Source organism: Camelus ferus, unplaced genomic scaffold, assembly GCF_009834535.1.
Source record: "Camelus ferus isolate YT-003-E unplaced genomic scaffold, BCGSAC_Cfer_1.0 contig299, whole genome shotgun sequence".
NCBI classification, from domain to species: Eukaryota; Metazoa; Chordata; class Mammalia; order Artiodactyla; family Camelidae; genus Camelus; species Camelus ferus.
This window is the reverse complement of record NW_022588424.1, coordinates 791,443-1,050,519: the sequence shown is the minus strand read 5'-3', so window position 1 is coordinate 1,050,519 and position 259,077 is coordinate 791,443. Positions and strand designations below refer to the sequence as shown.

The 259,077-nt window shown below is 41.8% G+C and overlaps 3 protein-coding genes across 6 annotated transcripts; 1 reads left to right on the top strand and 2 right to left on the bottom strand.

The window, feature by feature from the left end:
• Positions 1-17,409: 17,409 nt before the first annotated feature.
• Positions 17,410-98,719, bottom strand: TLE1 (TLE family member 1, transcriptional corepressor). 4 transcript variants are annotated; one of them, XM_032476224.1, is made up of 20 exons: positions 98,581-98,719; positions 97,685-97,785; positions 96,159-96,222; positions 95,999-96,043; positions 72,903-72,965; positions 71,268-71,372; positions 58,930-59,134; positions 58,176-58,192; positions 45,647-45,763; positions 43,112-43,165; positions 42,476-42,628; positions 40,686-40,830; positions 39,491-39,681; positions 37,854-37,930; positions 25,360-25,609; positions 23,408-23,655; positions 20,621-20,768; positions 19,103-19,253; positions 18,142-18,218; positions 17,410-17,999 (listed from the first exon to the last, which is right to left on the bottom strand). In XM_032476224.1, exons 1-20 carry the CDS (start codon positions 98,602-98,604, stop codon positions 17,892-17,894), a joined length of 2,343 nt encoding a protein of 780 aa, XP_032332115.1. In that variant the 5' UTR covers positions 98,605-98,719; the 3' UTR covers positions 17,410-17,891. The 4 variants fall into 4 exon arrangements, with proteins under 4 accessions (XP_032332115.1, XP_032332116.1, XP_032332117.1 ...); XM_032476225.1 differs by having other exon boundaries at positions 58,930-59,131; XM_032476226.1 differs by having other exon boundaries at positions 71,298-71,372.
• Positions 98,720-100,115: 1,396 nt separating this feature from the next.
• LOC106729120 (spermatogenesis-associated protein 31D4-like) lies at positions 100,116-254,276 on the top strand. The gene is given in 10 exon segments (XM_032476223.1): positions 100,116-100,351; positions 134,836-134,955; positions 181,785-181,877; positions 246,959-247,057; positions 248,169-248,325; positions 248,969-249,014; positions 249,575-249,635; positions 249,918-251,001; positions 251,003-253,735; positions 253,737-254,276. Coding segments are annotated over 9 exon segments (4,842 nt in total). The 5' UTR covers positions 100,116-100,351; positions 134,836-134,875; the 3' UTR covers positions 254,226-254,276.
• On the bottom strand, positions 164,265-164,654 carry LOC102508850 (60S ribosomal protein L37a). Its single transcript, XM_006180796.3, has one exon. It carries the CDS (start codon positions 164,599-164,601, stop codon positions 164,323-164,325), a length of 279 nt encoding a protein of 92 aa, XP_006180858.2. The 5' UTR covers positions 164,602-164,654; the 3' UTR covers positions 164,265-164,322.
• Positions 254,277-259,077: the final 4,801 nt, after the last annotated feature.

Sequence of the window (259,077 nt, the reverse complement as noted above, 5' to 3'; positions counted from 1 at the left end):
TGGATGGGCATGCTACTGGTACCTAGAAGGTAGAGGCCAGGGACGCTGGCACAGGACAGCCCCATAACGGAGAGTCATCCAGCCCAAGTGTCAATAGTGTGCACTTTGTAAAAAGTCAGCAAGCTGACATGTGTTGATACGTTGTTTTTACTATATGTATATCACAAATTTATGATTTCATATTTATGAAAATAATTGTGAACCAACAAAATTATTTATTCTGCAATATTAGAAATCTTAAAATGAGTAAAAATTTGAATTAAATAGGATAATGTATCACAGCCACATCAGAAAAAAACCCTATTTTTAACTATATTTTTTTTTCACTGGAATGTGCTCCTCTAAACTTGAGCCATGAGAGGGGACTGGGCAGTACGGGGCTCCAGGGTTATTTGAATTGCATATTTCTGGAACATTTACATCAAGACTTCATGGCTGTGGTTCCCTGGGGCACCCCAGCAAACTCACAGGGACACCTGTGAGATATTTCACATTTTCAAGGGAAACAGAGGTATTCAACAACTGCCATTGTATGAAATGCTAGCTAGAGCTCATTTACAGTTTCTAACATTAGATCAGAAAAATCAATATGGAATGGGAAATGAAGGGTGGTGGTGTTCAGTCGGCTTTCAAAACGTGAGAAGTTGTGAAGTTCTCAGCTGGTGCACACATCCCATTAGTAAGTGTGGTCATCTAAAAATCTTTTCCTTTGATTTATATGTATTTGTTTAAATGGCTACTAAGTTCATAGGACATAAGTATTAAGTTGTTTGGATCTAACTACTGAACAAGTGAAACTGTTAGATATTTTCTTTTTGGCCTGTGGTGCTGTGAACAGAGAAAATTTGGGAAGCTCTGCCTAAGAACTTAATGCTTGTGTAAGTTCAGCAATATTTATATATTAATACACATCACACTATTTTTGTTTTTGGAAATAAGTGTGCCTCTCCTCAAGGAGATGATCTTTGTCTACTTAAAGACAAATGTTTGCTAAATAACTATTGTATGAGGAGGGGAAATGCCTTTATCTTTTAAACCGCTTTTACTGAAATATGATTGACATACAAGAAGCTGTACATATTTAATATACACAACTTGGTGAGTTTGGAAACCATCAGGACCAAATGGGGGGGTATTGGGAAGCTTGAAAGAGAGCTTGTTACTCCCAGAAGAATGTAGCTAACATGATTTCAGTCAATGGGATAAAATGTGAAAGCCCACAGAGAAGAGAAGATAAAAGGAAAATTTGAGATCAGAAGATACGAGGATCAAGGCTTTTTTCCTCTTGCAGGGACATGACAACGCGGACGCAAGCAGCCTTCTCTGTGCGTGGGAGCGGCTTGGCCTTAGTGTGAGCACAAAAGGCACAAGATGAAATTCCTTGGGCCAAACATTAGAGCAGCTGATGTCACCACGTCTGTCTCATAATCACCAGTGGAAAACAGCCCATTCCTCCATGAGTGAGCAGAGAATTTTTCAGTTGTGTTCAAAGCATTGCCACAGACGTGCTCATTTTGTCCCCAGCTTCTCACTTAGCAAACAGCAGGCACATCACTGGGCTCCCAAGCCAGGCCAAGTTCACACTGACTGGCTTTCCAGAAGGCTTCCAGGCCTGTCTGCCGCTGCACGGGGCAGCATCCCCTTGACCTTTTGCAGTTTTCCACAGTTGTGTCATACTGACTCACTCGCAGGCAAGCACAATTAGTTGCACTGACTAGTGCCAAGGGAGAAATGCCAAGCTGGTGAGGAAATGAATCAAAATGAATTGAAATTACCTGCAGAGAACTGACGAGGCAGACGCAGGCTGCGGCAAAAATCAATGAGCGAAAAAAAATGGTCTGCCTGAGAAAATCAATGAAACCAAAATGGGCTGACCATAGAGAAGAATTCTCTCATATATACAAGCCAGGCCTGACCTCAGATGTGCTCAGCAAATAGAGCTTTTGCCTAGCTTGTGGAAGAGAACATGACCTTTCCTCTGCGGCACAGTTTCTTGAACTTCAACATACAAGTGAGTGATCTGGGGAGCTTGTTAACTTGCCAATTCAGATTCAGTAGGTATGGGCTGGGGCCTGGGAATCTGCATTTCTAACAAGCTTCCAGGAGATACTAATGCTGCTGATGTGTGGACCACACTTTGAGTAGCAGGTGCCTAGAGGAAAGTGGCTTCTCAAAGTGTGGGCCCTGGAACAGTAGCATCAGCATCATCTGGGAACTTGTCAGAAATACAAATTCTTGGAACCCATTCTGGACTGCCTGAATCAGACTCTGGGCGTAGGTCTAGAAATCTGAGTTTTAACAAGCTCTCCAGGTGATTCTGATGCACTCTCACGTCTGAGAACCACAAATACTCTAGATTTAGGCCATGTTTTCATGTGGTTCCCTGACCATCTCTACCATGAAAATGTCTCATGGTAAGCAAACCCTAAGATCCACGGCCTTCCTCTGAAATCATCATTGGTTAAATCTCTATCTTATGTAGTTAACTTTTCACATGCTCTTATTTGTCTCCTGAATTATATCGAGAGCCGTTGTCTTCACAACTGTATCGGGACCTACTTGAGAGCAGGGACCTTAACCTGCCCAGCTTGGCATCTCCAGCTTAGCAGTGTTCACCATATAGCATGTAATCAATGAACACTTCTTGATAGGCTGATGTCATGTGGATTCACATGGCAGTCAAATATGATTAAGTGAGGGGCAGGAATTTAGTTGCTAGTTTGAGCATCGTCTTCAAGTGACTATAGGTAACTACACTAATTATCTAATATTACATAACCCAAACCATCCAAAGACTTAATGGCTTAAACAATACTTTATTATCTCTCATTGTTTCTCTGGATCAGGAATTTGGGGCGGGCTTGGCTGGGCAGTTCTGGCTTAGTTTACGGGTCTCTGATGAGACTGTAGGCAGATATTGGCAGGCTGAGGTCAACCAAAGGCTGGACTTGGGTCTTAAGGATCTTCTTCTAAATGACTCACTCACATGGCGAATTGGAGCTGGTGACTAGAAGAGGTCTCAGTGCATCTCCACAGGGCTACTTGAGTGACCTTACAACATGGCAACTGGCTTCCCCCAAAGAAAGCCACCCAAGAGATCAAGGCAGAAAGTCCCTTACCGTCACTTTCTTAGTAATCTATTGGTCACGCAGGTTAGCCCTAACACCACCAGGGTCTGAATACCAGAAGGCACGGTAACTAGAGGCCATCTTGGAGGCTGGTTATCACTTGTGTACCTTCAGCTTACGCCAGATACTGAGTTTGCTTTCAAGGAGTTGAACCTTGGGGAGGAAGAAAACTGGTAAATTCACAGAAAAGGACTTAAGGAAGAAATAGATGCATGAAAAAAAATAAACAATAATAGAATTAGACAAGATGGGGGTAACTTTAGGTAATGAGGTCAGAGACTCTCTGAATGATGAGAAGGTACCTCCTTATGGCAACCAGGCAGGGGGAATGGTTTGTGCAAAGGCACTAGGCAAACCTCAACCAGCTTGGCGTGTTTCAGAAACAGAAAGAAGGCAAGTGTGGCTGGAGGGTAGTAAAGAAACAGGGTGTGCCAGTGAGGAGAAGCCTGCAGCCAGAGAGGCAGGAGGTAACTTGTTTGTTGTCACCAAAGCCAAGAAGAGAGTGTTTCTAGGACGGGGTAATCAACTGTTCTAAAAAGCTGCTGAGAGACTGAACAAGAAAAACAAAGAATTGGCCAACGGATTTGGCAAGGAGAGCCCCGGAGACGTTGTCAAGAGCCGTTTCCGTGGACTGGCTGGGATTAAAAGCCTGATGAGTCTGTAGGGCTGTGGCTGGAGGTGAAGAAACAGAGGCGCCAGGCATGGAATTATTCTGAAAAGAGCTGACATGGGAAGAAGACAAACAGGGCAGCTGCCCCGAGGGTGTGGAGTTTGGGAAACTTTGTTTTGATTTTGGGCTTCCAGTCCGGGGTTTCAGTTTTAAGATGGAGCTAGGGCAGCCTACATGAAGCATGCTGAGGGAGTGAGGGGAGGTAACAAGCCTCTGGAACACAGCGGTCACTCAGTGTACGCACCTCCCATCCTCACCCTCATGACTGACTTTTCCTTTAGACCCAATTAAATCGAGACAGCTAATTTGGCAACTTGGGACTTTTTTTTGTTCTGAATTCATTGAGAATTGTAGTTCTTTTATTAGCGCTTCTCATTTAACCCATGAGTAGTGCTTTGTTTTAATTGAACTATAGCTGATTTACAATTTTGTGTTAGAGTCAGGTGTACCGCAAAGTGATTCAATTACATATATGTGTTTTTCAGATTCTTCTCCATTATAGGCTATTACAAGGTATTGAATATAACTCAGTGCACTGTACGGCAGCATCCTTGTTGCTTATCTATTTTATATACAGTGGAGTGTATCTGTTAATCCCATACCGCGAGTAGCTGTTTAGACTTTCATGTCTAATTTGCAGAGTTTATGAAAGTCATAAAGCCATCTTTTTCCCTACAAGATGCAATTTTTAACTCCCATTGATTTAGGCTAGTCTCCTTTCTTTCACTCTTCTGCTTAATCCTACTGGGTTTCCTGTGACTAAATGTGGCTGGGTGCGGAGACTCGACCCCAGCTTTGCCCAGCCTAGAGTGTCTTCAGTGATCTCAAAGGGTAGTGAAAAATGTCCTACAAATGATTGAAATAGTCAGCTTTTATTTACTTTAGTTACATATATATGCCGTAAGGGAGGGCTTTAAAAAAAAAAAAACAAACGAATAGAACTTTCCACTGGTGCCCTGAAGCACATGGGGTAACCACAGGCCCCCTCAGTAGTTGCAACACTCAGCACGAGCAGATTCTATGTTCTCCCATTTTATCTTTTGAGTATTTTCCCTTTCTGTATGTGCCACAACCTGAAGAAGATTGGGAAATACTGATTTAAAACACTGAGTGGGAGTCAAAAGTCAGACCAGGCCTTCATGGCTTTTCTCTGACTCCTCTTGGATGGGCCCCAGGGCAGCCTCCCAGCCTCTACCGTCAGTCCTGTCCCTCTCCCTTGGAGACTCCTCCCCTCTTTCAGCTCGGCATCTTATATGGGACAGGGTTATACTTAGGTTTGCAGTTGCTACCTGGAGAAAGGGGTGAAGGGAGGGACGTCAGTAAAATCACTGATCCCCGTGTGCATGTAGGCTGATGTCCTTCTCCCTGGTTGCTGTGAGTCAGCATGAAGACTACTCCAGGGGCAGTTAATTAGGAAGTGAAGAACCCTAATCAGGAGTGCATACTCCAGATTCTGTAAATCCTTCAAATGTTATCCAAATCCACATCAAATGTTCCTTAATTAGCATAGAGATGTTAGGTTTAAGTTTTCCATTGGGGAAATAGCTGTTTGTTTTCAAGCTATCTGGTTGGCTAGAATGATTATGCGTGTATCACCATCCTGCGGGAACAAAGCAGTCAGCACTGGAGGGCCTGTAGCCCAACAACTTCAGAGCAGCCCCCAGTTCCAGAATACCCTGTGGTCCTGGATGGACCTGTTTGCCTAACCCAGCTAGAAGACGTGCTGATCGCTCCAGGCAGAGTGCTGCTCACAATGCCCACGAGGACAGAGAACAGGAGCTGCACCAAGCCTAGAGGAAAGGTTGTGTAATTCTGAACCTGTTGTCTTACAGAAGCCAGTAAACAATGAGACTAGCTTCTGTTTTTAACAGATCCCCTGTTTCAGCTACCTGCTGCTGTGTGATGAACCACCCCAAATGTAGTAGCGTGAAGTAATGATTTATTAATTTTTTAAATTGACGTATAGTCGATTTACAATATTGTGTTAGTCTCTATACAGCATCGTGATTCGGTTATACACACACATATACACACGTTCTTATTCTTTTTCATTACAGTTTACTGTAAGATATTGAATATAGTTTCCTGTGCTATACAGAAGGACCTTGTTGTTTGTCTATTTTATATATAGTAATATCTGCAAATCCCAAACTCCCAATCTATCCCTCCCTTCTCTTTCCCCTTAGTAACTATAGTTTGTTTTCTGTCTGTGAGTCTGTTTCTGTTTTGTAAATAAGTTCATTTGTGTCATTTTTTTAGATTCCATATGGTATTTTTCTGTCTCTTTCTGGCTTACTTCACTTAGTATGACATTCTCCAGGTCCATCTATGTTGCTGCAGATGGCGTTATTTTATTCTTTTTATGGCTGAGTAGTATTCCATTGTATCAACTTCCATTATATACCACAACTTCTTTATCCAGTCATTGGTCAGTGGACATTTAGGCTGTTTCCATGTCTTGGCTGTTGTAAATAGTGCTGCTATGAACGCTGGGGTGCATGTATCTTTTCAAATTAGAGTATTTTCCAGATATATGCTGAGGAGTGGCATTGCTGGATCATATGGTAAGTCCATTTGTAGTTTTTTAAGGAATACTATTTTCCATAGTGGCTGCACCAAATTACATTCCCACCAACAGTGTGGTCTCCACACCCTCTCTAGCATTTATCCTTTGTGGCCTTTTTAATGATGGCCATTCTGATAAGTGTGATGTAATACCTCATGGTAGTTTTGATTTGCATTTCTCTGATAATTAGCAATATTGAACACCTTTTCGTGTTCCTGTTGGCCATCTGTATGTCTTCATTGGAAAAATGTCTCTTTAGTTCTAATACACATTTTTCAATTAGGTTTTTTTATTGTTTATGTTTTTTGTTATTTAATTGTATGAGATATTTGTATATTCTGGAAATTTAGCCCTGTCAGTTGCATCATCTGCAAATATTTTCTCTCATTCCATAGGTTGTCTTTTCATTTTATTTATGGTTTCCTTTGCTACAGAAGATTATAACTTTAATTAGGTCCTGTTTGTTTATTTTTGCTTTTATTTCAATTGCCTTAGTAGATGGACCTAGGAAAACATTGCTACAATTTATGTCAGAATATTTTGCCTATGTTCTTTTCTAGGAGACTTACGGTGTCTTGTCTTATGTTTAAGTCTTTATGCCATTTTGAGTTTATTTTTGTGTATGGTGTGAGGGAGTGTTCTCACTTCACTGATTTACATGTGGCTGTCAAACTTTCTCAACACCACTTGTCAAAGAGATTGTCTTTTCTCCACTGTATATTCTTGCCTCCTTTGTCAAAGATCAACCAACCATAGATGTGCTGGTTGATCTCTGGGCTACTTTGTTCCATTGATCCCTGTGTTTGTTTTTATGCCAGTACCACATTGTTTTGCTTACTGTATCTCCGTAGTATCGTCTGAAGTCTGGAAGGGTTATTCCTTCAGCATCATTCTTTTTCTTCAGTATTGCTTTGGCAACTCTGGGTCTTTTGTGATTCCATATAAATTTTAAGATTATTTGTTCTCGTTCTGTGAAGAATGTCCTGGGTATTCAATAAATGTGAACCTTAGTGTGATTATGTCCCTCAAGTAGCACCTACCAGAGTTACCTGCACGTAGTACATGTTTCTTGAAGCAATAGCTTTCTACACAAATGATGTATCCTCTTACTTTCCGCATATTTTAAAGGCATATTATTATCTGTTTTGTCAGACTGAGCAAATTTGGTGTTTGGGGCCTGTCCACATGTTGATATTTATCGCTAACATTTCAAACATTGCATTTTAAAAAGTCAAGTCTAGTGGTTTTAGGTAGCAAATGCTCCCGCTGTCCCGGATGCAGAAAAGATTTTCTATTCAGGCTGAAAAAAAAACAAAACCAAAACCAACTGGTTTCCTTTTCCTTTCTTGTTATGGAGTGTGATCCAGATATGCATTTGCTCCGGGATTCTACTGGTGATTAAATTAACATTATGGTTCAATAAAAAGTGCATCAAGCAGTGTCACTTATACATGACTACATATCACTATGGTTTTCTATTTAAAGTTCGAAATAAAAGTATAACTCAGTACTGACTTTGGGGTTTACTCTAATGTTTTTATCAACTCTGTAGTTTTATTTGATTGGCATTCATTTCATCTGTGATTTTCCTCACATGCTAGAATTATTGAAATGTTGATCTGAATGACTTTGAAGATTTCAACTACTGGCAAATTAGAGAATTTTAATTCCTGAAGCCGAAATAGCCATAAACCAGAGCAGCTCAGAATATACACAGTGATGACAAGAGAATCTTGTGAAACAGCCTATGGAAACACCGGGAGAAAATTTTCTCATTCTAGTAAGATAGTCACTGATACTTTTGTGACTGTGCCAAGAAGCTATTCCACAAGTTCTCGCACTTACGCAAGGCAAGACATTTAATAACCTGCTTTTGAACAGCTGTCAATTGCTGACATAAGGAACCACACACTGCATACAATGAAATTCCTGTTTAAATCAAATCAAAGGCTTATTTATACACCTTTCTGTATCTCCCAGCCTAACTCAAAGAAATCATACGTGCATCAAGGGCTTTAGACAAGCCAGGTGGGATGTCAGCCTCGCCCACTGCACAGTCAATCTGAGGAAAGAAAGAAGACAAAGAAGAGCAGAGAAGGAGGTAAGTTTTATGTTTTTTTAGCTTGTGAAAATATTCGCTAACTGATGATTGATCTTAATGTTTCCCTGCCCCCAGGAGGGGGAGAGAGGCCAGCACCAAAATCCACGTCAGCACTTTCCTTGTGTGAGTCATTTAACCAACCAACTCCTCAACACCTCGCCCTCAGAAAACGTGTTGAGTTGTGGCTAATGGGAAGGAAAGCTCCCCTCAGCTATGGATGCTAAGAGGAACGTGGCTGACGAGGGCAGTGTGGTCCCCGGTGGGGTTTGTGGTACAGGGATATTGCTCTACAGATGGGTTTTATCAGTCAGGTAGGTTTGTGCTAAAAAAAAAACTTCAGTTTATATATTTCATACCACCAATTAATAGGTAGCAACTGATATTTACTAAGGGCAAAGAATTTGTTGAGGTTTAAAACTTAAACTGTGAACATCTAATGAATTTAATCTAAATAATTTAAGTCTAATGTGAGTAGAGGAGCCCAGAGTAGATACGGTACTGAAGTGCATTTTTATTTTAACAAAAGTTGACCAGAAATGCAAAAATTCTTACTGTGAATCGTCCAGCATCTCTACACAGCAACAGTCAGGGCTGAAGTCACTTTGAAGCACTCTCTTCCTTTTAAAGAGTCCCTTCTGCTACTAATTTTTCCACATTACTGAAAAATAACCATCCCCTGTTGAAATGTCCAGTTGAACTGCGGCCGTGACGAAGCATTTTTTGACAGTATTTCCCTTTCCTTTAGGGGATTCAGCTCCACAGATGCTAGGGACAGCCTAGAACTTTTCAATTACTTAGATGTGTATCCTTAAATTTCCAGCTATTTCATCCTAAGAGTCAACATCTTCTGGAAGGCAAATCTGAAAGGATATGAATTAGTACACGATGTGACCAAATGTTGTGGCACTACTGCATGAAAAACAGCACTAACATTTACATTCTATGCACTGAAGGTATGAAAAGTCCACATATTCCAAGTGTCAAAATATCTGATATAATAAATGATCAGTAGGAAACGTTCATCATGCTGCTAAGAATTAGTCCAGAAATTAGAAAAACAAACATGGTAGATAAGGTTTGTACCTTGACAAAGTGGCTGTGATGGAAAGCAATAATTATCACCTGGATCATATTCCTGAATTGTTATTTGTCTGGTGAAAGGTTAGGACAGACTTCTTGGCTGGGTGAATTCTATTTTATTCACTCTTCAATAAAAGTCTTTCCAGCCAATGATATGTCACAGGATTGTACAAATTGGCATTTGAGGATATGAAAAGGATGCCTGCTACCTAGAGAGGCACATGAGTTTACTGTCAGTTGCTGGCTCTTCTGATCCTGTTTCCATGGAAATTGACTTTAGATCAGTGGGGGGAGGGGGAAGTTATGGGTCGCGTTATTTCATTATTTCAAATAAGATGTTTGAATCTTTTACCTTCTTTGCACCCATCTGATATTGGTTTCCCTGGTAACAGAATCAGGGATGCCACCCCCACCCCAAGAGCTGAGAGCAGGAACTCTTAACTTATCTCAAAAAAGACAGCACAAAAGGGTAGAGTCGGGGAGGCTATGGTTCCTGGGATCAGCTGAAGGGGTGCAAGAAGAAAAGGAATTGAAAGTAACTTGAAACTTCATAAGGTTAAAAAAAAAGTATCTTTCATTCAAAATCTAGTCATCCAAGTAAAACAAATATACAGGTGATGGTCTGCCATGGTCTTAAAAACTGCCCTCCCACAGGTCTAAATGCCTCCTCTCTCCACGTCTTAGACCGCTTACTCATGCATTTTCTTATACATCATGCTCACTTGTCTTAGAGGGGAAGACAAAAAGGAAAATTCCAGACTAGGGCTCATGGGTCATTTTTCCCCCCATAGATCAATGTTTTCTTATACCGAGTGACTTGCTTTCCAAGGGACTATAGTTGTTTTTAAAAGGATTTTCACTGCAGAGGGTATGTTAAATGGAGAATGTGGTGGCGCTAAAATGGCTGTCTGCTTAAAAAAATAATATACCATAGGGGAAAGAAAAGAGTGGCCATTAAACTAAACTATTAAGAATGGTTGCACTTTACATTCCAAATGTGAAGTGATGTATCGGGGCTATTACAATTGCAGAGTGCCGTGCAGTGGATTCAGGAGAATGGCCATGTAAATTGAAAAGCAAACTAATGTCTCTTCAAGCTCTGGAAACCACAGAAGGAATTCGCTCCCAAGTGGAAAACTCCAGGCAATCAACCAATGAATCACTCACCCAAAGAACAAGAGCTTTGTCTTTTTCATCAACTGTCTTTTATGCAGAAGTAAGATACGGGTCACTTCATACAATATCAGAGAGAAAGCCAGAAGAGCATAGGTTTCGGCACACAGACCTCACTTGAGTGCTGATGGTTTGTATTATGAAAAGGGGAAACAGTGAGTTCCTTTAATTTTGCCATATGAAACATTCTCATGAAATACTACACCTGAAATGCTAGATAAAAATAGAACTCTTGATTGAGATGCTTGTGTTGGGTGGAGGGAAGAGATTTTTACTTTTATGCAAACAAGAAAGCCAGCTACAGAAATGAAAAATAAGCTTATAGTACATTCACATCCTGTGATCTAATAATCCCATGCTGGAGGTTATACTAAAGAAATAGTTCAAAAGAAAAAAGTTCTATATATGAAGATGCTTAATGCAATCGTGGTTATTAGAGTGAAAAATGTGAAAAATAACCATGCAGCATTGCAGAAGTGGCCTAATGCTGGTGTTATCATTTGATGGAACCAATAAATAAAGAACTGAAGATTCTGCAGAAATATGGAAGGGGGGCTTGTATAGTTTCATGTGAAGATCAGAACACCACAGAATGAAATGAGCGCTGTGCTTGTATATGAATGCATGTAGAAAGAGACTTAAGGGAAATACATCAAAAATAGAAATATTAAGATGGAGACGTTTGTGGGATTTTACACTTTATAACCCCTTAATGATACAGGTCTATATAGATATCTATATATATCAAATGAGAGTACTTTGAATTTTGTATCCTTCTCACTTTTCTAAGTGGCTTTGCAAGTTGGCTATTGCTTACGGTACCAGTTTTGTAGCATAGAGTAAAGCTGGGTTGTTTCACTGGTTATGTCTCTAACTAGACAGAATGAGGAAAATAAGGAAACAGTATTATGCTCTGCTCACAGCAAGGGCGCTGGCCAAATGCATCCAAAAAATGCTGACAATCTGGCAATTAACAGAACAGGTGGAAATAAGCCTTATAGCTCACTCCTTTTGGGTGAAATGCATAGTATAGCCTTTAAAATTGCAAGATACACATGCCACACAAACCCTAAGGGATACTGAAACACATTTTTTTCCTAGAGAGAACGATCTGAATGATCAGTGTTGTAAGGAGTGAAGAGTACCCTCCCAACCTAAACTATTAAGTTAAAATCCATTGACCGACACGGTCAGCATCTTTCTCCAGAGCTGAGAGATGCTATGCAGAGTAGACAAACACCAGCTGCCAGTGGACGAATTCAGGACGGAAACAAGTCTGCAGCACCCCTACAAGTGCTGCAAAGCAATTCCAAGTTGCTTTAGAAGCTGCTTTTCCAAAGGGGATGTTTGAGTTTGGTTATTTCTGGGGAAAGATGCCAGTTCAGGGGGTCCTGAACGCAGAGGCCTGACTTCACAAGATCCACAGATGCACTTGAACAAACTAAAGTGGAGTGGCTGACAGTGCCAGTTACTGATGTGCGAGCTTCAGTTCACTCTGAGGCCATCTATCTGCTCACTGCCCAAGGCAATCACAAGTCCCAACCAGCTGGTAAGATCAGTGGTCAACCAAACTGGGACTCAAGGGGCAGCTTCTCCAAGAAAAATGTGACCAGCACCATACCATGTTAAATTCTCAACATTGTTAAAGACTCAAAAATCGAAAAAAATTCTTAAAAATCTGTTTAAAAATCCTCCAACTTGTTAAATTTGTTAAATTGTTGAATTCTCAAAAAAAAAAAAAAAAAGGCATCTCATTTGAACCCTTCAACAACCCTGTGAGGTAGGCATTTTTATTCCAGTTTGGCTGTGGAAGAAAGCTCCTGAGGGACTGAGGAACTTGTCCAAGGCCACACACAAATGATAACAATGAATCATGCCTGGGATCCTTATCTGATCAGTGCGGATCCCAAATGCAGTGATCTCCTAACACTACAGTGCCCCGTTTGCATTCTCATTACAAGTGGGACATTACTCACGCAACTACAGAAAGAATCTTTTCTTTTAAAAAAAAAAATGGTATGGAAGTAGGTTAGAGTTCCCTGCTTTTAACTCATTACTAAGGTTCACCATCATCGTGGTTTTTAAATTACCTTTTTGAGGCCAGCAAAGAATAACAATGGAAAATAATGAACACTCTTAATTATTAAAAACTATGGATTCTTAATATCCAAAATAAAACTCACAAGTGTATACAACAGAAACCTATCTTGAAAAAATTGAACACCCTCTTTAAGTGGCTCAAAGAAGCCCTCAGGGTCTATGAAAGGTTTACTGGGAGTTGTTAACAGGACAGGCATCTTAAGTACGGGGCCAGGGTGATCAATGAGCTGAGTGATTCAGGATCCTTTCAAAGAATGAATTTAAGAGCAAAGCTAATGGGGAAAAGAAACCACTTGTTGCCTGTCATTAGCAAACCTTTTTTAGAGTAAGAACGATGTGGTCAACCTGGGACAAGCTAGCATTGCCATGCTTTGCTGGGGTTAGTCATAAATGGGCCCAATATTTCTGGAAAGCAATTTGGCAGTGAGCAATGTCAAAGATCTGAAATATCACTCTATGTTTGGATGCAGTAATTCCATTTCTTAGGATTCATTCTAAGGAAAGGAGTGGAAATAAGGAAAGAATATGATACATGAACATTTTCTTTACAAGGATTATAATATCTCGATGACTGAAATCGCCTATATGCCTAATAAATGAGAAATGGGCAGTGCCTCACCGCCCACATCCCTTTCCATCACCACCAGCAGACCCTCCCCCAGTGCCCCCTCACCAGAATCATTTCACCTTAGTCACCAGACCAGTGACCACCTTGCCGTGGGCTGAGGCCACCCACTCAATAAATACTGGCTGGCTGACTGAATCTAATACAGTAATTTGAAGAATAAAGACACTCTATAAAGTCAGCAGCATCTTGTTCTACATAGAGTTGAGTATTCCAGTTTCCAAATGATTTCTGACTTTTGATTATGATCATCACCACTCCAATTAAACACTGTGTACATTCTCAAGGCTTCCACTACATTAGGTCATTACGGTAGGTTTTCCAAGCCTTGGGAGACTCACATAACTCACACTGAGCAATAGCTAAGTGAAAAAAAGCAACATTTTTAAGAGCTCAGTTTTGGTTTAGACCTACGATAACATACAGCTTCAAAAGTTAGTTTGGGGAACAGAGACTAATGTTAAGAACAGCAACTTTAAAACAGCATGCCTGGCATTTTATCATCATTTTACTTTTAATTTCAGCCCAAAGCCAAAGAAAACTACAGGCTTGTTCCAGTCTTAATAAGACCACGAATATACTCTAATAGGTGGTAGCTAACGTTGATAGCTCTGCTGTAAAGATTATTGCTCTAGGTGAGCAGTCCTCAACGTGTGGGCTCCTGACCAGCAGTTTCAGAAACAGTGAGGAACTTGTCTGAGAAATGCCGACTCTCAGGTCCCACCTGTCTGGGGCCCAGAAATCTGAATTTTAACTAGTCCTCCTGGTGATTTTGATGCAGATTAAAGTGTGAGAACAACTCCAAAAACCTGAACCCAATTCAGACCAAACCATTGAATGATTTAAGTGCTAGGACAAAAGACATAGCCAGAGAAGCTCTGGATGTCTGGAGAGCGCGTCCCTCTGGGCAGAAAAGCTTCCTCTTGCTCAGGGAAGCCTGTCACGGGGGTGATCTGACAATTTCAATGCCGACAATGAAGAGAAGATATCCTTGAGGAACAATCTGTGCGTCTGCAGCAGTGGAGGGTCTGAAACGTCTTCGCTCGCGCTCAAGCGGACGGCAGAGACAGCAGTCTCGATGGAATTAAACAGCATGCTGAAATGAAGAATTGGACTCCTCTCTCCAATTTGCTGGAAAACTTTTGGGGAAGTCCGTGTGCTGTTAGCAAAAGTGCAGTTTTTAAAATCCCTGTGTGAATGCGTTGGAGCCAGCTGCTCCTTACCAGTCATGGCATCTTCAAAGAATTAACCCATCAAAATCCCCATCTCTGAGCCATGGTGAGAATTATTATAATCTATGTCAAATACGTCCCTATCACCTGCCAAGTCTCAGAAACTTTAAGTATGTTTATTATATTGATGAAATATTTTGTCCTTATTATGAAATAAGTACTAGAAACATCTAGTGATGAAAACGGCATTACAAAACCAGTCTCACTAGGACTTCAGTCTTCACTCAGTAAACCTCAGTTCCATGGAAGAGCTACATGGCAGAAACCTACATTTAAGATGTAAGTAAAGACTGAGTGATAAAAAACCAAGAGTAAATATGTGTAAGATAAAAGATATTAAAAAGGATGGAGGAAAAACAAATTATTTGCATAAATTAAGTCATAAACTAGAGAACACAAACCTATCTGTACATCTATATACACCAGGGTGATACCTAGGGGAAATATGTAGGTTCTAAATATTTCAAATGAAATGAAGAAACCTGGAAAGCTGGGGAAAAAAATCACAGGTCACTCTGAGACTTGAAAGAACACAAGATGCATGTAAAACCTGAATCTGGTTCTACCTCCTGTGAGGCCAGGAGGACACAGCTTCCCTGAGCCTCAGTTACTTAAACAGGGATAATAACAATCATTTCCTGATATTTTTTATATATGAACCTGCCTTGCACAGCTCTCTAGGTGAATCTGAATCTGTTTTGTTGAACCCTAATTTATAATCCATATTCAAGGCAAGAGGTACCCAAACATTCGGCTTACCCAGGTTTCAACAATCATGTTTCCAATCCCCTGAGGGAGAGGAGTGGGGACTCCTGCCTTCAGTTTAGGAAGAAATCTCACATTCATGTCCTGTTTGGGAGACAGCTGGTACTCACAGTCGTGCCGGCAACACCTGATTCTGACCCTCAAGACCCCGAGAGGCAGGCATGACTGTTTCATCATTGCTCCTGTTTTACCAGTGGGGAAACAACTGTCTGGGCAACTCGCCAAGATTCCCAACCCCCTGAGCAGAGGGACTGGTTCTACCAGGACCAAGGTTGAGTCTTATCCAGAAGCAGATGGAACTGGTTTAGTCAGATTCAAGAAAATGAATTGATAAGATCTAGAACCTGAGAAGTAGAGAAAGAATATCAGAAGCTTGGGAAACTATAAGGAATGAAGGGAGAGAATGTACCGACAGAAAATAGAACTATTTCTTTAACCCAGAATCCCTTCAAGTATATCCCCCCTTCTCCGTGGGCACCCACTGCCCAGCAAGAGACCACATCTCCCAGTCTCCCATGTGACTAAGTGCCCACCAGCGGACCGGTAATGGAAGTGACGGACAAATTCCTAGTCACCTGCTTGAGAGCACACCCCTTTCTCTACACTCCCACTATTTCCCCCTTCTGGCTGGAAGTGGAGGCCACTGGGGTAACCATGGAAACACAGAGCTGTACCACTGGCCTGGGTCTCTGGGTCCTGGGTGGCTGAGACACAAATCCTTGTGGTTTTGAAGCCACTGTATTGCTGGGTGCTGTTAAAGCAAGGTAACCTCGACCCTACTATTACAGAAAACAAGGCAGTGAGGCAGGGACGGAGAAAGAACAGAAAAAGCAAACATCACATTAAGAAGCCATCAGAGTCTGCAGTACAGAAGCCTACTTCATTGTACAAGGAAGGGATAAGAGAGAAATCAGCTTTTAGTAATTAGGGTTTTGCCATTCGCTTAATGAGAAGAGAAAATATTTAACAAACTGTACATAAACATTATTTTGGCAAAAAGCAAACAAAATGATGTTAAGTGTGTAAAAACAAGGAGGTCTGGATAACAAATGAAAAATATTAAGACAAACTGCCAACAACTCGCTGGATCATAAGAAAACAAGAACATTAAAAAATTCCTTAGGTGCTATTTTTAAACAGCCAGAAAACCTGGCTTAAAATTATTAACCATTATTTTAAAAAATGTTAACAGTAAATAGGTATATAAAGAATGAGTCATGCAGCCTTTTCAGAGGGTATCATGCATGGCAACTTATTAAAAGCCCAGGGTTACAGGTTTCGTCTAATCAAATTAGTCAAAGCCTGTCCACAAAGATAAAGACCACACTAATGACAAGGCGCAAGGGCTGTAGCTGCAGGGAAAGCCTTAATGAGAAGGATGCAGTGGAAGTGCTGGGTGTGGTTGGCGCAAGTCAATTAATATAATAGATCCAATAAGTCTTAATGAGACAAAACCAGCAGTCATCCCACCTTTCTTTTACAGGTTAATAAACTCCACAGCTTTGCGAATATCATCGGTCTTAACACTAAACCCCAGTCCCCTCCATTTCTCGAAATGTGAAGCTTGTGAAGGGAAAGAAGATAGATTTGAAAATGCTGGGCTTTCCTAGAGAAAAGAATATTCTGTCTCCCAGTGAATTGCCAAGAAAAAGCACAGCTTTAATTTGTGACCTCGAATCACAAGAGTATCCAAACAAAAGAACGAATCTTGGCGAAGTTATTTTAGCCTCCCAAATGAAACCGTCATTAATAAACCTTCGGTTACTCGTTATTCCTAGTCTTTTGAGTTCCTGGTAACGCAGAAGTGTTAATTAGGTTCTAGTGCAGTGGGAGTCCATGACCAAATATATTTATAAAATATAAAGTGCATTTTAAAACTTCCTTCACAGAAGTCTGAACTTTGTTTATAGAACCCACACCAATGATCCCAAAGCGTCGATTAAAACCAATCAAGAAGAAGTAAAACCGCTTATTGGTACTAAAGCCTTTACTGTAATAAACCAAATATATTTACAATTTATACAAATGTTTAACCTTCAACAAAAATACAAAAAAACATTTCACAAGATGCAAAACCAGGGAACAAATTCATTGGAGACACCACTGCGCTACCACAGGTGGACAGGAGGGGAACCGCAAGGAACAGAAAGGTCGTCCTGGCAGATGACACAGAAGGAAAAGGATGGACTCTGCCTGGGCAGCAGGCTCGGTTCCTTGAGCCCGCAACCCTCGCCCCTCTGTCCACCCGCCTCGGTGCTCCACCTGGTCTAGGTAGATAGGTGACTTTTTCTGTTGATGTGTTTGTCGCCTCTTCTTTGTAGACGCAAAGTAGTTTTGTGTCAAAGTTTGGAAACAGGTTTTTGTGTTTTTTAAAGTTACAACTTTTCTATTTCTACAAATTCAAAACATTTTGGCCCAATTCAACTATAAACGTTAAACCACGTAATGTTTTCAGTAGATGACTTCATAGACGGTGGCTTTCTTGTCCCCTGAGCCAGTGACTATGTATTTATCATCCACAGAGATGTCACAGCTGAGCACAGACGAGGACTCTTTGGACTGGAAGAGAAAACAATGGATGTGTGTTTAATGTGGAACAGAGATGCCCTGGTGCCCTGGTCTCTCCAAGGCACCCCTGCTTCTGGCATCACCAGGAACGCTATGGTCCAACTGTCATTCTAGATAAGGAACACTGACTTACCTGGAATATACTAGCTCCATAGGGGGTCCGCCAAGCATTGAGGAGGTTATCTTTTCCAGTACTCACAAACCATTTACCTAGAATCAGCAAAGGAACATGTGGTTCACCAGGAGTAGAATTCCTGCTGTACTATGAGCTACTTGGACTTAGGGCATTTTTACTCATAACTGTCATATCCAAGGGGTTGGGCCGTGACATGAGCAGAGAACAGGTTTGGAATCTGGGGTCCACTGTCAACCACGTGTGATCTTGGGTTTAATCAAAGCAGTGGCAGGGACCATGTCAGCCCCATCAGCCACCAGAAACCTGACAGGTAGCTTCACACCCAGCACATGGTCGATCCTCAGTGAATCAATGAAATTGTTTTCCTTTAGTTTCCTTATGATAAAATGGGGACTAGGAAGGATTAAATGACGAATCGAAGTAAAATGGTAGACAGGATATATGCACATAGAATGTGGTCAATATGTGATTACCCACTCATCCACCCATCAGTCTCGTGAACAAATATTTGACTCCCCATGAACGTCTTCCCTCATTATCCTCACGGCAAAGGGTCTGGGTGCAGGTAAATATTCTCTTCTCTGACCATGGGCTCTTCATCCTGGTCAGTCCGTAGCAACTTCCTTTGCTCCTGCCCTTTTCTTCTATAAATCCACCCCCCCCCCCAGCCTCTTCAGCGTGGTAGCCCCCCCACCCACACCCATGACTCTCTCCACTAAAAACAAACGTGTCAAATCTTGTACTGGGCAATTTCATCGCCTGCTGACTTTTCTCAAATTAGGGAAACAGACCGAAACAGACATCACTATGCACTCAGGGACATTTTAAGACAATAGAATTATTGCATCCAGCTGCTTCAAGAACATTTTTTCCAGATATGATCTCTACTATAATTTTTTTTAAAGTATTTTCCATTTGGGCCATCAGCGTCCTCCTGTTTCCTTGCAGCGGAACTCACCACAATACGCGAATTTCAGGGACAGCACGCAGCTCTCGTGGAGATGCAGCTGGTACTTGTCGGGCTTGTTCACGTGGAGAACTTCCACGTTGCTGCTCTCCATGCCCACGGCCAGCCACTCCCCAGTCGGGCAGTAACCAAGGGAGAATATCTACCAGAAGCAGAAGAGGCTCACTGAGCATCTGCCCAATGAACTTAGGAAGTGAACAGACAACAAGAAAAGAGGGGGAAACAAGCAACAACAGGAATCAAGTCCAGACCGTGGTCAAGTCTACGGGAAGGGTGACCCGACCCAGATAAGTCAAGTATTAAAGACCATTCCGGAACAACTGGGAAAAAGTAAAAACTGTAACACTTGTATCATGGACGATGAAATTAAGAAGTTATTCCTAATAATAATGGTATTCGTGTGTGTTGTCTGAAAGGGGTTCCTTGTGTTTTAGATACTAACTGAAATACTTACAGATGAAATGATATGACGTCTGGGATTTACTTTAAAACAATCCAGTGTCTGGGGCAGGGATGCAGATGAGACAAGACTAGTCGTGTGTTGGAAATGTGGAAGCTGGTGATGGGCAGATGGGGTTTACTGTATAATTCTCTGTACTTTCATACATGCTTGAACATTCTCTGTAGTCTTATATATATTTGAAATTTTCCATATGGAGTTAAAAAAAAAAAAAGGCAGACCAAAAATAGGATCCTACCCATAGTGGGAACAGGGCTGGAACAGGGAAGACTATATAAGAGACTCAACAAAATTTTGACAGGGACATGAAAGTTAGTTGCATGCATAGTTGTTTTCCATTCCTGTCCTATTTTTCTGAGTGGAATTATTTTTATTGCAAAAAAAAAAGTAAGTAAATAAATCATGATAAAAAGAAAAATTCCATCAGAAAGCACTTAAAATGACATGCACTGTTTTTCCCCCAAACAGGCATAGATTCGGATACCCAACATCTAAATAATCTCCACAATCCACAAAGTTGCCATTTTTATATCGTTTCAAGACTCCATAAATCTAGTCAGCCATGAGTCCAATTTCTAAGGATGAGTAATAAAACGGGCATCCACTGAGATACAGCTGCATTTTTCCAAGCTCCCGGACGTAAGCGAAATGAATTAAGTTTCAGAGCTCTTGTGATTTTTCTCCTCTCCTTGCGATACCCTGCATATTTTTTCCAGGTCTCTTTATATGTGAATCACGCAATCATCTCTCACCCCCTCGTAGATGGTGAGAATATGGACAGCAGATCAGACCCTGAATGTTCTTCACGGCATGAATTCCTGAAACGAACTCATACACAAATGAAACCACCAGTGCGTCTTAATCTACAGCATTTTAAAAACCACTCTAAGTGTTTCAGGGTGATGTTTTTGGTCTCTCTGTGTGTCTGTGTGCATCTCAAATTAAAGCCTGCTCTGTTTGTCTGGTTACCACTCTCCTGGGGGGTAGGGAGGGGAAGGCGGCCACACACAGAGCACCGCCTGGATTCCGGGGAGGGACCAGCTGGTCACCTGCGAGGTGAAGTCGTGCTGCTGCAGCTGCCGCCCTTCGCGCAGGTCCCAGGACCGGACAGTGTTGTCCAAGCCGCCCGTCCAGAGCTTGGTGCCATCGTTAGAAATGTCAATACAGCTGGCCCCGTCTGTGTGGCCCTGGAATTGCCTGATAAAACAAACCAGATTGAATAATGATTTCCTGCCAGAGCTCAAGGTAAACACTGTTATGTTGTTAGTTTTGGAATTGCCGCGTGTGTGTCGTCTCCTCGGTGTCTGCTGATGTGCAAGATCAAACCAACCTTCCCCCGAGGAGGAGGGGAAACAGCACCTGCAGATTTGCTTTTTCTTTTTTCACGATCCAAGCACTAAAGAAACAGAATGCCGTTTTAGGTCGCCACACAGGAGAAGCTAAACACGCGCCTATACCTCTTCTTACAAATCCGTCTAGGTGAAACTCCTCCCAGGTCTGCAAAAGTGTTGAAGTGTTAAAAGAGAGAGAGAGTTAGAAAAGGACAAATACAAAATCCCAAGCACATTCCTTAAAGAAAGAGGGAGGCCTGGCCTTTAACCGCCTGGGCCTGAATCACATTACAAGCTCGGGGCCCAGAAGCACTCCCATTTCCATGAGTGAATAACACAGCGATGCCCTTGTGCCAACAAAGCATGAGCTCATGTATTTACTCAACCTCGCTTTCTCTACTAGAAAGAGCCCCGAGTTAGGAAATCTGGACTCCCAGAAGCACAGGGGCATGCCAGCCTCCTGACTCAGAGGCCGGATTAGAGACAGAGCTGGATGCTGAGACCGACCCCCGGGCAGGCCCTGCCTCGAAGCCGAGCCCTTCAAGGTGAACTTTGGGCTGCAGTCAAAACTCATCGCTCAGAACCAACCAAGGCAGGGCCTGCCGAGGGGAAGCCGGCGGGCAGCGTGGAGGTCGCGGGCCTGGGTCTGCACGCTGAGGAAGCTGGCAGCGGAGTGACCAGAGGCCCCATCAGGATGGCGAGCCAGGCAGAAGCCACATGAGAACAGCTTGGGAATTTCAACACCCAGAGAAAAGTTTCCAGTGCCTCTCCTTCTTCTCATTTCCTGATTCCCACAGAGCTCCAAACTGTAAAGCTGAGCTCGGAATGTAAAGGGCGTGGAAGAGAAAAGCGTACCACGGTTGCCCTGAATTCTGAGACAAAATGACTTTGTACATCTTTCATCTGGAAACTACTCAGAATTTCTACCCTGGTCCTCTCCCCTGTGCACCCCAAGTCTCCCCAACACTGCTGCCGTGCACGTGGCCCTGAAACGTCCCAACCTGCTTCTAAGGCTTCCCCATCCAGGCCTAGAGCAGTCCTGCCCCACCTTCCCAAAGTGCTGCTTGTCTATCTTCAGACAGCTCTTGAAACCCAGGGACCTCCTCTTCATTTCATCTTCTGACTTCTTTCTACCTGTTGGACGCATGAAATACTGTGACTCCTTGATTACCAGTGCCTTTCTCTGCTGACGTACGCGCTTGGTGGGTGCTTCTCCGTCCCTCTGACCTAGCTCAGCACGACCAGGAGCCAGGCCAGTCCACACTGGGAGAGAGACGTGTGAAGCATGATCCCGTCATATCCCCGGGGGCGGCACAGAGCAGGGCTTCAGAGCACACGCGGGACAGCAGGGTGCCTGGGCCCCATCACAGCTCCACCACGAGAACACTGGGATAACAACGGTGCAGAGCAACAGGGGTTAAAGAGATGAATATTTGAAAAGCATTTAGAATTAATATTTTGAAAGTGCTCCTCCCCACCCCCTAGAAAAAGTAAAAAGGAAAGAAAAAACAGCCAATGCTTGCTTGGTGAAACATTTGAAGGATGTTGGCTCCCGCTCCATTTGTCCAGTTTGCTCACTGAGCTGCTTGGTGAGTGACGAGAAAAATGCTACGCTGTCACTCACCCACAGGGACGGAGCCTGGCTCTGGGACACTGCCTGGATTTCTACAGACGAGGCTGAAGAAGGAGTGAGCTGCTTAATGAGTTCCACAGTCGGTCCCTTCCCTCCAGCTCTGGGATGAAAAGCATCAGAGGAGACCCGCTAAGTAACCCTGAGTCTGAAACTGCACTGTGAACAGTGATTCTGAGTGAAGATGAACTGTGACATGAAAGGGTGAAACCCGATTTGCCTTGGATGTTTAATCAGTGCCCACTTTTCTAAAGACTCTTCTCTATTATCTCTGATGGGAGCACCGACTTGGCCAGAGGGAGTGAGCTGGTCAGAGACAAGGAGGAAAACTAAGGTGGCAGATTCCAGGCAGCTGGGCTCATTCCTGGTGAGATGACCCCTGGATGGGGCTTATTTAGTTACTGAGAAACGCAGAAACTTTAAAACCATTTTGTGGGTGCAATTCATGAAATCTCCTCTCCTGACGTCATCCTTTGTTTTATTTTCTGTTATCCTTTATCAGCTGGCTCATGTCTGCATAAACGAGGTTCTAGGCAAAGCCACAAACACCTAGTATTGAGGACCTTTTGTACCTCCTTCTAATCCATGGTATGCTGCCCCTTGGCAGAAGCCAGGAATGTTTTTTAAACATTTTTGGCATCTGTACATGGTAAATATAAAGTCTGGGTGGTATCCAAGCAGGGCAGGAAGATGTAAGCCCCCTGAGGGCCTGGACCCAGTCCTGTCTTTTGTATTCCCGACACCAAGCTCCAAGCCTGGCGTTCAGCAGTTTCTGAATGAGCCTGGGGGCCGCCCAGGAAGCAGGAGTAACAGGGGGCCTTCCGACCCAGGTTCTCAAGTGGGGAGCCCCCGCTTAGGAAACCACCTCTGCTCACCTCACCAGCGTCTGGTTGTGCAGGTCCCACACGGCGATGTTGCCGTCGCTGCAGCACGAGAAGCAGACCTTGGAGTCGGGGCTGATGGCCAGGGCATAGCAGGCAGGGGCCGAGGACGTGAGCTCTGCCTTGATGCGCGGGGTGGGAGCCGCCAGGTCCCAGATGGACAGAGTGCTGGCTTCCCCTCCCACTATGAGAGTGCAGCCATCGGGGAGCAATTTGCAGGAACGGATGTAGTTATCCCTGTTCTGTGAATTAAAAAACATAATTCAGTTGTTATAATGCATGACCAAGTGGTAACAATGCTGTGCTCTAACTGGCGTCTTGGTTGTTGACTTAGAAAGTAGCATATCGTGGACACGACCAAAGCAGGAGTCCTGTAGTGAAGATCAGAATCTCATGGCCACTGGCTCCTTTGAAGCAGTAAACAAAGCAAACTCACAGGACTGCACAGGCATGTGTGAAGGCTTAGGTATAACTGCCCCTGATGTCCAACTCCTTGCTGAGTAGACAGAACTGAAATGAGCAGTTGACGCACGGTAGGTGTATACACGCTTCTCTACAAAGAAACCACTTTTCCAAGCTAGTTTATAAACCTCTGACCTCACTACCCTCCGTATTTACTATCAGGAAACTGCAGACCCACTGCCTATGTTTTGGTTTGCATTACTCGTAACTCCCTGCCTAAGGCTTGTACTGTGTCTTCATTAGCCAGATGGATCCTTGTCTAAGAATCTCATACAGCTGCTTTCTCAAGTTGTAACATGGCTGCTGTGATATTTCAGCCTCTCAAATGGAAAGCCAAAGAAATGAATGAAAGAAGGCATCTCTCCATCAAAATCAACATGTTAAAAAGGGAGGTAGGACCTAAAATGACACTACCTGCAAAAGAGATGACCCAAACATACAGCCCAAGTTTTTAGTATGCTTTAACCACTACCTCTCGTTCAAAGATTAGAGAAACGTTAAGCAATGTGATCTCAGAAAAGGTGATGAGTGTTACAAAATTCTACTATTAAAGAGTGGTGGGCTGCGTTTACGTATGTTTCCCTGTGTTTAAGTTTCACTAATGGAGATATTTTTAAGTTATTTGATAAAAAAAAAAGTAAACCAAGAACTATCCCAAAGAGCCCTTCCGTCTCAAAAAAAGTCACTCTTCTTTTTGGAAACACCCTCTCGGGAATCCTTGCCATTTGCCAGGCAGGCGGTGGGTCAAGCCAACATCTGCCTGAGCAAAGTGCAGGCAGACACCCTACAGGGGCAGAGCTGCCGCGGTCCCCTTAAGGCCAATGGTATGTGCTCTGTCAATCCTGTGGTCACAGTGCAGAGATGGAGAGAACATGTCCTGAAGTGTTCTGTGATCCTGAAAAATGCAGCATGGTATTCTTACACTGCAGGGGAAGGCGAAGTAGGTGCCTGGGGAAGGCATCCCCAACCTCTCCCGTTCTGTTGAAGGCTACCCTGATTTCTTGCAGTGTGATCTATTAACTCTTTCCTGAAGTTAAGGTCATAAAACTCAGCCAGGGCTCCCTGAAAACACAGACCCTGTTCACAGTGGTTTTATCAAATGTTGACTCTTCAATATTTATCCAAAGGCTGTAGGGAAATTAAATGTTGAGTGGATTGCAGGGCTCAGAGTCCAGGCTGAGCTGCGCTCTATCCATTAAACGGGAACCCCCTTCTGAATACACAAACAAGGACAGCTTCTGTAAACTACTGTTAAAATATTTTTTAAAAGAAATCCATCAGCTCTGGGGTTTAACCACTGAAAAAGCAACAAATGAAACCTTCACACTGAGGGAAGAGGGTGGGGAGAGCTAAATAGCTAACACAGGAAACAGAATGGGCTTCCATTTCCTCATAATGGGAATAAAACCCAGGCCCCGACAGCGATTTCCTTATTGAGTCTCCAGGGGGAAATTACCCTCATGCCCTGGTTCCTTCTCACTCACCAGACAGTCGAGCTGAGAGACAGGGCTCTTGTTGCCGGGGTGGCTGATGTCCCAGACCTTGACGCAGCCCTTCCCTCCCGTGTACACGTGTCTCGTGGGGTTGCTGATGGTCACGGCGCACACCACCTCCCCGTGGTTCAGGGTGTTGATCTGGCGAGCGTGTCGGGGGATGCCGGGGCCGATGAGGGCGTCGGGGGGGAAAGGGACAGGCTGCATCTGACCATCTGCAGTGACGTGGAAGGAGTATGCACTTTTGGAGAGGGGACGATTAGAGAGAAGAGAGGACAGGAGAGGAGACAGAAAAAGCATTTACTGCAAAGCAATTAGTCATTACTTCGGCATGCTTCAATGAGAAAGACAAAGGAAAGATTCTTGCTACGATTTCCTTTTGAGATCAATATAAATTATTTACTGATGGAACAAACAAACTAAACAATAGCCAAAGTCCAGAGTTTAAAAAAAGACATATACTGGACTTTATTTTAAATTTTAAAAAGATTTTAAAATTGTGCTTATTCATTCCATAAAGCATTCCTTCAAATCCCATTATAAAACACTAAAAGTGCTTCTAAATTAATACAAAATACTTCCTTCCATGTACCTTGTATAATTGTATGATTTCTTACTATAATTTAAATGATTATTTTCAATGTTTAAAATGAAGCCCTTAAGAACTCATAATAATTACACATGATATATTTCAACACCAATAAACAACAATTTTCTAAATATACCATTTTGACGCTTGGACTTAAACTCTCTTTTGCATGATTAAGAGAAAATAATAAAAGAGATTCTCGTATGTTAAATGGCTTTGTAATAGAGACTTCAAGTTTCCTAACAATCTATCTACTCTGGCCAGAAACTCCAGTTTTAGCAAAGGCAGCAAAGCTCCCAGTGGAAAGACTACTCTTCCCAGCTTCACTTTAGCCAGGTGTGCCCATGTTCTGACCAATGAGATGTAAGCAGAAGCTGCTGGCACTTAGTTCATAACTTAAAAGAATGAGGACCCTGAGGGATACGGAAACTATACGTACTTTCCACTCAATTCTGCTGTGAGCCTAAAATTGCTCTAAAAAATAAGTTTATTAATTAAAAAAAAAAGAGAAAAATAATTTAAAAAGAGGGAGAGAGGTATGCCTGCCCTCGTCTCTTCCTCCTTCCTGCTACCTGAACGATGAGCTAGATGACTGGAGCTCCAGCAGCCTTTTGGGGCCACAAGGTGACTCTGAAGATGGAAATCAATTGCTGAGTAGGGTAGAACAGAAAGATAGAATGCAGAGGCCCTGGTGATGCTATGGGGCTGTGATGCCTACCCTGGTTTCTGAAAGCCAGTTTCTTTTGTGAGAGAGAGAAATAAACTTTTATGTTACTTACTGTTTTATTCTCTGTTGAATACAAACAAACCTAATCCTAGTACAAACTTCCATTTCCACAACTAAAATCTTAAAAGTATATTTTTTCTCTAACAATCTAGCTATTTAAACTCCACATACTAATATATTACAAATACCATAAAACATGCACAAAGAAAAGGCCCTGAACAGGATGGAAGAAACATAAGTGCTAGTATTTCCCACTCACATCTGAACTGGGCACTTCGAAGACCACTACTTTCACTTCCTTCTTATCCAAACCACCACTTGGTGATGGAGAAGTTCAACATTAAACCTTTTCTACAGGTCTGCAAACATAAAAACAACAAAGTATGCAGAGTTTCCTCCTTTCCACGACCCTCCGGGATGAGTCTGAGCCCCTTCTGGAACTTATCATTGGCGCCTTGCAGTCCCTGTCCAGATTCTAAAGACCATGGACATGAATACAGAACTTAAATTTTTGTTTTAATGCTGTCTCAAATTTAAAAATATAACTTAGTAAGCACAAAACTGAAAACTGAAGCAAGATATCAGGTTTCTACCTGACTGCACATAAAACCCACATACTTTCTTAGCTTGAAAATAAATGCTATTTCCTTCTATAAAAGCAAAGTATCAAATATACAAAAAGACTTTTCAAAGAATTTCCCCTTCCCCAACAAAGGAATCTTAGATATGTTATCTCCTGGCAAACTGGTCCCAGTAACTAATATGAAATGGCTATCTGGCCCAAATCCTTAATGTTACTCTTAATTTGAATGATTGAATACACATAATGGGAACTACACAGCATGTCCTAGGAAATAAATATGCATATAAGACAACTACAGCTTAAAGTCCTTATGCTACCAAACCACTAATCTATTTTTTAATTGAAGAATAGTCGATGTACAGTATCATATAAGTTACAGGTGTACAGTACAGTGATTCACAATTTTTAAAGGTTATACTCCATTTATAGTTAATATAAAATATTGGTTATATTCCCCGTGTTGTACTATATACCCTTGTAGCTTGTTTTACACATAAGTTTGTACCTCTTAACCCACTGCCTCTGTACTGCCCCTCCCCCTTCCGTCTCCTCACTTGAAACCACTAGTTTGTTCTCTGTATCTGTGAATCTGTTTCTTTTTTGTTATTAAATCTCCTATTTTCTATCCCACAATGTCTTTGGTATCTTTGGTAATGTATCAAGCCCACATAATATTTCAATACATGCACATTCCAGTTAGTTGAACCTACACCTTTTATTATAGGGTATCTGATGTGGGAATCAAGTAGCATTATTAGTATTAGTATTATTAGCATTATTGCTAATCAAATAGCATTGCTCTTGAAGATGAGATCACAAGAACTGGGCTTTAATTCTATTCACATTCCAGGTTTTGCGACCCAGATGCCAGGCACCATGACCTGGGTGTGAAAATAACAAATGAACGGTGGTTAATGTGGGGAGAGAACTTGCCCCTTAAAGCAAGGTTAGTTATTCTGTTTGCCAGTAATCAAGGTGGGCACCTCCAGGTAGGCGAAGCTTCCGTCAGGTGCCCTTTTAGCAATTCCAGATTTTTAGGGGAAGGAAATTTTATCTTGCTTCCATTGGAACCCTGCTTATCATAGAGATAAATACTCCAGATTAAAAGAGATGCACAAAGTACAGACGGGGAGCTGTATGCTCGTCTTTGGAAGATACCCACCTCTCTCCCAGGTGTCCTCTTCTTTAAACTGCACAGGAGGTCTGTTATCATCATACTTAGGCAATTTAAAATTGATTCACAGTGCAGCGAACTGCTGCCAGAAGCTGTGAACATTGGTTCATCCCAGGGGAAACCCATATGGATGCTAATACATCAGTCACAGGGGGCCTCGGAGGAAGCTGGCGTGGCCTGCTGTGCTGGAGAGTCTAATCAAATGAACAAACCCGGGCGAGGCAAAGGGCGGGTGGGGCTCACGAAGGGACCAACAGGAAGGGAAAACCAGGGGAGCAAACGAGACAGCCTGGAATTAGTTCACCTTCAGGAACAATAGGAATGTCTTTGAGAAAAGGCCACATTTGTGGCGCATCATGACGATGATTTAGAGATCCCAGAAGGAAACTTGCCCTCTTTACTGACTAACTGGGGAAAAGTAAGATCAGCCAGGAAGAAGACTTGATAAACAGTTTGCATTTATAAACATCTCTCAAGCCTGAATTCAGAAAGAGACCAGCCACAAAAGAAGGCACGTGGAACGACTGCATATACAGGAGTTCAGACACAGGCAGGATTTATCTCTGGTATTAGAAGTTGGGGTGGTGGTTCTACTCGGCGGCTCAGGGGCACGGGAAGGGTTTCTTGGACGTTCTTGGTGAAAAGTCCCTGGGCTACACACATATGATTCGTGCACCTTTCTATACGTATATCCCAATTTTAAAAGCTTAGATTTATGTTTATTCAAGAAAAAGGAGAGAGGAAGGCTCCTGTAGCCAGGTCCAAAGCCAGGTTAAGAGTCCAGACTCTGTGGTTAAAGGAACCTGAGATGCAGGGCCGTGGCTCGTGGCCTCACTGACCACGGTCTTGGTAATGAGGCTAACTACCTGTGGCCCGTAACGTGTCCGATTCCTGATGGACAAGATAGAAATGAGAATAAAATATAAGGGTTGCAGGGGTTGTTGTAAGAATTAAAAGGTAACAGCTGCAACACTTAACACTGTGCTCGGCAGCTGCGGGGCCATCGGGAAAGGACAGCATCGATGTTAGGCACCCGTGACTTGAAAAGAGGAAAGTGAGGTTATCTGAATCCAGGACTCTCATCTCAACCAGTGGACAAGTGTGAGGGCCAGGAAGGGAGGAAGGCGTGTGGAGGGAGCCAGGAAAGCCCGGGGTGATGACGAAGCGAGGGAAATCTGGAAATTCATGAATCCTACAAGGCAAGTTGGGGAGACAGCACTGGGGAGAGACGGCACGTATGGAGGGGACTGTGGCAAACTGTGGGGCAGAAAGGAGCCCCTGGGGCCCTGGATAGGTTAAGGGCCACCCGCTTGCATCCCAGAGGCTCAGAGAACTGAGCCCCCTCACCAGGCTGTGTGAATCCATCGCCTGCAGGTCAGGATCTAATTCTGCAGAACTGAACAGAATAAAGCCCACTGAACGTCACAGACTTAAAAACTGAATGAAATCAATCAAACTCATTTGGAGCAGGGGCCTATCCATTTATCAGGCACATGGCAGAGGTGAAGGCCCTCAAAGGCAAGAGTCCCCCAGGGGCTGCCACCTGGGAAACGGGACCAATTTCCGGGGAAGCAGGTTGTATTCCCCGAGCAGACTGCCCCCTGTTCATAAAACGATGCCATGCTCTGTGGCCAAAGGGACACAGGTGTCTCGAGTTGCTGGTTTGCTGGGTGTCAACAGGAACGGCAGTGGCAGGATCCAGCAAACGGGAAGGAAGAGCCACGGGCCCTGCTGCCTGGGGACGTGGCCTGTCCATGTGCCATTTCTGGCTGTAATTACAGGTATCAAAAACTATCTGTTCACATCAAAACCTTCACTCTCTGTTCAAGCTCTTTCCGGCTCACTGAGCCCCTCACAATTGAGCGTCAATGAGCCTCAGTGCACGTGACTGTCTTGTGTCCTAAACTCCCAGCCACGTGAACCAACAGGCCAGTCCCCTAAAATATCACATGCTGTCACATCTCCACTTTGTGCACAAACTGTTCCCTCCTGCCTAGAATAGCACCGCCTGCCCTGGAGCGCACGTCAGCCCCTCTCCCGCGGCCTGCCCCACCTCCCCAGGTGCCGAGTCTTTTCTGGGGCCCTGGCTCATCCTATAAATCGGTATCACGCTGATGTCTGCTGCCTGCGTTTACATTCGTCTGTCTCAGTCCAGAGTCCTCCAGGGTCAGGTGGGGTGACTTTGCCAGTGAGCACACAGCTGGCACTCAGTAAATGAATCCAAATGCCCCAAGTCGTTTATTGCTACCAAATCATTTATAAACGGAGGCATGAAAGGTTGCTCTGGCAAGGAAAGTGTCACAAGAAGGTGGGGAGTCCTCTAACCACCTGGGCTATGCCAGCCAACTTCCCCAGGGAACTTCCAGTCCCTGTACCAAATGTGGTTGAGAGATGGTCAGGCCAACCTCAGACTGCGGGGCTCTAAGCTTTACCTCAGCTTCCACGTCCAGACTCCCTTGACACTCTCACCTCAGAGGGCTCACGGGGCCATCGGGATGGAGACACTCACCCTACACACAGACATACTGGTCACATCAGCATCATCGGTGTGCTTCATCATGCAGCCCTGGGCACGGGAGGCCCTGAGGGCTGAGGCTGGGGCATCGAGATCACTCTAAGATGAGAACAGTGTGAAATGATGATTTTGCAGGATACTCTCAGCTTCAAGAACCGGTGAGTGAAGGTGGTGGCTGGGGGTGTTGTGGTGTGGGGTCATAAGAAAATCAGAGCCATATTATTCTGAGATTTCAGCAGGGAAAAAAGGTCCTCAGGTGTATAATTCATCTACTCATGGTAAAAATCTCTGCCAATGTAACAAGCTCTACCTTTAACATTTTTTAGAGTCTGCATAGCTAACCCATAATATCTGTAAAATCCTTTCTTTCTTCCACAGGAATTTTCCCGTTTGGCATCCAGGCACCCTCTCCAATAGCAAATGCGCAGATCAATGTGCAATCCTTACCCGATTTGAAGGCAGCATTTCTACATCAATGGGCAGCTTTAGTGACAATTAAATTACAAGCTGAGGACGTCAAAGCATTAGGATGGGAGACTTTTTGTTTCCTTATTCAGTTGAGTACATGGCCATCCTCATTTTTTAAAAAGGCAAACGCAGAACTTCTTAAAATGGATATGAGAGAGAAAATTACCAGACAAAGTAAAGAAGAAGAGTGGCCTAGTTGATGAACTTGGAGGTTCTCTGCCCAAAGTCAGCATTTATGTTTCTGAGCTCCAGGCCATACTTCCTCCATCAGTTAACTGTTTCCAAATTTGTAAATGTGCTGGGGTGGCAACAGGGCTGCTATGCAGGCAAAGATATAAACCAAGAGATGCCTGGACAAAAAGTAAGACCAGGGTTGGGGTGGGGGGAGTGTATCTCAAGTGGTAGAGTGCATGCTTAGCACACAGAAGGTCCTGGGTTCAATTCCCAGTATACTTCCTCTAAAAATAAATAAATAAACCTACCCCCCCACCAAAAGAAACAAACAAAAAACAAAACAAATAAACAAAAAATTAAACAAAGATAAATTTAAAATACAGCCACTTCAAAGCTCAATGCAAAAATCCTAGCAAAGGAACCCACCACTACAGGCAAATAGCATTATTCCAGTAAGTTAACAGACAAACTACACTTACTCCTGATAAGCAGAAAGCCATTTCTGGAGAGGTGAAGAGGGAGAGAGAGACATGTTAGCTGTCCAGCAGCTAAACATAATTCACATCAAAAGAGCGGGCCTCAAACACCAATATAATCCCAAGATATTTACACATTTTCAAAAGGTAGAAAAATAGAAGTTAAACTAAAACCCACATGGTGATAATATGGCACAAAACAGTGATGTTACTTTTAGCATTTAATTGACCAGAAAACACCCAAATATCATAACAAGTAAAAAGAAATCTGAATTCATTTCCAAATCCACTAAAGAAACCAACTGTGGAATCCAGACATGCTCAACAGAGGAATCAGAAGCAAGATCAGGTCAGGAATGGAGGGGAGAGAGAGGGGGGCCCGGCCACCGAGATGTCTTTTTGGCTAGAAGCTTGGATAGCCTCTGTTCACTGCTGCAAAACATATCTTCCTAAGAGGCAATTTTACCCCAAATGTAGCTTAGATTTTCTCTTCCCTTTAGGCTCCAACTCCAAAAAGGTAGTTTAGAGATGTATTTAAACACTAAACAAGTAGGTGGAAGATTTCTCAATTACATGTCTAGCATTAAAACACAGGGTGAAAGAACCTGGAACTAAGCTGGAATCTTAAGCCAGGCTATTATTAGTGTGAGCTATGCCTGACCTGCAGGTGCTACTATAGGAGGCAGGTAGAACTCAGCCCCCAGGTATTTATGGGGAAGAAAGCAGTGCCACGGGGCCAGAAAAACGTCTTACAGGGAGGGAGGCATGAAACACAACAAAGATGTCAATCTGTCTAAGCTTTGGGATTTTTTCTTTTAATCAGTGTTCTCCAGAGTTCTAGGAATAAATTTCTTAAAACTAAAAATAAGTTCAAGTTAAGCTGACCAAAAAATACCAATTCAATCTTGCCTTGAGAGTTTGGAAACACAGTCAGGGTTACAGCTTATAAATTAGCACTGCATAACTCTAAAATGCAAACTGTGACTGTCTTCTGTAGAAGGATGAATCACAGGGTCTTACACAACCCTGAACTCATCCCCATCTAGTCCACGCAGCAAATATTCATTTGCTTAATGGGTATTTGAGCTCAGGGGGGCAAGGGGACTTGAGAAGCTTCAATTCTAGTGGGGAAGCAGCAGACAGAAATATACATGACGGTAAGTCATGTGTGGAAAGTGTCACAAGATGTTATAAGGGGCTGGTGGAGAGAGGGCATCTATGGGACGGCATCAGTAAAGGCTTCATGAAGGAGGCAGTAGCTGACGTAGTCTTTGAAGGACAGAAAATACTTCTGTAGGAAGAACTGAAGACTGGTGAGAAGCGAAGTTGCTCCAGGTAAGAGGAGGAGGAGGACTCTTCATGGAAGAGGGGATTATATCCCATTTGGCCAGAGCACAAGATGCTAGGAACACAGGACATGAGGCGAGAATAGCAGACTGGGGTGATATTACCAGAGGGGCCACAGCAGGAGTTTATCTGACCCTTCTGAGGACCTCTGAGCAAGAAACAGACCAGATCAGATAAATATTTCATAAAGGGAAAAACTCACCTAGGATCTCAGTGAGGATTTTAACAAATAAGAAGACTTGGTAAAAATGGGAGTTAAAAACAAAGAAGAAGCAAAGGCAAGTTTGGGTCCAGATGTGGACCCAGAATAGGGCCAAAGCTTATAACAAAGAGAAGTTAGAAGTGGGAAAGAAAAAAACTTCTAGGTTGGTTGGGAAACCCTACTGCGATCTTATATCAACTTAACACCAAAACAAGTACAGAATAGTGGCAATGTCATCTTGCGCTAGGCACTTTGATTTAAAAAACCAAAAACAATGGAAGGCCACAGGGCCTTTGCATATGCTGATTCCACTACCTAGAGGCTATGCCCAGACCCGGCAGAGTTACTGCAGAAAATACTGAGAATCCTCCTTTGACCCTCTAGATGGGATGAGTGCTTCACCTGGTTCCACAAAACAGTACTCCTCGGTCACAGCTCTTACCTCAACCTTAATTATACATTTATTTTTGCGATTACTTGATTAATGTTGCCGCTCCATCACTAGGCTGTGAGCTCCGCATAGGGTCCTCAATGCCTAAGCAACAGATCTTGAAGAGAGGACAGGAGGGAGGTGACTGACTAGACTGCAGTGGGCAGATGGCGTGGGAACCTGAAACCACATCCCACAAGACAGGGCTGAAGCAATGGACATACTCAGTCAGAAGAGACACCTCATGGCAAGATGGTCTCCAAACCATCTTGGAGGAGGATGGATTAGCGATGCACTGTGTGGTCTCAGAGGGTGGGAAAGAACAGGACTGATGGGTAAAATTTCCAGGGAGACAGCTCTCAACTCAAGGGCTGGAAGACCTTTCACGCCGCCAGGGGAAACCAGTTGCTCCGGGCAGCCGCGAGCCCAGGCACTGGGTCAGAGGCACACAGGCACTTGGTGAGGCCATGGGAGGAAACCTGAACCACAGAGGTGCTTTCACACTTGAGGCACTTTTAAGGTCCCTCCAGCCCCAACCAACTCTCCCAGCTGTACCGCTCTTCATAGGCACTCCTCCCTCTGCCCACGAGTCCTCAAGCTCCCTTTGTGCTGAGAGCCCTCTGTCCCTTCTACCTGCAACAGCCGGCCTTCCCTGCCCCCTCTGCCTGGTGGGCTTATTCCCTCCTGCATGAGCTTCAGCTTTCCTTGCATCCACCCTACCCCAAGGAAACCCCTCTCTTCCTAACTTCGCTTACCTTTTACACGTCTGCCTATCACAGCACTTAGCTCTTGTCACAAATTTAACTCAAGTATTTATTGTTCCTTTAATGTTCCCCCCATACCACAGGCCCCCCAAAGCCAAGAAGTTGAATATTCTCCTTCCTGGAGCACGTCCAGCACCGAACACAACTCCTGATGCACAGTCCTCCATCAGACACCCAGGAAGAGCCTCCAGCTGCCCTTCCCAAATTACTTTGATCGGTACACCTCAGAGAATGACACTTGCAAAACCTCTCCCACCTTGCTCACCCTGCCCTGGACACAGTGGTTTGTCACCATGTCTCTTACAAGCCTCGGACGGGCGCTGCTCCACGCAGTCGGCAGACACTCGGTGCTGCCTGCCCGCAGCGAGGTGCTGCTCACTCATCTAGCCAAAGGGTCCAGAAACTCGTACACAGCAACGCAGAGTCAATTCACAACTGCTGACTATGGTAATAAAAAAATTGAGACTTGAATTTGGCCACCCCCCCCCCATTCAACTGTGTTTGTCTGCTGTAAGAGTATGAATCTTTGTCATTCTGGGAAAAAAACTTGTCTGTCATCACAGCGGGTCTGAGAAGCACCGCCTAGGGCAGCACTACTTACCAGGCGATAAGAGCAGGAAGTCCTCTCACACCAATTAATGGATTAATGTGGGGACTCAGACTGTGTAGCCCACATCCCAGACAACGAGCAAGGCACATTTTTCCCTCTGATACAAATTAATTTGCCCTTCCTCCTATAATATGGCTCACCTCAAAATTTGTAAGAGAATCCAAAGGAATACTTTGAACTATTCTCGAAAGCGGTGACCCCTCTAATCCACAGAGACCAGTGACCATCTGACCAAGAGAAGAAAAGCACCGTGGTATGTGAGTCTCACATCTCTGCTCCCTCCCCACTGTCGCAGTCCCTCGGCACATGGTATCCTAGCTTATGCAGCTGTGAACACAAAGAAATCCGATGTGCTCCCAAATCAAGGACACGACTATTTAGGCTTTAATAACCATGACATCAGTACCGTCATCCACTAAAGGTGTAAAACTTTGTGCCTAATTACGTTGTCAACACACACAATGGTTACAAACTAGCTCTGCATTAACCCTCCCCAACCCACCAGCCTTCAAGACCAGCACTGTAGCTCTCAGCTCTGCCCTCGCCACCCCATCTGCCTTTCATTTCACTTTCAGGGTGGCATCTTGGCAGTTGGACACACCTCCCACATCTCTGACTCTGGAAACTGGCTTTCTCTAATGGTCAGCTGAACTTGGCCTTGTTTGCCTATTATCCCCCAAAGATTCATCAGTTGCTATTAATTATTGCCTCTTATCTCAATTTTACACGCTTGCCCTTTATCCACTCACCAGACAGGAGGACACACATGAGCTAGCTACACTGCCAGCAACCACAGGTAAGAAATACCCACAAGCGCCCCAGGGCATTCAAGACTGGATGCAGGGGGCATTCCCAAGAACACACAACATAGTAGTTCACAGGTATTCAATCAGAAGAGACCTACCAGCTAAGAAAATATTTGCAACAGTGCCCCACTTCCCAATCCTGCTCTTCCTGAGGCGAGATGTTACCACACATGCTTGACATCTCTACTAGATCCTAGTATAAACCAAACTATCATTTCATTAAGAATCAAATTAGTGATAAATTGGGAGTTCAGGATTTGCAGATACACACTACTACATATAAAAAGATAAACACCAAGGTTCTACTACATAGCACAGGGAGCTATATTCAATACCTTGTAGTAGTCTATAATGAAACAGAATATGAAAAGGAATATACGTATGTATAGCTGAATCACTATGCTGTACACCAGAAACTAACACAACATTGTAAACTGATTATACTTCAATTTAAATAAACAAATAAAAATTATTGGGAAATAGATATTATAATGCAGGAAAAGTGGAGCAATGGGAATCTGCTTTCTAAAAGCAGATGACAGGGTAAGAAATTCCATCTTTCCTCATGCTGTTGGTTTGTCTGAAGCAAGGCTGCAATAAAAACCACACAAGGATGACCAGGTAGTTGAACGAACCACTCAAAATAACGCAATATGCAACAGTCACGTAAGTAATAGCTGAAAGCAACCACTCGAAGGAAGAGGGTATAACCAAAAAAAACCCCAGAACAAAACAAAACAAAATAAAACACTGAGGTCCTGTGACATGTACCACTATTTGGAAAAACCAACAAATTGCAACAGGCTTTCTGCTGTCTTCTATTCTATGGAAAGATAGAGTATTTGCTGAGAGGTAAGACAGACCCTCATATTTCACGTTTGCTTTGTACAAAAACTGAGAACTTTAGGAATTCTTTGAAATCACGTTTCTAATTACTAACATTATGGGGAACGTGACTTTAAGCAACCCCAGAAGAAGAACCAATGGGGCTTTTCAAAGTCTGAATGCTCCTCTGCCCTTTAACCTACCTCTCTTGCTTACCCACAAAAGCCACACTGTACTTTTGTAACCCCAGATCTCTCAGAGTAAGGCATCTGTCCAAACTTTACTTAGGGGTCAGCCTGTGATGTTGGCATCCAAAAGAACCTACCTTTCATGTAAATCTCATTTCCCCAAAACAGGGAAAAGGTGGCACTGGGCTGGGTAAAGAGCACGTTTCACATTCCTGAGATTGCAGGTGTGTGGTGGCGTACTGCCCACGTACAGTCCCGTGAAAACCCCTGGCGGCTACCCTATATCCCAACGGCGAAGCAGACAGCTTTCTGAGGAAGGGTCAAGCGAGGAGGGCTGACCACCCCTGGGCCATGCCTCCCCTCTAGTCCCCGTCTCCCACAGCTTCTCTCCAGAAATAACGAAGCGCACAAGATCACCCACAGGGGGAAGCCAGAGGCATGACACCTACCAGGTGTCTATTCATAGAAAGTGTTAACACGTCTCAGGAAAAGACAGAAATCTCCTTGGCAACGCCCAAGCCTAAGCTCCCTTTGGAATTCTAGGCCACTGATACCCATGACTAAGTAACCACCTTTAAAACAAAACCAAGGAGTTAGAGGTACTTACGGTTTCCCTCCAGGGATTCCTGCCAGGTTTGGAGGGATCGTAGGTACACGCATGTGAGGAGGAGGATCAAACCCAACCTGGAAACAAAATAAGGCACCGCAGACTCAGTTCATGCAGGGGAGGCACTTTGTGACACCCAGGAGGACTTCTCACTACAGACTCAGAAATCCCCAAAGCAACAGAAACAGAAACAGGGACATGTGCTAGCATTTTTCAGAAGAAAAATTATAATGTAATAAGTAACATAGCCGCCTCTAAATACCACAAGACACGCTTCTTTTTTGGGAGGAAGGAAGGCGTGCGATGTATCTGTGCACTGGGAACCAGCTTCTCATGGTAAATACGTCCTGTGGACTCAGAATGTTCCGTCCGTCCAAACAAGTACAAAGAGCAATATGCTGTCTGAGTCAGGACAACCTGACTATCAGCTTTGGCACTATCGACGGTTTAGGTCAAACAGTTCTCGGCTGGGGGCTGTCCTTCGTCCTGGGAATGGCAGGGTCATTAGAAGCATCCCTGGCCTCTACCCTGTAAGTGCCAGTAGCATCCCCCAGTTCTGATAAATAGAAGTGTCTCCAGATATCACCAAATGTAAATCACCCCCAGGTTTCATACCATTGGTCTACGTCAATGCTTAAAAACTCACACGGATTCAGTGGTAGAGCATGTGCTTAGCATGCATGAGGTCATGGGTTCAATCCCCAGAACCTCCATTAAAATGAGTAAATAAATAAAAACCTAATTACCTCCCCCTCAAAATTAAAAACAATGAAACACTCATACATGGATTCTCTATTTTATGCACCTTAAGGAAGGGAGCTAGTCCCTAGCTGCCCACTTCGCTTTAAATGATCTTGCCCTCCACTGCAGACTTTCCTACTAGTGCAACGGAGGGGGAAAAACGGTGAACTTTACGATCACCCCAAGTTACCAGCAGTAATGAAGAAGGGAGAGGTACACATAACATAGTTCAAACAGCCAACAGAAATGACTTAAGGACTTTCATTTGCTGTGAATTATAATCTATTCCCTTTTCCTGATGCAATCAAAGATTACACAATCTTCCCCTTCACCTGCACTTTTGTCTCTTCCCTGTCAAACCTGAGGCCATTTACACAGTGGGAGGAGGCAGGGCAAGAAGGAGAACCTGCCCCAGTTTCAGTCCCTTTGTGTTTCTCTCTGTTGTGCTGAGATCACTCCTTACATGTAAGCCACGCTATTGGGTTTAAAGAATAATATAAGCCCGGAAAGAGAAAATTACGGCCTCTCAAATATTTTCTCCTAAGAATTAAAGAAGTTTAAAAAAAAAAAAACCCTCAAGGAAACGAATGAAAAGGCTTCTGTGAGCTACTTGAGTCATTTCATCGCCTTCCAAAAAAAAAAAAAAAACCTGCTTCAGGTGGGAGAAAACCAGATGTCCCCTGAACCGCTGAAGGAGGTCCTAAACACTGCCTTTCTTCATCCACAGAAACAGTCAGACAAAAAGCAGTTGGCCTTCACTTAATGAAGCAGCACGCTGATGAAGGCGGACGAGAGGGAGGCGGGCGCGGCGGCGACACTGGGCCTTTGTCTGCAAGTGCAGGGCTGCCGCCCGCCCCTGGCCGCGCCCACCCACCCACCCTCCCCGCAGTCCCTACCATCGGGGAGCGCCCGTAGGCCACCACGGCGGCGGCGGCGGCGGCCGCGCTCATCTGCGGTGACATGTTGTGGAGGCTGGCGTAGGCGGCGCCGGGGCTGGTCAGCTCGCCGTTCATGCCCGCGTGCGGCACCATCCCGAAGGGCGCAGGGTATGGGCCGGGCACCGCCAGGGGCGTCCGCAGGCCGGCCGCTGCAAGGAAGCACAAGCCGCACGTGACTCACCGGGTCCCGCCTGACCCAGCAGTTGCAGGGTCCTCTTCAGTGCCTTTCACGGAAGGGAAGGAGGAGGGAAGGTGTGGGGGGGAGCACCTCCAATTCCTACACTGGATCCCTTCTTCCCTAGAGCTGAATTTATCTCCAGGAAAGAAGGGATCTGCCCAGGGGGAGCACTGTCCAACACTTCCTCCTCCGTAGGTACTCTTGGCAACACTGGGAAACCAGGGGAATAAGCAGCATTCTTGTACCCAATTCACAGCTGGCAAACCAAGGCACACGCACCACCTGCTGACTTGACAAAAGGTTTTTTTTGATAAACTCCAAGATGTCTCCTCCAGCTCAAAAATTCCATTCCCTGCTACCAATTCCAAATGAAAACCTGATCCTGGATTTACGTAAACCAGAGCATAGGTTTAGGAGGAATATTCTGGGGCCTCTTTTCCTCTGGGCCCAGGGTGTTATGTTTTTCCTTTCCCGGGGAGGAAGATTAAGTTAAAAGTTATGAGTTTATTCAGAGGCTGGAGTCACCATGAAACCCTCCCTATTTCTACTGAGGGAGAAACCGCTGATTCCTGAGGGAGGTACCAGCAGAACACTGGCCAACTAAAGCAAGCAAGAAGCACACTCGGCCGGCCAGACTGGTGGTTTCAGTCAATATTAGCAAACTCAGACACACAATGATAGTTTGGTAAGGAGCTTACATGCAGAATAATTATCAGAAACTTTATTGAAGTCCCTAGGATTTGGATTATTTGGAAATTAAAAAAAATCCAAATGTAAACAGTCGGAGACTGAACAGGGTGCAGCTGCTGAAACCCAAGGACAAACATCTGTTTCTTATCCTGGCTGTTCCGAGATAGGAAGGAGGGAGGCGGGCAGAAAGTGCATTTCATATTCACAGGGAAACTGCATCACAAGACGCGTGGATGAAGCAAGCTGGGAAAGACAGAACACAGCACACAAGAGGCGGTGCCCTACCCGCTTGGTTAACGAGGGGGTCCATGGCTGGAGGCTTGCCGAGGCCTGGACGGAGGCCTGGAGTGGCGCTGGTGCCTGGCGTTGGCATGTCGCTCCGCGGCGTCGGTGTGCTGGATTTCAGAACGGGCGTGCTGGCTTTTTCATGCTGGTATCATTAAACAAATTAAATGAGTATTATTTTTAATCCAAGCCATATTACACAATTTATCACAACAGCAGCTGGGACACTGGGCACCTTCTAGCAACTCCCTCAGCCAATTTTCATAAATCCACACAATGTTGACAGCATTAACTTGTGAGCGAGAAATGTTGACCTTTCCTCTTCCTGCCAGAACTAAAACTCTAGCTAGAGACACAGAACATGATCACACTTCTTCCTCCGCAGATTTTATTTTAAAAAGTATTTTTCCATCAGGCTTGTGGACTTTGGATCTAGGCCAAGATAGAATGATGACCACCCGGAGGAAAGTTCCCGGGCATCAGAAACGAATGCCCCGGTCACCGGGAATGTCAGAGGGAGGATCTCCTTTCTACTCTTGCCTTTTGGTGGCAGTGGGGTTGAGACTAATGGTGAGAATGAGGGGCCCTCAGTTTGAGAGGCACAAAACAGCAACTCAGAGGCAAAACCCTAGACCTAGTCCTTTCACTGTGAGAGATGTGCCTAAAAAAGTAACTGTCGTTAAGCAGTACACCACCCACTTGCCTACATAACCAGTGTGGACCCACGACTGCAGGGGCCTTCAGGAGTCAAGACAGTAACAGGGTTACAGGGCATCTTCTTCCACATCTGAACCCTTCATGTCCTTTTAATCACAGTCTGAAAAGTGCAAAAAACATGAACCAGAGAGACCCCAGCTCCCTCTGGTCTTGGATCCAACAAGCTGTGTAAACTTTGCAAGTTCCTCTGGCTTTCCTCCTCATCAGTGAAATGGGATAACTCCTCAGGGGACCATGTAAGGATTCCCTGCACAGTTGTTAGGGTGTGGTTATTGTGAGTGAAGAGATGACATACTCCACACTGTTTGCTGAGTGACTGAAAGCAAGAATGGGCCTGATGCACCCCCTTCCCCTGGTGCCGCCCTGAGTACATCACCGTGCACCCAGCAACCCAATCACAACGTAGCCCGAGGACAGGTCAGTCTAAAACTAGGTGAACTGCACCACTTAAGAAAATGAGGGCTTCTCAGTACCTAAGGTGTTTGAACCATTTGTCAGCGAGGAAGCTTCAGAGAGCCTGTGCCAGGAGCATATCCCCCACGTGAGATGGCAATGGCCTGGAAGCTTGTTACCTCTCCCTAATCACGGCCCAATTAGCTGATCCAGAGGGGAGAAGGAATTGCCATGGAGGTGGAGAGAATGATGAATTTCACTTTTAAACACTTAAAATATAACCTCAGGGGGTGGGTATAGGTCAGTGGCAGAGCACATGGTTAGCATGCATGAGGTCCTGGGTTCAATTCCTAGTACCTCCATTTAAAAAAAAAGCATCCTGCCACTCACAGGCAAGCAATGAAAAATTTAAAAAAAAATATATATACACACACACACACACACACACATATATGTAAATATATATAAATAACTCTCTATCAGTAAAAAATGCACACTTCAAATACTTTAGGGAGAGGGCAATAGCTCAGTGGTAGAGCACACGCCTAGCATGCACGAAGTCCCGGGTTCAATCCCTAGTACCTCTATTTAAAAAAAAAAAATCAAATACTTTAGAGAATCTCTGGCTCCCAGAGACAACTAAACTGCTAAATAGGCAAGTGACAGTTCTTATTACCTACCAAGCTCATTTCTTTGGATTTCAAAGAGGTGGAACTTCCCGAGGAGGCCGTGGACGCCGGGCTGCTGGAAGCGTCCTTCTTCAGCAGGCGGGTCTTGTCGATCCCGTTTTCCCTGGGGGAGTGGGCGGGGCTGGCTCGCGGAGACGAGGGGTCCTGAGCGAGCACAAGCAAAGGTCTCCTGATTCCTCTCCTAACGATGGGTCTTCCCCTCTCCACACTCCATTTCCACACTAACGGGGAGTGCTGCAAGTCCTCTAAATTCGGGGGATTTGAGGGTGTGCACCTGACTAGCACCGCTGTTACCATGAACACGATGGTGTTTGCAGGCGCACCCATGAAGACACAATAAAGCAAACAATATCTAGAAACAATAATATCCCCATCTCGATGCTCAAACACTTTGCCCAGAGGGCACAGGTCAGAAAGGAACACCAGGTGCCAATTTAGGAATCCAAAATGATTTGGCAGATTTTTTTTAAAAAGGAATCAAAAGTTTGTGTTGGTTTTAGACTATGACTGTTCCTTCCATGAACCATTCAATTCTTAATGTGTAAAGTTACAAAAGACCAAAGCATGGTGGCTCCACTTCCTTTCCCTCACCAGTTACTCTGAAATAGTCTGATTAAGGATGGTTACCTCATTAGATACGTCCACAACTAAGTTGTCATCGCTTTTGTCACCATCGCTGTCCTGAAAAAAAAATTTTTTTTAACGTCAGTTATTCAAGAGTTTGAGGATCCATGAAATTTCTAGTTTTTGGTAGCAGACACAGACTAGAAAACAACCTAGGGAACGCCTACAGGCTCCCTTCCAAAATGCCAGCCCTGGTATTTACTACCACCTTCTCCCCTTCTCATCTGACCTGGGGGGCGCAAAGCCCCAGGCAGGAATTCTGTTGCAGCAGCACCCCAGCTATACACTCACCGTGTGTACGTAGGTGAAGGCAAGCTGTACAACTTGGCACGTAATGATGGCTCAATAAATGTTTGTAACAGCTGAATCTCTCTTACAATTAGAAATTCACATGCCCTTATCTCAGAGAGCTTTTCCCACTGGATTTCAAATTAAGAACACAATTTCATGTCATTGCTTTTACGTGTATCATCTTGAAGACTGCCAACAACTCTAGTGTTCATAGGGAATTCATAATTATAAAGACAAACTTAAACCTTGTTCCCGTAGGGTTACCAGTTCCTGCAAAAAATCAAAGCAGACAAAAAACTACAAATAAAGCTAGCTTCTGGCTGGAATAACATAGCTAGACCTAACCTCATGCTAAGAAGAAAGCTCTTTAGCAATCAGCTTGGGATATTCTGGAGATGGAAGGAAGACAGGCTGGCAGTTATACGGAGGGCACTGGCATCCTGCAATAGCCTTTTATTATCTTGACATAAAACCATAAAATTTGCTAATCAGAGGAAACCCCAAAATTGCACTGAGTTGGAAAAAGCTTCAGAAGAGCTGTTCAATTTAATGATGTGAGCATTCCTACATCAAGTTCAAGGCAGGCTGAAGAAGACTACTTTTTTAGCCAAAAGGTCTTCTATGTCCTTTAGAGCAGAGTAATACAATGGACATGTGGAAAAACAGGTTATTGCAATGGGTCTTAATTCTCAAAAAGGAGGCCCCTAGCTTATGATCTACACCATTCTTTGACTGATGTCACTGTCAATTAAGAATACACAAATAATGTTTGAGAAAGATCAGTACAAGTGAAAATATTACCCATTAGTTTTTTGTGGCCTCCAAGTCCAGCTAGAAAGTTACCCTCAACTTTAAACTCATGTCTCAAATGTTTTATCTAACCATCGACTTTCTTGCCTAGATGCCATATATAAAAGTACTAGTGTGGGACACTGGCTCTGGGCAAGTATGTGCTACATGGCTTGGGACAGGGATGAAGATCAATAACTTGGGTTCTTAGGATGTTATTATGGTACAAAGTATGGACCAATTTGAGGACCCCTGGCAAAATATTCAATCCTAAACTCTCCCTTCAGGAATCCTAACGTAGTGATTAAGAGTTGCCTCCAGGCTCTGCCACTAATTCTGACCTTGGGCAAATCACTTAAAAGCTCTGTGCTTCAGTTCCTTTATTGATGAAAGAGAGGGATGGTACCAAACTTCACAGGGTTATTTTCAGAGTTAAACGAAACAAGTCTTGCAGAATCACACAGGACCCGGAACTAACTTGACACGTTGCTCAACAAAGGCTATGTATCGTTAGCTATCGGCCTGCACCAGCCAGCAGGAGGCAGAGGTCTGGCGTGTAAACCTCCACACCAGCCGGCCAGAGGTAGACACTTCTTCCTCCAGGAGCAACAGGGAGTGGCCTAATTCACATTCTACTCTCACATTGTTCCCAAGAACTCGTCCATCCTGAAACAGACACTCAGGGACACACAAGGACACTACAAGTCATCTGTCAGCCGCATGTTCATGACCCCGAGCCCAGAGCCAATGGCCGTCTGGCTGGGTTTGCTCTCTGAGAGAATGTGGTTTTCTCTAGGTCTGAGTCAAGAGTCTTCACTCCTTCAACCAGTTGTGTGGGCTTATCTGCAGTGTTTGAACGAGATGCCCCCAACATTTCTTCCATTTCTACCATGGACTTCTATCACCACACTGCTCGCTGTGGAAGAGGACGAACTCTGCCTTGAGACCTAATACGAGCCTAAATGAATCACAGAATAGCATCCAAAAAGGCAGTTTGTGACACTAAAATTCTTACCCTCATTATTTTCACAAGACAGGCTGCCAAAGTTGCAAAGTCCAGGACAAAATGACAGTGCAGGCATTGGCTTAAAAATTGAGAATGTGAAGATGGTTGAGAGCAGAGCATTAAACCAAGGGCAAGGCAGGGCCCTCTGAAGAGCAGGGCTGGGACAGCTGCACAGGCTACATACCATGAAGCCAGCCCGACATTTTGTATCCCCTCTTTTATATCCGAGTAACTACGCAGAAAGCCTAAAATTCAATACTGAGCCTGGCAGATACATAACTGACAGCTCTAGAGGGAAATAATAGCCTACAGTGTAAGAGTCCATCCCCTTGACGCTATTATTTTACGGGATGTGAAATTATCATTTAAGATCTTAAGAGTCCTTTGTATACTCACTTAGAAGGTGAGCAAGAAAGCAAACAAATATTATTTCAAGTCCTTTATTTACTTACATAGTGGCTGGAGTCTTTATCGTCCACCTTTCTTTTTTTGATGTCATTGGAAAACTCAGGTCCATTTCTGCGTTTATCTGTGCCTCTCAGACTGTCTGGGACCAAGAGGGAATTACTCTGCAAGACAAAAAAAAATATTAATCAAAGATTTCTTCCCAGGTCTCTTTGTACACATGAAAACCCAACCTGGATGTGAAGGCTGTTTTAGAAAGGTGATACCTACTCAGCCTTTCATTCCATTTAATTCGTCTCATCTGCAGACTCTGATGGCATACATTTATAGAGATGTAAAGCACTTAAAAAGGAGACCCTGACTATGCAATCAAACTATCCAAAGACTGGTGGATCCTTCAGGCCCTACTCACTTAAAATGTTCTTCTGTTCTGTTTGCTGTTAGAGAAATGGGAGCTCACTGTTTATATGTGGATGTGTTTTCATTCTTTCCCACTGAGACTTCCTGGTCAGGAGTATGAATGGCCTATGAGCAAAACCTGAGATCGCTCTATCAGACGTATTCTGTGACTGTAAGAGCCAAAGCAGGCTTCTCTAACAAGACACAGAGAGAGCGGGTGGGATTAACAGCATGGCTTCCTAAAAGGCAAATCACATTTTCCACAGTAACAAAGAAGGAACTCTTTTGAATTCTTTTAATTTATTGCTGAAAATAAGATTTGGTGTTCCTTGCCAAGAGTGCTGAAATTTAAGACCCAGAGCGGGAATTCCAGCCAGTGAATCTTCAACAGCAAGGCCAGCTCTCACACACAAAAGCAGGAACGAGGACTAATTTTTTCCACAAACCACACAGGATACTTTCATTCACATATGCCGAGTATGAACTGCTGACCCAAAGAAAACAAACATTTTAGATATTTGAGGGTCAGGTGACACTATCTGACATCCCTTCAATTCCCGTCTCCCCTTGGGCTAAAGCGTCAGGACATGTTACAGTGAGTTCTTTTAAGTGCAGAATTAGCATATGCACGGGGGCAATTTGTTCAGTGACGTGTTACTCCCTTGAACAATGCTGACCGGGTTGTGCAAAAATTTCCTTTCTCAAAGTCCAGATACCCCCAACTTCTGAAAGATGTGGGAGAACTAAGATGGGGGTCTAGGGCCAATAGACAATGACGTTACCTTTCTCTGTTCCAACTGAAAACTGAAGGGGGCAGGGGAAATCTTTCAGTTAGACCACCTCTAATGCAATAGTACCTACAGAAGCAAATCTTTGATGGTGTATCTTTTTTTTTAATTTTGATTTTTTAAAATTTTATTTATTTTATATATATATATATGTATTTTATTGAAGTATAGTCAGTTTACAATGTTGTGTCAACTTCTGGTGTACAGCATAATGCTTCAGTCATATATGAACATACATATATTTGTTTTCATGTTCTCATATGGGTCCTTCTCAAAAGATTGAAGGAGGGAATACTCCCAAACTCACTCTATGAAGCCACCATCACCCTGATACCAAAGCCAGACAAAGACACTGCCAAAAAAGAAAGCTATAGGCCAATATCACTGATGAACATAGATGCAAAAATCCTCAATAAAATATTAGCAAACAGAATCCAACAGCACAAAAAAAAGATCATATACCAGGATCAAGTTGGATTCATCCCAGGGACACAAGGATGGTTCAACATATGCAAATCAATCAACGTGATACCCCACATCCATGAGAAAGGACAAAAACCACGTATTCATCTCAACAGATGCAGAAAAAGCATTTGATAAAATTCAACACGCATTTATGATAAAAACTTTAATGGTACTTCTTTAGAGGTCATGGATGGGTCTTCATTCCTAACCAGCCCGAGGAAATTGGTCAGATGGCTGTCTCTAAAAATGCCCCTATGAAAACCGTGGACCCCACCAAGGGAATGTTCTCTGCTCAACCACACGCAGGAGGAAATCAAAAGTGGGAACCAGAAGGCAATCTGAAGCCCTTTTGCCCACTTCAGAGGCTGCCTGTGAAGCGAGCTGAGCTTTCATTCATGACTTTTCAAGCTCCACAAATGGCAGGAGGCTTACAGAAAGGCGGGGGTAGGAACCACTGCAATTCAATACAGGAAAGCTCAGAATCATGTCTCTAGCACAGTGTGGGGCTGAAAGGTGAGCTGGCTGGAAACCTGAACTAATTACCTCAGTAAATGTCTGCTAAAAACTAACCCCTCTGACCCGGGGCCACTGCCTGCAAAGCGCTAACACGCCGGGGAAGGGAGCAGCAGCCTGCACTCATGTGGAAACAGTGTCCCCATACACCTGTCTGTATTTGAGATTATATCTGCCCTTCATGAAGTCTCCTCCTCCAGACTCGAACCAAATGCACTAAGGGCAGGGCTGTATCCTCAACTGTACATCTACCCAGGTGCCCAGCAGAACACAGCGTAATGTTGGTGTCCACTGGCAATTTTAAAGTTCAAGTCTCTTTCCCCAGGGTCCCCCATATAGCCCTCCTGCTGTATCTAGCACTGGGCATCCAAACCACTCAGCCGTTCAAAGACAGTTTTTTAATGATCTGATTTTTTTTTAAACGTGAACATAAAAGTAAACGACGCACTTGTTAGGAACCACGCAACTTCTGCTAGATACAGTAACATTTCTCTGGCTGGACCTGTACGCCTGTCAAGCTCTGAGGCCTCTGCGTCTCCGTATTAGAAGTTAAATTCCCGCCTGAGCAGCTTAAGTGAGGACTATAAGGGCATCTGAATGGGTTTTGAAAAGCTCTGAAAGTTCCTCTAAATTTGGTAGGGGCTGGTAATTAGCACCCCTACTTGTCTGAAAATTGGCTCCACTCAGAGAGGAGACTGAGACAAGTTATGAAACAAGATGTCTCATCATATTTGATGCTGTAAAACTGCTTCACAAACAAGGCAGCAAAGAGTGTGGGCAGCAAAGGCCTTGGGGAGACAGGGGGTGCCTCGCTGCAGCCCTACCAAAGACGAGCCACCTCCTTCATCCTTGTTCCCATGGACCCTGTTTGCTGTGTGTGACTGTCCCGTCCTCCAGCCCTGACATTGTTTTCACTGTTGTTCTTGATTTAAGCAAATAGTTCCAGCCTAGTGAACCTCATTCGCTGTCAGCAACGACAACCGTTTTGTTTAACTACGGCCTAGGGGGCCCTAATATTTATCATCCACTCATCTGCTCCCCAGAAACCCAAAAGTAACCTCACAGGTTGCACTGGACATTTCATGATCCTAGTCTTCTTCCCTCATGCTGCAGTATTGTCCTCATATACCATCTCATGCTCTCTGGAGCTCAGGAGTGGAACAGTCATTTTGATGGTCATTCTGAGCCATTTCAGACACATGTTAAGAATGCAGAGATTATACCTGGGTACTGACTGAATATCCTGTGGGTCCTTCAAAATTTAGGGCTCTAACCTGATTTGTGAGATTTGAATCAGAATGAGACAGAATCACATTCAACATTAAAATTTAATATTTAATCAACATTTAAGAAGAGACTATTCATGAAAGAATAAAACTGAGGTTGCTTCATTTTAAGTTATTGAAAAAGTCATGCATTCTAAACACAGAAGATAATTAGAATCAAACCTCTGAAGAGGCCAAAGCAACCTTAGCACATATTCATCCTCTGTATCCCCCTCATTTTATCTTGAGGATATCCAGGGAGGGGAGGCGATTTGCCTAAAGTCAAGAAGCCACTATTCATTAAGTCAAAGTACCTCTGCTCCCAGAAGAGTGATTTTTAAACTTGGTTTATGAACATTTAATACTTGCACCCAAATACTTGACCCTCCAAATCTCACTTAAAAGTCACATTGGTTCTTTAACTTATTGAGCTTAACATTCTAATGTGACATAATACTGCCTAATGCATGCTTTCTCTGATCCAGCCCACCTCCTGATCACAGACACACACACACACCCCCTTGACTTACTTGGTTATATGCCTGCCATAACAAAATTGTGAACATAAAAAAAAAAAAAAAAAAAAAAAGTCAGAACATTTTACAGCCTACTTTTAAATGACCTGAAAACAGTCCCAAATTTCTGGCTTTCCACTCATGAATCCTGCCATTTATAAACCAAGATTCACACTAAAAAAGACCCCAGCAGAGAGCAACCAAGTAGCCCAGGTACCCTCAGCACTGGCTGCATGCCACGTCAACCACTGTGAATACTGGTTCCACAGACTTATTTGCCGCTCGCTGCAGGCTTCTCTTCCCAGAGCCCGTATTTTGAAAGATATTTATCTACCAAATGGCTTTCATCAAGTAAAATTCACTTTTCAAATATTTATTTGTCAAATAAATATTTAATTGTGAATCAGAGTTTTTTGATCAACATGAGAACTAATAGTGTTAACCACACTGACTGATACACTCTGATTCTAGCCAAGAAACTCGATGTTTTATTTTCACCTTGCAGCTGGTAAAATTTAATTATCTGCCAGAATTTTTCAAACATTGTTAATTATTGGGCAGACTTCTACTACAAATGTTCCCAAAACTGAGATTTCCAGACGGTATATAAGTTTTCCTTTGTTTAAAAATTTTCTTAAGAACCAAACAGAATCATCTTACTTACCTTATGTCTTCTACAAGAACTCAAAATAGAAGTTTTATACAGCCCATGGGGGATATTACAAATCTGAGCAAATCAAGACTTAAAAACACATTATGTTTTCCAAACAAGCTAAAATTTGAAAACCATGATGATTTTCTGCATCTTACAAGTTGCACACACTGATGGGAATAGAGCCAAGGAAGACGATACATGGAGAGGCAGACCGGACAAGTCTCTAAAGAAAACAAGATCCTTCTGGAATGTTCAGTGCCAGAGACAGTGTCTAAAAGACCAGCTAGCCCAACTGGCAAGCCATGCTCTCCACCTATAGGCAGAGACAACACAGGAACTGACTAGATGGGGCGTAAGAACAGAGAAAAACGTCTGAACCACAAGAAGGTACCTGTCCCTCCTAAAATCCGGAATTCTTTGAGAACCTAAAACCTCAGCAGGCGAATTGTTCACTGTGGTTGCCCTGTGCTTCCTGAGGGTCACTTCCTGCACTAATATGTAGTGATGTGATGGTTAAGAACAGTTACGCAAGTGAGTGAAAAAGATACTCAGAAGAGAAAAAGTAGGAAGTCTCTCAATATTACAACCGATATACACTCCTTGAGTGGTCAAATCCAGAACACAATTCCCCAACTAGGTGAATCACGTTTTATAAAAACACACATCAGAACGTTCCCCGCTAGTAGCTGAGGGGATGCAAGTTCACTAGAAAGTTGGCAGTGTTTGAACCTAGTGGGTAGAAATGGACAACGTATTCTCTTAAAGCAAAAATAAACATCCAAACGCCAAGTATTGAACCACACCTTCACCTAAGAATTACAATGTATGTAGAAGAGTCTTTTGAACTTCAAAAGGCATTCAGTCGAATCAGAAAAAAAAAAAAAAATCCAGATTTGGACTTTGTGTTACCTTTATTCTGACCATTCTAGACAATGATGTTTCTATTTCAAGCTCTGAATACCCAAACACTCAAGACTAAGGTGGAGAGTCTCAGCTGCTTCAAAGTGAGTAATAGAAGAGTCTGTATAGTCGTGTTCCAAGAATTCACTCTTCTTTAGCCATTTAACAGTAAGGGTTGTTCAATATTGAGCTATTTTGGAAGGTAAACTCCAGAATATATAAAAGAAAGCAAGTTTCCACCATCAGTGCTACCAGATCACTTTGTAAGAGCCTTCATGAATCCTCCACCTATTCTGAGACCTCAAAGCGATTCTTCTGCCAACCAAGGCTCAACCTTGAAGCCACCAGCAGCAAATGTGAAAGGAAAACCCGCTCCCAGAGACAGCCAGAGCTAGACAGTTTTTCCCTAATGCGAAAATAATGCACATTATTCAAATGGATTTCTTTAGCTGCCATGCTGATTCCCCTGGGGACCGTTCCCCTCCTCACAGGAAAAGTGTTTGTGTCAGAGGTACAGATTGGAAACTCATGACACCTCATTTATCCTCAGTTACACTAAGGCAGTGGGAACCTAATTTGCTAGCACACTCTACACTGACAATTAACTTCTCGGCAAACATTAAAACAATTAGGCAGCGACGCACCCCTCACATCTGTGTGCCTTCTCATCCACACCTGGTGCCAATTAAGCTGTCACCCTGTGCGGTACTTTGTGCCGCAGTCCGGCTGGTCATTCATGTGTTCTGCCCGACACCTCAACAAATGCATTTTTAATCTGTAAAGACCAACAGGGACCCCACTTGTCAATGGTGAAAAGTGGAAGCAAGTGGAGATGTGTGGAAATCACATCTCAGAAGTGCGGGCTGTGAAGCAGGCCTGAAGGGCACACATCTATTTTTCATGTGGCTTAAAGGCAAAATACGTGAAAAACAAAAATAAAATACCTGGCATGTTCTTGCACCTCGATCTAGGAACTCGACACTGTCGGATGCAGTTGGGCGACTCAGGAGGACTCCCAAGAATAAAATGTGGCCACAGACGTACAGACCCAGCGCGTTATTTGGGCTAGAGGGAGGGCTAAACCACAAAATGCCTCCGACATCACTCTCTCCGTCCACAACTTGCCCCTCCACCTTCCTTCCCCAGGTAAAATGAAACAGGCGGGAATAAAGAACTTCGGAGCTGACAATAAATATAATTATTTTCAAATAATTTTTTAAGTGACTTCATAACACCTTAATCCCCTCATCAGGTCCTTGGTCACAGCAAAAATCAAATCTGTATTTCAAACCTTTTTTGAAAGCATGCTTTCGAAGCCTCCTTAGCTGTTACTGCTTCCTTTTCCTTCTCCAGCCCCTGGTGAGATGCTTCTATTGCAAGAGAAGGCCCTGATACCAGAAAACACTGGGTCAGAACTTGACTGTGGTATGGGGGCATATAATGGCACTTACACCCACCTCTCCTCATCGGAAGCAATAAGACAGAGTTTATTGCCTACTATGTTCCAGAGGGAATGCTGAAATTGATTGTGGGGCCAAAAAGAAAATAAAAGCTTTAAAAACCTGCTCCAAGGGGTAGGGCATTAAGTTTCCTCATTACAGAACACAAAATGAAGCCTAAAAAAAGGTTTGGAGGGAGAAAATAGCCTCTACCTGCTTTTTGCTTGTTTAAAGATGCCCTATTTTCACTGTGATCTCAGTGAGATAAGACCTGAACGGTTCTCCAGCCTCACACAGGCCCAGGCTACCTGCCTGGTGAGTTACGGCATCCACAGTGAGCAGACACCTCCACCTGGGTCAGATGCACACCACTCCTGACAAGCCAGAAACCGCCAGGGCTTTCTTTCCTTCTGGGGTTTACCCTTCTCATGGAAGTGATGCTGATTTTCCCCAGAGGATCTACTGTTTGAAGCACAGAAGTTTTAAATTCTGCCGAAAGAAAAATCTACTGAGGCAACTGCTTAAGAAAATGCAGTGTCTCCCACTGTGCCTTCATACTGAGATTTTTTTAGGTGACTTTGATTCATCTCAGTTTTATCCTTTTATTCCAGGCAACTCCTCGATGTAAGTCAGGTCAAGATAAAGTCACATTCAGGTGACTTTATCCTAGTCCCCGTCCACCTATGATGCACTCGAGTATTATGAGTCTGATCAAGTTCCTAAGAGGCTGGGGTGAGTTTCATGGTGCTGACACCCCGAGAAACACCAGCAACAGACACTTGGTCATACGGGGCTTCATCTTTGCAACAGCCTCACATTGTTTAAAAAAGGAAAGGAAACCACAAGTAACTGTGTTGGTGACTAATGATGCATTTACTGTTGTCTGGCTAGCCTGCAGGTAGAGGCGGGGAGATAGTCCTAAAGGCCTGCTGTGGTGCCTGATGACTTCCTGTTTGTGGTCCCTAAACCCTCAACCTGCAAGGCAGCCACCATCACCATTTTATAGACGAGACTAGAAGAAAGTTCAAAAGGATGAGAAATCTTGCCTGTGCAGCCAGACCTTCACTAGGGTCTGCCTCTGTCCAAAAGCTATGCTTTTTAAGATCTCCGCCTCCTCGCCACCACCATTGCTGCCACAGTCCTAAAGAGCCAGTGAGAGACACCGTGCTAATCAAAAACCTAAACTTTCAGAAACTGGCCAAGAGGGAAGTATTACCCAAAGCCAGCCTCACACCTTATTTCTTCCTTGCCCTCTATATTGTTGAGTGTCGTCTGAGAAAAAGTGGAGTGATGGGTGGTCCGTAACTGGGATCTGGTCCTGCCTCTGCCAATTACCTAGTCAAGTAGAAGAGCTAGAAAACAAAAAAGTAAAGACACCACCTTTACATTAAATAAAGTGATGGTTATCATAACTACTTTTAAGTAAGTTCTAAATGTGAACGTGGTAATTCTATAAGTCAGTTATAGGAGTGACAACAGGGTCCTTCAGAAAGACATGATCTAAATCTCCACCTCCGTTAATTAACTGTATGACCAGAGGCACCCAATCTCCTTGAGCTTGGTGTCTTGCTGAGAAAATGATGATGTTGCACCATTTTGACTCTTCTGGACCAGGAACCCTTCTGGAGAATTTAATGAAAGTTATGATCTCTCCCCAGCATTATGCAAGAGCTCTGAACCACAATACTCTGCATACAATCTTAGAGGGGTTCCAGGACCTTCTGACGTCCACACTGGAACCCACCTACGTCTACAGACCATCCCTGCTCTGGAGCCCCTCCCAGACAGCCCCCTCAAGTCTCCTCCCTTTTCCAAATGTTCCAAACAATGATCACATGAGTTAGGTATTTCAGTGCTTTTCATTCAACAAATAATTTGACTCTGACATTAAAAGATATCACTGCAAAATGGCATCAAGCATAGGCAGGGCTCCAGCTGGTGCTTGGCACATAGTAAGTGGTCAATAAATATCTGTGAGATGAATGAGTAAACATACATTCCATCATTATTTTCTTAAAAGCCATACAACTCCTTGTCAGTTCTCTAATTCCAGGTCTTTCAAGCAGACATATTTATGTGTTCTTTTGGAGGGAGGGGGGATTAGGTTTATTTATTTGTTTATTCATTTAAGTGGAGGTACTGGGGATTGAACCCAGGACCTCATGCATGCTAAGCACACACTCCACTACTGAGCTATACCCTCCCCTCTTCAAGCAGACATATTTAAAGTACATCCCCTTCAGCCAAAATTTAATGCAATTCATCTTTAAATTAATCGGAATATCTGAAGTTTTTACTACTCCTGAAGAAACAAAAGTCTTTTGTTAGGTTATTTCTTTGCTCAGTAGTAGCACTCTATCAGTAGGCTTCTGTAGAAAAAAAAAGTTTGCAAACTAGAAAAATAGTAGTCAAATCTTAATTTATAATCAAAAGCCAAACAGCAAAACGTACCTCTCAAAAGTTACTAGCTTTATCATTCATCCTTTTCAGAAACAAGAAACTTAAAAATAGCATCCATATACTGATAGAGTGTGTCCTCATACCTTCACTTCCTGGGTTTTACATGAAACAACATGTTACATCAAGGCTCATTTATTTTCCTTAAAACCTTAAGCTAGCAAATGGAATAGTTTGTCACTGAAAATAAGTAAACATAAACTATCTGTGAACCAGTTTTAGACTCACAGATAAAAATCCATACACACCCACATTCCCTCTGGATCTAGATAAGTTCCTGATTTTTGCACTTGATATAAAAAGTCTGTTCAACATAGAAAGGAGAGCAGGAAAAAATAGGACTATGTGCCAGCCTAGAATTTTTTCAGAACTCCTTAGTCTTACTTAAGGCAGACGCTCCTAGAGTTTGGTCCAAGGACCCCGTGGCTCGCTCTCTGAGGGCAGATTTTCTTCCAATATTTAAACTAAAACAATGTATGGCAACAGAAGAACACAGAAGCGGGTGAGAATTCAACTATCCTCTGTCAAGTCAGGCATTAAAGACATTTGCAAATGTGCAAAAAACAAAGCCACCCTTTCCACTACAATTTTTTATTCTGGAAAATATTTTTCATTAAAAATGTTATTTATGTTAATGCTATTAAGTAGCTCTTTATCTTTTTAAGTGATTTTACAATCTGTTTTATTTCTAATCCAAAAAATTTTCAAAATATTTGAGACCCATAAACAAAAGTTCTCTGGGGTCATCAATAATTTTAATTTATGGCTATAAAGACTCAGAGACCGTAAGGTTTGAAAATCACTGCCCTGTAGTGACTGCTGTTAATCCCTCATTAAATTAAAAAAACAAATAAAAATAGAACCAACAGCACTACAGAGCAATCAACTGACTTTATCTGCCAAGATTCAACTTCATAATTCAAAGCACTTTATTAAATAGGTAAATACTACAGTATTTTAGGCACTAATAATACACATCATCTCATTACCAACTGCCTGTCATATTTAAATTTTACACAAAGTTTGAAGAGAGCTTGTTAAAGTTTATATAACTGCAGCAAAATCCCACTTATACAGACAGTGAACAATTTAATTCCTCTCTACAGACTGAATTAAATGTTTAGATTACAAATTAATGTAGTTTCCCCATTTTATACCATCATTACCATGAGTTTTCAGCAACATGCAAGAAACTCAGTATATATACTTATTCTGAAAATACTCATTGTAATGATCATCAAGACTTGTCAAAAATTTGATGTGAAAAATGAGACATGCAAATAAGATCACGTAACCATGTATTTTATATGATTTTATCGACTGGTTTAGGCAATGTATCTACCACATTTTGACCTGTTCACTGACTGCTAACTTAGCATGCATGCACTTACTAATTAACTGGACTTAAAAGCAACTCACAGCTGCCTGAAATTCAAGAACTATTTTGTACTTCTTTAAGGGTACAACTCTTCATCCTTCACTCCACCCTCATGTCTCCAGTCAATTAAGTTCCTGATTACACTTTCCAGCCAAAAATATAGGTTATTATACTCAGAAAGACAGACACACAGACATATGGAACAACACCTCTACAAGCTTACTTGTGCAAACTCTACAACCTGCCACTGGTCTTTCAGAGAGGTATACGCCGTGGTATCCATTCCGTAACTGTCTAGAACTCTTGCTGAAACGTTCTACAGTCTTATACCTTCTAGTATTTTTGTCGCCTTTCCTTGGTTCTTTGAGAAAGGGCTTGTATTCCATGTGCCTGCAAACCCCTCGCTGCAGACACACTTCCTATATTACCTTACACATAGTCAGTACTCAATAAATATACAGTGACTTAAGGTGAAACAGTAGTACTGAGAACACAAAGCTGAATTAAAAATAAAGTCTCCAACCTAGAATAAATTCAGTAAGTGAAAACATGCAGCCAACTAAAGGACACGGGCATCCCCAGCATCACCTGTGCTGTCTCCAGTCTCCAGTCCTGGTTTCGGGTTTTAATCTGATGCTCTACTGAATGAACATGGCAGCTCCAATTTTTTCTCTCTTTTCTCTTCTCAATATTTTCCAGAGAAAACTTGTAGTACGAGAGTTTCAAAACTAGCTACCCCATCTTTTCCCCATTATCCATTCTTCCCAACACATCCTGATACATAAAATATACCAAGCTCTGTCTCAAAGAGAATTTTAAAAACAGCTACTATTCTACACAGAAGAGAGGGGGGCAGAAAAAACCTCAACTTGATTTATCTTCCCCCTAGACGCAAAGAAAGTAACAGGATAGATTTAAAAGTTCAGTATCCCATTTTTCTTTTTTACCATATTTAGATTTAAGATGGTCAAAGTATTTCCATGTTCAAAAAGAAAGGAGGGAAGGAGGCAAATACTGTAGGTTATTTCAGCTGAAAAGGGACCAATTTCTCACTCTATCTGCTCCATGACATTTGAGAGACGCATTTTAGAGACAGGTCTCCCTGCCAGTAACCAGCAGATACCTGTACAGCTCAAATGTGCATTATGTAAAATACATAAGATTTTGGCTGGTGAAAAAACGAACTCAAGAAGCACAGAGCCCCTGTGCACTGAATTTCCTTGTTTTTGAGAGCTTCCTCACTCAGCTCTTTGGACTAATGTGAAGTTCAAGCTCACATTCCAAGGACAATTATGACAAGAAAATTAGACATGGAAACCTAGCAACTAAGATGCATTTGCAGAGGATAATGAACGGTTTAGGTAGAAATAACACAATACTAGCCAATTTCACATATGGATTGTGACCTCTTGCCTGAAGAACTAACTTAAGATAAAAGTGAATACTCTCTTCACAGGTAAACCTGGCCTCGAAGTGCAATAATAAATGTATTTTTTAAATGGGTTTGAGGCACATACAGACCAAAGTGTATTTTCAAGTTCGTAATTACAGCAAACCGCTTTGCCTCCAATTACGTCCCTCTCATCTTGATGGAAGTTGTATTAAAAAAGACAAGAGGGAAAGAGATAGTCTATATATATATATTTTTTTTTTTTCTCAGAAAGAAGAATAAAACCAGGTCACTGAGAGAGGTGGAGCAGAATACACGTGTCTGTGCCTGTGTTTACAGAAAGGCAGCTGAGGGGGCACTGCAAGGGTGGGGGGGACGTGTGCTCATGTGCAGCAGGCATTAGGGTACTTACTGTGCCCGGTTCTCTGTCTGCTCCCGAGGTTACCAAGAAACGCACAGACATGCCCGTTCAGACACAGAGGCAAGAACAGAAATAAAAAAAAGGGGGGAATAATTAGAACACAAGCCCCAAACAGTTTTAAAAATGGCTTTTATTTATATAAGTCATTGCACATTCCTAATACAGTGATTTCCTGAAAATTACAGTATTTTGTAAACATAAGATTTACAGTTTAACCATACACAAAAGCCTATTTTTTTAAAATTTCTTGACAGAATAAATTACTTCTTTTTTCAAAAAATTAGTCAAGTGCAATTTTGCCCAATATTTAACGCATACTAGAATTAAAGCCTATGAAACTAAGCAGTAACAGATGCAATTATCAAACCTTCCATTTGAACACATTCACTTTCAAATTTAACTTCTTATTTCGCCCCATTTAACAACATTACTTTCTTTGAAAATTACCCAATTAAGCAGTTAACAGTTTTCCATAATATGGTACAGGCCACTGGCATTAACGAGGCAGTTGCCAAGATGTCAGGATGCCTGCAATCTAAAGAGATCGGGGATCTACAGATGCCCACGTTAAACCCGGAAAACCTCCAGGGTGAACTGTGTTTCAGTGGCCAAGCTTTGCGACAGTTCCTCTTAGCTCATTGTTTGCTCTCTGTATAGGTTGGGGCTTGCTTTAGCGGTGCACAAACTTTGCAGCACTGTAAGAGTGTTAGGACAAGGTCCTAATCTGGCTTGCCCGGCCTCTCACCTCTGTGGTGCTCTGCATCATGGTGCTTCTTGTCATCTTTAATTGCCAAGTGAGACTGCCCACTCAGAGCACTAGACAGCGCCAGAAGGCCAGCACTGCCGCCGAGGGGCGGGATTCCAGGAGGCTGAAGTCCCGAAGGGTGCGGTGTGAGGGGCACTGGAGGTCCATGGCCGTGAGAAAGATGCTGAGCTTGCAACTGCTGCTGCTGTTGGTGGTGGTGGTGGGAGAGGAAGAGGAAGAGGAGGAGGAGGAGGAGGAGGAGGAGGAGGAGGAGGAGGAGGAGGAGGAGGAGGAAGCGGGGGGGAAGAGGAAGCGGCGGAGGCGGCAGCATGGTGCGGGGGGAGAGTAGACATGACAAGAGACGATGGAGCAGACAGAACAGGAGATTCGTCATACACAGGGAGTAGAAAGAGAGAGACGGAGGGAGGAAAGGGAGAAAAAAATGTGATTAGCACCTTCAGTCCATCAAAGGTTTTTCATCTGCTCAGTTACCTGATATAATATCATCTTCCCAAAATATAATCTTCAGGTTGACACTGTCACTTTCTGGCCTCTATCACCTGAGAGTATAGCTGAGTTATTATTAGCAAGCCTGGATAAGTCAGTAAGATCTCATGTGTTTGTTAGTTCCATCTCTAACCGCCTCCAGGGATGAAATCTAGTGTGTCACTGAATCTAAGATGCTGCAGATTTTGGACTCATCCTGACTGCAGGAAGGTTAAAATGGAGGAGGTGCAGATACACGCCCTACAGTACAGAAACTATCTTTTCAACTAGTCACCAGTGGTTAGGTGACTCCATTTCACCCTAGCATTCTTGCATTCACTTACCACAGTGATAGGATGAGACAAAACTAAAATATTATCTTTAATTAACAGCACTCAGAAAGCAGGAAGAACTAGCATCTCTTACACACTTTCGTGTCCTTAGTTCATCCAGCCCTCAGAGAATGGAAGAAACCTTTCACAGAAGGGTGCAGGGCTCAAGGCACTGAGTTTCTCCCCCCAGGCAGGAGGGGAGTGAAGTCAATGTGGAAAGGATCCCAGTGGCGGGGCTCTAGTCACTGTACCACCACATATAGGGGAGGCTCAGGGAGCCACGTATGTGACGGCTGGAAGAGACCTCAGAGACAAAACTTTGTTTCTCCCTTCCTTTCTCTTGAGCCCCACGCCCCAAACCCACCTCTTCCACATCACAATGGAAAATCCCAGTACCCTGAGGGGCCAAGCACCATGCCGAGGAAAAGTCTTACCAGCCGTGTGGAACTCCAACCACAATGACCAAGTCCCGGTTCCCATATGCCTTCACCTCTACTGCTTACCCCATTCCAGGAGAGTTATAAATCTGTTCACGTTAAAAAGCATCGTTGCTCTCATATATTATATTTAAGGCCATGTTGTAGGAAATGAAAAAGTATCCGAGAAATGGCCCCTGTGCCATAAATCTGGCCACATTTCAGCTGTCCAACATAAAACTCGTTTTGGATGAGACAGTAAAAACGATTAAAGCTCAATTTCTAAGGTGCAATGTTAGGAAATTCTTAAGATTCTGATTTGTGCTCACTTGCCTGGTACGCAATTACTCGTTTTATTTATGACCCCTTCACGTGGACTGAATATATGAGATCTTCACACCACATCATCGGTAATTTCCACTCCAACCACCGATTTTTAACTGAATCCTAAACATGCTTCTGGCTCTCAAGAGCAAGAGAAAACAGCCTCTGAAAGGCAGAAATCAGCGTCTACGGTCATTTTACAGTAAACTTTCAACCACACCTAGTATCTTAAAAAAAAAATCTTTAGGTACCCAACCTTCTTTTTAAACTTCCATTCCTTCCAAAGGAAGCACAGTTCTTATTAGAGGGAAATTGGAAAAGGGGGAGAGGTCAGAGCCTGCAGCATTTACAGTATTCTTGGAGAGTATTTATAAACTACTCATTCACCATCCGAGGATCCTAATAACAATCTCTTTACACATACAATCACCTTCCTGTCAGTCCAAAGACACTAATTCTTGCTCTGTCACCTTTTAAGAGCTCGGCAATAGCAAGACATAAAACCGAAGGAGCTGGCAGCGGCATCACGGTCCACTGGGCATGCTCATTAGCACTTAATTAGGAACTAGACACCTGCCATAAGAACTGAGCTCGGAGAAGGATGAGGAACAGGTCTGCCCTACCAGCGATTACTATCATTACTTGGAGAGTAAGAGCTATGTCCGGCTTCTGGCGGGAAAGGCAGTGATGCATACACAAGTGGGTGCAGCGGGGTAATTAAGCGCGGCACTGATTAGCAGAAGATGAGAGAGGCTAAGCGGAGGGGAAGGAATTTGACTACAGGGTGGAGGACACCACCCTATACACCTCCCCTGATCCCCCCCAAATCCCGCCCCCCCTACAATGGAGTCACCAAAAGACGACTTCAGACGTGGGCTTTTATGTCAGAGCAGAGGCAGTCTCAGGTGATATTTGGATTTTCGAGGAGGAAGTAGATTTTCTGCCAAACCCAACCTGGTTTTTCAAAAGATGAAGTGGAAAGCATTCTCTGATCTATTATTGAAAAGAAAGACTGTAACATAACATGTCACAGCTGTGAAGCAGACCTGCACAGTCAAACCCAGCATTTAGGCAACTAGCTCCGAGCAGGGCCATCCATCAGCCTGCTGGCCTGGGCAACTCCCACCTCCACCCTGCTCAAGCTCTCCAGACCCCCAGAAGAGAAAGCCCACTGTCCTTTGTTCGAGGCAACTGGGTTCTTCCATCCTTAGCTTGGCCATCTTGAAAGCTCCTTCTTCTTACTTTTTTTTTTTAAAAGCAAAATCCTATCACAATGAAAGGAGCACCAGGTAGGTAGCAACAGGATGAATCACAGCTACTGAAGACACCACGGACCCAGGAAATGCTGACGCCGCTGCCTCACCTCCTCCTTCCCCATCCCGCCTGCAGTGCCTGCACTCCCAGACAGCACTTTCAGCTTCATTCTCTGGCCTCAGCTCAGAGCACACCTGAGGGAAGGAGGGTGGCATCACGGTTCCCGTGTCGCAGATGAAAGAGCCACTTGCTGGGGGGCTCAGAGCCAGACTGATGACTACAGACCTTTCATTCCCTAGAACAGGGGGCAGGGTACAGCTCAAGTGGTAGAGCACATGCTTAGCATGCACGAGGTCCTAGGTTCAATCCCCGGAACCTCCTCTAAGAATAAATAAACCTAATTACTTCCCCCATCAGAAAATATAAACTTAAAAACAAACAAACAAACAAACAAAACCCAGTAAACCTAAAACTGACGCCAGCAGCCCCGTCAGGTTCACAGGGAGTTAGTTACAGACCTAGCTTCCCCAAGCAAGGGGAAGGAGAGGGCAATCTCTGTCTCCACTGAAGACCTCACGTTTCTCCTGTCCCAGGTAATGAGATACTCTTGAGGGCAGGCGATACTGCACACCCAGAGGCAATCTGCCTTCACCAATCACACATGCACTCAGAAACAGAACCACCTTCACATGCGGCCTCATCGGCAGTGACAGATAGGAATTTGGTCTTAGATTTAACGACTCACGAAGGCCATCTCTCCAGTCCCCACTTCCCAGTACCCTGCATCCGAAAAAGGAAAGTATCTTGCTCTAGGTCTCTCCCAAGGAAGCTGATGAAGAAGAATCAAGCCTAAACAGAGAGAAGTCTGGCTTCTCTTCAGTAGAAGATGCTTAACAAAGAAGAAGCGCTGTGTCTAAGATAGCACATTTCTTGAAATAAACAGAAGGCCCACATCTAAGGGACTGAAAGAAATGACTCCAAAAGGGCAGCCTACTCGCCCCTGCGTGTCCTTGAAAGAACTTTTTTTTCCTCAACACAGCTTACCTGAGACAGTCTACTTTCACTACTTTCACCAAAAGGAAATAACATGAATGCTACTCAGAAATATATTTTAGGACAAAAGAGATCCTGACGTTGCTATACAGCCAGCAACACCACAAAAAAACTAATGGCTCTGCCAATTAGGGGAATTCACATGCATCCGTCCTCCACAGACCCAAACCTTCCCTTATCACCAGGGAAACTATGAAATGTTTTCCAACATGACAGCAAGGCTGGGAAATTCAACCTTCTACTCCTTCATCAGCTTGCACTAATTAGTAAACTTTTTTTTTAACTCAGTGCTTGTAGATTTATACACCACAGAACACACAAGCAAAATCATTTTTTATAAAGCTATCAGAAAAGGCATTTTTGATGAGCAATGGTGGTTTCTGGCAATATGTATCCATCTGGACTGGTCGTTCTCAAACAGAGCAATTTTGACACCCCTTTCCCCACCTCAGGGACACTTGGCAACATCTACAGACATTTATGGTTGTCGTAACTGGGAGGGAAAGAGGCAGAGGTGCTGCTGGCATCGTGTAGAGGTCAGGGATGCTGATAACAAACATCCTACAATGCACAGGACAGCCCCTATCTCCGACAGAGAATTCACCAGCCCAAAATATCAGTAGTGCTGAGGCTGAGAAACCTGGGTCTAGATCTAGGCTAGAATTCTGTCGCGTTACATTAGAAGCCATGTTCTTACATGCCAAAGGACTTCCCAAATTGTTGTTTAAAAACTGAAAGTATGTCTCAATATTCCACTCTTCACTGTCCCTTCCCTATTGAGTACCTTGTCACAACTCAAAAAAATGAGCATCTGCTTCCTAATGCTGACTCCGCTAACAACTCCAAATAAAACAAACAGAAACTTCATGTTTTACAAAACAGTCTGGGGGAGAGCTACCCTGGGAACTCTTACACACTGTTCTGGTGCCTTAAAGGTGATTAGGGAAAGCTTCAGGGTGGGGGATAAGGAGATAAATGCACTTGTTCTTACCCAAACAATCTGAACGGGCTGGGAATGAGACAAGTAAAACAAACACCAAACCCTGAGCTAATGATACTGAAAACCCACAAGGAATAAAATAACCTCATCCATGTCAAACAACAGCCACACGTTCAGAATTTTAATTCATGTCTTACCTAGTGCAGCCTGGGTCAATTATGGCACTCTAATGAAACTGACTCTGCTGTCTACAGTCACAGCTTTAACATAATGGTGCAGTGGTTTCTGCATTTTTGTTTCTAAAACAGGTGTAGCACACGGTGCATCACCCCAGAGCTGCCTAGACAATTCCCCCTCACCCCGACTAGATGCCAAGTTCCTTATCACCAACCACTGACTCAACGTGGACTTCTGAAATTTAACCCACTTTATAACCTTTGGGAAAACTATGTCACACAGATCACAAACTGAATCCAACCAGACTAAAACCAGGCCCCAAAATAGCATCTCTAATGCTAAAAGCGTGACAGTATAGTGGCATGTATAGCACTTGGTATTTAAGCACTTTTAAAAAGGAAAAAAAAAGTGAAAAGCAGCATTTGTTGACTGTTCTCTCTAAATCACTCTTCCTTGATTCCTGCAATTTCTCTGTTCTTTAAAACACTCAGCTCTTATCTTGGGAGAGCGCAGAAAAAGAAAATTGGAATGTGACGATAAACAAGTGGGAAAAGCGGGGAAGAGAATTGTGGCAGTCGTAACATCAAGGACACTCGTGTGGGAGGTATCTGAGAACCGCCCCGGATGGCCTCCCACGTGACGGGGTCCAGGGTGATAAACAGGCAGACACTGCTGGCAGGGGCCAAGAATTCTCAAGCCATCTGAAGACAAAAAAATAATATAAAATAAATCCATTGAAACGACCCATCTCAATGCAGGAGAGCACAGAAAATGAAATGCAGCAGCCAAACAGACGGCCTGTGGAAGGCCTGAAGCTCTGAAATGGATCTAAACTCATCTTTACTCTTTCTGCGTTTCTGCTAATCCACACAGGCCAACTCACTCTGCGTCGCCACTCATTTATTCGTCCCACCTGCCCTGGATGCCTTTTTCGGTTGTGACTTCAAGGCCTGAGCTAGCGTAAGTTCTGAAAAGCCATGTTTCCTTAGGTAGATCCACTTCTAAAACCACATAAGGTTTTGATGGAAAGGTGCTCAGCATTCTCAGCCATCAGAGAAACGCAAATCAAAACCACAAATGAGACAGCACATCTCGCCCACGAGGATGCCGGAATCAAAACAAGAGATGGTTAAGTGTCGGAGAAGAAGTAGGGAACCTGGGATTCTAATCCACTGCTGGGGGAATGCAAAATGGTACAGCCACTTTGGAAAACAGCATGGCAGTTGTTCAAAAAGTTAAACGGAGTTACCATGAGACCCAGAGATTCCATTTCTAGGTACAAATACCAGATCAAGGAAAACATGTCCACACACAAAGATCTGTATGCAAATGTTCACAGCAGCATTATTCATAATAGCCAAAAGGTGGAAATAACTTTAAAGACCAGCAACCGATGACTGGATAAACAAGTGTGGTATATTGGTGCAATGGAGTATTATTCATCAATAAAAAGGACTGAAGTACGTGCTATAACACAAATAAACTGTGAAAACATTATGCCAAGTGAAATACACCAGACACAAAAGGTCACCTATTATATGATTCCATGTATATGAAATGTTCAGAACAGGCAAATCCATAGAGACAGAAAAGATTAGCGGTTGCCAGGGGGCTGACTGCTAATGACTATGGGTTTCTGTTTGGAGTGATAAAAATGTTCTAGAATTAGTAGTGGTGGATGCACAAGTTTGTGAATATATGAAAAGCGACTGAGCTGTGTGCTTTAAAAGGGTGAATGATATGGTATATAAATCATGTATCAATTAAAGAAAACTGCATAGATCTAATTCCTAAAATGAGATGCTCTACTTTCTACTTGGAAGATTTTTCTTTTCTCCCTCTGAAAAGAGGAAAAATATAATGTCTTCTTCTCAGAAATTCAAGTAAAAATCATGTGAAAATATACGGGGTTGTGTACAAGTAAACGATGCTTCAGCAAGTTTCCTAATAATTACAGTCACACTGGCTACTCAGAAGAACCCAGATGCTGAAGCCAAGCTCTGCGCTTGCCAGAGATACCTAGCTGCAATCTCAGTAAAAAACTAGCTTGAACTAAAGGAGATGCAGAATGTATAAAAGACGTCTCTGCAGCACTGCACCATCTCTTTGGGAAATTAATATAAGGGCTGCTGGACTACTGGAATTTAAGTGGCAGGTATGTCACTAAACAGAAGCTGGTAGAGCTGGAAGACCCAGGTTTGTTGTCATCGTTTTATTTACTGCCTTTGATAGCAGGCTATGCATTATTCTCCGAGTGCGAATTTGTTTTATAAAGGAACTTACAGCTGGGTTACTGATGGGCTTTCCAGGGATTAACTGCATACTCATAAGAATAAGAGGCTAACCTCATCCTCTTAAACTTCACACACGACAATCCTATAGATGGCTGACAGCTACAGCCGGAGGAGAAAAATAATCCAACATTTTTGCTAATCCTTAAACCAATCATCTCATGCAACAATGGGGAGTCCGTTAGGTCTACAACTCAATCTCTTAAGGCCAGAAAGGCTCCTTCTACAGACACTCCAGGAGTGTGTATTCACAGCCATCCCCTACACAAACATACAAAGTCAGACACCACAAACCACCTGAGACTTCTTTTATTCCATGCTAAATTGTTTTAAAGTATAGAGAATTATAAATTTGCCAGTGAAACAGGAACATACACATCTGACCAATAACCGGAGCCCCAAACCGGAGCCCCACCGACAGGCCTTGACAGAAGTTACATTCACGGAAAGTCAGTCAGACTACATCCAAATAAATGAGAAAGAACAAACACGGTTGGTTACATTAACCCCCAGATTTCCCGAGTTCCTGAAGTTCAAAGCATTGCTATGGGAGACAGTTCAAATTCTCTTAATATCCAACAAGCACTGGGGAAGCTATGAGAAATCTGGCATTTTGTGGAAGGGGAGGGACACCCCCGCCGGTCATCTGGCCACCTCTTCAGGCTTCCTGCCACCTCTCAGTGCCAGCAACAGGCCTGGTTCCCTTTCCACTTTATGCAGAGTAAAGAAGTCAGTGATGCCTTGTCCTCACATTTCTGGTTCTCAAATCTCTCTCCATCTGTTCTCAAACTTAACTTTTCCCCCCGGTTTGGAACTTGAAATCTGTTCATCAAGAGTTGATGGGCAGTGCTTCTGCACTGCTGTGTCATTATTAAAAGCCATTCAAGCACAACAACTTAATGGCTGGGGCAGAGCATCTGGCTGGGTCTAAGCTGAACACCAACATCCACATAATCACCAGAAAAGACAAAGGAGGAGGTGACCTGCTGCTTACAGGCAGTTGGCCAACTGGACCCAGAGAGCCACTACAGGCGCTGAGAGAAACCAGGCAGACAAAACTGCAGTTCAGGGAGTCAGGACCACTGTGCTGGGTGAAGGTTGCCCGTCAAGGTCTTACCCCTACAAAAGCCATGCAAGGTAAATGGTATTATCCACCTGTAGATGGATGCTGATAGAGGTTACTAGTTGTACGTGGTCACAAAACTAAGAAGTGGCAGTGCCGAGTGTCCCCACCAAGTGCATCTGACTCTAGGCCCAGGATTTGTCCAACGTAACACAATGCAAACAGTCTTAGAAAGATAAGCACAAAACACCATGAAGTTAGTCTGCAGGTACTGGCTTAGAAACAGATGTATAACTATGCAACTGTTGGCTTTAAAAAAGAAAATTGCACTCTGCTGATTATTCTTTCACTTTTTCATCAAAAAAGCAACCATCCTTCTTCAAGGGGTAGGAAACAAGAGGACTTCCTGGGGTGGCAGGATGGTCTGCACCAAGGGGAGAGTGGGCTACAGGGTGTGCGCGTCTATCAGTGATCAAAGTGTATACTCAAGAGCTTGCATTTTACCACATCCGAATCACACATCCATTTTAAAAAACCCGTGTGTGCACAGGTATTATATATCCTTTCTATGATACATATTAATTATATGTGATATAAACCCAATTAAAATAACACTAATTATTCGGAAACTGAACCTCAACCAAAATCAATTACTTAGTCTCAGAGAAGGTAGAGAGTGCCTAGTTCCCAGCTCCCCAAATACTTACAATGGGGGGCTGATCCTGTAGGGTCCTGCAGTGAATTTTCCTTGCCTTCAGGTAGACATTAGCTATCCCACAAATAAAATGTTACATCAGTCAATATTCTATTTGTTTTGAGCTTTTTAAGAGCATTCCAAATTGTAAAATAAATCTTTGAGGAATGCTGCTTAAATTATGGAGACTATCCCGATGTTTAAAACAAAAAAAAAAAATCAAGGTTCAAATAAATAAGTTCCTTTCCCGCAATGAATTTGTTTTCTAAAGTACAAGTGAGCTTGTGCCAAACCAAATAAATCCTGTGCCTATTAAGATCACTGTGCTATTAAGTATCTTTTACTGTTACAAGAACGTAACATGTTTAACAGCAAAACAGCTTATAAAAAGCAAAATTCAAAAAGTAGGGTTGCAGTTATTCTGTCAATTTTGCTATCAGTCAAAACTGTTAAAAAAGGTGTAACAAAAAATATTTCAGTAGTCTCTCCAAATATCAAATACCTAAGAAGCTCATCTTCCTTAAATACCAGTAATCCATGGAAGTTGAAGGCAGGTGCCGTGGTGGAAACGATTTAAAATTCAGTATGTTCTGTCAGATATGAGAACCCAGTTTTCTATGCCGTTGAGAAACAGGCACCATTAATTCACTCTACAAAAAAACGGAAAAAAATATAACCTCTCTCTTCCCACTCAGAGAGCATCCACAGTCCCAAAACACAGCTGAGCTTACCTAGAAGCTAGGTGTCCTTGAGAAGATTTAACTTTTTCCAGGTTTGCTAAAGAGAAATATCTTTAGCCCTGTCAAGCAAGCAGTAAGCTCCTTGATTGTACCTTGAGAATGTTTAGGCTCATTTGCATTTTAAAGGGTATTCTTTCATGATCTTTCACACTTGTAATAGATGTCTAAACCGTTAAATTACTATTTCTTTTCTTAGCCTGAAAGTCGATGCAGAGGAAGAGCGTGGCCTCTCCCATTGTTCTTTACCCTAAGTCGGTCCCTGAACAATACTGACAGCTGCTATCAAACTAGGCTGCATTTACTTTGCACGCAGCTGCCGCCTGTAGGAACAGACAGCCTCCCAGAGCCTCCTCCCCTCTGGGGAGACAGGTTGACACACTGCATGTTCAATGAAGGGGTGCAAAGGTCCACTGAATTGTCAACCCAATTTTATGCTGCTTCGATTTTCCAGGACGCGCACAATTCCTTTCAAGCAAAAATCAAGCATATGCCAGAGCATGAAACTTATGGTGCAGGGTAATTATTGATTGCTGCAAACTTTAAAAGAGCCCGCTGACATAAATTAATATACTGATCCAAAAATTACAATTATAAAAGCCGCACATGCCAGAATGCCGAAGATACGCAATTGGAGTTAAGTCTTGCGCAGGACCCAATTCACTGATTTGGGTTATTGTTCCTAGCTATCAGAGCTAATCTGCCTTTATAATCTCAACAACATGTTTCCTGGACTCAAGCCATTCATAAAATTAGCGATTCATCTGCCCTTCCAAAACAACCTGCTATTTTTATTTTCTGATTCAACTCAGAATGAGTATTACCTATAAACATCTGGTTAACACAACTTCCTCCCTTCCGATAGGGAGGAGTGGGCAGTGCCTTTGAGGATGCGAAAGTACAGAGTTTTACTATCCAGAAATGGTATGTAAAAATCTAGAGCCTGTCAGAAAACAAACATGTTCCACAAAGTTTAACTGGGTACTTGAGAACTGCTTTGCATGTGTTTTCCTTTCATCAAAACAGGCTTTTCCATCCTCATTCATTTGGGTTAAAAAATTCTGAGCTCGGGCTACAAGCACAATTTGCTATTAGTCTTTGCTAATCAAACACAGTACATGCAAAAGTACCAGTGAATATTTGATTTGATCTCTGAAATAAAGCAATTCATTACACAAGAAAAGGGGACAGAAGGCAGCCGACAAATGCAGATGTAATTGTGTTTTTTGTTGAATGTGATTAGAGAGCCCACTAAGTAACAGTCAAAAATGTGATACTCAGGGGGAGAGAGGCAGAGCCTGGATCTGGGGGGGGAAAAGGAGGAGGGGAGAATTGTTTATGCAGAGCTAAGCTGTCAAGTGTAATAAAGCAGCTTGAATAAAATTTAAGCTGAAAATCCACTGAAGCTCCCCATTTCAGGGAGGAAAAAGCTATTAAAAGGAAATGAAGGTCACCCTCCCAGTTTATTTCACCTAATTGACTGCCAATAGCTTACCACAGGCAACCCGACTGCAGGTCTGCAATTGAGAAACTGATGAAAGGAGAGTTTTCAAGCTGAGGCTCATTCTTTAATCCTCCTTGGCTCTTATGTTTTTTCTCCATCTCCAGTTGGGATGTAATTTTAAACCCTGATGGATTAACTGGTTCTATTGTCTGTGGCCGTCACTGCACTATGGCACTCCTAATCCGTACAGCAGCATGTCTAATTATCATTACAAAGTGTCTGGGGGAACTATAAAGACCAGCAGGGCATCTTCTCACAAGCAATTAACATAAATTGATAAATGAGTGATTTGAATCTGCTCAAGGCACTCACAGATGAATAAAATCAGAAAGGACGGTCCCTCGTTTCAGCTACTTCTTTCGCTTAGGCTGGGAGGGCAGAAAACCTGAGAGAACTGCCCAGGATCCTGCAGTTGGGGGGTTTGGGGGAGGAGGAACTCATGCAGGGACGGACCGGGCGGTTCACCAGGCTCATTAATGCCGAGCAAATGACTTGTGATTGACAACCAGTCGCCAGCAAGGAGCACTCATGGAACTCAACCCAGGAGAGCAGAAACCTGGTGAAAGGCTAGAGGGCACCAGGGCAGACAATCATCACTTCTTCATTGGCAAGAGAGCTTTCTTTTCATTGGGGTGCCACTTAAAAATTCATGAAGGAGGCACAAGAAAAGCAAAACAGTTACACACAGGTTCTAATACCTGAGGAAAGCATAAGACAAAAAGGCCAAAGATAACCAAATGAAATCATTCCCAGACATGTCTTGACCTCAGTGAGATTTCACATTACATGACAGAAGGAAGGAAAGTACGAACTTAAAACACTTACCTAAAGCTTTAATCTAAGAGAGCAGGATAAACTACATTTATTTTCCCATTGAAAAGAAGATTTTTCTTCCCCTCGTCAAAATGTTTCTACCATCTCCCTGATGCTTTACCTACACACCTCAGCATACCTGAAACCACTTCCCCCTCCTCCGCTTATCAAATGAGTCAAAGTTAAGCTACACAGCATTTTATGTATCAATCAAGTCAGCAAATTAAGAAGAAATGAAAGCTGGTTATACACACTGTAGGAGGTAGACCTGGTAGGCCACGTACCCCGATGATGGCATTCAGCTCTGCCATGGTCACCTGTTTGGCACGTTCCACAGCCTGGGCCACCTGTTGTTGATGCTTTGAAAACAAGAAGAAAAAGTGTTAGCAAGGCAGCCAAGAATGTCACTGTCCTTTCCGACAATAAGACAAATGCCACACGCGGTGCAGACTGAAGTGTAAAGTGGATTTGAGTGTGAAGTTTCCAGAGTACGTGTTACTTCACAGAAAACACGCATACAACTGGGAAAGAAAAACAGAGGGATGCTTCCATAATCTCTAACCAACACCAGTTACCGCTTAACTTCTGCTGGGAATTTGGGGCTCGGGATGATGGAAAGTCAAAAAAGGACACCAAAAATGGTAACTTGAGGCCTTAGAAAACAAACAGTGTGGGATTTGGAAGATCACCCTGGCTCTCAGGAGGGGTTCGCTATGCTAAGTTTGAGGAGGAGATGTTTACAGCCATTTAAAAACACCCATTTCGATACTGAAAATTAAAACATTAAAACTGCAATCACTTCTCTGGTCAACAACTCTGAAGCCACCAGCTGGTTTTGGAAACTCCAGGAATTCCTCTCCTCCTTCAGCCCTTAGATGTTTCACCCTCAACAGGGAAAAGGGAGCAACTGAACCCCGCCTCAGAGATCACACACAGGCTGGAAACAGCCCGCCTACCTCCCAGCTCTATCCACAAATGAAAACAAACACAAGAGAAAGGAGACCAGGATTACAAGTCTAACGAACAACCCGCTTCAAAAGGCCAACAAATCTAAACTGTAACATCAAGTAGATGTTGCGCTGGAAAAGGCTGCTGTAATAGTAGCAGAGATGGGGCAGCAGATGCCAGTGAGAACAGACATGGCATTCCAGCACCAAGGCCTCGAGACACACGCATCCTGCACACACTGAAAACACACAGCTTTGCATTTATTAGCTTGTACCTGAAAGTTAAGGTAAACTTCAAGGCAGAACGAAAACATACCGGGTTTTGAGTCAGTTTCAGAGATTACTCACATAAAGAGCTTTTCCTTCGCAAAATATTAAGGTTCAACTTCTATGACTTTATAACTTAATGAAAGGGCTTACATTTGTATATGACTCTGTAAGTTAAGGGAACGTGAAGACGTTAACATGAACGCTCTTATCCTTCAGGGTATCAGCCTCCACTTTCTCCAGGGACAGCATTAAGTCCACCTTACTTGATGTAGAAGGACAAAGGCAATACCTGTTCCCATGGTTGAGTCGACCCTGATGGAACCATTTTTAAAACGCAGCATAAGAAAAGCTCTCTAGAGAAAGGACGCTTGGAATCATCAGTAGCTGTCAAGCTTATACTACTGCTCTAAGGAAAGAGATGTTTTTTGCTTGATGGTCATTTTGCAGTTTTCCACAGGAAAAAAAATTAATTTAAGGTTGAGCTACCGTCACCACTTCCACAGTGTGCCCTCAGAATCTGCTAGCTGGAATAGCAAGGGGTTTACACACTTCAGCTGGAACAGATGTTCTTCACACTTGTTCCTTGTGATAAAATTAACATCTTAAAACCAGCTAATTTGCAAACAGAGAAGCAACATAATTGCACTTTAACAGCTGAACAGTTTTACTTACTTCCTGAGACAGAAACGGGATGACTTGTGCACAAATCGTATTCAATCTCTTGGCGATCTCAGTCTATAAAGACAAAGCCATATAAATGTTTAGTATATTTCATAATCAGTTCAGAAAGATAAACCTTCGTACCCAACTTGAGTCCTCTGCTCCCTCAGTCTTGAGGGCGTAACCTGGTTTCCCAGGTTATGTGAGCAGTATCTACCTTGAGATAAACAGGAGATATTAATCCCACTTGCAAAGTAAGACATAATCACACGCTTTATTGGTCACTTAAATAAGACATAATGGGTAGTTTAATTGAGTCGGAAAATCTACGTGGTTTAGGGCTACGTAATCACTTAACCTGGTGATTTCCAACCCCTCCGTACACTTGTTCAATTATGACGTACCAGGGCACACTGATGTAGCTACAGCAAGTTCCCTCAAACTGGAGTCAGAACCCCAGAGAGCAGGAGCGGGAGCACTGTCAGAGCAGTCTGGCTCTCAGGATGAGGTCTAGAGGGAGAGGGAGAGGAAGACCTCCTTCCCACTTGTCCCAGCTCCTGCACCATCGAAACAGGGCTTTAATGTCCGTAAGCCTTCACCAAGTCTCAAAATTTCAAACAGGCCTAGAAAACACTGCTGAGACAGAACTCAAGTCCAGGGTGACAGTCGAGTTGAGATATTCTGGGTACATCTGTAAAGTTTCACCACTATTCAGCATCCAATGCCAGGACCTCACTGACAGGGCCCACGGTTCCACTGAACTTAGGAAAATGTGTCCTGAGTGTCTGCAGCCCAGGCTGTTCCAGAGAGAGTAGGAAAAGTCCCTGCTCAGCTCCAGGTATACAGTAGTCCCTCTGCAAGAGGGACAAACCGGCGGGGGGAGGCGACCCTGCTCCCAGCCTAGGGTAAGATCCACCCGCCCTTCCCACCTCCAACATCCTCCAGTAATGCACAGCAACCCTGCTTTCCTCTAACTCTGAAGAACCAGATCTGCTTAAAAAAAAAGTCTTCTGAAGGGTCTCACATTGACCTTATTTATTTCATAATTTTCTGTCAATGCTTCCTAATGCCGCCTCTATTACTGAATTAGACAATGAAAAGGATTACAAGAAGAAAATTATGAAGTGCACAGCCCATGCCCTTGAGAAAGAGAGGATGGAATAAGTGAGATAAAGTAGAAACCTCAGGACCTGCATAATCAAGTACATAAAAAAGGGTTGCCTTCTGTCCTCTGAGATGATTCCAGTTAACTGAGCAACAAGCCCTTGGTTTTATGGGATTAGATTTAGGCCAGTGCAACTCAATTCTCCCTGACCACCAATAACTAGTATGGAGAACAGACCCAAGACCCTGCTTGAACAAGTGGGGTAAACAGATACGTATATGCAAAAAGGGCGCAGCTGTACCAGGTGCAAACACGGAACTGTGTCAGCCCCACCCAGTTCATTTGATCACAGCCACCCACTCAAGCTAACTCAAGGTCATGGCTCTCCTTGAAAGCACAGGCAGGCTACCCCTTCCTCTGCAATAGATTCTTCTGCACTATATACCTGGGTAGATGTAAAGAAGTAAGGATGCCCTTTGCCCTCCTCAGGTTCTTGCTCCCCACTTTCTATCTTCCTTAAGTTTCAACAGCATTCTCTACTTTTCCCTGTCTTCAAAAATTAAAAAAAATCTTTAAATGCTTTTTGAGTTTTCCAATTTTAAAAATGCTACATGCTCCCTTTGAGCACACACACACACACACAGATGTATGCTATGTAGAAATAAACAAAAAAGTTGAAATAATCCTAAATCCACCATCCAGGGATAACCATGAGTAACAATTTAGTGATTCTGGGAAGCAGCACTCCAGGCTCTCACTATGTTATGTGTGCACAAGCCCAGAGTAGAGAGAGACACTTTGATACCAAAGGGTCCCCCTATATATACTGCTTTTTGATGATAATTTGTTATTTCCACTCAGACGTGTCATGGACAACCTCCTGCTCAATAAATAAAGATATGAATAAGGACATCATCAATACATTCCCCTACACAAGCATAAGGGTGTCTGAGCACTCCTGATATCAGGGAATATTTATGTTCCACCTAATTTTCCACAATTACAAACTCTTTGTCAAATAGCCCTCTACCTAGATCTCTGAAAGGAGCCCCTAGGAGTGAAATGGCTAGGTCAAAGTGCATGCATATTTTAAACTGTAATGCATGCTGATAAACTGCCCGGCAGAGACACTTACCAATTTACATTATCACCAGTCTAGGAGGGTACTTGCTCCCACACCCAGTGTCAATAATGGATTTTATTGACCTTTTTATTTTAATCTTTACCCATCTAATAGATTTTTAAAATGACCTCATTTTTATTTGCATTACTTGGATTCTTCCTGAAGTTAAACATCTTTTCCTGTATTGATTGGCCCACTGTATATTTCCTTTCTCTTTTTTGCCCCAGGCATTTATTCATCCTTGTCTTTTGTAGTAGTTCTTTGCATACGACACATACAAACTTTTACACAGTTATTCCACCGTGCCACCTTGCTTTTTATGGATTTTTTGCTATGTGTTAACTTGAAGTTTTTATGTGGTCCAACTAAAGAATATTCATCCTAGGTTCCTGGTCAGGATTAAAACATCCCAAAATTATAGATGCCACTCTTAATTTTCCTCTAGTGCTGCTATGGCTGTACTTTCTACACTTAATTACTTGACCTAGACGGAACGAACTGATTTTAGTTTAAGAAGAAAAAATGATCTCCTCTTTAATAACTGTATGTTATTTCATAGAGGGGCTTCAAGGTAGACATGAACGTGACTGTCAGGGGACAGTTAAGATCTGATCTAAATGAAACAAACCGGTAAACCTTTAATAATATTACAGTTATCAAAAACAAAATAAAAGAAGCACAGATTGAAGCACGGACAGTACAAACCAGGTTAGAGTAGCTAACACTGAAAACATGAGGATGCGGGCGAAAGATCAAAGCTCAAACTGATGAAGAAACATCAAAATCCATACAATTTGTCCCGGGAATTCTAAATAAATAGTCTGGAAAAGAACTGGAAATAAGAACAACAGAGAAGGATCTGATCCCAGCTGTCCCCTCCCTCTGCCAGGTCTAAACCCTAATCCTAAAACTATCCTCTGACAAGTCAGCTTGATTTTTGAGTCAGGAAGCCTAGATTCAAATCTCACCTCTGGTTTACCCTGAAATTCTCTGAGCTGCTCCGCTTGGCAGTAGAAGGATGCAACCGGCCTCCTGACAGCACTCTGTGAGTTCTAAACACTCCCACCAGCCCAGGAAGGGTTCAGAAACGTTTTCCCCAGCCCTTAAAATAGTCTGGGTGGCAGCATAGTGGCCAACAGTGATTCTCTACTGTTATCTCTTGCTCAACACAAGGGTATTTTGATAAGACCTTTAATTTAGTGCAAATTAGCAAGTGCTCATGTTTTTCCAGCTGTGCTTCTATTCCTGACTCCAGTTTGCAAGCGGGTTAAACTGGATAGTTGACCCTGCTTAAGCAGGTGTTTCATAACCTTTTCAGATGGCCCTGTACCTCTTCCAAAGACTAGACAACTCCAATGAGAAAAACTGCAGGCTAACTGTATCTTCCCCCTCAAAATCATTTTCCTGCCCAATGATGAAGACGTACTTGGTACCTGCTAAGAGCAGTAAACTATCCCTGTGTCTGCATTTCTGACACCACAGAAGGCAATAACATTACATCAGCATTAAAGAGCTACCCCCAAACCAGATCCAAGTGGAACCTTTGTGCCCAGAAACTTAATCAGCTTGGGAAAGGCCCCAGCCTTGCTTCAGGGACAGCCACCAGCCACCGAGGCAGCCGGAAGCAGGAGTCCAAATTATCTGTCAAGAACCAGCTTTTATTCTCCTTGTCAATACCAACCCCCTTCTCCCTGATTTGCTCACAGTAACAGAGTCAGCCCTAAGATCAACCCAAAGCGTTGCGTTTGCACCTCAGCAAACTAATACTGGGTGTCCTTGGTGAGGTCACTTCAGCCGCTGAGCCCCGGGTCTCTTATCACCAACCTCCTTCAGTGTTTCATCAGAATCAAGGAAGCGAACGTGTAAACTCCAGCGGTACTATTCGTGCTGGCACTCAACCGAGCCCTTCAAGGCCTACCTCAAAGCCGGACCACCAATAAACAAGCTCCAGGCCCTTCAGGACCCTCCACGGCATTTACTGTTGTTTGGCAAACTAAGACTACAGTTTTCAAATCACTTTGTTGTACATGAAGCTTCTGTACAGTTTCCTAACAGCTTCCAGCATAAAGCCTCCTCAACATGAGAAGACTCCTACCGAGACTCAGATACAGCTCCTCGCTGCACCCTCCCCACCAAAACCGACGCCAGGGAACACATTCCACACACGGTGCTTTCAAAGGACCGCCTCCCTGAACTACAACTGAATCCCCACACCCCCTAAACACAGTGCCCAAGATGTAACCAGATAAACTGTTCCTAAACAGTGTCGGAATAAGGCTCTGTTAACAGTGAGAAATCGTATCTTACAAGTACAAGACTCAGGTACACGTACATTCTGAGTTAAACAGGTTGAAAACCTCAAAGGCCAACAATGACCCAAAGCCTGGTATGCTGTGCAGAGCTCTGAAACTGAAGTTGTGTGCTTCTGGGCATCTAAATGCAAGGTTTAGGATTTTATGATTCCTAAAAGCTCGGCTGCCACCTTTTCATGCCCCTCCTACCTCATCTAATTACTTGACTGAGGGGCCAGCCCGCTCCCCAACGTCTGCCCACTTCTCCACTACACACGGAATAATGCATAATGAGGCTGCTGGAGGCTCACAACAGGGTGAGGGCTGCCCATGGGTCTCAAAGCAATCCAATGGCACCTGGCCCAAAGTCAGCTTAGGGAGGGGAAACTCCGCCACCATTAAATTGCAAATTGATGGATCATAAAAAAATGCCGCTTATGCTGACGGCTGGCAAACTGATCTTTTGGTTTCCCTGAGCCAAGTGGGAGGCCAAGAGAAAAACACAGTGGAGAGCTGGTAAGAAGTGTCTGGCAACAGATAAACGGGCAAGAACATGAAAACAAAGCACACAAAAGGAAATAAACAGATAATCTCTAAATCCCTTCTGACTAGAAGGTTCAGTGTCTGAAATGACAGCCTTCAATACAGAAAAAAGGTTCAGCCTTAACAGCAACCAAATAAAATGCACATGTTGTAAGTAAGATAGGTCATTCTGTACCAGTTCAATTAGTTTATTTGAAAAAAAATAATGAAATCCAACGACGATGCGTCTTCTGGGAAAAGGGAGCATTCGTACATTACTGATGACAGAGTAAATTGGGACAGTCATCTTGGAAAGCAACTGGGCAATGTGTTTCAAGAGCATGAAATTATTCAAACCTTTTGGTAAGGCTTCCCACAGCTAAGAATTTATCCTAAGGAAATAGTTCAAATGAAAAGCATTCCATGCATGAAGCTGTTCATGGCAGCACGAGTTTCAAAGCAAAAGAGAAAAAGCCAGGTGAAGATGGAATAGGAGCTCAGCACATCACAACCCTCCACAGAGTTTTTGAAAAACTTAACATTTGCCCTCCTGAGAAATCAGCTAATACTAGGAGAACGGTTAAATACACGACATCAATCCAAAGGCATGGCAAGTCACCACTGAAGTCATATTTATGATAATGATGCTTAAATGGCCAACACCTTTACTAGATGAAGCAGGAGGGGAAGAACAAAGCTGTGGTGCTCCTGACTCTGCGCGTGTGTGTGTGTGTGTGTGTGTGTGTGTGTGTGTGTGTGTGTGTGTGTGTGTGTTTTTAACAACAAGTGCATGGGACCGAGCGCTGCAATTTGATACCCCAAATAAAACCAGTGATTATCCCAGGGTGGCAGGGTTATCAGATTCCTTTTCTTCCCCCTACCCCACCCGCTTCCAGAGACCTTTGTAGATGCTGCTTGCCCTTGATTTACTGTCTGAATGTATTATTAAACGAGGAAGGGAGCAAAGGGTGGCCAGGCCCACTACTGTGACTGATGGTGGCACTGGGTCACAGCAATGCTGGCAAACCTCGAGACCCTTTGGCTACCCAGCCCTCTTACAACCCTCATACCACCCATGGAGAAGCCAATGCCTAAAGGAAATGATTTGCCCAGGATCATAAAGATGAGAAGCCTTGTTCTCTGCCCAGTCCTTTCACCAGGAAGCGGAAGTGGGAAACTGGGACTTACTCCAGCCCAGAAACAAAGCTGATACACCCAGCCTCGTTTGCAAAGCAATTCAGCCCTCACTGGCCCATGGCAGCACAAGGCCAAGGCCGTGTCACCCCTCGGCCAACAACGGTACCACCACAAGTGGTCCCAGTCTGTCAATGACAGGGTCACTGTACCCTTCCTGCTGTTGGCAGAAGTCCTGGGAGGCAGAGTAGGCATTTTATAAGGAGCCTCAGCTATGAACTGCAAACCTTAAATAAACAAGTAGCAGCCAAACTGCGCTTCTGCCCTCCCCCTCGCAGGCAAAGAGCATCAGTGCGTCAGCCCTAACATCAGGCAATCTGGCCCACCGGTAAAGCACAGGCCCCCAAAACACACCCACAAACACATCTCTATTTTCTGAAGATGACTTCTGAGGTACATAAAGAAACTCTAAGATGTCTGAATAAAACTGCATATCCAAAATGGTATTTGCAAAACTCCGCAATTAATCTCCCAGTAGTCCCCCAACCCCTTTACAGGAGGGGAAAGTCTCCTTGGCCAAGAGACCTCCTTGGGAACTCTGGCTACTCACCAGAGTATCTCCCATCCAGCACCTTGCTTCCCCAGCACACTCACTAAAAGGGAATTTCACCTTAAATTCTAACGCATCAGAGTGGATTTCTGTTTAGAACATAATTACGTCAATAAATGACCAACCACAATTTTGGGGAAATCCAAACAAAAAAGACTTGGAGTCTCTTTAAGTTGAGCCTATAATGGTCATGACAGTCTCAGTGGTTTTCAAACATCACAGTGCATGAGGACCACTTGAAAGGCTTGGGGAAACAGACGGCTGGGCCCATTCCCAGACTTTCTGAGCCAACAGGTCTGAGGCCCTGGCATCTGCATTTTTAACAAGGTCCCAGGTAATGTGCGGTGACTGGGGGCCACACTTTGAGAATTGGGGTCACTGAATCACCAGGACAGCAGCAGTGGCGTCTACTGCTTAACACACCGGGTCCTCCTATGTCCAGGCTCTAAGCGTCAATCAGTGCAGGTGCCCTTAGAGACGGGATGGGGAGGTTAAAATAACTTGCCCAGGGTCAGAAAAAGCAGGAGGGAGGTCAGGCCTGCCTCTCCTCAAAGCCTTGCCACAGAGAGGGATGACTGCCTTTTCCCACGCATTTTTACAAAACAGGACCAAGGCAAGAACACACACCGGGGGTGGAGGAACCCATCTGTCTACCGCAGGAAACCTCAAACAATATTCATTTAAATGAATCCACCCGCGGCAATGTAATCTCGCCCTTTCTTCAACCTGATGATTAGAGCAGAGAGTACCAGATGACAGAACCCTGTCAGTGGCTCAATTAATCAGAACAGAAGTCGCCATTACGGGCAGATCATAACTTTCCTGTTCCCTCTCGCCCTCAGTTGGCAGCTCCTGCAGCATCCTAAATCCCAGCTCTCTCCGACTGGCCCCAGGCTCTCTCCTGCCCCTGCTCACCTTTCACACTCCTGGTTTCTCTCAAAACATGGAGGGTTTAAAATAAAGGGAAATAAAAACCTGCTGAAGGCTGCCGGGGCGGAGACAGCAACACTAATTGCTCCCATTCTCTGGCTCCTCGCTAGGCAGATTGCAGGGGCCTGCGTCTCCGGAGAAAGCTCTCGCACATCTTCGCAGCAGCTCTCAGCAGAGCAACTCAAGTGCCCTTAATTGTTTATGTTCTTAATGCAGAGCCTCTTGAATGCATTCATTTTTAATAGTAGGCTTGAGTGTGGGGCCCATCAAAGAATGACAAAGCAACTCTATTCACTGGTTCTCCTTCCTGCAGTGATGGTCTTCTGATTTACTTGCAAATGACAAGCTTGGCAGGCCCCACTTAAGGGCTGCCCTCCCTTTTATTTTTTTTAAGAATTCAGTTGCATTTTCCAAGATGAAGTTGAGTCCGCGATGCTGTGTATTTGTGTAAATTCTTCCCCCTTCAGTTCCTTCTAACTAATGACGTAAATGTTTTGACCCAACTGTTGCCAAGCAGAGCATTTGGGCTTTAATTTGTCATTTTGGTAAAGATGCATCCTTGACAAAAGCATCGCAGCTGTTTCAGTGCCTAAACAGCACATTTCCATTATTGAGAAACCCTTGTTAACGGAGTTCAGAAAGTGCTGTTCACAGGAAATTGTACTGACTTGCAACATGATGGAAAACGACAGCATTTGGTGGCATCAAAGGAAGATGCACTCTGAAGCACCACAAGACGGGCTTCAAGACAAACCCCACAGGGTGAATCACAGAACACCACCACGAAGTCATCACCTATTGTTCCGGGAATGGAAAGACGGCAAGCCTAACCAGGCACCCTCTTCACAGCTCTTAGTCATCAGGGAGCTTGTGAGAAGTTACATATCATTCAGTAGCAGGATCAGTGGGAGGAAGAGCTGGCTCCATCATCATGGTCTGAAGGGTCAAATTACAATTACGAAAATAAAGTATGCCTATGTAAAGACAAAGACTGCGCAAGTCAGGTCGCCTCTGAAAACCCGGTTTACAACCATAGTCTTTACTCAAAACTTGGGATGTTATTTTCCTTGCAATAACATTTAAACCATTCCTTTTCTCATCATAGCAACCAGTTGCTATGACCTCCTTTGGCTGGCACTGATCTCCAAAGGTCTGCGTCCCTATGTCCCTGCCTTTCAGGGCAAAGCAAATGTCCAGTGCACACAACTATAAAGCACCAATCTAACACTGGCTTTAGCATTTCTCATCGCCCTCCCCCCCCCACATCTTGTTTAGAGATCACTGGATAAGCAGTTTGGTATGAATGTTTCCCTAACAGGTTGGATCTTTAGCCAATCTAGAGAGTGGGAAAGGAATTTCCTGCCTAAGGTGACCACAGGACAGTGGTTCCCTAATTTTAAAAACAGGCCTCAGAGGAAGGACCCACACACATGAATGACAGCTGCCACTCTTCTTCCAGAGCGCCTAGGCCATCAAAGCCAGGTGGCATGACAGCAGAATGGCCCCAAGTAGAGAGGTGTGTGTACGTGTGTGTGCGTGCGCACACGCACACGTGCAATGGTAAAGCCATCTGAACCCCAAAGTCAGTCTCAGTTGGGAAGCCCCACCCCTGGGCCTCCCTCCTCACAGGCTGAGCTGCAGGAGAGGCGGTCCTTTGGGAAGGAAGACAAGGTTCCTGGCACTGCCAGCTGAAACCTGGGATTCTCTTTTCAATCAACATCATGTGCCAAGAAACCTGCGAAGCTCCACAATGCAATTTACCCCCAGAATGGCCAGAAGATGAATTTTAAGGCAGGGGCCCTGTTACCCACTGCGAGTGGGAACACAGTGCTCCACTGAACCCAGACAGCGCCAGCGGGGCATTAGAAGTTGGGAGCCACTGAGGTAGAAAAAGGACCTGTGTACAGTCAACAGTTGAGAAAAAAATTTTTTTTTGCAAAAGCATTCTTAGGTCATGATTAAAATGAAATCTAGCACGCTGATAAAAATTTTCAGAGCATCTCCTTTTGGAAAAAGCCTTTAAGTATTTACAAGATGGTAAGAAACAGATCCTAGATGACAGACTTCACTAGTGCATTTGAGAGTCATAGAATACTAACTCAGCTGTACAGGTGGAGGCAAACAGAAATACTATTTTAAATACAAATAAATTAACTCTTTAAAAAAAATAACCAAAACCAAAAATACCTGATCATCACATCACAATACACTCCAGAGAGATACCTAAGCAAGAGAAAATAATCACCATTTCTCCAACAATCAAGCTCTTTCAGGGGAAAAAAGTGTGCTGTATGAGGATAATTTATTCAGGGTTACAAGAACTGACCACAAATCTATATAATAAAAGCTATTTAAGGAAAAGCTGCCTTGTGACCAAGTCATATCAAATTGTAATTTTAAAATGCTGCAGTATTAAAATGTGTTGTCCAAGATGTACTGGGGAAGCATTAAATAAAAAGGGAGAAGGAACATTGGGGTCATGGAAGTGAGGACAATTTATAAACCAGGGGCCACCAGAAGATACCACTCCTATCATTCACCAGTTATTTTACAAGTGGACAAATCAATTTATGTGCTCTTGTGTGTTTTTAGAAAGCATCCCAGATACTCTTCCATTAATTATGTGGGTTCAGGACATGTCAATTCTTGTTTCCCAGAGCACGAGAAACCAAATTTAACCCACGTATTCTGTTACACTGGTCTGCACTAGCATGGTTCCCACAGGGCCGGGCTGGCTCAATAAAGCCGAGCTCCTTCTGGAAGAACAGAATAGACTTCCTGCCATTTGGACTGTGAAACACAGTAATCCACCAGGGAATAAAGGTCAATGTTGCACTTTTGGTCATTACTGAATCATTTGAGATGATCTGCGGTGAGGATGAGAGGAAAATCGAAGGCTGTGAGAACGCTGCAAATGGCTTGACCTCAGACCAATTTCCATCTCCATCTGTCTAATAGACGTGTGGATAAAAAGCCTCCCTCCTTCTGGGCTACTCGGCTGTTTTCAAATCCGTGGCACAAGCCAGGAGCCAGTTAAACAATACATTAATAAGGGGAAAGAAACTTCTAAGCCCCAGACTGACACTTACTCAGGTTTTAGGTCATCAGCTCAAGTTTGGGAAGCAATTTTCCAGTCTGCCAGCAGTACCACAAAGTAGAAATTTTAACAAAGACAGAGAATCATCTGCAGTGCAGGGGCATGTGCCAAAAATCTCCTTATTTGTACATGCAAATATATGCATGCTTACACCTCCACCCCACACCAGAAGACATCCACACGATTTCGATTACATCTGCTCACACACACACAAAGGGGAACAGCAGTACCAGAAACTCTGTGCTGCTATGAAATGTCTTTTTTTTTTTTCCAAGTGTCCCATTAATGCTGCTTAATCATTATTAAGGCATTTCAATCCTTAAATACAAACTATGTCTGGGAATCCAGAGCCCCATTATCATTTAAATCATGGACTAAATGTTAGTATCCTGACTTTATACTGATGCTCCCCTGTACTGGTTAGGCTGAGCTCCTTTTTGAAGGTAACGCTGTGCCACATATAAGTTTAGGCCCCCACAGTATATCAATGTCAAACAACATCGTGTCAAGCTAAGATTCAATTCAGGTAAGTGCCACTGCCAAATTTTCTTGTTCCCAGACGGGCTTTAGGATTATTTTATTGCTTAAAATTTAATTTGTTCCAACTCGTGTCTCCATGACAACGTTGGCTAACCCTGCAAATCATTTGGGTAATTGGATATCTTATCTTTCTATTGCTCTCAAATCGAATGATTCTGCTAGAATTGTAACAGCCAATCAAATTTACAGTCCTCCTGAGTAATAGACTTGGAAAAGTAGCCACATTCATCTCCTCTTTACAGCCATATTAACCAGGATGCGACACACAGTAGAATCTGGTCTTCCAACTATACTCCAAATTATGAGTGGTGTCAATACTAATATTCTCACAGTGCAAAGTCTACTCAAAAACTCCTTCTCTTTTATATTATTTTAATTTGAGAAGCAAAAATTGGTGCTCATTCCATACAAACCTTCAGAAATTTCAGTATTTTGAGGGAAATTGACAAGAGTCATTCCACACACTAGTCAGAAAAAAAAATAACAATAAAATAAACATCACAGCTTCCGGGAGGTATATGACCTTGTGATAAAATCATGACCGAAACAATGGCTGCCCTAGGTGATGGTAGTGCACCGACACTGATCTGTCTGGGGCTCGTCAGATGAGTAAGCCACATCTGATACATTAGTCAAGAAATAAGAATGAATCAAGATTTAACATCCAGTTCAAAAATCTCTGTACCCTTAGAGAAATCCACAGTCAAAACGTGACACCCCTCTTACATATTTCATTTAATTCATGAACATCACAGCATCCGAGGTAGTCAATTCTGGAATATAGACTTCTCGTAAGATTGAGAAGTCAGCCGTTTCGCGCTTGAGCTAGTGGCATGGTTCTGGCCTTTGGTCAGCTAAAAAGCACAGAAGCTGGACACATTTCAGCAGTCCAATTCCAATCTTCTCGGTAGCTGTGCAGGGAGATTGGCTCTGTGGGAGCTTGAGGCCCCCGCACTGTAAGAGAGCCAGCCGGCTTACAAATGGAAAAGGCTCGGAACCCAGGCCAACTGGCAGGCGGAGGGGGTTGTCAAGAACCTCGTGCTTCCCCTACAGCCACTCAGAGGACTGACTTCAGGACCGCTTCTCAAGCTGAACACAAAGAGACAGCAACGTGGAGCTTCTCAGCACACCGAGGTCAGCAGGTGGCAGAGCTTTGCAGCAAGTGTGGGAGCAGGTCCTGGCACAGTTCCTCTGAGCTGTGCCCTCTTTTTTCCCAAATGCTTGCAAGAAGTTGCTGCTGCATCATACTTGGTACTAGGAGTCAACAGCCTAAATTTCCAGTACGTCCAATCCCAACGGCCCTGCTTCTCTCCCTCCTCTGGGTTTTTTTTCTTTCCGTCTTTCTCAATATTAGCACATAAGCAGCAGCTGTGAACTGACAGGCCACAAAAATCTCCGGTGGAGTGTATGGGGAATATTGCAACACAACTATCTACTCAAACTTCTGCATGCACTTTACAAGTCTCCATAGCCAAAAGAAAACGTTTCATATGTATGTACATATACATCAACAAGGTGCGTGATTTTTTTCTTTCAATAACAAAGCAACAACCCAGCCTTGTAAATTCACACACACATCCCCCCTCCCTTTTTTTTCCAGGATGACAAAAATCTCTCTTCAACTTCAAAGCTGGATTTTCCACATTACATTAAAAAGAAAAAAAAAAAAATCAGAAACGCACCTCCCATGCTTTATTCTGCCAAAACTCACTTCAATAAAATGAACCAAATCCTCTTTGTTGTTCATCCATTCCCTTAAACGAAAAAAAAACCCAACACAAGGCTATTCTCACTGGTAGTTGTATTAACTACTTAAGACTGTTGCCTTCCAAGGGCACATTTTGCTGTTTGGCTTAAATAAGGCGTCTTAATTCCTCTAGATTCCTTAGACAACAGAGGCTGCCAATAGAGGCTTAAAAAAGAAAAGACAAAAGTTTCCTTTTGCGCCTAAAGATAAATCCTTCTGATCTTAGAAGGAAACAAAAACAAACAAATAACAACAACAAAAAAACCCACATTGTAATGGGGGAAATAATGAAAAAGGAACAATTCCGATACAGGAAGGAAGGAAAATGGGCTTGGAAAAAATAATATGGGAGGATGGCCTAGAATCCCTACAGCCGAGCACGGTTTTAAAGGGATCAATAATAGACTTAGATAACAGATTTTGAGAACAGCTGTCCTGAGAGTGCCCCACGTGCCAGGCTCCTGCACACAGAAACTCACTCAATTCTGCTGACAACCCTATCCAGTAGGTGCTCCTGTCATCCCCTAACCTTCTAGCCCGTTTTTTTCTTTTGCAAGGAGGAATAATTAATATCCGCACAAAAGGAGGCTGGAAGGATTTTCAGAGAGCTCCTACAGCACAATTCCTAGGGTGCGTGGAGCTCAGTGGGTGGGGCTATGACTACTTGCTCTAATGTCTCAAATAAGCTTACTTACTCTACAATAATAAACCCAAGAAGTTGGCTTTTGAAAGCCAAAGAGCTGAAAGAGACAACCGCCTGAGAACGGACGGGCACCTGTAGCTGCAGGCTGCCCAGGCACTGGGAGCCCTTCCTCCCTCCAGGTGGCCCATCCGTTCTTCTCTCCACACCACACCAAGATGCAGATCAATGTCAAGACCCCCTTTCCTAAAGCGAAAGCAACCTTTTTATTTTCACTCACTAATCCTTAGAAGCCTTTCAAATGGCACAAATAAAGGCGGCTGCATTTTGTTCTCTAAATCAATTTTCTCCCCAGCCATCAACTAGATGTTCCTGCACAGAGAAAGAACAGCCCTTCCCTTCTAATTCAAAAATCCATACTGCCATTGCCCTTGCAAACTGCTAAACAAGCAGTATCGGCAAGTCACTTGTGTTCTGTAATATATTTACTGCAAATCCCAATGGCTTGCCTCCTAATGCAGTTTTCTATTGTGTCTGTGCGTGTCAATACACTGGCTGGTCACCCTACTTGTAAGAGGCTCTGCCCGGCTGTTTGCTCAAGGCATCCAGAGGGTGCTGGGGATGGACAAAGGCTGTGCTCCCGGACGCCTCAGCTTTGGAGAGCCTCCTCCACACACTGCAGTCCTCAAAGAGGTTTTGCTTTCTGGTGCTTCACACCCCTGTACCACCCATGGCCCCTGAGGCCAACTTAAATTCTTCACCAGGAGAGTTGCCATCCACACAAAGTTCAAAATCAGACAATGACTTCCTAGTTCCCTACCTATTAACACTAAAGCTGTTTCCCCCAGCGGAGATACACTGATTGCATTTTAGAGGTTCATTATGAAGGTCCAAAAGGTAGGAGGGCTTAGGAAGGGGAACCTGGCTTTTCTGTTTAAGTACAAACCTCTGCTTTCAGCTGAAAAAGCAAACACCTTAACACCATGTAACAGATCACCTAATATAACCACATCAAAAACACAGAGGGCAAGTTTAGGAGAAAAATGTTATAAAACGTTATAAACACCTGTTCAGATGGAATTCTTAAAAAGTACCTGGAGAAACTCCACCTTTCATGTGTTATCAGTCTAAAATGGGATTGGTTGCTAAAGAAAGGACTGAATTATTTATTTATCTTTAGGGAGAGGAAGGCAAAAGCTCTATGCAAGATATGAGACAGGCAGATGGTACAAAATGCTACATTATAGACTCTGGGTATCAAATAGGTGGGCATAATACGGGGTGTTGACTGTACAATTTTTCCTTTTCTGTATATTTGAAATTCTTCATAATAAAACTTGGGGGGGGGGCAAAGGGATTATGTAAAGACTATATGCAAATAATCAATGGCTATAATCATTACTAAGAAACCTGGTGACTAAGTCAAGTTTAATGCCTTGGAAGGAGCTTTGTAATACAACTTATCCACAACCCTATGAGTGGCTGTGGTCATTCTCAGGAGATAAGGGGTGGTTCCCAGGGCAGCGATGCATGTACACACTCAGTACAGACGGAAACCCAGGCATTAGCAACATGCTACTTCTGTTTTCCCTCTTTTTTTTTTTAACTACAAATCAAAACATATTACTATAATGAAACTCCCCATTAAGAAGCCTCAGTGGATATTTAACTATAAATCACTTTTCCAAAAGGAAAATAGCTGAGCAGAAGTGGTTAGATGCCATTAGAACTGTAGTCCTCTAAAACATCTACTGAAGTCAGATTTCATTCTTCATTTCAGACTAAGGACCCATACTTTCGATTCAAGTTTCTAATCTGGACTCCACGGACTTGCTGAAGGATCCTAAGATGTCCACAAACAGCCCAATTGTTTGGCAAAGCTATCTTGGGTATAGAAATGTGTACGACTTGTTGCCAAGCACTTTCACCTGCTCTTCACATAGGTTCAGGACCCAAAGTGACGACCACTGCTCCTCAGAGGGAGTACGTTAAACGTTGCTTTGCAAGTGCCTACTTGAACTCATTGGTAAGAGGGATATAAGTCTCTAACCCAAGCCTCAAGCAGATTGTGACCTAGCTGGAGTGGCCATAAATAAATAAATAAATAAATAAATAAATAAATAAATAAATAAATAAATAAATAAATAATTAACATGAAAAGACTTCATTGCAAAAATCAGTAATGTGCCAGCTTCCTGTCGGAGCAGCCACGGAAGGCCTTGAAGTAAACAGGCAGTGTTGGTATCTGAACTGGACCCTGAAGGATCCTGAGGAAGGCCATTTTGTGAAGTTTGCCCCAAAAAAGCCTGCAGTTTTTATAAAGAAAACAGGAAACACGGAGCATATTTTAGCTATGAAAAATAGGCCCATTTGGCTGGATTCAGGGAAGAGGATTGAGGTGGCCAAGGAAGACTGGCCGGGACAGTGATCAGGGGCAGACACAAAAGGCTGGGAGTGATGAGCAGAAAGATAATTACTGGGGTGGGAAGTCAAAACTAGAAAAAACAGGCATCTCTAGGAGGCCAAAAGACCCACACCTCTAGAGGGATTCTGCATTCATTACCTTCAAGATGCTCCCTTTCAGAGTGAGCGCTCCAAGGGTGCTTAAAATATAGGCTAGTAGGGGTGCCCCAGGGGCCACCCTGGACAAGCCAATGGGGAACACTGAGAACATGAAAACTTTTCTTTTAACCCCTCTACTTAAAATTTTCATTTATTATATACATATACAGCATATTACAGTAATAGATTTACAGAATTTACAAATTCATAAGTAAACAAGTCCAGTGATATGTTTTTAAACTTTTTATTGACAAGCTGCACAAAACACTGCAGACCAATGAGCTAGTTAGATCAGTAACGGCATTAATATCACACCCATAAGTACCACACGTATTTCAGCGGTTTAACACATCACATGATTTGGCCACCCAAGTTCAAACGCAACCAAGTCTCAGAAAATGCTTTTTTAAAATTTTTGCTTTATCAAGTGAATAACGAACATCTAATGAATCTCTACTAGCACGCTGGAAACTGGTGTGCTACCCCTTCCCATGTGCACCTGCCGCACTTAATAGCAATTTTTCTCTATTTGGCAGATGAAAAAATTAATTCAATGTACAGGGTTCTTCTAGCTTGTTTTTGCTTATACCCAAAATAACCATCACCCTACCCCTTTCCGGCTAACATATTTCGTGGTCAAAGAATGACTAAGTAGCAAATAATACTTACTAGGAAAACTAAGAGGATGTGTTCGTTACACCATGTGAGGGAAGAGGGTAAACACTGTTCTCATGGTTTTGATTTTATGTTGCTTCAAAGCAGGCAAACAATGAAAAAACGGTAATTACTAAAAACTTAAATGTAAAATAATGAAATAAAGAGTTGTGTGAAAACATATATTGTTCCATAAAGCTTTGCGTCAACATTTCTTTGAGTTTCATAAAAAGCATTAAGGTGACTCGGTGATCTATAACCTGAGCAATTCTATAATCATCATGGTTTTGGAAATGGTTTTAGAAACCATTTTTTCTTGAACCATGTGAATGGTAATACGTGTATATCTTAATTGATGTTAAAGTATCAGTGGAAACCTTTTTCATTTTTCAGATCAAACCATGCCTCAGAAAAAAATTAGAATTTCTCTCCCACACCTGAGTGCCCATGCCTAGACAGACAGACAGACACACACACACACACACACACACACACACACACACACACACACAGAGGCTCTACTTCAAACACTAAGCCATATTCATGGAACAATCCTACAGCACATTTTTTACTGCAGAAGTCACCGATCCCATGAGTGAGCACTATTTTGAAGCTATAAATGCCTAATCTTATCAAATAAGCCAACCACCCAAAACAGCTATCTAAATTTTAATTAAAAACTATTATACCAAATATTCTGCACTGAAGGTAATAGTTCTGAGAATTTCAGTTTTGAAACATCTGAAGCAACACTAAGCATGAAGGACCAGAAGGGTGGCAGAGGACACAGGGCACGACTGAGTCAATCCAGGCCTTAACGAGAGCTCAGTTTCTCAGTTTCCTCCAATTTAATCCACTCCTGGAGATCCCAACAGTTTAATAATAGAAGAAGCAAAGGCTGAGATCTAGGGAAAGTTAAAATGGTTCCATGAGCCGGTAACTGAATTTATCTGTAAGTATAACTACCACACAAGGTGATTTATTTAAATATTTGCTAAAGGAACAGATTTCCCTTTCTGTGCTTAATAAACACTACTGGAGGAACACCTTAGCTGCTCTGGGCAGACCCCTCAACTGACACACACACGAGCCCTACTTTAGAGCCTGCCTAGTCTAACACCCTTTACAGAGTGGAAAACCAGGGCCCAGGCACTAAGTGAAGCCCTTAAGTAAGTGACCCCAGTGAACTCTATCTTACACCAAGGCAGATTCTACAGGTCACTGCAGCTCCCAGGGGGACATCTCACCTCCATCCTGCCCTCGGGAGACTGCGCAGGACAGCGGGGTGGGGAGGGAGGCTCCCTGACACACCACCTCCCACCCTACTCCCAACCCTGTCAAATCTTGTCCCTACAGAAAATGTTGATATTTTGTTCCTCATGGATTTTTTGGCTTTAATTTTGAACTTTAAAAATACTGTTTATCTTGAGTACTATGTTTTTTGATACCTCACTTAAATTCCATGCCCCAGGCAAGTGCCTCTCTCATCTCACCTAGTTCAGACCCTGGACAGAAACCCGCAGCTAGCCAACCTGTGGGAGGGGTTGCCCAGCTGCGGATGGGGTCGGGAGGGCACCGGTTAAGGAGCGAAGAGTCCACCCCACTTGCTGATAAAAAACAAAGGCTAATCTTGCACCTCGGAATCTAGGCTCTACACACAGGGAGCTTTATCTCTTAACTCCTACTTATCAAGGACAGGCCTGGCTAATGAAATGAAGGGGGTGGCGGACCACTCCAACCTTGATGACAGCTACCTTCTCTGTATTACAAGGTGGAGCTTAACTCTAAAGTGCCTATACTCCAGTTGGTCAGTTGCCTTCTGAGATATTGGCTTAAAAAAATAACCTCAGACTGAGAAACTGTAGACCAAAAACATACATGGCTTAAAAACAGAAAGCGGGGGAGGGTATAGCCCAGTGGTACTGGTACTGGGTTCACTCCCCAGTACCTCCATTAAAAAATATATATATAAACCTAACTACCCCCAAAATTTAAAACAAAAACAAAAACAAAAACAGAAAGAAAGAAACATAGAGACAAACAGTAAGAGTCACATGTAAGGAATCAACCCGCAGGGTGAATCCCTAACAGTTCCACTTTGGCACTTTTAAACACTACTAAAGAACAACTTATTTCTAAAGAGAAGCTTTAAAGCACACATCAAAACTGTGAAATTCACTCCAAAATTGATATGGTCTGAGACACTGCTAGCTGAAATATCACACAGTGTTTGGAAATGCTCAGCTCTCATCTTTTTCTTTTTCTTTTTCTCCTCTCCTTCCCCACCCCACAATCAAGATGGCAGAATACCTTCCTTCCAGAGCTAGTTCTTTCATTTATTTTTAAATTCTCCACCGCCCTGGAGAGCCCCAAGCACTCACTCTGCCTGCTCTTCAGAAGAACACAGGCACAGAAAGGCAAAGCAACTGATCAAACTCACTGCATCGCTGTGTCTCACTCAGGAGTCCTGACAACATCTTTCAAATTTCCTTTGGTTCTTAGACATACTTTAACCTGCAGACAGTACTGCTCAGTTGGTTACAATTTTCTATCTACTACAATTTTCTATCTACCCTTGGCTGTGGCCCCTACAGAGCAGTCAGGACTGCTGATCTTCCTAATTTTCAGAACCTGCGCCTCACCCCAAGGTGTCTTGCAAATCGTGACGTTGGTCAACACAGACAAAGAGGGAGACCAGGAGGGATCGCTAAGCACAGGCCCAAGGGTGATTCCTCACTGGCCTCATTTTCCAATGGCAGCAGAGTAGGTGGGGAGGAGCTGGGGACCAAACGACACAAACTTTAGCTTCAAAAATGCTTGGCCTTGACAAGTCCCACACTCTGAGCAGGTGCCCAAAGTTTCAGGCAGAGCAAAGGAGCTCAGAGGATGAGGCAAATCGCTTTTGAAAACTGCTTAAGTGCTGTACTCAAGTCAGGCCACCAATGACAACTTAAGGCATGGCTTCATCTACCTGCTGAAAAGGTATGCAAATGGCATAAACAAGACTTCTCTAAGTATTTACAGTGCATCTTGTTCCTCAGGTATCAAATGAACTAATATCATGTCACACGACAGAGAAGAAAAACAAAAACAAAACTTTAAATCACACTGCGGAACACACCAGGCATAGCCCTCAAAAACGAAGAGACTCACTTTAACCTGCTAGGTTTTTACGTGCCCTAACACTGGTGGTATCAGAATGGCTCCATATTTCATGAGAAGTCTCCATCTCTATGTATAGAGCTATATAGAATTTATACAACCTATCTGAAAAGAGAAGGACAGCAGGAATCTATAAAGGGCTCACAGAAAAAAAAAAATTGTCGTCTTAATGCTACCATAAAAGATTTAAATATCCATTACCATCCTGATTTCATTGACTTTTCGGTAACCAGCCACAAATGGGAGCAGTGAAAGTCAGAGGCAGGCTTATCAGGAAGTGTTGACACAACATAAACACGGACTGTGGGCACCCAACCAAGTAAGGAAACCACAATTACACCATTCTTGATTTGGACGCACTTCCACTTTAACATTTCCAGACGGAAAAGTCGGTGGTGAGATTTGACAGTGAAATCTCTCAAACTCACTCCTCCGACAAACCCGCTGAAAGGTGGGGAGGAGAGAGGTCGTCACACCGGAGACAAACCTTAACAACGTTGAACGCTCTCTCCACAGAAGGTTTCCCCGTCACTGTTTTTTTTTCAGTAACAAAGATGTTGTCAGAAATGACAATTTTTTGTGTCCCCTGATGATGCCTTGCTAGCATTTGGTTATAAGCCATAAAGCAGGACTAATTTCAGCCTGTCAGGAGTCTCGCTAATGCCCAGTTTCCCCCTAGAGAGAATTCCTGTCAAATCTAATGAGAGCTCCAAAGGCCCTCTCTACAATATAATGAGCACTTAGGCCATGCTGGTGATCAGGCGGCAAAAAGCATCAATTTGAGCCTGGCTACACCCTGGGGGCCAGACGTCACCAGTTTTAATAAGAATTATGATTACTAGCTGCACCAAATGCCTCCTCAGAACTTATTATTAATGTGTGACATTCAGAAGGATGTTTTTCAAATGTAAGGCCACTTTAAACTGAATTACAGCACTGCTCTGCACACCACTCTAGTTAAGGGTCTGTCAGCATTTACAATATAAACTAAATTTCAGGGGGCTTAATGCCCTACTATGAAGAACATGGCATCTCCCAGATTTTCACATTTTTCTGACCCAATTATACACAGCATATTATTAACACACGCTGGCTCATGGACAGACAGTATAGACCCACAAATGCCCAACAGAGTCCAGAAACTCATTAGAAAACCATTTCCACACCGTGGGGTTCCTGACCCACCTCACCCCTTCTTCCTTCTTCCTACTCGATAAAGAAGAGGTCACTCTACCAAGTAACCTACAGGAACCCAGAAGAATTTCACACCTCCCCTCCCCCGTAGCTCCCCCAATAAATCCAGCACCAACACAGAACATCACAGAGAGGTGGCGCACCCCTGTATGGAGTCTGTGAGGTTGTTAAATCCTTTGCGTTTATGAGTTTAAGAGAAAGCTCAATCTCCTCTTACTCTTCCAGAGTATTTATAGCAAAAAAAAAAAAAAGAAAGAAAATTTTTTTTTATGTGCCTTTAGGGTAACTTAAAAAAAAAAGTGACAAGTTAGAACTCTTAGACCAAGTTTATTTGCATAATTCATTTAAATAGCCATAGATCTTCTAGCATAATTACTATCAACAAGTTACAATTGCCTCAATCAGGCACTAGCCATTTAAGCACACAGAAACAAAGGCACAAACCCAACAGAAACTAGGCTACCAACTTTGCAGATCAGAATAAAATCAGCACTTTTAAAGGCCCAAATACAGGGTTAATGAAAGGCCCTGAACTTAACTATCTCCTTCCAAACACCTATCTGAGAACAGATCTAATAATGTACCCGATGATAACTTAACATTATGAAATCTATGATGAATTAAAAATCAAAGAGTGCGGAGTTACAAAAGCAGAATTCAACTCTGAAACACACTTGCTTAATGAAAGTCTTTGAATATAAGGAAGATCTGAAGGCTGAACTAATCAATTTCTCCACTGTGCCCCAGCCGGTCAGCCATGCTGTTTAATTTAATGAAACAAGGGTTTGAGATGAAATAGCACATATACATCAAGTAAGAATTGTATTGTTGCACTTTGAAATGTGTCCAACTGTGCAACTTCATCTGATGATAATTTTTTAAGAGTCAATCGATTTCTAAAAGACTTATTGTACCAGAGTCTTGATGAAAAAGTGAATGTCAGCATATCTCCAGAATACTTACACCATGCCATTAATGCTTTCTTTGGCAGACAATGACTACTCAATCGAGGGTCCTTTGGGCTGAGCAATCATTTAGCTTTTCTTCTCTTACGAGGTCCTTAGTGCCTTGTTCCAGCTCAATACTCTTTTTATACACCATTATAGTAGCCATAAGTGTGAATTTTATGGGAACTTGCAAACTCATAGTCATAGCTGGAGCTTTCCAGTCACTAATCTTTTCATGCTTTTAAAACCACTAGGACTGAAGCGAGTCCCAACATATGCTGTGGTCATAAAAGGATGCTTTTTTCACCTCCAAACCTGCATCAACTGAGACATTTTTCAAAAAGATGTTTCCTAATAAGCCACTAATCCTGAGTGTTGCTTTATGTAGCCCCAAAACAGAGAGAACGCCATAGTCCTATAACTCCACAGTCATATACCTTGTTTAGCTGGAATAAGGAAACTCCTGAATACCCTTCTTTCCCCCACAGGTCCACATTTGTTTCCAAATCTGCACAAAAGCATCAGCTACTCTGAACTTCAGAACTCTATGGGATATCCAGATCTTTCAAGAGGAAAATAAAGTATCCAGGCAGAAAAGTCAAGTCAGAGTCTCAATGCCTATCTGCCTATAAACAGGGCTAGTTTACACTTCAAAAGCACCTCTCACCTAGTAACTCATTCTATAATCCTCAAGAAGCAACCCCTGCTGCAGGATACTCCCACTAATTCGCAGGAAGGGAAACTAAGGCTGAAAAATGGCATATAACCCCCACAACTACTGAGGACAAAGCCAGTATTCTAAGATTGTGACTTATTTCTCATTTCAATTTGAGATTTAACTAAAGCTTACCTGTTTATGCATTTCTATGTTTAATCCATATGACATTTCATAATACTGTGAAAAGAAAAAAGAACCAAACATTTCCGTTAACTCACGTTTTGTAATGCTGAGAACACATATTTGTTAATATTACATGAAAAGGAAAAAAAGCCTAATCTTTGATACCTACCATCACATAGTGCCTCTGCATTTCTGTCTTTTCACTTGCCAGTTTCTCACATTCCAATTTAAGACTACAAAAACAAAACAGGCAACTTAATGTAAACATTATGTCACTTGTTTTAACATCTGCCTCACATATTTGCACTCCAAGTAAAAACACAGACCAATTTGGAAAAGCCATAAACTATCTAGGTAAACACCCAAAAGCTTTGTCCTTGCATTTAATAGGGAAAAGGAATAAGGTGAACGGTACAGGGTATCCACTCCGCAACCATTCTTTTTCTTCTTGGTGCGTACCTGGTGAGATGCCAAGAATGAAAACAATCTGTCAAAACCTCTGATCTACCCAGAAGACTGATTTCTCCTCATGGTCATCTGCTCACTCCTACTTCCTTCTCTGCATCAAAGCTGGCTTCTCTGGACTCCACCAAAATCTGGCCTTTGCATAACCTTCAGTCTCAGATATAGGCTGTATCATCTCTGCCAACTCAAACAGTCTCTAGGTTTGAAAATTGTACTTGTAAACTTACTTCTACAATTGTTGGTCCCTTTTAAAACCTTTGCTTTTTAATTCCCTGCCAAAATATATCATGCGGTTATTGCAATTAAGTGAGCTGAAGTCCTCCCTGCTTGGTCAACACTGTGGGCACGTATGCTTCAAGCTCTAGAGATTATCATCTTCGAGTAGACAAAAGGTCAACAACCAGAAAGCCTCTGACAAAATGAGAAAATTCACACCCAGGCATCTGTGGGCTCTTTTTCAAGCATGACAAAAATAAAAACTGTCATTACACAGTTAGTTATTTCTTAGCTCTAATCAGCTAAGGCTTCATAGAAACAGGGGAGGACATTAACATTTCTGGAAAATATACTGCAGACAGGGTGCTTTACAAGTAGTTTTCATTTATAAATTTTTTGAAGTAGGTCTCATTAGATGAAGAGACTAAAGCTGAGCTAGATATAAATGCAGCTCCAATTCCTTGTCCTACCCCAAAGCAACCCAGAAAGAGGCCAAAGCAGGTGAGATTTCCCCTACACATATCCACCCCACTAACCACCACCAACGATGGGCACAGGGAAAACCAGCTACTCTTCCACAATGGACTTTGCCTCAGAGAACCCAAATCTAGTACGGCCATCAGCGATTTCAACACTGGCTTTGCCTCCCTGAACCTGCACTTCAGAGCTGGGGCATCGATTGAACCAAGATTTCAGCTCAGCCTGTTGCAAAATAAATAAATGAACTGCAAATATTGACAGTTCTCAGGCAACTCCTAAATACACGAAAAAGGGCTCCCTGGAACAGCAGCAAACGGGCAAAAGGGAAACAATGGGAGGAGGAGGAGACAAGAGAAGAGGCGGCCCAGGAAGAGCCGGGAAAGGGGGTAACGTGAATGACAGGTCTTAACTGCGACTCCACACGCCACCGCCTGGACGCAAGCGCTAAGTACAGCCGCCACCGCCAGCGGGATGGGCGACCAAGGGCCGGGCACTGCCGGGGCGACCACTCACCCGGCGCGGCTGGACACGCACCTGTGATACTGCGCCTGCAGGAACTGGAATTCCTCTTTAATCCGGTCCAGGGACTCCGGAATAGTGAACTTGAACGGCTGGCCTGCAGCCTGGTGCGGCGTCTAGGGGCGACCAGCGAGGGGGACCGAGGGACCGGGATGCGGGCGAATGGATAAAGAAGTAATTCAGAGTACGAAAGAGTGGGGGGGAGGGGGACATAAACAAAAAACAAAAAAGTTAGAAGCGGCGGAAAATGGGAGCCCCGAACTCGAGTTTGCGCTTCACTCTGGGAAGAGGGAAGATGGACCCTCTCTAGATCCGAGGCTTCTAAAAAGACTAGGAGCCTCTTCCAGCCTCCAGGGTAGGTCGCGTTAAGTGCGCCCGGGTCACCAGGCTGAAGATACGGGGACTCCCTGGTGACCGCGGAGGACCTGGCCAGGTTGTTGTCTTCGCCCCTCCCCCACGGGGGCGATAATGACCCCGGGGACCAGAGGAGAAAAACAACTCCCTCAGGCTTCCCGTTCCCAGAGTCGCCGGGGCCACCTCCAGGCGCGCCGGAACGGGGGCCTCATTGACATGTAAATAAGCGAGACGAGAAACAAAAGGGGGGCGCCCCACTCGCCTCGGGGAAGGGGGAGAATGTGGCTGCGGGAGAGAAATCGCAGTATCCCCGGGCGCCCCCGCCCACCCAGTCTAGACGTCAAATAGGAGGGCGCCCAGAGGAAAGGGGGGAAATTGAGAGTTTCAGCCCACTCCCCACCCAGGAGAGGAGGGCCCGGGAGCTCCTACGCCTTGCACCCCTGGAGGCCAGGGGCTTGGCCACAACATAGCAGCTACTCATCTCTGTACCGCACAGGAACAGCGCCTAGCCACCCACACTACCCTGCCCCCAACTCAGCCACCCGGCCGCGCCTCACCGGGTGCCGGCTCTGCGGGAACATCGCTCTGGCGGCGGCCGCGGCTCTGTTCCCGGGCAACTCAATTCTCCGCTCAATTTCCAACTTTAATCCCGCCGAGGAAAATTAAGCCGGGAAGCCAGGCAGAAGCAGGGAGCGAGGGGGGCGCGCTGGCCACGCACGCAGGCGCGCTCGGCGGGGCGCACGGGCCACTCGGCGCCCGGCAACTCCTGTGCCCGCCCGTGCGGGCTCCCGCGCTCAGGGCCACATCACGGGGCAGCTCAGGCCCGGCTGCACCAAGAACCCGCGAGGCGCCGCCGGAGCTCGGGAGGATGGAGCGGCGGCTGCGCTCCAACCTGCAGGTCTCGGCCGCCGGGGCGGGGAGGTGGGGGCGCGGTGACTCCCGCCGCGCTCTCCTCGGCGAGCCGCTTGCGCCGCACCCCTCCCGGGCAAACAAATCCAGGCGGGAAGCTCTCCGCTCTTCTCTGTGTCTGCGTCTTCTCCGGGTTTTCCCTGCGACGCCGTCCGCCGGCGAGGTGCAGGTGGCGCGGCGCCCCCGGCTAACCCCACACAAACAAACCTGACGACGTTCACGGCCGACCCCCGCGGGTCTGGGCAGCGCCCACAACCAGGCACTCGCCCGCTCCAGGGAGACAGCGGGGTGCGAGGTCCGGGCTGCGGCGGAGGCTCCGCAGCCTCAACCCGAGCCGAGGGGCGCGGGATGACGACGAGGTGGGGAAAGTGCGGAGGGTGCGCCGGGAGGCGGCTCGGCACGCCCTGTGCGGCCGGCAGTCGGTATTCTCCGCGGTTGCACAAACCCTCCTGGCCTGACACGGCTACTCCGCGGAGGACAGTCCCGCAACCGCGCGCCGCTCCTCGATCCCTGGGCGGATCCGGGGGCCTCGGTCCGCGCGTACTTGCTCCGCACTGCTGGCCCAGCCGCTCCGGACCCTTCCCCCCGAGCCTCTCCGTCGGCCCTCTTTCTTTTCTTCCTTTCGGTTACCTCTACGCAAAGGGCACTCCAGTCCGCTAAAGTTCTCTCACGACCCGGGGAACGACATCCACGAGATGGTGGGGAAAAGCGCAAGAGTGTGTTGTGCCGCTCGGCCTCCCTCCCCAGCGGGCAAACTCCGCGGGCGAGTTCGGAGTAGTCGCGGCGGGGGTTAAGTCGCCGAGGGTCAGTGGAGGTCCCGGCTGGTGGCGCGGGTCCCGCCCGGCCGTGCGAAGGTGGGGGTGGCGTAATCGGCTGCCTCGGGAACGCGGGGCACAGGGTACCCGCTGCCGCCGCTGCTGCTCCTGCAGCCGCCGCTGCCGCCGCCGCCGCCGCCGCCCGCGCCTCTCGCGCCGGTTACATTAACACGCGGTTTCACACTCCGGAGCTAACCAGCGCCGGCCCCGCCCAGCCCTGTGCGGGCGGGGGCCGCGAGCGCGGAGCCGGCGGAGGACGTGGGCCCTGTAGGGCGGAGGGGGAAGCCGAGAGGCCCGCGTTAGCCAATTGCGTGCGCCGCGCCCAACGTGGGGTGCTTACGCGGCGCCTCCCCAGAGCCTATGGCAGCGCGCCTCCGGACTGGCCTTGTCTCTCTCTCTCTCTCTCTCACTCGCCTCCTCACCCACCTCACTCGCTTCCATCTCCGCCGTCTCCCCCGTCTCCCCTCCCACCCAACCCCATCCCTCCTCCGCCAGCCGCGTCCTCCCGGGCTCGATGAGGAACTGTTCATGGAGGAGCTGCGGGACGCCGAAACTAGCCAATGGGAAGCTGCGAGACGCGGAGATTGGCACCGTGGATGGGAAGGTCGGTGGGAAGGAGAGCGGCGGGGCCGGGCTGTCAATCAAAGTAACGTGGGGCTAGGGGAGGGAGCGCGCGGGAGCGCGCGAGCGGGAGGGACCCTTGAGCGTGCAGCCGCCGAAGCTGGGGGCTTGAGTTTGCAAAAATCCTGTCACTTGTTCACTTTTCTCTTTAGTGAAAATCCTCAGATCTCAGTGAAAGTACCTCAGAGACTAGCCGCGTAGTTTCTTATGAGGGAGAAGGGGTGCTTTTTGGTAGTTTGAGTCAAACGCGTCTTTCGGTGCTGGCCCCTTCTTTGATGCTACTCTTTAAAGTGAGGTCACATTCAGAAATTTCTCTGAGGATTGTTTTTCCTTGAGCTGCCTTTTCACGGATATGCTAGAAGGAATGAACTGTGCACTTAGTAGGGAATGCATAAGTGGGCAATCATTGGCTGGCGTAGTACACTATTGGCCTAAGATTAAGCTTTTAATGCCCACGCCCATTTTGCACCCAATGTGGTCGGAATTGGTTTTTATTTTAGGATTTCAAACTACTTTGCAGAAAGATCGGCCTGCCTTGGTTTGGCGGGAAGGATATCCAAGGTGCCGCCAGAGTAAGGCACGCGCGTCCCAGTCACAGACGCGATATTTTTGCCTGCGGCGCGAAATCCCGAGTCCTTCTGAAAAGTCCCTATTTCGCTGTGCTGGGAGGTAGGCGGGCTGTTCAGAGTTTCAGGGGCCTCGCAGCAACATGACCGAGAGTCTGTTTCCAATTACTGGAAACAAAGGGAGACAATGGGATAAACCAACATTGAGACCTGAAAAACCTGTCCTGCCCACCCCACCCCCATAGTTCGGATGGTACTCCCCGTTAAGGAGCTGTGTTAATGAGCTGTGTAAGGGAAGCGCTGGGTAAATGACGTGGCTAAAATTTTCATAAGATGGAACTTAAAAAGGGTTTTGAGATTTTAAATACACGGAGCATACTGCGTAAATCTCCAATTTTTGTCTATTATTCTAAATACATCATACAGCAAAAAACCTTCAATGTTGCCACATTCATACTCTAAAGAGCAGTTCAGTTGAGCTGTTTCCACAGGATTGGTAAGTGAATATGCTATTTTAGCCAAATGGTGGTGAATTCTTCCATGAGAAAGACACATCTTTGACAAGCATTCATCTTAATGTTGGAACGTACTGTTTGGTGTTAATAGCCCTCAGTTTCCCATTATTACACTTCCAAGAGAGTTATAGAAAGGTATTTGTTTAAACAGAAATACATTTTATTCGAAGATTTGCTTTTACAGACATCTTTTTCTTGAAATATTTAAAGAATCATTTTAGATAATTCATTTCGCGGGTGGAGTTCTTAAATATTATAATATTGATTTACCTATAATTGGATCAATCCCAAATATCAATTATAAATGAAAAATTAAAGGAGCAATTTTACTACACGGCGGTAGTAATTCTCAAACAAGGTCAGCATTGTGGCTTTGCAGTGTTCCCGTTTAGAGGGGTTGGGTAGGGGGTTCTATGATTCATTCTGCAGACATGGAAAATGAATAGGAAGGAAGCACTGCCCCTTTCCTTGATTAAATTTGGTGATGATGAGAGCCAACTCACTCCACGTACAGGACTGTTTGAATCATAGGATCATGTGCAACTAAGCTTTGTCCTTTGACAACCTGTGTTCCTTGGAATCATCTAGTGACTGGGCCACCTCTACCAGTCTGTGCTCCAGGATTGTGTAGAAAGTGCTTAGATGCCACAAATCTGCCTGTGCCTGCTGGGACAACTAGGGCAACTGTGGCTTCTCCCTGGCTTACCCAAGCTTTACTTTGATTTACTGGCATATGCTGGTGGTTAAGTTTAAAGAGAGAAGTTAAAACAGGAACAAAAGTGTTGCTTCTTCTCTTTTTCTCTCCTCTTCTCATCCTCTTCAAAATTGTTCTAACACATTGTCTTTAAACGTTCTCTAATATAACTATTTACAGCAAACGTCTACTCATCATATTTCCTAGCTTGCCATGGGTAAAAATTAGAAGTTCTCTTGTAACTAGTGTTTCTTTACAAGTAGAGTTTGAAAGACCAGGCCTTCTGATTTCCTTATGATATAGTATGTGGAGAAAAGAAAGAGTGATGATTGTAAAATTGGAAGGCCTTTAATTGTGTGCATAAAGATGGTCGGTTTCCCATGGCTTCTTTCTCTGACAGCGCATCCTCCTTAAGAGAGGAGGTTGGGCCCCTTTTCAAGGTCATGTTTTCTCTGTGATTGTCATGCTGTAATAATTATACTACAAAACTCTCATCAAACTGCATTACAAATGATGGTGTTTAAACAATCAAGCAGCTTTAATCTTATGTTTTAAATAAATAATATATGTGCAGATTGCCTACAGCCTGTTTAAAGGAAAATAGTCCTACTCATGAAATCTATAATTTTGGTCTTCTATTTAAAGTCTGTTAACCATAATCTTCTTTACCTTTAACGTATTCATATGTTGATGATGTTTTTACATGAAATAATATTAGTACTCCACTTCCATAGGAAATTGTCTCTGAAAAAAAGTTCCCTCTTTATCCTCTGCAAAAGAAACAAAGATTGCTAGATTGTTTATCATGGATGCATATATGGGTGTATTTCCATTCATTTGTTGCTGAGTTATCAAATTTTCAACTCACCAATAGCATGAGTAATTACAAAACCTAGATGCTTTCTATGGTATAGGTACTAGAGACAATAGAAAAATTATGAATGCTGGTCATAGAAATTAATGCATCTTTTAAAGCTATTACTTTTTTGTTTGAAATAATTATACACATTTTTAAAAGATCACTTTTGTCATTTTCTCTTTCTTTTACCTTATTACTTATCCATTTCTTCAGTTGACTTCTTCTTTTAAACTGGGAGTTTTCTTAAACCTAGGAAATGCAGGGTCCAGAATAAATCTCTCCAGCATTGCTTTATCACCTTTTTTCCCTCACCACTTTACCAAAGAAAAGGGCAGGATGGGCGTAGGGGGTGAGGGGTGGAGGGAAGAAAGCAGAGAAGGAAAAGAAAAATCAGTAGCAGATCCATGCAGCAGTGAAACCTCAAATAAAATCACATCCAAAGAATCTCTTGCGGTTTCACACAATATGGTAAAATTAGAGATTGCAGGAAACCAACTAAATTAAACTGGGAGCATTTGAAGAGAAACGAGCAGACTTTATGAAAATGACACATTGACTGACCAGTATGCTTTTTTATCAACAATTTCTTTGTTAAGATGCAGATCAAAGGAACCTGCATATGTTTTCATTTTGTTCTAACTAGAAAATTACATCCAGATGTTTAATAGGCATTTGGTTGGTTTTTCAGCATTGATTAGATATGTTGGTTCTGTTTGCTTACAAGTGTAGCCGGATCATTAGCTAATGCAAAGAAATGTTTGCTGTGAGTTGCTAATTAGGGCTTTTGGAAACCCTCCATGCTCAAGAACAATTTGTACAGTGGCCAGAGAACTTGTGGGACTTGGGGAAGTTGTTTTCCCTTCTCTGTCAGGGTGGGGAGAAGCAGACAGCCCAGTTCCCTAATCTCTTTTTGCCTAGGGGGATTGCGATGCTATCCCTGAGGATTGGAGTGCAAATAAATTAGGAAGAGACCACACAGGCACTCCCAAACACAGAGATAAATGTGCTCTTTTTGGAACCACCACCACGCTGTCTTTGGGGGTGTGGGGGGAGTGAACATCTAAAATGCTGAACATTAACATGTGGAAGATGCTTGGTGCTAATGTTATCAAATACACAGCCTTTTTAAGTATACTTTAGAGACAGATGGGAAAGCCCTTTATGATAAACGAGTGTACTTGAATTCATTACTGTAGTACTTCTAATTAAAAATGTCTCCTTGGCAATTTCAGTACTTTTACGGGGTACAAGAGACCAAGCTTAGGAAGGGGAAGGCTAGGGCGAGTGAAGGGGGAGAGGGAGCGAAATTTTGGAGATGAGGATGACACTGGGAGGAAAAGCAGCGTTTACTTTCACAGCCCACCCATTTGTTGACCTTGTTAAAGCCCCCAAACTGGTAGGAGATTAGCCATTCACACGGTATTCAAATAAACTGTTTGAGAATTTGAGGCACCAGGCGGATAAACTTCTTAACTGGCCAATCACGTTTTTAAAAACACTTGGCCTGCAGAAGAATACCACCTCAGCCTGGGCGAACTTTTGTTTATTTAAGTCTGTATTTCTAGGGGGGTGTTGGTCCAGAATAGCCTGTGTTTATAAACCATCCTTGAAGTGCAGATACAAATGTTCTTCTGCAGATTATTGCCCCTCCGAGGCTTGCTTACATCTCTTGGCTGTGTACAGCACACATGTTAATTTGTTAATGTGGACTGGTAAAAGCTGGGATGATAAACTTTTTTTTATTCTTTCGGTTTAGCATTTAGCTCAACAGAAGCTGAAGGGAATTTGGGAGACAAAAGAAAAAAGTAGTTAAAGGAAGCACCTTTGATGAGCATTCCTACATACTCGCACAACAATAGCAGATCTTGGCCATTTCAAGCTCTCTGCAAGGATCCACTTGCTGCAGGCCCAGCACTTGCTAGGAAATCAGCCTTAAACCGGGACACCTTTCCTCTGACCTTAAAAGCCTTTGCTTTGGCAGTATCATTTAAATAACTTTTCTTCCTGAAGCTTGCAGTTTCTTTGATGGGTTAAAGCTGAGTTCAGCTAATCTCTGATCTCTTGGTGTTCCTCACGGTTGAAGGCAGGTGAGCTCTGGGGATGGGAAAGGAGCTAGAAAGCAAGTGAATATTCCAGATACTTCCACAGTTTTTAGGATGGAGAGCCTAGGCCTAGATGAACAAGTCAAGTGACCTAAATACAGAATGTTGGGAAATTCCACAAGACAACTGGCCTGCGTTCTTTAAAAAGTCTGTGTCATGAGAAGGAGAAAAAAGATTCGGAAGGACTGTCCCCTAAACACAAAGACATATGATGAAAATGCAGTATGTGACTCTTGATGGTCTCTTTATGGGTTCAAAAAATAAAAATAAAAACCCAGCAACTATGAAAGATGTTCTTGGACAGTTTTAATGTGGACTGGGTATCAGGTAATAGGGAATTTTGGGGTTTTTTCTTAATGTGAGAACTGTGGTTGTATCAGAGGATGTTATTCTGAGAAGATGGGTGGTGATGCATGCAGTTTCAAATGAAGTCTGCAGCTGCAAAGAAAAAGTGCATGTGGAGAAAGAGAAAGCAAATCTGACCAAAAGCCTCAGTTATAGAATTTAGGGGTAGAGCCTGTAGCTACTCTTTTTACTTTTTCTTCAACTTTTCTGTATGCTTGAAATTTTTCATGATAAAAAGTGGGAAAGCCAATTTTGGTTCATTGTCCACATCTTTTTCTTCATATATTAAATGGAAATTCCTTTTGTAGTTAAAAGATTGGCTTATGATGGTTCTAGTTTTAAACAGTGCAAAAAAGGGACCATCTTTTGTTGTTTTTTGTTTTTTCCTCTGATCATAGAAAAGCTATTGTACTAAATATCCAAAGTATTACCCAATGTTTTTCTCTGGATTTTTTAGTTCTTTTATTATTTATGCTATTTTATTTCTGTTTGTTTTTCCTGCAGTCTCAAATGTCCCTTAGTTATCAATTAACATAAAATGGAACTCTTTAAATAAATTAGGGCATTACATTAGCAATCCTCTAATGCATTGTTTTGTGGGCCATCAAGCTCAGAATCACCAGAAAATCTACTATAAAATAAAGAAGAAAACTGCTTACATATTAAGAATTAAAGTAGTAGCAAGTAGATTTTATTTCAGAGTCATAATTCCCATTATAAATAGTTGTTCCACCAGCCTTTTCATCACTTGAACCCAACAGTGAAATTTACAAATTTTTAGTTTGATATGGAAATTTCCTTAATATTTTGAAATATAATGCTGAAACAGATTATTGCTCTGTGTACTAAGCTTCAAATATTAATCTTGAAAAGAAATGAAAGCAGCACTAAATCTTGGACACTTATCTAGAATCAGTGAGGCACATATTTATGATAGGCTAAAAAACGATCTTCCAAAAGTTGTGAAAAGTGGCAAGGCATAACTTGAGATTTGACAGTTGGCATGCCCCATCATCAGTTTTTTCACCTTTAATCATAGCTATTCAGCGTGCTTTTATTTTTCCTGTCACCATTATGTTTATTGAGAGGAAAAGTTTCTGTGACCATGGTAAGCAGATTCCAGTCTGTGTGAACAGATTAAATCCACAACTTCCAATGAAAAACTTGAGTGCCTTAAAGGGAGGCAAATAAGAAAATACCAGAAAACCAGGACCTTTTACACAGGGTCCAATATTTCTAGCCACCATCCCCATGAGCAATGGTTATGTAAAATGAAAACGGTAAAAATAACTGCTTTGCTATGACAGAAAAGGCCCCATGGGACCAGAGTTACCATTTTGGTTTCCCCCATTGGCTGTCTCCACACTTCAGGAGAACTAGCAAGCTACCACTGGGACTTGAAAAAGTGTTACAAAACACTGACAAGTATTAGAGAAATGTTGATTAGTGTAAACTGCCTGCCTCAAGGAATAATACCTTTCTTCAGAAAACTGGTTTTTCTAATTAGCATTTCTATGGTGGCTGGTATCTCCAGGTAGCTCCAGGGAGTGTTTCCAAAAGTTGCTCACCTTTGCTGGAGAGAGGAGTTATCATCATATTTACATCATTAATTTCTGAAAACTTGGGGGGGAAATTAATAGGTTAAAACGTCAATGGGCCTTCAATAAAAAAGGGTGAACTTTTGCCATTTGCAGCAACATGGATGGACTTGGAGGGCATTAAGCTAAGTGAAATAAGTCAGACAGAGAAAGATAAATATGGTAAGATACCACTGATATGTGGAATCTAAAAAACACAGCAAACTAGAGAATATATATATATATATAGAAGAAGAAGACTCACAGATATTGAGAACAAACTAGCAGTTACCAGTAGGGAAAGGAGGGAGGGCAACACAGGAGTCGGGGAGCAGGAGGTACAAACTATTGGGTGTAAGACAGGCTACAAGGGTGTATTGTACAACACGGGGACTGTAGCCAGTACTTTGTAATAACTGTAAATGGAATATAACTTTTAAAAATTGTATAAAAAGATAAATAGATAGATAGATAGATAGATAAATCAATGGGCCTTACAAAGGAAGGAAATTCTGACACATGCTACAACATGGAGGACATCATGCTAGTGAAATAAGCCAGACAGAAAAAGACAAATGCTGCATGAGTCTACTTATATGAGGTCCCTAGAGTGAGCAAATTGATAGATAGCAAGTAGAACTGAGGTTGCCAGGGCTGGGGAGAGGAAGGGATGGGGAGTTATTACTTAACGGTAGGGAGTTTTCGTTTTGCAAAATGGACAGAGTTCTCTGGATGGAGGGTGGTGAGGCACCACCACGATGTGAATGTGCTTAATGACACTGAACTGTGCATTTAAAAAGGGTTACGATGATAAATTTTATGTTATGTGTGTGTTACCAATTATTGTTTTTAAGTCAGTGGGATTCCTTTTTTGGTCATGCACCAGTTTTACAGTGGATTCTCATCCGATTCATTTCCTGAATGTGTGCATACCACTGTTTGTTTATTGAGCTCTCACCCTGTGTCAGACACAGTTCTAAGTGCTTTACTTGTTTGTATTACCTCATGTGACCCTCAAGGTATTTCTATTAGCAAGATCTATTACCATCCCTATTTTACGGACCAGAAACCTAAGGCCCAGTACTTTCCCAGAGTCACTGGTGGGAGAGCTGGCTTTTGAACCCTGGCCCTCCAGAGAGCTCACTAGCAGCCACTGGCCACAGCGAGGACTCACCTTCCAGAACGCCCTTTCCCAGTCTCCTCTCACACCCCTTACTGATCCACAGATAGGAAACTGTGTATGTGTATTTTGCTCACCAGTTTGGTAGGCTTTCTCAGTGCTTTTCAGGTGAGGTTGATAAAGAATTTATGTGTTTGTGTTTTTTTAATTGAAGTATAGTCAATTTACAACATTATGTTAATTTCTGCCATACAGCATAGTGATTCATTTATACGTATAAGTATAAATATTCCTTTTCATAGTCATTTTCATTATATGCCATTACAAGGTATTGAATATAGTTCCCTGTGCTATACAGTAGGACCTTGTTGTTTATCTATTTTGCATATAGTAGTTAGTATCTGCAAATCCTGAACTCCTAATTTATCCCTTCCCACTCCCTTTCCCCCGGTAGCCGTAAGTTTGTTTTCTATGTCTGAGTCAGTTTCTGTTTCTTAAATAAGTTCATTTTGTGTCCTTTTTTTTTTTTTTTTAAGATTTGACATATAAGTGATGTCATATGGTATTTTTCTTTCTCTTTCTGGCTTATTTTGCTTAATATGATGATCTCCAGGTCCTTCCATGTTGCTGCAAATGGCATGATTTTATTTTACTTAATTTTATTTTTTTTGTGGCTGAGTTGTATTCCATTGTGTGTGTGTGGATAGATAGATAGATAGATAGGTATCTCACAAATTCTTTATCCAGTCATCTGTCCCTGGACTACTTTAAGAATTTATATTCCTGCGGACAGAGCTGCATCGAGGCTCTGAAACTGTGTCTGCCAGCAAAGAAGTGCAGCCATCTTCAGCTGTGTTCTTTCTGGAAGCACCCAGTCTATACCCCAAATTGCAGTTCAGCAAACAAGGTGGGCTCAGCAGCCAGCTGAAGCAGAGAACACCTGAGATGCTAAGTCTTGCTTTCAACTAGGACAGCAAAGCAACTGTCCTGGTTTACAACTTCACAAATGATAAAGTATAAAAAAAATTTTTTTAAAGGTGGGGGGATATATAGAATACTGAGATTAGTAATGGTTTGGGATGTCCTGATAGCATGTTTGGAAACATTTGACCTGTTGAATGTAAATGGATTGTTTCTAGCCTCCAAAGCCCTCTTAAAATCAGTGGCTTTTAAATATCTTTGACCATGAACCATACTAAGAAAAACATTTTAAAAATACCAGTTCAGTTCTCTCTCTTTCAATATACACAGAGGTCACATACATAGGTTGCAACACACAATTTTAAAATACTGCTTTAAATTATGCTATTGTGTTAGTCAGGGTTCTCCAGAGGAACAGAACCAATAGGAGAGAAAGAGAGAGAAGAGGAGATTTATTATAGGAATTGGCCCATGAAGTTATGGGGGCCACGAATCTGCCACCTGTAAGCGGGAGAAGCAGGATAGCCAGTGGTACAATTCAGTCCAAATCCGAAGACCTGGGAACTGAGGGGCTACTTGTGTAAGCCCGAGAGTCCAAAGGCTAGAGAACCAGGAGCTTGATACCCCAGCTCAAGAAGAGAGGAGGAAGGGAAAGGGATAAATTAAGAGTCTGGGATTAACGGGTACACACTACTATGTATACAATAGATAAACAACAAGGTCCTACTGTATAGCACAGGGAGCTATAGTCAATATCTTGTATAACCCATGATGAAAAAAGAATCTGAAAAAGAATATATATAACTGAATCACTATGCTGTACACCAGAAACTAACACAATGTTGTAAATCAACTATAATTTAATAAAAAAAAATAGAAAAAAAGAGGAGAGCTTGCCCTTCCTCCTTTTTGTTCTACTTGGGGGCCCCCAATTTATTGGATGGTGCCAACCCACAATGATGAGCATGATCTTAGTTTACTGAACCAAATGCTGATTTCTGGAAACACTCTTAACAGATACACTCAGACATGCTTTCCCAGCTGTCTGGACATCCCTTAGCCCAGTTAAGTTGACACACAAAATGAACCATCACAGCTATAGAATTTTTCAACTTGATTATGAACAACTTTGGCTTATGGAATGTCATTAACCCCAAAACCATATACATGAAAAATGGCGACACAATTCTAGTTGATAACGTCAGCACAGTTTATTCCTTCCTTTGCACTTGTGGCAATGGTAAATTATAATCCCTGCCTTAAACACAGTTACAGTCCAAAATCAGTAGGATGCAAAGCTCTTCAGGGACTTTGCTGCATAATTCTTTGTTACTCCCTTCTCTCCTGGCCCTTTTCTGTCTCAAGTTTCCATATGCCTTATCAGGACCCCCGTCCCATCACCCACATCCCAAGGCATCCCCCATCCTTCTTCCGCCCCATCCCACCCCAAACCTAGAATGATTTAACAAATAAAACACAGACTCAGAGACAGAGGGTCCTGAAATGGAATTCCCGTCTGCCTCTTACTGTATGACCTTGGGCAAACCACTCCTGTCTCTGAGTGTTAGTTTCCTCACCTATAAAATCAGGATAATAGCCCAGGTCTCTCAAGGTGGTTGCTTGGACTTAAAGAGGGAAGCTGAGATAACACAGTACAATATTTAAGACAGTACTTGGCCCTGAGAACCTTGTTCTCTTTCCCTTTTTTGCCCAGGGCTTGATGAAAGCCCTACCCTAGGTCACCAGACGCTGGGGAATCACCATCCCACTACTATGCATCCTCGAAAATCAGAGAGCAGCACAGATTCCCAGACTGTGTTCTTTGTAACTCTAGTCCCGTCATGGCCCAATGCTCAGGGGCCCAAGAAATACATCATCAAGGTGTTTCTTGGAGGCATGATAAATGAATATCAGGGGAAAACAGGAATGCCCTCCCATTCATAGGCTGTTTCACACTCAAGAAAAAACACTGCTGGTACACATATCTTTTTGGAAGTGAAAATGCAATTTGGGATGAGAGTACTATGACAACAAATAAAGAACAACATACAGTGGTTATTTGGGGTGGGGTGTGGCTAAATGCCCTGAGTTGCCCATTTAGATAATATAATAAGAAAGAAAGGCTAACTAGGGAGAGGTTAATGGAATTAGGTCTCAAATACACTCTTCTTCAGTGTCCCACCATCTCACCCAATGAATGTGAAGTTGTGCGTTGGAAAGACCTTGAGAAACACATAGAAATTAGGAAGTCAATTAGACATTAATGAACTCTTTTGAGAAATGTGATCTGGCCTAGGAATCTTTTTGAACTGGGAACTTCCACTTTCCTTTCACATCATCTGTTTTATTAGCAATGGCCGAGGTCTCTCAATCTGTGAATAAGGTTTAGTGCGAATTGATGAGCCCTGGCTAAATAAGACTTCTAATGGCTGTGGGTTGCTGGTCTGTGGTAGAAGTCAGACTCAATTATCTTTAAATTCAACAATTCCCTGTCTACTGAGGGACTCTTTAGGACCTCTTCTATGTGTCTGTCTTCATTTGAAATCTTTTGTTTGAAATCAGGCCTATTTTAGAAAGACGGGAAAAAAAAATCAAAATACAAAACCTTCATTTATGAGGAGAATGAAAGAAAAAAAATAAGGGATTTTTCCTTCTAGATTTGGCTTTTTCCAGTACAGAACAATTAGACCATTGGGTAAACAATCTTGGCTGCTCAGATCCGGCTTTAAAAAAACCCTCATGATTTATACAATGTAGTGTTCTTGGCCTTGCTATATACATAGACCAATTCTACCAGCTTTTACATCCTTGTGGCTCCCTTCCCCCACTGCAGCCATTTAAGGAGGAGTTCTATTTGGGAAGATAGAACAAAGCTATCTTTATGCTGTGAACAGTGTAGAGCTCCCAGGGGTGGGGGAGGAGTGAATAGGAAGGAATAATGAACAAGGAGGAGAAGGTGGTACTTAGTTCTTAAGTTTTACTCAGTAAGAATTCTTTCTGTGTCAAATGGGAGGCATACCTAGAATTTTCAGTCTATCAACTCTTATCTAATGTCTTCAAACAGATCCATGGGAGCACAGTCCTCGTTCTCAGGAAGCATATTCACCTAGTAATACATTAGCAGACATTAGGACCAGCATGGACTAGAAGGTCCACAGTTACACTGGGCTAAAATTAGGAATTCTTTTCCAGGAATGAAGTATTCTCACTTCCATTATTCTTTTGAGTGGAGTATAGGCGACAAGATGGTTTGGGGAAAGAGTCGGTGGTAGTAGATGTTGGTTGTGGATGGAAGATGTTAATGCTGGGAATTTTTTATTTCCAGTGCAAAAGTGCCTAAGATGTTCCTTCTGTGAACCCCATCATTCACATTTTTTGAAAAATGTTTTGAAAGGATTCTACATAGCCCTATAATCTCAGTAGGCATCTCAAGCTGGATTTCATTCCACTGAGTTTAGCTCAGTGGTCTGTTCATTTCTTCTATATGTAAAGGGAATCAGTAGGGAAACAGCCTCTTCAAATGTTGGCTTTCAGACCCAGAAAAGTACAAATTCTCTGCAATCCAGCAAGCCTTAAAGTGAATGGAATTTCTTTGGTGAAGTGGGTTTTTTTTTTCCAGCTACAACTCTTTCTGGGGCTAATGCCTTACTCATGAAACTCCAGCTGTAGACAGACCTCTCACAGTCCGTCTAGATGGTATGTGCTCACCTGGGCCGTTGGTCCTTAGTAGGTGGACGTTTCCTAATTTCTTATTCATTAAGACTTAACTGTCCCACATTCATTTTGGGAGATTAAATGGAAGTTAAAAGTTGTGAAGCACAATTCATTCCTGATAACAAGTTTTGAACCAATATGTTTATTTGGATACAGCAAAAACACAATTCTCTCTTAGGCTTTGAGGACATCAGGAACTATTTAGAAGTTAATTCCTCTTCTAGAGAGCAATCAGGATAGCTGGGAAGTCAAAACTTATACTTTAAATGATGAGTACTAATAAAGAAAACTTTAAACAGTGCATGCTAAGGATCAAATGAGTGTTACATTCAGTGAGCCCTGTAAGAATTAGTGGAGCCATGTGGCTGAAGCTGGTGTCATGAAGGCTTTCAATACCCCACCAAGGAACACGTTCTTTCAGGTGACACTGAGCCTTGGTGCTGTGCTCCTGGTACGACACAACCAAATACTGATGTATTTCACTCTCATACAAATAAAGACTAGTTTGACTAGCAGAAAATGGCTCATATCTATGCAGTCTAAAATAAAAACCATGAGCATAGCTTCATGAAAAATAATCTGGCTATCAGACTAGGCCTGGGCAACTGTTTTTGAGCTTTTTCAATAATATTTTTTTCCTGTTCATTAATTTCCTCCACTCACTAGCACCAAAATTATAAAAACTAATGGAATGAATATTTAAGTTTAAAATTTCTATCCATTAACTTAATTTGGTCTGAAGTTGGTGAAGAATGGGCACAGGGAAGGCTGTCATTGTTGGATTTTAGCAGTGAATTACGTTGGCCCAGCTCCTGAAACACAGGCATCCCCTGAAGCATACTTTTGGGACCATTTTCAAACTCAAGAAGTAGTCAGAGGTAGAATGTCACGTACCATGGCAGGTTGAAGGAAGATGCCTTTTGGCACCTTTGTAATCCTCCTTCTCATCATTGTCATCATTTTCTAGCTGTTGTTCCTGAGTTCACTGATCTAAGTACTTTATATATGAATTCATTTATTCTTCACAATGACTCTAAAGTCAGTATTTTAATCACCTCCTGTGATGGCTAATTTTATGTGTCAACTTGACTAGGCTAAGGGATGCCCAGATAGCGGTTAAGACATTATTTCTGGGTGTGTCTGTGGGGGTGTTTCTAGGACAGATTAGTGTTTGAATCAGACTGAGTAAAAAAGATATTTACCAATTTGGGTGGGCATCATCCAGTGAATGGAACAAAAAGGCAGAGAAAGGGCAGATTTGCTTTTTGCTTGAACTGAGGCATCCAGCTTCCACCCTCCAACATCAGCACTGTTGGTTCTCGGACGTTAGGACTTGTACTGAATGATACCAGTGTCTTTCCTGTTTCTCCAGCTTGCAGGCTGCAGATGGTGGGGCTTCCCAGCCTCCACGGTCTTGTGAGCCAATTCCTATGATAAATCTCCTCTGTCTCTTTCTGTATTTATATATCTTGTTGGTTCTGTTTCTCTAGAGAACTCTTATCAGTACACCTCCATTTCACATGTGGGAACACCAAGGCACAGACAGTTAATGGCTTTCCCCAAATCTCACAGCTGGTATGGGGCAGAACTGCTGTGCAAGCAGCGTCCTTAATTGGGATGTGTGCCACTTCTGAGTAGATTGCTGACCAGCCCTTTGAGCTGAGGCCTCACCTTTGGGTTTAACGGAAGGAGCTGGACCAAGAGAAATCCAGTTTGGAGTTGGTTGGGGTTCCTGCCACTTAGAAGCATCAGAAAAGCCCCAGAAGAAGAGATCTCTCAAGCTCAGGGACAGCAGCGGCCACACAGGAGTGGCATGTTTTTGGACAGGTGTAAGATTTGTCAAGACAAACCAGATCTGCTCTGGTGCTTCCCTGGCATTTTTTTTCTCCACTTCCAGTCCTTAAGGAAATTGAAACAGCTTATGGCAAAACTTGTTCTTTCCCAGGTCCTCTCAGCCTCCTGTGGAGTTAGTTGGAGGGGGCAGGTGTGGGCTTTCCCACAGGGAAGGGAGAATAGACGTGGTTGGAGAATGAGCCTGCTGACCCCTTCTAGGAGAGGGAATTTCAGCTCCCTCTCATCACAGATGATAACTCTAGGAGACTCCCTTTTGCCCTTCCACTCCTGTGTCCTTTCTATCCTTTTGGCCACCTCCCTCTCCATCCTCCATCCCCCCCAATATGGTACCCTTGGACACACTTATTGAAGGATATCATTATGGTTCATTAAGATTAAGAAACTATGTTCCATCTTTCTCTTTTTTGCTTCCTGCCATCCTGAAGGGCCAGGCTAGCTCTCCTGGTGCATTCTGAAGATACTTCAATTAATGAGATAAACAGGAGTGGGGAGCCTTCATTAGGAGTCCTGGCCCTGGACCCATCTTTCTCTACAGATAAACCAGAGATTGCCGATTAGGAAGAGGGGAGGCGTGGGAGCTTTGAAGGCACTTGCCGGCTAGTTCTTTCTTCCCTGTTTGGCTGTTGTTCAAGGTGTCTGGTCTCCCCTTCAGCAAAGATCCCTGGAGGAGTAGAGAGGGTGGGGACAGGAGCTGGACCTCAGTACTCTTTCCTGAACTTCTAGTATCAGGAGGACAATGTTAGGTAATGCTAAGCCTTCAATATTAGTGACTGACACTGGCTGAGGGAAGAGAAGCAAAGCACATAGTCCCAATAGAGCCCACAAATGGACTGGTTGTACCTTTGTCAATATTGAATCAAGAGCCATAAAATATTTCATCTTCTCTAATCCAATAATTCTACTGCTGGAACTGTGTCCCAAGGATAGAGTTTGAAGGAAGACAAGATAATTACAAGTATACCTGGTGCCCAGATCTTAGTTTATTAATACTATTATCCACGAATAGGTACCAGAGCTCCTTGGAGAAATTGTTCGCTCAGATCTGGGGCAGGGAGACCTCTCACTCTCAGTAAGTTAAATGATGCTCAGAGGATGAAGAGTTTGGGGTGGAGAGGCTGTGAATTCTGCTTTGAATTGAGTTTGAGGTACCTGGAAGATACAGCTGGAGATGTTCAATAGGGGCTACACAGAATTGGATGTGGGTGTAGATCCATGTAGACGTGTAAATATAGACATCGTACAAATGGATAATAGGGCCGAATAGGTCCCTGCATCACTTTGCAGAAAAATTCTCTCAGGCACTTGTTGAACATGCATATTTCTGAGTCCCACCTCAGGAAGCAGGACAAACTGCATTTTAAGGTGTTCCCCAAATCACTTTTTATGCACATATCGGTCTAAGAAATACTTACTCAAAGGATTGTAAAAATGCAAGGAGCCGTAGTGAGACTGAGAAGACAGAGGAGTAAGGGGTAACCCTGGATAATACCGTGTGCAGAGCCAAGAAACAGTGTTTTTCTCCAGAGCCCTGTGTCTCCAGAGGGCAAGGGAATTTCTGCAAGCATAAATGTAAAAAAGGAAACCATAAAAGAACAGAAGAACGTATAGGTAAAATTTCACCTGATCATAAGATAGAGAACTTTGTAAACATAAAAGCAGAGGAAGAAAACAAAGTCTTGCCACATTTGACCATGCGAACGTTAACTTCAGCATGTCAAAAAAATCATGAAAAACATTAATATGAGAAATAGGAAAATCTTGTAGCATATATGATCAAGTAAAGTAATATCATCAAAATGAAACTTGTAAAATCCATTCAAGAAACTAAGAATATCCTAGTTAAAAAAAAAATGAGCAAACACATGAATAGGTAATTCCCAAAGGAAATGCAATTGTCAATATATATGAAAAAATGAATATAAAATATATAGTAAAACAAAAATGAAATGCCTTTAAGATTCCACATACAAATGAGCTCATGCAGTATTTGTCTTTCTTTGCCTGACTTATTTCACTTAGTATAATGCCCAAAATGCCATTTTTAACTCCTCAAATTGGCAAATATTTTTACCAAAAAGTATAGTAACGCTCTGACGTAGAGAATTAGGAAAATAAAGTTCCCGACTGTTAGTAAAGTATATTTGGTGCAATTTTTCTGAAAAGCATTTGGATTTATATATCAAAAGTTTGAAAATATTCCCTCCCTAAAAAAGCAATTCTGCTTTTAGGAACTTACCTTTTACAGTTATGTAAAAAGATGTTTCTTCCAGTATTGTAGATGATATTAACAAACTGGAAACAACCTGAATGTCCAACAACAGTGATTTGGTTCAATAAATTATGGAAATCATATAGTACTATATTTTCTAAAGCCTTTACAAAGCAGGCTTTAGTAAAAGGATTCTAAACTTGAGTGCCAGGCAGTAACAAAAGTAAGTGAAGTAGTCTGGATATAAAGTGGAGACACGGAGAAGAGAAGAATTATTTCACTTTCCTCTTAATTATCAATAAATCTTTTTAAAAGTGTAAGTGAAATTATAAACAGTAACTGACAATGTCAGTTGGAAGGCAATAGAGAGCAGTACGGACTGCAGTAAAGTGGAAAGCACAGGCCCTATCTCACAGGGTCAGCTGAGTTCCATGTGATTGATTACCCTGTGACCCAGTCAAACCTATTTATCAGCTACCAATTTACAACCTTTGCTGTAAAATTTTAGTTGGCAAGAAAATGTTTATAATTGTTATGTGAAAAAAGTAGGTTCTGCAGTAGTAAATGTGTAGTAGTAAATGTAGTATATCATAGTATGATATTGAATTGGATAATATATGTATGTATTTGTGTGTGTGTTTGCATCTTAATATATGCACAGAAAAAAAGCCTAGAAGGAAATAAGCCAAAGTGTGGCTTTATGTAGATCTTATGATCACAGGCTATTTTAATTTTTTCCTTAATATCTCTGCATTTTTAGTATTTTCCATAACAAATAAATACATATTACTTTTAAAAACAACCAAACAAACCAACAAAAGTTTATTTTGGATACACGTAGATTCAGTTTTGATGCTTAGGATGTTCTTAAGCACAGATAAAGTCCTCTCTAGCAGTGGTATTGTTGGCTCCTGACCTGAAGCTGCATCCGGTAGCCTGGTTGTTGTTGTTATTATTATTCTGTCATTTTTTAAAATATTCACTGGCTTTTGGTAACCTTGTGCTCATCACCATTGCCAAGAAGTTAATGGAAGTGTGAGCCAGTGAGAGCTTACCTGTTCTAAGTTTTGGAAGAGTTCTATTTCTTCATAGTTAGAGATGTATGCTTTAGGAAGATAACTATGTAAATATGTACTAGTGACCCCAGACCTGGCAACACTACATTAGTTTAAACCGCACAGATCCATGCGCTACACTTTAATTGTTCAAATGTCCTTACAAAAACAGTTATGAAAAAGTGGCTGTTCACACGGGTACGTGGGGCAATCTTAAACATAGATATGTTGGCTGCTCCCCCCCAACCCCCCCAGGACTGGAGAACAACGGCTGATTCACACTTTGAAAGTCAGGCCAACAAATCTAGAGAAAGCAAATAGAGAGTTGCAAACCTATGAGCGCTTTTATTCCTTCTGCAGATTTACAGAGCGAAATGGATGACTTTGCAATTGTGAAGGGGAAAAAGAATAGAAAAGAAGAAAAGAATGTGTTGGCTTTGTCTGCCAGTGGTTTGAGTAGTAGAGGGCTTTTTTTTTTTTTTGGATGAAAAGTATGCTCTCAATGGGCGCTCCCAGTTGCCTGAGGCGGCCTCTGAAAGCTCCTCCTGTCAGAGGAACCCGGGATAGAAGGAGCTATTGTCTTCCCAATCTAAAGTTATCACTCTTGCCTTTACCCTTTCTTTTGGACCTTTTTGTGTTGGCTTTATCAGAATATTTTAATCCAGACTGTGGTGACTGGGTGTAATTTATCTCATTAAGCCTCTCCTGTTTTCTTCTGTTTACATGACTAATATTATTATGTTTTATGGAGCTTATGCCAACAAGCCGCTCCTTTGTCCCATTGTTTCAGCTCTCAGGCCAAAAATCAACAAACCAAGTTTTATCTTTCCAATCTTGGACCTCACCTACTTGTCATTCAGTTTGTACAGGTTACATGAAGAGCATGTTCCTTTGAAAACAAAGCAAGGCTTCATTTTTATGACCTAAAACCAAACAATTACCTTTCTCGAAAGGTTGGTCATCTCTTTTTATGAGTGTAGACTGGCAAAGACTCACCTTATGAGGGAGGAAAAAAAGCAGATACTTCCTCGTGGGTTGAAAGCCCAAAGTCCCCCAGCAATAACGCCCTGCTCCCTAACTTGTGTTTCTTCCATAGTGTATAGAATAGCCACAAAGCAGAGAACCTGACCACTGGAAGGCACCTGCTGAGGTTATCTCATCCAAAGCCCTGCCTTTCAGCAAGACCCACCCAAGCCAGACAGTTGGACCAGAGGAGAATCAGCCTTGCTGTTAAAGGCATATGAAGGAGAGCCTTCACTGAACCGCTCACATATTTGAAATATCATGTCAGAAAATTCCTTCTCTACAAAAACTAGCCTTGTGGAAGCTTTAATTGTCATTTCCTCAATTACTCTTTTTCTTTTCCAGATTGAAAATGACCAGGTACCATCCTCAGGGAATCAACAACAATTTAATGGGCAATAACTTCCTACAAGACAGTGGTTCTCAAACATTAGCACACATCAGAATCACCTGGAGGCTTATTAAAAACACAGATTGCTGGACCCCATCCCTCAGAGTTTCTGATTCCTGAGATGGAGGAAAGCTTGAGAGTTGGCATTTCTAGCAAGTTCCCAGGTGATGCTGATGCTGTCAGACCAGGGATCCCACTTAGAGAACTGCGGATTCCAGGCACTCTAAAGTAGAAAGATGAGGATAATTAAGAGGCAGAAACAAGTGGATTAACGGCAAGTTAAGTTAACTGCTACATAGAAGATGCTAAATGCCTATCAGATAAATTCTTTGCTGTCAGAGTCCAGTGAAGGGCGGGGAGGCTGACCATGAGCAGTAGTTTAGGATGCTAGCCCTTAACACAGGAAACTGTGGGAGCACAGATGAGGAGCGCAGCGTCTGGGTATAGGCAGAGAAGAGGCCAGGAAGGCTACCCACAGACCTGGAGGCCTGCAGCTTAATTGCTGAGTTGACTCTTAAAGAAGGGAAGGTATCCAGACAGAGCAGCCTAGGCAGGTGCTCTTCCAGCAGAAGGAAACTTGGAGGAGACGTGGAGTTTTTGTAGAATAGGAAGTCATCCAATTTTCTTAGAGTGGAGACGGCAAAGAGGTGGTAATGACAGAACTGGAGAGGTAGGCAGGGGCTAGATCAAGAAGGAACATCAGAGCTGGTTTAAGGAGTCTAGCAGTATTCTAAGACCATTAGCTGACATAGAATATAAAGAACAATTCAGTAAGGCTCCACGAACATCAGAGATGAAAAGAGAATAGAAACACAGCTATCCCCAATCCTTGTACTTCCTTCTCTGTAACTAGGACTTCTCAAATGGGCTAACTCTGGTTTCCAGCCAATGTCAGGGCCTTGCTAACCCTCTAGCCTATGTGTGGACAAGATTCCCTTTCCTTCTAGTCTAGTCAAGATCTTTTATAGTTTCATAAAGGGAAATTTGTAAAGACACTAGGCAAATATAAAACCAGAGTGAACAATAAAGTTGGGCCTGGAGGCTTCTAGCTCCATCTTTCACTAGCTATACAGCCTTGAGCATATTCCTGAACATCTTGTGCCATAGTTTCTATATTCAAATAGAGACCCAGTTCCCTAACAGGATCCACAAGATCTTACATGGTCTGGTCCCTACCTGCCTTTTTCAGTCTCATATCCACTGATCTCATATTTTTCACTCCAACTGCAGAAATCTTCTTTCAATCTTGTGTTTGTCATGCTCCCTTTGACCACAGGGCCTTTGCACATACTGTTTCCACTGTCTGCAATACTCTCGCCTCCCTCTTCAGTAATTACTACATTTAGATGTAAGGCTCACTCTTTCTAGGAAATCTTTCATCTTCCTAAATAGGTAAAATCCCTCCCAATATAGGCTTTTTTAGTAGGAGGAACTTATTTGATAGCACTTAGTGTTATTTGTGTAATTGTTGGCTTAATGTTTCTCTTCTTCTAGACCAGGGGTCAGCAAACTATAGCCAGCTTTGGCCTGCAGCCTGTTTTTGTCGATAGAGTTTTTCAGAAACTCAGCCACTTAATGACATATTATTTGTGGCCACTTTTGGACCACAGCGGCAGAGTTGAGTAGTTGCCGCAGACTTTATGGCTCACAAAGCCTGAATAATTACTCTGGCCCTTTGCAGAAAAAAATTTGCCAATTCCTGTACTTGACTATATTCTCCATGAGAGTAGGTACAGGTCTGTTTTTGCTTATGTATCTTCAGCACCTAGCACAGTGTGTGCTCCATGGAAGATGCACCATAAATACAAAAATATTAGTAAATGCAAGAAGATGTTTTCAATGCCTATTTTACTAGAGTGTTGAAAGGGTTAAATAAGATACTATATGTAAAGAACCCAGCAATAATGTGCCTGAAACACAGCTGCTGGTTGATAAATGGTGGCAGTTATTATTATTCTCAGTCTTTCCTTAGTGCATTTTAGTCTTCTCTCTGGGTCTGGACCTCAGCTGTCCCCTGGGCCCAGGCTGAGTTGTGTTCCTGTCCTTCACCTGTCCTATGTCTCTTGTCCTCAGGCCTTGGCTTCGTGCATGAGAAAAGCATTTCTGTTTCCATCCCCAGGATTCTTAGCAATGTCTTCACTCTTCCTAGAGATTTCTTTCTAGGATGTTCAGTCTGAAGTATATTATTCTCAAACCTTGTCATAGCCTTAGGGTGACCCTCCTTTAACCTGTCCCCTGGGGCTTAGCTTCACCAGGGTCATCTAACTGATAGGACTTTCATCTTATTTTATGGCCACCTCCTTCAGGGACAGCAGACAATTTCTTCTCTTCTGGTTTGGCAGGAGAAGCTATAGGAGTGGAGGCTTGGGAATTGAACCTTTGTGGTTTCAAGGTAGAAAGCTGTTCAGCCTGGACACAGGCCCACCTGGTGCAGGACCCAAAGGGAGGGGGTTTAGTAAAACCGGAGGTCAGCAAACTGTAACCTATGAGCCAAATCCAGCCCACCTCCCATTTTTCTGTGCCTCTCACGCTAAGAAGGATTTTTACCTTTTTAAATGGCTGGGGGGGAAATATCAAAAGAAGAATAATATTTTGTGATGCATGAAAATTATATGAAATTCAAATTTCAGTGCCCATAAATAAAGTCTTGCTGGAACACAGCTGTGCTCATTCAGTTACTTCTATAGCTGCTTTCACGTCACAACAGCAGAGTTGAGTAGATGGCATCACAGACAGTAAGCCAAAGATGTTTACTGACTAGCCCTTTAGAGAAAAGATTTGCCAACCCCTGAGTTACACTTTTAGCTTGAGCGGTGACAGTGACTTCGATCTGAGCTCATCAGAGCGTGTTCTGTGTTCAGTGTTGCACGGCCTCTACAAACCCACTGGGTCCCATCCCAGGGTGCAGCTCAGGGTGTGGCTGGGAGAGAATGGGTTCATCAGATGGGCTAGTTGGAGCAATCATTCCTGAAGGAGGTGGGAAGGGATGAGATAAGAGAACACAACAGTCTGGTTCAATGCTGGTTTTGCCACTTAAAGCAGTGGGAGCTTGAGCCAGTATCTTACTTTCTCTAAGCAGCAGTTCTCATATTTTAAAATCTGAATAATTATACACTCAAATAGATAGTGATGTAGTGAGTACCAAGTAAGCTAATACACACAACAATGCCTGGTGTGCAGTCAGCACTCAATAAATATTCACTCCTGTTACTACGTTTGGCTGGAGTACACCCGTGGAAGAGTTGGCTTTGGAGAGGAGAAAGCCATCTCAACTTAGTGCAGCATGTAGAACAGAGTGGAAAAATAGATATTGGAGACAGACAGACCTGGATATGTGTCACTGCTGTGTGATCCTAGGAAAGTTGATTAACTTCTCTGAGCTTCAGCCCTCCCACACCTCCTTTATGTAACTCATATGTCAAGTGGGACCTTCCTACTCTTTGATTTAGGTAACATTTCCTTAATGGAACCACCTGTCACCATCTCAGGTGAAACACATGGAGCTTCCGTTTCATCTTTTGCCAACAAGCCCATTGAGAAAATTCTTTCAGCGTTCTTTCTAATTCTTTCATGAATTTAAATTTATTGGAGATTTGAAGTTACACTTCTGAGAGTGGGTCAGATTGTGGCTCACACAGTCTTTTTCTTTTTCTAAACCTCCTGCTCTCCTCTTACCTCTACCTCCCTTTTTTCTAAAAGAATAAATTTTCTCTATCTCCCAGTGAGCAAAATAGGGATAATTATGACTCTCTCACAAAGTGTTTGTGGGAATTAATCGAGGTAATGTATCTACCAGCTCCTGGCATGCTGACGGCATCCCCACCCCTCTGGATTCTTCCTTTGGGATTTGGAGAAACAAAGAGAGAATTTGAGAGTGATTTTGAGGTGGGGGTGAGGGTTGATAAAGCAGCCAGGAAGGTCATCTCCTTGACCATTACCCTCCAGTGAAGTTGAAGAAGAGATTATTTGCCAAGAGAAACTGGGAGAGGTGGAGGGACTCGGGGCGGAAGCCAGACAAGTCTAGTTTATCTTGGAGCCCATCCAAAAGGGTTGAGTTAGTAAAACAGCAGTTCCTCTACATAAATCCTTCAGGTTCTTGAAAAATATTATTAAATCACTCCTGCATCATAAATAATCCTAATTTTATTAATCTTGCCTTTCAGGCCAAGGCGCAGCTTGTGCAGGGCCCCCTCTCCCGAGCATACAGCTGAAAGGGGAAGGTCCCCGGGCAGGGGGGCCACGCCCGCACTCTGGGCCGAATGTGTTAGGTGGCCTGCAGTTTAAACTGGCCTTCCCTGATGTGTTCCAAGCGCTGTCAGAGTGGAGCCTTCTTAATCATCTTTCCTGAGGTGTAGGACTCAGAGTGGGAGGCTTACTGGCAAGGTTCTGCATGAAGAGGCCTGGGAATTCTGTCGGTTGTCTCCTTGGACTTGTCCGATGTCCTGTTTGCATTAGTATTCTTTTTATTTTTAAACCGCAGAGGGTTTTTGTTTTGTTTTGTTTTTTACTTCTTCCGAAAGAGTTGATAGATGGCCCTCTTCCATTTTGCTTTGGGCCAAGGATGCTTCTGCCCAGTGTTGTGAAAACAAATGGTTGTAATTAGTCAATGCCAAGTTGTATCCTATACCTTAAGAGGCCCTTGCTATCCTCCCTAACTGCCCCTGCCCACCTCTCTCTCTCTCTCTCTTTCTCTCTCTTGCATTTTTTTAACTGAGAGACTCTAATAGTTTTCCTTTCAAAGCAAAGTTGAAGAGTTAGCAATACCTGTCTCTATTATGTGGTGGTGTTTGGGGCTAAAAAAAAAAAAAACACTAGGAGTTCAGCAAACGGGTTCAGTTCCTGTTAGTCCGCTGTGTGTCTTCTGACAGGGTCTTTACTAAGTGTTTTGGTTTTATGACTAAATGTCTTCCCCAAATATAAAAATAATTTGTGTTTGTGTGTAAAACATGAAGACACCATAAAGTGCATAGAAATGTAAACAAAAACCATGTGTTGGGTTCTTTCACCCTCGGATACCCCACTGCTAACATCCTGATGCATTTCCCTGGACTTTTGCTTTCTCTGCAGGTGTGGGTACATAGTTATCAAATGTGGTCCCATTGGACACACAGCTTTGAAGCCTGCTTTTCTACTTACATTTATTTCATGAGCATTTTCTCATCAGTAAAAATTCATCAAAAGCAACCTTTTTAATGGCTGTATAGTATTTGTACTGCTTGCTGCCCCTGACTTAATCATTCTCAGATTGTTTCACACATAGGCTGGGTCCAGTTTTCCACCATGTAAATAATGCTGCAGCGAGCTTCTTTGTACCTTGTCCTTGTATATCTGAAAATTCCCGTGGAAGGTACTCCTAGAAATAGGATTACTGGGAAAATAGAATCCTGGAACCTCACCTAAGTCTTCCCTGACTTTAGTCAGCCCAAGGGGTTTCACCTTGGATCACAAAGTGATTAGTGACTAAAAAAACAATAGGACTGGCTAATTTTTGCCTATTGGTGGTTTCGTGGTATGCAACTTGGAGACAATATAATAAAACAATGTGTCATAATTATGATTTGGAGATAGTCCAAGGGGATAATAATAATAATAGCTAACATTTATTGGGTGGTTAATATGTGCTAGGCTCTGTTTGAAGTGTTCTACAGATATTAACTCATTTAATCTCACAACTCTGGAAAGTGTATGGTCTTATTATCCCCATTTTATAAATGGGAAAGCTGAAGCCACAGAGGGTTTAAACTACAAGGTAAGTGGCTGAGCTAGGATTCAAATCCAAGCATTTTGGCTGGGAGTCCATGCCCTTACCCACTTGATGACCCTGCCTGGAAATAACCGAGTGGGTAAGATCCACAGCCCCCTCCTCCCCCCACATGCTAAGGCTGAAGTGCAGCTGGAAGGGAGTGGGGAGTCCACTGAGCACTGCTGAGTTACAGCCCTCCTTTCCCCCAGCTCTCATTGCCCCATTCACTAGCTGTGCATCTGCCTGGGGGAGGACAGGAGAGAAACCAAGCTGCAAAGTGCCCGGTTGTGTATCTGAAAGGGAAGAGGAATGTATATCAGGGTGGTCTCAGGAAGCTGCTTATTCAGGAAGGGAGGAAAGAAATAAATGAAAAAAACACAGCTTCAGGGTTTTGGCTTTTTTGTCTTGTTTTCGGTTTGGGTTTGGGCAATCATGAGCACATTAGGCCTCCCTAATAGAAACAGCGTTTCCCTGACTGTTTTCACCAATTTGGTTTCAGTGGCTCCCAGTCATGTGCTGGTGCAGATGGCACCAGCAGTGGCAGAAGTGAGCTGCAGCGTAGGAGATACTGGAGACGCCGGTGACCGTGAATCCTGGAGCAGGTAACTAATCATTTTTGATCCTGTCCACTGCTGAGTGCCTGGGTTACAAATGACCTCCAGGCAACTGTTCAACGTGGATGGTTCTAAAGGCACCTCGTTGTGGAGAGCGCTGCCTAGACTGGAGTTCTGATTAATGGCCCTTTTCTTTTGTCCCACCTCCTTATGCTTCCTTAAAATAACACTGATGTTACAAAAGACTACACAGGGCATTTCTATTTAGGTGAGGTCAACCAGCGCTGGGGTGAAACAGAACACAGCCACCGCAGCAAAACACAAACACAGAGCTAATCTGTCCTGCTTCACCTGCCCACTGGCCAGGTTCCTCGTACGGAAACCCAGCCAGAGGAGTTCCCTCTGTTCCCACTGGCTCAGGATTGAAATGTGGAAAACTGTGAACACCAGCAGTGACCCAGGGCAGAAATGATTCCCCACAACTTTTCATGGATGTCGCCGGCAGAGAAATCCTCCTACAGGTGTAAGTGGGGGACCCCAAACAGCCAGAAACTTGTTTTCAGTTTCTGCCCTGCCTGGATCTGGCACATAGAGGCATTCAACCAACGTATGCTGCTGAATTGCAGTGGGTTCTACTGAGTTGAAGTGGATAGAATAGTAAGAGGCAGAAATAGAGATGCTTTTTCCTTTTATTTCAAAATAAATTTAATTGTACTAATAATAAAGGTAGTAATGACAGTAAGAGTTACCATCGTTTCCTAGGGGCCAGGCCCTGTTCCAAGCAGTCTCTCCTTCCCCAAGGGATAACCTCTATCTGACTTTTAACACCAGAGGTTACTTAGCAGAGGGAAATTTTTAATAGGGGAAACATTATCAAAGTTCATCCAGAGTCCTCAGTTTCCCTGAGTGCCTCTGGAATCTCTAGTTGGCTTAGTTGTAAAAAGAAGCCCTAACAGCTAAAAGGTAGTAAAGTAAGGAGTCAAGTTCACATTAGGAATTAGACCTCAAAAAACAGAAATGAAATAAAAAAGATTAATCATTGAGTTCGGTCTCCTTGAGGTCACATCAGCCCGATCTACTTCCTTTATTGCTGTAAGACCCTGCAGTGTCCTTTCACATAATTGTGAGGATGCAGTGGAGAGGGGTGGGGGCAGGAGACTGGGGTACACCTACCTAAGCCAGTTTGTGAACAAATGACAAGCAAGTTACGGGGAGTCCATGGTAGTGTTTTATGTACAACTAAAAACATCCAAAATGCCTCCTAATATTATGTGTGTGTGTGTGTGTGTGTGTGTGTGTGTATAATATATAAAGAATTATATGAGGTATACTGTTATGTGTAGAAGTCTCGGAGCCCTCCTCCTGAGAATTCTCCCAGGAAGTTGGGGACTGGGAGTGGCAGCCATGCTAGTACAATGTGGCCCTTCCCCGTGCTGATTGAAGGGACCAGTAGCAGACATTGGACTCAAGACCAGCCAGTTAGAACCTGTCTCCCTGGAATTTATCACTGGAATGAAAGGATGCTAGTTGGCACAGGGTGGTCTCTTAAACCAAGAGTGTACAACTCAAGAGCTGTGTTGCCGCACCATAGGCAGCACAAGCACACAACACTTGACTGTAGAGAGAAGGGAGCAGACATGGGAGACAGATTAGGGTCATGAAGTAAGAGACCGGAGAAGAAGGCAGAAGGAGATGGAGAGGTGACAGTGGAGCAAAGTAGCTGTTTTGGCTTCTGCTGGTTTTTGTTTAGTTCCTAGTCAACCCCTTGTGAGACTCGGCTGTGTCTCTTCTTCTGGGGCACCATTGGCTACTCTTGAATGTTTACACTTCAACCTCCACTGTTTTGATAACGCTAACTTGAAGGGCTTCTGCTCCTTGTTGTTGCAGCAACCATGGCTGTGTAACAAAAACCACCCTCAAAATTTAGTGGCTTAAAATAAAGATACTTATTTTGCTTAAAAATCTGCATTCTGAGTGGAGTTTAGCATGGATAGCTTGTTTCCACTACCACTTGGTTTCAGCTGGGGCAGTTTGAAGGCCAGGGGCTGAAATTGTCTGAACTCTTACCTGTGCCTGGCCTGGGAAGACTCAAGAAGTGGGGGACTGGAAGAAGTGGGACTATGTGGAAATCTCTCCATCCATGTTTAGTCTCTTTATCATGGTGGCTTCAAGGTAGATGGACTTTCCCCTGGAGGCTCAGGTCCCAGAGACAGAGGGCCAGGTGGAAACCATATTGTCATTTATGACCTAGCTTCCAAAGTCATGCAGTGTTATTTCCACCTCAGCCTGTTTCTGGAGGCAGTTACAAAGAAGATCCACCCAAGCTCAGAGGGCCCTTGCCTCTCCATGAAGGAATGTTACCATCACATTGTGAGAACACGTGGCTGGAATGTATATTAATGTGGGCATCTTCAGAAAATAGAATCAGTCATGCTTGTAAACAAAAGAACCTTGTTTAACACACAGAATAATCCTTAGAACTCAAAAAGTATCAGAGTTCCCGGAAAATCATCAGTGTTGTGATGGAGAATATGCTGATTGGTGGATACAATGAGAATTCTTTCTTTTTTTTTTTTTTTTTCCAATTCTGAATTAATGAACATCAAATTTATCCATAGGTGGTCTCACTGGGTTCTACCCCAGAAGCAGCATTTTCCAGGTGACTTGTCTCTTCAATTCAGGACCATCTTATCTTCTTTTTGCCATGTAATTAGGAGTGGATCAAGTTCAAATCCCTTGCTGTTTGTAGTGAAAGGTTTCTGGTCATTTGGTTTTTAAATGTCATTTGTAAGTATATCCTTTCTTGCTTGGTGAATGAGATTTTCCCTCCAACTGGACTCTTCTCATACTTTTTATAAATAATGATCTATGTTTTCAGGGTCCAAAATATTCCAGAGCTGTAAAGCAGGCACGGCTGAAAGATGTGTTAACTCCTTCAGGCCTCCAAGGTGCTATTTCAGATCTTATTGCCTCATATTCCATAATGGAAGCTTGAGCCTTATTGATGGCTCTTCTCTTGATTGTGTGTGTGTGCAGGGTGAAGGCCAGGACTGAAAGAATTGGTGACCTGAAACAGGAAGCTGAATTAATTCTTTCCACAAGGCTTCAAAGAAGAGATTTTAGTCTTACAAACTCGAAAGCCTAAAAGATACTGAAGCTTCCAGAATAAATCAGTAACTAAGACAGTGTTATTAGATGCAGTAATTACTGGAGTGTTGATGTTGTCTGAAAATAGGTACATTCTCTACTTACTTTATAGCAACATTTCCAATACTGTACTAAAATTAAGTTAACTATAAAAATATGCACATTCTATATGATTACATATAGAAAACTTCAAATTGTCATCTTTTTTATTATTGATAAAGGTCACTTGGGTTTGTGCAAAAATCTTCAATTTATGGGTTCGGCCTGCTATTTGTTATGTGGAATAGAAAGATAAGACCATTGATGGCAAGTTTTAAAAATTCTACCTATCCATAAGTAAGTATGTATGAATATAGGGGCAGCCTGAATAATCGGTATATTTTGGATTTTGCACAACTGGTAGTCTGATAAATGTTTAACAGCCAGCTCTCCAGGGCCAGCATTTGCCAGTTTCTGTAGTGTAAATATTTCCACCGTGGCTGATCTCGTGCTACTAACATAGCATCACAGAATGCAGAATTGGGAGGAGATATGCTCAGTGGGCTCTTGTGAGCTATATGAGCCAGTCCTGCACACCACTGTTAACAATTTTGGGAAAGCTAGTTGGATGACTCCTGGATAAACCTTGTTATAATACTGAAGGGAAAAAAAAGACAAATTTTAGATGCAGCAGAGATATTTAATGCCATTGAATCTCTGTTTACTCCACCACATTTCTCATTGACCAAAGGACTGGGAACAGAGATGGAAGTATTTAAAAGTTGCTAAGCAATTCTCTGGCCCTCTCTTCCCTGGCCACTGCACCACTGCAGTAGGGGAGGCACATATTCCCAGTGATGCAGATACAAGATGGTAGAAACTGTATCAACATGGTTCCATGAATGTCTGTGGCGCTCAAACCCCATATACCAACATTGGATGGATTGCATGCTTCAGTTAGCAATTGATGCCCAACAAGCCATCCCATACAGAATGGCTTAAAGCAACAATTTATTGTTCTGTCTCACATTTCAGTGAGTTGGTTGGGCTCCACTGGGCAGTTCTGCTCTTCTTATGCAGGGTTTCATGTGATTATACTCATATGGTGGCTGGGGCAGGAGTCCTTGGAAAGCTTGGCTGGAATTGAACTGAGGATGGCTTCTTTGCTCAGGTCTGGCACCTAAGCGCTCCTCCACAGGGAGTCTCATTCTCTAGCCATCTGCGCAGGGCCTCTCTTTGCAGTAGGATGGTCAGCCTTCTTATATCATGAGTGACTTCAAATGCAGAGGCTGTCAAGATCTCCTAAGGATTCTGTTACATTTTCTTGGTTAAAGTGAGTCATGGGATCAGTGTAGACAGTGGGAGGTGACTAGACGAGGGTGTGACTACGAGGAGGTAAGAGTCATTGGGAGCCCTCTTTGGAAACTAGCTGCCACATACCACAAGTAAAAAGTAAGCCTTTGTTATGTTAAGCCATTTAGATTTCAGGGTTAATTTGTTCCCTTGGCAAAACCTAATCTGACTAATCCAGAAATTGGTACTGTATTAGTGAGGATAAGGTAGACTGTGGTGCAAAAATAAGCCTCCAAATCTTAGCAGCTTAACATATGGGTCTCTGGGGGTCTGATGGCTCTCCAGGACCACTGCCTTCCAGTGGTGACTCAGGGGTCTCAGTCACTAAGTGACGACTCAGGCCACTTGCATTTTGTTGGGACACCATCTGAAACCTTCCAGCACACCTGAGCAGGAGGAAAGAGGGCAAGAGGAACTCATGGCTCTTAAGTACCTACTGGCCAGGACTAGTCATATGCCTCTTGCCCCAACTGTAAGGAGGCTGGGAAATTTAGAGGAACGCACAGATATTTGGTGATTAGTTAATGTCTCTGTCATAAAGTTATATGGAGCTCTTTGCCTCTTTTGTTTTTCCTCCCTTCCCCTTACCTCATCCTCTATAAGAAATCTAAGAAAAAGAGAGAATGCAGAGTGGAGTCGGGGAAGGAAGGAAGCATAGCAGAAGGAATTTATAGGATGCAAAGTACCACCACTAAACTATTAACAAAACTATTAACAAGTACTGCTAAACAAAATCTATTAACAGATAACTGTAATAGCAGAGGCTTACACTGTGTTTTTAACTTTTTTTTTCTCCTTTTTAATCAGCAACGATAAGGAAGCTAAACCAGATTAAGTGCTATCTTATTGGAGATACAAAGGCAAACAAGGGGAAAGAAGTGATTGAAGAGCACTTCAGAAAGCTCGGTGCATTCAAATCTGCAGGGCCTGATTACTCACATTCCAGGGCACTTAAGGAATTGGCAGTGTAATTGCAAGACCACCAGCCTTTATTTTAGAAAAGGAAGATTGGATGGGAGAAGGTCCTGACAAGTGGGATCTGCAGATGGAGTACATTTTTTTTTTAAACAGGGAAAAGCACAACCATAGTAATTATAGACTATTCAGCTTATCTTGGATACCAGGGAAGATACAAGAACAAATCATCAAACAATTTGCAACCACCTAGAAGAGCACAAGGTACTGGGTAGTAATCAGCATGATTTTGTGAAGTACAAATTATGCCAGGCCAATTTAATTTTACCAAGAGAGAGTGACAAGCCTAGCAGAAGAGGGGAAAGCAATACCTACAATTGGAGTTTAGTAAGGTCTTTTTCATTTGTTTTCTTCTGTTTTTTTTTTTTTTTTTTTTTTTTTTTTTTTAATTCCATCTCCTGACATTTTAAACATCAGCTCTCCAAAAGGATGTTACCTGGGTCAACAATTGGGAGGGACCTACTCTGGATGAGGCACTCAGAGTAGTAAAAACAAAGATTCAGCTCCAGGTTATCACAGTGATTAGTCATAGTTATTGTTATTTTAATCAGTTAATGTGGACAAAGAAGATGATGTTAGTGGTGGAGATGCTGAGATACAAATAACATTCTCCACTACTGAGAGAAAGTATGAGAGGAAACAGGAGATACAAAAACCAGTCTAAGAAACCCAACAGCTAAGTAATACTGAATCCAGAAAGGGAGAAAATGGTGAAAGAGAAATTACTAGAGAAATTGTATGAAAAAATTTCCCAGAAAAGGACATACGTGTTTACAATAAAAAAGGCCACTAAGGCTTAACTATAATAGATGGGGAAAATAACCCACTTGGACACAACTTTGTAAAGTTTTAGAAGTCTGAGAATCAATAAAACTTGTAAAAGTTTCCAGAGAGAAAAATTAGGCCACCTACAGAGGAATCAAAATTGAGCAGCCAAATTCTCATTAACATCTCTGGCTGCTAGAAGATAATAGAGTAGTCCTTTTGATTCTGAGGGAAATTGAGTTTAAAACTAATTTCCATAGTCAGCCAACGTATCAATCAACCGTGAGAGTAAAATATAGGCATTTCACATAAACCAGCACTTAGAAAGTTTACTTCCCAGGACTCATTTCTTAAGAAGCTACTTGAATATATATTCCACCAGAACTAGAAGGTTATCCAAGTAAGAAGAAAGCAAAGGTCCTAATACAGAAAACGGAAGTAGAGTATGATACAAAATTTTCCATTTTGGAGCAGGAGAATGAAGAGCTTCGAAGGGAAGGACTCTGGGGCAAAAGGGAACTCCCTACATTTCATAGTGAGAGTGAGAGAACAAAAAACCAAAAACAAACAAACAAAAAATTTGAGTGTTCTGGTAGAGTATGTATTTTGACAATAAAAAAGAGAGGCAATTAAGAATTTCAGAAAAAACAAAAAGCTAACCGAGAATGTTATGGTCTAGTTTTGAAGAATAATAAAATGTATGATTTTCAGTAATTTATGTACTATAAGAGAAAGACTAGTACATGGTACTCAAACAGTCTCCTTTGAGTAGATAAGGGGTTATGATGTTGCCTTCATAGAAAGGGAAATGGCAATTTGAAAATGCTCCTTAGCTTGGCAGTGCACAATGTTGCTGAAGTCTTAATAACCTAAGTACTTTGGCTTTAAACTCTTATAGTCAACCTAAGGACAGAGTAAAGAATATCTTGGTTATGTTGTAGAAATTTAAATAAAAGGTAAACATTAATCTTCATAATGTAAAAGTATAGCTAACAGAAGATGGGAAGTGGAAAATGAAGGAAATATGAAGAGAACAGTATGGCTGAAATGCTCAGTGTCTATAATGAGAAGTCAAGATGCTCAAGTTTTTAGAATGAGAAATTGAGGCATAATGTAATATTCAAAGTTACAAGGGTAACCACAACAGAACTTTAAAATAATAATAAAACTGTCCAAAACTAGGAGGAGTTGGGAGGAAGAGGAAGATAGCATAAATGAACTAAATGCTTATCTTTTGTAATGGAGGCCATTCATAACCAAGAAATTGAAAAGAGGAATCATTTTCCAAACATCCCATATATGGAATTCAAAGAATGCATTCGTGAGTGATTTTTCACAGGCATACATGTAAGGTCATGGGGCACAACCTCAGAGCACAGCTATCAACAGTCTTAGTTTAGGGACACATTATAGTGCTGATGATCTTGCAACCATGGCATTTTTTTTTTCCATTCCATTATCCATCCCCAGTTATAAGATTATATTTGCAAACTTAAAGTCATACCTGCTTTAATGCTTTTTAAAATTTTCTCAGAATGATCTCTAATGTTTCACTGACTGTTCCCTCCAAAATTAATAGCATGGTATTTGGCCATGTGGCCTCTTTATGGTATTTTATTACATCTAATTTCTGTTCTCAAAGAATACATTCTCAGAATTGGGGTTTTGCTCCCACTGAATGAAAACTTAGATGACCTTGTTATAGAATAAAAACTATTTAAAAATTACAACTCTAAAAAGTAAAATAATATAAAAGTCACTTGAATCACTTCTGGTTGTTCCCGTACATTTAAGTAACAGCATGGTTCACAGGCTCCTGTTAAGTGATGGCAGATGCAAGTAGAACTCTGTTGTATCTTCATAATTGAGGTCCAGAAAATTCAGTCGTGTAATGTGTAGGGCCAACTTAGTACAGATAATGAAATGACCAATGTGAGCTGGCTGCAGAAGGACTAGAGCCATCACCAAACTTGTCATACCCAAATTTCCATTGTCAAGGCGTGTATAATTACAGGTTCCACTGTACTTCTGATTACTGGCTAGAGTGGCATGCCACATAGCCACACAGATAAACACAGTTGCCGTACGCACTGCACTGCCTGCTAGCTTTAAATTGTGCAATTCTTGATTACTCTTGGCAAGAGTTAAACGATTTCAAATTTTGCACAAAATTGGTACTTACCTAATAGGCCAATTACACTATTTCAAATATTCATTATTCTAATTTATTTAAAATATGAATATATTGTAAAAGAGCAGTATTTACTTTTTTAAATTAGGGGAAGTCAGGGGGGTATTTAAAACTAGAAGAACCCAAAACAGAAATCTTGAAAGAAGTGTTCACAGGACTAGGGTTGGGGAGGAATCATCATAACTTCTTTGTATCATTTGATCTATACTGTTCAATTTGTTGTAAGGGACATTTACTACTATAACATAGCAAGTATTAAAGTAAGTAAATTCATAAAAACAGTAACAGTTGCCTCTCTTAGTATTTCTCAAAGACTGGACCATGAAATACTTGTTAAAAATACAGAATACCTGTTTCCAGACAGAATCCTAATGAATTTGATCCCTTCTACTGGGGCCCAGAAATCTGCATTGGGACCATTGGCTTAGACACAGATCTTACTAACAACTCACTTGTACATCTTCTTCAAGTGTATTTCAGGATTGAACTTCTTGTGAAACCATCACATGCTGTATTGCCTTCTGCAGTCTTAACCATCTCCCAGCATCCTTCCTTCCCTTCCTTTATCACTAGAAGGAAGAAAAAACCAAAATGACCTCACTCACTCTTTCTCTCTTTTTGCATATGGTCTTATGTAGGGGAACGGTTCATTTTAAGATCGTTTAAGCTGTACCACCTCTTGAACATGAGCAGCTAAGGAAATCTAAGTGGTAAAACTCATGACAATGACTGGTTTCTTCATTATGTAGGGAGAAAGATTTTGAGACTGTCTCTGTATCTTCCTTAGGTGCTAATCACTTTTTTCTCCTTCCCAGGGCTGCAGGAATATTGATCTCAGCGTTATTTTGACCATTAATGAATTATGAAGGCAATAAGCAGAGACACACACCTCCAGCCTCCTGGGAGCTTAGCCTTCTGCTACAACGTTTGCATTTGTAAGTCAGCACCTGTGCAATCTATATTCTGACTATTTGTTATTATTCTCCTTTAATTACACGGTGGTGGTGGTCCATTTGTAGCCTGAGAGCAACCAACTGGAGAGTCAAAGAAATTATTAAAATATTGACTTTAAATTAAAGGGCCAAAAGGAAACATGGCTGGGTTTGTTCCTACTCATTCCAGTGTGATGGTTCAGGGACAGTTATTCCCTTTCACATCAAGGGAAGTTGGGTCTAAAAAGTTAGTACAGAAATTCTACCTTAAAAGAATTTTTAACCTTAAATATTTCCTGTGTCGTCAGTAATTTCTGTTAGCATTGGCTTTACCTCATCTATCAAGCACTGTTTTGTTTGGCAGGTGATACATTTTTACATCCTGTACTTCATACTTGGTCCTGATAAATCACTCAAGTTAGGGTTTGTTGGATGGTCAAGTTGTGGATGTTGTGGATGGTCAAGTCGGTCCCAGAAAACTTTTCCTTTTAGCATTTTGGTAACTTTTTATTTTGATACAATTTCAAATTTCTGTAAAAGTTTCAAGAATTGTACAAGACACCTCCATTTACCCTTTACTGAGATTCATGTTTATTTGTATCTTGACCATTCACTACCCCTCTTTTCTATGAATCTATGTATATTATACACTCTCTTTCTTTCCTGACCCATTTGAGAGTAAGTTGAAGACATTGTGCACCTTTACCCTGAAATATTTTGGCGTTTTCCTAAGAATAACATTCTCTTTAATAACCATGGTTGTTAGCAAACTCAGGTATATTAATATGGATATAAGCCACAGTCCAAATTTAAATTCAGATTTTCTTAATTGTCCTAGTGATGTTGCAATAATTAGTTATAAGCTAATTTTTACCCCAGACCAGGATCCAATCCAGGATCATGCATTGTATTGAGTTGTATTACCTCCTTTGTTTTCTTTATTCTGGAAAAGCTTCTAAGCCTTTGTCTTCTGAACATGACATTTTTTAAAGAGGGTAGACTAGTACTCCTTTTATTTTGTCTTTCTTTCTATTTTTTTTTTCCCTTTGGGGAAGGTTCATCATTCTGGGTTTGACTGGGATGTCCTCATGTTTAGACTTGGGTTAGGTATTTTTTGGGCAGAGACACCATTGAAGTGAGGAAGTGTCCTTGTCAATGTGGCATATCTAGGGTACCTGATGTCCATTTGTGATGTTAACTTCGATCAGTTGGTTCAAGTGCTTTCTCCACTGTAAAGTTACAGCTTTTCTCTTTAAAAATTGCATGTGTTTTGTGGGGAGATACCTTGAGACTGCGTCAATATCCTACTTACAAAATTTTTTCTGACTACTTTAGCACCAATTGATGAAGGAACTCCAACATTTCTTCTAGACTTACTAGTTGGCATTTTGCTGTGAGGAAGAGCTTGCCTTCTCCCCGTTTAATTTTTTTTACTTATTTAAGTCTGAACTTACGGATTCCTGTGTTATTCAGTGAGTTACAATCTAGTACTGTCTTTTTTTATTTTGATGCTCAGATTTTTCCCAGATTTGGCTAGTGGGCAGCTCTGTCACCTGTTTGTCTTTTTGACATATTTCCATGATGCTTCGAAACACTGCCTTACTTTCTATAGTAACTGGCTCATCTTATATTTTCTCTGCCTCCTCCCTAGAATTAACCATTTCTCCAATGAGCCCCCAAGTAAATTTTGGTAAGAAAATCGGATTTACCCTTTGTGCCTGCCCCTCCCCATTTCCCGTCACCTTTCAGCAACCTGTCCCGTGCGTCCCTATTGTAACCATGATTTTTAGTATCTCTAGTTAGAGAGGAAATTCTGATAAATTTGTTTACCTTAAAATTGTTTGGGAATGACTGCATTACCTTTCTTAGAAATGTTTGTGTTTTAAAAGAGGAAACAAGGTAGAAAGCAATGCTCAATTAAAAAAAAAAAAAATATATATATATGTAAATCATAGAATGTTACCGGTGAAGGAGACTTCAGATCACAGGGTCACAAACTCAGCCTCCTTCAGTGCCCTAGTAGTATGAACGTGCATGAAAGCCCAGTGGCGTCAGCAACAGTGTACAGACTGGGCTGAGCTAGAGGATGCAAGCCCACCGAATGACATTTAAATTCAGATAAACAAACACTGAGCAGACCAAGCAAAATTTGTTTCTAATCCTTATTTGCTAGAGGACCTCCTGCTGATGACTTTTGTGTTAAAGTAAAACTAAACAGTGGTTTTAACACTGTGCCTGGAGGAGCTATCAAGATGCTTTATGGAACTTTCCTGGGGGTTCTGGAAACTCTGTAGACCTCCCAATCCTCTTCAACCAGATTCACTTCCTTATTATCTGTTTGATGTGACAGGCGCCATGTGAGACTCTGTGTGAAAGAAGGGATCTGTGGATGTTGAAACAAGCTTGGAAAGCACTGATGTACTCCAGCCACCTAATTTTGCAGATTCTTGCAGATAAGCAGACTGAGGTCATCCAGGGACAACGGTTATTGCCGGGATCGTTAGTGGCAGAGTGAAGGCTGAAACCCAGACTTTCCGATGCTTGGTCCAAACTCTTTTCCCTGCACAAAGTTGCTTCACCTAATGATGGAAAATCAGGTGCTAGTGAAGCAGGTTATCCTAATGTAGTACCCCACACACAGCAGGCTGTCTCTGAGTGAAGATGTTGATGTCCCTGGGTGACAGATCCGTTTGTATGCTCTGAAGACAAATATCCACCCTGTTCTAGAGCTCTATAAAGTAAACATGTGAGTGAATATGCAGGTAGAAAATTCAGGTCACCAGACACCGTAGTCACTGATTGACATGTTAAAATGATACTTTCATCCATAAGGAGATAATATTTCTAATAAATACACTGTTTAATTTTTCAAGTATATTCTTAAAACTCCTAGAGATGTTCTGTTAATTGACAGAATATCAAAGAATATTTCCTTTTCTGTTCTTATGAAATCATCCATTTACTATGATAAAATTTATTTCTCCAGTTAAAATTTATATATTTTGAAGAAAATAGTAAGATTATTATAAATCATTACATAGACATCATAAATCATTTTAAAGACTACTGTTTTAGTTAATGTGGTATTCTACTGAAACTTCTAGTTTTATTACAGTATAATAATTAACAGCTGGCAAACTCTTACCTAAGGAATTTAGATTTTAAATTTTTAGCCTTTATCTATGCAGAACTGAAAACTGGAGTAATTATCTGAACGCTCTTGCTAGGCCAGTTCAAAATTCCTGCATCTCTTTTGTTTTTCAGTGAAACTGAACTTTATCTTCAATGGTCTGCTTTATTTTTCCCTGGGTGATAAAGGTAGAAATAATATTTCTCCAAATTTTTAGGAGGAAAAGTATTTTAAAAATATATGTTAAATGTTGATACTTCTGACTGCTTCTAATATCCTGAGATGATTAAAAGAGGACAAAGAGGGCTGGGAAACATTCAATTTAAAGTCTTTGCAAACTAGATTTAAAATAACGCTCATTTAAAATCTAAGATCAAATGTTCAAATATAATTTACTATTGGTAAATGCTAGGTTGTTCTTGAAGCAAGCATTACGTCAACGTTTTGTGGATTATTTTCTTAAATTTTAGACTTGACCGTTCATTCCTTTCACTTTTTATTCTGCCATTATTCCCCTTTTTCTTATTTTGCAAGAGGAGAGTTTTGTTTTGTTTTTTTTAAAGGAAATACCAGACATAATGAATGAAAATGCAAACAGTCACGTATTATTACTGAGCCTGACATAAACTGCGTTGGCATTACTATCTTCTACGTAATAAATACCTAAATATACATGCTTTCCTATTAAGATGTTTAAACTTGTGGATACTTATATTCTAATTAATGTTCGGATTTTTTTTTTCCTATCAAATAATTTATCATTGGATTTGTCACTTTGCTAAGCCAGTTTCTTATTGGATGTGTCCGTTTTCCTCTCTTTTTATTAATTTTTGTCACCCCAAGACTGTATGCATAATTATTCTGTTTCACCAAGACAGAGTTATTAAATGCTCACAGGGGTCATGGATTTATCCAATTGTTTGTTATTCTTTCTTTCCTTTCGTTTCCTTTTTCTGCCTTGACGTTATCTTTACCTTTTAAGAAGGCAGGTAATAGGGAATAGACTTTGTAAAATATGATGCCTGCCTCATGAGACTGTTGGGGGAACTAAATGAGATGGTGGATATGGAAGCTCCTAGCTTCCACAGCGTGACATCAGTACTTACTTTTACTTTTTGGTCCTTTAAGGAATCTTTGACAAGCCTGACATGTCCTCAGAACTGCTCTTCTGGACAAAATTTCACATTCAGTGAAATGAAAGCCTGTAAGTAACTAAGTCCATGCTCTTGTAGGGCTTACATTTAAATTAATAATAGGTAGATTAATAAGAGTTTTGCCAAAGGTGGGAGCCAGACAGTGTGGTGTGAAGGAAAGAGCCTTGGTCATGGGACAAGGACTGCGACTCAGTCACTGACCTGCCAGATGACCTTAGTCACTTTGCCTTTGGGCTTCAGTTTCTTCAGCTGTGTTAGAGTGTGAATGATCTCCAGGGTGCTTGTGGTTCTAAAACTTGATTCTACAAATGCAACACTTTAAAAAATGGATTTGTCTGTGTGGTGAAGAAAGTCCTGGAGGACGTACAGCACCTCACTCATGCCGGGAGTGCCTGGGTGATGGCGCGAGGGTGGCCTTCTTTCCTCCATCCCTTCCTCTTCTCTTCCTCCCCTGCCTCCTTCCCTTCTTCCCTCCCTTCCTGGTCTTATTTTTCCTTCCAACAATTACTTATAGCACCTTCCATGAGTCAGCCATTTTATCGAGGCCTTGGGATAGAAGGGTAAACAAGAATGTCTCAGTCTTGCATTTATGGAGCTAATAATCTTTTTATCTATATCTTTTTTTCCAAAAAAACTGTGAAACATTTAGAGAGCCTGAACGAACAGTACCTTGAACATCTGTATCCCCTAGATTTAACAACTGTTAACATTTTTTTCTCTCTCTCTGTGTATATACACAGATATGTATACATGTGTATACACACACACATTTTTCTAAACCATTTAAGAGTTGCAGACACTATGCTTCACCTCTAAGTAATTGAATGTACATTTCTAAGAATCAGTGTACTCTCTTAAGTAACCATAATACTTTTACCACAGCTAACTTAGGTGAACCCCCGCCCCCAAATTAGCACCAATCCTATAGAATTATATAATGCCTGTTCCATATTCAGATTTCTTTCTTTTTTTTTTTAAAATTTTGATGGGGAGGTAGTTAGGTCTCTTTATATATTTTTAGAGGAGATACCAGGGATTGAACCTCAGGACCTCAGGCATGCTAAGCGTGTGCTCTACCACTTGAGCTATACCCTCCCCCCAGATTTCTTTAATTATTCCCAAGAATGTCTTTTATTGCTCTCTTCACCAAATCTGGGTTTACCCATCCAGGTTCAGACATTTTGTTTGGTTTTCATACCTCAGTCTCTTTTAATGTAGAATTGTCCTTTTTAAATGACATTTTTTTTTTTTTAATGACACTGACTTTTGTGCAAAGTCCAAGCACCTTGTCTTATAGAACATTCAGCATTCTGGATATCTCTGTTCCCTTATGGTATCATATGACTTATCTCTGTATTCCCTGTATTTATTGTAATCTAGAAGGGACGTTTGATTAGATTCATGTTAAAAGTTCTTGGCAAAAATATTTTATAGGTGGAATTGTGTCTCTAGTTGAAGTTTTCTAGAAAGATCATTTATGCTTATGATTAAGAAACAGAAATAAATTCCAATTTACATTATACAATACATTGAAATATAGCAGAAAAAGCGTGAGTTTGCTAGCAGAGGCCTGGATTTGAGTGCAGATTCTGTTCTTGACCAAATTAACTAACATAGTAATTGAGCTCTCCGTAAAAGACCAGAGAAGACAGTCGCTGAAACGTGCATGTTTGTCCCTCTGCTGCACTCCTCACTATTTGTGTAAAACTGAGGCTCTTTTGTACTATCCCTCATCCTTGCCACCCTTCTCACCCCCACCCCAGGCTTCAGTGCCACCAATTCTCTATGCCAGATGTCCTTCCCTGAGAAATCTGAAAAATCTCTACCTTGCAGGGTTACTGTAAGAATGAAAGATTAGGAATAATATGTGTAGAGTACACCACACAGAGTCTGCCGCATTGGTATATGCTCAGTTCACCACCACTGTTACCGTTCCTACAGCAATAATGTGTAAGGAAGGGAGAGAGAATTTGAAAAGGGCCAGGGAAGTGGTATAGTCCAGAAGAGAGGAATATCCAGTTTTTAAGTGATGACTTCTAAAACCTTCCAAGAGTGTTTGTGCTTATGCAGTGACCTCCATAAAAGTTCAGCTGGGATGGTGCTACGACACAGTAATCATTAACATTTATGCAGCCCTTTACAGTTTACAAAGCACATCCACATTCATTATTATGTTTGATATACACCCTCTTTCACGAAGATCAGCTGTGCTTCATGCTTCGCCCAAGGACACTGCGTAATCAGTAGGGGAGCTCAAATTAGGAGTTCTGATTGTAGAACAGACTTCTTTTGCTGAAAATGTGCAGCCTGGAACAGACACCAAATGTCTCCTTTCCAAAAACCTGACCAAGGGACTCTTTCCTTATGGTGTAGGTTACTGAAGTGCTTAGTTTAAAGTTCTTTGAGTCTATTTTAGACCTACAGCCCCTCATCTGTCATATTTTATCTGCATTGGGTGACATTTCCTGTACTGTCATGTGTTGTCACTCAGCCAGAATGCTTTAGTTATTTCTTGCCCTTTGCCCTAACAGAGAGAAGTGCCAGTTAATGAATCTGCATTAACACCATCACATGCATATGAAAAATGCATTTGAACCCTTCAGCTGGACTAACGTCCTTCCTAGCATTGTAGAGCATTGGGCAAATTAAAGGCTCATCCAAAAATTGGCTCTTGTGTTTTGAATTGGTGTTGACCTTGATATTTTTCACCTGGTCCTGGTTTGTTTTTTTTTTTTTCAATAAGAAAATTATTACTATTTTAAACAAAAACTGACTTCTTTTGTTTAGCAAACTAGAGTAGCAGAAAACATCTTTGAGGAGATGACTTATTCTTTATAATTCAGTCTGAGGCATTTTCTAGTTTCTTTTGTGATTTCTTCTTAGCATCACAAGATATTTAGAGTTGTATTTCTTAATTTTCAAATATTTGTGAACTTTATAGTTAACTTGTTGCTAATGGTATCTATACTTCTGTTCATATTGACGTTTTAGCATAATTCTGTGGTGTCCAGGGAACAGGTGCTGAAAGATTTCAGTCTTGTGAAAGTAGCCGAGACTTGCTTTGCTGTCCAGCATACATCAGCTTTGTAAGTGCTCCAGGTGCACCTGAAGATGGAAATGTTTTCTGTAGCTGTTGGTAGGAATGGTTCTTGTATATCAGTTACATCATGTGTTAATCTTGTTCAAATCATCTGTTATTTACTGATTTGCTTATTTTTCACTTGACTGTTTGCTTACTCTACTATTTCCCAAGAGAGGTGTGTTAAAAAAAAATTCTCACTTAAAGTATGAATTCATTTCTTTCTTCAGTTTTTGCTATATATATTTTTTGGAGGCAAAGTTATTAGGTGCATACAAATTTAGAATACTCTGTCTTGTGAATGTAACCTTTTTATCATAATGAAGTGTCCCTATTTGCCTCTACGGATACTTTCTGCTTCAAAGACTGCTTTGATACTAATATAGCTGTATGTGTTTCTTCTGGTTAATATTTGCACCCTTTTTTTTTTTAATCATTCTTTGCTTTTTTCTATCTGATTATTCTCACTCTATTTAATATTTCATGTGTCTCTCCTTAATATTTTGCCATATTTCCTTAACACATTTTTGCTCATCTTTTAAAATTAAATTATGGACATTGTGACTTTAGCATATATTCTCCCCAGTAATCACCTAATATCATCTAATACCCAGTCTATACTCAGATACTCGCAATTGTTCATAAGGTGACTTTTATAACTGTGTGGGTCATTGCATTCGACCGTGTGGCTCTTGGTCTTTCAGAATCTAGAGTAAGCTAACTTAATTGATGCACAGTTATATCAAGAGTGACTGTAAGGAAATGAAACAGACATTTTAAAGCTTATCCTTTAATATATATATAAGAAATAAAGTCAATACATCCCATTTATAATAATAATCTGAAAAACACAGAATGTAGAAATGAAAAAATAACAAATATTTTTATATCTTCCACCGATTGTGAGCATGGCTATCTTCCTGGTATATTTATCTATTTCTGATTTTTGAAGAAATCTTAGTCTGTTTCATATTATATGCTAATTATAGAGGCTGAGAAGTGAAATTTCTGAAGCTAAAGGTGTAGCCTCTTTTAAGACTTTCCAGGAAAGTGTTCCAAATTTCAACAGTCCCCGGGTGCCTAAGCTTACTGCACTAGAAGGGATGTCCTCTTCAAAATGGACACCACATGGGTAATTAGTTATCATGGATATTTAGTTATTGTGGAAAATTAGTTATCATATACCTGTAATGGCTACTTGTCTTTTGCCCACCTGTGATAAAAACTGAAAATGCCAGATACTTTCCCAGCATCCCTTGAAGCTAAGTCTTTGGCATATAACCTGGGATAAACCAGTCAAATTGCCCCCCTTCAGACTTTGAGGTTGAAGCCATTTACGCAAAAAAAGCAGGCACAGTGGAGAATCCCTCCAGGGGATGTAGTGGCAACTGCCGGGAGCAGGTCAGCATCTGATTCGCAGTGCTGAGGTAGTAGTTCAAGCCACGCGGTCCAGCATTCACTGGTGGTGGCAGCAGTGTCCTCACCAGAAGGGCTCTGGCAGGAGTTGGACTGTGGTCCTGGCCATTGTCTTATTCTTTCCCATTCTTTGAGCCTGGTTGTCCAGCTTTCCCTGATCCCCTGTCAAGTCCCCATATCCTTTAATAAATTACTTCTCTATTGAAACCAGCCAGAGTCTGATTCTACTGCTTACAGAAAAGGAACTCGACTACATTTCCTTGCAGGGATTCTCCCGTGTAGGGCGGGACCTGTTTCAAATGGCAGGAGAGTCAGTGTGTGCACAAGGGAGGTCTGGAGGAAGAGAGAGTGCTCAGCAAGTTAACTTCTCAGGACTAGGAGTTGGGAGGAGTCTGGCTGAAACTGGGTCAATATTGGAAGGAAGGTAAGAGCAGCTTCTTAAGAAGGTAGCATGTATCATTCTTGGGCACTTGGTCCGGTTGTCAGCAGAGTGATTGCAGGGCCAGTTCAGGAGCCCAGCCCCTATAAATGTGACACCAGAGATGTTAGGCCTCCAGATGGATAGTAAGCCAAGCGGCCTTGGTTGGGACCAGCTGTGCACCTGAGACTCTAGGTGGGGTAAGGGACAATAGCAGATGAAGCTGTGCAGACTTGAAGTGGAAGCTGACAATCGCCATGGGAGGCCATGACACCACTTTTGGAAATTCTCTTTGGCAGTTTATTTAGAATCAGTGTCTTTCTTTTCTTTTTCTTTAATTGAAGTCTAATTGATTTACAATGTTGTATTAATTTCTGGTGTACAGCATAGTGATTCAGTTGTGTGTGTATATATATATTCCTTTTCATATGCTTTTTCATTATAAGCTATTACAAGGTATTGAATATACTTCCCATTGCTATACAGTAGAAATTTGTTGTTTATCTATTTTATATACAGTCGCTTGTATCTGCAAAACCTAAACTCCCAATTTATTCCTCCACTCTCTCTTCCCCCCTGGTAACCATACGTTTGTCTTCTATGTCTAAGTCTGTTTCTGTTTTGTTAATAAGTTCATTTGTGTTTTTTTTTTTAGAGTCCACATGTAAGTAATATCATATGGTCTTTTTCTTTCTCTTTCTGGCTTATTTCACTTAGTATGACAATCTCCAGGTCCATCCATGTTGCTGCAAAGGGCATTATTTTATTCTTTTTTAGAACTAATTTTAGTTTAATACAGTAATACAGTAATACAACCAAAGCAGCCCATTTTACATAAGAGGTCGACTTTGTGTCTGATCAAAGCCAGTATTGCCCCAACTCAGTCACCTTTCCCACAGGGATAGGCTCAGAATTAAGTAAAAATTTAAATAAATTTTGGCCACGTTAAAAATCTGGAAAACCAAGATAGTAACCACTGGAGATATTTTAAAAAGCTCTAAAGGCACTCTTTAGAATAACTGTTTACTTAGGCTTTATATGTTTCCAAAGCTATACCAGTGCTTCTCATCAACCATCGTCTTTAAATCTGTCAACCACCCTGAAAGTAGGTATTAGTAACCTTCTTTTACAGGTGAAAGCAGAGGCTGAGGAGTGAATTACCAGACAAGATAGCATGTGAGTGGTAAAGTGAGGATTCAAACCCAGGCCTGGTTCATGCTAAAGCACATGCTCTTTCTGGAGGCGGTGCTGCGGGAGGACCAGAAATACGTGAAACAATTTCAGCATTGCTATTGTCTCCCCAGGAGATTGCTTTACAGGGACCAATGCACACCTGACTCCATACAGTCCAGACTTGAGAAGTCACCATTAACATACACCGAAGCCCATTTGTAAACTAACCCACAGGATTCCACCCAAAAGCTGCGAAATCTTTGATTAAGGGCTGAAAAACAGTGAAAAGTAATCAACGGTAGATCTGACTACAACTCAAGTTATAAAACGCCATCACTGATTTTCATACTCAGCAGAATTATTTTTAATGATAAAAAAATAATCATAATCCTCACTCTGCTACCTCAGTGACACATTGAAAAATTAGCCTTGCTTGTGAAGGGCATTCTTTCTGGGCACTTCTTTTGTTAAGGACCACACACACACATAATACTAAAAATCCAACCCTCTAGAGTTCGCTTGGCTAACAGCAGGCTGGTCTTCAGACTGCCATGAATGCCCAGGAGAAAGGAGAAAGAAGGGGGGCCAATCACTTAGTGGCAGTGCTTTCACAGTTCCTCCCCACAAACAGAGAGGGAGGGACTGTTGTGTAGGGGCTAGTGAGGGGCAGGTGGGGGGCCTGTGGTTGGGCTGGAGGCGGTGAGGATTTCAGATTTTCTTTTTTAAAATAATAGTCTGCTGCATGGGCATCAGCAGGCGGTAGGGTGGCACTTGTCCCACCAACCCAGTCATCGTAGAGTTGTCTCTGTGTCGTTAGGAGCTGGGCTGGGGGCCAGTGCAGGGGGTTGCTAGGCAGATCAAGTCTTAAATTGTCTTTGTTCACCTTGGGTCGTGCTCTGTTCTCTTTACCTCCCAATCACTGACGGGGTGGGAGTTGTTCATGTGGCACTGTGTTGTCTTAAGTTTTCCTAAAAACACCAACCACTGCTGCCACCACCACCACCAGTCAAACAAACAAAAACTTCCTGCTTCCCAGATCTGTCCCCCAGGGAAGATTCAAAGGCTGTTCTGAACCAGATGGCCACTGCTGTCTCTGCTCTCATCTGAATGTAGGCTTGGTGGTGAGAGGCAGGCAAGAGCCCAGCAGAGGGGTCTTCCATGCCGTTGCCTTCCTGCTAGTTGTTTCAGACGTCCCAGCTCCAGCCAGACATCCTAGATGGTCTGTGCACAGCAGGCAAAAAAAACCTCCTGTTCTGTAAAAATAACTCCTTTGATTTCCCCCAGCCTGGGACCCTGCTTAGTTAGGGGCAGTGACCAAGAGACGAGTCATCTCTGGCCATCCTGGGGAGTGAGGAAGGGACCACCCATGGCTTCCCAGCTGCGCTGCCTGTGGAACAGAGGCTTCAGAAGCAAAGGATTTAAAAAATATATATAATAATATTTTTTAAACAATGAAAAAATACCTCTCTGAAAATCCTTGCTGTTTCCTACTGTCTCTTAGAGCAATTGCCCTTTCATTAGTGTGGTGTAACAATGTGGAGAGTTTGTTTTTCTCACTTTGATATCAGCCTAATTCTTGAGATTAAGCTTGTGGCAAGCCACCTACCACGAGGTAGCTGAGAGAGAGTTGTAACTGGGAATCACCACCTCTCAGCTATTAGACCTTTAGCTATTGTACATTTTCATGTCCATCCTTTGAGGAGTGAGACATTAATGTATTGTTTTATTACTCAGGGTCCCCTTGGTTGTTGGCAACCAAAATGCAAGTTGAACTTGGCTAGGAAAAAGGGAGGATTTATTGGCAGGATATTGGGATATTTTAAGTAACCGAAGGCAGGATTAGAAGTCAGTCTGCGGGAAAGACAAGGAAACAGGCAGAAATTTAATACAAAACAGTAAAATTAGGAGCCAAAGTGCTCCCAGGATTTTCCTCCTCAGCCTTCATCTCTGTTCCTCCTGGTTGTCCAGGTCTTTCTCTCTCAGTGTGGATCTCGAGTTTCACGATTGTCACTTAGAACACCTAAGGGGCACTGACTTCATTTCTCAATTCCAGATAGAAAAGTTTTAGGGAGTGTGCTGATTGCCGTGGCTTGACTCAGGGACCCCAGCCTGGTCCAGTCAATTGTGTCAGTGGGTGGGGTTATCTCAGAACGCGGTGGCCCAACCCTCTTGAACGACTTGTTTGGAGGGTGGAAAGGAGTAGTTCCAAGAAGGGAGTTTCTTTCTTGGAAGGAGAAGGGGAGGTTCTAGTCAAACAAAATAGCAGATACCTACTATGAATATATGTAATCTACTTGCACATAGGTCTGTAAAGGATTCTTGATCTGATTTTGACCATCTTGGCAACCAGAGTTTTGATAAAAGCCAGAAATTAAAAACTTAACCCAGATACATATATATGGCAAGAACTATAGGATTCATTCATTCATTCATTCATTCACTTTAACATAGGACTCCAAAGAAGACAAAATATTGAGAATGACTGGATTCACATTTCTAAAGAAAACCAAATACATGGTAGTTTACGCTCGTATTTACACACACTGTTGTGTAAGAGACTTGAGTGAGTTTTTATGTTCAGCTCTGGTTCCTCCTCCTGAAAGAAGCAGTGACACCTGCAAATTCATGTGGCTGAGGGAATTTTCTGTGCTCTTCTGGACCAGATTCTCTCCTGCATGTTCTCCATTGTATTTGTCTTATTTTACGTCCACTTTTTGCCTTGGGGCTCTTATTTCTGAGCTTTGCCTCTGCCAGTCTGCTGGAACAGCCGTGTTCACTGTGGCCCCTTGGCCTGAGTGGGTTCTCCCCATATACTCTCAAGGGGATCCACTATCATCTGCTGAGGTGGCTCCCTCTCCAGGTGCTGATGGTGGGTGGAATATTTGAAGCCCCTTCAGTGAGATGCACCTCCTCTTGACTGGTGTCTGAGGAGCACATAAATAGATGGCTCCTTTCCTCAGCTCCCCAATGTCATCTTATGCACCAAACGGCCCTCCTCCGCACCACCCATCTCCCTGACTCTCCCTGCCACGATATGTTGCCAGCAGCTTAGATATTACTGTTCATTAATTCATGCCTAACATGCAGTGGCTTATACTAGGTGTTATTGAATGTCTAAAAATAGGCACGGAGCCTGGAAGTGAGAAGGGAAAATTGCAAAATGGCTAGGGGGAAAAAATGATGGGACACAGAGCAGACCTTCTGATATTCTTCCCTGTGGTTATCCTTTGCTGGTTAAATAAGATTAATATTCATGGTGAACCAAGGGCAATTAGCTACTTCAGATGTTTTACTTTTTAGCCTTTTCTAAAATCCGTGTTACTTATTGAATTTAACAGAACTTTGCCTTGATTGGGGCCATTCGTATAAGACATTTGCTTTACATGTTTGCAGGCATGTTTGTGTGTTTGCATTTCTCAAGTTTTGCCTATCAAATCAGGCAGCTCATTTCAGCAAATATACTTCCACATAAATATGACCATAATCACGGCATCAGACTGTACTAAAACAAGCCCCCCAAATGGTCTTTAGGAGTAAAAGGTTCTGTGCTTTCTATTTATAGGAAGAATTTGGGGAAAGGGAGGAGAATTGGGGTTTATTTTTAAAATAGTGTAACCAAGTATCTGAATGAAATGCAGGATTGTAGGCTAGTATTTTCTAACTGTAACCTGAACACCTGACAGGGCAAAAAGATTGCAGGATTCCTATCCGCAATGATTGCTGAACAGCAAAGCTTTCAGCTTTTTTTTTTTAATGGAAGTATAGTTGATTTACAATATTAGTTTCAGGTGTGCAGCATGGCAATTCAATATTTTAATAGATTGTCTCCATTAAAAGTTATTACAAAATAATGACTATGACCTTTCTGCTTTTCTTTCCTCTTCTGCTTCCCCGGGACACCACTCCTTGTTAAGTGTTAGCCCACTGCTTCCTCTCATCCCTTGTTTTCTAGGAAACCTGGCTAAGGCATCTTCTAACATGCTGTCAACATGATTTCATAAATAGTCATATTACTGTGGTTTTATTTAATCTTTCTAACAAATCTATAAAATAAATAGCTGAGACCCACTCATTAGAAATGTCAGGACTGGAATGTGTATCCACAATTTTTGATTTTAAGTCAAGGACCTTTCTCGTCATCCACAGTCCTCAAATTAGGGTCTGAGGATCCTTGAAGTCTGCAGTTGTATTTTCAAGGGGCCTTGAGTTCTCTGCAAGAATTTAATTTTGTGTGTTCATTTTGATGGTAATAATAAATGACTATCAACATATTTTGGTTCCTTTGGATGATCAACTTAATAGAGAGCTACCATGTGCTTTCAGGACCTGCATTTTTGTCTGTGTTTGAGATTTTGTTGGTGCCAGGGAGTACCACTTGAATTGCTGGAGACAAATGATTTGGAAAATATGTGCGCGCGCGCACACACACACACACACACACACACACACACACAGGCAGTTAATATGTGAAGGTTGCGTTCTCACCAAGTGAAGGCCAGATGACTTCATCACAGGATGTATGGAGGACGGCTCTGCGTAGTTTAAATGGAGACAAGAGGTGGAAGCATTGAGTCATTACACAGTGTGTGGTCGACACACTGGACTCAGAGGAGCCTGCACATCATGGGGAGTGCCACATTCAGGTCGCCAGGTAGAGTGGCCATCTGCATGTGTCCCATTAGATTAAAATTGTTGGCTTGAACTTTGAGTCCTACATTTGTTGATCAGCAACTTGATTTTAATATTATTGTTGTATGATCTCTATGTGGACATTCTTTAAGTCTAGTTTCTCACTATATGAAATTATTTTATAATTTTTTATTGTCTTTTGTTTGTTTGTTTTACAACTGGAATATAAATGTTTAGAGAGCAAAGGCCTTACTTGTCTAATTTGCTTTTTCATGACAGTTGGAGCCTTGGGGATGGAAGGAATCTAGGGAGACCTTGTAGACCATGTTGTGTCTAGGACATAACTCTAAGGAATTGTAGTATTTGAGAGGTGAATAATAGAGGGTAAGCTGGCAATGGAAACTGAAGGAACATCTAGACAGAAAGAAGAGTAATATCATGGAAGATGCTGGAAGACACTGTTTCAAAAAGGAGGTCAGAGTCAACAGTATAAGCTGCTGCCTGGAAGATAAATATGTAAGTGTCTCTTGGCTGTGGTGACTTAGAAGACATTGGTGACCTTGGGAGAAGTATATTTTGTTGGAATGATGGGGTGGAAATCCGCCTGGAGTGGACAGAGAGAGGCATGAGAGAGGAAGAAGTTGAGGCAATAAATGTGAACAGCTCCACTCCTTCATGACACGTGGCTGTGAGAGATCCAAGGATGTAGCTCAAGTTGGACGTGGAGATGAGGGAGGATTTTTTTTTTTTAATGGAATATAGTTGAGCTGATGGACTGAAGCTAGAAAAGAAGTTGAAGTTGAAGGAAAAAGAGAGATGGGGGATAATGGATGTCACCAAGTCTGTGAGAGGCAAGAGGGATGGAGTCTGAAGACAGAAAGAAGTGGGCTTTAAAACAAGTAGGGCATCACTTCCATTATGATAGGTGAGAAGGCAGGGTATTTACCCAACACCTGCTACTAGGAAACATCAAGGGGCTTGGTCCCCTTCCTGGAGAAGCTGTAGTCCAGTTGGAGTGGCAAGATGTTGCAAGAGAAAAGAATAATAACTCAGACTGATAAGCCTCCAGGCAATGAGTGCTGTAGCGTTTCACAGGAGAGCAGGATCAGCTCCGGATGCTGTGATCAAGGAAGTTTGCACAAGAAGTGGCATTTGATTTAGAACTTGAAAGCAGAGTAGGATCTTACTAGCTGGAGATACAAGTGGTGAGAGAAAATAAAGGAGAAGAAGGGTGCATTTCATGTAGAGGAACTGGCGTGAACAAAGGATTGAAGTAGTGTACTTCAATCAGTTTATCCTTCAGCAAAGAAACAGGAACTTCTTCCTTTTTTTTTTTTTTTTTTGGATCTGTACTGTGATGGAACACGACAATTTAGAGGAAGAAAGAGACTTTAGAGATGATCCCGTCTAATGTGCTTATTTTTCTAGGTATGAAACCTGAGATACAGAGAAATAGAAGTGACTACTGAAAGTCACAGAACTCTTAAGTGAGAGGCTCCAGCTCACAAATGTAGTTTCCATAATAACATTATTATACATGCTGTAAGGGTAGAATACATTCAGTAAAACCATGCCTAATTTTATTGAATTCCATCAGAGGTGCAAGGGAGGTAAAGACCATAAGAACTTTAGTTTTTTGTTTGTTTTTTTTAAAGAGATATAGTTACATAGTCATGGTGATTATAAGAATTCTAACACAATTTTGCTATGGAGACATTTCATTGTTACCTGCGTTAATAAAGAGATAAGAATCATTTGTTATTAGGAGATTAACTGACAATTGCTTTCATTTCACTAAACTTACTCTGGTCTCCTATGCATTGGACAAATTAAGCCCCAATTGGCCAAAAGTGAATTTGAAGAAAAATTTATGTCAACTCTAAGTGTGTATTTATAATATAGGAAGAGGAGGGGCTAGTTAGTTTTTTATGGTAGCTGTAACCACACACACTTAGTGGCTTACACAAGTATACTGTCTTATAGTTCTCAAGGTTGGAAGTCCAGCAGTAGGTCTCACTCGGCTAAAACCAAGGTTTTGGCAGAGCTGTGGTGCTTTGGGGAGACTCCAGAGTAGTAGCTGTTTTCTGGTTTTTCCAGTTTCTAGAGGCTACTTACATTCTTTGGTTTGTGGCATCCTTCCTCCGTATTCACAACCAGCAACATCGCACCCCTCTGGCACTTTCTTGTTACTGAAGAACTTGATCTTCCTCTGACCACACCTAGCAAAGAAATTCTCTGCCTTGAATGCCTGTGTGATTAGATTGGGCCCACCTGGTTAATCCAGGATTGTCTCTTCATGTCAGGATCCCTAACCTTAATCACATCTGCATCCTTTGCCATGTAAAGTAACAAATTCACAGGTTCTGAAGTTAGAACTGGGACATACTTGGGGGGAGGGGCATCGTTTGGCCTACCACAAAGAAGAAGGAGGAAAAGAAATACTACAGATTATCAAAGAGATGACTTAGATAATTAGAGAGGAAAATGAGCATCAAGAGCCAGTATAAATCCACAAAATCATAGCAAATACCATTTTCTTATTTGATGGAGTCACTGGGCAAATGGATGTGGGGATGCTGGGCACCAGTCTGTCAGCCTGGTTTCTCTCTTAGGATGTTCTTGTGGAAGGATGAAGGGATGTGTGTCAGATGTCAGTGCAGGAGCTCTGTTCACAACTCATTAAACAGCCGATGAAAAGTGGGAATAGATGTAAAACCTGGATGAAGGCCCCCTGATGTGTCACGGGGCTTTGTGTCCTTGGTCCCTCTTTAGTCACAGCTTTGTCAGTCACTTGGATAAGGACTTAAAGGTCAAGTTTATCAAATCTGCGGGCAACACAATAGGATCAAAAGTTAGAGAAAATCTTCATAAACTGGGAAGAGATGATGAAAGCACATGAACCATAACAATAGTAAATGTGAAATCTTAAATTTCAGGGAGAAAATCAGTTAAATACAGGATGGATGGTACTAGGTTTGTACTAGTTTTATAAGGCAGGGAAAGAAAGAAAAACAATGAATGTGTCTGTGAAAGTAGAAGTAACATTCAAAGGCATCAATTAATGATTTTTGAGCATTTGCTATGTATTGGGTGCTGTCCTAGGGGCTTTACATATGTCATGCATTTTCACCCTAAAAAAAAAGGACAAACACCTTAGATCTGTCTCAGATAAATTTAGGGTTTGGAGATGTAAAGTGACTTGCCCAAGATTACAAAATTATCTATAAATACAAATTTTGAGTCTGACTCTGAAGCCCATACTCATACAATAGAATCACAGGATTATTTTTTAAAAGCCAAGGAATTGTAATTGCAGAGTGGAAATACGGTGCCTAGATCATTACAGAAGAAATCTTGTATGTATCTTCCAGTTTGAGCTTTTCACAGTAAGAGAGGACTTGATAAACTTGAATGTGCACAGACAAGTATGACCAGGGTGATGAGTAGCTTGGACGCAAAGCCTACGAGGAGTGATGGAAAAAACTTAGTGTATTTTGCCTACAAGACACTTAGGCTGTGCTGGTTGGCACAAAAGTAAAATTGCTCTCTAAAAATATTTGAAGACAGAACAGTTTTCTCTTCTGGAACTTGTGTGGAGGCAGATTTTATTCAAGAGAATTTATGTGAATGATTTATGTCATGAAGTCAGCATTTAAGGACAGGCTTGGTGTGAGTTCTTTGGAAGTAGCAATGAAAGTACTTTCATATTTGGGGTTAAATGATGCTTGGCAGGTACTCAATATGTGTGTGCTGAATGCCTTAACAAGTGATTTTGTCAGGGACATATAAGAAATTAGTGACTTAAGAAGCAAGTTAGAGAGGTGGACTCTAGGGTTATTGCCAAGTTTGAGATTTTTCTTTGATTTGATTTGATTTTAGATTGTCAACTTGAAATAAGAAACCCACAGCCCTGGGTCTTCTGCCTCTCTGCCTAACTGGTAAGTCATTGCAAAGTTCCAGTGGCCTGATTAACACTAAGTTCTAATGACCTGAATGTCAACATCAAAAGTATTGCATATTTGCATTACTAATAGGTCTCTTTCTAAACATGTTGACATTTTAATTGCTCTTGAGTAGCTTCCATTATTTTTTCCCTTGCATTTTGGCAAGATTGATGGGATAAATCATAGAAAAACAAATTAAATTTGCAATCTAGCCACTTTCTGTAAACAAGCTAGCAATGTAAGGGTCACTGAGGAGTCATAGCTATGACAATAGCTGCCTTGAGTCAAGTGGAATTGGTTTAGAGGATTCATTTAGAAAGTGAGCCATAAACTGTAGAGCAGTAAAGATGATCAAGAGGATACGGACGTGCAAGGAGATAGCACAGAACTAGGGCAGAGTCGGCAGTGGCCTATATTGTACACTTGAAGAGCCTCAAGAAAGGCTGTTGTCCAGCTTTAATGTGTTCAAAAATAATGTTGAGGCCATACATGTATATCAAAATGCCACCTTTAATAAACCAGTTAACAAGATATATAAATGTTACTCACCTGTGGTCCCAGTGGAGTAGACAGCCGAATTTTCCCTAACATTCCTGTATTTCTTTTGCTCTGTTCTGATGCCCAGCTGCTGGACTCAAGTGAGGTGGATGTCACTGAGTTGGCAAGAGTGCAGTGCTTTTAGATCCACTTCCCCAACCCACCAGCATTTTATACCCAGTTGTTTGTAACTCCTGCCGTTATTAAGTCTCACAGAGTTCATTATAATGTGACACCATGTCATCATTGATACTTACAAGTGACACATTTGTATAGTCATTCAGCCCTTTGGAAGATGCCCCACTGAAATTTAATTTTGGTGATTCCCAAGTCATTTTCCCATTACAGTCATCCTAGCTACCAACTACCTAACTCTTAGGTAACTGAAATTATTTTTTTTTCCTTAGGTGCCTGAAATTCCCACTATTAGAGTTGTTAGCTTTCAGAGAAGACTGTTTAGGAAAGATAATCCACTAAATCACTTGAATAGAGTTAGTTTATCAGATTAGTGTGGCTATCTTTACTTTCTTAGGATCCCCTGTGTATCACTCAGGGTCCCTTTAGGAAATGAATGGCATACTCAAGCTGGGCAATTGAGAATAGTTGAATGAAGGGGTTATTTACAGATTGTGTGTGCCTTAGGAACAGCCCATGCAGGTGACACATGGCTTCATTATCATACCTAGCCAGGATGGGGCGAGGGACAGTTCCTGGAACCTGGAGAGGTGGTAATGTATGAAGAGGCTCCCTGAGAGTTGCTGTGACATTTGGTGGAGGGACGAAGCAGGGAGCAAGCTGGAGAATAAATAGCCAGCCTTTACTCTTCTCTCTCCTTCTATACACTGTTGGTCTCCCACATTGACTAAACCCAAACAAAACCAGAGGACAAGGAAGCCCACTGGAGTCATCCACGGAAGTCAGTCTCCAGGGGCAGGGTGGAGAGTGGATCTGGAGGAGCAATCAGAAGAGATCCAGGACAGTCTGTAGTGCAGTTGGTGTTCCCACTGTGCTCCACCTCCTTACAGTCACGGGTCCCTTGGGCCATCCTGGCTATGGTTTCTGCTCCTCCCTTCGCCCTGCAGCTGTTGTCCACATAACCCCATCTGAATCTCCCACAGACACCTCCCCCTCAGCATGCCCTGAATGAACTCATCACACTCATCGTCTTTATGCCGTTTATTCAACCTGCACCTTCTCTTATGATCTGTCATAGTTAAGGTATCACTAGCCTTGTGCCCAAATCGGAAGTCTAGGAATCCTTTTATACTACAGCCTTTCTCTCACCCCAACATCCCATCGCCAGTTCTGCTGATTTTGCCGTCAAGATACTTCTCTGTCAAGGACGAGGCAGATCTGCAGCTGAAGCAATCCCTGAAGAGGTTGACAGCTGAAGGCCGTCTGCTGACTGCACTTTCTGTAGCTGGAACAGCACCTCTTTTCCTGAAGGGGGATGGAGCCGTGCATTGCAATGCTCACCACAGGCCAGATAGTTTTCTTGGCATTTCTAGGGTCTGCTGTACTATATAGGACCTGCAGACTGTGGGCGGGGACTGAGCAGTGGTTGTCCTTCTCAGTCAGGCTTGTGATCTCTGGTTCTCCCTGCTCCCTAGTGTGTGGAACACTGCCTGCTACATGTATTGACATTTCTGGTAGTCCTTAGGAGACTGCCACCCTGTTAATGACTAACAAATGTTTGCTGAACTGAACAAAAATCAATATTGCTGAGTTACACTTCTTAAGAACATTCATATATATTTATTTAATCCTTTAAAACAGCCCTAAGAGTTAGATATACTGATCACCCCCATATTACAGATGAGGAAACTGAGTCCTAGAGTGGCTCAGTGACTTGCTCAGGATTATGACTTATGTCAACTGTTCTGATTTAAAACCTCATGCTCTTCCATGATGACATACAAAGGTCATGGGATGTTTCTGCTGGAAAGTGACTGGGTCTGACATGATTGGGACATAGATCTTGACTAGTCTTGGCTAGATGGGAAGAAAAAAATATCTTAACAAAACGCAGAATATTCAGGGAGAAAGAAATTGGAAAACTCCTAAGCTGGCAGCAAGGACTGGAAAGGGAGACTATTCTTTTAGGACCTTCTTTTCTCAGATGGTTTCAAAGGAGGAGAAACAATTAGAGCTGCAAGGGGGAGCAGGAGACAAGACAAGGTTGATGATCAAAGGGGAGAACAATGTAGGAAAATAGCAACATTTCAGACGCAGCGACACACACGCTGAAAATGTGTCAGCAGTGCGAGGTCACTGTTAACTGCCAAGAATAAGACTGAAATAGATTGTTAAATGAGAGACCATATTGTTAAGACTGAGTTGTTTGCCTGCCTCAAAAGGACAAAATTCTTAGAGGTGGGATGAAAGAAAATTTATCCAATTGACTCTAAAATGGAAATATGATGGCTCCAGTGCTGGGTATGGATTAGAACTTTGTTTTTTCATTACACTAAACTTGAGTAGTCAAAACGCTTTGGAAATAACATTTTTCTTCTCTACATAATTTTAAATGAAGGATTTGTTTTTTTCAAAAAGAAATGCCTTTTATTAAAAAGCTGGGAGACAAAATTCTTGTCTTCATCTCAAATAAAGCTATTTTAAAGTTCAATTATTATGGTTACAGAATACTCATTTCAGACAGGAGAGATTTTAGGTATAGGGATATAAATATGAAGAATATAAAAAACATACAATTTTCATTATTGTGAAAATCGTATTATAAAGTCTCAGAAGTGACTTTTCTACTTTGTAGCTTGGAATCACACAGATTTTTCTTTAAGTTTGGAAACATAAGTGAAAACAGTATTGATAAAACTGGGAGTTTTGGTTGAAGAAGGCACAATTATTAAGTGGAAAATTACCAGTGGCAATTTCCTTAGATTTCATTAGTTGAGGTAAATATATATGCTTAAATCATCTTTCACCATAGTGTCTATCTGTCTATCTACCTACCTATCTATTTTTAGGGATCAAATGAATGGTAATTGAGACGCAGAAAACTATGACAAAAGGAGCAATATACATGGTTAATACCTGGATAAACAGAATATTTTTCCTACTTAAATTCTTTAAAATACTTACAACTCTTGAAGGCAAAAATTATAACATGTCTGATGGGGTTTTCAGTGTAAGTGGATGTAATGTGTATGACAGTGGCAACATAAAAGGGAAAGGGACCTCATATGGTGGTAAATTTCTACATTTCACTTGAAGTGGTAAAATGTCAATTCTAAGTAAACTGAAGAGTTGGGTATATTATATTTACTAGAAAAAATTCTAAAATATTTATATAGCAAAATATAGCAAAAAGCCAGTAGGTAAAATAAAATGCTAAAAATATTTTTAAATCCAGTAAAAGTCAGAAAAGGGGAGACAGAGGAACAAAAACACAGAGAGAACAAACAGAAAACAAATAAATGGTAGACCTAAATCCAGCTAAATTAATGACTTCATTAATTGTAAATCCTCTAAACACATCAATTAAAAGACAGGTTAAAAATAATAATACAAGACCTATCTATAGAGTATAGGAAGGTTAAAAACAAAGTAATGCAAACATGTATATAATATAAATACTAATAAAAAGAAAAGTGGAGTGGCTTTATTAATATCAGATATAGCTTTCAGACCAAGGCAAAATACCAGAGACATTATATACTTGTAAGAAATATCAGCTCACCAAGAAGATACAACAATCTTAAATGTGTGTAGTAAAAACAGCTTCACAAGCACAATAAAAACTAACAAAATTATAGAAATGTATAGATCTGTTATACTTAGAGACCTCAAAATTCCTCCCTCCATAGTCAACACAAGTAGACAGAAAATCAGCAAGTATACGGAAGATCTGAACAACACTATCAACTATTTGACTGTGGTGGAACTCTCCACACAACAACAACAGAACATACATTCTTTTCAAGTACACAAGGAACATTCACCAAGATATACCATATCCCAGGCCATAAAATAAACCTTAGCAATTTTAAAAGAAATCATCTAAAGTATGTTTTTCTGGTCATAGCAGAATTAAACTGCAATTATAGAAAGATATCTGGAAAACTCCAAAATATTTGGAAACTAAAAATATACTTATAAATAATTCATAGGTCAAAGAAATTTACTAGGAAAGTATAAAATATTTTGAACTGAATGAAAACCAACATATTAAAATCTGTGGAATATAGCTAAAACAGTGTAGAGGAAAATTTATAGCACTAAAACTATAGAAAAAAAGAAAAATCTCGAAGTAGTCATCTAAGGCTTCATTTTAAGAAACTAAGAAAGGATAAACTAAATTCAAAGCTAGCAGAAAAAAGAAAATTATGAAGAACAGAAATCAATAAAATTGAAAAAAGACCAACATTCAAGAAAATTAATAAAACTAAAATTTAGTTTTTTGAAATGATAAAAAAAAAAAAAAAAGGTAAACCTTTGGGCAGGCTGACCAAGAAAAGGAAAGAGAAAAACGACACAAATCACCAATATCCCAGAGAGGATATCACTACAAACCCTTGAGACACTGAAAGTATGATAAAGGAATGCTGTGAACAACTTTTGTGTCCATGGATATGACAACTTAGATGAAATGTACCAATTCCTTGAAAAACAAATTATGAAAGTCATGAAGAAATAAATTACCTGATAGTTTGATTTCTATGAGAGTTGACAAATTAAAATCATAAGATGAACTACATACCTATTAGAATTACTAAAATTAAAAGAACAACTGAAATACAAGGTCTTGATGAAGTCGTGGAACAACTGAAACATTTCTCTGAGAATGCAAAATGGTACAGCCACTGTGAAAAACAGTTTCTTGGCAGTTTCTTGTAAAAGTAAACATACACTTATCATACGATCCAGCCTTTCAATCTTGGGTATTTACCCTAGAGAACTGAACACTTAAATTCACACAGAAACTTGTACAAAGATGTTCATATTTATAGCAGCTTTATTCCAACTTGCTCAAATCTGAAACAACTTAAATGTCCTTTAATGAGTGAATGGATTAAACAAACTGTGGTACATCCATACAGTAGAATACTGGTCAGGATGAAAAGAATGAATTATTTGATACATGCAACAACTTGGATAAGTCTCAGAGTCATTCTGCTAACTGAAAAAAGCCAAGTTCAAAAATTACATAAGGTGTGACTCCATTTATATGCTATCCTGGGTAAGCTGGAGCTCTAGGGATGGAGATCCAAAGCAGTGGTTTTCTGTGGTTAGTGGTGGGATGTTTGACTAAAAGCAGGCAGCCTAAAGGAATTTTGTGTGTGTGTTTGTGTAAAGGAACAGGTCTGTGTCTTGAGTCTGATAATGGTTATATGACTATGCATTTGTCAAAATTTTTAGAAGTTTGCACATCAAATGAGTGAATTTTATTTTATGTAGATGAAAAAATAAAAATTTCAGAAGTGACAGTGTGGTGTCAAGTTAGAAGTCCACACGAATGCACTAAGCTGGGAGGAGAGGATCCAACCTCTGTGCCTCTTCCCCCAGAGGGGACTTCAGGTATTTCAGAAAGTATGTAGGTAGGTAATGGAGTGTGTGCTGTTGGAAGGGTTATATAGTAGAGGGTCATTAAAGAGTCTGGGCTAGAGAAAGCATTGATTAATTAGAGTGCATAGTGAGGGAGGACTCACATGTGTGAAAGAGGTAAAGTGTCTTACCTAATGGATGTCTTCATCTTTTTGGGGCTGCTATAACCAGATACCATAGACTGGGTGGCTTAAACGACAGAAATTTATTTCTCACTGTTTTAGAGGCTGGAAAGACCAATATCAGGGTTCCAGCAGGTGCCGGGTCTGATGCAAGCGCCCTGTATCCTCACCTGGCAGAAAGGGAGTGAGGAAGCAAGCTCTCTCTTGTCTCTTCTTACAAGGCACTGAGCCCATCATAAGGGCTCCACTCTCCTGATTTGATTACCTCTCAAAGGCCCCCAACTCCAAATACCATCACAATAGGGATTAGGGTTTCAACATATGAATTTGGGGGGTGGGGATGGAATCATTTAGTGCATAGCCATGGACTTTCCTGAATTGCCCAAATTGGGTTGGCTTGTGTTAGTGCTACCTGGCTAGTTCCCTTGGTCAGGTTCATGCTAAATAGAAGAAAAGGGCTAGTAAACTTTCTGGAATTATGCACAGATACTGGCTGCACACAACCCACTGGAAACAAAGCAGGGGCAGTGTTCTAGCTACCTACTCAGTTATCTGTTTTTCTAGGCAATACCTGATATTCTTTAATTTGAGATGCACATTTTAGCATTAATGAAATTGGACTTCAGTCTTGCAGTAAATATAAAATTTAATGGAGTCTTTCTCCTTCTCTTCATTCTCTTTCCTCTTCTCTTTTTCTCCCCCTGGAAAACGTGTATTAAAGAGCTGGTGCATTGTACAGAAAATGGTGTCCTAGAATTGAGATAATGTATTTCCAATTGTTTGAAGTCCAAGTAGAAGTCTAATGTTTCAGTTTAGTTCTCCCCACTTGGTTCCCAAAGTAGACTCGGATAATTTGCTCACCAGGACTGGAAGGAACCTTAATGGGTCTGTGCTCTGATACCCTCTCAGAGCTCAGCTCTCTTATCAGAGGTATGTCCTAATAAGGTCCTGGGATGACTGAGCCTGCCAAAGGCCATGTGATATGCTGGCGGATGCCAAGTTCCAGAAATGAGCACAGTGACCTTGATGGCGATACAATGTAACATCTCTTTGTTTCAAGTCTATACAGATTTATATTTGTGTAAATATAAATTTCAGAGAAAACTTCCATTTTGCCAAATAAGGTACACTGGCATACACACACACACACACACACACACACACACACAGAGACACAGGTACACTGGTATGTGTATATATATATATTTTTTTAAACACAGAAAGTAAAAGCTACCATCTCATTGTAAATTAGAATAAAAGAACATTAACTCTAAGTCCCTGGAATATATTAAATAACTAATTACATCAAGAATGTCTAGAAATTAGTCCTCTGGAACAATCGGCTTCATAGATTAACATGAGAGCTTATTTGCATATAGGCTGTAGACACATTTGAAAGAGAGAGTGTGTACGTATATGTAGCATATATGGTATATATGGTGTTTTAAAGAGGAAATACCATGTAGTTAATTCCTGTGGCCAAAGACATTTTGAATGTTTTTGCAACATTTGACAATCACTTCATCTTTGTAATACCATCTAAATTAGCATTTTTAAGAATCTCATATATTACTTAGCAAAAAAGGCCTAAGTGGTATTGAAAGAGACTGGAGGCAAATTAAGTTTCCTTTTGTCCAACTTTGTGTCACTTCCTGCCTCCATAAATAGGGAAAGCAAAATATCTGTGCTTCTTATTCATGTACATCTGCCAAACCAATTAACACCTCCTGAATGTTATCTTAATTGCATTTATTAACATAACATTAACATAGCAGGGAGATAACATTCAGGAGGTATTAATTGGTTTGGCAGGCACTCTTGAATGGGAAGCAGAGAGAAGGGCCCTTCTCAGTATCTCATGTGTGGGGTTTTTTTTTTTGGTGGTGGAGAGGAAATGAGATTACATTGAAAGAGAGAAAATATATCTTAACCAAAATAGGAGCCACATCACAGGGTCACTTGATTCTCCTTTCTAAAAGCTGCAAAGAAGCATCTGCTCTACAGCCTGCCCGTTTGACAGTTTACCCAGATGCCCTCTCTGCCCCATTGTCCCTGTGCATTTCTGGCTGAGGGGCCCTCTGGAGTTGTGGAGGCACAGATACGCTTCTTGGGGATGTGCTGAGCAACAGCCGTAAATGTTTACAGCACCTCCGCTGCTTTAAAAATAATTCGAATGTGGTCGTCTGATGAGAATTTAGTAGGGCTCCTACCCTTGTAGAAACACAGAACCACAGAGTGCTTTAACTAGACTTATCTCTTCATTAACTCGTTCAGTAGCACCTCCTGTAGCCCAGGACTGTCAAATGCTGGGGTAAATAGATGAATAAGACTCGATACCTGGCTCAAGATGTCTCGCTGACACAGGAATTGGTCATGGAGACGATGATGGCAGGTGAATGATTCAGAATAGACACCCCACACATCTTTATTGAGTAAATGATTAATGAAATATGATCATTGTGGTTTCCTTCTGGTGGTGATATGGACGGTGGGGAGTGTAGGGATATATGTATAAGGAGGCAAAACAGAAGACAGCAGATAATTATGATGAATTAAAATAAGGAGGGGCTAAACTATGGCAGAAACAATAAGGGATGGAAAGGAGCGCGTAGGTCAGGAGAGCCACGTGATCCAGATGGCTGCTGTTATTTACTGAGGGTCTCCCTTGTGCCAGGCAGTGCTCTTAGCATTTGGTGTGAATTTCATTTTCTCAAAAACCATATGAGATGGGCCTATTATTACAACCATTTTAAAGATGAGGAAGTTGATTGTGGGAGACTGAATAATGGCCTGCAAGGGATTCTGGGGTTCATCCCCAGAATCTGTGAATATATTATGTTACATAGCAAAAGGGACTTTGCAGATGTAATTAGGTTAAGGATTTTGCAATGGGGAGATTATCTTGGATTATCTGTGTGGGCCTGAGGTAATCATAGGGCCTCTATCTGAACGGGGCAGAGGTGGAGCCAGAGAAGATAAAATGACAAAAGCAGAAGTCAGAGAAACGAGAAAATGCCACACTGGAGACTTTGAAGATGAAAGGGCCACAAGCCAAGGAATGTAGGTGGCCTGTAGTGGGGGTTCCCCTCACCCTCTGTATAATGAGACTCCTTTCAGTTACCCATGTTCTCCATTTTCTTTCATTTTCATTTTCTTTGGAAAAGCACCTTGGCTACTTGTACAGTATTTTTCTTACTGAAAAACTGTTTCCCTCATTCCATTGCCATTTCCATGAAAGCTGTTTCTGTGTTGTTCACCGTTGACCCAATGCCTAACGCTGTGCCTGACCAAAAATAGACTCAATAAATGTGTGTTAAAGGAATGTAGGGAGGGAAGAAGTTCTCAAACTTGCTCAAGGCGGTGTATTTCTGGATTGTCAAGGTGTCTTCCAAGGGCCTTGATGCATTGAAATAGCAGACTTAGAGTCACCTTGTGACGTGGAAGTGCACCTGCCCAGATCTCCCTGCAGTGAAGAACCTATTGACTCAGCTGCTGGAGATGTGTGCAGACCACCTTAGTTTTAGCCCCTTCAGGGGTTACTTCACCTGCAGACAAGTGCCTTGCCCAAGGTTACACCCTTCTTGGGGTGGCCCATATCCAGTGACTGATTTAGATGGGTATAAAGGCCTGGCCATTTCAGTCCAGCATGGGACAACTCTGGCAGGCCAGTTTAGCTTCAGAGTTCCTGGTGGAGTTGTCCAAGGTTGTCTTGGGGCCCACACTGTGCTGGATTTCTGCTTCACCCAAACCTGTTTCCACTTCCCTTCCACAGGTGTTGATTCCAAGGACACTCCCTAATAAACCTCCTGTGCACTAAACTGTCTTAGAGCCTGCTTCCTGGAGACCCCAATCTCAGACAATCACTCAGCGTAGAATTATTTTGAGCCAGGTAGTTATAAATAATCAGAAACAGAATCCAAAATTTAAGAAAAATGCATAGATCTTAATATTAAGGAAACCCTGTGCATTATAATGATCTTTTCACTGCATTAGGAAGACCACTGTTACTAAAGATGTATCAGTCAAATCCCTTACATGCCAGTGCCCTCCCCACAAGAACGTGGTGTGACAGTCACATCACTCTCCTATGTATCTCTTGAATTTGTCTCTTTAATCCATCACCCTCATCACTCTTTTTTTTGTTGTTGTTGTTATGTAAATTAACCCATTTATTATAGGCTAGCAATGTTTCAAATGGTGGTGCTTCTACTGGTCCTTCAATTCCTTCAGTCTTCTGATGGCAGACTTTACTGTGATGGCAGAAGTAGTGTTGTAGGTCCAGGCACCACCAGCTACCGTTTTCATGCAGGAACCACAGTGCCAGATGCCCACGGCTCGTCTCTTCGTCTTGGTTTTGCCGCAGAAGGAGCAAGTGTACTTTGCGTGCTGGCTGATTTCAATTTTCTTCACCATTTTCTGGAGGGAGGCACCATAACGGGTCCTGTATTTACCGACGATTCCGACCTTCTTGGTGCGTTTGGCCATGTCGGAACAAACAAGACCGAGCCCAGACAGCCACCCTCATCACTCTTAATTCAAGCCACCCTTGATTTCCCTCTCAGTTTAATGAACAATTCTGAGTCCCATGTTTTGTCTTCCTCCAGTTTTTCTCCATGCTGGAGTGACCACTGCCCCACTTAAAGCTCTTTAGTAACACCCCATCACCCATAGCAGAAAGTCTAACTCCCAAAGATGACATCCAGAGTCCTCTCCAATTGGGCTTCTCCCAGTTTCTAGACTAATTTCTGGCATGCCCTAACCAGCCTCCCCCTTCACCACTGTCTCCGTTGTTTTGATCCTGCCAGAGTTCTCTAAACTGTCCATGTTGGTGCATAGACCTGAATTCTCTTTAGAGCTCTAGCCTTGAGTTTTACCACCACTCCTTTCTAGTCTCAGCCATACTGAGTGACATGCAGTTCATCAATATGCCTTGTTCTTGTTTGCCTCTGGGCTTTTGCACATGTTTCCTCTGTCTGGACTATTTTTCCTTTCTCTGCCTACCCAGCTCCCTGGCCTTCTCCTTGCCAGGTTGATTTCTACTGACCCTTCTCTGATTCCCTGAGGGTGAATTTAGTGCCTCTCCTATGTGCTCTCCTGGCACCCTGTGCTTGTCTTTTTGATAACAGATGTACCATCCGTAATTGCCTCTAAACTTGACTATCTTAGCCACTAAACTAAACTCCTTATTCATAGCTGCGAACACAGCAATGAATACAGTGCACAGCACACAGAAAGTACTTGGGAAATATTTGTTGATGAATGAACTTGGGAAGTATTTGTTGATGAATGAATGAAGAATCGAAGTTTCATGATAACCCTAATGCATAGGCAGGGTAAACATTTTTGGCCACATTTTAGGATATGGAAATTGAGGTTGACTTCACCAAGGTTATGTTGCATTCTGACTGCAGATCTAGTGCTACTTACTATAAATGCCTCAGTCCTTCATTCATCCCACGTTATATCGTTTCACAACTATTCCACAGATTTGAAGGCCTGCTGTGTGGCTCTGTGTTGGGCTCTATTATAGGTGTTGGATTGACATAGTCTCTCTTATAGAGCTGACATCCTAGAAGAAAAGATTATCAATCAACAGGTAACAAAACAGTGTTGAGTAGAGGTCAGTTCTGTGAAGGAAATGTGATGTGGCGATGTGGTAGAGTGGTGATGTGTAGGGGAGAGTGGTTCTTTAGAAATGGAGGTCAGGCAGTGCTCCTTGAAGGGAGTGACATTTGAGTGAGACCTGAAAGATAAGGAGCCGGTCATGAGATAAGGAGCCTCATGAGATAAGGAGCTGGTCATGAGACAAGGCAAGGGAGAAGGAAGAACCCTCCTGGCAAAGGGAAGAGTATGTGCAAAGCCCTGAAAAGGGGAAGAACTCAGTGTGTCCAAGGACCAGGAAGCAGGCCAGAATGGCATGATCATAGTGAGTAATGGGGAAAGTGAAGAGAATAGCGTCAGTCTGGGTCATGTTGGGCTGGTAGATCCTAGCCAAGAGTTTGGAAATGGAAAGCAATGAAATATTTAAAGAGCAGGGATTGGCAGTTACTTAACCTGGACTGTGATAGAGCAGGAATCCTAATGATACAGGAGATTTAGATGATGAGGATTTCAGGAGATAAAAATCCCAGGTAATTTGGAAAATGTAGTCTCATAGGATAAGAGCTCTAGAATCAGTGTCGAAACAGTGGTCATTTTCACCGGAGAATTTCAGCTGCTTTTATAAACCATGATTGTGGTTTCTACCAGTACCTTCAGTGACTGCTGGACAGCTCTTTCATAATGTCCTGCAATTTAGGTCTAAAGATAGGTCTGTTGACTTGCCCACCTACCCTACCATGCAGTGGTACCCTCCTTCTTTATTAATGATCCATTTAATTTCTTAAGTTATAGGCATCCTGAATGACAGCCCAGTAACAAAAACCCAGCTGACCACCAAGTCCTGACATTTTTGACTACCCGAGTGTTTCTCAGATTCAGCTTCATCACTCTTGTCTGTCTTCAGGTTCTCATCTGCTGTCACCAGGACTTTTGCAGCAACCTCCTAAATTATCATTAGTCCATCTTCACCCCAGTCTCATTTCACACTACCAAATGCAAACTCTTTTATATTTGTTTTTTACCAAATGCAAACTCTTTTATATTTCATCTCCAATACAAAAGTAACACTCTGTTGTTAAATAGCCAGATCCTACTACTGAATGAAAATCCAGTGTGTATCCTTCTATACTTTCTTCTATGATTATATACCCATTTACATAAATTGGATTATAATATAGTCCTGTTTGGTGATTTGCCTTTTTATTTAGCAGATTGTATTTTTCTTAATTAATAAACACACAGCTACATCATTTTGGGTGGCTTTATATTATTCCATTATATAGATGTACTGTTATTTACTGAACTATTTCCCTTTTGAAAGCCATTCAGATTCTTTTGCATTCATGAATGATATTATATTGAACATATTTCTATATTTTTCTACTTGTATCTCTTTCTGTCTCACTTTCTTCAAAAGATTTACTTAATATAGAGCTCTTGATCACACATAATTTCTTTTAATATTGTGTGGTTTCACAATGTATAATTGTTTTTAATTGGAAATTTTTTGGCATGAGGTGTGAAACAATGTTTTGAATTTTATGGTTCCTAAAATGGTTGACCAGCTTTCTCAATATTATTTATAATTTAATCCCACCTTTCTCCAATGATTCAAGGTGCCAACACTGTCATACACTGAATTCTTGGGTCTGTTTCTGAGCTAGCTATTCTATTCATCAATCAGACTACACATTCTAGTGAAAATGTCCTGTTATTTTTAATCTAGTGGCTTCTAATAGGTTTTAATATTTGATAGACCAAGTCCTCCTCTTTGCTCCTTATTTATTTATTTACTTTTGTGTGTGGCAGAGATTTACTATTTCTCCCACATTTTATTTTTCAAATAAAATTTAGCATCATTGTATCAAGTTTCAAAAAACATTTGTTGAGATTTTTATGTTGATTGTATTAAATTTATACATTATTTTGGAAGAATTTGCCATCTGCAGAACTATCCTTCTAAACTAAATCTGGTCTTATCATTATCCTGCTTAAAAAACCTATAATAGCTCCCCCTAAAGGGAAAGTCATTTTTTTTTGCATGACCTGTAACACATTATACATTTTGACCCCTGCATAACTTCCCTTGTGCTTCAGAGATTGAGAAAATCTTTCATTACACTACCTCAAAAAATATGGAGTAGTCATTGGAATCTCAGCATTAGGGCAGTTGGGGAGGTGGGTAGCAGAAAATGTACTGGCAGGTTGAAGATGTCATTTGGAAATCTATATTTACCTAATTTGCAGTTGTAACTGGAGCCAGGAGCTCCTAAACCTGATTGCATTTTGACCTGGAAGTCCATCCAGGGGAAGATCATCAGTTCTAACCTACAAGCATTCCAAGAAAATGTGCGTGATCAAGGCTATCTTTCTCTTAAGTCTTGGGAAAACTGTGACTTTCTAAAGTTTGGCTCCAGCCTCTTGACATTGAAGAAGAAAATTCCACTAACTGCAGAATAAGTAATTTGGCTGCTTTGTGTTTAGCCTGTGGCTTAATCTCTAAACCCTGGCCCCAGTAAAAGTTTCTGTTGGCTCTGTTTATCTCTCCTCACCCTTCGTTGTTCTCCATGTGTTTCCCTGTTCTTTGCCACGTACAAATCTGGTGGTGGAGATCTGGGTCAGTGATAGTGGGTGAGCGAGAGGGAAATGAGGGAACAGGGAGAGACATTAAGAAAACTAAGTTGGCAATGTTAAAACTGAGAGAAGACTTAACAGTCTTTTTAAAAATTTAATTTGTAAAGTTTAAAAATTATTTTTAGTTAATTAAATTTTCAACTGTCCTTGGAGACATATTATAACAAGTAAGAATTCAAATGCAAACACTCTTGTGGGATACAGATAATGATTTTTTAGACATCCAGCTAGATCCTGGATACTCACAGTGTACTTGTTTATATAAACCCTGTTAGCTGGAAAATCTTATAAAAATTCAGTCACAGTATTTGAGAACTGGATTTCGTGGTTATCTTGTTAAAGTTGGGATATGAAATCAACTCCTTCATTGCCTTCAGCATTGGGAGAAGAGTAATTGCATGGGTCTTCAAACTCTAGAGACTTAATTTGGTCAGTCGTTCCAGATTTCCAAAGAGTCTTATTGGAGAGGTGCTAAAATGGGTACAATAGGTAAGCTTGTGCTTTTTTCTTCCTTTAATTTTTTTTTTTGCCTTTTATTTCCTAAAGTTGATATTGATATTGAGTAACAAAATAATGAAAAGATGAGCAGAACAAAAACAGGAATAGGAGAAGTTGGATGCAATTTATAAACTAGATCATCATCATTAAATAATCAAAAGCTTGGTATCATAGTCTGTATAAGTTGAAATTGAATTGCTGTAAAGTCAAAATGATGCCGAAAAGTTTATTGACCTTTATTTCCAATGTATGTTGTTTTCTGGATGTCCTACCTGTGTTTCTGCAAAGAGGATCCTCCTGCTTCACAGTCACTTTTAAGATGAAGTTGTGAAGCTGTATAACTATTAACTGCTAGGGGAATTGACATATCTTGGAGACTGATCTTTCAAAAGTCCAGAATATCTATTTCAGACCAGTGAAACTATGATCATAATTTATCAATTGTTAAGCATAACAAGTAAAGGAAGAAATGGAAAGAGCACGTATAATACAGTTTTCATCCTTAGAAAATGTTGTATACGCACCACAAGGCTGGTTTCCCCTTCTGAGTACAGAAGCTTAGTTGTATAAGCACGAATGAAAAAAAAAATTAACCAAGCCATTTGGCTCTCCCAAGATCATGAATTATAGAGCAAGGGGTTCAAGGACACTGATTACCCATATAACCCTGCAGGGTGTTGAACTGAGCTTGGCTGGAGGTCCCAGCAGGGCAGTAGAGGACAGAAAGTAATGAGATGCCTGGGCAGTAGGGTAGCTTATCAGCTGCTCAGCTGAGAAGCCCTGGTGCCTGGATGAGGCTGATGTGACTCACTGATTCAACTCGAAGCAGGAAGAACGGTGAACGAGGAAGGGACTGAAGAGCAACAGAAGATGGTGGGAGACACATGAGATAAAAAGCAGTCTTCACAGAGGGTTTTATTTAACCAGGGCTGAGAGTTAGAAATATATATGTATCTGCCATTTGTCCACTTATTTGAAAGGACTTTCCAGTAGAAATTGGAAGGGAATTTCATGCAGTAGAACAAGTACATGCATAGACACACCAGTAAGTCATGCCCTTTGCATAGAGGAGATGCAAAGTTATCAACATTATAGAACCTCTACTCAAATGTAGAGACTTTTTTCCATTAATAAAAGAATATTTCAAATATACACTGAAGTAAAGAGGAAAGTGTACTCATTTTGCCCAGCTTCACCAATGATCAATTGTGTCTGTATAATCTTGGAGAAAATTCTTTTTGATAAAGGAAGTTGGCATGAGAAGAGACCTGGAAAACACACTCTGACGAGGGGGTGGCTGAAGCCCACGTTGTCGGCAGGGCTCCCTGAATCCCTCCAGGGTGACATTATTACAGCATTACTGTGTTACTTGTTAAATGAAAGGTATTAGCTTTCTGGATAATCAGGTAATCAAAAAGTGGTTACTGCTTTGACTTTTTATTACAGGTTCTTCAGCCACTTACATTTAAATTTTTTTTTAATATATCATTATTTTAAACACACATCATTATTTTAATTATATCCAACTAAATATACCTGCATCTATCTCCTCAGCATGCATCATTATGTACTTTGCTAAAAAGAACTTTAAATCAAATTGCATACCAACATTCTTTATTATAATTTATGTGCACATATCTGAAGCAGATATATACATTTTGGAGATTAATTACCAAGAAGTTTGTTTAGACTTTCAGTAAATGTGAAACTTAACTTAAACTTCAGTTCACTTGGGTATTTATAATATGATGACATTATGTTACTGTTTTCTTATCTAAGGAGAGTATGGGTACATGAAGAGGAGTCATTACAGTTACCAGAACCATTCGTGCCCAAGTCCTTACAATTTTTTTCATTTCTTTTGGTTCCCCCTGAAACTCACTCTTTTTGGATTATGCCAAATAGTGGACTGAAAGATTGTTTGTGACTCAGTCCCAGTCAGATGAAAACAATATTGCTGTTATAGGAATAGAAGAAAATATAGCCTTTAGTGACTGCTTTTAGCTCCTGTTGAAGAATCTTAGCTCTTTTTACCCAGTAGTCTGTCACTTTTTATATCTGCTTTTGCATCACTCGGAGCTCGACATAAGTAAGTCTTACTGCTGGCGTTTGACATATGATGGAGTAGTGCAAAGATCCTTAAACTAGAATTCAGCATGCAGCTCTTATGTTCTAGCCAGCAGTCTGCTATCCACTACTACCCTACCCCTCTGGCTGTTTGAAACAAACTGATCCACTAAATAAACTCAAGCAAAGTCTTGGTCTCTAGCGTTATTGGAGACAACCAGTTGGTCCAATTTGCTAGTGTCTTGATGAATTTCCATAGTCTAGATTCCAAATCTTGAATCCTTACTTTTCCCCAATCCATATTCCCTGGTTTGGGCATATTTCTTTACTTCCTCCAGTATATGAACAAAAGCTTTCCTATACGGTTTCTGGATTAACTCATGTCTCAAGCCCTGGCACCTCTTATTTTCTCCAGGGAGGCTGCTTGATGTCAGAGCAGCTCTGCACTGTTCCCCACCGCCCTCCTTTAAATGGGGGTTAGGAGTTAAAAACTGGATTACTCTGTGACCTACCTGAATGTATCAATTATATTCTCTAATCTCAGCTTCATCCCAGCTGAGGGATCTGGGACTCGGTCATCTCTAAGGGCCCTTTGGTAGCATCTTGTTTTGTTTGTTTGCCATATTTGCCGTATTTTTTTTTAATATTATGCAATTATGTATGATCATTTTCTCATTGTAAAAGTTTTACACAGTACACACATACACAGAAAATGGCTACAGAGTCCCTTTAACTTTCCTGCCCCTCCCACCTACTCCCTTTTATAGCCAAAGATAACTGCCCATATTAACGTTCCTTGATTAATTTGTCTAATAAAACTTTGCTTCCTCGTGGCCTTTTCGCAGCGATGATTTGTACATTCTATTTTGGATGCGGTTAGTCATTCACGAGGCTGTGCTGGTGAGAAACGGTGTGGGTGATCTAAAAGGCACAAGTGTTCAGCAGAAGATTTGAAATATGAAAAATGAATTGTTCTCCTTGGCTTGAATAAGAGTCTGTGAAGTTAGTTCTCTCCTTTTCCAATGACAGGGAAATCGGGGTTGGGAAAGGAGATGGTGGTGAGAAGAGTAGAGAGAGGGGGAAAAATGTTCTGTCACCTTTCAGACACCAGTGTGTAAAACTCGTCATTCAGAGATTTTATTTTCTTCTTTGCAGTAGCCCATGAAACTTAGGTGGTGAATGGTATTTTTTGGATTATGTTTTGTGATTCCAGTGACTAAATTTTCCATTGACTGGAGTGAATGATAACCTAGACTGTGATAAAATTCTACATAAATAGATGTCTCCCTTAAAAAATGTTCTCTATTAAACTGATAGAATATGATAATTTCTAGTGGCAAATTATTATATTAACAAAAGAGTACTTTAGAGCAAAATTTAAAGAAATAGAAATAAATTGGTATGCTCTGGTTCCCTTGTTAGTAGCATTACCTATTATCAATAGCTATCAATAGTACTATTGTAGAAAACAGTTTTTACCTTACCCTGAATCAGATCCCTTCTAGAGTGAATGTAGTTTTAAGACTTCTTGGAAAGTGATCAGAATGGCATATGAAGCTCTTGGAGTTTCCTGTATGTTGTTAATCTCTTTGCTTTCACGGATGGTACTTAGAACTCATTCTTCATAAGCATTTATAAGAATGAATCCCATTTTTGGTTTCAGTGTCTTTGCTTCCTTGCGCCACGCAAAATCAGAGGAAAAGAAGACAGTTCCTATGTATATTAAGCATCAACTTCAGTTAATTTCTTCCCCCAAGCAGACCAGTTTAACCCATTTTTTCTTTCATTAAAAAAAAAAATCAGTGACTAGTACACAATGCCAAAATACTAAAGATTATCCATTACTGAAAGCAAACAATTTTGCACTTCAGATTCTATACTCAAGAAAAGTTGTGGTCCAGTGAGAAGACAACATAAAGATTTGTTGATCATGACCACAGACCCTCTTTGAAAGTAATTCTCAAAATATACTGCTGTAAAACAACAAGAAAACCAAAATGAACACAGCAATGAAAAAGATCTAGACCAAAAAACACTTAAAAGTATAGCTGAGTCTGAAGGACTATTGAGGCATATATAGAAACAGTTGCAGTAATAATATGCGACTGAGATCCCAACCCGTAAGTAGGAGATGCGGGAGTACATGGGCAAGAGACTAGGAAACAAAGCTGGGGCCAGAACTGAAGGTGTCTTAAGAGTTTTGCCAGGAGAATAATCAGAGATACTGGGTATTTCTATACATTAAGATATATACAGTTAAATGTGAATGTTAAAATTTCAAGGCAGTCCATAAGAATAATAGGAGAATATGTACTTTTTAAAAACATTTTAAAAAGAAGGAAAAAATAGAACAACTAGATTGTTCCACAAAAGGCAGGGAACAGAAAAGAGACTGAATACAAAAGAATGATAAATAGAAAACTAAAAATAGGTGGTCAGAAATAAGGCAAACATATAATTGGTCACTTATAAATGTTACTTAATTTGACTTAATGGCTTAAATTTTCCTTTGCAACACAGACTTTAGACAACATAAAGGAAAAAAATCAACTTTGTGCTGTAAAGACATGTGACACCCCCAAAGAAAAATAATACAAAAAGTTTTCCAAGAATATGCAATAATCATGAAGTTGTGTGCAGGACAAAGTTATAAAATATAAAGGAAAGGAAAGGAAAAGAAAGAATAATGAAAATAAAAAGAGAAATGGATAACTCACAGTCATAGTGGGAGAATTTAATACAACTTTCTAAAAAATGAATAAATCCAGAAGACAATTTTAAAACACATTTAATAATCCTACTGTAAAATATATAATTTGCATATTTTAAATATTTATAAACTTCATCAAATAGAAAATTTCGTGACTTTTGAACATCCATGAAACATACACAAATTTGACCATGTGTTAATCTACTAGAAAACCTCCATAAATTCCAAAGAGCAGAAATCATAGTTCATATTCTCTGAATAAAATGCAGTAAAATTATAATAATAAAAGGAGACTACTCTAGCCCTAATCTACCCGTTTAAAAAAAAAAAAGGATGCACTCTTCTAAATAACTCTTAAACAGGGAACAAAGACAGAAACTATTAACCATTTACACATAAACAAAAATAAAAGCTCTGGCAATCAACACTTGTTGGCTATGGCTAAGGAAATTTTATAGCTTTAATTCATTTATTAGAAAATAAGAAGGGATTAAAAACTCAGCAATTGAGAAAAGCAGCAGTAAAATAAATAAGAATGTACAAAAATAGAGATAATACATTAAATTAATGACATAGAAATAGGAATTAATGACATAGAAATAGGAAAAATAAACTTTGTCTATAAAACTGAAAGCCACTTCTTTGAAGTGATATGTAAAGTAGATAAAACCTTTGATAAGTCTGATCAAGAAGAAAAGAGGAAAGGTGCAAATACAGTTTAGAAACAGGCAAAGAAGCCTTAATTACAGATTCAGAGGAAAGAGAAAAAAATATAAAAGTATAATGTATTTGACTTTGAAATAAATTCAGAATCTATTTGAAAAGAGAGGACTTTTATAGGAAAGTATAAATTACTAATATTATTTCAAGAGGTGGTAGAAAACCTAAAAAGAGCAATAATCATAGAAGAAATTGATGAGGTAACTTTAAAAAATCTACCCCCAAAAGATAAAAACTTTGACTATGTTATGGGCTTTAAATCTTCAAATACTTAAGAACTAGTTAGTCCCTACTATAAATAAATAGAAGGAGTTCAACCCAACTCAACTATCAATTCTGTATAGTTGAGGTACCAAAACTGACGATGACTGCGCACATACACAAAATGACCACTTTCAGCCAATCTGCCTTGTGAACATACATATAGAACTCTAAGTAAAATATTATCAAATTGAATTCATTGCCAAGTAGTATTAATCCCAGGAATGAAATAATGGTTGAACACTAGGAAATCTATTGATCTATTTTACTACATTAAAAAGTTAAAGTTAAAAATACTACTCAGCCATAAAAAAGGATAAAATAATGCCATTTGCAGCAACATGGATGTACCTGGAGAATGTCATTCTAAGTAAAGTAAGACAGAAAGAGAAAGAAAAATACCATATGATATTACTCATATGTGAAATCTAAAGAAGAGGACACTAATGAACTCATCTACAAAACAGAAACAGACTCGAAGACATAGTAAGCAATTATGGTTACTAGGGGAAAGGGAGTGGGAAGGGATAAATTTGGGAGTTTGAGATTTGCAAATGTTAGCCACTATATTTAAAAATAGATTAAAATTTTTTTCTTCTGTATAGCACAGGAAACTATATTCATTATCTTATAACAACCTTTAATGAAAAACAATATGAAAACGAATATATACATGTATATGCATGACTGGGACCTTGTGCCGTACACCAGAAATTGACACATTGTAACTGACAATACTTCAATTTAAGAAAAAAAAGGCTGAGTTGTAAAGGGATGTTAAAGGTTTGTCCAAGTTTCTTTACATAACTTTAAGTACACTGTATTAGTGCTAACTTTTGATTTTGAAAAAGTATGAAGAGATGCTTAAAGTATAAAAAATTATATTCTTCACTACTTGTAAACACATGAGGAATAAATATTTACTTGGGAATAAAAAATGAGAGGAAAAACCATTGGTTCATCCCAGTAGTGCTAAAAAACATATATGTCAACAGCAATTTGTGATTTAAAATAATTAAAACAAAATGACTTCTAGGCTAGTCAGAGAAAGAAACGTCCTTAACTTACTAGAGGGTATCTACCAGAAATCTAAAGCAAATACAAATATTTATGATAAAATAGACCATAGAATTAAAAGGAGGAACAAAACAGGAAGGCTTGTCATCACTGCTTCTACTCAAAATTGTAATGGAGGTTCTAGCTGAAGCTTTTAGGTAAGAATAAGAAATAGCATATGAAGAAATGAGTAGGATTTTGGAAAGGAAAAGACAAAATATATCACTGTATTGTATAATCTGTTTACAAAGTCCAAAAAAATCAACTGAAACGCATTAGAACACTTAAGAGTGTTTAGCAACGATTACAATATCAATTTATAAAAATCAAAGCTTATCTGGGTCTCCAGTTAAGTAATCAGAAGCAACATAAAAACCCTTCATACACAAAAGCAACAAAAACCATTATGAAATGTGCACAACTGTGTGAAGAAAAATATAAGATTTAACTGATGGACTTAGAAACTCTCTAAATGTAAGAGAAATACTGTATTTTTAAAATCTGGGAACACTTAATATTTAAAAAATATCAGTTCTCTCCAGGTAATCTATAATTCAATGTAGTCCCAATCATAATTCCAGCAGGATTTTTTAATTTACTTAGATATACTGATTAAAACTTTTTTGAGGATGTTTTGCATTTGTCTTTATTTTGTTGTTATTAATATATCTCACATATGTTTAAATTAATATTTATCTCTTTGATGTGTAGCAAAAGTTTTAAAAGAAAGAGAAAGTGTCCAATGTTAGCTATGAAGACTTTGAAAAAAGAACAATGAAGGAGGACTTGTTCCACCAGATATCAAAACATGACCTGCAGCCGTTGAAATGGGGTTGAAATGACTGGAGAAGAGATTGACAGATAAATTGTGACAGACGTTAGAGAGTCCAAAGCCCATGCAGGTATTTAGTGTACGGGGAGAGGTCACATTTCAGCTTAGAGAGCAAAGTGTGGGCTATTTAATAAGTGGAAGTATACATCAATAGATATTTTGGCAGGACCTACTGAAATTAAAACCAGCCATTTCATTCAACGCAGTGTTTCCACCATGTGCACCAAATAGTAGACACATGAATGTTTATGGCATTGTTGATTATCATAGCCCCAAACTGAAATTTATGGGCCATTTGTATTCTTGAATGCTAAGTGGCAGTTTAAAAGAATGATGAATGGAGAGTTCTGTCTACCAACCTGATTTTTTCACACATAACATTAAAAAAAAATCATAAAGTGGTAAAACCATGTATATATTTTAGTATATATAATTATACATTATAATTGTATATATTTATATGTTTATATAATACTTAAATATTTATGTACTTATATATAACTGAAAAGATATATATATATATCTCATAAAAAAGAATGGAAAGAGACTAAGTGCCTAGAGAGAATCCTGGAGATGAGGGAAGGGAGATTGTGGGGGATGGAAGGTGAACTTTCATTGCTGGTACTTACATAAACTTGCAGATAATTTGAAATGTATTGTTTACTGTATCCCTTTCATTTTAAAAACTTCTATGTTTTCAAACTTCTAATTTTAAAAATGGAAAAGTCATGATTTCACTGGTTTATATTTGATGCAGTTTGTAGATGACATACCATTACAAGAGAGACATATTTTTATTACATGTTATGCTCATTATTTTTCCACCTGATAATCTGCACTGGTGGCTGGTGTGCACATAGAACACTGGCTTCTGGGGCAGCTCCTGAGGGGCGGCATGTTCTCCCTCCAGGATCACTCTGGTTTGCTGGAAGACCACGTGCCCCATGACAAAGTGGAGGCAGAAGCGCAGAGCATCCTGCCCTGGTGCTTTTGGAGACCTCCCTGGTCTACTGAACAGAAATTCCTTTGCCATGAAGGTCAGCCCCTTGCTGTTTTGTGTGTGGCAGAGGAAAATGTTACTGGGCCTAAGAGCTTCTCTGAATTTCCCATGCAGAGAATTGCATCTCTTTACCCTTCCATGTTTGCAAGATCTGTCATTCAAAGGAGGAAGTCAAATCGTCTGAAATAACTTGCTCCACAACTAGCCATGATGGTTATCAATTCTTTGTCCTCTTCCCTGGGATGATAAAAAACTTAAACTGACCAGTATACAATTCCCAAACCAATTTGTCTATTTCTCTCTTCCTCTCTTAAAAGATAGGCACTCATCCATTTCTGTCCACAAGTTGTAAAGCATATAGTAATTTAACTTCAGATTTGTCAATATGAATACACAGAGCTTAAAAAACAGCCCTCCACCATCCCTGTCCCATAGGGGAGCATCTCTGTTTTGGAGCAGAGACGTGCGACAGAAAGGGGGCTGCACTGGGAGGCAGAGGATTTGTGTTTGAGGCCTGCCCTCTAGGACCTTCTGTAACTTCTCCTAGGCCTCCCTTTGTGTCAGCTGTAAAATGGAGAGATTAGGAAAAACAGGGAGAAATTGGGGGTGTGGGGAGACAGGGAGAGGAGTATCGGCAGTGAAGGAAAAGGGACTTTGGAAGGTATAAGGCGGCAGGCCAGCATGAGACTTTATACAAGCCCAGTGCTCCTCCTCTTACACACACACACACACACACACACACAGCTGCACACACACTTTGGATTTCTATTCTCTTTCATTTATGTTCCCTTTAAAGTAAGCATTTGAATCCCTCCTAACACAGGGAGCTCTGTTTTTTGTCACATGTACCCATTGATCCCACCAGCACCTGAGGCCTTCGATTTACTTCTACCTTCCAGGCAGCACCTGTTTTCTCCCAGGGGTGCATTTAGCTTGGTGTCGAAAGCACAGTGTGTTCCCTTTTTGTTAACTTAACCTTTGTGTTGTTTTTAAAGAGTCGGATTTGAAAGAACAGGGACCCTAGAAAGCCTGTGATATGTAAATATTTAGCCGGGCAGATAGGGATAGTAAGCATTTTCTCTCTTAACACAAAACATGATTTTATTTGCTAAGGCGGTAATCTTGTTTGATAATCCATCAGTTTTATTATCAGCTGTGTATTGAGACATAATGCCACTGGGAGATAATCAAGAACCTTCACCTGATGCTACGGGGTTGGTTACAGTGGCTGGAGGAGACAGAGTCTTCTGGAGGGGATTTTGTTACACATAGCCCTCTATTTAGTTTGATTTCCTCCAAGTGCTTTAACCATTCTGCTCCCAGCCTAGGTAAATAGGTCATCTAAAAACCTTCCAAGAAGAGGAGTCTTTGCAGGTATAGAACAGCTAAACCTGTCTCTTTACCAGGTTCCCTTAGTCATTGTTCCGTGCTCAGTGCATGAAACAAAGGAAACAGAGATATGAAGGCATTCCATTGAAGACAGTATTTAAAAAACAAACAAATCAAACCTGGAAAAGTCCAGTTTGAAAACAGAACTTCCACCCCACAGGGAACCTCAGGACCCCAGCTCTGAATACTAAGTCCAGTAAACTGGGTTAGTAAACTGAACTTTGAATGAAACCTTGATCAGCAGGACTCTCAAGGATGTAATGTAGGCTTTCTGAATCAGAGGCAACACCCCTGTAGTGTATCCTCAGAGACCCTCCCGGCCAGGTCAGTTGGAATGTACAACCCCAGGGGGCAGAACTAGAGTTCTGGAAAAAGGCAGTGTGACTTCTGACCCTGGTGGGAGGCAAGGAAGCATTCCTTTCCAGCACTCATCTTTGACAACCCCATTCTCCTCTGCCTTGAATTGATCTGCTCGGGCAGACCATGCAAAGCATCTCAACTTGAAAATCCAGTCCCCAAGTCAAAGGCCTGTGGGGTTACCTGGTTGATTTCTGGCTCCTGTAAACAGAGGCCTTGTGGCCCTACAGCGCCGTGCAGTTAGAGCGTATTCTCACATATCATCCCACATGAGCCTTTCCTGAATAAGCAGATGAGGAAACTGAGTTTCAAAAATTTAAGCGTCTTGCCCGAGTTGGTGATTTCTCCCCAACTTTTGTTCCTTTCTGATCTTCCTTTTCTCCTCCTCTTTCTCCTTGAAAGACATTTTCTTAAGAATGTAGATTCCAGACAGATATGTGGTTTTAAATCTCTGGCTCTGCTGACCTTGGGCCACTTACTTATTTTGGTATGCCTTGGTCCTCACCCGTAAAATGAGGATAACAACATTTTTAACTTTGTACGGTTATTGGGAGGATAAAGCTGGTTGATACCAGTGTAGGGTTTAGAATAGCATCTGGCACATGCGGACATACAGTAACGTTTAGTTATTGTGGCTACTGCTGTTGCTGTTTCCTTCCACTCCCCTCTTTGTCCTTTTGTCAAACATTAATTGAATGTCTTCTCTCTGATGGGCATTGTGCTGGGCCGGGAAATGAGTAAGAGGGCGTCCCTTTTCCAGGAGACTCGCTGTTTACCACAAGACGGGCCATCAGATAAGCTCAGGGGATGGGCCACATAGTAGAGGTATGTCACAGCCTCCTTGTAATCACAGATGAGCTGCTGGGCACCCATGCTTGGCTGGGAGGGCTGCCTGGAAGAGAAGACCTGGCATCTGACTGGAACATTGGAGATGAAGAGGTGTCCACGAGGCCAGCGGGCAGGCGGAGGGGCCGGCGTGCGGGGCTGTGAGAAAGACCGCGGCTTGGGAATGAGAGGCTATCCTAGTTAGCCAGGACTGCTGTAACCGCATAGCGCATGTGAGGAGGCTTACAGAACAGAAATGAGCGTTCTTACGGCCCTTGGAGGCTAGATGTCCCGGGGTTGGCAGGTTCGTTTTCCTCTGAGGTGTCTCTCCTTGGCTTGACAGCCGCCTTCTTTTTCTATCCTCACATGGTCTTGTCTCTCTATCCTGATCTCTTTTTCTCATGAGGACACGAGTCATGTTGGATTAAGACCCGCTCCTATGACCTCATGTAGCATAATTACCTCTTTCCAGGCCCTATCTCCAAACATAGTCACATTCTCAAGCACTGGGGGTTAGGGCACCCACATATGAATTTTTAGGGGGGCACAATTCATCCCGTCACAGAAGTCATCTGCTAAGCATGGGCGGGGTCAGGTGTCCATGGATGAGTGTCAGGAACTGAAGCCAGAGTGGAAATGAAGCGGTGCCCACATCTTGAAAGGCTTGGCTTCTCATCAGGCTGAGGAGGATGCCAGTGGGTGCAAACGGACCTTACCACCACATTTCGGCTCCCTCAGCCCCCTCCAGCTGCAGTGTGAAGGGCAGACATACTGGAAGGAGCCACACTGGGACATGTCGGAGGAGACACTGGCTCGAATTCCAGTTCTCTCCGGCCACCCTCCAAGGCTTGCAGGGCAGATACAGGGTGGCAGGGATTCCCCAGCATCAGGAAGGTCCCAAGAACAAGGATGTGCGGGTGTTGGGGGACGGGGTGGGGAAGATGGAGGCACTGTAGCCAAGAGTCTGCCATGGGAGCAGCCCTTCTGCCGTATCAGCATCCGTCAAGGACTGCCAGGCTCATGCGAGTGAAGCAGCCCCCAAATAATGGATGAAGTAGGCTCTACTTTCTCCTTTTCACCCCAAAGGCCCCTCAAGTGTTCCTGACATAACCACACATCTTACTCCTGTATTTTGTAAATGAGAGAACAGACTCCCTTTCATCCTCCTGCCAGGTAGGAGCGCCCAGCAGCAACTTGCGTTGACAGTCAGAGAATGAGATAATTACTCCTCTACATTTTTAGAATCCTGCTCAAACTCACACATGTCGGTGCAGAAAGAGATGCTGTGTTTCCTGTAGTTCCCGTGTGGCGCAGAGGCCTGAAACAGAGGCGTCTCCTTGGTTCCGTAGGAGCTGCTGGGGCACCCACGTCTTCTCTCCAGTCCTTTTGTTTTCTCTTGTAAAATGGGGATAATATATAAATGACTAGGACAGTGGTGAGGATTCAGTGAGAAAATATATATACTTGAGCCCTTTGTGGGCCTTAAAGCTTTATGCAAATGTTAGTTTTTAGGATTAAAAAAAAGTTTCAAGGTGTTTCTCATTTGTCATTTTGGTAACTTGGTAGGAAAAGTAAACACTTTTTCTTCTAATTCCAGCTCTGTCCCCGTGTGTCAGGGCCTTGAGCAAAGCATTCACAAACCCTGCTTTGTCAAGTGGGAAGGGGTCTCTCTGCCTCTCCCTCACCCCTCTCCCTCTCTCTCTCCGTCTCTCCTTCAGTTCCTCTTCTCGCAGATGTAGAGATTCATTGGATAGGGTCCATGCTGTCTGCCAGGAAGATGGAAAGTGTGAGGTATCATCTGGATGGGCTTGGTAAGTACTAGATTCTCCTTCCTCTGCTTTTGACAAACAGAGTGACAGCCCATGGCTGTGTTTAAACAAGTTAATATGTATGTTCCCTGACATAAGGAAGCGCTCTAATCATGAAATACAGCTTGCATGTCATTTGGTTTTGAGATTTATTGAGTACTACTAATCTTGACATATTTTGGTTGGCACCACATTCTCGGTGTAGTGGGTTAGCGTGGAATAGTTTGCAGACTTTGTGAAACAAAATCTTCATGTAATGGTTTCGTTTGGCTACATTTTGAAAACACAAAAACATAATGCACTTCTATTTTATAGGGTTTTTTTTCAACCTGTGGATTTGGTTTGATTTTGGTTTCCTTTTTCCTCAGTGCCCTTTCTTTCTTTCTCTTTCTTTCTTTCTTTCTTCTTTCTTTCTTCTTCTTCTTCTTCTTTCTTCTTCTCTTCTTTCTTTTCTTTCTCTCTTTCTTTCTTTCTCTCTTTCTCTCTTTCTCTCTTTCTCTCTCTCTCTCTTTCTCTCTTTCTCTCTCTCTCTCTTTCTCTCTCTCTCTCTCTCTCTGCCTCTCTATCTTTCTCTGTCTTTTCCTCTCTTTTCGTGTTCCAACTGCTGCAACCTACAAAGAAAGCTCCAAAGAAAGGCGAGCTTGTGAACTGACCGAACTGTGAGCAGAAGAATCCGCTTTGTACTACCCAGTGTCAAGAATGTGTTTATACCCTGGCCTGAGGCTCTGAACTTTTTGCGTGTGAGTTCAGGGATTCAGAATATCTGAAGGCCACTAGGCAGTGGAGTGACAGGTCTGAAGCTCCCCCATAGAAGCACCTGTACTAAATGTGCTGTAAGACTTCAGTCACCACCAGCCCTCAAAATCACTGAACTCTGTGACATCATGCCCAGGCGGGAAGAGTCACCAGGCCTCTGGCAGGCATCCTCCTCCCTGCCTTCCCTCTGCCCTGCCCCCCTAGTTCCTAACCCCAGGACAGTATTTAGAAAGCAGAGCTGGGCTCAGGCAGCCCTCTCAATTACTTTGGCCAGAGCCTTCCTGACTACATTTTGCTATCTCTTTGTGATGTAAACAGGGGCGCTCACAGTTGGCAGGGGATGTTCTTTCTGTTTTAATTATGTGAGGCATAATTATAGTCCCAGGGTCTGGAAGCAGCACAGAGTTCTTTGGAGAACTTCACAGAGATTCTTCTGTTATGACATAGTTTATCTGGGGGAAAAAAAAGTAGAGCAAAAGTCATTTCTAAAGAGGAAATAATAACACTATTCATGCTAGCGTTCCATTCCATATTGAGTAGATCACAAAATCAGAGGAGACTTTTTTTTTGGCAGAGGGGATAGGGGGTGGGGAGAGGGTGGACTCAGAATGTTGAACTCATATAACGGTGGGAAAATCTGGATAAATACTGATGAGTGGATGCGGATGGAGAAGGATATAAAAATCAATGTTTTTACTTAGGAAAGCAATAATGAAGCATCCAGCTGTATCTGAGTGACTTTGTTAGTACCCTGGGCCCTGGGGATATGGAAAAAGATGTCACCATAGTAATAGTAATCTGGCCTGAACCTGACTCATAAAATTCCTTCTGCCCCCAGATGTTCAGTTAGAGGGCACTTCGTTACTCTGCTGATGTAGCGAGAAATCGCCCAACTGCCAAGGTAATGGAGAGAACAGCGACAGAAGTGGAGAGCTAGGGCTGTTTCTCTGTTATGAAACGTGTTTTTATAGGTAATTCTGATGTACGGTAGGTATTAAATAGAGCAACTGAAAGATGTTTTATTTTAGATTAGTGCTAGAGTGATATTTCCCCCATGGCACTAATAATTCGGCGGCTTTTGCAAGCCCATCTCGCCTCCGAGTTCCTCTCAAGCTCTGTCTATTCCAGCGTTAAGGGTGAGCCCTTGAATCAAAATTCCTGCCTTACAAAAGGCGAGAACCACCTTTACTGCCTGTGCTTGTGATATTTAGAAAAGAGGGATATGATACTACTTTTTTTTTGGCAGGGGAGAGGGGTGAGATGTTAATCTGTTCTGCTGCTACAATTTACAGATAGGGATATATATATATATATATATATAGGGGCAGCCGCAGGGGGAAAAAAACAGCATTTCAAGAATTTCAGGAATGGCGTTTTGTAATTGAGGTTATCATTTGAGACACTTTTCTGCGTGTATACTGGTTTGAAGTCCAGGGGACATACTGTTTCAGCCTGACATCTCAACTGTCTGCACCGCGCAGGACGCACAATCCTTGTCTAATTGTGTGCTTCTTGCATACTTCAAGGGCTGTCTACAGGAACAATAATAAGAGGCCTGTTGTTGAAACCACATCGCTTCCATCAGAGTGGGGAAAAAAAGTAATAATAATGTCACTGTGAGTTTAGAGCATTGTTAGGTTTGAGCCGGCCTGATTTACTTCATTCATGTTAACATTTAAGGAGATGAGGAACATATTGCATGAGAAGATAGAAGTTATTTTACATCTGTCCCTTCCCCCACTGCAATATTGGGGCACCCGCCTCTCCCCCACCTCCTTTTAGCTGGAATGTGGGTCCCCACTGCCACTCCCCCACCCCAACCCCTACCCCACTCTACTGGTTGGGTTTTTTTGTTTTTTGGTTTTTTTCAATTTGTTAAGATGCTAAAATCTGCTTCGTGTGATTTATGAAGGAACTTGAAGCGATTAGTTTCACAGTGCATGAAAATTCCTCAGGTTCAGGGGGGATGGCCAATCTGTTACACTGTTTGCCGTGGACTGGATGGGAGCATGAGCAGCTCGGAGCCATAAGGAGATTGTGTTGAGTTATTAAACACTTGTGGTAAAGCTGCTTATTGTTAATTCCCCGATGTCCTGCTGAAGCGATAGGATAAAATCAGATCGGATTAGATCAAAGAGCCTGGGAGCCAGCCTTTGGAGCAGATTCATTTAATCAATAAAGAGACCTCCTGAGCGAGGGGGAGAGAGAGCAGGGGCGGTCCTGGTCGCCCAGGAGATTAAGGTGGGGGTGGGGGCAGTGGTGGGAAAGAAACAACAATTTATATGTATTTATTTCCCTCTTTCCAAGGTGTAATGCTCCTCTCAAACGTTTTAGCCACACTCACCAAAGGGTATGAACATTTCTTTAAGATTTCATTACTCTAATACTGTGTTACTCCTATAATGCCCTGTAAACCTGGAGGTTATTTAAAAAGAAAAAAGAAAAAAACAAAACAAGAACAACTTCTGTTCCGTAAAAGGTATTTGCACAAAAGCAATTTAGGCTTAAATGATTCCCCAAGAAACATTAATCCCTTATGAGTTAATCTGCAAAATTTCCTATTGTCCCTTTGTGAGAAGAAATAATAGAGAAACACCAAGAGGCCAAAGTCTGTCCCCACCCCTCTCTTTGTATTTTCCCCATGCCCACCTCCCAACCCTACCAGTAATTATACAGCATTGTGCATTAGGAGGTATGATGCTGCGTCCTTCATCCACTATTAACACTCAAACCGATGCATATTCATTCATCTCCTAGCCTTACCAAACCCTGCTAAAATGAGGACTTGCCAAGAAGGAAGTGACACCCATTAGAAAGTTAACCACAGAAAACGAGAGAAAAAATGAAGGATGGAGCAAATTAAGGATGCAAGTCCCTCAATGGTTATTGGCCTTAATGGTGTTATAAAAATGATGTCGGCTTTTACCAGGAATAATTTATATTCTGAATTAAATAAGGATATGTATCTATAAATCCATTCTATAAAACTTAATTTTCCATCTAGATATGCTGATTACTTCGGGCCGGCATACCTTTACCGGTTGTTAATTACCGCGGGATGGTTTAACACTATTTTCCAAATCAGCATGCATGCATAAAATGACTGCAATACAATTTGACACATTATTAGTGATGATTATTGTCATAGATAAATTAGATTGAACAGAAAATAACCTTCATCCTTACCATGTTTTAGCTCTCAGAATTAATGTGATTTGGTGAACACATATAAATAAAAATCTGATGAGTCCCTGCTGACTGCAGGGCCTGCTGGTGCTGAAGTGTATCAATTTCATGCAGATGATGAATTCCTTAAGCATTCAGTGATAATCATGCTTGATTTGACAAGACTTTCTCATGCTATTTTAGGGCCTTAATTTTCTGTGAAGTTCTGTCAAGTGCTCATCAAGCACCCACTTATCTCCCTATCTTAACCTAGCAGCCAATCACAAGGTTGCCTAACAGGACAGCTACAGAGTGCAGCCCATTAATATTCGAGCCACGTGACTGTCCAAGGAGAGAAACCAATCAATGGCTGATTAACATTCAGGTCACATGACTCCCGAGGAGAGTAAATGAGTTACACAGTAAGACATCAAACAAATTTTCATCTTGAAAGAGTGATTGCTTTTTCTGCTGCTGTGATGTTTGTCAAATTCGCTCTAGCCTTGTCCAATTAAGCTCCATGAGCTGAATTAATAATGAAGAGATGTAAGCACAGTGCCAGCCATGAGAGCTGTGAGTGGTGCCACGGAATAAGAACTGCTAAAAAAAAAAAAAAAATTCTTAGACTGATTGAAAAATCACATCTGGATAACTGGAATAATTGCTTTTGCAATCCTGATGCTGTTTTGTACTCTCCAGTGCCAAGTATGAACTGGAGTATGCTGGGATAGGGTACTTGTTTTGTGTTATACTTCAAAGATGAATGTGGTTTTGAGTTTAGAATGATTTTCAAGGCATTACGCAAATACATGTTAATTGGATTGTTTCTGACCCTGGTAATGAATTTCATTTGCACACTCAATTATGTTTTGGGGGCCTTCTAGAGATAGGATCTCTCAAGATTTTTAAACTCTCTGTAGAAGGGAAGGAAATTATTCTGTATTCTCATGTCCTGGGTGGAAGAAAGGACTAAACCAAGTATTTTAGAGAGAATTTGTGTGTGCTGTTTATTAACATTCACAGGTCAGTAAATTAAATTCACTGAATTATTTCAAAATGCACAGGTGAACCTAATGAGAATTTCAGAAAAAGGCAGATGCTCTCTTCCTGTTGATAGCCAATGACAGCTTTCTTGTAATTTCAGGGAAAGTTCTATTCAATCACAAAGTCAATTGCATTTCAGCACAGATGCGCTACTAAATTCAGGTGACATGTTTAGAATAGAGACCCTCTGACTAATAAAGCTTTCATTCCTTCCCTGAAGGGAGTGAGACTTGACTAATGGTTTATTGGAATTATCAAAGAGTGTCAAATCCCACTTAATAAGTTCCAGCATGAAATTAGCCAAATTCCCAAAGGCCTTTCTAAAACAATATAGTCAAATAAAAGGTGTTGGGCATGCTGGAAAGAGTGTTAAAACCAGTTACCTGGAAGTGACAAGAAATAAATCTAACTGTAGGCAGGAGGCAATGTTTATGTGTACAGTTAATAACCTTCTTAATGGGACTTCTTGGCTTGGTGATTCCCGGATGGGGAGGAGAGTGAGATGTGGAACACAGGATAGGCGAAGGGCCATAAGTCAATTCCCAGCACTGTTAGTCAAGGATGGAAATTGCAAAGAGAGAAGCAGTGAATTTAAAAGCCCCAGCAAGCAGAGTGGAGGGAGAGATGAGCTGTTCTAGGGGAGGAGGTGGATAGGGAATGATTGAGAGTCCAAGTTGGACCATCCTAATGGAATGAAAACGTACTTAGCCCTAAGGACACGGAGCTCCACCAATTCCCAGAGAGTGATTCCTTTCTGACTGTTCCTAACTAACTGACTTAGAAAATAATGTTATCCTTAATACCTTTGCAGGGTGAGTGGGGCCGGAAAGGGGACATGTTATAGAAATGTTTTGTTTTGACTTTTTTTTAAAGCAAAAGAAGAGATCCCAACCCCAAGGCTCAAACTGAATTTCAGATACCTGTGAAAACACAGCTCTGAGTTTGTATGAAAAGATCTGCGGTGCCCAAGGTAATAGAAGTTTAACGGATATTCTTTTCTGAAATATTTTACCCATGACTTGCTCTGCAGCAAACTGGCAGGCTGGAGCTCTGCTTACATTCAGCCCACAAGCGATGGAGCCGCTTCCTACAAGCACCCCACTTCCTGACACTTGAGAGCCCTGGAGTGGAAGGCGGCTCAGTGGCTGTAGAAGGCCCTGAATAAAAGCGTATTCCACTTTCTGCATAACTTTACATAATTAATAGTTTTCCATGCAAACTATTGTTTGCCTTAATTGTTGTTTCAACAGCTGTTTTCATTAAATTGTAAAGCCCGCTGTGTCTAATCCTTCGAGCCCACTATTGATAACAAGAACTGCTCTGAAGCTTGCTCTGGGGGAAGAGCTTGTTCCCTGCCAAGCTGGAAAACCGTCCTGAACTTACTTGAAAAATAAGGCCTACAGTGGGACTGGTTGTGTAGCTAATCCATTAGGCTTTTCAAAAGAGCCGTGCTCTGTACCCTTACGGCTAAATTGACCCAACAACCAATCAATGCCTTTATTTGCTTCGTGGCTGCCCCTGAAGGGTCTTAGAGCTGGTCCAACTCGTCATCAAAGCCTCCATCAGTACCGGGCCCTGATGACATAAATGGCCAAACTTTCAACGCGGCTGGCTGTGGTCCAGTCACACCATTTTGAAGATACAAAGAGGCTGTGTTGCGCTGTGGCATTCATTTTCTTGTTTACTTCCTCCAGAAACAAGAGCATCATCAGCACGCTCAGTGCATCGGATCAGACCGGGGAGTTGTTGACAGAAGCTTGGCGGGGCTCGCCAGCGCTCCACACGGAATGCTGGCTTCCTTCTCATACACCCCCTACCGTTTGTGTCTCTGCCAATTGTAGCACATCAGAGCGGCCATTGAGATAATGACCGTGAAGTCTCATGATACACTTTGATGAAGTGTAACATTTTTTAAAGGATTTTTGTCTGTGCCAAGATGATCGAGGCAGCTGACTAAAAATCGCCCCATCAAAATCAAGGCTGATTGATGAACAGCAGGCGGAGGCATGAGCCTCCCCAGAGAAGATGGGGGAATTTTGCAACCAAAGTGTCTTTCTTTCCGTGTCTACACGCAGCACAGATTCCTTTTTTAAAAAGTCATCTTTGTTTCAGATGAATTTATGTCAGTGGCTGATGCTTCAGCCGCCAACATTTTTAAATTCTTTTTTCTTCTGTCAACCTCCGAAAGATACAAGGAGTGATTCCTTTCTGACAGTTCTTACTAACGACTTAGAAAATGATGTTGTTAATAACCCAGTGTTGGTTGGGAAAAGCACATTGGGCATTGCAGGGCAATGCAGAAGTTTTCAGAGTCTGACCCTGCTGTAATGTTCAGGTAAGCTTGGATTTCTCTAGTTTAGCTGGAATTGAGGGTATCATACACAAAAATGGTTCTGAGCCAATGAAAACCAACATCAAGCCTGTGTTAAAAAAACAAAATTCAATGGAGTAAATTTTAAAGATCTTACTGGCTTTATTCAACGATTCCTGAATGGGGCGGCATCTAATCTGGCAGATAGGAAGGAGCTCCAAGGGGCTGTACAACATGAAGGACTTTCGTAGGCAGACGGGAACGGAAACAAAGAAGTTACAGGAGCAAAAGGCAGATTGGTGGTGGCTGGGCTACTTTCCTGTAGGGGATGGCGGAGTCTGTCAGGCAGATGACCTCACTAGGGCTGATGAGTCAATTCCTGATTGACTGGTTTAAGATTCCATCTCTGAGAGAGCCCCAGACTGTAATTAAATCTTGGTTTGGTGATGCAGGGGTTAGCATAAGCCACTCCATTTTGGGCTGTCATCTTGTTTTTAACAGTAGTAACATCATATGCAAAGACTGTGAGCTTCTTTGGGAGAAAAATCATGTATTTAATATACTGCCCAGTCTGTCATGACTACCATTTATTGGATACTTGCTGTCACCCAGGAGTAGTATCAGGTGACTAAGATATACACAGATAGTGAGAATTTTCTCTTGGTGTCCATGATCTTTGTTTTACCATCCCCACTTAAGGTGAGGCAACCGAAGTCCAAACGAGGGACATGAGTCCTGGGGATGTTGAATAACTTGGCCAAGCCCAGAGACCATGTGCTTACTCACAAGGTGTGTTCTCTATGCCCCTGTGGTTCACTGCTTCTATTGTATACCTGATAGAGCTCATTAAACGGCACTCAGTGGGAGAAGAGGAAGCAGTTTGTGGTTGAATTGGTAAAGGCAACGAATAAAAGGGAGTTATGGTTTGCCATTTTCACGTCTCAGCTCTTCAGGAGGGCATTAGGTACATGGTGTCCTCTCATACCAGTTAACCAGCGCGTGCTCAGAAGCCAGGCTTGAGTGTGAGGGAAGCTGCGGGGATGTCTGGCTGACCTCTGTCTGTCTGAAGTTTACCTTATCATTCAAGGTTACAGCACAGGGCGGGTCCTACCCTTTGGAGGAAGTGTGGTTGGTGAGCTCTAGGACTTCTCAGAATGTCACCATTCAAGAGACACCTGTGCTTAAGCAAGTGCAGAAACCACAAGTGCAAAGGGGGTTGCAGTTCAGTTACTTTTCAAATCTTTGTTTCTGCTTCTGGAGCAAGAATATTATGTCAGAGTAGGGTGAAGGGCGGTAAACTGGGGCAAGAGTGAGAGTAAAGGAAGTCAGGGGTAGGGGAATAATGATAAAGAATGCTTGTGTTTGAATGTGCAAATGAGATTCCCTTGGGCTTCTTTTAAATGTCTTCATACTGTTTCTGTAAGTACAATCAAATAAAAGGTGACAAAAGCTCAGACAACCGAACAAAGGCACTGAGCTCATTTTGTGCACACATTGCAAGGAATAAACTACAGGGTTTCATTAACCCTCTTTCCAAAGAAAACGTAGTTCAGGAGTCGAGATAGACTCATCCCAGCTTGCACGCGATTTTACTAATTATTTAGACTTTAAAAAGAAACAGAACCCCAAATCCGGGTTTTGCAGAGAAGTTCTGGCAGCTAAATTTGGCCTCGTGAAAGAAAAAGGACCACAGAGGCTAAGAGAGGGCAGAAGTATGGGGAAGGCAGGTAGGAGTTACATACATCCATTTGCACATGGAATAATGGACCGAGAGGTGTTCAGAGAGTTCTTTCAGCCTTCCTTCCGTACCAGAGGATGGGCATATGCATTTTATAGAGGGCGAGTATTCCACTGGGAGAGTGGATCACAAACTCATTAGCTTATTTCATGTAGAAAGCACTCAGACTCCAAAGGAAGAGGGCTCTGGTCTGGTTTCTTTCAGGAACCCTTGAGTGAAGGAACCACAAAAATCCACCTGATTTTAAAGAAAACTCTTACTATCTGTTTGAGCCCATCCCTTAACCTCAATTTCCTCATTTGTAAAATGATGGCTTTATATTCTCTGAATCCTTTCCAGCACTAAAAGTGGATAGTTTGGGGATTCATTAAGTACAGGCTAATGCCTTTCATTTCCACTGATTCTAAGAGGATCTTGAAACTAATTGAATCAGTCCAAATTGACAAATAAAAAGATCTATTTGTTACTTTACAAAAAGACTCCTTCCCAGCCTTTACTCAAGCCAGAGTTTCTCAAAGCGTGGTCCCTGGACCAAGGGCACCAGCGTCGCCCGAAATGCAAATGATCAAGCCCCTCCCCCACCACGTGCTGAATTAGAAACGCTGGAAGTGGGGCTCAGCTGTTTGCATTTTAACAAGCCCTCCAGGTGATTTGGGTGCTTGCTCAGTTCCCAGACCACTTGCTCTAGCTGTCCTGGCTGCCTAAATTGCTTTTTTTGAGGTCAGTTTGAAACCTAGCTCCAGTTTTGCTTTCGTCAAGAAACCTTTCCAGCATCTCCCAAATGGAATTAAGTTCTCTTCCTACTGTCTTGGAATGTTTCCCTTCTACCGTTGTCAAGCTTCTTTGCATCTGCCGTTAACTGTACATTTGCATTTGTGTGTGTTTGGCCACGATGTGGAGCCTGGCAGGGTGTGGGAGGCAGCCTCTAAAATGGCCCACAGTGATCCCCATTTGTTTCCTTCCTTTTGGGTGTGGGTTGGTCTAATAAAACGTCTATGGCAGAAGTGATGGGATGTCAATTCCAAGATAAGGTTATAAAAAGACTGACACTCATCTTGGTTGTGTGCTCTTGCTAGTCCTGCCTCCCTCCTCCTTTCTCTCTCTCACTGTCTCCTTCTCTCCCTCCTCTCCTCCTCCTCTCTCTCCTCCCTCGTCACCCCTTTTACCCAGCCCAGCCACCATGTAAACAAGCCCTGGCTCTCCCAGACTGCCCTGCCAGGGAGGCCCTGGAGAATGAGAGGCCACGTGGAGATGTGTGGAGCCAGCCCTGTGGAAAGGCACGTGTAAGCCTGTAAGTGGATCCTCTCCGTGAGCTGAACCTCGAAGTGACTGAAGCTCCTGCAGGCGTCTTGATTTGAAGTCTTCCGAGGGACTTTGAGCTAGGACCACCCAGTTCAGCCTCTTCTGGATTCCTGAGCCACAGAAACTAGGAGGTAATAAGTTGCTGAGTTTTGCAGTAATTTGTTGTGCAGCAAAGGATAACTAAAACATAGGACTGGCATATTTTTGTATTCTCCAAAGCGTATAATAGGATCCTTTGGTCATAAGAGGAGTTTATTACATGACTGTTGGAATCAGAGGAATGTTGCCTTGAGAAATTTTCAAGAGTAGTTGATTTCTAGGTTTGTAAGGGTTGTATTCACTGTAGGTCCCAGGGAAACTATGTCGGAATAAGTTATTGGAAAAAACCAAAAAGGGTGGAGGTTAGGGGAACCTTGAATGAAAAGAAGGGAAAAACGTGGTAAATTTGAGGAAAACACAATTAAGCTTCCAGACAATTTGAGTTTTCCTGTGGTTGTTGTTCTCTACCTTGATAAAGTGAGTCTTTTAAAAAATAACCATTTGAAAAGAATTGAGGTCCAGCTACCCAAATAAATATGTACAGTATGATAAAGCCCAGAAGTGCCAAAGTGTCAGCCAGAGGCCACTATTTGAGGACCAAGTGCAACGTTGAAGAGTTTGAGTTTGCATTTGGCCGAGACAAGGACCCAAAGGACTCTGCCTCACATCTATTCTTTCCCCCAGTACATACCTTCTTCTCAACATCCTGACATTTATATTTTTTCTGTTTTTTATTGAGGTATAATTGATTTACAATATCATATGAGTTTCAGGTATACAACATAGTGATTCACAACTTTTCAAGGTTATATTCCATTTATAGTTACTATAAAATATTGGCTGTATTCCCTGTGCCGTACAATATATGCTTGTGGCTTGTGTCTTTTGTACATGGTGGTTTGTACCTCTTAGTCCCCTACCCCTGGCTTGCCATTCCCCACTCTCCCTCTCCTCACTGGTAACCACTAGTGTGTTGTCTATATCCTGACATTTATATTTTCTTTTCCATTATAGTTTATTACAAGCTATTGAATATAGTTCCCTATGCTACACAGTAGGACCTTGTTATTTATCTATTTTATATATGGTAGTTTGTATCTGCTAATCCCAAATTCTATCCCTCCCCCTCCCCTTCTTGTTTGGTAACCGTAAGTTTGGTTTCTATGTCTGTGAGTCTGTTTTTGTTTTGTAAATAAGTTCATTTGTATCATATTTTAGATTCCACATATAAGTGATGTCATATATATTTGTCTCCCTCCGTCTGATCTATTTCACTTAGTATGATAATCTCTAGGTCCATCCATGTTGCTGCAAATGGCATTATTTCATTCTTTTTTATGGCTGAGTAGTATTCCATTGTATCTATATCAACATTGCCTTGAATGATCTTCTGAAAGAAAGAGCAACAAATCTTGCTGGGATTTGGGTGTAGCTGGAGTTCTTTCTTCCTTCTTTTATGCAAAGTACATCTCTCAGTGTCACTCCGGTTTTTTTCTCCTTTCTTGTCTGAAGGAGGGCTGAGAGTGCCTGAGGGGAAGGAGAGGTGGTTGAAGAGTAGCCCACCTGCTCACACAACCAGAAGCTTGTCCACAGAGCAATGCTCTGCTGTTCACTCCACCCTTCAGGATTAGGACCTGAAATGCTCCCTGGGTGTTCTTTAATGCTACTCCTAGCCCCTTCCACCACACACACACACACACACACACACACACACACACACACACACACACGAGTGTAATGCTCTCCTCTGAAAGGTCTAATTTCAGAGAGAATGCAGCCACCTGGACCCAGCAGTGGAACATCCTTCTCCTGGTCCTTCAGGGCATGATGGAGACTGACCTTCTGGGAGATGGCTGATGGGGTGAGGAATGAAGACTTTCATTTCAAATGAGCTTGTTTGCACTTCCCTGGAGAAAAACCTTGGCTTGGATGACACCCAATGTAATACATTTATTTGGTGTAAGTGCTAGAATTTTTCTTTTCGTTTTCTCATTTCCTGAACATGGGGCTTGCTTTTTGAGAATTTTTTTTTCTTTCCACTGTTGTCATGTTTGGCTCCATTTTGAAGAGTACAAAACTAAGAGAAAGGCTCAGTTAAGTTTTATATATTAGGTTGGCTATTGCTTGCGTTACGCAACTAGGAAAAAGCCAACTAAAACTATAGTTTTGTGACTCAAGGCCCAGCACTTTAGAAGAAGTGTCAGACAAAATTGTTCCTCTTATGATCTGAGGGGTGGCCCAAGCAGACTGTTTTGAGTTTGGAGGGATCCTAAAGTTGTTGCTTTACAGAAACTGTGACCTTGCAGGAGAGATCCTTTGGGCTGTGCAACCTGCAGTTTCTTCCTTGTCCCTTTCTCCGCATGCCTACTTCACCCTTCCCAAGAGCTGTCTTCTCTGAGGGGCACTGGGCAGAAATGGCTGTCTCCTCTCACCTCTCCCGGGCTCTCCCCACTGAGAGAGGAAACATGGGATGATGAGCGCCCGGCATCCATTGGTCCACATCGCTCAGGTGCGTGAGCTCCTTGATGAGGTTGCTGCTCCATGTGGCTAGTTCCTTGCGAGACCTCAGTGGATCGGAGTGATGCCACATCTCAATGGATGTGAGTTAAGTTAAATGACTGTTGCTCTGCAAATCTCACTCTCCCCTTGAGGATTTACCTAAGTCTTCATTTTTGAGGAAAGATGTAAAAACCGTATTTATTGGTCTCTGGTCCAAGTAGTTATCACTAAAATATACTTGTCAGATATAAAAAATAATAGTTTGACCCCGCTTCCTCTCTTGCGTCTGGGTCTCAGTTGGCCGAGCAGGCAAAGCTTGGGTGACAGCCACCACCTCCTTTGGCCGCTCCAGCTCTGAAGGCTCATTCTAGCTCGTCAGCCTGCTTATTCTAACCTAACTGCTTCCAATCTTGACTCCTTTGGTTTTGGAAATACTGAGCTGCGCTCTGCTGTCCCCTGTCCCAGATTTGTTCCTGCCAAGGAAGGTGTTGAGCATAGGGAGAGGCCACCCAGCCGTGGTTCGCGCTGATGGCATTGAAAGAGGGAGCGCTCCCAGCCCTGCCCCGACCCTCTGCTTATCCTTTTGTTGGCTTGGAAGACATTTGCCAGGGAAGAAAAGCCACGCATTCCTGGTATAATTTATAGGGCACTGTTAGGCAGATGGTATAAGTGGTTTATTTTTAAGGAGGTTATTACTGGTCACAAAACTTCAAGTCAGCTATTTGCGGGGAACCCTGATGAAGAAGGCCCCTGTTTGTAGCGTCCACCCTCCAGAGCATCTGACAGAGGGCTTACTGTGCTTTTGCACCCAACCACATTTAATCCTTTTATAAGACCCCTTTGTATGAGATGCCGTACCAGAGGAAATTAATGTAGGATATTGCAAACAGCTTTTAAGAATGTCTTTTCTATAGAAGAACTGTGTCGTTTTGAGAGCAAAGTGGGCTTTTTTCCCCCCCTGCATTGTTATGACTTGACATCTCCGATGTGGAATGTTTCCAGCCAGTTATGATAAGAAAAGGCTGGACTTTTCACTCTCCTGGAAACCACAGCAGAAGAAAGCTATTAGATTATCTATTCACTTAACTCTCCTCCTGTAAATATAAATGCATTTAATTTGGGGTCCCCCAAGTTTGGGGAAGAGAAGTGACAGCACTTAAAAATCAGGCAATGAAAAATTGAAGTTCAAGATGACAATGGCTAGTCACGTGGACAACAGAAGATAAACATGTGCCTTACAGAAAGGAAGATATTTTCTCACCCAGTAGTAAATTTCTGATTTTTAATTTCTGGGAATGAAAACAAATTTTTAAAATTAAAAACTGATATGAGATGCCAACGTTTTGGGTTTTTTGTTTTGTAAGTAGGGCATTGTGAAGAAAGTAACTACCATCTTAATTCATCATCCCATAAAATAAGGACAGTGTGATATAAAGAAGAAGTAAGACGTAATCCCATAAAGAACCATTCTTTATTTCATACAGCTGTCTCTGTGTAAGTGTCACAACGCTGGGCTTTTGGGGTTTTGTTTCTTCCTTTCACAACAGACAGTGGACTTGCCCTTGCTGCCTGGCACCAGTTCAAGACCTGGTGCTGGGAACTCTGCTCTGGGCACTGGCGTGCATTGGCTGTGAAGTCAGATGACCTGTGGTCAAGCCTATGCCTTGTTACGAGTGGGTGTGTGACCTTGGGCAAGTTATTTCCCCAAGTTTCCATTTCTGCCTGTACACAGTGTGGATAAGAGTGATACCTACTCTTCATCAGGCTGCTGGGAGAATTACACAAGGTAAGGGAAAGTGACTTGGTGCATACTGTGTGCAGCACTTGCAGCCGTTATCAAAGGGCTGCCATAGTCCTCTGGACCATTGTGAGGACAGAATACAGAGTTAAAGCAGAGATTTTAAAAGGCCTGACATTAGAGGAGCATGATTTGTTGTATGAACCTTATCTTGTGGCAAAGGAGCCAGTGTCCAACTGCAGAAATGTGAAATTGCCACATTCTCCTGTAGGTGAAATGCAGAGAATGGACTCAGTTCAGGTCTTTTTATGAAAGGTCTAGTTCTTTTTTTATTGTCCCACAAAGTTAAACCTAGTAAAAACAAGTTTTAAAATATTTTCTTCCTCATTGAGAATTTCTTCACTAAAGCACTATTAACTAGCTTTTAAAAATCTGTATTTATTAATGGAAATACATTGCTTAGTTATACCACTAATTACAATCTTATAGTAATTCCAAAGTCTAGGAGGCAGCTATTAACTGGAAATGCAACACAATTTAGAAAATAAACCACAACAAAGTTCTGGAAGAGTAAAAGTACTTTGCCACAAATGCTCTTGACCTTTTATCATTCCTTTAATGTCCGCTAACTTTCTTGAAGACTGGGTTTGTGTTGACTGTTACTTTAATATTATCCACAGTTTCCAGCAGTGGTTGAACTGGATTGAATTCTAATCTTCTCAGAATTGATCTAAATATCGGTTTCCTTTGAAGTCAGTTTTAACTGTGCTTTTGGAATGGCAGAGGAGGATCAGGCCGGTTCTCCCAATTTTCCTGACCAGAGCCGCTCTTGGCATATTTTAATGTGCAACACCTGCCTTTTTGATTTTTAAAGGCATCCCAATGAGCCAAGAGTTTGGTTTGAACAGAGAAAGATAAGTGCTATATGATGTCACTTATATGTGGAACCTAAAAAAGCCAAACTCGTAAGAACAGAGTAGAATGGTGTTACTGGGGCTGGGGATTAGGGAACCGGGCAGATGTTAAGAGTACAAATCTGCAACTAGTAGATAAGTAGGTTCTGGAGATCTGATGCACAGCAGAGTGACTATAGTCAACAATGCTGGATTATGAACTTCAAAATTGCTGAGACACTAGATCTTAATTTGTTCCCATTACAAAAAAGAAATGATAATTATGGGATGTGACAGAGGTGTTAGCTAATGCTAAGGTAATCATTATATTGCAATATATAAATGTATCAAATCAACATGTTGTACATCTTAAATGTATACAATATTATTTAACAATTGTATCTCCAAAAAATAAGAAAAAAATAAGAGTCTGGCTTGAAATCCATATGTGATATGAAAAAATGTGATTTTAACCTTTAAAGACAAAGGAATACCCTTTATCCTCCACTGTTCTAATTTCTTGGGGGGAAAAGATTAATTAATCGCAAGAGGGAGAAGTGTGCTGCCTGCAGTTATGTGGTATGTGTAAGAAAAGGCTAGGTCAAGTGCATAAATACAGCTTCTTTTATAAAACAAGACATGACTTGAGCAGATAAAAGCAACAGTGGGAATCAGACCAGGGAAAGAAATCAACCCAGATGTCACTACTTTTTATTATGAAAGTAACAATAGCATGAAATCACTTTTCAAAAAATTTAGAAACAACCTGCACTTATTCTCAGTTAGGACTCATTACTGGTCCCTAGTTGAACTTTAAAAAGATTTAAGCTGAAAGAAACCAAGTATTCAGAATGTACCAGCGAAATTCTCCTTAATTTAATGATCAGAGAAGAATAGGCTCAGAAGAAGGTTAGATGTAGATCAAATCCTTAAAAAAAAAGAAAGAAAGAAAGAAAAAACTTAAAAGGCGACACATTGTCACATCAGCTGGGACTAGGTATACCACTGATTTCTTTCAACAGAATTGGGTAAATATTTGACCTCCAATGTCATTATGGTTAATGTATATTCTAGACCTCAGAGGACACTGAGATGGAAGCTTTGCTTTCTGATTGGCTCCCTAATAGCCTTTGCTTGCTTGGGAAAGACTGATAATATACTGAGTCCTTAACTTGGTGCAGTTCAACTCTTAGCTGTTCAATAGATAAAACAATAATGATCTCATCTTTTGATGATTTAAGTTCATGTGATTTGTAAATCAGTACATAATAATAACCTCTGGGTTAACTATTAACTCTCAGAAAATACTCAGGGCTAATACCATTCCTTGAATTCTGAGAAGACTGAGATGTCGTTGGTGCACATACATGAATGCCCCATTAAATAAAAGTTGATGACAATTACACTAATGTTTCTAGGACTTGTGTCTCTCTTGAAGTTCCCTATAAGGATTCCACATACTCCCCTATGTGAAATTACTCATTTTGATAACTATGAGAAGAAGAGGCACAGATGGTATTTCCGAAAATGGCATCAAAGCATTTAAAATGCTCATTGGCAGCATTCCGCATATTTATATGTGAATGGAAAGTCATCTTTTGGCTACATTAATGCTGCAAAAATAAACACACTTTGGTCTCTGATGCAAAGTTTAAAGTTCTCACGGCAATGTCTGTTTCTTCACTTTGCTTACCAGGTACAATTAAATAGTCAACATTTATCTGTCAACTGCACGTATTAAACACCCACTGTGTGTTTAGCATCAGGTGCTACGGAGCCTTAGAGAGAAAGACATTCAAGGACTTTATAGTTTAATGGGGGAGAAGGAGAAACACAAATGTGTACATGTAAACAAGCAGAGCTGGAGATGTATAAACACATACACAATCCTGACCATCTGTGCAGAGACAGAGATGCAAACTGACTGGAAGGATGAAGGTGGGTGGGTGGGGGGAGCAGAGCAGAGCAGTGGGAAGGTGAGTCTTGTTTTGTCAAGGTTGCATTGGGGTTTGGACGGAATGTGTTTTCCATTTCTCCCAAACTTGAGGAGTAATGTACATACGTGAACAGAATTTTTCATTCCATTTTTGGTGCAGCTGGGAGGGGTCTATGGAATTTGAGGAGGAAGTAGATTGAAGTGAGAGGAATGCCCGGGGCCATGGTTTTCAAAGTGTGGGCCTGACCATCAGCATCGCCAAGGCACTTGTTAGAAATACAGATTCTCAGCCTCCCCACCACCCTTCCACCACCACCAGACTTCCCGACTCAGAAGCTCTGGGAGCGGCCCAGCCGTCTGTGTTTCCACAAGGCTGCCAGGCGTTCTCTGGCTCCCCCAAGTTGAGGACTGCTGCTCTATCAGGTGGTTTGGAGGCTGGAGCCAGAGTAGTATCCTTTAAAAATGGCAAGTCCAGAGGCCACTGTGTCCATAGGAAGAATCCAGAAGACAAAAGCAGCTGGTAAGGAGCAGCCGCAGGTGAAGGCCTCAAAGCTCACCAGCGAGAACTTCGCGAGGCTGTGTTTGAACCCCCTGAAATGTGTCAGAGCTGTGATTCTGAGCTAATGTCTTCAGAGAATTCTAACTTTTGCATTTCCTGACTTTTACGAGCATGCTGAGTGTTGTAATTCCGTGAGGCTCTTAAATGTAATTTCCTTTGCTTTTAAGGAAAAGTTGAGATGGTGGGGAGAGGGTTTATAAGGGTTGGGTGGTGGCTGGTAGTGAGATGGTAAAAACAGGGAAACTATTTTCTAAAGGAGTAAAGCTTCAGCAAAGTTATTCTGTAAAGACGTTGTATCCCTTTACTAAAACATGATCAAATAAATAAATAATAATAAAAGCTAGTATTTATATAGCTCTTACGATATGCTGGGCATACTGTAAAGTATTTACATATATTGATTCATTAATCCTCACAGCAAATTCTGAGGTAGTGCCTGCCATTGTTCCCATGTGTTAAAAGAGGCAGCTGTAGCACAGAGAGGTTAAGACACTTGCTCAGGGTTACACAGCTAGAGCTGAGACGAGAACTCCGGTGTTCGGGCTGTGTTTCTAACCAGCACACTGTGTTATGCTGAAAGAACTTAAACACTGCATGACAACTGTTTCTATTTTGAAAGAGTGACTCATTGTTCTAAATTGTTTGGCATTTGAGGATTAGGCTTCAGGGCCTGATGACTTTCTTATTTAATTTTCTGGTTGGCCAGCCGAGTATTTCCTGAGTCTACCCAGTTCTCACAGAAGGTAGCCGAAGCTGACTTCTGGGCAGAGTCAATCAGTTACAAAGGAGAAGATTAGGCTCAGAGCCAGAGCAAGGCTTGGAAAGACTCTGGAACCCCTCAGCCCAGAAAAGTGTGGCCCAGCCTAAGCAGGCCCTGAGGGCTAGAAGCTCCTACAAGGCCGGGTTCCCCTCTGAGTGCATGGCGAGTGGGCTCCCTGGGGTGAACAGGGGTAGCGGGAGGAGAAAGGAAAGAGTCCGTCAGTTTGTTGATAGCCTCTGGCCTTTTGTGGGTCATTCTCAGGACGAACATTTATGAGTGAAGAGCATGGGCCCTGGGGCTGGATGATGACCGGGGCTTGGTGGCTTCCCTTGCTAGATGTGGAAGCTTCCTGCGGTGCCTCAGTTTTCCTCACTTATAAAGCGCAGATAATATTAGTTCTCTCCTTTGTGTTGTTGAGAAGATTAAACAGATGATATACTTCAAGTTCTTTAACAGTGCCTGGCACCGAGCAGGCACCGACTAGGTGTCAGTTCTTTTCCTTGTTTACTGGTCTCCTGCTGCAGGCCCCGCACTGTTCTACGAGCTTTTGGAAACACTGATGGCCAAGTCCCGCTGTTTCTCACAACAACGCTGACTTAGGTACCTCCCATTTTGCAGGTGAGGAAACTGAGTCTCACTGGAGTCATTTGCCCAAGGTGATACAAGCAGGGGTTGACGCAGTGAGGCTCTACCTGAGGTGGGTCTGAGCCCATGGCTTGGTAGCACTGCCGTCCCCTCTCCCACGGGCAGCCATTGCCCTGACACACACCCTCACTGGATTGAAATCACTGGCTCTGGGCTCCCAGGGAAGCTGATACTGAATTACTGCTTTGTTCACACTTTTTTAAAAGCTGGATTCGAAGCTGCTTTTAATAATTTTACTCAGACTTTTACCACTGTGGAAATCCGCTTCGTTGTCTTACGGCTACATCAGCACAGAAGTGTTTGATGGGGCCTGTGATTTGCTTGTGATTTTCTGGCCAGGCGCATGATTTGTGGTTTGAGTCACATGTGAATGAGACTTTCTCTGGGGGAGCGAATGTAGACACAGCAGCCACAGCCCTGACACTCCTCTCACCTGCCCTTGCACTGTCACTAACACGTGGACATCATAAACTGGGAGCTCTCGCTCCTCTTTTTGGGGGGTAGGGGGATAGTTAGGTTTATTTATTTAAATGGAGGTACTGGGGGTTGAACCCAGGACTTTGTTCATACTAAGCACGTACTCTTCCACTGAGCTGTGCCTTCCCACCTGGGAGCTCTCTGTGCACCGTTTACATATGAAGGACTAGCTGGTCCAAGTCGGGAGAGAGGTCAGCTATGACTTCTGACCTCTTCCTAAGCCTGGGTTGCTGTCAAGGTCATTGCCAGGCATGGCACCCAACCTTTTGTTGCTGCAAGTTTAACTTGCTGTTCTCTGACTAGTTGCACAACAAGTTTGGATTTCTTTAGAGGATTAATTTCTCCCCTTGGGGATTTACTGTGTCTGTGTCAGACAGGAATATTAGAGACCCCAAAATAGGTACCCTAGGTGTGTTGTGAGAGAATGAAATTCAAGGGGCATATTAATGGGCGTTTAACTTATATCTGTGCATGTTTTACTGCTATTTACACAGTAAATCTCTTGACTTTACAATATTTACTTTAAAGCATACTGTATGCCAAGAAAATACAGAAGCAAGAAGCAAAACTCACAGTACCAATGACTACATAAGCCGAGAAATAGAGACTAGAGTTGACATTTGGATACCAAGTTGAAACATATAAAATTGCCAACATACAATATTTTTGGCCTATAAGAACAGAATGTTCCTGGGGAACAAAGGAGTTAAAATCAGGTGAGAAAAGAAAAGATTCAGAAATATCAAAATAAAAGCCCCCTCCCACCCTCCATATATTATTAAGACAGATGATAAACTATCTGAGGAATTTTAGCTGGAAAATTTAGCAATGTCTTTATTGGAGAGGGGTGGGAAATCTCTTTACTTTGGGAAAGATAAATTTGATAAGACAAAATATCAGAGGAAAAATATTATTGGGGCACTGACTTAACCTATCCGAGTCTCAGTTTTCTCATCTGTAGAACTGGATGATTTAGTGTGAAGAGTCTGAGACTTAATGGACACTTGAAATAAGCATGGGATTTAGAAAGCAACTCTCCATGAGTCAGGATGCTCTGAAACTGATAGACAAAATTTTTTGGAGATGTATAGAAAAGGCAGATCACTTTGGTATTAGTATCTTTATTTATGTTTCCAAGGCCTGTTTAAGCTTAACATTAATCAGAAGCATTCCTAAGTTGCTATGTTCCAGGGGATTTTAGACATACACAGATCTTATGCCCATCATCAAAAAAAAAAGGGGGGGGGGAATCCATTTGTAGCTTTGATCACAAACAGGAGGTGGTTCTTGTTACCATCAACCTTGAAAAACATCCCCCAGCACAGTGTGGCAAAAGGCATAGAACACACACCCTCACCCCTCCTCAGAGGACACCTAGAAGGTACAGGGCGCCATGGGCAAGAGGGAGCATTTTTCTGGGCAGTTAATGAGCCAATCAGAGAAGAGCATTTTACAGATGCTTTGGAGAGAACCAGTCTCCTTGGCAATATCTTGGCAATAATGTCCATATTTTTTTTAGCAAATCCATCAATAAGGACTAAAGTCAGTTATTCAAATAGGAATAAGATCCCCCTTCAAGGATATGGCATGATGTTAACAGGTACCATTTCCAAAATATCAAGAATATGTCAGGCACTCTTCCAAGTGTTTTAAATCCATGAATTCTCTTGATCCTGATAACTCTGTGAGTTCAGTGCTGCTTATGCAGATGATAAAACTGAGGTACAGCTGGTATGTAAAGGTTAGCAGTCCACACAGAAATGGATTAGGATAGGAGAAGGTGGATAACCCGGCGAGAAGAGAAACTTAACAAGGACCGGAAGCATTCTTTTAGTTGGGAACAGTGGGAGGGACTGGATGGTTCTATCCTAGTCTATGATTCATTTACTAGAACCATGATACTGTATGTCATTTGATTTTGTTCACACTCACACACACACATACGTGTAGTTCTTAGCTACTCTGTTGTCTTCATAAATCCTAAAATAATGAGCCTTTCTTATATTCTAGCGGGAGGCAGATAACTGGACAGGTGGGGCCACACCTGATGTTGCGGTATCAGTGCCAGGTTTGGTGTCCTTCCAACCTTGGTTAAAATTCCAGCTCCACTGCTTATCAGCTGTGTGACCCAAGTACATCGCCTGATGTCACCCCTATGTAAAATGGAATTAGCAACACCTACTTCACAGAGCTGCTGGGAGGCTTAAATGAGATCATATGTATAAAGTAGTTAGCACAGTACTAGCACACAGCCAACACGCAGGAAACAGTGACAACAGTAGCCATTTCTAGAGCCATCTAACAAAGTAAGCCACCTCCTCTCACATTGCTCACTTTCCCAGGTTTAACTGTCTGTGACTCCATATAAACTTGCTTCTCTAGGTACCTCAGTGGACCCAACAGATAGAAATATATTTGAAGTCATGAACTTGTTCATTATCTTGCTAATTTTATGGGCCAATCAAACAGGATCTGTATTGATCCTGGGAATAAAGTGATCAAGGCAGTGCTGCTCAGCTCAGAGTTTTGTTGGGGCAGCTCTTCCCATAAGATGCCTCCACCAGATTTCCCTTTGCTTTTTCCACTCCTGTGCACGAAGTCAGAGCTATGTGTATTTTCGTTCCTGGTGTTCTCATATGTTGATTTTTTTTTCACCTACTAAAATGTAGTAAGCTTAAGAAAAGTTCAATTAAAATGAAACATAAATATTTTCTTTCTTACTGTGTCATTAAAAACTCTCCCCCTAACTCCTGAAGTTACTTGGCTTCCACCCAAAGGAAACATTTTCCCCTCTTGTCCCCCAGTGTTTAAAAGCATAGAGGAAACAGATCTGCTTAGTCTGTCTCGACAGGATCCTTGCATGAGGAGAGGAGCAAAGGTTTCAAAGGACTGGAAAATAGAGCACAAAGTAGAAAAGTAAGCCGAGAGCAAAAAGATGGAAATGAAAACTTAAAGAGGGGGAGAAGAGAATGATTTCATAGAATAAGCCTAGAATGGAGAATTTCTAGAAGAGAACATCTTACCTTGGGTTTCTGCATCGAAGGTATAAAGCTCACCATTAGGTGATGACCTTCTCCAAAAGAGAGTCCAATACAGCAGAATTCCTGATTTTTTTATGGTGGATTCCAACATTGTTCAATATGGCTAGTACTTGAGGTTTACGTTATGAGGTGATAGAGCATCTTCACCAGTAACACTAATATTTATTGAGCATTTACTGTGTGCTCTGAAGCTAACAAGGATTACTTTCTTTAATCCTTAAAAAAAAAAATCTTATGAGCCAGATATAATTATAATCCCAATTTTAAAGACGGGAGGTTTAGGGAGATTACAATTAGTAGAGGGTGGGTCCTGGATTTAAATCCCAGCAGCTGGACTCCAGCACGCGTGCCCTGTATCATGTTTGGGTGTCCACTCCATCTGGTCGGACACCTTTTCAGAGTTCTTCCTGCTGTAGCTTCTCTCCCCCCTCCTCCTTCTCCTCCTCTTAATCTTCTGCCTTCCCCTGTTTACATGGATTCCACAGATAGAGTCAGGTTCTATTTTGTCAGTGGTGAATCATCCAATTCTATTTCTTATCACAGAGTTAAGTTCTTCCCGGTCACCTTTCCAATAGTCACTAATCCAGCGGAATGAGTATTAATCTCCAGAAAAAAATCAAACAGAGGGAACTGCTCCATCTAGAGTTCCATTTTGCAAGTAAGTTGTTTGTGATTTCCATGCAGTGCCCTTCCTCCCTTCCCCAGAAGCCTTCTCCTTGTCTAAACATGAAGCTTCTATTCCAGGTTATGCCTCAAATAAACTGATCTATGGTGGTGCTCACAGCGAGCGGCTTCCTGCCGATGTTGGGGGGGCAGCACATTCCTTTTCATCTTCACTTTTCTAAACAAATGTATCTCTGTTTCCATCATTCTTTCCATATGCTGAACTAACTTTTTTTTCTTTCCTTTCCTTCCTTCCTTCCTTTTGTCATTTAGCATGTCGATTTCTATCCTGCTCACTCTAAAGCAATAAAGTCAAAATTGAGGTGAGGATGGGCTATTGCTTTACAATGTGCTTGTTTAAATCAGCCCATCCTTACATTCATGTAGAACAATTGCATCCTGAAAAGTGACACAGAGGCAGCTGAAATCCAGATGAGTGTCTCTGATCTTCATCTCTTGAGGAGTTTGACATCTTTGTAAAGAGGACGCAGAGTTGGTTTTTTTTTTTTTTTAACTTTCAAAGTCTAATTCCAAATAAGAAATCCCTTACCCTTAAAAGCAGTAGTTGCTAAAACCCTTAAAAGGGGTCAGACAAAAATGTTCCCAGAGCAGATTGGCTTCTTGTGGTTATGTACCATCATAATAGCTCTTCAGTTAGGAGATTTAGCACATTTGGTAGCTGTGTGATTTTGAGTAGTTAATTTCTATGTGGCTCAATTTCCTCATCTATAAAATGAGACTAATAAAAATAATGACCTCATAGGGTTGTCATGAGGAAGAAATTATAAATATATCTTAAAACTTTAACATTGGAAGTTTCATATGTGTTACCTATTATCATCATTCATTTAAAATGCTAGACCTCCTCTTTCTTATTTTAGTAACATCAGTTTGCCACTCATACATTCTTCCTTTCTTCCTTCCTTTCTTCGAAACAAATGTATTTGTTTAGTACTTTGTGTGTGCCTGACACTATGCTAGGCTCAGGAAGACAACGAGAAGCAAAAAGAGATAAGTGTCCTTGCCTGTACGGACCTTTCAGTCCAGTGGGGAGACCAGGCAGAAATTAAACAATCATACAAGATTATGGGAATGTCCTTTGATACATTCTGTGAAGGGTTCACGAGCCGGTTGATGGTGTCAAGGGAATTTAAAACATGGGAATTTGGCCTAAGCAGGGAGGAGAGGGTGGGTGTTCCTTAAGTGTCCTTCAGGAGCTGATACGGGTTAAGAGCTAACAGGTGAGTAGGAGACAGCTTGGTAAAGCAGGGAGGGAGAAATGTTCCCGGTGGGGGGATCTGGGTGAGGAGAGCAGAAGGAGTGAGCAGGGAGGAAGGTGATGCAACAAGAAGACGGAAAAGGGGTGGGAGGCACAGAATCACAGAGTTCTCTCAGCCAAAGCCACCAGCTAAGTGTTCAGAGCAGTGGGGAGCCAGAGAAAACAGTTAAGCTAGGTTTTATGTGTATGTGTGGGGTATTTGGATTTTAGTGGCTTAATCTGCGTTTCCAAAAGAGTGCTGGGAATGAATTACCATGAATTAATACTGTGAATTAATGACTCACTATCAACTAATGTAAAGAAAGATTTGGGGGGCTCAACAGGATGCAAGAGACCAGTCAGAAGGTGAAGGCTATTGCAGAAAAAAAAAGGCTATTACAGTCATCTATGGGGGCGATGATGTCAGCTCAGACTACGCTGGTGGTGGCTGGGTGGAATGGTGTGGATGGACGTGAGTGGTATGTGACAAGTGAAATTCTTGACATTTGGGAATGGATGAGGCTATGGATAGGGGAGGAAGAGCTGGGTGCCGCCGATGACTTCATTCATTCTAATGATATGGAACATTTTACCTTTTGTTTCCCTCCAGTGCCCAGGACGTATGGCTGGGTAGAATATGTGCGGTCATTTATAAAGCTGAAATTGTCAGCAGATCCGAAACATTTGAGCAAGGTCTCTTTAGGTGTGCTGATGAGCCAAAATAAAAGAGGAAGAGGACCTTCAACCCTTGCCTTTGTTTGTTCCAGCTGCAGAAATCATTTTCAGATGTTCTGTGACTCGAGTAAACAACACTCCCTGTCACCTTATCCCTTTGACGGTCGGTCCCCGTCTATGTTTTCACTGGGACATGATTCTCACTGACAGTAGAAAGTTCAGCACCCAGACCTGCAGCTGTGAAAATACTTGCTCCTCTCCAGAACTATTAGTACTTCTGAGAAACACGTCACCGTGCCAACCACTCACTGGTCCTGAAGTGACCCTGTTATTTTGGGAGGTAGTAAAGGAAATGATATTTTAAAAACCCCAAGTGGCACTCTCCTTGGGCATTGAAAGGTGTAAGTGATAAAACACTCACTCTACTTAAAGACCAGAGGAGTAAACGGGGGCTGGATGCTCCCCAGACTCTTTCTATGTGTCAGCAAAATGTATCTGAGCTTGGTGAAATAACCCAGGACCGAAGTGTTCTCTCCAGTTGAGTAATTAGACAATAAGAAGCAGTCAATTTAGAAAAACCAACTATCTTCTTCTGTTCCCGCTTTAGAATTTTTATTACAAACAAAACACAATCCTTAGGCAGACTTAAGAGCGTAGGAAGAAGACTGGTAGGTTTTGCACTGCTCTAAGTGGAGCCCGTGTTGTATTTATCTTTGTCTCCAAGCACATCCGCGGCGCTTGTCACGCAGTAGATACTCGGTGAATGTTGGTTGGATAACGGATTCGTTTGTTTTCGTGGGGTATTTATATGGTATAGTGAGTCAGTCATTTCCGCCCCAGTCTGTAGAGATGGGTGCTGCCTGTGCTCCGTATTTATTTTGAACACTATTTTGCTATAAGGATATTCTAAAATGAAATAATAAGGAAATCAGCTTTAGTATAACTTTACATATACAGATAGAAACACTTGCTGACCAGGTACAACTGTGGATGCTCTCCCTGGACGATGCTTTTGCAACTGAATTACACTTGAATGAGGTTGTTGATGTGGGAGGAAGGGAAAGTAAGACAAAACTCACAGCTTAATTTCTAGACTGGATTGCTATCTTAACAATGAATTCCAAGTGCTTCTTGTATACCTAGCATAGGCACTGGAGAGTTACCAACGATTTGTGATTTGAAGCAACCCAGAGCAGGTCCAGTGGTTCCCCTGTCCTTTGAAGTGGTTGATCTGTCCTCTCACTTGCTGTTCTTACTCTCCCACCATCAGCATCCTAAGTCAGGGCCCCACGCCTTCTGATCTGTCCTGTTGGAACAGCCCCTTGACCTTTTTTCTCATATTACTCTAGTCTTGACTCCTTGTTGCTAGATTACTCTGTTAATGGCTCTCAAGTTGTGGTTCCCAGACCAGCAGCATTAGCATCGTCTGGGAGCGTGTTAGAAATGAAAATTCTTGGGCCTCACCCTCGACCTACTCAAAAAGAAACTGATCGTGGGGCCCAGCAATTTTGTTTTAACAAGTAGGTAATCTTCAGTGTGAGAACCAGTTCTCACATTGGAGTTCTGAGCATATCACCTCTTTGTTCAACACCCTTCATTGCCTTCCTTGTCAGCAACCATGTTAGTATGTATTCGTACGTTCTTCTGCGACAGAGCAACAGCTTCTGCCTCCTGATCCTTCTGGCTGGAGGTGTAGTCCACACTGTAATCCAAATGAATTGCTTTTTCTTCCCTCTGCTCTCCTGCCTTCTTTCTCTGTCAATGTTGGTTCCTCTACTAGGAATGCCCCCTCACTTCCCTCTCCTTGTAGGAACCTTACTCATTCTTTGAAGGCCATTTAAAAATTAATATCTGTATAAGTAATTCATACCTGTGACTTTAAAATCAAATAGTCCTGCAGGGTTTATGGAGAAACATGACAAGCCCTACCCACCCACCTTGCAGCCCCAATCCTTTCTATCCCCCTCATCCCATTCCCCAGGGAAAACCATTTCAGCCACTTATGTTTTAGTTCTTCTCCTGTTCACTTCTATTTATGTAACTAATTGCAACTACTTCTATTTGAAGGTAACTATACAATATTATCTATTAAAAGTGACTTTTAAATACCTAATATTAAATATTCCATTTAAAGGTAACTTTAAAATATTATCTTGCCATGGTAGATAAAATTTGAATAGATAACATTTGGCAGATAAAATTTGGTCATCACCCCATTCCCTTCTTCACTCTTCTCAGTGGATCCTCAAATTAAATCTTGATTTCATGCCAATTTAATTTTGGAATGAAGGATGATTCTTTTTGTGGGATGTTTTCAGATACTGCTCTTCCCATGCTCCCATTGACTCTGCATCTTTCTTAGTACATGCCACATCCTTTCCTTGTATTACAACAGTGTCTATGTGTATGTGTCTCCCACCCTAACTAGGTTGTAACAACCAGGGAAATCTAACTTATCTTTACTTTCTCTGCAGCCTCCCAGGGCAAAGCACAGGTCCTGGGATATAGTACACACTGAGTAAATGTGGCCAATTTAACCATAAAATAAAATATTTACCTGACCTTTGAAACTTGATGGTGTGACAGCAGTACTAGGAATGATTCTTCTCTTTTCCATGTGTTTTTCTAACATGATTGTGGAGAATATTAAGCTGGAGTCAGGAGACTTGAGCCAGACCAGTCTTCTTGATGACTTCTAAGACTTGGGAAGGCATTGAATGGTTTTGCTTTCATTTTTTTTTTTCATCTGCAAAGTGGCAGCAATAATATCTATGGACAGAATTGTAGTGAGGACCAAATACAAAGAACATATGCTATCAAATATAAGGTATTCCATTGATCTGTTATATTTAAAACAAAAAGGCAACCCATTTTCTGTTGCACACAGGACTATAAAGAACATTATGAACAACCTTTAAATGGAAAACTTTATTTTTAGATTATCCAGAGGGTCTTTCTTCCAAGATCAGCCTAATATTATTTTGGGGGGAAATTGTACTGTCATTGTCTGAAATTTGAAGCAAGAAAATACAAATGTTTCATACCCCTTATCTATTCTTACTTGTTGATGAGAAATCAGTATTACTGCCAACCTTTCAGGCTTTGAAGGGATTTCAAACTTTATCTTGATTTAATGGTTGGAAAAAAAAAATCAACCAAAGGCACATTTTCTAAGAGCTTGTCTGGTCCTACTCATTAGAAAAGTATGAGCTACTGTTCTATCAGAACTAATTAAACCTTAAATGTATAACCAACTCTCAATTACCAAGGTTAATGGGACTACATGCATACATAATTATATCTTACATTTATATAGTGCTTTTAACTTCTTCAAAGCACTTTTCACCATATTGCATATATAACACAGATAGATTTTTTTTAATCCACAAATAAAGTAAAAAAAATCTTGGAATCAGTAATTTCAACTTTGTACCTTTCCAAAGTTATTAGAACCAGTAAAATTGTCTAATAGGGCTTTCATTGCTCTAATCTCTTTTTGACCCCCCTGAACTAAAGGTGAGAAATAACTGAAAGGTCTGGAGGGATCTCCAGAGGAAAGGAAACCAAGGGCCTGGGCCATCCACAAGCTAGATCATTAGCGCCAGGGTAATTAAGAGTAATGGACTGTGTGTGTGACTATATCCAGAAGGTCCAGAAAGAGATGAAGAGGTGTAGGAAATGAAGCTTGAGTATCAGTACTTACAGGGCTCTTGTCATTGTCATTCACGCTACAAGCATTATTGAGCACCTACAGTATGCCACGTCCTTTCAACACAGAGGATGGATGTGGCAATGAACAACCCAGGCAGGACTGCTGTTGCCAGGGAGGTGACCTTCTTGCAGACAGACAATAAATGAAGACATAAATAGACAAATCAGATAACTTCAGGTAGCACCAAGCACTGAGAAGTCCATAAACACCGGAATGTGGTAGGAGTGCTTTGAGGAGGCGAAGCTATTTTAGATAGGGTAGCCCTTCTGGTGTAGCTGAGGTGCGTCCTGCAAGAGGAGCCCACCCTGTGTAGGTCTGCTAACCAGAACGACGGAATAACTGAGCTCACCAAGTTCAATGCTAGAGGGAGGCCCCATCAGTTCTGTGGTTATTCATTTTGTGTCCTTTTGTGGATATTCCTTAAGTCTTCCCAGGACGCCTGATTTTTTGCCTCTACAATGGTGGTTGCTAATACTGATCACCTTGACAGGGGTGCTCCGAGAAATAATAGCTAAACAGTTGTGAGGAGCTATATAAATGCTAAATAATGATCACAGTAATAACCTTTTATTAAAGTCAGCACCGTGATCGGCAGCTCACACACGGATGCCCCGGCAAATGTGGAAATCGATGCGGCTGCTCCCTGCGCGCCCCAGCACCATCTTTTAAAATAGAAAAAATAAATGAGCCGATGATCATGATATTCAAAGTGGTTAGTGATCAAATAACTGTCTGGAGAGAAAGCTGGTGTGTAAAGTATAAAGTGGGAGTAGCAAGATAATGGCACATTCCAGCCCAGAGCAGGTAGGGGGAGTGTAACTGGATGCTTGCTGGTACACACGCCACCCGCTGCAGGCTGGTAATTCTAACCTCATCAGGACCAGGCACTGCCACCACCAAAAGCACTGGCAGACGGAAAGTGGGATGAGAAAGAGCTGGATCAGCAGCATCTCTGCCAGCAGCCCCATCTGGCCCTCTTGGCCTTGGTAAGCCTCCCCGGGGGAAGGACTGAGAAGCCAGCACCAAGGGGCCCTACCTTGGAAGGGCACCAAAGAAGCGGGGAGGGAGGGAGGCGGGGAACGGGCGTTGCATTTTTTTCTTTCTGGAGTGAAAGATCCGAAGGCCGGGAAAGACTTCAGTTGTCTTCACACCCCAGCCTCCCTGTGCAATTACAGATATGAATCCATCCCCCAGCTGCGCCCCTTCCTTCCCTTCAAACCTCTCCCCAGAATATAACATTAATACCACAAAATAAGGAATTCTTTTTTGTGGGCCCTGTCATCTTTCTGATATAATCGAGCATGTGCCCAAACTTTCTGTCCTGTCTCCCACCTCATATTGGCACACACATTGTGTGAAACGCACATGTGCACAAACACACATGCCCGCACAAGCACATGCACATGCATATACCCACCTGCACTGAAATCCTTTGTCAAGCCCTGGCTTGGCTCATTCAGTGTCTGTGGAGTGTAGGTCACATAGAAAAGTTTAAAACACTATTGCTGCTTCTCTGAAAAGCAGAAAAAGAGAGAAGACAATGAAAAAAATACCCACTTATTTTAAGGCTGATACTTAGCACTTTGCTCCATAATGACTGAGCAAGTCATCCCCACCACGGGACGGGTGGAACTGAGGTGATCTCTGAGGTGCTAAGAGCTCCCAGTGTGTAGCTCACTTTTTGAGGTTTGACTAGAAATTAGCAAGGTTAAAAAGAATATGGCAAGGTAATCCTAGCCTTCACGAAATAATGGACTAAATTGGGGTGGGAGAGGATCAAGATCCTTACAAAAATGTAATGGATTTTAATCAAATGGAGAAAATTTTTAACATTAAAACAATTGGGATATTAGACTAAAGTGGTCTTGTGGGCATGCTGTGTGGGACATAGTAAGAGTTCCGTAAGTTTTCTGTAGGTAAGGCATTTCCATCCACCAGTGTCTCAGGCTGCTCCAAACTGAACTCACTTATTTAAGCGTACCATTTCTTCAAGAGCTTTTTCCCAGAGAAATCAATGGGGGAATCTAGGGAGAACTGTCCTCAGGACATGTGGTCATTTTCATGGCCAAATCAGCCTGGACTAAGCCGGTTCATTAGCAAGGTTACCTCAGTGGCTTCCAGATTTTGTCTGGTCGTTGAGTTTAATGCCTTGTTGAGAGTGGAGTGTCTGTAAGGTGGGGGATAAAGTCAGGAGAGAAGGTATCTGCTGAGATCCTGTGCTTTTAAATTAAGCTAACTCATACTCAACCAAATCTAGTGTCAGACTCCAAGGAATGGTTCCTAGTTGTTGCCTTGGACTTTTTATTTCACTTTACTTTGTTGGTTTTTTTTGCCCTCAAGTCTCTGTTCCTGCTTTTATCTGCCTCTCGACATTCTTGACTCCTTTGTGCTCCCAGCTCCAGGCTCTGTGCTCTCCTCTTTGGACTCGATGAGTAATTTTGGCCTTCCTACTTTTCACCTTTGGCACTCCTTTAAAAATGGGTTATGTTTATCTTCTGGCTCTTTCTCCTTTTGGCTGCTCAAAACTTTTGACCCTACACAGCCAAGTTTTGATCCCAGGACCTTTCCCTGGCTTTGACCTGTCTCAGGGATAGTATCCATGCTGGGCTTAACTCCTCTGGGGCGGGGAGGCATGGGCAAGAGGCAAGAGGAAGCAAAGAGCAAGCAAGGAAACAGGAAGACTGTCTGACTCAACGTAAATTGTGCAGGGCACTGAGGCCTTGCTCGTTGTACAATCTCTGCCTCCTTATTCCTCTGCTTTTTAAAAATTTCCTCCTGTCTCTGACTCTTTCTATTTCAATTTTTATTAAGTTTCCACCTTCAAATTGGCTGGTCCTCTTCTAGTATCCCTTTGTAGGACTTAAATGAGAATGAACGTAAGTGATATCCACTAGCCAAAATAAATTTGATAGCTGGGAGGAATGGCTGAATCCCGAGTGTCTTTATGGCACTTATCAATGCCATTTTACCATGCTAGTTGACAAACAGCTCTGGCTTTCCAGAGTCAGTTGATAGGTGAGTCAATAACTGTTGAATGAATGAAGGAATGCATACTAGTTGCATAGCCTTGTATCAGGTACTTTAAATAATACAAAGTATAAGACTTCGTCTTTGGCTTAAGAAGGACATCTTCTCATGTCCATTGACAAAAAGACTGTTTTGAAATATCACCAGGGGCCAGACCAGGTATACTATTTCTTCCAGAAAACAAGACATCATCTCTTAATGCACAGCCAGCTTCGGGGCAGAAGGGAAAGAGAGCAAAGCACTGGGCAGGGCAGTAATAGACACCTGTGAGCTAACGAACTGTAGAATTTGAACATTTTATTGCTGTCAGTGGATTTTTAACGTTTCATCTTCAAAATGCATGAAAGATAATAAGTAGAATGAAGTGAGCACCCAGAGAACCACCACCTGTGTCAAGTAATACAACTTTGATACCACTTTGAAGCCTCCACTCTCCTGTCCCATATAATCATCTTTTACTTACTTTTCTTTATAATTTTACCATCTTTATAAACTGCCATAAAAAGTTTAGTTTTACCCAGTTTTGAAATCAAAGTAGATTCAAAAAAGAAAAACAACAACTTGCATGCACATTCAACACTGGGCATGAAAAAGAAAACAATTTTTAAATTAAGATTTTGAAGCGATCAAGACATTTACTCTGTTTTAGAATTGAAGTACAATTGAACAACATAGTGATTCAATATTTTTGTAGATTATACTCCATTTAAGCTTATTACAAAATAATGGCCATATTTCCATGTGCTGTACGATATCGCCTTGGTGCTTATTTATTTTATACACAGTAGTTTGTATCTCTTAGTCCCCTGCCTCTTTCTTGCCTCTCACCTCTTCCCTCTCCCCACTGGTAACTGCTGGTTTGTTCTCTATATCTGAGTCTGTTTCTGGTTTGTTATATCTATTCATCTGTTTTATTTTTTGGATTCCACATATAAAAGACATTTACTCTTCAGTTCACTTTTATGTTTGCTGTTGCCAGTCATTCCACTCCTTAATACTTCAAAGCTATTCTTCCCAAAGCTGCCTTTGGTCTTACACTAATGCTTTCCTGGACTCAGTGGAACTTTGAAGGATACTGAGCTCATCTTGGTGAAATGGATGTTGACATTCCATGATCCTCAATGTAATTATTCCTAATTTGTACTTTGCTTCAAAAAGTCTCTTCCCCTGCCCCCTAAGTCTGTACTTTTAAAATGGTATCTACAGCATTAATTATACTTGACAATAAACTTCTTTCACCACAAAATCTGTTTGATCATGCACATACCCATCATTATCTTCAAATATCCTATTTTTAAAAAATCCATTTATATCTGGCTCCCAAAGAGTTATAATATTGGCAATGGTGTTTTGTTTTTTTTTAACTGTTTCTGTAATTGCTGTTTGTACTTATTCCAAATCAGATTTGTACAAATGATTAAATTCTGATTGAATTATCTATCAAACTGCGGTGAAACAGTCCTGTAAACTACTGTATACTGAACAAATCTGCAGAGTAAAACTGAAATGGAACTTGGATTCCATAAGGAATCAAATCAGATGCTGCAGTGTTGACTGCAGGGTCCAGAGTAATCCTGCTAATTGCACTTCCAAATTAATCAGCTAATGTCAGTCTCCACGAAGAACAGGTCTTCTTGTGGATCCTGATGAGGTAAGATTTGGAAAGGCAGAGGGCAGCAGGAAAAGCTCCTGGTGATAGGATCAGTTAGAGCAAAGGATAGAAGGTAAGAATGAGAAGGCTGTTATTTGTAGATGATCTGGACCATAAGTGCTATAATTTTAAACTTATAATTTTGCCACACTGCTTTGGGAAACATATTACTTTTATTATTTATTCAGATTTTATGCTTTTCATGTCATAAATATGAGATATAGTCTCATTTTCCTGTGTGTTTGGATACAGTGAGAAGAAGAGTGCTCTGGCTGAATCAATAGTTTCATGCAGGGGAGATTTGAGAAACAGTACTGGCAAGAAAGGTTAGGTCAGATTATGACAATCCTTAAAATGCTTATATTGGACTTTATCCTTCAGAAGTCATTTAGTGCTTTGTTTTTAAATTGGGAGCACCATGAGGAAAACAGTGTTTTTGATGGTTTCTAAGAGGATAAAGACTCGAGGCAGGGAGATTAGGTAAGATGATATAGCAATACTTCAGGCATTAAGAAGTAAAGTTGGACTACGCTGGAGATGGTGGCAATGGATTAAAAAGGAAGGGATGTGTGCAGCATTATAAGGGGGGAGAATTTGGCTTCTCTGTCTTTTCAACCACTTGAGCTTAATACTGTTCATCTCCTTGATTTAATTTCCTTTCCCATTTACATTTTCCTTCTCTCTTGATAAACTTGTTTTTCTTTACCATTTTTTATCTCTTCATTCCTTTGCCTGCATTAAAAAAAATTCTCTTATTACCTTCCTACATAGGATGATGACTACCCCAGTCAGGCAGATGTCAAATGAGAGAGATGGGTAGAAATAACCACATGATTTATTAACTAATTAGAATATGTTGGTGCTTATAAAATATGTATATATATTAAATATATATATATATATGTTTACCTTTTATCTTCAGTTGAAAAGAAGGAAAGAAAGAGAAAAAAAGTAGAATGGGAAAATGAGAGATAGAAACTTCCATTTATTGACTCATTCAAGAAATGCTGTGTTTCCAGAGAAAGAGACAGCCAAAGAGATGGAGAAAATACAACCAAATAACTTATGTTATTGTAATTTTATTATCTATTTCCCCTTTTCACTCAGCTAGGCAAAGTAGAGATGCCAGGATGGGTAGTCTCCTTCCCTCCCATTATGTGATGTTATTTCTCATATCAAAAGTTGGAGTCTAAATCCCTACTCTTAGGCCCTCACGACTGGCTCAACAAACAGGATGCAGTGGAAGTGTCCTTTCCAGACTTTTTAGGCTACATTGTAAGAAGCCTTGGTCTTTTGAAACACTTACTCTTGGGATGCTCCCTTTTGGAACCCAGCCACCACTTTGAGAGAAGCCCACATCACGTGGAAAGGCTACATGTAGATACTCCAGTTGGCAGCCCCAAGTAAGGTAATTGCCAGCATCCCCTGTCAGTCATATGAGTGAACCATCTTAATGTCCAGCCCACCTGAGCCTGCGGATGATTGTGATCCCAGCTGACATCTGACCGCAATTCCTAGGAGACCCCAAACAGGGCTGCCTAGCCAATCCCAGTCAATCCACAGAACAGTAAGAGACAAGAATAAAGTACTCTTTTAAGCTACTGTACTTTAGTGTGGTTGGTTATATAACAACAGAAAATTCTTTCATCCTTACTTGAGAAATTTATTATATCAACTGTTTGAAAGATTCATTATGCCATCCAGAATGCATCTATTTTTTTATTTAAAAAAATTTTTTAGGAATCACTTTATTAGTCATTAGCCATGAAACTGGAATTTGAATTGATCTTGATCAGAAATCTTAGGAAATATTTAAGCAAATGCTTTAAGCACTATCATATTTTGAGTACTAGTTTAGGATTCAGTGACCTAGACGTGACAAGAATAATTGATTTGTAATCAGGAGACGGGGTTTAAATTCTGCCATTTATCACTGTGTGACCTAGGGCAAGCTATTTAACATCTCTGATTTCTAGTTTCCAATCCTATAGTGTATTTGAAAATATTTAGTGTTACCTGAAAAAACACAGATAGTCAGTGGATTTCCATTTCTTTCCTTCTTATGAAAATCTGCTCCTAAGTGCAACCATGTAGAAGCTTAACATATTATCATACTGCTTGCTAACATTGAATATTTTATTATTTATCAAATATTTCTCTTGATAAATATTTCATAGGCTTCCATAGTGTTACCTTTTAGTAGTGTGGGGGTATTTTTCCTGTGGGGTAACTTGTTTAATAGATTTTGGGGACTCACTCTGTTGCTAGATTCTCATACTTTTGTGGCAACCTTCTTTGGTTTTCAAGGACATGACTCTGTTTCACATCTTGAATGTGGTTCCCTACCCTAGTGCAAATGTTAATAAGTTAAGTGCATATCAAATAGAATTTTAATTTAGCTCATTATATGTTTATGTATTTAAATTTAAGAATCAAATTGATATAATTGGTAGCATTTGCTTTGATTTGAGATGCCAAGTGATTGAAAAATTTTTTAATTTAGAAGAGAATTACCTTGCTTATTTGAATTTATCATTTTTGCATAATTAGGATGAACTAATTTAATTTGCAGTTATCCTTTTAAATGACTTAAATGATATCTGCTGAGATACTCAAGACCGCATGATTAGTGGAGTCATCCTGAATATTACTCAGTCTCATAGGGTTGGAAAGTATAAGTGCAACTGGTGAAGCTTGGAGATGGAAGTTGCAAGTTTGATCTTTCCTTCATTAATACGTATTTTTTGTTTTGTTTCCCTCACCTTACTCTAGGCTGCTTTGTGTTTTCTAGGGGAACCACACTGTGAATTCAGTGATGGTCCTCCTTTTCTAACTCTATTCTGATTTTATGTCATTTTCACTCGATGTTCAGCTCACATTTCAGTTATGCAAAGGGTAGGCTGATTATTTACTTGTTGCGTTATGGTAAAAATCCCTAAGAGAATGCTTTTGATGGAGACTGTTTCCCTCAGTAAACACTTCTTTTTGATGATGCATTTTATTGAGCCTTTAAAAATTTTGGACACAAGAGTACTGACTGAAGTAGCTGGAACCTATAATGTTAGTGTAGTGTTTTTCAAAATGCAAGTCTTGACCCATTAGTGGATTATAAAATAATTCTGGGGGTTGTGACAATCACTTACAAAATAATTAAACAATGTAGAATAGATAATCTTAGAATGCATTATGTGTAAAAATGGTAAGATTTCATGAAACTTTTATATTAGTTTGTGTGTGTGTGTGTATTTATACTGGTTTATGATAAAAATTACCCTGTATATTTTGTTGTGAGTTACTGTCAAAAGAGTTTGAAAGCCACTGCCTTGGCTTTAAAACTATCTGAAGCAATTTTACAATATGGCGGTTTGAAATGAAGCCTCAACAAGATACTTGAAATATAAAACTATAGATAGCTTTTAGTTACATATTTTAAAGGGATTGGCAGGTTATTTTTACCTAAGAAGCCTAGTCCTGGCATCAGTGGGCATTTTTCAAAGGCCCAGGATTCAGTATCCCAATAAATGGTGGGAACCCAAGTTCTTCATCACTGCAAGGATCTGAGCTAACAGATTACTCCTGTGGTCCGTGACACTGCTGTTGCCTTGCTGCAGGTGGCTGTTGGAAGTATTGTCTTCCCTAACCAGATTAGAAACACCTAGTTTCCCAAGGTCTCAGTCTGCCGGAATGATGGCATCACACTTCTCCCATTAGTGGGACCTGTACCTGCATGGAGAGCTGGAAAATTCTAACCCTTAACTCCCCTCTTTGCTGAAGCACCTCATTTTTCTTCCCAACTGGGTCTTGGGAAGCTGGCATGCAGCATTAAAAGTTGTGTTTTATCCATACAACGGGAGTCTGTGTTTTTGTGTGAAGGTCTACGCCTTTGGAGGAGAGTTCCATCCCTGGAATTAGAAAATTAATCCTTAATTAGAGTAATGCAGTGTCACATTTTCAGTCTGCTAACGAGCTGTGGAGAGAGATGGCACATCTTTCTTCAGTTGATGGATGCCCCTTTTAGAGGATATGTGATCTCACCAGGGTTACTCAGCTGAGTTAACACACTTCTGAACCGAAAGAATCCTTAGGGCAGGTAGGGACCCCTTGCTTTTCTGGCTCTTGCCCCTTTAAGCCTCCCAACCTCTCATTTTGCAGTCTACTTTCTCTTCCATTAAAATACTTGCTTATTAAACTCATTAGTGAAATCTACCCTTTTCCATCTGCTTATGGTTTAAATTTTTTTTTTCATAGAATACCCTGACCTAAATCCTTTGCTCTTCTTTTGACCTTACTACTGCTGAATATCAACCGAACTCCTTTGTCACTGCCCTTCCCCCAATCTCCATCAAACGTTTCCTGTTATTCAGGGTTTTTTATATACACTTAAGAGACAGTCAGCAAAGATGGACTCAAGCTTTACAGGGGATCTTTTTCTCCCCCCACATGGGACATTTTCAAGACTAGGGACTTTCTTCCATTCTTCTCAAGCAGCTTTCAGATGAATTAATGAAATAAAGTAGATAAGTTTGTTACCATCATTAGAATCTTTTTTTTCCCCAACATATATTTATTTATTTAAGTGGAATTATAGTCAGTTTACAATGTTGTGTCCATTTCTGGTGTATGGTGTAATAGTTGTCATACATATATTTGTTTTCATATTCTTTTTCATTATAGGTTACTGCAAGGTATTGAGAATAGTTCCCTGTGCTATACAGTATAAACTTGTTGTTTATCTATTTTATATATAGTAGTTAGTATCTGCAAATCATTAGAATCTCATTCTAAAATATTCTCTAAAGCTCAAAATATGACATAAGGCAGATCCCTATTTAAGTAGAAGGGCCTTATTATAAAAATATCTTGAAGACCCTGAGATTATCTTTAAGAGTGATGCCATGAGAGGATGTGAGGCACAACCCAGTATTTAATTTAAATGAAAAGTGAGATGGTCTCCCAAAGCACTGGACTTGATTTTGTCCTGAGCCCCTCCTTAGTTTTAAATTCTCATAATCATAGAATATAGAGAAGGAATAAAGTTGGTGTTCATTCTGTCTCATTTTACAAATGAGGAAATCAACACTCAGGGGCACGAGGTCATTAAGATCATTCAGTTATTTATTTAGCTGGTTATTTGGACTAGGGTAGTTTCTGAAAGGATGCAGAAAAGTAGAAGTACTTGAGAGCTATTAATCAGCACTGACTGACTGGTTAGGGGCAGGCTGGGGGGTTGGATACTGAGGGAGAGGAAAGATTCAAAGATGGTGCTTGAGTCTTTAGTCTCGGCATCCATGCACATGGGAGGCAGTTCGTTTTGGAGGAGGACACAGCAGGAAAAGTGTACATGCAGAGAAAGGTTGTGAGTTTAGTCTCGGAGTGTTGAGTTTTGGGTGTCTTTGGTAAAACCCAAGACATTATGTTACAATTGAATATATACAGGAGGAAAACCATGAGACTGTTGGGTTATGAAAGTTTAGTGAAGAGCGTATTTCCAAGAGGAAGTCTTTATTGTCCATAACTGCTGTGAGGCCAAGTAAGACCAAGATGGAAAGGTGTTCATTAGGCTTAACTTGAAGGAAGTCATTGGTGACCTTGACAAGTTTCAGCGGCGCAATGGGGTTAGAAGCCAAACTGCAGAGGGCTGGGAAATGAGTGGGAGGTGAGGAAATAGAAAAAGTGAGTATAAACAATGATCAAGAAGTTTGGGGCATGGGGAGAGGGTATATAGCTCAGTGGCAGAGTGCATGCCTATCATGTATGAGGTCCAGGGTCCATTAAAGATAAATAAATAAGAACCTAACTACCTGCCCACCAAAATTAAAAATTAATTAATTAAAAAAAAAGTTTGGGACCAGCCAAGGGAGAGTAGAAGTAGGGTAGTACTTGCAGGGGAAGATTTAGATGCAGGGTTTTATTTGATATGGGAGAGGGTGGGCATGTTTAAGTGCTAATGGTAAGAGGCCAGTTTTTCCACTGAAGTCATTTTTCTCTCCTCTGGCTCCTGCCTTCTGTCTAAAGGCCTGTGTGGTTCCTGGAAATCTCAGAGCAGATCTTTTAGGAGCAACAGAATTATCTCTTGCTAATCCATTACCAACTAATTCTTAATAACCAACTTTTGTTATCAGTTCATAAGCCCACATTCCCCTCTGTTTTCCAGATGCTCACACGCACATTAGATAAAAACATCTCTCGCATTTGTTAATGAGGGTAAAGGGAGCAAAACGAATCCTCCCACATTCCAAATTGACCTGTATGAGTTCAAACTGAGAAATTAACATTTTAGACCAATTTTTAAAGATTTGAGGAAATTTATGATCAATATTGGTCACAGATTTGGTCACTGACTTGTTTTATATTTACTTCACTATTATTTATTGACTGCTTAATATATAACATGTGTTTGGCGTGAAACACCCAAAGATGACCTGAAAGTCTTAGTTTTTAAATATTTTACAGTATGAAGATAAATTTCTGGGATTTATGATGATTTTCTTCATTTTTGGTACAATGCTTTCATCTATGTTCAAACAGTGTCTTTAAGGTACAGCTGAAACTTTTTACTGATATCCAACAAAAATTCCCTTTCTATTTCTAAAATAAGGCCTTCTGTGTGATTGTTAGTAAGAGAGAGGGCCCTGCTTTCTACTGTGGAGGTTGAAGAGGCCAGATACCGTCTCTCAACGACCACTGGCCTCTGAGATGTAGATAGTTCACCTAGAATCAGCCAACAGGTTCCTTCACCAAAGCTATTACACCCTGAGGGAGTGGTGGAAAGTCTCAGGGACACTGAGACCCATGCTTGACAATGGCATCCATGCTGAGTGCCCAGTGGTGACGGAGTCCATGGCATTGACCTAACCAGACTGCTCCGGGAGCCGACCCTAGCTGTATCCTCGGCTGTCCGGCCTTTCCTGGTTCCTGCCTCTACTCTGAGCCTGCTTCCTGTTGAATCATTGAACTCTCTGAGACTCTTCTAAGAAATGTCTCTTCTGCTGGGGTTACCTGGAGGCAGTTTCTGTACTTTGCCGTCAAGAACCTTGACTGATTCAGAGGGTCACAGTGGAATAATAAAACAACCAACAAAAATGTATATGTATACTTAGCTAATATTTGTGGACTGCAGACATTGTGCTAAATGCTTTCAATGAATGATGTCACCACGTCATCAGAACAGCAGGATGAGGCAGGTATGTGGGTCTGTTCTTTTTAAGAATCATTCTAAGGGCCTCCTCTGGTAAGAAAGCTTTTCTGACCTCCTTTCCCTCTTGCAAGTAGATTTGAGTCCTCCTTTGTGTCTAGTCTGTGTCCTCTAAAGAGGAGAGAATGTGTATGTAGGTATATACACTTATATATATATTCATATGTATACATATATATATACACACACACATTAAATATATACCTATGTACACATTCTCTCTTTAAATATATTTCATACATCAAAGGATGTATAATATACATATTACAATATCTAATATAATGTGTAATATATAAAATGTAATATATAATATATAATACATATTTTATTTCCTAGCCATTTATTAAGCTCTTACCATGCGTCAGATACAGTGCTTAGCCATTCACTCACATTATCTCATGTCATTCCCACCAGAACTTTATGGATTAGATTTATTAGCTATTTTACAAAAGAGGAAATGAGAACAAGAAAGGTTAAATAACTTTTTCGAGATGTTACCTATGAGCCGCAGAATGGAGATTTGAACACAGTTCATTTTGTTGTGTTTTGAATCCCAGCGCCTCTACTCTTTAACACTCTGCAAACTGCCTTCACTGCCTCCTTAGACTTACATGGAGCTGCTTCCTGTCTTGTACTGGACTGAGGCAGAGTCTGCACTGCATTTGTCCTTTTTTTTCCCCCTACTTGCCTAACAGGGAAGACAAATCTCTGTTCTTCGTGACATCTCGCCCAGTCCTCTGTGCCGGGCAGACAGTTCCTGTTGATGATTCTCCTCTGTCCCAGTGAGCTATCTCAAGAATTCCTCTCCCCCTTTTCTACAGGAAGTCACTCCCCGTTGGTTAGAGATGAATCCTATTGCTATTCCTGGCCTAGAACAATGCCTCTCACGTAAAGGTACTTAGAAAACTGTTGTTAGAGTGTTACTATTTTTGTTTCATTTTACAGATGAAGAAATAATAATTAAGTATTAAATAATAAGCACTCACCTGGGGATGTTAGCATCTACCTCATCAGGTTTTCGTGAGGATTCATTGAATGAATGCACATAAAACTCTTCAAATAGTGTGTTGGCACAAAGTAAGTTAGTTATTAGTACTAACACTTGAAAGCGCACATGTATCCATAGAGATAGGAGGGCAGCTGGTGGTTGCCAGGGGCTGGAGGGAGAGAGGATTGGGGTGTGACTACTTAAACGGTATGAGGTTTCCTTCTGGGGTGATGAAAATGTTTAGAACTGGATAAAGGTGGTGTTGGCACACGTATGTGACTCTCCTAAATGCCACTGAGTTGTACACTTCCAAATGATTACTTTTATGTTGTATGAATTTGCCCCTAATTAGAAAAAAAAAAAAGGCACAGAAGTTGTAATGGACAGCGCAGGCCCAGGGAGACCTGAGAGTGAGTGCTGCCCTCAGTGTGCTCCCCATACCCCTCCCTCACCTCACCCCGTCCCAGCCCTGGTCACAGAGCCAGAATTCGGACCTACGCCTTTGGTCTAACTGAAGTGTTCCTTCCGCTTGAATATGTTGCTTTAGAAATCAGAGAAAGTCCATCCTCATGGGTGGACAGTTGTGATTTGTGTGCTGATAATTGCAACTGGAGGAGGAGTGTCCCCACCTCAGGCTGGAAAACAAGTAAATTCTTAAAGCCCTTTATAGTTTGCAAAGCAGTTTTAGAGAACAATAGGTGGCAAATAATAGGAACTTAACTGTACTTGAGTAACCCATCTAATGAGCTTAGTAACCATGACTCAAGGGGAGGGGTGGGCAGGAAGGGAACTCTTGTTAAGTTCATAGAAACTTCCCTTCCTGCACTGGTGGGGGGTGGGGGGGGTCTGTCTTTACTGACTGCAAAGGAAACGCAAAGACTCCAGAATGGTGTCTGTTAAAAACAAAGTGACATCATTCTCCTCCCTGGTCTGTAAGCAGCTCCACCGAGCTTGCTGCGGCATTAATGGGGCTGGTGACAGCCGCTTAGTCTAGGCTAAATAGACCTTGGGGTACAGTCATGACTTTGCCATAAGCGTGAAGCGACTGGGAGAGTCCTCGTGAAAACAAATAAAATCTCAGATCTTCCACAGCTAATCTCTTTGCAGTTTGCTTGATTTATAACTGTGTAAATGTGTTGTAGCAACAACCCATTTTGTAAACATAGCCACCTCATTGCTCATTAATAAACAGGAAGGTATTAATGAACAGCCAGCTCTCATTTTAAGGCAACTTGACATAGAGAACGTGGCTAAGAATTAAGTAGCAAAAGATGGTTTTAATTTATTCATGTTGTTCTTGTCTTTGTATTAAAGGGATTTTGAGGTGGCCTTGACCTGATTTCTGGGTCAAAGGGGAAGCCAGTGTCCAAGCGGGAAGCTCATATGGCCACTTGTAGCCCTGGCCCCGGTGCACCAGGGGAGCAGAGGGGAAGGCACAGGGGTTACTTGAATTGCTTACAAAACTTTAAAGATATCTTGAAGACCTTTCAGATTTTGTTTTTCTTTCTTTCAGGATAAACCTTCTCCCTCTAGCCCTGGAGATCCAGAGGTAAATGGCCTGGTTTTTGCCTCCCAGGTCTAACAGTCTAATGGGAAGATGGTCACTGAAAGAGCTAACTATAATGTAGGTGATAAAGACCATTTAAATAATAGATTAATAAATAATAAATTATTAAATAATAAAGGATAAAGTTTGGGGACTAAGTACCAATTGAACTGTATTGGCAAGATTTGGTGTGGAGGATGCAGTGTGGGGCAAGATTAGCGGGTGGTTGAGAGAAGAGATAACATTTAACCTGGACCTTGAAGGATTTCCTTGAACAGTGGAGTGGTGGGAGGAGGTGTGTGTGTGTGCGTGTGTACACGTGTGGTGGAGACAGGAAAGTTTTCCAGAGCAATGAGAGAACACTGAACTCTGCACTTAGTTGAGTTTAGAAAGAGAGAGTTGCATGGTTGGAATGTGGGAACCAACTGGAGGGGTAGGTTGGGGAAATGAGTTGAACAAACCTTGCTTGCCTATTTCATCAGTGAGAAAAAACAAAGATGTGGAAAAGTTAGGCTCCCCACTTTAAGTTTACAAAGATAAGAATGCAGAGAGTAGTGGAAAAATGATGCCAAGGGAAAAAATGATCCTTTGAGATGCTTTAACAGGAACAAAGCTTTCTGTTTTCCTAGGAGTATAGATGATTTTATCGTGATTTTAGACTGCAGATGTCCGAGCAAAGACGTTAAGAGGTGGGACTTTGATGATCTGTGCTGCCGGGTCAGCGGGGGTGAGGTGGGCCTGCGGCTTGGGGCCTCTATTTGTGATCTTACAGAGGGTTGCTGTGTCTCCTGTTTTCATTTTCAGCATTTTCATTTCCAGATTTATTTTGTTGATTAACTTTTATCACATATTTAGGTGAATTTTAGGTGGATAACATTTGTGTTTAAATACATTCTCTCTACCTTTAAGCGTGATTTCATTGGCCTGAGGTTAATTTTTTCTCCTTGAGGAATGTAATTCCATTTTTGCCAAGACTCAATGGGGAGATTCTACTCTATCACCAGTTTTAAGTACTTTGAGTATTTTGTATTGTCAATTACAATGATTTTTGTCAAAATTTCGAAATTGAAATATGGGATATATGCTGAAAATTCACCCGTTGCCAATCACAGTGAGCTTTCCCCCGTCTCCATCCTGTTCTGTGCTCTGCACTGGCTGGGCTTCCTTGCCTGTTGCTGTTCAAGGCACCAGCACATTGGGGAGCAGCTCAGCTCCATCCCTCTCTGGGCTGGGGCCACCACTCCCTCCCCTTCCTCCTGCAGGCTTGGGGCTGCTAAGGCTCCCTCTGGTTGCTCCTCTTGGTGCTTCGCCACCTTCGATTTGGTTGCTGCCTTAGCCCTGCTCATATCTTTGCAAACTCCTCAATTGCTCTGAACACCCCACATTTCCTGCATTATTAGGTATGTTCACAGAAAGTATATTGAAGATGCATGTATGATAATTTGCATTTGTGTAGTAAGTTTATTATATGAACTGAATTCATTGGGGGTACAATTAGGAAACAGCTTTTTTCTTTACATTAAAATGTAATGTAAAAAAAATTTTTTTAATGTTCCCACAACTAACAGTGTGCTTTAGGACTTTTTCTTCCTCACTTCTTGAAAACAGCTTAGGCAGAGTGATGTTTGGCTATTATTGAAGACTTACATTTTCAAGTATTAGAGAACCTAATTCAACCTAAACAAACAAACAAACAAACAAACAAGCAAAAACCACACACAATGACTTTCCATCCTGCATACAGTTTAAAAGTTTTGCCCAAGTTCTCTGCCCTCTCTTCAGCTCATTTCTGACTCAAAGCTGGGATTTGGCAGTGGGAAAGATGGGCAGAGATCTGTGCTTTCACTCTTTCCTTCCTCTTCTGTCCCACCAAACTCCAATATTGTGGACTTTCTTAAATATTCAGCTTGGGAGGAAGATGCCAGCCTCCCTTATCTGATAAGCTCTGGCTTCTCCAAGTTATTCACTTGAAAGCCTCCTCAGTTGGCTCCAGGCTGGGTGAAAACATCCTTCTCTCATCTCTATAAATTTACCTTTGAAGAACTTCTTTCTAATGAATCTCTAGTTTTCTCTTTCAGATGCTGCTGGGTAGGTAAGTAATGGATAAATCTGGCCTCCTTTTAATAATTTCTGAAAGGACATGTCCCTAGAAGGACACTGTCATCTGTTTCAACAGCTTTGAGGTTTTAGCTAAAATTTCCTGGTTAGACATCAGGAAATGTCTAATCTCACATCCTGTTACGTTTGTATTATAAAAGACGTATTAAGAAAAGAGAAAATGAATATGGATGGAAGGAAGAAGTGAGAAAAAGAAAAAAAAATAGTGAGAAAATAGAGGGAGACACAAATAAGGGAAAGTTGGAGAGAAAGAAAAAAACAAGAAACAAGACCCCTCACCTGGATGTCCGAAAATTCCTGCTGATGTCTTTCCTTGTATTAGCTGACTCTCAGGCTAACTGTTGCCCTTGGATGCTGAAGTATGATACTTTATTTGAAAAGAGTTCAGCGTAATGAAGTAAGTGATAATTTCACAGAGGAAAATAGGCATTTAAGTGGAACACTGTACTGAATTGCTCAAATTCATTTTTTTATTGTAGCAGACATTAAAACTATCCCTGTAACATCCATTTCAGCTTCCTTCAGTGACAATCATGAAGTTTAGGAGGGACGAACTTATCTTCAGATCCAGAGGAGGACCCTGCTTGATCTAAGCTGTCAGAATAACCCCATTTGCTTGTCGTAGTGATTGATACAGGTTTAAGTCAATCAGAGCACAGCATTTTCGGTCCTACAGAGGTTGTATTAGGGCAGTCCAGTAAGAGTGAAGCTTGGGACTTTTGTATGGTGATATTTCTGAAAACTGCCCTTGGCCTTTGTTCTGCCCTTGGATGTGAACACGGAACCACCATGAATGCTGCTGGCAGTCATTTTATGAGGCTAGCTCAAGAAAAAAAGGCAGCATTTGAAGACAGACAAAACTGAGAGAACTGCAGAAAAATTGAGCCAAAGCCTGGACCAAACCATGCCTGGGACCAAGCCAGGAAAAGTCCTATGGACTTTTCGGTTACAAGAGTCAGTAAATTCCCTGAATTTTTAAAACCAATTGAATAGCTTTTCTGTTATTTGCCACAGAAATAATTTCGGTTGATAACGCTTTTGTTGCATTTGAGTAATTTAAACTGAATTAAAACAAACACTCCTCATTAAAAGACAGTATACATTTATAGCTTCAGAATATTGAATACATTTACAGTTTCTATTACATACACATTGTAAAGGATCAAAACAAAAATCCCAAAAGCTGAACCTCACTGCCTCATTCACAGGGAATAAGGGCTTTGGAATTTCAAGGCAAAAACACTTTAATATTAAAGTTGTTTGAAGATAAAGGAAAAATTATAGATGAGCTGGAGCTGAAATAATTTGAAAGAGCAACAGCTGTTTTGACATACATTTCTGCCAAGATAGGTAGGATAGAAATGCAGAAAAACTGATACAGTTTAAAGTCTACTGTCTGCCAGTTACTTTCATATATATGCTCACACTGAATTCTTACAGTAATCCTCTGAGGTTGCTATTATCCTCTCCCTCACGTCCTCCCCCATTTTACGTTTGTGGAAATAGCTTGGAAAGGAAAAGTAATTCGCTCAATATCATGTAGTTATTTAGTATCAGAGGCAGGATTTGAGGCCAGATTATGCTCTTTCTACAGCCTCACTGTTCCTTTATAAGACATAGCTGGAAACTACAGGGGTCTGTAATGCTAGCCAGGGTTGGAGCAACTTAGAATGCATTTAGTAGTTGCTTTGTGTGCTGGAGGTCTGTTACGTTGCAGACCCTAGGCTTTAGCTTTTTGGGTATTATCTAATTTACAAACAAGTCTGGCCTTTTGCCTTGCGAATAGCAAACACAAGGGAAGAATTGGATTCAGTAGTGTTTGCTTCCACATAACCTAGCCAAACACAGGACGCCTTATTCGGATGTACTGCTTCCTTCTCGTTTTCCTAAAAAGATTCATGAGCCCTCTGCCAATATGATAAGTGTTGGGGGAAATGAGTTTCTGAATTGTCATTCTAGGAATTGCCTTTTGCAGCTGAAACTTCACCACTTAGTCAAGACTTCCCCTGCCATCTGCTCAGCTCCAAAACTGCTGCAAAGGTTGAGAGGATCTGCTTAAATTACAAAGAACCATATCTATGATAGAAATTCCATGCCATGAAATCTCTCATAATTCCAGCCTGTCAAACACTGGCTCCAGAGGACCACACTTTTAGGATCACTGGGGTACTGTGGTACTATTGCAAGGCATCAGGTCTTCAAAGGCAGCCTGTCATCACCAGGTCATCGCTCACAAAAATTCTTCGGAACGAACCTCATAATCCACACTTGCAAACTCATCTTGTCCCCAGCTCTGGGGCCATTCAGGTCCAAGAGAACTTAAGGAAAGCACTATCAGTTTTGATGGCTTTTAATGTCATCTTAGTCTGTTGGTATATGTGAAAGTGACTTCCTAGGCACACAGCAGGCATTGTTCTTCACATCTAACTGTTAGAGACTCTTCTCCTATTTTTGTGAGCAAACCTGTCTATGCCATTGTTCTAGAACCTACGTCCCAATCTTTTCTCCCTGTGCTCAAGCCATTAGTTTAGTAAGGACTGAAGTTCTTTTGTTATCAATTCAGCCCTTGTAAAGGCCTGGGTAGGTCTTTGATACTTGCTTCCATGTCCCTCTAACATTTACTCCTTCATTTGTTCATTCATTCACTATGTCCATTTATTGGACCGTTTTTGCCAGTTCATTAATGCTAGTCATGGCGATTCAAAGTGCCTTAGGTCGTGCTCCCTAGGAACAGAGACTGAGATGGGGATTCCTAGCAAGCCATACAGTCCCGAGGGAATGCTGTAAAGTTGGTAGGGAAACAGAACAGTGCAGGGGAGAAGCTAGGCAATGATGTGATTTCATGGGCCGCTCTGGAGAGTGAATGGTACCATACAAGTTACTCTCCTCGTCAGCAAGAGCCCTGGGCTGCTGTACGCCTGCTGTCGGTCACTGGTTGGCTATGGACCACCCATGGAGGTGGGGATGGGTAGAGGCTCATGTGGACTCCCAGGCACCTCCAGACAGTCTTGGCAGGCAAGGACAGATCCTCTGGGAGATGTGGAGTGTGAGCCATGCACCCGTGACATCTGGGGAATGAGTGTACTACAGTGACAAAGTGGATCTGAGTGGAGCATCAGTAGTGTCTGCATCACAGTGATACCTGATATTTGGTCTGGTCTCTGAGTGACTCCGTAGAAATATGTCATTGTATAACAGCGTGGAGATGGAGTGATGGAGCTGTGCACATAAGGAGTGCATAGACCAAGGTAGGTGTGAGCACGTGGTGGGGATGGAGTAGAGGTAAGGTTGAAGAGGAAAATTTCTTCGAGGACAATTTCCCCAAGGCAATGATTCATAAATTGAGTCCTGAAGGGTAAGATGGATGATGGAAGAGGAAGGAAATTTTAGAGAGGGAAAGCGTAAATGTTGGTGAATAGGGCTGCATGAGGACTTCTGTGTGCCTTAAGCATTTTGGCCTCTCCTGGGCCCCTTCCTCCATTAAAAAATATTAAAAATTGTATTTTACAATTGCATTGATATAAATATTAATATCATCCAGGTTGGATTATATTTATTTTTTCTTTAGGTTTTAAAAGAGATTGAAGCATTTTCATGATCCAAGGGGCACACTTTGAGAAGCACTGCTTTGTACTATGAGATATCAAAGGCACAGTGTGAGTTACTTTTTATCTAATGTCTTTGATTCAACATAATTTTCTCCATTGTGGATATCCAGTTATTCTAGCACTATTTGTTGTAATGGCCATTCTTTTCTCATTTCTAATAGTTTCATTTTTTAATAAATCAAATGTCCATATATACATGGGTTCTGAACATGACCTTCCTTTTTTTATATAAATAATTCTTACTATCACCCACTGTAAACACTGTTTGAGAAATTCCGCTCTAGACTAAAGGGCAAGAAACCCTGGAAAATCCCATGGATCATTTTGTGACTGGACATAGTATCTGTGAAATTTAGAGATTTTAAAGCAATGCCCAGCATTTCCTGGGATCCGCATTTAGATATATCTATTTGGTCTACCAAGCACAATTTCTGACATTTTTAGAAATCTGTCTACAGTTCATAATTGTAGTCACTTGGGGAGAAGCAAATGGATTTGCAGACCTAAGAAATCAACCCCTGTGCTAATGCAAGAAGTTCATGGACTTTCTTCCTTTTACACAGAGTCTAGTTTATCTTTTGAGCATAATTAGCTGAAAATTTCCTCCAGTAGCGTGTGCAATTCTACCAATGATATGCTGACTGCACTTTTTCCTGTGCTAGCACAGTCATATTTTATTGCTTTATTGGAAACAAGAATCATTATCTTAATTACTAATTGAAGTTGATATTTTCTTGGACAGCCACATTCTTTACAGGTCAGTGGACAGTGCTGGGGAAAAGTCTGGTGAGCCTTCCTGAGGGTAGAGTAGGAGTTCCTTTTGAAAATGGCTCTCAAGCTTCCCTGAAATTAGAAATACCTGGAGTGTTGGTTAAATATTCAGAATTCCAGGTTTGTCTGTTGGGAATGCTGATTCAGAGGGGTTTGGGAATATGTCCTTGGGATATGTATTTTAACAGTCACGTGATTATTGTTATTAGGGAAGTATGGGAAACACTGCCCTAGGAAGTATGATTTTGAAGACGTGGTCAGAGACAGGGAATCCGTGATTCCCAGATATCCCCCTACATTCCCAGGAAGGTATCTCTTTCTCAGCACTTTTCCAACCTTTGTTCTGTACCTCCCACTAATAGCCATTCAGTCCCAAGTGGGTGTGTGGTTCCTACCTCAGATTTAGCATATTCTCATCACTTCACCTCAGGCTACAATTCCCATTTGAAGTCATTCTCTTTCCATACACTCTCAGTCACAGTGGTACCAAACTGTTTGCTCTTCAGTGCCTACCCAGAGCTCTTCAAACTTTTTGATCTTTTTCCCGTTTCATTTTCTGCATGGAATGCCTTCTATCACTATTTTGCACTTTTTTTTCTTCTTCAGGAACTCAAGTGTCACTTCGTTAGACGTCTTCTTCAGCTTCCCTAAGAGTTAATTCTTGCCTGTGTTCTCATAGCACTTTGGATTTCTCTGATCTATACTGCATGTTGTGTTGTGATTATCTGTTTCCTTGCCTGCCTCAGTAGACAGTATGGACAATGTCGTCATCTTTGTATTACAGTGCCTAGCAGAGTGCTGAGTACATAGTAGGGATTTTATAAATATTTGCTGAATGAACTTTAGACTTTTAATAACTATATATGAAATGATTATTATCAAATAAAAAGATATAAATTTATTCAAGAAGTCCAGGTATTCATTCATTTATTCAGACAAATATCTATTGAACCACTCTTCTATACTAAGCATTAGTGATTCAGTGATAAACAAAAAACAGACATGATCTTTGCCTTCATGGTACTTTTAGTAGAGAGAAATATATAAATAAAATAATTACATAATGGATAAAAGATTTGCTACAATGAAAAATATGAGGATAGGTGTATGAGGGGCGATGAAAGCATATAATGGGCGGTGGGGGGTAACAGCTGATCTGAGTGCTGATAGTGAAAGGACTTACCTGGGGAGAAAGGTCTTCCAGGCTCAAGAAAAAGCCTGTTCAAAGGCCCTGGGGTAAGGGAGGGAGAATGGTAAGAATAAGGGACTGAAGAATGGATGACATGTCTAGAGCAGAGGCAGCAAGTGGACTGATGGCCAGAGAAAAGGCTGTCACCTTGAGCATATGGCTTTTCATAGGCCTTTTAAAGTTCTGTCTTTATTTTAAATGCAGTGGGAAACCAGTAAAAAACAGCAATTTTGGTGAGTGTTATTACATTTTTGTGGGGATTTATACAAATGATGATCTGCTTTACTATTTATTTTTATTTTGACCATGTAGACTTCTTCAGGACAGGAAGCATATTTTGTATTTCTTAGTGTTCTTAGAATCTGGCTCTACACAGTGAATAGAGAGGGTGACCAAGAGATGTCTGCTTCTTGTTTTATTTCAGGTTCTTGAGAGTGAGGCATTATGTAAACACACTTAGAAAGAAACTTGGTTAACCACATTCATTGGATAGCTTATCATGACACAACGATTTGTGTTATAATTGTGAAAAACATGTTTGATGTGATGAGTGGACAGCTGGCTATCCACTACTGCCTTAATCAACAAAGACTGTCTCTTAAGTGTTTGAGAAACAAATAGAGTTAATTTCAAAAGACCTTTATTCCCATTTCCAATAAAGTTATTTTGTCACTCGTAATTCTGGAAGTTTTACCATTACAGAGTCGTTGCTGGGGTCTTAAAGACCCTTTGGTCTTCAAGAGTCCTCTTTGAAAGTGTAAATAATGAATTGGGGATAAGAGATATATCAATATTTATCAACTGTTGTCTTTGGGATATTTTGATGGCGATTCAAATATAAAGGAAGTATATTTGTTGGGGACAGATCAGGGGCATTGGAGATGTGGAAGTGAAGTTTGCCGTATGGCCAGGCCCTCAGTTTTACTTCATTGTCACCGCTAGAAAGTAAGTCGTTTTGTGAATGCTGGCAATGATTGTGTTACTCACTGTAGCCAAATCTGTCTGGACTTTGGTTTCACAATAAAACAGAGAGTACTTTTCTCTGTAACCTCTTGGACACTGAAGTTTAATGATACCATGAGGGACAGTGCAATGAACTTGGGAGATAAGTTGCTCTGTCATACAAGCTGAGCCAGTGGCACTATCTACCTGAAGCCTTTGCGTTTCAATGAACTTCTCCTATCAGCTTTTCAGAGACAAGTTCTTTTTGTAAGGCCAGGATTTCATTGGAACATCAGTGTCCCTGATAGTAAAATAGTACTTTCTGATCTTCCATCAGATTTTCCAAACTTCTTTATTTGCCCCACTGCTCAATAAATTTCTAGTTCCTGGAGGGGACATGAGTAAGAAAGGGAGCCTTTGTTGAGATTTTTAGGGTAAGGGTGGTTTTTTTCAGAATGTTCCATGATGATTCGAAAAATTAAGAACTCTATGCCTGACAGGGGCACATTTCCACTGAACATATTCTATGAGACTTTTCTTATTTCCCTCTAGGGCTTTCTCCACTCTGCCCTGTAGATTTCTACAACATCATTTTCATATTTAGCAATTGTTCCTCATGAAATGAATTATGACTATGGAAAATCTTATATTAAAAATATTTTAAAATAAAGCCATTCTGTTATTCAATGTAACTGCTTTATTTCCTCACATATTCATAGGAGATGCCATAGATCTTACTGGGAGTTTTAGGAAATTAAAAAATCACCACCAAGAAATAAGATACTGATTACTCAAGTGACAACACTAACTAAAGACTGATCCACCCATTTTTTTTTTCTTTAATCCCTTCTTCTGAGAGATGCTCATCTCAGGTCCTGATTCATCTAATAGAGTCTAAGTCAGGGATCAGCAAACTATAGGCCAAATCTGACCAATAGACTTTTGCTATAAATGAATTTTTACTGGAACATAGCCACACCCATCTATTTAAGCACTGTCTGTGCTGCTTTTGTGCTGCAACAGCAGAGTTAAGTAATGTATGGCTTGGAGAACTGAAAACATTTACTATCTGGTGTTTTATAAAAATAAAAAAATTTGCCAAGCCTGGTCTAAGGTATGTGTTTGTATATTCTTTGACTATCAGTTAAGTAAGAGCTCCTTGAAAGCACAGACCAAATATGATTTCTCTTTGTCCCTTCAGTGCCTATCACACTGTCTTGCTGGAAAGAAGTGCTCAAGTTCAGAATGAATGAAAGTAGACTAGTCCATCTGTATAAATACTCATGCCCTCTGTTACTCCCCATCTTAAAGAATATGGGAACCATTGAAAAGTAGGCATAGGGTGATTTCCGTATCAGGACAATTTTGGGTTGATTTTCAGGAAAATCTGTGTCAATAGGGCAAACTCTGATCTCAGGTGTCCCGCGAAGGGTTGCTGCTTGTCTCATTCTAGCAGTTCAGGGATGGGAAGGCAGGGATGTAAAGGAAGGACCAATGCAACTTTTCTGCCCCAAGAGAATTTTCATACCTGGTGATTTCCCCAAGTATTTATAAGGATGTCCCAGTGTCAGGTGCTGGGCAGCTTGGCCCAGGAATAGCTAAGTAGGAATGCTGGGGATACTTGTATTCCCCGCTCACTCATCCCAGCAGGTAGATTCTGGTTTGACATTTGGTATTATGTGAAAAAGCAGGTTTGGGGAAGCAAATGTAGCTTGCTTTCTGTACTCTTTCTACTTTTGAATGCTCTTGATTGACTTTCCCTATATATGTAAATCTGGGAAATGCCTAAAATGTAAAGTAGTTTTTAAAAAGTTCATAGGTCTGATACCTTGTTTGAGTAGGCATTGAAAAGGGCTCAGGAACATATTTTTGGCTAGTTTCCTTAATAATCAAGCCAGAGGTGACAAATATGTACTACATTTATTACCATTTTGACCCCTTTCACCCTTCTGTCAGATATCACTAATAGATCACAGGTGTTCTTTCAGAGAGCCTCAGAATCCTTCTTAACATGTTCCAAGAAGCTACCACTAATTAGCCATGTTTGGCATATGAGCTGAAACCTTACTTTCCAAAGCTGGTTTTACATATGTCTAAATGTGGGAATCTTATTTCTTCCTTAGTACCTCATCTAGTAATTGATCCAGGCCTTGAAGGTAGTAACCGGGGAACCTGGCTAACCAAGACCTTCTCAGCAGATTGCAAACAAAGGTGTGAAGTGACCAGATGGAGTAAAGCAGAGTGTGCACTGGAAAGTCTCATGAAATGAATTTAGAATAATCAGGAGAAGCCAGATTTAGGTGGATATTGGCATCCAGGCCAAGACATTTGAATGAGTTCTGTAAAGTCAGTGTTCCCAAAGAATGGTTAAGGTTCTCCTGAGAAACAGAACCGTAGCATAGAGTGTACACACACACACACACACACACCACACACACAGAAACAGAGACAGAAAGGGGGCTGAGGATTTATTTTCAAGGATTAGCTCATGTGATTTTGGAAGCTGGCAAGTTCAGCATCTGTAGCTCAGGCCAGCAGGCTGGAATTCCAGCAGGTCTTGGTGTGGAGGTCTTGAAGTGGAAGGCAGTCTGTACGCTGAATTCTTTCCTTTTTGGAGGACTTCAGTTTTTCTCTGAGGTCCTTCAACTGATTGGATGAGGTCCCCACACATTATGGAAATTCATCAGCTTTACTCAAAGTCTACTGATTTAAATGGTAATCACATCTTAAAAAAAACACACACCATAACTGTGACATTGACTGGTGTTTGACTAAACAGTGGGGCACCATAACCTGGCCACATTAACATATTAAAATTAATTGTTGTAGTCTGCATAAGTAATTTTCAGTGGTAGATAGATTCATGTTTTAAAATTTGTATTATACATATTAATGTCATTTACCTAAAACTTCTGATTTCATAGAAACTTGGTTAGAACAAAGCTAAATTCATTTAAGTAAAACTGAGTTTATTTAAAGAAAATTATTAAATAAATGTTGGGTACAAATGGTATATGGATATTGTGAGTATATGAAGGTTGTTTTGAAATGACTGGTATTAGAGAGTGGTAAACGGCAGAGAATTGCTGTACTCCTGGAACAAGGAAATGTCATAAGGAAACGCAGTTTTTGGAAGATTAATTCTGTTGCCCTGAGCAAAAGCCATGGGTAGAAAAAAAATTCATCAACAAATAATAAATGTGAAAAAATTATCCTTTGCTGTAGTAGTAAAATAATGCATTTTCTCAATCTGCTTTTTTAAAAATTGCTTGTGCTACTGTCTTTTTTTTTTTTTTAACAAATAGGAGTTTTAAATTATATGTAATCTGAGCAGTTGGTCTTTGTTTTATGATTTCTTAAAAGGATTTTAAGCTTAGGAAATCATTCTTGGTTTGAAATTCACAGACCTAATATACTGGGCATTTGGAAAAGGATGCTTTTTAATGTATCTGGGGGTTATTTTGTTATACACTATGAAAGATGGGTCTAAATGAATTTTATTTCCCTTAAATTTCTTCCCAGTTATTCCTGCACGAATTAATGAATAGTTCCTTCTTGGTGATGTCATTTTATCTTCTAGCAAATTCTTGTAAGGAACAAAATCAATTTCTGGACTGTCTAGTCTGTGTTCTATAGCTTTATGTTTTTTCTTCTTTCAGTAGTATCTTATTTTAGTCATCATAGGCTTTTTTTTTTTTTTTACACCATAGAGAGTTTATTTTACCTGTAAAAGGGCAGAGGTTAACATGTGGACAAAAGGGTAAAGCGTGGAGCTCGTGTGGGAGACCAGGACAGTGAACTGAGGCTGAGAGTAGTAAAGGCTGTTCCGGGGGAGCGTTGGAGGTGGTGCTGAAGAGACAGGTCAGATCTAGTACCTGTCCTGCAGGCAGAGACCATGAGACCTGTTGATGCCAAAATTTATGGGATATAGCCAAAGCTGTTATAAGAGAGGTTTTTCATAAAAAATACCTGCTTGTCTTGAAGAGTCTCCTGGAGAGGTGGGTGGCAGCTGGGGACACAGACACTGGCAGCAGCCACTATGGGAGCTCCCCCAACTACGTGGACACTGGTGCTGGTAGGTGTCACTGTGGAAGCTTCCCTCCAGCTCTGCCTTATATTTAAATGTCTGGTGTGGCTTGTTCCATTCTGTATTCTTCATTCAAACATTTCTTTGATAAGCATCAGCTTTTTCTTCCTGAGAACATCAGCATCTAGTCAGATTCTCCAAAATTTTCATAGAATGTTAATTGGATTTTGTGTAAATTATTATGAGGATTGCAATGAGTTTACATGTAATTCATTTATGTATGAATTTATACCCATTTTCAATCAACTTTTGATGTTTGTGACGATATAACAGAAGTAAGATTAGAGTCAATGAATTAGTCTAAAATGATAACAAAGACATTTTATCTTAGTTGCCTCCTTCACTTGGGAAATTTAGATTGTATAAATAGTCAAATGAAATTTAATTCCCTTTCATTTTTGCACCTAAATATCTGGTGGAGATGTAATCCAACAATTAAGGATCGCAACGTCTGGCCTCAGGGAGCAGAATAAAAGAAAGAATGATGAACAATGTCAGTGAATGGATTTCCAAGGGTAACTCACATTTCAACTTTCATTTTAATTCCTTAGTATTTCAAATGGAAACCCATGATCCCTTTCCAGGAATTTTCACCTTGGGTGTTCAAGGTTTTTTCCTCTCACTTCCTTTGCACTCTTCATGCTTGCGATCTGTACAACAAATTCTTCTGGCCCTGGCTAATTCTTGGTACCCTTGGATCTCTCCTGACAGCAGAAAGCAGTGATCAGACAGGCTGAATGATTCAATGGAAATTTAATCTGATCCCATTTTAGCCACATGTAAGAAGCAGTCTGCTGTGAACTAGAATTGTAATGCTGGAAATTATCTGATTCCTGCAGGCCTCTCTTCCTTCTCTGCCCTGGTGAATGACTGCTAAAGGAATTTAAAGCATGTAAAACATGATAAATGTTGATTTGTTGCCTAGCCATTGAACTGGACATCTTGCCTTCTTGCAGGTAAAACTAAGGGGTATCACAGATTCTAGATTTTATTTATAAGGGCAAAGAATTTACATTTATTTACTTAAGTTGCTTCTTGAGGCAGTACTGTCTTATTTCCTTTAAATTAGACTTCCAACTTTGAACCCAGTTTGAAAAGCAGAGCAAAATGAAACAACCACCAAAACAAAGGAACTTCTGTCAATAGAACACTTCAGCTGCAAAGACTGACAAGCTGAAGAATAGAGTTGATGAGATGGGATTGGGCAGTCCACTGATCTGAAGAAAAGGCATCCTCTATTTGTGCTGGCTAGGGAAGGCCAGTTACAACACAGAAAAGCTGAGAAATGGTAGGAGAAAGTGGAGAAACAAACAGGAAAAAAGTGAAAACCTGGCCATAAGAAAAGTAAGGTACAGAAAATACAGCAACTTTTAGAGTTGGTGATGCCAGTGTTTAAGAAGATTACCAATGTGACCACTGTTACATTGTTGGCCCCAGTGACCCACATCTGCCAATAGTTGCCTCTGTGTAGCACTCTCTCTTTGAACCTGAGCTGGGACTGGGACTGTTTTAACTAACTGCAAGTGGCAGAGTGATGTGGTATCAGTTCTTGGTCTAAGCCTGAAGAAGTTCTGATCTTGTTTTCTTCAGAGCCATGAACTACCTTATAAGAATTCTGTTAGCTTCCTCAAGCTATGTGGCAAGGCCATTGGAGAAGCCACATAAGAGGGAGAGGCCCTGAGAGACAAATCTGGCCATCCCAGTGTCCCAGCCAAGCCCAGGTCCCTGCTGACCTGCCAGCTGGATGAATCCACATGAGTAGCCATTGGTAAGATCAGCAGAAGAGTCACCCAGCTTAGCCCAGCCCAGACTGCAGAATTATGAGCAAACAATGTTAATTACTTTAAGCCACTAGGTTTTGGGGGAAGTTTGTTATACTGCAAAATATAGCTGTTGGTGTGATAATGAAGAGTCAGGGATCAAGATGCAGTGACTCTACTCTCTGAGACAGCATTGGGTAGACTGAAGATGCACGCCTGGGACCAAAGCAAGCTTGGTTCAAATCCTTACTTTGTCATTTTTTAGCTCTAGTGGCCTTGGGCAAGTTATTTAATCTTTCTGGGGCTCAGTCTTATTATCTGTGAAATAAGAGAAAGATTTCTTCTCTCACAGATTAAGAAATGAAATGAGTGAAACTTTGGCACACAAATTAAGTACCCACCAAATCTTAGCTCTATTCCATTTCTTCCCTGTGGTTCCCTCACCCTTTGAGGGGATAAAGGTGATCCAAACTACATTAACTCTTTAGGGTAGCCCTGTGACCTGCTGAAGGCAGTTCTGTCATGGGTCAGTTTTGCACTGTCTATGTAGTTGATAAACAATTTTTGTATTTATATGAAAAAGAAGTAAACTCCTAAATACAGGTGATGGATCTTCTTAATGATAGCAGGTCTTAGGGGGCATGGCTGGAGTCAGTGCACATTTGTGTCTGTGTCCCAGACCGCCTACACCTGTTCCTCTGCAGTACCACAGCTGGTTATTAGACTAAGCTGGGGTCATCAAGGGATGTTAGAGTTACATTCAGCTTATTTTATTGCAGAAGGCATGAAGGCATATAAGTCCATTCGGTTTTCACAGAAAAGCATTACTATCTCAATTGTTTGTGAAGTTCACATAGGCAAAAATGGCAGATTTCGAGGTAGTAGTGGATTAAATTTGGTGTTAGTTGAGTCCTTGCCTTCATACTGAAAAGAAGTCCCATATTGAGTGTCTAAATTATGTGCAGACACCAAGTTTCCAAGCCTTCTGAGAGAAGACACACACACACGAACATACACATGAAAGAAAGGATTAAGGAAAAACGAAATAAACTTGCCCTGGCCTCAGTTTCCAATTTGTCAAATGAATGAGAAAGCCAGACTCGAAGGCTCTCCAAGGTCCCAGCTCTGAGCGTTAGCAGACATCTCAAAGCCTGTGCGTGTATTAGCCCTTGGTGGACAGTGAGATTAAAAACACAGGTTCCTCTCCAGCAAAACTTTAATTGCATAGCTTTAATTAGAAAAAGAATCAGAATACTCTTTCAGATTAGGTTTTTTAAATTTTATTTTATTTTTAATTGTTTTTATTGTTTCCATTTTATTTTAAAAGAAAGATGAAAGCTGCTGCTTGCCAAATTGCTGCACACGTTTCCTTGCCATGCAACTGCCCTAGCAAGTTAACTTAAAACAATTTTCTAAAATGCATTTTTAATGAGAAACGTAGATCCCTGAAATTTGTCTTAAACAGTTTTTTTTGTTCCTTCAGACCTCTTATAGGGCTCTAGAGTTTCCATACCTCCGTGCCAAGAGCATGGCAAAGGAATTTGGCTCAGCTTAGTAATTACCTTGTGTTAGTCTAGCTCAAAGTTGTTTTTGTCTTAATGGCTTAAGAGAGCCATTTGAATGCTTTGATTCTAGTAGTAAAAGTTCCAATGGGCAGGGTAGGTGAATGCTCATGTAATGTTTAGCCTATTAAAATGGCCATATCCAAAGCTTATGCAGAGTAAATTCTTACTAGAGACTCTGAATAAGAGCAGGTCAGCATGGAAAAAAGCATGAGAAAATAAGAGAGCTAAAGTAGTCTGGGAGTGTCCTTCCTCTCTCCAAATTAGATCCCATGATTATGGTGGACATTTGTTTTTGCCCTCTTTCATGGCAAGAGGGAAGGATCTCCCCAAAGTCTCCCTGTGTGCTTCCAGAATGCTGACTCATCCCCAGACTTCACAGTGGAGCATGTCCATGAGACCACAGTTTCTCAAACTATCTGTGGTGAAAGACCAGTTTGCTTCCTCTCCCACACCCCCATCCACTGTGCACTGGTACTTGTATAAAATATAATAAAAATGAATTGCTGGAGAAGTGGCAAGCAATGATACACAAAATATAAGCCTCATTTTTTTATTATTAGATTTAATTATGCCATCAAATTGCAGTAAAAGTTTCTAACCATCCTGTTTCTATACTTATCTTGTAGAAGATGGTAACAAAAATGTGGAAACAGGCACTGGTCCACGGACCACACTTTGAGGAGCACTGACTTAGACTAGGCCAGTAGCATTCTCTGGTTCCCAGTAATTATTTCAGGGGTGTTCTTATGACCTGAGCTGGTCCCATTCACTTGAATGTTGGGGCTTTAGTTGAGAAACTGGGACAACAATTCTGTTTTTCCTGGCTGGATACCATCTTGGGACTATAAGAGTCGTGGCTTGAGAATGAGTCAACACCGAGAAAGCAGAACTGAGGGATGGCGAGTCAGAAGCTGAATCTACTCTTGTATTGTGCAGAAATAGAAGCCAATAAATGAACTTTTTGCATAAGCTAGAATTCATCAGGTTTTCTATCATCTGCAAGAGGAAGAGTTTATATGATTCAGTGACTAATTTGTATTTTCCCCCCGAGCTCTCTTTTGCTTGCCAGTCATCTTTCCAAAACAGATCTGGGCATGCCTTTCTTCTGGTTATGAAAACCTTAGCTTCCCATTGCCTTGGTACAAAGTTCAAGCTTCTTAAACTGTCATTCAAAATCTTTAACGGTTGAGTCTCCTTCTTCTTCAGCCTAATTTTTTTGTCCTCTCATCCTCAGACACATGCCTGATGCTTTAGTGTGACCAGACATGCACTTTTACATACGTTACAGGTTTGCTCATGTTCATTCACTTTGGCTGGATTGCACTTCCTCTTCCCACACTCTTTTCTGATTTTCTAAGAATTCTTGAGAACATAAGGTGTTCATTACTTTTAAATGTTAAGCATTATACATCACCAGCATTCCTGCTGATTCAAAGCCTAATTTTGAGAGTGTTGGCAGGAGGGCAAATTGATGCACCCAGACATTTGATTAAAAACTGCATTTAGACAGTAAAGATCTCATTTCATAGGGAATCTGATATGGTTATATTACCACAATCTCAGAAAACAACAAGCTTAGACAAAGTGTGACTTTTAAGTTATTGTGAAAATGAATAAGCAAGGAATGATAAGTTATGTCCACACCAAAATGTGTACACACATGTTTACTAGCAGCTTTATTCATAATAGCCGTAAGTGGAAACAACCCAAATGTTCGTCAACTGATCAATATATAAGCCAAATGTGGCATATCCCTACAATGGAATATTATTTACCATAAAAAGAAATGAAATAGTGATACATGTTACAATATAGGCAAACCTTGAAAACATTATGCTAAGTGAAAGAATCCAGATGTGAAAGGCCACATATTGTATAATTCCATTTACATGAATGTCCAGAACTGACAAATCTGTAGAGGAAGTAGATTAGTGGTAACCTAGGGCTGAGGAGAATGAGATTGAAGGGTGAAGGCTAAGGGGAACAGAGTTTCTTTGTCAGAGTGATGAAAATGTTCTAAACCTTACTGTAGTGCTGGATGCCCAACATTGTGAATATACCAAAAGCCATCGAATTGTATGCTTTTAATGGGTGAATTGTATGGTATGTGAATTATGTCTCAGTAATGTGGTTTAAAAAGAAAAGAGTTTATAGGACCTTTATTCATAGGTGCCCAAACTGGGAAGCAACAACTATGTCGAAGGTGAATGGATAAATCACCTGTGGTACATACATTCCAGGCAATGGAATAGTGTTTAGCTAAAAAGAAATGAACTATTAAGCCACAAAAATACATGCAGGAACCTTAAATGCATATTACTAAGTGAAAGAAGCCAGTCTGAAAAGGCTACACTGTATGATTTCAACTATATGACATTCTGGAAAAGGCAAAACTCTGGACACAGTAAAAAAAAAAAAAAAATTGGTGGTTGCCAAAAGATTGGGGTTGGAGGAGGATGGGGTGAATAGTCAGAGCACAGAGGATTTTTAGGGCAGCAGAACTACTCTATATGATACTCTAATGGTGGATACATGCCATTATACACTTGTCTCAACCCATGTAAACTATGATCTCTGGGTGGTAACGGTGTGTCAATGTAAGTTTGATTGTAACAAATGTCCCTCTCTGGTGCTGGATGTTGATAGTGGGGTAAGTGTGTGTGTGTGTGTGTCTGTGTGTGTGTGTCTGTGTGTGTGTTTGTGTGTAGGGGTGTTAGAGGAGGTCAGATGACTTATGGAAACTCTGTACTTTCTCCTTAGTTTGACTGTGAACCTTAAACTGGTCTAAAAAACAGTCTAAAGAAAGAAGAAAAGGAGGAGGAAGAGAAAGGGGAAGAGGAAGAGAAAGAGTGTCAAGGGGAGAAGAGAGAGGAGGAGGAGAACAACTTTGAAGCTTTCCTTGCCCCTCTCTCATCTCCCTCCTGGCAGAAGAATTAATTGCTCCTTTATCTGTATTTTCATTGTCTTCTTATTCCTACTTTTTTTTTTTTTTTACAGTTTATATCTCTTTATTTTAGTTGTTTCCAGGTCTCACTTACCGAACTATGAACTGCCTGAGGGTGAAGGCAATGCCTTATTTTCTTGATATTTCTATTAGAAATACTATACAGCAGAGTTCAGTAAAAGTGTGGTGTGTGAATGAAGAACGTCTTACAGCTACTGTTTTAAATGCAGTTTGAAAAGATTTTGCCCTAAGAATCTGTTTTACTTCAGGCTTTTTGATAACTTAAAAATAGCTACCTTCATGTGGCTTATTCCTGGGACAGCGGTCAGGATGTGAATGAGAGAGCACTGAGGACATATGAGAATCCTAAACTAATGACTTATCTCCACTGAGTCGCTAAGATTATCCTAGTAGAGCTATTGGAAAATACTCCTCCTTGGGGCTAATATAACTCAGTGCAGCCTGAAATCCGGGACCAGACTTCTGTGTGGTGGTAGTGAGAAGATCTCACGCTCCTAAAAGCTACCACTGCCACCTCCGGATGGCTGCCGGAAATGCTCTAGTGAGAGCTTTATCACAAGGCTTAAGGGTTAGATATATGTAAAATGTGTGAAATGTGTTCCTGGGAGGGATGACATTTTAAACTTTAATTATTCACTTATACCTGACTGAGAGTCATATGTAATGTTCTTGAAAGAAGGTTTTAAGAGGGCAATAGAGAAAACCTGTCAGACACTAGTGCTAAGAATGAAAAGGAAAAGTTATCAAAGAGGTGATAGCATGCCAAAAATCGCTTTTCTTTACTTTCCAAATTTGGCAGTATTTAATGGACAACATGAATATTTTTAGTCATATAACTGCTTTAATTTTAGAACCAGGGCATACTTTTAATTTTAAGAAGTCATTTATGTTGTTTGAAAGAGAAGCCTTGAGAATATAGGGAATTTAGAAGTCAGGGCTCTATGACTCATTTGCTGAGTGATCTAGGGAAGTCGCTTCCCCTTTCTGAGCCTCAGTTTTACTCACTGATAAATGGGCACAATGACACCTGTTGTCCTATTTACATTACAGGATGTTTTTGAAAATCCATTGAAATCAATAAGAGCAATATGCTTTATAAAGAGACAAATAAATTTATAGTTTATAGTTGTGTTAATTTGAGAAGGATAAGTGCTATGAGCCTCTCCTGCTGAACATCAGTGGAGTTTATTTGTGGTGGTACAAAAGGAAAAAAAAAAGCCAAAAAAAGTTGTATCTTTAGTATCTTGTTTTTTTAAATTCTGAAGATGCTTCTACAAGGTTCTGAAAAGGAATCTTACTAACATTTGGGGAAAAGCCTTTTTATTGAAACTTCATGTAGGTTTTAAATGCAAGACACACAAATGTATGTAAGGATATCTAGCCAACACATGCCCTTTTAAAAGAGAAAAGCTGCTCTTTAACCATCTTCTCAAAGAATCATTAATTTGTATCAGAAAATTGGAGAGGGTAGGCATGCAGGGATGCCTTCCCAAGTTGCATAATATGTTTGAGCAGTTATCACCCACAGCATCTGTCCCTTCCCTGATCTATTCCAGAGATCTACTGGCAATTCACAAGTGCCGTGGGGCCCTCTCCTGTGTGGTTATGTAACTCTTGATCTGATAGGGCTGTTCCCTAAAACTGCACCATGAGGTCCTTCAGGACAGAGACTGCCACTTACAGGTGCTTGTGTCTCCTAGTTTCCAGCAGTACATATTTATTAAATGAAAACTCTGCTGAGGCTGCAGATCAAGGCAGGAAGGAAGTGGTGCCTCTCGGCAGATTTTATCCTCAGGGCAGGTTACCTGTGCCTGCATAATTGAAAGAAGACTCTGCGGGCTTGAAGGTTGTCTTACGCTTTCACAGGAGATCAAGTAACTGTGCTAGGCCATGGGTGTCAAATAAACGGCATCACAGTGTAAGAAAGACATGAGGCATTAGGAGACAGTTCAGGGGATGGCTGTCATGAGGATAAAGGGTTTAGAAAAGAAGATGTAGTAAGAGGGGAGGGAAATACTGGGATTATTTAAACCTGACAAGTGGAGCCTGAAAAACGTGTGACAGGTAGCTGATTTTTGAACACATGTGGGGATGATTATATACAGCAGAGCTTTTTTTTGTGGTAGGGCACTCTGAGGAAAAGATTATATTTATAGGGCCCACAAGGATAATCAGGTAAGGCTAGATTCTACCCTACGGCTTTGACACTCCCAGGTCCCACCCTGCCACCAGAGACTTAGCACAATGGAACCTATCCCAGCCTTTGGGGACTGTTATGGACATTGTGTCCCCACCAAATTCATATGTTGAAACCCTAATCCCAATATGATGGTATTAGGAGATGGGGCCTTTGGGAGGTGACTAGGTCATGATAGTGGAGCCTTCATGAATGGAATTAGTGCCTTTATAAGAGACCTCACAGAGCTCCCTTACTCTCTTTTTTTGCCATGTGAGGTTGCAGGGAGAAGACAGCTGTATATGAACCAGGAAGTAGGACTCACCAGACACAGAATCTGCTGTGCTTTCATTCTGGACTTCCTACCCTCCAGAACTGTGAGAAGTAAGCATTTGTTGTTTGAGTGACCCAGCCATGGTATTTCGTTACAGCAGCCCAAACTGACTAGGACAGGGATTTGTACACCTGTTAGAATACTGATGAAGAGTGCAGGGACTGTCTGTGTTTTAGGCAGAGTAAGAAGTGGAGTCAAAATAAAAAATGAGAGACTGAAGAAAAATGAGAAAACACTTTATTCTTAGATTTGAAAATATCAGCTTGGTTTGTCAAAGGGCAGGCGTGTATGTGTGTGTGTGTGTGTGGGGTGTGGGGTGTGTGTGTGTGTGTCTGTCTGTCTGTCTGTCTGTCTAGGATGTCCTGAAAGTCTTTATGCAGTTTAAGCTTCATTCATTTCAGAAAAATTAGTGCCTCAGACTTATCCACAAGATTATTTGAAGGTTTAATTATTTACATTGATTTTATAGTGATTTTAGTTTAGTGAATGTTGAATAATGAATTACTCATTTTAATTATTTGAGTCAGCCCCTCTGGCTGAAGATGGTAAAGGCAGACTGAAACAAAAAGCAAAATTTGTTATTCAACATTCACAAAACTAAGAGTGAAAGAAGTTTAAGTTCTATATCTGGGTTCATGTAGGAAAAATATTCTATAGGAAAGATGGATTTCAGGATGTATATAATCCTGAGTGTGAATGTCTGGCCAGAAGTGAAAATCCCAGACCGTATTTTAGACTTTCAGGGCAGTGGAACTGGTGAGACTCAAGGTCAAGTTCTCCAAACAGTAAAAGGGGACCCAGGTAACATCTAGGTTACAGATGGAACTAGCAGAAATTTTCATTAAGGTAAATATATGAAGCAATGAAAGAAAGGGTGGAGTCGGAAAACAGGATGGCAGGGTAGGGCAGAGGGACCTAGACGGCCCAGGAAGGGTGGAGGGGTCTGCTGGGCTGGTGGGTGGGGGAGGGGCTGTGAGCGCACTCTCTTCATGTTGTCCCCTCCCCCGCCCTGCCCTCAGAAACCTTTGTGACTCTTCAGTGTTCTGTGATGCACTGATCTATAGTCAAGCGCCTGCACTCTCAGTGCTCAGTAACTTCAGGCAGCCTTGCGATTCAGACAATGGAATTCAGAAAATGGAATGTTCTCTCATTTTTGAACAGCCCTACGGACCCATGTCTGAGCTTTGGCTCAACATCCTTGGATATTGACCCCGACCTCACCATACTGTGCGGCTTGGGGTTGCTCCTTCTATTCCTATGCTACCTGGTGGGGTTTCCATCTTTACCAGCCTTCTGCAAAACCAAAGACATCCGAAAGGTAAGTAACCCTGGATGAGCCCCCAGCAGATATCCTTTACTGTTGTTTCCATTTCTCTCCCCACATTTCTCAATGAGTTTGGTTGGCTCAGAGAGATACCTAAGATGCACAGTCTGGGGAGAGGACAGAACACCATCCTTCTAGGGAAATAGATCAGGCAGGGCTAGGGGTTCAGGAGGACTAAGGCTTCCATTTGAAGCTCACACACCGTCTGAGTGTTTCAGAGGATTCCAGGGTAAAATCCCAAACAGTAAGTTCCTGGCCCTGGGTTAGTTAGAGTTTGGGATCTCTGCAAGAGAACAGAGTTCCCCAGCACTTGATCATGAGTCACGTTCCCATGTCAGGAATCTCTCCACCAAGCCTTCCTTTGTGTTGGGCTGATCAGGGCAGCAGTGCTGAGCCTCTGGGCAGAGTCCGGAGGTAGGGCTCCAGGATACAGGGTCCTATCTGAGGGACACGGATGTGACTGTTAGCCTCAGATTCTCTGCCCTCCTTGAGCAGATGACTTCTGACTGAGAATATCAAGTGTGGGCCTTACAGACAAAAGTCTTTGAGTTTTTCAAGGAAGGAAAATGAATATCTGAGTCTCCTAGAGGAGAGAGAAATGAGTCTCAGCCCCTCATTCTTTTCTTTTTGTTCTCAGCGTCAGGGCAGAGCCAAGAGGAGAAGGAAAGGTGGAACATCGAAAGGTAAAGTTCTGCCTATTCCACCTGATCTCTCCAAAGGGTGACCCTTCCTGTCCTTTCCATGAGGTCCCCAGGTCCATGATCTCTGAGGACGTCACTTGCTAGATACAGTCCCTGTCAGAAACCAGAGCTCTCAGAGTAGAGGCTCATGGGAAGGCAGTTAGAGCCTGAGACACTTCTCAGATTCCCTGCTCTGCCCATCGCTGGGCTTGAAGCAGTGATGGACCTGGGCAATGGGTGTTTCGCAGCAGGTGGCCATGTGAGATGTCGAGCGTCAGAACTTCTGTGTCCTGGATGATCAGATTGCTCTCTGAGGCAACACTGATTTCTGTGCTTCACATGGTGATTTTGAGCATCACATGAGATAGTATATATGAAAGTACTTTTCAAATGAAGCAGCATACGTAGGTGAACTTTGTTAATATCACTGACCATTTGACCTCATCTACTAATCCTTGAGTCTCTCAGAGTGTAGTATCCCAAGGGTTTCCCATAAAGGGACTCCTATATAATACCTATTCTTCTACCTTCCTTACATATAACTCACTCTCCTGGTTCCTCAGGTTGGAGATGTCACCAGAGAGAAACAGAGGAGAAAACGAAGCTGATTTCTATTCTGAACAGGTGACTAGCCTTTCCCCTTCTTTCCTGACCCCTCTTTAGCATGTTCTATGCAATTCCAGGGATTCAGTGCAGCCTGCTGTAGTCATAGGAAGGGGTAGCATAGGAGTAGGTATGTGAATAAAGACCTTCAGGTGAGTACAATTGAGCATATTGTGAAGTCATGAATGTGGAGCAGTGTGAAGGGGCAGCAGGCATCAAGTGACGCCACCCCTGCCAAGTCAGCAGATCCTTTTCCCGTTGTTCTGGTCCTGGTTGCATCTTTGTACTTCCTGTCTCCTGCAGCCCCCTGGGCCGGCATGATGATACCACCCGCTTTCGTCAACTGTTATGTCCAGACCCCTTCTGTGAGGTGTGTAATAATGCAACTGCTGAGGTCAACTGGCTGCTGCACCCGGAGGCCCTGGAAGATGCTACTTCCTCTGCATCCCCTTTGGTTTCTACATCTCCTGTGACTGAGTCATCATTTACTCTGTCCCCTGCCTTCTCAGTAGTCCCTCTAAGAGACCTAGCATCAGCCTCCCTGTCTGAACCTTCCCCACTGGCCCCCTCTAGTCTCTCACCTAACCCAATGACCCCCTTAGTTGACTTTTTTTCACCCTCACCACTAGGTCACTCTCTGGCACCAGGGCCTTTTCCTTCTTTGGATTCTGAATTCCCAGTGGACTATTCCTCACCCCAACCCCTTGCGTTTCCCCCTCTCCTAGCACATGACACTCAGACAGCAGATCCTGTTGTCCCAGCAGAGGGCACGATGCCTCTAAATACCATCTTCTCTCTCGATCCCACCTTCTCCCAAGATATCAACTCCTTACAAGTTTTGTCCCAGGCAGTGAATCCCCCTGATTCATTTGTTTGTCATCATGCACCACCAACCCTGCCTGTTTCACCACAGCCAGACTGCACTTTAACTGTCACTCAGTCTAAATCGTTTGCCATCTTATTGAAGCCTGTTCCCGAGAACTCACCTCCAGATAGCCCAGATGCACTGTCCACTTATGTCCCAACAATCAAAGGCATTGACCATTCAAGCCTGTCAGTCTCAAACTTCTGGTGGCAGGCTCATACCAAAGACTTGTTCCCTTCGACCTTGGCACAATGTGATTTCAATCAAGAGTTTCTTGCTCTCCATTCTTCAGAGGCCTCTTTTGAGGGAGACCCTGCAGCCAACCTTGTAGAGCCTGGTAACCTCTCATTTCTCAGCCCTGATGTCCTGGCACTCCTGGAGAGACAAGTCCAAAAAAGGAGCAATTGCCTGATGTGGAAGGAAAAGGAAAAGGAAAAAGATTCTTTTCCAAAACAACTTAGCCCAAACTACCAACTAAATTCTCCAGGGAAAATGTTAGAATCAGTGGCTGATAAGCATGACTCTGCCATTCTCCCTTCCTTTTTGGAGCAGCAGAGACAAACCAAAGGAGCTGCATGTGCCTCAGCAGTATCCTAAGACCTTAGAAGACCATTTACAGCAAAAACGTATCCAGCTCTTCTGGGGTCTTCCATCTCTGCACAGCGAGTCCTTGCCTTCTGCTGTTCGTGTCTCAGGTGATGGCTCCTCAATCTTTATTTTCAATGGAATCTCGAATACCTCCACAGGCCAAGAATCCCCACTACTTCCCCATCCCCTACCTTTGTCCTTGCCTGAGATTCAGCCTGAACCCTTGCCTCAAACTCTGCCTCAGCCACAGCCCCTACCTCTCACTCAGGCCCAGCCCCAGGCCCAGCCTCAGTCCCCACTCCCAGTCATACCATCTAGTCCTTTACCCCAGATTAGGATCTGTGGAGTGTGTTTCCATAGACCTCAGAATGAATCGGAGTCTCTTGCCTCATCTGAAATTCAACACCTGGAATGGAACATATTGCAGAAACAACAGAAAAGTTTGTGGGGTTTACCCTCTGTGGTCCAAAGATCTCAAGAAGAGTTTTGTCCATCAGTTTCTGACACTCCTCACTCCCGGCCCTCCCTGGCCCATGTTTCAGTCTCCATCCTTCCTGGAAAGTTTCCTCTCAGTGATGAACTTCGGAAGAAACTAGAGCATCACCTTCGGAAGAGGCTCATCCAACACCGGTGGGGCCTGCCTCGCAGAATCTACGACTCTGTGTCACTGATGATGCCTCCAAGAGAATTTTCAGAGATTTCTGAGTTAGAGAGCAATGATGGAGTTTCATTGATCTCTGTGTTTAAGGGTCAGAGTAGCAAAAATCTAAATGTTGGATTGAGCCAACCTGGAAGCTTCCATGAGAAGGACTCAGAAATGCTCCAGCTAGAGGAAGATGTGGGGAAGGATCAGGGACATAGCCAAGAGAATGGCCCAAAATATCATCTGTTGAATGACCCAAAGAGCTCTTCAGATAAGGATCTGGGGTATGACTCTGAGAAAGACCTAAACAGTCAGATGGAGAGTCCCTCAGAGAAAAATTCAAGGGAATTAGCAGGGAGTCTAAGTCAGAGACAACTTGAAAATGTCCTCAAAGTACATTTGAGCAAGAAGTTTGAGGAAATCAGTGAGGGCCGGCTCCCTGGGACTGTGCATAGTTCATGGCATGCTATTAAGCAGACATTGTTTCTTTCTGTGAAATCCCACACTCAGATAAAACAGAGAAGTTTGTCATCATCGGTGGATGAGAGCTACTCCCTGAATACCTGCCAGGATCTTTCCTTTGTTGATTCCAGTGCACACCAGATGCTGGAAACCCATATCAAAAGGTTTCGTATGAGGATGGTGTGGGGACTTCCCCCTAGAGTCATTGAATCCATAGAGATCTTTAAATTGAAAGATGCATCATCCCAGTCCTTGTCCCATTCCAACTTCCCCTCTTCGACCAATGTGATTTCTGAGGTGGACTCCAAATCTGGGGGCTTCAAGTCCTTTAGAGGAAGCTCTAAATCTCTTTATGGAAACATAGTGGAAACAACAAATTCAGCCTCTGTTCTGGATCATTCTCTTCCTGCCACCTCACCTGTGGGCAAAGAAGGACAGAAGGTCCTGAGACAATCACGCTCTGAAATCAACCGTGGGCTTGCAGAGGATGTTCAGAGACTTAAGAATGCCAGACAGACTCCTCTACCTGTCACACACTGCGTCAGAGGGAAAGCAAGTCAGAGACAGGCTCTACTAGCCAATAGATACCCCCCAAAGCTGCCTGCAAAGCAAGCTGGGGCCAGAGATAAGCCACAGTGTAAGAGTATGAGTTCCAGTGATAGAGCAGAAAAGCAACAGGGCAAAAACATGGAGAAGTCCCAACCTGTTTCCATGCCCAAAGTGTCTAGGGAGATATTCAGGGCTGAGGAGCTCAATACTCTTCAATTAAAAACTATTGGTATGTTGACAACCAGCAAGCCAGGAAGCTCCCAAATGATAAACCTGAATGAGAGTAAAGTAGAAACTACTGTGACCACCAAAAACCCCCCACCAAAGCTACCAGTTCCCCCAGATCCTAAATCATTAGACCTTAAAGAACAACTGTTTGGTGAGTTAAAATGTAAATTGGAGAACAGGGAACATAGCCAGGCTCAAGGCCAAGCTACTGACATGTCCCTTGCTTCAGATAACTTGACTTACAAAGCCTCACTGACTCATACCCAGGGTGTCTCAGGTGGGGACATGGGCACTTCCCAGGTGCTACATGTCCATTTAGGTGATAGAGGACTCAGGATGGAGCAGCAGCAGGAGACTTGGGTCCCTAAACATGTCTTAAGGAGGTGCCAGGGTAAGAATTTCCCACCAACTGCAAAGAGAGTGAGCCCTCTGGGACCCAAAGCAGAAGAGCTTGGTGGAGGCGATGCAGGGCTTGGGACATCCCAACCTGAAAGGAAGAGTTTCCCTACTCAGGAGATGGCAGTTGAGGAGACACTTGGGAGCAAGTCTTCCCAGACCCTATCACAGAAGGGACAGCCTCCTTCTGAAAGCCTTATCAAAAAAAGAATGAAGCATTTTTTGCAATGGCTTTATCCTGGGGTAAAATACAAAAGGCAAGAAGATCCCCAGAAAAAAGGTAGCCCCATATTAACTGCCCAGAGCAGAGGCCTCATTAAAAGTAAAGCTGCCTTTACAAGGACGACTGAAGCTCAGAAAATCATGACAGACATTGGGAAGTTCTTAGAGGGAGAAACTGGGGTGTCAGCATGCAACTGATGTCACCTGCTCTCAAGAGCCCCTTCCTTCCCCAGTGCAGTTTGGGAAAACTCAGCAAAAGGCAGAAGTGCAGATCCGAGCAGAGCCGGTTCAGGGGCATCCTCTCAACTATGAGGCTCCCTCCTGTAAAGTGACAAATACCAAGTCTTGCCATCAAGAAGCTATCTTTGCTGGTCCAAGTCATCCTCCAAGTGCTAGACGGATCAGAGACAGGAACAGACACCCCCAGAAAGTTGTGGCATTTAAGGACCAGCTATTGTGTCAGAAACATCCCCCACCAGTGCCCCGTAGGGATCCTGTGCCCCATCTGAACCCCACCTGCAGGCATCAAGCTGGCCAGGGCCCTCCAGCTGCCATCACCACTGCTGAAGGCTCTGTGTTCAGGGATCTGTCTCTACTGTTTAGACAGAAAATGCTTCTCCAGGATTTCCATGGAGGAAAATTTCCCACTCCAAAATAATTCCTTCTTTGTGGAGAATATTCATTCTTCCCAATAAATGTTTCTCTAATATATCTTTTCTGTGTATGGTGTTGGGGGTATGCATTTGGGGTAACTCGGCTTGTTTGTAGGGGAAGGAGAGTTCAGTTCTTACTGCTTGCTTCCTTTGACTTTGGCTAAAAGGTGACCAGTGCCCTGGAGCTGTTGTTGAGAAATAGGTATCATGTGCCCTAAAAGCCCATTTCCTCCCTGATGAAGCTTGAGGAGACAGGCTTCCTCTCCTGCCTCTTAACTCAGCCTTAATGAAAATGCGTAGCAGTCTGCACTCCCCCTCATTGAATGTTTTATATCCTTTAGAGAAGTAGGGATGACAGGTCTTCTGTATCTGAAGAGGGTTAAGACAGGTATAATACTTTCTGAAAATAAAGCTGAAGAAACAACAGCTTAATCATTATTTAGAACCCAGTGACCAGAGGCTCCTACAGGTGGCTGAACTCTGAATGGCACTGTTTGGGCAGGGGTTATTGCTGTACTGGGTCCTGGGCTGGTTGTGGTAAGGTCTAGGAACAGCATAGAAGCTGCTTAAGAATCTGTCATAAAGCTGAGAGTAAGGAAAAGATGCCTTAAAGTGAGTGGGATAGTAAGAAAAAGTGAAGGAAAGAACGTCCTTCCTGATGGAACAAAGGTTTATGCCTCATCATTCCCATATTGGGACCCTGTGCTGCTCCCCTATTCCTCAGCCTGATCATGTCCTTGAGGCTGATCGGAACACTGCACACCACACCCATGCCTTATACCAAAAAGGAACGGGGGTATCCTTGAGTGCTAAAACAATATATCCAGGGATGTCATCAAGCATGGCATCCCCCTCTTTGGGGAATGTGAACTTGGTGCTTTCCTTCTATCTATGTTTGATGGCAGTATACGAGATCTTGTGTACAGTTCACCTATCAGGATGGAGGGCCACCTTTGATATTAATATCCTTGGTGGAGACATGGTAGACCTCCCCCAGAATACCTGCAGCTCGTGAACCAGAGGTGAGTCCTAGACTATGCACTAGGGTTACAGATTTTTGAGGGCTCACCATGGGCCTGCTTTTTTTTTTTTTTTTTTTTGACCAAAGCTGCACACATACCCATCCTTATAATTGAGGTCTAGACGGAAGGCAACTCCACTTGTACTGTCTGCGACTCAAAAATAGTGTGAATGTCCTAGAGAGCACTTGAGGTAGTTCTTCCAGACAGACTTATGGATGCTGGCTGTTAAAATGACAACAACCACCAAAAAATAGATGACCACTATAGCCTTCTCTCCCTACTTTCATCTTCTTATCCAGAGTTAGGACGTTGATCCTACGTTATCTGACGCTTATGGTTGCAGAAGGCAGATTCTCTGGAGGCCCTGGGAGAGACAAAAGGTGGAATGGGGCCCAGGGTGGGGGACGTGAAGAGGTGTACTAGGGAAATGCAAATCAAAGCTGCTAAGATAACACTTCACACACACAAGGAAGGCCAGAATCAAAAAGTCAGAGTAAAGCAAGTGGTGGTGAGAATTTGAAGAAACTGGAACCCTGCTACATTGCTCATGGGAATGAAAAATGGAGCAGCTGTTTTGGGAAACAGTCTGGCAGTATCTCAAAATGTTAAACATAGAGTTGCCATTATGACCCAGCAATTCCACTCCTAGGTACATACATGCAAGAGAAATGAAAACATAAGTCCACACAAAAATTTGTAAACAAATGTTCATAGTGGTATTATTCATAACAGTTAAAAGGTGGAAACAACCCAATATCCAGCTGATGAGTGGGTAAATAAAATACGATATAGCCATACAGTATAATATTTTTGGCACTGATAAATGCTACAACATGGATGAACCTTGAAAACATTATGCTAAGTTAAAGAAGCCAGTTACAAATGACCATGTATGATTCCATTCATACGAAATGTCCAGAATAGGGAGCCCTAGAGAAGACAGAAAGTGGATTAGTAGTTGCTTAGGCCAGGGGGATGAGGGGGATAATAGCTAAAGTTTACGGGGTTTCTTTTTGAAGTCAGGAAAATGTTTTAAAAATTGACTCTGGTGAAGCACATGTCTGTGAATATACTAAAAATCCTAGAATTATTTTAAATGGGTGAATTGTATGGTATGTGATCTATATTTCAATAAAGCTGTTAAAACAAGGAATTTAAAAAGAGTAAGCTCTTCAAGATAACAAGAAGGAGAGAGGATACAACAAAAGATGTCAACACATTTTTGGAAGATGGAAGTCTGGTGAAGGAGTGGTCGCTGACAAGCAGAGCAGACAAAGCGCTGGAAAACCAATTCACACCACAAAACCCCAGAAGGTGAATGATGTGGTGGCACCAGATAAGAAAACAAATTGGGGGTCCTTTTTCATATTGTGAATAAGTTTTAAAGACCTTTTTTATTTTTTAGGTGGTAGTTGCTATTCTCCAGCATTCTGTAAAACTGTTGAAATGTGCAGAGGATCCCAGATTCCTTGCCTGGGACAGAACCTGAGATAAATTTTACAGTTGGCATTAAACCCTTCTGGGGTCTGGATATGGTGGTGGTGGCAGCTGCAGGAATCAAAGCCAGAAATCTCAAAGGTTATGTACAATTCAGAACAGCAGTCAATGTATTTTTTAAAATGTATTCATTTGAAAGTAAACTTGTGGAAAAGTTGCATGGTTGGTAAAGCCATCTACCCTTTATCCAGACTTACCTATTGACATTTTGACCCATTTGCAATCTCTCTCCTGTCTCTTTATGTCTGTTTCTGTCTCCTTCAGTCCCTGCCTCCCTTTCCTCTCTATATGAATAAACACACATACACATATATATGAAAAATATGCATACATTCCTGAACATCTGAGAATACATTTCCTGTATCATGCACCTTCTCCTTGAATATTTCATTGTGTATTTAAGAACAAGATTTTCTTACATATAGTAATTTATCCTCTTCAGTAAATTTAACAATGGCATAAAACTTTTAATTAATATCCCATTCATATTCCATTTTTGTCAATTTATTGAGTAATGTCCTTTGTGGCTTTTTAAAAAAACCTCCATTACAGGATTCAGTGTAGAATCACATATTGCATTTAGTTGACACGTGTCTTTCGTCTCCTTTAATCTGGATCAGTGTTTCTCAGTCTTTTTTATAACAAGGCCATTTTTTGAAGAGTATATTTGATGTGTCATTTTTATAACCCCTACTCACCTGGAAAAATTTTTGGTGGAGCTTATCTTGCTCAGAGTTTAAAGGATGGTTTTACAGTTGTGAAACATAAGAACCTTAGGGACAGTCAGGACTAGACTTTCTATTAACAACAACAACAACAAAAACAATACCAGAGATATAAAGATATGTAGAGGGATTTTTCTGAACAGACACACCTCCTGCAGGCAAGGGAGGAGGGTATGTGAGATGGGGTGGGCTTTTCTTTTGGGTAGCAAAAATGGTGGAGCTGTGGATGCAGAAGACAGGCAGAGAAAGAGCTGTCATTACTGGTAAAGCTTCCTCATATGCGAGGGAAAGAATGGGGATGTCTGGGTCAAGACTGATTCATTGGAATCAGCAAGAGAATGCAGGCATGCAAAGCAAGGAAATGACACAGGGCTTAATTTCAGCATTCATAATCTAAATAATGAAGCTATAAGGGTTACAACTATTAAATGACTAGCTAGCGTAGGGAAATAAAGTCAATACATATACACCAAATGTAACAACAAAAATGACTATTGTTTAAAAAGGTATAGTCATGCCAAAAAGAATTTTGGTGAAAAGTTAGCAAATAGATGGGGAAAAAAATCATAAAACTTTTCATGGAAGAAGTAACCGTACCTGTGATTCAAAAAAGCCAAAAGCTGTCTCTAAATGTAACTGCTCATTAGAAGTTATTCCAAAGAGAAACCTACTCCCTAAATCAAGATGAGTTTGGTCCTGCAGGTTGTGTCCTGTACAATAAAGGAAAAATGTTAAATGTTGTGGGGAGAGACAGGATTTGGCAGAAGAAAGGAGGAGCAGTGGGTTGAGACACTATGGGTGAAGGGGGCTAGATCTGAGGACCCTTGGGAGCTGAACAGCCTAAGTGGGATTTTTGGGGAAAAAGAAGTACTAAGATTTTTAAGTTGCTTGCCGTGGGTTCATGGGTGTGCCATGCCAATTTCCCTTTTTGTCATGCTTCCTGTTCACTGGTACAGGCTACTCTGCATTCTCATGCTTTTTGGTAATGTGGATTCTTTCTAGGAGATGTGGGACGGTGTGGGGCTGCTGCTGGGTATATTTCTGACTTCACACAGGTAAAAACATTATGTTTGAGAAGAAGCTGTAGTTGAGGGCAGAGTGGATCTTGAGGTGTAAATCCCTGGGCATAGCAGACTTTTAAAGCTTATGTGGGGTCCAAAGAGAGATCACCAAGCAGTAAAAGAGTCTCAGGTAATATCTGGGTAACAGATGGAATAAATAGAAAATTTCACTAAGGTAATATATGGTCTGGGTCTAGGGAATGTATGGAGGTGGAAGGTAAGCTACAGGTATCTAAAGGGCCCTGGAGGGATGGACAGATGTGGTGGACTAGGTGGTGGGGGAAGGGTTGTGGGTTCATCTCTCCTGTGTTGTCCCCTCCCCCACCCTCAAGAACCTTTGGAGTCTATGCTAAACCTCTGTGATGTGGGCCTAGAACTCTAGTCTAGAATGTGCACTCTCAATGCCCAGATGCCTGATGCAGCAATGCACTTCTGATGATTCAGACCATCTTCTTTCTGAGAAGCCTTATTACACCATGGCTGAGTTCCTGCTCAACTTCCTAGGTTTTCCCATCCTTGCCTTTGTGTGTGGGGTGGGGTTCCTTCTTCTTT

Bases quoted from the DNA above. Each gene is read 5' to 3' on its own strand.
- TLE1 (XM_032476224.1), bottom strand. From the start codon at position 98,604: ATGTTCCCGCAGAGCCGGCACCCG. The intron at 97,786-98,580 runs GTGAGGCGCGGC...GGTCGCCCCTAG, and splicing joins TCCCGCAGAGCCGGCACCCG to ACGCCGCACCAGGCTGCAGG. The intron at 42,629-43,111 runs GTAACCATCCTT...GTGCTCGCTCAG, and splicing joins TTGTGGACGTATCTAATGAG to GACCCCTCGTCTCCGCGAGC.
- LOC102508850 (XM_006180796.3), bottom strand. From the start codon at position 164,601: ATGGCCAAACGCACCAAGAAGGTCGGAATCGTCGGTAAATACAGGACC.